The sequence below is a fragment of the Macrotis lagotis genome, chromosome 1, assembly GCF_037893015.1.
Source record: "Macrotis lagotis isolate mMagLag1 chromosome 1, bilby.v1.9.chrom.fasta, whole genome shotgun sequence".
NCBI classification, from domain to species: Eukaryota; Metazoa; Chordata; class Mammalia; order Peramelemorphia; family Peramelidae; genus Macrotis; species Macrotis lagotis.
Window position 1 is genome coordinate 490,172,537 of NC_133658.1, and position 288,358 is coordinate 490,460,894.

General features: G+C 34.0%; 2 protein-coding genes and 1 pseudogene across 7 annotated transcripts; 2 read left to right on the forward strand and 1 right to left on the reverse strand.

Moving 5' to 3' along the window:
* Positions 1 to 67,669: 67,669 nt before the first annotated feature.
* On the forward strand, positions 67,670 to 199,764 carry LOC141506754 (multidrug resistance-associated protein 1-like). 3 transcript variants are annotated; one of them, XM_074213815.1, is made up of 28 exons: positions 67,670 to 67,934; positions 74,359 to 74,420; positions 78,107 to 78,245; positions 79,373 to 79,515; positions 82,029 to 82,206; positions 87,974 to 88,228; positions 90,160 to 90,225; positions 91,115 to 91,252; positions 96,266 to 96,412; positions 96,868 to 96,952; positions 97,053 to 97,119; positions 97,906 to 98,032; positions 100,103 to 100,279; positions 103,086 to 103,253; positions 106,194 to 106,356; positions 108,689 to 108,764; positions 153,927 to 153,987; positions 154,275 to 154,494; positions 159,074 to 159,228; positions 161,953 to 162,108; positions 163,522 to 163,721; positions 173,900 to 174,026; positions 176,077 to 176,178; positions 184,175 to 184,318; positions 185,708 to 185,866; positions 195,300 to 195,466; positions 195,937 to 196,131; positions 196,645 to 199,764. In XM_074213815.1, the coding sequence occupies exons 1-28, from the start codon at positions 67,863 to 67,865 to the stop codon at positions 196,751 to 196,753; spliced, it is 3,858 nt and encodes a 1,285-aa protein (XP_074069916.1). In that variant the 5' UTR covers positions 67,670 to 67,862; the 3' UTR covers positions 196,754 to 199,764. The 3 variants fall into 3 exon arrangements, with proteins under 3 accessions (XP_074069916.1, XP_074069915.1, XP_074069917.1); XM_074213814.1 differs by lacking the exon at positions 74,359 to 74,420; XM_074213816.1 differs by lacking the exons at positions 184,175 to 184,318; positions 185,708 to 185,866; positions 195,300 to 195,466; positions 195,937 to 196,131; positions 196,645 to 199,764 and adding an exon at positions 177,136 to 177,601.
* Positions 177,706 to 183,092, forward strand: LOC141506753 (elongation factor 1-alpha 1-like; annotated as a pseudogene).
* A 3,721-nt stretch (positions 199,765 to 203,485) lies between the features above and the next one.
* On the reverse strand, positions 203,486 to 226,573 carry HSPA13 (heat shock protein family A (Hsp70) member 13). Of its 4 annotated transcripts, none has more exons than XM_074213818.1 (6): positions 226,469 to 226,555; positions 224,349 to 224,433; positions 223,678 to 224,018; positions 215,499 to 215,712; positions 209,521 to 209,688; positions 203,486 to 207,875 (listed from the first exon to the last, which is right to left on the reverse strand). In XM_074213818.1, exons 2-6 carry the CDS (start codon positions 224,353 to 224,355, stop codon positions 207,196 to 207,198), a joined length of 1,410 nt encoding a protein of 469 aa, XP_074069919.1. In that variant the 5' UTR covers positions 224,356 to 224,433; positions 226,469 to 226,555; the 3' UTR covers positions 203,486 to 207,195. The 4 variants fall into 4 exon arrangements, with proteins under 4 accessions (XP_074069919.1, XP_074069921.1, XP_074069920.1 ...); XM_074213820.1 differs by lacking the exon at positions 226,469 to 226,555 and adding an exon at positions 226,206 to 226,398; XM_074213819.1 differs by lacking the exon at positions 226,469 to 226,555 and adding an exon at positions 226,093 to 226,398.
* Positions 226,574 to 288,358: the final 61,785 nt, after the last annotated feature.

The window sequence follows — 288,358 nt, forward strand, 5'->3', positions numbered from 1 at the left end:
TTTGATTGATAGGGCACTAAACAAGTACTTGAATTTTGATAGAATTGTCATTTTTATTATATTGGTTCGGCCTATCCATGAGCAGTTTATATTTACCCAGTTATTTAAATCTGATTTTATTTGTGTGAGAAGTGTCTTGTAATTGTTTTCAAAAAGTTTCTGAGTCTGCCTTGGCAGGTAGACTCCCAGATATTTCATATTATCTGAAGTTACTTTGAATGTGAGTTCTCTTTCTAACTCTTTCTGCTGCATCTGGTTAGTCATCTATAGACATACTGAGGATTTATGAGGGTTTGTTTTATATCCTGCGACTTTGCTAAAGTTGCTAATTATTTCCAGTAGGTTTTGAATAATTTCTTGGGATTCTCTAGGTATGCCATCATGTCATCTGCAAAGAGTGAGAGTTTTGTCTCTTCCTTCCCAATTCTAATTCCTTCAATTCCTTTTTCTTCTCTTATTGGTGAAACTAACATTTCTGACACAATACTGAATAGTAGTGGTGATAATGGGCATCCTTGTTTTACCCCTGATCTTATTGGGAATGGCTCTTGCCTATCCCCATTGCTTATAATGCTTGATGATTTCAGATAGATACTGCTTATTATTCTAAGGAACAATACATTTATTATTTATAGTGGTTTTATAGTGGTTTATTTATTATTTATAGTGGTTTTAGTAGGAATGGGTGCTATATTTTGTCAAAAGCTTTTTCAGCATCTATTAAGATAATAATATGATTTCTGAAAGGTTTGCTATTGATATAATTAATTATACTAGCAGTTTTCCTAATATTGAAACAATACTGCATTCCTGGGATAAATCCTACTTGGCCATAATGTATTTTCCTAGTGATCACTTGGTATAATCATTTTGCTAAGATTTTATTTAAAATTTTTGCATCAATATTCATCAGGAAGACAGGTCTATCATTTTTTCCTCTGTTTTAACTGTTCCTGGTTTAGGTATCAGCACTATATTGGTATCATTGAAAGAGTTAGGCAGAGTTCTGTCTTCACCTATTTTTCCAAAGAATTTGTAGAGAATTGGAACCAATTGGTCCTTAAATATTTGATAGAATTCACTTATGAATTCACCTGGCCCTGGAGATTTTTTCTTAGGGAGTTCAATAATAGTTGAATTTCTTTTTCTGAGATAGGGTTATTTAGGTATTTAATTTCCTCTTCATTTAACCTGGGCAACTTATATTTTCATTAATATCCATCCATTTAACTTAGATTATCAAATTTAGTGGCATAGAGTTGGCAAAATAATTCTGAATTATTGCTTTAATTTCCTCCTCATTGGTGGTGAGTTCACCTTTTTCAATTATGATACTAGTAATTTAGTTTTCTTCTTTCTTTTTTAAATCAAATTAACCAAAGATTTAGCAATTTTAATGTTTTTTCACAAAGCAAACTCTTGGTTTTATTAATAGTTCAATATTTTTCTTGCTTTCAATTTTATTAATTTCTCCTTTAATTTTTAGAATTACTTAATTGTTATTTAATTGGGGGGTTTTGATTTGTTCTTTATCTAATTTTTTTAGTTTCATGCTTAGGTCATTGATTTCCTCTTTCTCTATTTTATTCACATAACATTTAGAGATATAATATATACCCTAATAACTACTCTGGCTGTACCCTGTAAATTTTGGTATGTTGTCTCATTATTGTCACTATCAAGGATGACATCATAAATTCTGTCTATAACTTGTCGTTTGATCCACTCATTTTTTAAAAAATGAGGTTATTTAGTTTCTATTTAGTTTTAGGTCTGTATCTCCATGGCCCTTTATTGCACATGATTTTTATTGTATTATGTTCTAAGAAGAGAGTATTCACTATTTCTGCCTTTCTGCATTTGAGTATAAGGTTTTTATGCCCTAGCACATGGTCACTTTTTGTGTAAGTGCCATATACTACAGCAAAAAATATATTCCTTTCTATCCCTATTCAATTTCCTCCATAGGTCTATCATATCTAGGTTTTCTAATATTCTATTTACCTCCTTAATTTCCTTCTTTTTATTTTATGGTTTGATTTGTCTAAATCTGAGAAAGAGAGGTTGAGATCTCCCATCAGTAGAGTTTTGCTGTCTATGTCTTCCTATAGCTCATTCAGCTTCTCCTTTAAGAATTTGGATGCTATACCACTTGGTGGATACTTGAAATTCCTTCATTGTCTATGGTACCTTTTAAGAGGATATAGTTTCCTTCCTTATCTCTTTTAAGGAAATCTCTTTTAGCAGCTGCTTACTCTGAGGTAAAGATTGCTATCCCTGCCTTTTCCTGCTTTGGCTGAGGCAAAATTCTGCTCCAGCCTTTTACCTTTACTTAATATGTATCTCTCTTCTTCAAATGAGTTTCTTTGTGAGTAGCATATTGTAAGATTCTGCTTTTGAATCCACTCTACTATTATTCACTTATGTTTTATGGGAGAGTACATTCCATTCACATTCAAAGTTATAATTACTAACTCTTTATTGTCCTCCATGTTATCTTTCCTGTTTGTATTTTCCCTTTTTTTAACTTTATCCACATTCCCCAATATTTTACTTCTGAATACCACCTCCTTCCACATGTTTGTCCCCTTATATCCACTCCCCTCCCCTATCTTTTCCCTTTCCTTTTGCCCCTTCTTCCTTCCCTTTTGTTAATTCCCTTTTTCCTCCTCCCTCCCCCTTTTCCCTGTTAACATTTGAAAGGTTAATAAGTTAATTAACTTAACTGAGTGTCTGTGTGTGTGTGTGTGTGTGTGTGTGTGTGTGTGTGTGTGTGTGTGTGTGTGTGTGTGTGTTAATCCTTCTTTGAGCCAAATATGATGATTGAAAGATTCAGGTGGTTTTTACTTCCTCCCTTCTTCCCCTCTATTGAAATAGGTACTTTGTACCTCTTCATATAATACAGTTTACTCCATTCAATCTCTTTCATTATTCCATCTCTTTACTGATCCCCCCCCCCCCCTTAAGGAGATATTGTTTTTAAATCATTCTGAGTCACAGGCAAGTCATGAATGTCCATTACTTCTGGCTAAGTACATTCTAATAGAGTTACAAACATAAAGTTATGAGAATCTTTTTCCCAGGTGAGGAACATAGCCAGTTTCATTTTATTGGATGGAAATTTTTTTTCTTTTCCCTCTTTTACCCTTTCATGTGTCTCTTGAATCTCCTGTTTGAAGTCCAAAATTTCTATTTAGCTCTGGTCTTTTCCTCAGGAAAAGTTGGAAGTCTCCTCTTTCATTAAATATTCATCTTTTCCCCTGGAAGAGAAGGCTCAGTTTTGCAGGATAGTGAATTCTTGGCTGCATTCCAAGCTCCCTTGCTCTTTGGAATACTATAGTCCAGGCCCTTCAATCCCTTAATGTTGAGGCAGCCAGGTTCTGTGTAAGGATTACAGTGGTTCCTTGGTATTTAATTTGTTTCTTTCTGGCTGCTTGCAGGATTTTCTCTTTTATCTGATAGTTTTGAAATTTGGCTACAATATTCCTTGGTGTTTTCATTTTGGGATCCCTTTCAGGAAGGTATTGATGTATTCTTTCAATAACTATTTTGCCCTCTGGTTCCATGGTATCAGGGCAATTTTCCTTCAAAAGATCTTGAAATATTGATCCAAGCTTTTTTTTAATCCTTCATGTGTTCAGAAAGCCCAATGATTCTTAAATTGTATCTTCTGGCTATTCTTTAGGTCAGTAGTTTTGTTGATGAGATATTTTACATTTTCTTCTAATTTTTCAATTTTTTGGTTTTGTTGAACAGATTCTTACTATCAAATGAAGTCATTAGTTTCCACAAATTCCATTCTTTTTTTTTAGAAAAGAATTTTCTTCATTTACCTTTTGCAACTCCTTTTTCCAATTGGTCAATTATATTTTTGAAGAAGTTTTCCATTTGTGGTTTTGATAGAATTATTTTCTTGTTGTGAGATGTTAATTTTCCATTGCAAGGTGTTGATTTTATCATGAATTTCTTTTCCCAGTTTTCCCAATTGGTTTTTAAACTCCTTCCTGATTTCTTCTAAGGAGTCTTTCTGGGCTGGAGAACAATTCATATTCTCATAAGTTCTAGCTCTCTTTTGAGTTAGGGTCTTTGTTTTTGAGATAGTTTTCAATGGGCCCCCCTTCTGTTAACCTTTCTTCAATTTTTTTAGGATCTTGTGTGTGTGTGTGGGGGGGGGTCTGGTTCACAAACCTTTGGTTTTGAAAACTCTAGAGGCTTTACTGACTGGGTGTGGTAACTCCAAGTGGGTCAGCCAGTAGGAGGATGATAGAAGTTTTCTCTGGAGTATCTGTAACCTTGATTTGTTGCCCACTTCCTAGGCCTGGGGGTGGGGGGTGGGGAGAGCAATAGGGTCTTAGTTATCCTTGAATAATGTATACTGGGCCCTCAGCCCAAGTAGTTAATGTTATTATTCACTTAGTGCTGAGGGAGCCTTGCTGCCCACACCTGAGCCTGGGGGGTGGGAGGGTGGGGTGAGAAGGTTATTACTGTGTTAATTCTGGGAAAAGTCCCTTTCTTTCACAGGGATGGGGGGGCCTCTACTGGAAACATGGGGACCTCACTGAAAATACAGGGCCCACAATCCTCTCTTCCAGGCCTGTGGAGTTGACTGGATTGATGTCTAGCCACAATGGAGCTCTCCTGCACCCTGTTCTGGAACTCTCCCCCCAACCTTGCTGAAGTTCTCCTGTCTGATTACAAAGCCCAAAACTTTGATGGCTGTTCTGAGGTTAGTTTGAATCTCACCCCACTGCCCCTGTGCTGGCTTTCTGTTCTTTGTTCCAGGCTCACCCCCCCTCCTTGTTGGGAGATGTTCTCCTCCTTTGTTCTCTGGATTTTGGGGATTTGAATTCTGTTGAGAGACTCCTTTCATATTAGTTCTGAGCAAAAAGCCAGGGTTAGCACAGTGCCTGGCTTCTCTCTCTGCCATCCAAAGCAGGAGTTTTAATTTCCACTACTACAGAATGGAATAACTTAATTAAGAAATCTGATGGCTCTTAGAGAATGACAGTTTATTATAGGCAATTAAATAAAGTCAGCCCATCTTTATTTGCTGCTATCCCAGACATTATTACCCTAATAGAAAAGATACAGACCTATGTGGGTCAGAGATATGTAGTTATAGAATTGTGTAATGAATTCTTTGCCATCCCCATTAATCTCTCACAGTGGGATCAGTTTGCATTCACTTGACAGGGGCAAAAATACACTTTTACTAGGCTGCCACAGGGATATTTGCATAGTCCTACTATCTGTCACCAAATAGTGGAGTGGATGAATTGAAGTTTATAAATATTCAATTAACACATTATATTGATGATATCATGATATGAGGAATAGAACAAAAGGATGTAGAACAAGCACTACAGAAATTGCTACAACATATGAGAATGAAAGGTTAGGAAATAGATCCTACAAGGGCCTTCATAATCTGTAAAATTTCTTGGTATCCTATGGAACAAAGACCACAGAGAGATTTTACCTAAAGCAAAAGATTTTGAATTTTGTCATACCTTCCAGCAAAAGGGAAGACCAATAAATTCATTGGATTGTTTGGGACCTGGAGGGCTCATATTCCACATTTAAGTCAAATTTTAAGACCTCCTATACAAGGCCTTTGGGGAAAAATATTCATTCTCCTTTGGGGGGGGAGAAGGGAATAAAACTTTTGAAGAAGCTAAGGCTGCTATCTAAACAGCTTTGAATTTATGACCAATGCAGGAGGTCTCTGTGGAAGTACGAGTATCTGCTTAGGATGGATATGCTAATTGGACCCTATGGCAGAAACAACAGGAAAAAATGTGCCATTAGGATTCTAGTCTAGCAGGAGAGAATCATACTCCTTTTGAACAGCAATTGTTGGCTGCATATTATGCATTAGTAGAAAGTGAACAGCTCACTTTAAATCATGAAGTTGTTAAGGCCTCAAATACCCATTATGAACTGGATAATGGGGACTTCAGCCTCTCATAAGATGGAAATGGTACATATAGAACAGAGTTAAACCAGGGAAATCTTTTGTCTCTACCCTGCATGAGAAAGCATCTAAATTAACCTTAATGCAGTCTCCACTGACCACTCCCCCTCAGAAGGACATTTCATCAGTCAAATGGAATCAAGGATTTGATGCCTTGAGTCCTAAACAAAAAGAAACACATTTGGTTCACAGATGGCTCTGATAAATATTTAGGACAAATAAGGCATTTGGAAGGCTGTAGCATAGAATTCAGTGACTAAGGTTACTTGAGAAAGTATAGGCAAGGGAGGCAGCAGTCAGTGGCCAGAACTGATGGTTACCTATAAGCATTGAGCCAGGAGAGGGGTGGGGAGACAATGTCACATATTTACAGATTCCTGGGTCTTAGCTAATGGTCTCACCATTTGGATGCTAGTTTGGCAAGCCTTAGCATGATGGATTCACATCATAGCAGGACATTTAGGCCCTGAAGCTGGATAGAGGAGTTTCATTGCTCATCTCCTAAATAAGAAAAGCTACTGATAAATGTGAATTTTGTCAGTTATTTAAAGAAAAGCAGGTCCTTAAAACCATTGTGGGAGAACTGGGGAGAGGGAAAATACCAACTCAAATTTGGCAAATTGATTATATTGGATCTCTCCCTATTAGTAAAGGGTGTCAAAACATATGTCCTTGTGTAGATACCTACCCAGGAGATTTGATAGCTTGCCCATACAAATGGGCTAACCAATATAATACTTCTAGAACCTTAGATATCAGTATTTTATAATGAACCTTCTTTGAAAATACAAAGTGAAAATGGATCACATTTCAAAGGTAAAGAAATAGATTTATAATGTAAATAGCATAATATAGAATGGATATATCATATCCCTTATTATCCACAAGTTGCAGTATTGTTAAAGGAAAAAATGAAAAAGTTAAGTAACGATTCTTATAGCAATTGGAAAGATCTAAAGTATGGGTTAAAAGTAAACCTATAGATAAATCTAAGGCCACAGAAATTGTGGCTGAGGAAAAAAATAACATAGTATTGATTTGTTATACAGGAGATGATAATTTGTATGTTGTCCTACTAACTTGTGTCTTTTTACGAGAATAAAGTGTTTTTTAGTGATATGGCTATAACAATGATTTAAGCATGGACCTGAGGTAGTCACTTAACAGAGAAAAGTCATATCATTCTAGCCTGGAAGAATTCAACTAGACCACAGACACAAAATAACTGTCCTGCGAATATTTTATGTCCAATAGTGAATATCACCTTCCCAGCAAGAGTACAATATTGACCCAGCAGCCACACTCAGACAGAAAGAATTGGAGTGGAGAATCTAGTATCTATAAGAGACATTTTCTCTGGGGAACTGGGCCAAATCTTACCCTTTTTGTACAAGCTAATGCTAATATCACCTGTTGTCTGTACAATTACTCTATAATCACCCCAAGTCCAATGATTAAGACAATTGTTTTACCCTTAAGGGAGAGATGTGTGAATAACTATGATGCTAGTGGAACCAATTTCACATTGATTTGTGCCAAAGATATTCTATCCTTTGCACCAATTGTGCAGCAATAATCAATAGGATATATTGAGGGGAATACATTAGAATTATGCCACCACCAAGCTCATCAGAACAGTTACCTATTTTGAGGATACCTAAGAGTTGTGTTAATGTGATCCAGAATCATCAGAAATATATATTACATTGCAATATTAATTTTCCACTTCTTAAGCAATGTCACACCAACAAAAAGGAAAAGAGCTTTGTATGACACCTTTCTTGGTGGAGCAGGAACTGGTTTGAGTATAGTTAATTCAGTAAATCTTGAGACCTTGGTTAGCAGACTGCGTAATACTATCTAAAATGTTGTTCAGGCCTTAACTATAAATGCTCAATGGCCAAATGATCCTCCCTCACCAATGAAACTTCATCTACCAAAACCAAGTCATTAAATTATTTTATATATCAATTTTGGTCAGCTTACATATTAATACTAACATATCCACCTTGTTTAATTGGACCCAATGTTAATTGTGGGATATCCTTGTATAAAAGGAAAACCTGCAAAGAATATGGTTACAAGCTGGTGTGCAATTGTGGCAAACTACTTTCTCAGCATACATATCAAAGGATCATTGGGTCTCAGGACATGCAGAAAACCTTTTATGTACTAGGAATTTATGTACTGGCACATTAATTCATTAAAAAGTAAAATATGACAGTAATGTATCATTTCCATGTTATATCATTTGTTTTGTTTTGTTTTCTTATTTTGTTCTGCCCCATATTATAGGACAATATATAGAATCTAATTTTACTCATGTTCTAGATTGCAAGACTTGTAATAATGTACTTGTGTGTGGAATGGTTATAAGGAAGTTGGAACCATGCTTATTGAATTCCTCTAATCTGTATAACTTAACTTTGTATATTGTATCTAATTTCTCTATGTTATATGAAGTATCTGTTCAGCATATTTGCATAGTATCAAGTAACCAAATTGATTTGAAATCTATGGGGCAAGTAGCTCCTTTTGCTGGTTGTTTGAGTAATGTGAGGGTAATGATTTTTAATTTTCCCCTCCTGATATTGTGGATGATGCCAGTTTAACCTGGGTGCCATATTTATACCTCTATGTAATATGTATTTGTCCTTGAACCCTTAATCACTATTCTCAAATCATCTGATAAGATACAATAACTATTGAAAAATAACCAGAGAGGGGCAGCTAGGTGGTGTAGTGGATAAAGCACTGGCCTTGGAGTCAGGAGTACCTGGGTTCAAATCCAGTTTCAGACACTTAATAATTACCTAGCTGTGTGGCCTTGGGCAAGCCACTTAACCCCATTTGCCTTGCAAAAAAACTAAAAAAATAAATAAATAACCAGAGAGCTCAATGAACTTCGAATACAAACATATATAATTGCTGGCAAATTATTAGATGCATCTCATTTAGTGACATTTGATACTAAGATTTCCTACTTAGATCTCCTGCTCAGAAATACTTTTCAGCATTAGCTAATCCTTTGTTAATTTTTGCTATTGTTTTAATTATGTTATGTGTATGTAACTGTTATATGTTTTTTAAAATGAAAAAGATATAAAATGAATTTATCCCTAAAGTGTTTATGGCCTATACTATGAACATGTCAGATCTTAAGGCCAAATGAATGATTAATCAAGGAAGCTCTTCCATGTCCCTAAAAAATAATAAAACAAGTCAGGAGCATAGTGATCTTGTACATGAATCTTCTGAGTCCAGAATCATGTAGATACTTAGCACCATGCCTTCTTTGTTTAAACACATAATTTTATGTTTATGTAATTATGTAATTTAATTACATAAAGCTTGCTTGAATCTCTTTGGAATCTCAATCATAGAGAGGACACTCTGCCTGGGACCCTTCTGATTCGGACTGTGAAAGGAACTGTTTGAAATTTGGGAATCCCAAGCTTGAGGTTTGCTTTCACTGAGTTGGAGATTAACCCAGTCACCTTGTTTGATTGCTAAAAACTTTCTATGTTTTTGATTATCTTTGATAATGTTTCCTATCTCTTTCATTATCTTAATTGCATTTGTTACAATTTTAATCCTTTTAGGAAACAGTAGTTGTTGTTGTAAGCTTCCTTTGATTTTATCCTTGTTGTAATAATAATAAACCACTTTGTGTTTTTTCCCTTCAAAAAGGTGTCTTACTGCAGGTGTGAATCTGAACTAAAACCATTAATCACAAAATGATGAAAAATAATTTATATTCTATTCACAGTAGCTTGTCAGCCTATGAACTGTCCAGGATGTTGAAATAGCTTTGACGCCTAGCCTCTAGGAAAAGCATATTCAAAAGGGAAGAAATCAGAAAGTGTGCAATATGAGAATGTGAATCGGGAAAAATAGAAGATACCAAAAATCCAACTAGGAAAAAGAACTCAGATAAAGACTTCGAACATAAGTTGATAAAAGCATAGAGAAGATGCTAACAGAAATGAATATGTACTGCATATCAGATAAGATATTTAAGATATCTATGAAAATACATTGCAAGACAAAGGAGATTTAATCAAAAGTTGATGAACAAGACAGATCTTTGCTCAGGAGATCATGGAATCAAAGCAAGATGTTTCCACAACATGTATTGGATTTATCTTTTTTTAAAGAAATCAAAATTGTGAAGGAAGAATTCACAGACTGTAGAGAAGAAATAATTGAAAGAATAAAAAATAAATCGAATTAAAAGTGGAAAATCTTTCTAAAGAAACAAAAGAGAAGACAAATCATTGGCAAATATAAAACTGGATAGGTAGAAGGGAAGGTTAAAAGTGCAATGGATAGAGCTCTAAACTTGGTATCACAAAGGATTAAATTGTAGATTAATTGGGATCTTAGACACTAACTGCATAATCCTGGAAAAAAGTCAATTAACTCTTGTTTGCCTCAGTTTTTAATCTATAAAAAGGAGGTAATAATAGCAGGTTTGTTGTGAGGATCAAATGAGAACATCACCATAAAATACTTAGCACAGTGCCTGATAATTGCTATATAAACGTTAGCTATATTATTATCATTATTGTTATTATCAACTGAAAGAAAAGAAGCAAAAATCAATAATCCTAAAAGAAAACATGGTACCTACACAATTAAAACATATCAATCACTGAGACAGAGTAAATAGATGAAGGAACTAGTCAAAAGGCATGAACACCAAATTAAAGAAATAATATAATGACACTCTTCAGACTTCTGAAAACAGGAAATAATGTACCTTTCAAAGTCCTAGATTTCACCATTAAACAAACAAACCAAACAAAACTATGCAACAGACCCCAAGAAACATTGTGGTTATAGTCAACAATTCTAATGAAAAACAACAAATTCTAAAAGTGACCAGGAAATCTGAAAACATAAGATTATTTTGCTTGCACAAGAAATTCTATGAGAGAACGGAATAATTTGTCCCAAAGATCCAAGGAATTCAAGATGCAACACAACCTGATATACCATGAAAACCTGAGCCTAAATTATAGAAAAAAAAGATAGACATTTAATAAGAAGAAGCATTTGAAGCAAGCTTAGAAAGAAAACTAGATGTGAACAAATGATTTTTTTTCAAATACTTAAGATGTAAGAAAGTTAAATGTATTAACAAAGGACTTGAACAACAATAAAAGGATTTATTTTCAAAAGTTCTCAAGAAGATAAAGATTAAAGCAAAAGTCAAATGAAAGAAGAATTGATGGAGAAATATGCTTGAAATATGGAATAATTTTTAAAACACCATATGTACAGGTGAATCTTTGTGTGTGTGTGTGTGTGTGTGTGTGTGAGACTAATTTTTAAAATGGTTGGAATCCATGGGGAAAGGTAGAGGACATAAAATGGAATATATGATGCGTATTAATCATGTCAAAAGTAAAGGAAAAACATCTGTGTAATTTTACAGAGAGAAAAAGCAGACAAGAGGATGGGTGGGAGGGTAAATGAAGGGACTGAAATTGGACTGTATAGTAAGAATGAAGTATGAAATATTTTTCCATGAAGGAAGGGAGATACTTTCTACAAAAATAAAGACTTCACAAAGTATATAATACGGTGGGCTTTTGTGCATAAAGAAACCAGTCACCCTTTCATATGAAAAGGGAAATTAGATCTCCTAGAGTTAATTGCCTTAGAAAAGTGGGAGAGCATAAATATAAAGAAGAGATTTTAGGGGAAATGATGAGAGAGGATGACCTTGGAAAGGGCAAAGATGAATAATGAACTATTTAACTGAGGACAAGGAAAATTTGCAATATCCTTCTAGTATTAGATATTTCTAAGAGTAAAATACACTAGGAAAGTAATGTATGGAGTAATATTAAGAAAGCAATAATTTAAAAACTGTCTAGAAGAGGGAATTCAAAATAGATATCTTCAGAGGGCTTAATTCTCTGAAGATTGTAGATATCAAAGAGCTAAATAAGCATAAGGGCCATGAATCAAAGAATGTCTATAGTAATCATGAAAACTATAAAAGAGGGAAAATACTTTAAAAAAAAATGAAATATTAAAAGAAAAAATAAAAAATTAAAATACAGACAAATCAAGGTTGAAAGGAAGGCTAGAAGGGGATTTACATGACTCCATGGTTAAAAAAAAGTGAAGGAGGATTAGAACAATTAGATAAAAGGAGGAAAGAAAAGGAAATCATTTGTTAACAAAAATTCTGAAACTAGGTAAAGGTTAAAAATGAAAGGAATGGTTATGGGTGAACCAATAGTAATAGAGTTGCTTTAAAGTAAGTTAAATTATTTTTTAAATTTATTTTTATTAAAGATATAATTTGAGTTTTACAATTTCCCCCCCAATCTTGCTCCCCCCCCACAGAAAGCACTCTGTCAGTCTTTACTTTGTTTCCTTGTTGTACCTTGATCCAAATTCAGTGTGATGAGAGAGAAATCATATCCTTAAAGAAGAGAAGAGAAGTCTAAGAGGTAACAAGATCAGACAATAAGATATCTGTTTTTTTCTAAATTAAAGGGAATAGTCCTTGCACTTTGTTCAAACTCCACAGTTCTTTATCTGGATACAGATGGCACTCTCTTTTGCAGACAGCCCAATATTGTTCCTGATTGTTGCACTGATGGAATGAGCAAGTCCTTCAAGGTTGAACATCACTCCCATGTTGCTGTTAGGGTGTACAGTGTTTTTCTGCTTCTGCTCATCTCACTCAGCATCAGTTCATGCAAATCCCTCCAGGCTTCCCTGAAATCCCGTCCCTCCTGGTTTCTAATAGAACAATAGTGTTCCATGACATACTTATACCACAGTTTGCTAAGCCATTCCCCAATTGAAGGACATTTACTGGATTTCCAATACTTTGCCACCACAAACAGGGCTGCTATGAATATTTTTGTACAAGTAATGTTTTTACCCTTTTTCATCATCTCTTCAAGGTATAGACCCAGTAGTGGTATTGCTGGGTCAAAGGGTATGCTCATTTTTGTTGCCCTTTGGGCGTAGTTCCAAATAGCTCTCCAGAAGGGTTGGATGAGTTCACAGCTCCACCAACAGTGTAATAGTGTCCCAGATTTCCCACAACCCTTCCAACAATGATCATTATCCTTCTTGGTCATATTGGCCAATCTGAGAGGTGTGAGGTGGTACCTCAGAGAAGCTTTAATTTGTATTTCTCTAATAATTAATGATTTAGAGCATTTTGGCTGTGGCTTGCTTTGATCTCCTCATCTGTAAATTGCCTTTGCATATCCTTTGACCATTTGTCAATTGGGGAATGGCTTCTTGTTTTAAAAGTATGACTGAGTTTTCTGTATATTTTAGAAATGAGTCCTTTGTCAGAATCATTAGTTATAAAGATTGTTTCCCAATTTACTACATTTCTTTTGGTCTTGGTTACATTGGTTTTATCTGTGCAAAAGCTTTTTAATTTAAAGTAATCGAAATCATCTAATTCGTTTTTGGTGATGTTATCCAACTCTTCCTCAGTCATAAACTGCTCCCCTTTCCATAGATCTGACAGGTAGACTAGTCCTTGATCTTCTAATTTGCTTATAGTATTGTTTTTTATGTCTATGTCCTGTAACCATTTGGATCTTATCTTGGTAAATGGTATGAGGTGTTGGTCTAATCTAAGTTTCTTCTATACTAACTTCCAATTATCCCAGCAATTTTTTATCAAAGAAGGAGTTTTTATCCCAATGGCTGGACTCTTTGGGTTTATCAAACAGCAGATTACTATAATCATCTCCTGCTTTTACACCTAGGCTATTCCACTGGTCCACCACTCTATTTCTTAGCCAATACCAAACAGTTTTGATGACTGATACTTTATAATATAATTTTAGATCAGGTAGGGCTAAGCCACCTTCCTTTGCACTTTTTTTCATTAAGCTCCTGGCAATTCTTGACTTTTTATTTCTCCATATGAATTTACTTACAAATTTTTTCTAACTCATTAACTGGGGATTTTGATTGGTAGGGCACTAAACAGATAGTTTAGTTTTGGTAGAATTGTCATTTTTATTATATTAGCTCTACCTATCCATGAGCAGTTGATATTTGCCCAGTTATTTAAATCTGATTTAATTTGTGTGAGAAGTGTTTTATAATTGTTTTCAAAAAGATTCTGAGTCTGTCTTGGCAAATAGACTCCCAAATATTTTACATTGTCTGAGATTACTTTGAATGGGATTTCTCTTTCTGGCTCTTCCTGCTGTTTCTTGCTAGACATATATAGAAAAGTCGAGGATTTCTGAGGGTTTATTTTATAACTTGCAACTTTGCTAAAATTGCTAATTGTTTCCAGTAGTTTTTTGGATGATTTCTTGGGATTTTCTATGTAGACCATCATGTCATCTGCAAAGAGTGAGAGTTTTGTCTCTTCCTTCCAAATTCTAATTCCTTCAATTTCTTTTTCTTCTCTAATTGCTGATGCTAAAATTTCTAATACAATATTGAACAGTAGTGGTGATAATGGGTACCCTTGTTTCACACCTGATCTTATTGGGAATGCCTCTAGCCTCTCCCCATTGAGTATAATGCTTGTTGATGGTTTCAGATAGGTACTGCTAATTATTTTAAGGAACAGTCCATCCTACACTCTCTAGTGTTTTTAATAGGATTGGATGCTGTATTTTGTCAAAAGCTTTTTCAGCATCTATTGATATGATCATATGATTTCTGATAGGTTTGTTGTTGATATAATTGAGTATACTAACAGTTTTCCTAATATTGAACCAACCCTGCATTCTTGTAATAAATCCTACTTGATCATAACGTATTATCCTAGTGATGACTTGTTGTAATCGTTTTGCTAAGATTTTATTTAGGATTTTTGCATCTATATTCATCAGGGAGATAGGTGTATAATTTTCTTTCTCTGTTTTAACCCTTCCTGGTTTAGGTAACAGTACCATATTGGTTTCATAGAAAGAGTTAAAAGTAGACTAAATTAAGAGAACTAGAGAGGTAAAGTGTTGTATTTATAGAAGAAATCCCTCTTTTAAAAAAAGATAAATGAACTCAAACTTATTTCTAATAACTTTAAAAATGAATGACTTTATCCAATAAAATTAACAGAGACAGATTGAATAGAAGAAAACAATCTGTTTACAAGTAATAAAACTGAAAAATAAAAAACATACACAGAATAAAAATGAAGTGTGGGAAAAAATTAACTATGCAACAGGTGAATCCATAGAAGGTGTTCCAATTATACTAACAGAGAAAGCAAAAAGAAATATTCATAAAAGAGAAAAAAAACAAAGACACTTCATTAGAACTGAAAGGAACCTTAGATAACCAAAAAATATTAAATTTGTATATCCCAATTATCTTAGCATGTAAACTAACAAATTAAAAATTAATTGCAGAGAGCAGATTTCATTTTCCTGAATAATTTTAGTGAAGTCTAAGAGAAAGATATCAAAAAAAGGCAATTAAAGAATCATACAAATTGTTGGAGAAATAGAAGTGAAAAGACATATGAAATGTTCAAAATCAGACTACTAGATAATTTCTCAGAAACATATAGAAAACTTTAAAAAAATTGACCATGTCTTAAGACTCAGAGATATGAAAAACAAATGAAAAGACCCAGAGTTGCTACTCATAACCTTTACAGAACATAACATAATAAAAGCAGCAATCTGCCCAGGAAACAAATTACAGATTTAGATATAAAGGAATATTCAACAACAATACCTAAAAATGAGTGGGCAAGTGAACAAATCATAAAAATGAATAATTATATGAAATAAAATTATAATGAAACAAATCACTAAAACGTCTTGGATGCAAGAGAAAAATCACTTCATAAACATTAAATTAAGATATAGAAAGAATTAATTGAACAAGCATTTAAAAACACTAGAAAGCAGACACATACTTAAAATAGGCAAAAAATGGAGACATTAAAATTAATGAAGATAAAATTTGGAACTTAAATCTATAAAATTCTATAAAATTAAAAAACCTGGCTCTTTGAAAAATTTAAAGAAATTAATAAATACTTAGCAAAAATATTGAAAAGAATAAGGTTTGAGATATTGACGAAACAAATTTTCATAAAAGAAAATAGAATTATCTATAAAGGAAGTTCAAAAAAAGAAAAAATACTGGTCCTGATGTGTTCATAAAATTTCATTAAAAATTTAAAGAACAGAGGGCAACTAGGTGGTGCAGTGTATAGAGCACTGGTCCTGAAGTCAGCAGGACCTGAGTTCAAATTCTGCCTCAAATACTTAATAATTACCTAGCTGTGTGACCTTGAACAAGTCACTTAACCCCATTGCCTTACAAAAGCAAAAATAAAATTTAAAGGACAATTAGACCACCACACAAATTACTTTCAAATACTGAGAAAGAAAGCACTCTAAAAGAATCTTCTTATGGGGCAAATATTATTCTAATACCTAAATCAGGAAATTATGATACACAGATGAAGAACTACAAACTTATATGAATGAATATTAGCTCAAAAATTTATAGTTAAATCTTGTTAGAAGAAAATAGGTTGGAGGGGCAAACAGAATTAACAGTCAGAACTATTAATATGAATGGAATGAGCTGAATCATAAAATGGAAACAATAGAATGGATTAGAAAACCAGATTCCAACAATTTCTTGTTTACAAAAATAAACAAACAAACCCACTTGAAACAGAAACTTACACAGTGTTGCAATAGCACAGAATTTATTATCTTTTGGTTCAAGAAAAAAAGACAAGGATAGAAACCATGATCTCAGACAAAATGAAAGCAAAGTAGACCCAAATCAAAAGATAGGTGAGGAAGCTGCATTTTACTAAAAGTTATCATAGGCAATGAACAAATATTGATATTAAACATATATGTACCAAATGTTGTGGCAACCAGATTCTAAAAGGAAAAGTTAAATGAGGAAATAAAACTGTGACACTACACTGGTGGGGGACCACAATGACTCCTTTCAAAATTGGATAACTTTAATCATTAATTAAATAAATAAGAAAGACATTAAAGAAATGAAAAAAAATTTAAGAAAAGTTGGAAATTCTAGACCCCTGGAGAAAATTAAATAGGAATAGAAAAGCATATATATATATATATCAACTTCACAAAAAACTGACCATGTTTTGAGATCTGAAATTGTCAGAAATCAAGTGCAGAAAGACAGGAATATTTAGTGCATTATAACTGGAAACTAAACAACCTAATCTTAAATAATAAGTGCATCAAAGAACAAATTATATCAATAATAATTTTATTTAAGAGAATAAAAACAATAAACATACCAAAAACTGTTGGATGTGTCCAAATCAGTATTTTCTTCATCTTTTAAAACAATTATAGAATTTTGTTGAATTTGTTATTGATATTGTCAATTAAGAAGTTCTCATAATGTTGCATCCAGTCCTGTATTCCTGACATAAATCCCAGCTATTCATAGTGCATGATATTTGTCATATATTGCTGTTATTTCTTTGGCATAAATATTCACATCAACATTCATTAGGTAAATTGGCTTGTTGATTTCTTTGTTTTTACTATCCCTGCTTTAGTTATCAATAACATATTTGTATTATAGAAGGAATTTGACAGAATTCTTTCATCTTTTTTTCCAAATACCTAATATTGGAATTGTTTATTTTTTTGTTTTTCTTATAAAATCACATGCTATTTTATTTGTTAGCTCAATAGTTGATTTTTATTTTCCATTTTATTAATTTTCCCTTTAATTTTCAAAATTTAAATTTCAGAATTTGGTGCATAACTGGGGATTTTGAAATGTGTTCCTTTTTCAAGCTTTTTTATCTGTTCATTCTTTCTTATTTATGTTTATAGTTAAAAATTTTCTTCCCAAGTTCAGCTTTAGTTGCATCCCACAAATTTTGTCATGTTCTCTCATTGCTGTCATTCATTTTATTGAAGTTACTGATTATTTCTATGTCTTGTTCTATGAGTTACTCATTGTTTAAGATTAGATAATTAGTTTCTAATTGATTTTTAATCCACACTTTCAGAGATCTTTATTGAATGTAATATTTATTACATTATGCATCATTATGTGCAATATTTAAAATAATACATTAAATTTTTTTTGCATTTGTTTATGATGTGTTTTTTTTTTGCCCTGAAACAGTCACTTTTTGTGAAGGTGCCATATATAACTGAGAAAAAAAGCATAGTTTTTTAAGTTTTTAAACTTTTCTCTAGCATCTTATAATTTCCAGCCTTTCTTAAGTTCTTTTCACCTCCTTAACATTGTTCTTGAATATTTTATAGTTGGGTTATTTAGTTAGGATAGGAGTCATTATGGTCTCCCATTAGCATAGTTTTACTGTCTATTTCCTCCTCATTTTATCTTTTCTTAGGAATTTGGATATTATGCCATTTGTTACATATAAGATTAGAAAGGATAGTATTTCATTGTCTATGATACTTTCTGCAAAATGTAGTTTCCCTGATTATCTCTTTTCCTCAGACCCATTTTTGCTTTGGCTTTGTGTGAGAACATTATTGCTACCCTTGCCATTTTTACTTTAGTCAAAGCATAATTGATTCTACACAAGCCTCTTCTTTTAATCTGTCTTTGTATTTCTATTTTATGTATTTATTGTAAATGTAATTTTGGAATCTGATTTCTAATCCATTTTGCTATCTGATTCCATTTTATGAGTGAATTCATCCCATTCACATTCATGACTGCTAATTATCTATTTCTCACCTACCCCCATTCTGTTTCCTCTCTTTTTTTTACTCTGTCCCTTCTCAAAAGTCAGTCTTACCTTTGTCCACTGCCTCTCTTTACATGTCCTTCCCCTTCTCACACCTACCCCATTTCTTAGCGCCTTCTCTTCTTGTTTTTACCTTTTGGAAAAATAAATTTCTATTCCTGTGTATATGTAGGCTTCCCATTTCAGATGACAGTGTGATTCAGTTATTTTCTTCTTCTTCCCTTCCACTATGAAAACCTTTTATTTTGTATATATATTATGTAAGAGAATTACCTTCCCCCATTTTATTTTCCCTCTTTATCCCTTCCCTCTTTATCACCCTTCCATTTCTTGGGAGATCAATCTAACATAATCACACTGATAACCACTCTCTTTATGAATGAATTCCAATTTTCCTAAAAATAATAAATTTCTTAGTTACATGATTCATTTTCCCAGATAGTAGTTTTATCTTATTAGAATTCCATTTAACATTTACCTTTTTATCCTTTACTTTAGTTTTATATTTAAGGTCAAACAGCTTTGTATTTTCATCAAGAATGCTTGTAAGTTCACTATTTTATCAAATGTGCCTGACAAATTATACTCAATTTTGCTAGGTAGGTTATAATCCTAGTTCCTTTGCCTTCTGAAATACTATATTCTCAAAGCTCTGCTTAGTTTTCATGATAGCTACTAAATCTTATGTGATCTTTACTATGGCATTGTATACAAGGCTTTGGGATCCCATTTGGGTTCTTTTTGGCAAAAATATTGTAGTTTGCCTTTCCCTTCTCCAGCTCATTTTACAGATGATTAAACTGAAACAAACAGTGCTATATGACTTGGCCAAGATCACACAACTAGTCAGTGTCCAAGGCCACATTTTGAACTTGGAAGAATGAGTCTCTCTGATTCCAGGTCTGGCACTGCTCAGTTTCTACTTGACCAATTCTAATTTTAATGAAACTATTTTCTTCGATGATTTTTTATAATTTTTTCTAGTTTGCCAATTCTGCTTTATAAGTAAGTTTTTTCTTTAGTGAGATTTTTATCTCTTTTACCATTTGGCTTCTTGATGGCACAGTGGATAGAATGCCAGTCCTGAAGTCAGGAGAACTTGAGTTCAAATCTGACCTCAGACATTTACTAGCTGTGTGATTTTACCATGATTGCCTTGCATCAAGGGCCATCTCCAGTCATCCTGATTCATATCTGGCCATTGGATCCCAAAGACCCTGGTGGAGAAAGTAAGGCTTGTGACATGGCACAAGCACCTTCCTCATTCAAATTCATTTCAGGTGATGTCATGGCATTACCCTTCTAATGTTATGTAATTTAATGTAGAGAATGAAAGTCAAATACACCATCATTAATTCATATTTTTAAACTAGTATTTTCTGTGATCTGTTAAGGATAAAGGATATGTTTTTACCATTGTTTGCAATATCTCTGTGCCTTTAAACAAGGTCAAGTACATTAAAAGTTCAATTGTGATACTGAGAAAGATGAAAATGCTTTACCATTTAGAAGATCAATTGCATTCTATCTCTAGTTCCTACAGCAATTTGTTCAATTCTGTATTTTTCTTTTTACAAATCTGACTTTTGTTTATTATAGATAACTCTAAGAAATACCAATTAATTCCAGTGACACAAGTGTTTTCCCATGGCAGAAATTTTCCAACTACCAGGTTTGAGGTCTTTATCACCTCTCATATGGTCTTTTTTACCAGGCTAAGTTCAACCTACTATTTCTTCTTGACAATCTTACTTCCAATAGCTGCCAACATAATCATCTTAAGGCTTTTCTTTAAGGTTTCACCTTATTACTCCCCTGAATTAAAAAAAAGTCTATAATAGCTCTCTAGCTTTTTTGACTATTCACACTAGGATTCCAATTTCCTTTCTAGCACCCCTTCTCATATAATTTAGTTTCTAGGTAAATTAGACTATATTTTATAAAAACAACTAGATAGTATGGTTTTTATTGCCTTGTATTTGTACAAACTACCCACTCATTCTTGAAATGCTTAGATCATATCCTCTCCTTACCTCACTTCAAAGTGCAGATCACATACCATCTTCTCTGCCTTACTAATGTAAAAGGGATGTCACATAACACTAACTTAATAATTATAGAGCACCATACTTCTCAAGTGAATCAATCCATCAGAAATATAAACTAAGTGTGAATAAAATATAAATACCTCTATTGAATCAATCCATGAATTATAATTTTAGGCTAAATGAGAAAAACTTTTGATTTATTTTGTGTTTTTTGAAAAGCATTGAATAAAGTAGAGTGACATTTCATAGCAAATATGTGCAATTTGGTTGAGGAAACTTGATCACAAAGCATGAGTTCTCTTTATAGAAGTGATCCATTTCAAGGTCAGCATCTAGGAAGAATTCTCTAGTCAAAAGTCTAAAACAGAATACATTGGTATCAACCTTGTGAATATTTTAATATCCTGGTAGGTCTTTAAGCAATGGTAAGAAGCAACAGTATCCAGGAGAACAATTGAAGTCACTGAAATAGCAACAGCAACATTAGTGGGTTGACATTAAGGTAACAGTTTTCCAGTTAGATAAGTCACTGGGAAAAAAAGTTCATACTTGGTGTTTGGCAAGAATGTACTCAGGGAAGATGAAATGCAAAATCATGAATTAGTAAAAATGAAGACATTATTTATGGCCAAAGTTCTAAGAACTTGTACTAACAGTGAAAGTTACTGAGTTTTGTTCTAATCACACTATGATATTTTTATGCTTAGCATTCCATGAGTGAGAATAAACTTGTTTCACATTTGAAATATTTTTCATTGAGTGACTTTTTGAAAATTTCTTCATATCTTCTCAAAATGTTGAGGAAACTCAAGATAATAAAGGCAAAATACTATACATTTATTCAAGAAACTAGGATTAGAATGATGAGTAATTAATGAAAATTGGAGTATCACTTCCATTACTGAGAAGTTAGACTTCCCCCAGAGCTTGACAATGGGCAAAGGTTGAGGATAAGTAAAGAACAGGAATTACTATGCAGGTCACCAACCCAAGTGATACCAGCTAAATAGAGTACTCCTAGCCAATGGTATGATTAAAAATCAAATTCCCTCTAGAACAACTACAACAATCTGAGAGTTATACATCTAAAAGGGAAAGTCTTCTCCCTTATGAAATGACATATAGAGTGAAAGGAATTGTCAATTTTTTCCACTTTTAATAACTCTATTTCTGATCACAAGTCAATAATCATTGGAGGATCAGTTTTATAATTTACAGTATTCTTAGGAAAGAGTTTAAATATTAGATGTTCCCAGACTGCGTGTCCTTACTAGTTCATCTAGAAAGAACCAATTCTCATTACAGATTTTCTCCCCAGAAGGTAGCACTTGGAAAGTTGTCAGTCTCTACTCATTCCCCACCCTCTTCTACCAGTCACATGGAAAAATAGTAAGCCATAAACTCATCCTGATCTCCAAGGACTATGAAGACAAGCAATATATGCTATTGTTTCTATTGATCCGTTTTTTTTCATTGTAGGGAGCATTTTAATTTTGTTTGTTCTATACCCTACATCAACTTCTCACAAAGTCACTTCACACAACTACTTTGTTATTCCATGACCAATCTGAAACTAACTAATTAAAAATATACTGTTTCAGAATAAGCCACCTTCAATCTGTGTCTGTACCAGAATTCTTAAGAAAGCAGTGGGAGACATTGCCTGAAGAATTTAGAGTAGGGTTGGTTTGGCAAGTAAGCTAGGAGGTTACTTTTAGCTCTGAAGCAAAGGTTTGTAGTAATAACTGGAAATTTTCTACTTTCCCAGATGTCTTCAATAAAACACATTGAATAAAAAGGATTAATAGAAATTCCTTGATCTTCCCAAGTTCTAACCCTATTCTCTGATTCAGTCCCAGAAATCTGAAGATGTCAAAACAGTACAGGGGAGTGGGAAGCTGATATTTCCTCATTTGGTTAAAAACTGAGGTGGAGAGATGAGCAGCTGGGAATGCACCTCACTGAACTGTCCTGGAGAAATATTGTTGTTGGGGGAAGGGAGTAGTATAAGAATCTCTATAATAGAGACCAGAGTTGTCAAGTCACATTATGTTCACTCTGTTTACCTTATTATAAATTCACTCCAAGTTTGTAAATTTTTTTCCCATGGATATTAGATTTTTTACAGGGCATTGTTTTGTGTTAGTGTAATTTGCCATCTTATTGCCATTTGTTTATCATTACTTTGAATAAATTGATTGACTATTAAGAAGAAATTCACCAATCAAGTCTAAGGAACTATAGTTTTAGGAGTGAGGACTGAAAAGGAACCATAAAACCCATGAGAGCAGGCACCCATTAAGCAACTTAATCTGCCAAACTATGAGTGAGAAATTGGGAAGAATTTAAGAAGGGAATGTAACACTAGTAACCATCTGGTTTTCACTTCAAGAATATCCCCCCTAAGGGGTGGCTAGGTGGTGCAGTGGAGTCAGGAGTACCTGAGTTCAAATCCAGCCTCAAACACTTAATAATTACCTAGCTGTGTGGCCTTGGGCAAGTCACTTAAACCTGTTGCCTTGCACCCCCCCCAAAAAAAATAACAAAAAAACAAACAAACAAAAAAAAAATATCTCCCCCTCTAACAAGGTAAATTTTCTCTAATTTCAAACTAGTTTGTCTTTGGCCTTCTTCTGTACTTTTCTTTTTAAAAAATATTTTCCCCAAAATATATGTAAAATTATTTTTTAAGCATTTTAAAAAGTTTTGAGTTCCTAATCCTATTTCATTTTCCTTTCTTCCCCCTTCCATGAAATAGTAAGAAATCTGATATAGGTTATACATGTGTAATCATGAAAAAGTTATCCATGTTAGTCACTTTGTGGGAAAAAACCTAAACAATATAAAGACAGTAAAAAAAATATGCTTCAGTCTATATTCAGGTGCCATCTTTAGGAATTGTTTTGAAATATTTTTTGGCTGACAAGAGTTAAGTCATCCATAGCTGTTCATTGAACAATATTGTAATTACTGTGTACAGTGTTCTCCTGGTTCCATCCACTACATTTTGTATCATATCATATCATATCATATAAGACTTTCTGAGTGTTTCTGAAATCTACCTGCTCATCATTTCTTTTTCTTCTTTTCTATTTTTTTTGGAGGTGGAGTTGGTTTTTGCAAGACAATGAAGTTTAAGTGACTTGCCCAAGGTCACACAGCTAGAATATTATTAAATAGTTGAGGTCTGACTTGAACTCAGGTCCTCCTGATTCAAGGGTAAGTATTCCATCCATTACACCACCTAGCTGCCCGTCACATCTTATTTTTATCATTTTTCTTTTCTTATATTAGCCAATTTGATAGGTGTGAGATATCTTAATTTGCATTTCTCTAATCAATAGTGATTTAGAGCATTTTTTCACATGATTATAGGTAACTTTGTCTGAAAACTGCCTATTCATATCTTTTGACCATTTACCAACTGGAGAATGACTCATATTGTTATAGATTTGAAAAAATTCTTTATGTATTTGAGATATGAGACCTTTATCTAATGAACTGTCCATAAAAATTTCCCTAGTTTTCTGCTTTCCTTCTAATGTTGACTATACTTGTTTTACTTGCACAAAATCTTTTTAATTTATGTAATCAAAATTAACATTTTGCACCTCACCCTGCTCTGTATCTCTTGTTCATAAACTGCTTACCTATGTACAAGTCTGATAGATAATGTTCCATATTCAAATTTTCTTGTAATATCATGAATTTTGACTTTATCTTGGTGAATGGTAGCAGATATCTATCTCCACTTTCTACAAGATTGCATTCCAAACTCCTCAGCAATTTTAATGAGGTTTCTCTAGTTATCATTTTCTACAATGTCCTGTTGGTGATACATGAGAACACTGATAATTTTTGTCTCCCCACTTTCCTAAAATTATTATTTAAATTAACTTTTTAGTTGAATCTTAAGAATTTTCAAAGAAGTATATCCTATATCACCTGCAAAAAGAGTTAATTTTACTATCTCCTATTATGACCACTTCAATTTCTTTCCCTTCTCTTATTGCTAATGCTAGGATTCCCAAAACAATATTAAATAATACTGGTGACAGTGGGCTTCTTTGTTTCAAGACTGATCTTACTGGGGAGACTTCTAGCTTATTCCCATTACAAATAATGCATGCTGAGGCAGCTAGGTGGCACAGTAAATAGAGCACTGGCCCTGGAGTCTGGAGGACCTGAGTTCAAATGTGGCCTCAGATACAATATTTACCTAGCTGTGTGACCTTGGGCAAGTCACTCAACCCCATTGCCTTGTATTAAAAAAAACCCTAAAAAAAACCTGGGGGAAAGGAAGAAAGATTAGTGAAAAAAATTATGAAATTCAAAATCTTTCTAAGAGGAAAAAAAGTAAAAATGATCAATTGGAAAAAGAATATAACTCATCTAAAAGTAAAATCAGCCAACTGGAAAAGCAATGCAACTCATCATAAAGTAGGGATTAACCAATTGGAAAAGGAAAACAACTCATTTAAAAGAAAAACTAAGCAATGGAAAGGAAACACAAAATCTAATTGAAGAAAATAAAACCCTAAAAATTGGATAAATGAAAACTAATGACTTCTCCAAGTGTCTAAAGTCTTCAATGTCTCACCAAGAGACACCAACAAAATCAAAAGATTGTAAAAAATACAAGAAAATGTAAAGTATCACTTAGGAAAAATGACTGATTTGGAAAATAGATCTAGGAGAGATAATCTATGAATTACTGATCTACTTGAAAAGCTAGATCAAAAATAGATCCTGGAAAATATCTTTCAGGAAATTATCATGTAAAACTGACCTAATATCCTAGAACATGAACACAAAATAATACTTGAAACAATCCATTGATTACCTCCAGAAATAGATTCTCATAATAAAAAACTTCTAAGAATGTTGTAACCAAATTTGAGAATTCTCAGCTAAAGGAGAAAATATGATAAGCAGCCAAAAGAAGCAGGTTAATTACTAAGGAATCATAGTCAGCATTATGTGGGACTAAAATATGAAATTCAAGAGATAAGGAAGATTGGTTTATAACCAAGAAAACTATCCTGCAAAATTCAGCATATTCTTTCAGGGAAAAAGATAGATTTTCAATGAAATAGAGAAACTTCAAAATTCTCTGGAAAAAAAAAACAGATCTGAACAGAAAATTTGATCTTCAAACACAGCACTCAAGAGATGCATAAAAAGGTAAATGGAAAGGGGAAAAATGCTGATCAATAACATTAAATTGGGCACATCTCTAAATGGGAAGACAGTACTTGCAACTTTTTATAATTGCCTTTCTCTTAAGATAGGTAAAAGAAACATACTTAGAGAAAGGGTGTGGGTATAAATTTACCATGAACGATATAATGCTTTACTTGATTCTTTAGCTCATGAGGACTGAATAGTTGGACAGTGTTGGAGAGAATCTGCACATAGATCATGAAATGATTTTACTTTACATGATTCTTTAGCTCAAGAGGATTGAATTTCTATAGAAAGAGGGTATGATATGAATTGCTTATATTTGATGTTGTTTATGGCTCTTGAGAAGTGCTTTTTTTTTAGTTTTTGCAAGGCAATGGGGTTAAGTGGCTTGCTCGAGGCCACACAACTAGGTAATTAATTAATTATTAAGTATCTGAGGACAGATTTGAACCCAGGTACTCCTGAAACCTGAGGCCAGATTTGAACCCAGGTACTCTTGACTCCAGGGCTGGTGCTCTATCCACTGTGCCACCTAGCCACCCACGAGAAGTGCTTTTCTAATGGGACAGATAAGGGGACTCTACTTGGACAGAGGATGTTGCATGAAGTGATTATGATGTAATTTTACTTATGAATCAATCAATCAACTCTTGAGAATTGTACTTCCATTAGAACAAATAAATTGAATATATATTTTGAGAGAGGTTGTGGTACCACATAGGGTTAAAGCAATCAAGACATGAAAAGAAGGATTATACTAGGAGAAACCAGGCAGTAGAGGATAAATGACGAGGCACAAAAACCGAAGAAAAGGTATAAGCACTATGTAAATCTTACTCTCACCAAATTTGATCTAAAGAGGGAATAACATATATTCCCAATTGAATTTAAAAATATATCCAACATTACATGGGAAGAAAAGTTAAAGGGAAAAAGGAAAAGGAAAACAAACAGGCTGATTAGGGAAAAAAGGATGAATCAAGAGGCAGCAATCAGAAGCAAAATATTGGTGCAGAGGGATAGGGGGAAAGGAAAGAGAAAAGTATAAAAAAGGGAAGATAGCAAAGAAGGAAATACAGAGTTAGTAATCATAACTGTAAATGTGATTGGGATGAACTAAAACTGGAAACCTACAATTATGTTCTTTACAAGAAACACATTAGAGAGAAATATACAAGGGATAAAGGTAAAAGGCTGATTATATTTCTAAATACTATTATGAATAAAATAGAGAAAGAAGAGATCAGCAAATTGTGCATGTGACTAAAAAAGCTAGAAAAAGAGCAAATTAAATACCAAATTAAAAATTGTGAAAATCAAAGAAAAAATCAATAAAATTGAAGGTTAGAATTAAACTAATAAAAAAAAACTGAGTTGGTTTTATGAAACAACCATTAAAATAAGTTTTACTTAATCTGATTTAAAAAAAGAAATGAGAAAACAAAATTACAATAGCAAAAATGAAAAGGGTGAACTCATCACCAATGAGGAGGAAATAGTAAAGATTTGGACTATTTTGCCCAACCATTTGCCAACAAAGTTAAAAATCTAAGTGAAATAGATGATTATTTATAAAAAATATTAGCTACCCAGATTAACAGAAGAAGAAATAAAATACTTAGACAACCCCATTTTAGAAAAAGAAATTGAGGAAACCATCAATAAACTTCCTAAGAAAAATCCCCTAGGACTATATGGATTTATGAGAGAATTCTGCCAGACATTTAAGGAACAATTAATTCCAATTATATAAACTATTTTAAAAAATAGGAGTATTGCCAAGTTTCTTTTATGATACCAATATGGTGCTGATAACTAAACCAGGAAATGCCAAAACAGACAAAGAAGATTATAGACCAATCTCTCTAACGAATATTGATGTAAGAGATTACAAGTTATTACTAGGATTATATACTATGATCAGATAGGATTTATACTATGTATTCAGGAATGGTTCAATATTAAGAAAACAAACAACACAATCAGTTAAATCAAAAAAAATTGACAAGAAATCATATGATTATCTCAGAGACACTGAAAAAGTCTTTGACAAAATACAGCAACATTCCCATTAAAAATTCTAGAGATTGTATGAATAAATGGAACCTTCTTTAAAATAAGTACTATCTATCTAAAACCATCAGCAAGCATAAACTAGGAGCATTCCAGTATGATCAGGGCTGAAACAAGGATGCCCATTTTCACCACTACTATTCAATGTTGTATTAGAAATGTTAATTCTAGTTATGAGAAGGAAAAAAATGGAAGGAATTGGAATATGTAATGAGGAAACAAAACTTTCACTCTTTGCAGACAATATGATGGACTACTTAGAGAACCCTAGAAAATCAACTAAAAATCTACTTGAAATAATTAACAACTTTAGGGGCAGCTAGGTGGCACATTAGAGCACCAGTCCTGGAGTCAGGAGTACCTGAGTTCAAATCTGACCTCAGACATTTAACAATTGCCTAGCTGTGTGGCCTTGGGCAAGTCACTTAACCCCATTTGCCTTGCAAAATAAAAAACCTTAAAAAAAAGAAATAATTAACAACTTTAGCAAAGAAGCAAGATATAGAATAAACCCATAAAAATCCTCAGCATTTCTATATATGCCTAATATAGGCAGAGACCAAGAGATAGAAAGAGAAATTCCTTTTAAATTCTTATTGATTGCATAAAATATTTAGAAATTTACCCCCAAGACAAACCCATAATCTATATGAACACAATTACAAAATGCTTTTCACACAAATAAACAAGTGGAAAAATGCCAATTGCTCATGGTTAGGTGGATCAATGTCAATAAAAATGACAATTCTTTCCAAATTAAATTACTTATATAGAATTATACCAATCAAATTACCAATAATATTTTAGAGACCTAGAAAAAATAGTAACAAAATTCATCTGAAGGAACAAAATGTCAAGAATGTCAAGAGAATTGATTTTAAATAAATCCTTTTTTTAAGGAAGGTGGCATAGTTGTACCAGATCTAAAACTATATTATAAAGTGGCAGTCATCAAGACTGTCTGGTGAAGAAATAAAGTAATGGATCAGTGAATAAGATTAAGTACAAAAGAAATATGACTACAGTAATCTACTCCTTGCTAAATACAAAGCCACTAGATTCTTGAATAAAAAAACTATTTGACAAAAATTGCTGGGAAAACTAGAAAATAGCACGGCAAAAACTAGGCATAAAACCATATCACAAACTCAATGCCAAAATAAGGTAGAAATGGGTACAGGATTAAGGCATAAAGGGTAATACCATAAACCAATTAAGAGAACAAGAAATACTCTATCTTTTGGATCTATGGAGAGGGGAAGAGTTTATGACCAAACAATAGAGAACATAATAAACTGCAAAATGGATGATCTTGACTATATTAAATTAACCAGTTTTGCACAAATAAAAACAATGTAGCCAAGATTAGAAGGAAGGTAGATAGCTGGGAAACAATTTTTACAGCTAGCATTTCTGATAAAGAATTCTAAAATAGAAAACTGAATCAAATTTATAAGATTACAAGTAATCTATTGATAAATCATCAAAGGATATGAAAAGATAGTTTCAGATGAAGAAATAAAAGCTATTATAGTCATACAAAATTGCTTCAAATCATTATTAATTAGAAAAATACAAATTAAAACAAATATGAAGTACCATCTCATATTTATCAAACTGGCTAAGATGATAAAACAGGAAAATGATCAATGTTGGAGAGGATATGAGAAAAGTGGGACACTAACACATTGTTGGTGGAGTTGTGAACTGATATAACCATTCTGGAGAGCAATTTAGAACAATGCCCAGGGAGTACTAAAAGTTTGCCTACCCTTTCATCCAGCAATACTACTACTAGGTCTGCAATCTAAAGAGATAATGAAAAAATGGGAAAACTCAAGATAGTGAGCTAACATGGAGCTAACATACTCCCAGGGCTTTTCTCTACCAAAGATAAATGAACTAATATTAAAGCTACAAATCTCTTTTCTCTACCAAAGATAAATGAATTAACATTAAAGCTACAAATACCTCCAAGTAAAAAGAAGCTCCAAAGAAATTTTCAATGGTAGACACTGTGGAGGATCTTCAATGAAGGCCTGTCTCTTTGGGGGAAAAGGGGAAGTAAAACCAAAGCAGGAGAGCAGGAAAGCCAGCAGGAGGCCTTAAGCCATACTTCAGGCCAGGTGCCAACAGCTCTATAATAGCATAGGTTCTAGCAGCTAGATAGGAAGCCAGAAGGGAGGATCCAAACCAGAAACAAAGTCTGAACTCTGGGAACACCAGGGCAAAAGACAAGACTGGGTTTGGAACAAGTCACTGCATAGGCAGAACTAAACATAAAGGAGGAAATAACATTGCTCCTTGCAAAGGCAAGGCTAAGACTATATAGGCAACATCTTGGCCAATGACAAGCCAGGCCTCAGATCCCAGTCCCAGCATAAAAAGCTTGGGTCTATACTTCCTATACCCCAGGAACAGAGCTAAAACAACAATGAGGAACAAAAAAGCTAAAGGAGTGCTCACTATAGAAAATTATTTTTGCAGATGAAGATTATAACAATGCCATATCAGAAGCAGAAATCAGTGAAAAATTCTATTCACAATAAGAGATTCAAAAGTGTCTATGAAATGCACTCAAATTCAAAAGTTCATAGAAGAGCTTTAAAAAGAATTTAAATACAAAAGAAGAGAGGAAGGAGAAAATAGAAAAAAAAAGAAATGAGAATGATGCAGGAAAATTATGAAAAATTGACCAAAAAGTCCTTTAAAAATAAAAATAACCAAGAAGAAAAGGAAAAACAAAAGTTAACTGAAAAAAATAAAACCCTAAAAATTGAAATTGAACAACTAGAAACCAATGAATCTAGGAGACTACAGGATTCCATCAAACAAAATTAAAAGGCTGAAAAAAATTGAAGAAAATGTAAAGTATCTTTTTTTAGGAAAAATAAATGACCTGGAAAAAAGAGAGATAATTTACAAATAATTGGACTACCAGAAAGCCTAGATCAAGAAAAGAACCTGGAAAACATGAGAAAATTATCAGGGAAAACTGTCCAAATATGCAAGAATAGGAAGACAATATGGCCAATGAAAGAATACCATAAAATTCCTCCAGAAAGAGACCCCAGGATAAAAACTCCAAGGGCTGTTCTAGTGAAATTCCAGTACTCTCAAATAAAGGAGAAAATGCTGCAAATGGAAAAAAAAGGAAACAATTTAAACACAAAGGAATCACAATCAGTCAGACAGGACTTATCAACCTCAACATTGAAGGACTGGAGGACCTGGAATACCATATATTGGAGGGCAAAGGACTTGGGATTACAACCAAAAATTCACCACCCTGAAAAATTCAGCACATACTGTCAGGGGAAAAGATGGATGTTCAGTAAAATGGAGAACTTCCAAAATTTCCTGATAAAATGACCAGAAATGAACAGAGAATTCAATCACCAAATACATGACTCAAGAGATGCATAAAAAGGTAAATGAAGAGTGGAAGGACAAAATAAAACAAATATTAGTCAAGATCATCAAATTGTATAGTACACTAAAAGGGAAGATAGAACACATAACTCTTCAGAACTATACTTATCTTAGAATAATTAAAGGGTCAAATATAATTGAATAGATTGGACTTAAAGGATATGGGTATCCCCAAGGATGCTTGCGGGGAGGGGTATAAATAGTTCATGAAATGATTTAACTTTGGGTGATACTTTGGCTCATGAGGATTTTATATTCTTGGAGGGTGCTTGAAAAAAAGGGGTAAGGTAAAAAATGATTATAATTTGCTTTAACTCAAGAGTCTTAAAATGTGTACTTCTAATGAGATGTAAGAGGGGAGGATACTTGGAGACTTTGAGGCAATGCTGCTTATCAATCAAGAAATTAATCAATCAATCTATGATGTACTTTGATAACACTTTGAACTTATCAAAAAATCAATTAATCATGCTGTGATTGATGATGCCTGATTAATAGTACTTGATAGATAATGCAAGGTGAAGAGGCATAAAGATTTATAATTTTAGAGGGAAAGAAGGGAGAGTGTGAACACTGAGCAAATTTTATTCAATAGATTTGTCCCAAAGAGGAGATAAGATACATTTTCACTTGGGTTTAAAAATTTATCCTATTCTATAGGGAAGGGGGGGTATCAGGGGAAGGGAATGATAAGGGAAGAAGGCACTGATAAAAAATAAGGTTAAGGTAGAAATGAAAACAAACTGAAAGTTAAATTTTAAAAGAAAAATTAAAGGGGAAAAGGGAGTGAAACTTATTAAGGAGGAATCAGAGGAAAGGAAAGAGAAGAAAGGAAGGAGAAAAAATGTAAATGAGAAAAATTGTCATGGAGAGAAATAAAGAATTAATAATCTTACTGTTTTGTTTTGTTTGGGTTTTTTTTTTTTGCCAAGGCAATGGGATTAAGTGACTTGCCCAAGGTCACACAGCCAGGCAATTATCAAGTCTCTGAGTCCAGATTTGAACTCAGGTCTTCCTGACTCCAAGGCCGGTGCTCTATGTATTGTGCCACCTAGCTGCCCCCAGAATTAGTAATCATAACTGTAAATGTGAATGGAATGAACACTTCCATAAAAATGGAAGCAGATAGTAGAATGGATTAAAAATCTACACTAAGTACATTAAGGGACGGCTAAGTGGTGCAGTGGATAGAGCATTGGCCCTGCAGTCAGGAGTACCTGAGTTCAAATCTGACCTCAGTCACTTAATAATTACCTAGCTATGTGGCCTTGGGCAAGCCACTTAACCCCATTTGCTTTGCAAAATCTAAAAAACAAAATAAGCACATTCAAGCAGAGAGATATACACACACAGGGTAAAGGTAAAAGAATGGACCAAAATATATTTATGCTTCATTTGAAGTTAAAAAATCAGATAAAGCAAAAGCAAAAATCAATCTCATTGAAAAGGATAAAGAAGGAAACTACATCTTCTTAAAAGGCATCATGGGTAATGTAGTTATATCATTATTAAAAATGTATGCACCTAGTGGAATAGCATCAAATTTCTAGAGTGAATTATAAGGAGACATAGACAGCAAAACTTTAATAATGGGGAATATCAACCTCCCTCTGTCAGAACTAGATAAATCTCTTTTTTTGTTAAAGATTTTATTTGAGTTTTACAATTTTTCCCCTAATCTTACTTCCCTCCCCCCACCCCCCACAGAAGGCAATTTGTTCATCTTTACATCCTTTCCATGGTATACATTGATCCAAATTGAGTGTGATGAGAAAGAGAAATCATATCCTTAAGGAAGAAACATAAAGTATAAGAGATAGCAAGATCAGACAATAAGATCTCAGTTTTTTTTTCTAAATTTAAGCTAATAGTACTTGTCTTTGTTCAAACTCCACAGTTCTTTCTCTGGATACAGATAGTATTCTCCATTGCTGACAGACCCAAATTGTCCCTGATTGTTGCATTGATGGAATGAGCAAGTCCGTCAAAATTGATCATTGCCCCCATGTTGCTGTGAGGGTGTACAGTGTTTTTCTGGTTCTGCTCACCTCACTCAGTATCAATAGAACTAGCTAAATCTTGCCATAAAATAAGCCTGAAGAAAATTAAGAAGGTGAATGAAATCTTAGAAAACTTAGATATGATAGACCTCTGGAGAAAACAATAGGAATAGCAAAAAATATATATATATATTTTCTCAGAAGGACATGGCACCTATACCAAAAGTGATCATGTACTAGGGTATTAAATATCTTATAACCAAATGCAGAAATAATAAATGCATATCTCTCAGATCATGATGCAATAAAAAATACATGTAATAAAAGAATCATGGGAAGATAAACCTAAAATTATTTGGAAACTAAACAAAATTTTAAATAATGAGTGGTTCAAACAGCAAATCATAGAAATAATCAACAATAATATCTAAGAAAATGACAATAATGAGTCATTCTACCAAAATTTATAGGATGCCCCCAAGGCAGTTTTCAGGGGAAACTTTAAATCTTGAAATGTTTATATGAATAAAATAGAGAAAGAACAGATCAATGAATTCAAACAACAAATTAAAGATCCCCAATTAAATACCAAACTAAAAATTCTGAAAATCAAGGGAGATAGTAATAAAATAGAAAGCAAGTAAACCATTGATCTCATAAATAAAACTAAGAGTTGGTTTCATGAAAAAGCCAATAAAATAGGCAAACCTCTGGTTAATCTGATTTTAAAAAGGAAATAAGATAACCGAATTACCAGTCAAAAATAAAAAGGGTGAACTAACCACCAATGAGGAAGAATTTGAAGATAGCATTTGGAGCTACTTTGCCAAACTATGTGCTAATAAATTTGATAACTTGAATGAAATGGATGTATATTTTCAAAAATAAAAACTGTCCAGATTAACAGAAAAGGAATAGCATACTTAAATAACTCCATTTTAGAAAAAGAAATTGAAGAAACTATTAATAAATTACCTAAGAAAAAATCTCCAAGTCCAGATAGATTTACAAGTGAATTCTACCAAACATTTAAGGAACAATTAATTCCTATTCTACACAAACTGTTTAAAAAGTAGAAGAAGACAGAGTTCTTCTAAATTCTTTTATGACACCAAGATAGTGCTGATACCTAAACCAGGAAGAGCCAAAAGAGAAACAAAGTAAACTATAGACCAATCTACCTAATGAACATTGATGCAAAATCTTAAACAAAATTTTATCAATGAGATTACAGCAAGTTATTACTAAGTTAATATACCATGATCAGATAGGATTTATACTAGGTAGGCAGTGATGGCTCAATATTAGAAAAACACTCAACATAATTGAATATATCAATAGTAAAACCAACAGAAATCTTATGATTATTTCAATAGAGGATGAAAAAGCTTTTGATAAAATTCAACATCTATTCCTTTTAAAAACAGTAGAAAATGGGGGTGGCTAGGTGGTGCAGTGGATAGAGCACTGACCTTGGAGTCAGGAATACCTGGGTTCAAATCCGACCTCAGACACTTAATAATTACCTAGCCATGTGGCCTTGGGCATACCATTTAACCCCATTGCCTTGAAAACTCTAAAAAAAAATCCCAGTAGAAAGTTTAGGAATAAATGGAATTTTCATTAAAATAATAAGTAGTATTTATTTAAAACATCAAGAAATATCATATGTAATGGGGATAAACTTGTAGCATTTCCAATAAGATAAGGACTGAAACAAGGATGCCCATTATCATCATTATTATACAGTGTAGTATTAGGAATGTTAACTTTAGCAATAAGAGAAGAAAAAGAAATTAGAAGGAATCAGAATTGGCAATGAGGAAGTAAAACTTTCAATTTCTGCAGATGATAAAATGATATACTTTTGAGCACCCCCCAAAAATCTTAAAATCTCCTTGAAACAATTAACAAATTCAACAAAATAGCAGGATATAAAATAAACCTGCATAACTCATCAGCATTTTTATATATGAAAAACAAAGCCCAAGAGTAAGAGATAGAAAATTTAAAGTCTTGGGAATCTACCTCCTAAGACAAACCCAGAAACTGTATGGACACAATTATAAAGCACTTCTTACCAAAATAAAGTCAGATTTAAATAACTGGAAAAATGTCAGTCGCTCATGATTAGATCAAGCTGATATAATAAAAATGACAATTCTATCCAAATTAACTTGCTTATTTACTCCTATACCAATCAAACTACCAAATAATTATTTTACTGAGCTAGAAAAAAAATAGTAACAAAATTCATTTGGAACATCAAAATGTCAGAAATAGTAAAGGAATTGATGAAAAAAATGTAAAGAAAGGTGGCCTATACTCTACCAGATCTAAAATTATCCTATAAAGTGACAGTCATCAAAACTGCCTGGTACTGGTTAAAAAATAGGGTCATAGATCAGTGGATTGGGATTGGTTCAAAAGAAACAGTAGTCAATGACTGCAATAATATACTATTTGACAAATGCAAAGACATTAGCCTCTGGGATAAGAATTCACTATTTGACAAAAGTTTGGGGGAAAACTGAAAAATAGTATGACAAAAAATAGGCATAGACCCACATCTCATGTCCCATACCAAAATAAGGTCAAAATAGGAATAGGATTTAGACATAAAGGGTGACACCATAAATAAATTAATGTATCGAGAAATACTCTATCATATCTATGAAATGGGAAAAATTATGACCAAACAAGAGAGTACATTATAAACTGCAAAATGAATTATTTTGACTATATTAAATTAGAAAAGGTTTTGCATGAATAAAATCAATGCATACCTACATAAGAAGGAAAGCAGAAAGCTGGGAAACAATCTTCACATCTAGGAATTCGGATAAAGGTCTCCTTTCTAAAATATAGAGAGAATTACATCAAATTTATAACGTTGCAAGTCATTCTCCAATTGATAAATGATCAAAGGATGTGAATAGACAATTTTGAAATGAAGAAATTAAAGTTATATATATAATCATATGAAAAAGATGTTCCAAATCATTATTGATTAGAAAAATGCAAATTAAAACAACTCTGAGGTATCACCTCACACCTATCAGATCGGCTAAGAAGACAAAAATGGAAAACGACCAATGTTGGTGAGGTTGTGGGAAGATTGGGGGATTAATGCATGCTGGTAGAGTTATGAACTGTTGCAACCATTCTGGAGAGCAATATGGAACTATGGTCAAAGAGCAATAAAACTATTCATACCCTTTGACCCAGTAATTCCAATTCTAGGCCTCTATCCAGAAAAAAGTCAAAAAATGGGGAAAGTCCCACATGTTCCAAGATATTCTTAGCAGCTCTTTTTGTAGTGGTATAGAATTGGAAATTGAAGGCATATCCATCAGTTGGGGAATGGTTAAACAACTTATGGTATATGAATATTATAGAATATTATTGTTCCATAAGAACTCTAGAGAAGCTTGGAATGAATTACAGGATCTGATGCTGAGCAAAGGGAACAGAACCAAGAAAATAATGCACACATTAACAACATTGTGAGATGAACAACCCTGATGAATGCAGCTGCCCTTAGCAGTTCAGAGAGCTAGAACAACCATAATAGATTGGCTATGGACATGCTATCCCCAACTAGAGGGGGAAGAAAACCAAAACCAGCAACAATAACAACAAAAAAACCATTCAGAATCTGATGAACACTACATTCAATTTTGAAAAATTATATCATGCATTACTTTCCCTTAATCCTAATTCCTCATACCAAAAAGGACTAATAATATCAATCTGATTGTTTGCTGTTGAGGGGAGGAGGGTGGAAAGAATTTTGTAACTTAAAAATATACATATGCATATGGATGAATGTTGAAAAACTTTCATAACATGTATTTGGAACAATAAAGTATCAATAAAAATTAGAAAAGGCTCATATGTTCAAAAATATTTAAAGCAGCTCTTTTTGTACTGGCAATGAACTGGAAATTGAGGGGATGCCCATCAATTGGTGAATGAACAAATTGTGGTATATGAATGCTATGTACCATTGTTCCATAAGAAATCATGAGTGACGGGACTAATGCAAAAGCATGGAAAAACTTGCAGGAGCTGATGCTGCGAAAAGGAGAAGAACCAAAAGAACACTGTACACTTTAACATAACATTGTGAGATGATTGACTATGATAAATGCACTTCCTTTTAGCAATTCAGTGTTCAAAGACAATCCTGAGAGATCTGTTAAGTCAATTGTCATTGACATTCAGAGAAAAAACTATGAAGTCTGAATGCAGAGCAAAGTATACTATGTTTTTTAAAAACTTCTTTTATGTTTTCCCTTTCATTCTCATGTTTTCCCTCCTTATTTCTAATTCCTCTTTCACAACAAGACTAATATGAAAATATGTTAAATATGATTGTGTGATTGTACATGTACAACATGGCAGCAGTGTTTGCTTTTTCTGCATGTATTGATATAATCATTGGATGTCTATTATTTTTATTTTTTTGTTTTTTTGTTTTTATTATTTTTAATGATATAATCAATTACATAATAGTTTTCCTTATGTCAAATCATCCTTGCATTCCTGATATGAAACTTATTTAGTCATAATGCATAAGCTTTGCAAGATATTATTGTAATCTTTTTAGCTTATATTCTATTTAGTATTTTTGTTTCCATATTCATTAATGATATGGTCTAGGATTTTTTTGTTTTTTACTATTCAGCTATCAGTATCATATTTGTTTCATAAAATGAGTTTGGTGGGACTTCTTTGCCTATTAATATAAATAATTTATTAATATTGGAATTACTTGGTTTTTAACTTCTTAGAAATCCATTTGGTCCAAGTGCTTTTCTCTTAGGAAGTCCGTTTACAGCCTGTTCAATTTCTACTTCTAAAATAGAACTAATTAAATATTCTATTTTCTCTTTTCCTAACATAAGAAATGCTTATTTGTTTAAATAGTCTTCCATTTCTCTTAAGTTCTTAATATCAGTAAACAAATAGCAAATTAGTTCATTGTAATTGCTTTGATTTCACCTCCATTAGTTATATACTTCATTTTTATGTTAATAATTTAATTTTCTTATCCTTTTAATAATATTAAAAAATTATTTAAATATTTTGAGTTTTTCATAATACTAACTCCTTATGCTCAGTTACATAAATTTCACCTTTAATTTTTAGAATTTCTAATTTAGTTGGGGATTTTTAATTTTTTTCTAGTTTTTTCATTATTTACAAAATTTATTGGTCTGCTCTTTCTCTTTTTCTTTACATAAGTGTTTTTCTCTGATAAATGCTTTTGCTAAATTTCATAGGTTTTGATATGTTGTTTCATTATTTTTCTTTTCTTTAATGAAATTACTGATGATTTCTATTTATTCTTTAACTCATTCCTTAAGGTTTGGTTGTTTGTTCTCCAGTTATTGTTTTCTGTGCTTCCATGGTCCCTTATTGAGTATCATTTTTATTGCACTGTGATCTGTAAAGTATGCATTTAATATTTATGAATTTTAGCTATAAAATTTTTATGCTCAAATATGTAGTCAATTTTTATAAAGGTACCATGTACCACTGGGGGAAAAAAGATGTTTTCTATTCCCATTCAATTGTCTCTAGATATTTATAATATCCAGCTTATCTAAAATTCTATTATTCACTTCCTTTTCTTCTTTCTTCTTTATTTTTTGGTTAGATTTATCTACTTCTGAGAGAGGAAGATTAAAATTTCTTAGTGTTATGGTTCTACCTCCAACTACAATTTATTTAACATTTCTTTTAAAAATTTAAATATTCTAGTGTTTGCTGTGAAGATTTTGTATTCATATTACTTCATTGTCTATGGTTCCTTTTGTTAAACTGTAATTTATCTTTGTTAAAGGATATTTATGAAAATCACACAGAAACATATACTAAAAATCATAGAGCTGAGAAGTAGGAAACTATTCTCCATTTGGACACTAGATGTCTGCAAAGACCATGCTAAAGACACACAGAGCTCCACAGATAGACATGGAGCTTCTAAGAAATTAATATGTGTTAAAACACCACTTGTGAGATTGATTCTGGGATTTTTCAGTATATATTTTGATTACCCTTTCCTCCTAATTTCTCCTGATTTAAACTGAGATCTCTTATTGAAGAAAGAAACTTTTCCCTAGTTTTTCCAGGGATAAATGGAATGGAAATTCTTCAATGTTTTTAAAATAAAGGTTTAAATCTTCTCCTGGTTTATTCAGGGTCTCTTCTTTGAGAATAGAAATTTTCCAAAGTTGACCTCCTGGGGAACCAAAGAGGTTCTACAAGGTTTTAAAAGTACCAGCAGAGGGTTTTCCCTAGTCTTTGTATTTTCAATTATTTCTAAATTATTACACTGAATACAAAGCACACTCCAAGACATAAATAGACAGACAAAAAGCTACAGCTCTCCCTAACATGGTGCCTATCTTAGGCTCAGATGAAATTGAGGTCAGGAGGGAGTGAGGTCTTAGTCCTTGAAACGTTCCAATTGGCAAATTTCAATAGTGAGGGTCTTCTTGGGATGTTTTTAGGGGAAAGGAAGTGCTATTTCAGGGACTATTCTCCCCTCTCCAATCCCACCACTGGCATCAATTGCCTCAATAGAATTGAATAAAGGTAAACTAAAAGGCAGAATTTTGAGTCACATCAGTTTAACAGGGCATGAACTTGAAAAAAATTCCTATCTTGTCATTCACTGTAGTGGATAGAACACTGGCTTTGGATTCAAGAGGAAGAGAGTTTGAATTCAGCCTCAGACTCTTGCATGTGTGACCTTGGGCAAGTCATTTAAGGCTGATTGCCTTACATCTAGGGCCCTCTTCAGTCATCCTGATTCATATCTGGCCATTGAACCCAAATGGCTCCAGAAGGGAAAGTGAGGCTGGTGACTTAGCACAGTACCCCCTCCCTTGAATCCAGTTCATATGCTTGTCATGGCATCACCTCCCTGATGTCATAGTCTTCTTTGAGAATGAAGGACAAACCATATCTTAGACTTGCAGCCCAGGAACCTCACCATCTCTTGTTACTTTGCAACATCTCTCAACTATGTCCCCATTTTACCTCTGATACTGCCATCACACTAGTATGGGTCTTAATGTCTGGATTATTAGAATTGCCTATTATCAAGTGTACCGACTTCATGTCTTTCACTACTTCATTCCAATCTCCATTCAGTGAATAAAGTAGTTTCCATAAAGCCTAGGTCTGATTGAGGTAGGGGAAATATTTTTTCTAGTCATTTATTGTTCATATTATTACAATAATCTTGTTATGAAAATAAACATAACCCCCTTCCCCACAAAAAGATAGACATCTTAGAGAAATGAAATGAAAAAAAAGAAAAGTATACTTGAGTTTGTGTTCAGATAATATCGACTCTGTATCTGGGATGGGTTACAATCTTTATCATAGAAACATCAGAGAAATTGCTTCAATTTTTTTCCCACAATTGCTATAGTAAACTGTATTACCATCCACTCTATTCCTCCCCATTCCCATTTGTTCTATTCTCTCTCTCCTTTCAACCTGTCCCTCCTTAGAAGTGTATTGTATTTGACTACTGTCTCCCACTATCTACCCCCTCTTCTACTGTGGAAAAAAATGAGTTCAATTTTGAATATATTGTATTTAAGGTTCTAATTGTATAGCCATATGATGAAATTTATCAAATTGAAGGGAAGGAAAGAGCTCTGAGGAAAGATAGGGAATAAATCTATAAACCTGAGTCATCCATATTGTCAATTATCATTATATACATTGAAACGAAAGTAAGAATATAAGATATCATCAAAGAAGGAAGATCACAAAGAAGAAAATGAAATTAAAATGAAATTAAATGAAATTAAAATGAAATTAAAGACAGAACTTTAACAAAAATTCACATTCAAGGATCATGAAAAGAAAGATTCAAGAAAAGGAGAAATGGATAATTTGCAGAAGTTGGAATATGTGAACAATGAACATATAAAAAGTGGCTAGAAAATTCTTATACATGAAGTCTTTTTAATCATATTAGAGAAGAGAAGGGTGGATATGGTCCTTTTCTCTTAAGATACCTAGTCAAGTCAATTTAACATTTAAAAAGCATGCTTAGAGAGAAATACCTTAATTGTAACAGACAAAGGCTGCCTTCAAGAGCTACTGAGGCTGACTTTGCTTTGAAGGTCTTTTAGACTCTTCTTTTGTGCACTCAGCCTCCTCACTCACCTCCTCCCACTATGATCATATTTTTCAGAACTTGCCACTCTCCTGATTCCATTCTTTATCCAGAGACCTTCACCATCAGCAAATATATCTGTATCCATTTATTTTACATACATATTTTGTTAAACATATTTACAAATTAGTAATTTTTGGCATGAGGAATTAGGATTGAGGGAAAAATACATAAGAGATAATTTTTGTAAAGTGTTTATCAGATTCGAAAGGGTTGGGTTTTTTTCCTTTGTGTTTGTTTTGTTTTATTTTTCTTCCTCTGGTTGGGGATAATATAATCAACTACAGATTCCTCCCTCTCTGGACTGTCAAGAGGAGCTGATTCCATCAAGGATGTTCATCTCATGCTGTTGATGTTTACATTGTTCTCTTGGTTCTAGTCCCTTCACTCGGCATCAGATCCCCTAAGTCATTCAATGTTTCTCTAGAATCTGACCATTTATGGTTTCTTATAGAACAATAATATTTCATAATATTCATGTACTATAATTTGTTAAGCCATTTCCCAATCGATGGACATTCACTCAATTTCCAATTCTTTACCTCTACAAAAAGAGCTGCTATGAATATTCTCATTTAAAAAAATTCCTTCGGGATATAGATCTAGAATTGGAATTGCTGGATCAAAGGGTATGAACAGTTTTATTGCTCTTTGGGCATAGTTCCATTTTGCTCTCCAAAAAAGTTAAATCCATTCACAACTCCACCAGCAATGCATTAATGTCCCAATCCTCTCACAACCTCTCCAACATTGATCATCTTCCCTTTTTCCCATCTTGGCTAATCTAATAGGTGTGATATGATACCTCATTGTTGTTTTTAATTTGCACTTCTCTAATCAATAGTGATTTGAAGCATTTTTTCATATGATTATATATAGCTTTAATCTTTTCATTTGAAAACTGTTCATATCCTTTGACCATTTGTCAATTGGTCAATGACTTGAAATTTTACAAATCTGATGCAGTTCTCTATATATTTTAGAAATGAGACCTTTATCAGAACTCCTGGTTTTGAAGATTGTTTCCTGGCTTTCTGCTTTCTTTCTAATTTTGGCAGCATTGATTTTATTAGTGCAAACCTTTAATTTAATATATTGAGTATCATTCATTTTACAGTTTATAATGTGCTTTAATTCTTGTTTGGTCATAAATTTATCCCTTTCCCATAGATCAGATGGATAGGGTATTTTTTGATCTGCTAATTTATCTATGGTAACACTCTTTATGTCTAAATCCTGTACTTATTTTGACCTTATTTTGGTATAGGGTGTGAGATGTGGATCTATGTCTAGTTTTTGCCATACTATTTTCCAGTTTCCCCACAATTTTTGTCAAATAGTAAGTTCTTATCCCAGAGGCTGGTGTCTTTTAGATTTATCGAATAGTAGATTGCTATAGTCATTTACTGCAGTTTCTTTTGAATCTATCTTAATCCACTGATCCAATACTTTATTTCTTAACCAGTACCAAGCAGTTTTGATGACTCCTGCTTTAAAGCATAGTTTTAGATCTGGTAGAGATAGATCACCTTCCTTTACATTTTTCAGTTCCCTTGGGATTCTTGCCCTTTTGTTACTCCAGATGAATTTGGTTACTTTTTTTAAACTTGGTAAAGTAGTTATTTGGTAGTTTGATTGGCATGGCATTAATTTAATTTGGGTAGAATTGTCATTTTTATTATATTAGCTCAATCTAACTTTGAGCATTTGACATTTTTCCAGTTATTTAGATCTGACTTTATTTGGGTGAGGAGTGTGTCCATACAGTTTCTAGGTTTGTCTTAGGAGTTAGATTACTAAGATTTTAAATGGAATTTCTCTATCTCTTGCTCTTGGGCTTTGTTGTTCATATATAGCAATGCTGATAATTTATGTGGGTTGATTTTATATCCTCCTTCTTTTCTGGATTTGTTAATTGTTTCAAGGAGTTTTTTAGATGATTTTTTCCAATTCTCTAAGTATACCATCATATCATCTGCAAAGAGTAAAAGTTTTGCTTCTTCATTGTCAGTTCTGATTCCTTCAATTTTTTTTCTTTTATTGCTAAAGCTAATGTTTCTAATACTGCACTGAAGAGTAATGGTGATAATGGGTATCCTTGTTTCACCCTTGAATTTATTGGAAATGCTCTGAGTTTATTCCCATTAAATATATTTGTTGATGGTTTTAGATAGACACTATTTATTATTTTAAGGAAAACTCCGCTTATTCCTACTTCCTAGTGTTTTTAATAGGAATTGATGCATTTTATCAAAGGCTTTTCCATCATATATTGAGATAATCGTATGATTTCTGTTGGTTTTGCTATTAATATGTTTAATTACGCTGAGTGTTTTCCTAATGTTGAAGCATCCCTCCCTGCCTGGTATAAATCCTACCTGATCATGATGTTTTGGCTTAGTAATAACTTGCTGTAGTCTGTTTAAGATTTTTTGCTTCTATATTCATTGGGAGATTGATCTATAATTTTCTTTGTTTTGTTTCTTCCTGATTTAGGTCTCAGCACCATGTTAGTATCACAAAAATTGTTTGAAAGAACTCCTTACTTTTCTATTTTTTAAAATAATTTATGTAGAATAGGAATTAATTATTCCTTTAATGTTTTTGTAGAATTCACTTGTAAATCCATCTGGACCTGGAGTCTTTTTCTTGGGGAGTTTATTGATGGTTTTTTCAATTTCTTTTTCAGAAACAGAGTTATTTAAGTATGCTATTTCTCTTTTGTTAACCTGGGCAGTTTGTATTTTTGTAAATATTTATCCCTTTCACTCAAGTTATCCAATTTATTGGCATAGTTTGGCAAAGTAGCTCCAAATTATCTCTTTAATTTCCTCCTCAATGGTGGTTAGTTTGCCTTTTTTTCTATACTGGTAATTTAGTTGTTTTTTTTAACTCAGATTAACCAGAGGTTTGTCTATTTTATTGGCTTTTTCATAAAGCCACTCTTAGTTTTATTTATGAGATCAATGGTTTTCTTGCTTCTCATTTTATTAATCTCTCCCTTAATTTTCAGAATGTCTAATTTTGTATTTAATTGAGGATGTTTAATTTGTTTTTTTCTAGCTTTTTTTAGTTGAATACCCAATCCATTGATCTCCTCTTTCTGTGTTTTATTCAAATAGTAATTTAGAGATATTAAGTTTCCCCTCAAAACTGCCTAGGCTTTATCCTATAAATTTTGTTATGATATCTCATGATTATCATTTTCTTGGATATAATTATTGAGTATTTCCATTATTTGCTGTTTAATCCACCAATTATTTAAGATAAAGTTATTTAATTTCCAATTAGTTCTTGGTTTGTCTTTCATTGACCCTTTATTACCTGTAATTTTATTGCATATGGTCTAAAAAGTGAGTATTTATTATTTCTGCCTTTCTGCGTTTGATTATAAGGTTTTTGTGTACTAGTGCATGGTCAATGTTGGTGAAAGTGTCATGTAGTGCCAAGAAAAAGGTATAGTCTTTTCTATTCCCATTAAATTTTTTCCAGAGTTCTGTCATATCTAAGTTTCCTAAGATTTCATTTACCTTCTTAACTTCCTTCTTGTTTATTTTGTTGTTAAATTTATCTAGTTCTGAGAGAGGGAGATTGAGGTCTCCCATTATTAAGTTTTGCTCTCTATTTCTCCTTGTAATTCTCTCTAGGAATTTGGATGCCATACTACTAGGTGCATACACATATAATAATGATATAACTTCATTACCAATGGTACCTTTTAAGACAATATAGTTTCCTTCCTTATCCTTTTTAATGCGATTGATTTTTGCTTTAACTTTGTCAGATTAGGATCACTACCCCAGATATTTTCAGCTGAGACATAATATATTTTGCACCAGTCTTTTACCTAACATATTTTAGAATTTTGGATTTTAATCTATTCCACTATCCACTTCTGTTTTATGGGACAGTTAGTTCATCCTATTCACATTTACAGTTAAGATTACTAATTCTGTATTTCCCTCCACGCTATATTTCTTCATTTATTTTGTCTCTTTCCTTTTCTCTTACTCCTCCTCACTAAAATTTTACTACCTTTCCCTTTTGACTTTTCCTTTAAAAATTTAAAATTACAATTAAATTTAAATTAATAAAAATAATAAATAATAATAAATTAATAAAAATTTAGTTTAATTTTAATTTTAAATTTCCTTTAAAAATTTCAGTTTATTTTCACTTATACCTTCCCTTCCCTTTGTATCAGTCCCTTCTTCCCTTATCTTTCCCTTTCCCAGCCCCCCATTAAGCTCCTATTCTTCTCAAGATATTATCACAGATTGTTTACTCCATTGCTTGATAAGCAGCATTAACTCAAATTACATCAAATTATAATTATAATCATTTTTTTACATTACCCCCTTTTCAAGTATCTTTCAAGTACACACAATCCCCCTCATGAACCAAAGTATCATCCAAAACCATATCATTTCTTGAACTGTTTGTGCCCCGCCCCCCCCAGGCCTATTTTCTTTCACACTTTAACTTGCCCCTTCTCCACCCAGGGTACTTAACCCCTTGTTAAATGAAGCAACAGTTAAGTCAAACTCTGATCTAATTAATGGAAAGAATCTTGAAGATCTGTAAATACTGGAGGTCTCACCCAAAAACTTTACAAATGATTCTAAGTAATAGAGACACTGTCTCAGGTCCTTGCAGTTTATGAAGCCCTCATTAAACAAGATGTTTAGCATCTTGTGATTAAAGTAAGTCAAAGTATAATGAGTTGCAAGTTAAACTTAACACTTTTTTTTTCAGGGCTTTTGATCTCAAACATAGTCATCTTAGACCTCTTCAATTGAGAAATGAGCCCAATTATACCCATATCCTTTAGATTCGTTTTCTTCAATTATATTCTACTCTCTAATTATCCTTAGAGAAGTAAAGGTCTAAAGAATTAGAAGTGTTGTGGCAGCTAGGTGGCACAGTGGATAGAGCACTGGCCCTAGAGTCAGGAAGACCTGAGTTCAAATTTGGCCTCAGAGACTTGATAATAGTCAAGCTGTGTGACATTGGGAAAGTCACTTAACCCCACTGCCTTACAAAAACAAACAAAAAAAAATTAGAAGTGTTTATATAGGGTTGTATACAATTTGATAGTCAACCAACATTTGTTTAAGACAGTTTTGTTTTCTCTGTCCCCTTTTCATTTACCCTTTTTATGCAACTTTCAGTAGTATATTTGGCTGTTGAATTCTCTATTCAGTTCTGGTCTTTGTGTCAGGAAATTCTGGAATTCCTCTATTTTGTTGAACATCCATCTTTTCCCCCTGACAGTATATGCTGAATTTTGCAAGGTAGTACATTCTGCGTTGTAATCCCAGGTTTTAGCTCTACAAAATATGCTATTCCCATTCTTCCAATCCTTCAGTGTCAAGGCTGATAGGTCCTGTGTTAGTCTGGTTGTGTTCCCTTTGTATTTGAATTGTTTTCTTTTTGGTGCTTGCAATATTCTCTCCTTTATTGAGGGTTCTGGAATTTGGCTATTACAGCCCTTGGAGTGTTTATCCTGGGGTTTCTTTCTGGTGGGATTCTATTGATTCTTTCAATGGTTATATTATCTTTTTCTAGTAGATTTGGATGATTTTCTCTTATAATTTCCTGCATGATATTTTCCAGGTTCTTTGTTTGTTCCAGGATTTCTGGTAATGTAATGATTCATAGATCATCTCTCCTGGATCTATTTGACAGGGTCATTTGTTTTCCCTAGAAGGTGTTTTACATTTTCTCCAATTTTTTCAGCCTTTTAGTTTTGTTTGATGGAATCTTGTAGTCTTGTAGATTCATTGGTTTCTAATAGTTCAATTCTAATTTTTAGGATTTGATTTTCTTCAATTGGCTCCTGTGTTTCCTTTTCCAATTGCTTATTTTTACTTTTAATGTAGTTCATTTCTTTTGTCAACTTTTCCCAATTTTCCTGTATGACTTTCATTTCTTTTTTCCATTTTTTCTTCTTCCTCTCTTCTTTGGTTTTTAAATTCTTTTTAAGCTTTTTGATGAACTTTTGTATTTGAATCCTATTTATTTTAATACTATTTTAATACTTTTGTGATTTTTCACTGCTGTTTTCTTCAGACATGACGCTACTGTCATCTTTGTCTATAAAGTAGTGTTCTATAGTGAGTGCTCTTTTAGCTTTTTTTGTTCATCTTTGTTGTTTTAATTCTGCTGCTGGGGCATATGGAGTATAGATACAAGCTTTTATTTTTCTGGGCCTGAGATCTGCTCCCTGGCTTGTTGCTGGCCAAGATGTTGCCTATGCAGTCCAGACCTTGCCTTTGCAGAGGTTTTTTTTTTTTAACCCCTCCTTTATGCCCAGGTTCTGACTTAACAGTGGATTGTTCCTGACCCAGTCCTGTCTTTTACCATGGTGCTTTCAGGGTTCAGACTTAGTTTGGGGTTGGGATCCTCCCTGCTGGCTTGCTATCTGGCTGCCAGGACCTCTGTTATTATTAAGCTGTCAGGACCTGGTTTGCGCTGTGGCTAAAAGCCTCCTTCTGACTTTCCCAGCTCTCCCACCTTCTGGAGTTTACTTCCTCTTTCCCCCAAAGAGACAGACCTTCACTGAAGATCCTCCATGATGTCTACATTTGAAAACTTCTTTGAATCTTCTCTTTTTTCTTGGTGGGATCTGTAGTGTGAATGTCAGAGTAGAGGCTTCTTTTATCTTTGGTAGGGAAAAGCTCTGGGAGCATGTTAGCTTTGCACTGCCATCTTGGCTCCCCCTTGGAAGTCCATAGTGTTCTTAACAGATCATCATCTCAATCAATGCAGATGTCATTGTCCACTTACCTCTAGATGAATTCAATCAGACCCTAGCTGAAATTCCAACTGAAGAAGAGGTTTGGAATGCTGTTAGGCTCCTTTCAAGTGGCAAAACACCTGGTGCTGATTCTCTTCCAGATGAGAGCCACAAGGTGGGGGGGTCCATTGCTCATACAAAAACTGACTGAAATTTTCCATGTTATATGGCATGAAGAAGTTACCCCACAAGAATTCAAGGATGCCTCCATTGTCCATCTCTGTAAGGGTAAAGGGAATAGATTGTTCTGTGACAATCACAGGGCTATTTCTCTTTTAGTCATTGCTGGTAAGATTCTTGCTAAAGTCCTTGTTAATAGGCTGATCCTTCACCTGGAAGATGATCACCTTCCTGAAAACCAGTGTAAAAGGGTTAAGGAACAGTCAATATAATATTGCTGCCCAACAACTCCAGGAAAAATGCCAGAAACAGACCAGAGGTCTGTAAACAACATTTGTAGATCTGACCAAGGCTTTTTATACCATCACTCATGAGGGCTTAATGGAAAATTATGTCAAAATTTGGTTACCTGGAGAAATTCATCAGTATTGTATGCCAATTTCATGACAGCATGAATCTAGGTTTTTAGTAGTGGATGATGCTCCCGTGATTTCCCACTCACCAATGGAATGAAATAAGGATGTGTCCATGATCACATACTTTTTAGCATGATGATTTCAGCCATATCAAATGCCTTACTAAGGATGAATATGGCCTCAAAGTCAGTTACTGTACTGATGACAAATTCTTCAACTTGAAAAGTCTTACAAGCCAAGACCAAAGTGGAGGGAGTGTTGGTGCATGATCTTCTATTTGCAAATGATTGTGCAACTCAATGCTTTAAATTGTCTTAGAAAGATTCTGAAGATCACCTGACAGAAGATACCAGACATGGAGGTCCTTTCTTAGCTAAACTACCTAGGATTCCAACATTACTACAGAGGGTGCTGGGCACATTGTTAGAATACCAGACATATGCTTGCCAAAAAAACTACTTTATGGAGAACTCACACAAGGCAAGCACTCACAAGAAGGTCAGAAGAAGAGATAAGAGAAACCCTGACATCCTCATTGAAGAACTTGAGAATTGCACAGCATGGGAGACTCTGGCCTGGGACTGTCCAGTGAGGATGCTGCACTCTATGGGAAGGGCAGAATTGAAGCAGCTCAAAGGAAATGTGACATATGTAAATTTAGAGTACCCACCCCAGGTGTTCACATGGACTATTTGTGCATGACCTGTGGTAGAGCATTCTGAGTTTATATTGGTCTAATCAGTCACAGTAGGACACAGTGTATTTTTTTTCAAACACTGTGATGTTATTTTGGTCTTCTTCAATAATAAAGGCCAAGAACCAACCAATCAACTAGCAAGTGGTTTTCAGAAAAAATGTGGAAAGACTTATATTAACTGATTTAATTTGAAGTGAACAGAACCAGGAGAAATGAGGAGAACCAGTTCTTTGTTGTACACATTAATGGTAATATTGTATTATAATCAACTGTGAAAGATTTAACTATTTTCAGCATTATAATGATCCAAGATAGTTCCAAACAACTCATGATGAAGACTGTTCTCTACCTCTTGAAAAAGATTAGCTGGAATCTGAAGACAGATGAGTGAATTACACTATTTTTCACTTTATTTTTTCGTATCTATTTTCTCCTTGGTCAGTGTTTTCTCTCACAATATGATTAATATGGAAATATGCTTTGTGTCATTGCATGTGTGACCTGTATCAAAGTGTTTAATGTCTCAGGGAATTTGGAGAGAATTTGAAATTCCAAAAGTTTTTTTTTTTAATGTTAAAATTAGGGGTGGCTAGGTGGCACACTGGCCCTGGAGTCAGGAGTACCTGGGTTCAAATCTGGTCTCAGACACTTAATAATTACCTAGCTGTGTGGCCTTGAGCAAGCCACTTAACCCCATTTGCCTTGCAAAAAAAACCTAAAAAAATGTTAAAATTGTTTTTGCATCTAATTAGGAACAATATAATTTTAAATGACAAGTTCAAATCATACCTCTTACATAAACTGGTTTTATTACTCTGGTTAAGTCCATAATCTTTCAGTGCCCCCTTACACAAGATTCTTAAGGCTAAATTGCAGAAAAATTATTCATCTGTATTTGTAGAGACAATTTACTCCCTTTCTCACAAGCATTTTTTATACTAATTAAATCATAGGACAGCTCTTACCTTGTTTTGCCATCCCCTTCTCCTAAAAGTGATTGTTCAGGAATAGATTATATCATTTTAAAGTGTATTGACATTTTCAGTTTTAGCCATTAGCTAATAGATGAGTGAATCATTAATTAATGGTATGATTAATTGAGTTCTATTATTTCTGATTCTCCTGTCTAGTCTCTTCCATTGATTTATTTATGTTTTTATTTTTTAAATTGTAGCAAATTGATTGATTTTTGAGGTCTGTAATTCCTTTTTCTCCTTCATTCCTCACTTATTAAAAATGTTTATTTACTTAAGGCAATGAGATTAAGTAACTTGCCCAAAGTCACACAACTAAACAATTATTGTCTGAAGTCATATTTGAACTCAGGTCCTCCTGACTCTAGGGCTCTATCCACTGTACCACCTAGATGTCCCCCTCACTTCTTTTTTAATTACTTTCTATTATATTCTAGATCTTTTGTTTTTCCAAATGAACTTTATTACTTTTGTCTAGGTTTGTACAATATTTAAATTGCAATTTAATAGGCACAGCATAAAAAGTAAAAAAATAATAATTTTGATAATATTTTGAAAATATTGTTTTAGTTATTCTGACATCATTCAGAAATAGAGTATGCTGTTTCTCCAGATTTTTAAGTTATTTCTTTAAAGAGTATTGTATAACTCAATATATGTAAATATAATATGTGCATAAATATTTTGAATTCTAAGTATTTTATGCAATTTGAGGTTATTTGAATGGGATTTTTCCCTTTGAATATTGTCATTATCATGTAGAAATATATTTGTATTCTGGTGGGTTTGTTTAGTTGACAACTTTATTGAAACTATTGATTGACTCAGTTTTTTCAAGTAAACCATCTTGTTATTAGTAATAGGGGTAGTTTTCTTTCCTTTTTGTCTTAGTGCTTTAATATATTTCTTGTATATTGTAAATATAAGTATTTCTACAATTTAATGAAGTTGTAACTAGAGGTGAGGGCATGCTGGTTTTATTGCTACTTTTTGGGGAAAATGTAGTTATCCTCATTTCATACAATAGAAACTTTAAATGATATTTTTAAATGATTCTTGATATTTATACATAAAATTTAATACAATTTGTCAAAAGTCTTTCCAACTTCTTTTGAGATAATCATGGTGTTAGTGTTTTAACTTTTAAGATGATTAATCATGTTATTATAATTACTGTTAAGCATAATTATTATTAGTTTATTATTGTTAAACTAATCATATTCCTGGCATATATACTTGAATATAGTGATTTAGATGAATATATTGGACAGGATTTTATTAAAACTTTTTGAATCAGCATTTATTAATATATTGGCCTAACGTACTTGTTAGATAGTAGAACTGTAGTTCTCATTAACTCATAAAGTTTGCTACAATTCTTTTTCAGTTTTTAAGAATAATTTTTGCAGTGCTGGCATTAGTTGTTTTTGTCAAAATGTGGTAGAACTCTCTGGTGAAATCTATCTGGGCTGGAAATCAACCACCTGCTCCTTGGTAGTTATATTACAGCTACTCCTATGTCCTTTTCTAAGATTTTATTATTTAATATCTCTATTTTGGATTCTCTTAGTTTGGATATTTTATTTTTTAAGGTAATCGCTTAGGTCTTCTAAATCTTGTTGGCATAAAACCTTATACTGTAGGTTCTGTTCATTGTTTTTACTTCTGGTTTTAATGCAATTTTCTCAGTCATTTAAAAAATTTTGATTATTTGGTTGCTACCCTTTTCTTTTTAAAAAAACTTTAATATATTTTATCATTTCTTTATCAGTCTTAATGGCTTACAGTTTTTTTTTTTTTTAGATTTTTCAAAGCAATGGGGTTAAGTGGCTTGCCCAAGGCCACACAGCTAGGTAATTATTAAGTGTCTGAGGTTAGATTTGAACCCAGGTACTCCTGACTCCAAGGCCGGTGCTCTATCCACTGTGCCACCTAGCCACCCTGTTTACAGTTTTTTTTAATTTCTCCTTTAACTTTTAAGATTTCCTATTTTGTGCCCACTTTTGACATTTTTTAGTACATAAAAGTGACCATCTTCATTAACAGGTCAACCACAGATGTTTGGAGGTATCTTTTTCCATGAGGATTTAGAACAACTATTGAAAAATATAAACATTTTTAGTTAAAATGAGTTTATGGAGTTGCATATATCTTTAATTGTAGAAAAAACAGGTATTTTAGGTTTAATAGGAAACATGCAATTTCTATTTTAATTTTAATTTCTTTTTAAAAAAAAATTTTTATCACCATTTCTAAATATAGCATTCTGTTTCCCTACCCAGATAAATAGTCCTTATAACAAATAATTTAAAAGAAAGAGGGAAATTGTGAGGAATATATGGGTGTTTGGTTCCACAAGAATGTGAAGGGAGAATTGTTAGTTTACATTACAAAGACTAAGGTCTGCCTATATTGTTGCTTATGAGCAGGTACTGAGTAAAGATTAAAGATTTAGCCTTCATTTGATAAAAAAAAAACTGCCCCATCTGTTTTTAATTTAACCTAGTCTTGCCCTTCTCACATGCTTAAGGAAATCTAGATGTTCTTGACCATTAGTATAAATAGCAGGGCAGGGAAAATGTATAGGGACCAATGAATCAATTTAGATTGTGACTCCAGCCTATGATTGGCCTGAGGGGGCAGGAACAAAGCCTTTCAAAGTGCATAAAAGACCTTGCAGTTTGGGATTTCCCTGCACCTCTCTCCCACCTTGAGAGGTATGCCATTTTTGTTAAGATCATTAAAAAACCATTTTAATCACTCTGGACTAAATATTCATGAGCCATTTATAACAGAAAACACTCAGCAAAATCAATCAAAAATATGTGAGTGTATGTGTGTGTGTGTGTGTGTGTGTGTTTTATGTGTTATGTATATATATATATACATATATATATACACATATATAATGTCCATCAAAAGTGGAAGATAAGCATTTTCTCATTTGTAATTTAGTCAATAAAATTAAGTGCCTTTCATATCACAGCCACCTTGCTAAGTCCTGGAGATAAAAAGAAAAACAAAACAATCCTTGCCTAAAGGAAATAAAAAATTTATGGGGACAGCAAAATGCAAAAAATCATGTAAAAGCAGCCAAATACAAAATAAATTGGAAATAGTCAATAAAGGGAAAGCACTAGAATTAAAAGTGATTAGGAAAGGCTTCCAGCAGAAGGCAGTACTTAAAGCAAGCTAGGGAAACCAAGAGGCAAAGATGAGACCGGAGAGCATTCCAATCATGGGAGTCAGACAATGAAAATGCTCAGATCAGAGGTGAAAGATGGAGTTTCTTGTTTGGGGAATAACAAAGAAGCTAATGCGAGGTGAAAGAAGATTAGAAAGGTGTTGAGGCAGAGGGACAGACTATGAGGGGCTTTGAACATAAAACAACAACTCTTTTATTTGATCTTGGACATGATAGGGAACCATGGAGTTTGTTGAGTATTGGTGGGACTTTTATCTGCAAATTAAATTGCACATTATTTTCCTGATGTTTGCTTTGCTTATTTCTACTCTATACTAAATTCTTCAGATTGTTTATTACAACTACAGTGTTATGACATTACATTCATATAATACAAGTTGTTTAACCATTCCCCCATCAGTGGGCATCTACTTTTTTTTTTAATGAATCAATAAATATATGAAATTGTGTGCCAGGCACTATTCTAAGGGACAGGGATACAAAAAAGAAGAAAAATACAATCCCTGTCCTGAAGCAGCTTATAGTCTAACAGGGGAAACAACATGAAAACAAATTTATACAGAGCAAGTTATATACAAGAGAAACAGGAAATGATGAACAGAGGAAAGGATCTAGAATTAAGAGATGAGGAAGGCTTCCTCTGGATGTTGAAATCTCAGTGGGGACTTAAAGGAAGCCAGAAATATTAGTAGTTGGTGCAGGTAAAGGCTTTCCAGAAATGGGAACATAACCAGCCAGGAGAATCATCAGCATAACAATGGTAATTAACTCAATGGGAATGAATGGTGAAACATGAAAATATACAAAGAGAAAAGAAAAGGGTCTAGTACAGAATTCTGACAACACCTATGGTTATACAGCATTATTTAGAAGAGGATCCAGGAAAGGAGACAAAGAAGGAATGATCCGATAAATAAGAGAACAACCAGGAGAGAATATTGATGTAGATCTCTTTCTAGAGACCCTCAAAACATTAATTACTCCTATTTTTAATATTATTGCCAATTTACTAGGAATATCATGAAATCACTAGTTTTTTTTTAAATAAGAACTTCTATTATTAGTGATTTGGAGAAATCTTTCACATAACTGTTAATAGCTTGCAATTCTTTTTTAGAATAATTTATTTTTCTTTTCCATTAAGGGATAGTTCTCCATGCATGTTTGTTTTTGTTTTTTAAACCAATAAAATTAAATGAACTTTCATTACAAAAAAACACTGGTGCTGGTCTTTCCAGCTTAAGATTTCAATTTTCCCTTTTTTGTTTTGAACAGGGTTGGAAAAGAAAGATAATGAGTTTGGGGATTCATCTTTTTTTTTTCAACTTTTCCAGTTAGAATTCACAAGAAGAAAATATTCTTTCCACATCAGAAGCTCTTTCAATTAAAAGCTAGATTATTATTTAATTATTGTTGTGGTTGTTCAGTCATTTTCAAGTCAAGTTCAACTCTTCATGGCCATGTTTGATTTTTTTTTGGTCAAAGGTACTGGAGTGCTTTTCAATTTCCTTCTCCAGATTATTTTACAGATGTAGAAACTGAGGTACACAGGTTTAAGTGACTTTTCCAAGGTTATAGACAAGTGAGTTTCTGAACCTAAATTTGAACTCAGGAAAATGAATCTTCCAGGTTCCAGTCCCAGGACACTATCCACTATGCTATCTAGCTGCCCCTATTATTTAGTAAGTTGTTAATAAATACAAATGCTTATATGACTTCTAATTTGTTATTACTTTTCAATATTAAATTGGAAATCCTGTATCTTCTATAGTTCATCTTCTCAAACTTATTTGAGTTTTTATACTTATAATTAGCCAATTTTCATGCCAAAGTAACCATGTCTTCAGATCTTGGCAATGAATTTGAAAATATTGGTATGAAAATTAACTAGAAACATCGAATGGACACTGCTATGACCTATTTGTAAAGTCAACAAAAAGACAACTCTATTGTCACTGCTACTATTTAAGCAATGCAATTAATATTCCATGATTAAATTATCTAGCCCAGAAAAAACTTTTTACCTCATTTTTCTTCCCTCAAAAGTCATTCTAACAACAACAAAAACAACAAAATTTATTCAAATTTTAAAACTGATTTTTTTCCCTTCTTGTTTTAAATGTTGACAGGGGGAGACAGAGAAAGAGATAGAGACAGATAAATTCATTCTTTAATTTTAAGTCTGATTCAATGACTGTTTTCATCAGGTCTCATGAAAGAAACTTCAATAGTAAAAAGTCAAGCATTTACCTTGTTTTTCATCGCCGATAATAGGATGTATGATTAAGGTATAAATTAACTTTTGAATCTATTTGAACACTATTTAGTATTATTAGCAGATTATATACAAGCACTATCTCAGTAACATAGATGAGAAAAATTTGGAATAGTATTAAGGTCTATTTAGTTAATGACCTTAACCACCTATTAAGAAAAATCCTGTAGGTATTTTTCTAACCAGCAGGCGTCTCTGTTGAGACAAAGTTGAATGAAACTGACATTTTTTACCCCCCTTTTTAAAAATTTTCTCTCCCTTAGAAGTTTGGGTGGATATGATTTAAGAATATGAACTTATGATTTTATTGTGGAAATTCTCATCATTAATGCAGATTGGAAGCTGTTTTGAACTTCAAGATTTGCTCTCAGTCACAGCTATAAAATATGTCAGAAACAAAACTTGAACCCAAGTCTTCTTGACTCTAATGTTGGACCTCCAGTTTCTAAGTCATGTTACCTTTTATAGAGGAATAATGCAAAACATTGGATTTGTGTAGAAGACTGGCTCAGATTTCTTTAAAACTATAAACATTCTGTACCTATAATATTAAATTCTGCAAAGTAGATATCTCAGTTGTTAGATTAAAATGAACAAAATTCACAAAATAGATTTCAAATGATAATGTTTGAATTCATGGGATCATAGAAAATTTGCCTGAAGGGAGGAAAAAATTGTGGAAAATGACATCTGATATACTTATTATGTATATGCTTGTACATATGTGTGTGTATATGTTTGTGTGTGTATATCTGACCATCTTTTATACTATTCTTTGAATTATCTGAAACATTGTTTATTTTATGATTCATAGCATGAAATTTCTGTATGAATAAATCAGTGGTAGAACCCTATTAATAAACATATGGGTATATGTTTCAGTGAGCAGCTTGAGATTATAGAAAACAATTTACCAAGTATCCTTGGATCTGACCCCTCCTCCAATATATTCTGGGTCCAATGCTTTGTTTGTATATTCATATCTAAATACAAACATAATGCAGTAAATTCCAAAAGCAGCTTCAAGAAATATGACATTTGACAGCAAAGAAGTAAGCTAATCTTAAGAACTAGCCCTGGCATTCAAAAGTTGAAGTTTAGAGATGTGCTGGGTAAGCTTGGGTGTCCAGCTGAGTCCAGAGGGGACATTCTAGGTGCTCCATAAAGAAAGGAATGAAGGTCCTCCAGTTCTAGATTTGTAAGTTACCTTGAGCACATGTTCCCTACCATTAAACTCTAAATTTATACCCTCACTTCCCACAGATTCTATGTGTACATCAAGTTTAGGAAGGGAATGTTTTTATATCTACTTTTCTTACTATGTCATCTTACCAAAAACCTTTGCTTTGAGCTGTGACTGACTGCTGCTATTATTAGCAGACAAGTGATGGATCATAAATTGTCATAGTAGAACCCTAGACCCAGAGAACTTAAAAGTAACAAATGCATCTTTGGCGAAGTAGCCCAAAGTGTGTCCTCCAAAAGCATAAGATTTACAATATATCATCTCCCTGTGTTTCTCCAAACCAAACAAATTTCCATTGCCTTACCTTGTATTCATGCATACTGTATTTTCCCATGTAGGACAAACACTTTTTTGAAAATTTGGGGATCTAAAAACTGGGAGCCTCTTATGCAGTGGTCATAGATTTTTTACTTGAATTTCCAGCTTTTTTTACACTTCTCATCTTTGCAAGCATTGTTTTGCATTTGTTACCATTATATTAAGTAATGTCTTGTCATGTTCTACCCAGAAATGGCTCAGAAAAGGTTTTTGTACAATACCAAATTCAAGTTCAAAGTGATCCAATTTGCAAAAGTTAATGGAAATTGTGCTGCTGAACATCAGTTTGGTCCTCCGAGGAAACAATTCAAGACTGACTTTGAAAAGAAGGAAAACTAATGAAAATGCCATGACAGAAAGAGGCTAGGAGAGGCAAGTCAGCCAAATGACCTGATTTAGAGAGGGAATTGAAGAGATGGATTGAAGAGCAAAGGGCCATTGGAATTATTGTGTCCACAAAGATGGTTCAGCATGAGGAAAGAATAATTGCTTATGGAAAAGTGATTGATTTCAAAGGAGGACACAATTGGTGCATCAGGTTCATGAAATGGAATGGACCAAGCATGTATCCATGCACCAGACTTGCCCAGGTAGTGCTTGTGGTCAACCACAGACAAGAGCACAGGTAGGAGAACAGTCAGAACCTCTCCCAAGACAGTGATTTGTCATCAAACAAATGAAGACAAGCTAGCGGATGGTAGTTTTGACAGTGATGAGTTGTATGAATTTTATGATGAATAAAATTTGAGTTCAATAACTTTGTGTAATACATTTTTTTCAAATACATTATTTTTTTTCAAATTTCAGGCCCCCAAATTAAGGTAATCTTCTACATGGGAGGATCTTATACATGGGGAAATATGGTAAATTGGATTTACATGAGGCAGAGTTGCACAGTCTTTGGCCTCATTCTCTCTTCCAAAGTTATCATTGTCCAGTGGCATAACAGAGTCAAGACAACTGATGATGTCTCTAGATGCAGTGGATGACTAGCAACTTCAGTGTCTAACCAGGCTCTAAGAGCTACACAGCAAGTGTTTCAGCTGCCTTCATGGCTATTGGAATGAACTGTTCCCATCAGTCCATCCCACCAGTGGAAGATTTCACAGGCTTGGGGTAAACACCCTTCCAACTCACCAATGGATTTGAGACCCCTCAGTTATCCTCAATCTGATTTAAACCATTTGTCGAAATGATTTACTGGGGGTGTAGTTGCTATGCATGCTACAGTTTCTTGGAACCACAGGTGTGCATCAGGTGGCTCAGGTGGACATCTAAAATGTAAAGCAGCCCCAAAAAGGGTTTGGCAGCCCTCACCCCAGAGGTATTAGTCTTCCTTGAACACACTCTACACTCCAATGCTCTGCTAAGATTGCCTTTATATACTCAAGATTCTATGCCATGGAGAAGAAAGACACAGTGTGTCTGTGTGTATTTATGTATCTACATAGTCAGGATGGTTCAGTGGGTGAATACATAGTCCAAAAAGAACAAAGCTGGAATACCAGATCTGATTTCTACTAGTTATATATCCCAAGCAAATCCCTTAACTTCCCTTGAACCTCAACCTTCTCATTTGTAAACTGGATAAAACTTGCACTACTTATTTACATGATTGAAAAAGGTGCTATTTTAAAATTGAAAATAAATGGAAGTTTTTCCAGGATATAAGTATTCTCACTTGCCATAATGCAAGATAGACAATCTCACGTTTTTGTTTAGATTTTTACAAGGCAAATGGGTTCAGTGGCTTGCCCAAGGCCAAACAACTAGGTAATTACTAAGTGTCTGAGGTCGGATTTGAACTCAGGGATTCTTGACTCCAGGGCTGGTGCTCTATCCACTGTGCCACCTAGCCCCCCCCTACAATCTCACTTTGTTCAGGAGAATTTTATAGATGAAATAATTCATTGTGGTCTTGGTAACAGTTCAAGATATTAGTCAAGCCACCCAAGCCTGTAGGAGAAATTGGACATGTGAAGATGACAATCTTTCACTTCAGAAAGTTTAAGATTCCTTGGCATTAAGTTCTTCTATAGAAAAATGATAATTTACTGCAAAATTAAAAAGAAGGTCCTTTTGTCCCACCCCCCCTTTGATTCTTTTTGTGTTGTGTGAAGATTTTCCTAAATTTTTTTCCTGGTAGGTAACACTGATAGAAGAGATAAGAGATGAAAGGAAATTTACATTGACCTGTCATTTTGAAACTTCATCCTAACCATGCTGAGCAACTGCATGATTAATTGGGAAAAAGTAAGTAACCTCTAATGGCATGATAACTATGATTGTTTTCAAAGGTGTTTCAGAGAAATACAAATTTATTAAATAACATTGTGACTCAGGATGGAGCAGTTGAAGAGCAAAGAAATGCTTTATTCTAAGAACCAAAAAACATTTTTTGATGAATTATGTTTACCTTAGCTCTATTTTTAATATCCTTAATATGGTGTCACAAGGGCTTAATTACCATCCCTATTCAGATGATTATGAGATCTAAATTTTCAACCCTACACTATTTCTTAAATTTCAGTCCTACAATCACCATTTGCTTACTGCACATTTTAAACTTGATTTCCCAAAATACCAAAACTGAAAATAACCAAAATTAAACTGATTATTTTTTCCAACAAATCCAATTATTGGATTCCCATCTGCTATGGAAGTTACAGTATTATTCAGATAACTGAACTGAGAGGAACAAACGGAAAAATAAAGAATTTGAGATGAATGTCATCATAATGAATAATGATTCCAAAATGTCTCTATTTCATATGATACCTTTAATCTAGCACTGAGTTCTAAAGATGAGTATGCTTTTCTCCAAAAATTGATCCTTCAAAAATTTTGCTTTCAGAGGCCTCGGTTTTAAATTTTATTCAACAGTAAAAATCATTTCAATTCATAATGGGGATAATGAGGGAAGTCCCCATCCTCCTAAACCTATCTGCTCTAGCCGGTGCACTTTCCATGGAAGAATGAGTAACTCTTGTTTTATTATCAGACTACTTTTGATGACTCAAGAACATTTATGACCAGAGACTCCTGAGTGGTTATTGTTATTTTTTGGTTTTGGCTTTTTTTTTAGGTTTTTTTCTTTGCAAGGCAATGGGGTTAAGTGGCTTGCCCAAGGCCACACAACTAGGTAATTATTAAGTGTCTGAGGTCAGATTTGAACTCAGGGACTCCTGACTCCAGGGCCAGTGCTCTATCCACTGTGCCACCTAGCCGCCCCAGTTATTGTTATTTTTAATTCTTGTAATGGTGGTAGGAAGTACATGGAATCAAAAAGGATCAGATACTGAGCTAGAAGAGTCACTCACTTCACAGACACCTACTAAAAGAAATTATTTCTTGTTCTCTCTCTTTCTCTTTATATTTGTAGAACATTATGCATGTCTTTGACTCTCCTTCAGAGTCATCATGCAGTAGAAAAGTGATTTCTCTTCTTTCCTCAAGGACAGTCATGGAAGCTAGAAAGGCATGACTGCAAGATATAGACTTTTATAAGTAAACCTTAGATTAGACATTAGGTTTCTATGTGCCTCTTTTCCTTTTATGTTTCTTTTTCCTCCCCCCTGAATATAAGGAAGTGAACAGCATTCTTGAGATGGCTGTCTTAGTGATAACTCCATAAGTTTGAGAGGTTATGAGTTTCTGGGTCCAATTGTCTGTCATGCAGGAAGTAAGCTCTGAAATAATTTCTCAGAGGAGATGATCACTACTAGTAAGATGAATCCTAGTCATGCCCTGACTTGCCAGAAAATATGGACTTGAGTTATTTATACAAAAAAAGAAACAAGATGAAGGTGAAATGTTTATTCAGTAGACCAACACAAATATTTCCTGTTTTAATGTTATAAATATTAGTTTCCAAGGAGAAATAGGAATTAAATGTTATCATTTCATGTTTTAAGTTTTTATTGATGCATGTTGATCAGTCTTGTATTTCAAAGTATTTACATGATACTTTGTATATTGAATTGTATATGGTATTTGCATATTGAAGGGTCCCTGTTTAAATCTTCTTGACTTGAATCATTCCTAAACTTTAAAAAGATTTCATCAAACAGGGACAAAATGAGCCAGAGAATATGAGGTGAGCCTGACTCTCTACCTTCTACAATGCCAGAATTTTTCAAGACATTGAATCAGTCAGCTTCTAGTTGTAAAAGGGTTATGAGTTTTACATGCTTATACATAATTACTCTTAATCTTATACATAATCACTATTATATATAATCTACTATAAGTAGACTTACTATTTACTACTAGGAAGTTCTAGGAGGCGATAATTTAAATTCCATTAAAGTACATCAATTTACAAAATAGGCATGTTCATTGGATTTTAGTTCATATTCATTCTACTTCCATGCCGCACCCTTGCTCCAATAAAATCAATTGGTGAAGATATCAATTGCATCATGAGTCTGTCCTCTTTATGTTAATTTTATTAATGTTTAAAAAATTAATGCAAGGCATCATCATTGATTCCATACATGTTAAATCACAAACAATTGTAGAAAATAACTAACAAATTATCTTTTAGTTTAAAAAGGATGAAGAAAGAAACGCACTCACATGCTATGTCCTTTCTAACTTGCTTTAGTGTTTTTCTTTTACTTATATAATAAGTCACTAGAGATTTTGCATAAAATATTATGTCTTACATTTAGAAATCATATTATGTTAGGAGAAAAAATCAAAGTAACATTTATGATTACAATGACTAGGAAGAAAACATAAAAACTTTTGGATAAAAACATATGAATGGGGGTGGCTAGGTGGCACAGTGGATAGAACACTGGCTCTGGAGTCAGGAGTACCTGAGTTCAAATCCAGCCTCAGACACTTAATAATTACCTAGCTGTGTGGCCTTGGACAAGTCACTTAACCCCACTGCCTTGAAAAATCTAAAAAAAAAACCCCAACATATGACTGTTTCCAGTCTAGGATGAAAATGCTAATGCAATAATATAAACAGAAATGAATGAGGGACCAATTAGTGAGGACATCGTTTGTAAGGCATATGTGGATTTTTTCTTCCTGGAAGTTTCACAGAACATATAATTTTTTTCCTACATGATTTCAGTTAAACAGAGAATTTTTGAGAAACAGTTTCTAGTCATGAATGACTTTGATGATGAAAAGTTGGCAAATGTGCTTAGTAGAAGTTGAACTAGAATGAAGTAAGGATATGAAAGGTTCAAGCAGATGATCTCCTTGTTGTATCTGTCCTTACTGGGCCTCTGGGTCAAGGTGGAACAATGAACCTTTGTCATTTTAGTTTTGTCACTTTTTTATTTATTCTTTCCTGATCTTTGATGATTGATTATAGAGATGGAATAGACCAGACTACAATATTTTGATGTTCAAAGGATTGGAAGAGAGATTTAAGGTCCTCATAGCAATTGGAGTCAGTAGCAGAAAATTTATATAACCAGTAGTAGCAACAGCTGAATCTCATGAGAAACTAAACCCGACGAGAGACAAGATTGACCCAGACCAGTGAGGAAGTGACCAGGCAGCTGAAAGAACTGAACAAAAGAGTAACTCATCTGCTGGTTGCGCCATGCTCACAAGGGAACTTGGCAGAAACTCTATCTAGGAAAGAAGAATAGGACCCAGAGGGCCAGGAAGTACTATTTCTGTTAAATTGAAAGCCAGCAGGGCATATTGTACAAACCTTATTAACACCTACCAAGAAAAGGAATTTCATGCTTTTAAAGACTGGAATGACATTTGCTATTCTCTTATATTTCATTTTTCCCCTGTAAAAATGGTGCTGGGTACTTTTTGAATTAAATTTCCATATTCTCATTAAAGATAGTTCTCTGGGGATACAAGGAAAACTTCAGCATTGTTCTTTAAGTTGCTTTCCTGCAGTGCCATCTACAAATAATCTGAAAACAGTCAACATAGTACAGATCTTATACAATTATACATGTGTAAGAAGAAATTGCAACCACCCTATAGAAGTATAGAATTATACAGTCAATTGGTACAGTTGATAAAGAACTGGGCATGGAATTCAGAAGACTCATCTTCATGAATTTAAATCAAGACTCAAAATATTTACTAGCTAAGTGACCTTGAGCAAGTCACCTAAGCCTGTTTGTCTCAATTTCTTATATGTAAAATGAATGGGAAAAGAAAATGGCAAACCATTCCAATATCTTTGCTAAGAAAACCCCAAAAGAGGTCATAAGTCAGACATAACTGAAAAACAAGCAAACACCAAAAAGCAGAATTACATAGATTCAATAAAGAACATTATTATGGGGGCAGCTAGGTGGTGTAGTGGATAAAGCACCGGCCCTGGAGTTAGGAGTACCTGGGTTCAAATCCAGTCTCAGACACCAAATAATTACCTAGTTGTGTGGCCTTGGGCAAGCCACTTAACCCCATTTGCCTTGCAAAAAAAAAAAAACAAACCCTAAAAAAAAGAACATTATTATTATTATTATTATTATTATTATTATTATATTACTGCTTGATTAATACTTAACATGGGTCTACCTTGGTGCTCAAAGTGATTGAACTGGACTTTCCCCAGTCCAAAAGTAATAAAGAAGAGACAAATGTAGAAGAAAAACAAACTTTTCATATAAGAAGGGAATTTGGACTCCATAGACCTTCCTAACATGTGGTAAATCTTCCTATAAGACTATGGGACATGGAATTCATTGGAAATCACTTCCTCATCCTATAGATAGAAGCCAAACTTCCCTGGGTGAAAATTTGCAATGATTCTTTTACTATATAGGGCATTCAACTGAAATTGTCAGTCTCTATATGTCATATTTCTATGCATGGCACACCAAAGGTTCTTCAAAGGTTGATATACAAGATATAATATAGACAATTTTCTTCTGGATTCATATGCCAAAGGTCACCAGAAATTTTCTAATGAATCCTTGCTTTCAAGGATCAAACTAACAGAATTCCAAACTCATTTAACAATAAATTGGAGTCAGACAATTCAAGAAGGAAAAGGGGTGTGTGGGGGGGGAGACTAACCAAACCAATACATTTCCAAACATATATGCAACTCTCAAATTGGATTAAATTCAAAGAGTAGCTTACTCAGGTTTCTAGGCCAGCAGGAAAACCTTATTCTATTGACTTACAATCAGTTCTCAGACTCACTAGGTTCTTATTGTGGTTGAATTTCAAATTAAATATTTCTTTTCCCCAGGAAAGAAATTCTTAAAGATATTGGTTAAAAGCATCCAACAACACAGAAATGAGTGGAACAGATTTCATAGCATCATATTTCATTTTTAATTTCCTGGAATGATTATCTTTATTGGGGTTCTTACTAGGGTTCATAGGGCTATAAGGAATTCTCAATAACATGAATAGTCTAGACCAATTTAAAGTCAAAAAGAAAAAAAAGGCCATTCACGAACCCAGCACCAGTATGTTTTGGGAAGCTAAATCCATGATTCTTATTTATTAGCTGAGATATTCATAATGGGCACAGACATACAATAGATATTCATAAGTATTCAAATAAATAAAAGTAATCACAAGAAAATTCATCTGACTTGTAGGAAAACATACCATAAAATCATACAGTTACTGCCTAAAAGAGAGAAAAATCTAATTGATATTGAAAAGTCAGCTATTCAACTCTATTTAAGAATCCCTAGTGGAGTATTTCTCTAGTGGTTGCCTGCAAATATGAAGGGTTCAATATTTATCAAATATGAAGCTCCAAAAAAAGAGCATCCCCTCTTGGTTCACTCAACTCTGATTCACACTTTTCCCTCAGGACTTTAGGGACAAGACTGAAGGGATTAGAATTTCTGATACTTTCAAGCTCCCAACCAATGTAGTCCCTTTCAATATAAAGTGAGCAGTTAACATTTCTCCAGTTCTGGCTATCAATTAATTAGCTATCAATTAATTCTTACAAAAAGCTATTTTTTTTTTGGTAAAGGCAAAGCAAGGGTAGAAGTATAAAAATATTCTCCAACCAAAGAGCAGGGCAAAGGATCACTTTCTACCAGATAGGGTGGGCTCATGTCCTAAATGGTCAGTACAAAAATATCATCACCCCTCCAATCCAATTTCCTGGTTCAAGGTGTTCTTTGCTTCCTCCTGACAAGTTTCTTTCTACTGGGCCATATCTGATGGACAAGTCACTCCCTTGCTTGTTCAGAGATAACATATTGGTTCACTCCATGTCTAGATAAACAGTTCACTTCTCAGGGCTGAGTTCTCACTAATTATGATTCCTGTGTATGCTGTCAAACTACTATTGAATCCAGTTGCAAGATTTTTTTTGGAAGGATTGGCTCTTTCAACTTTTCAAAGATCTCAATGTCTATTCTGTATCCAGATTCTCATTCATCCAGTATAAGGAAAAAGGAGGAACCTTGGAAAGACTAGGAAAATGGAAGTAAGGGAAAAATCATCAGTATCTCAGTAATTGTTCATTCTCAGGAAAGAGTTTAAGAGATCTTTCTCTCGAACATTTTGTAGATGCTCTTACTTCTGGCTTAACTTGTACTTATTCATCCTTCCAACTCCTCAATCACCCAACCAGATGATTTTTTCATTATCATATGTATTCATGATGCCTCAAGTACCCAAAGACCAGAAACTGTCTCTGAGAAATTCGACACAGGAGCAGCAGCAGAGATCAATGTGGAAATATACAAGAAGAAAAAAATCTTTGCATGGAATCTCATTGGCCAGTCCTCCACTGTAACAACATTACTCATTGTTTTGTATTGTAACAAATATAACTAATTTTTAAAAATCCTTTCTCCATCCATTAGCCATCAATGGAACATTGGAAGTATTTACTTTGTGTTCAGTTTGGTATTTTTCAAATTTGCTTTTAATCTCCTTCAGATAGGTTTTGTCATTTTTATAGGCTTATCAGGTAAGCAGGAGCTGTCATATCTTCAGAATTAGTGCCCATAAAATTTTAAATTTTTGTAAGAACCACAATAAAGATATATCATTCCAAGAAGTTGGGAAAAATTAAATATGATGCTATGAAGGGAGTTCTACTCGTTTATGTATTGTTGGGTGGTTTTATCCAGTACTTTAAAACTTTTCCTTGGGATAGAAGCATTTTCTATGCATTTTCCCAAAGAACCTTTTACTCTTGTTTGTCCTAAGATAGGAGCTAGATAATATAGTGAATATAGTGCTTGGACATGAAATGAGGAAGACCTGAGTTCCAATCTAACCCCAGCCGCTTATCAGTTATGTGAACTCAGGGTACTTAAGTCAATAACTTTTGTCCACCTTAGTTTCCTCAACTGTAAAATGAAGATAATTAAAGTAATTACTTCCCAAGGTTACTATGAGGATTAAATGAAGCAATGTTTCTAAAGCACTTGGGGTAGCATCTGGCAAATAGTAGTGGGTGCTTAATAAGTACTTGTCCTTTCTTCTTTTTTGTTTTGCTCCTTTAATTAATTTTTAATTTATGTAATAAAACAAGCATTTCTATAACATAACAATAAAAATGATGATTGTACATGAAACTGCAAATTTACTTTATTTCTTTTAAATACACAACAAAATTATTATGTAATTTATAGGTGTGTATGTGTATACACATACTCATATATTTATACATATATATGTAAAATTATTTTGTACATCTATATAATTATAATTAATTTTGATAACTGTTATTGACCTTGCACTTCAACATCAAACCTTAGAAGGGACCTATTGTATCCCTTTTCCTGCTATGCTTTTTGCTTATTTTATTCCCCTCATTTCTTCCAACATCATCTTTTTCCATTCCTCTAAAGTATTTAAAAGTAAGAAGTTTCATTCCATGAGACACAAATCAGTGAATACAGTTCTTTTGAAACATGTTGGGAATTGCCAGCATATATAAAAGAGTTTTGAAGAGAAATCCCTAAAGACAAGGTCAGCTCCTCCTCCAATCCCCAGAATTGCCAGCTAAACTATTTTCTGGGAGTGGCTTTCAGCAAATAGGCAGGGCGAGGAGGCAAGACAGGAAGATAGGGGAAGGCAGCACTGTTGGTGCGAGCCTTCATCTCTCCTTATTGAGACCTTGATTTATGGTCTTCCACAACCACTAACTCCTTTTCCCTTTTCTCTTAGAAGAACACAACACGCACACACACACACACACACACACACACACACACACACACACACACACACAGAGGCTCGGATCATGTTTTCTTGGCTATGGAACTGGAACAGAAAGGGCTCCTATGAACCCGTCCTGGGGAGCCTCAGGCAGAAGGTAAAGACAATTGGTCCCGAAAGGGAAAAGGTGGGGTAAGTCTGTCCAAGGGGAGATGTGACTTTTAGACCCTTAAAGAACTGTATTATTTTCCTTATTTTGACCCAGCTATGGTGATAAATTAGATATTTTAGTTGTGAAAAATTGTTTCTCTTTCCCCCTCCTTCCACTCCCATTTTAAGAACCCAGGTCACATGTGTAGTGTTGAGCAAGGGAATGAGAGATTCCAATCTGTTTTAAGGCAGTAGGCAGCAGATCTTCTATTCTTAGATAATTAAAAACTGACAAATCCTATAAGAGGGAAAGAGACATCAGTCTAAAAGGGGACTAGGGAAAAAGGAGAGGTAGAGAGGGATCAGTGAAATTCTAATAAGACAAACCTTTTTAATTGCAGGTGACAGGGAGAAGGCTTTCCATAGAAACTGATTAGGCTCTTACATGAAATCCAGATAAACTGCATAAAAATGGAGTGAACAGATTTGAGTTAAAAGTTCTAGCTCTATTTCTTACTGTTTTTGTTATCTTAATCAAGTTGCTTCACTATTCTAGAATGATCTATAAAAAATCATCTCTCTAATTTCTTCAAGTCCTGTGTTAAAAACTGTCTAGTAAGGTATAGTTATTCCAAATCATAAACAAAGCTACCACTGCCCTCAGAAATGCGGAAAATGGGTGTCTTTCTCACCTGCCAGGCCAAATCTTCAGTTATTGTCATTTCATAATGTCACATTAATAGATTTTCTACCTGAGATTATGATCTAGAAAAATAAAATAAAATAAACAGGATAAAGACATTCTGGTCCTAGCTCTTATTTTAATTTTATTCACTCCATCTCTGGACCTCAATTTCTATATTTGTCCTATTTAGAGAATTGTGAGGTTAAAACAACATTATAGATATGAAACAAATTAAAAAATTTTTTAAATGATTTATAAGTAGAGGTTATTAATAGAAGTCAATGTAAAATTGAAACGGAAAATTATGATGTGGTGGTTAAAAAAATCTACTAGATTGGGAGAGAGCAGTTCTGAGGTCAAGTTCTTATTCTGTTAATAGGTAGCTATATAATCTGGACAAGTCAGTTTAACTCTCAGAGCCTCAGTTTCCTTAACTCAAAATTAACTTATTTAGACTAGAACCCAAGTCTTTATTCAAATTTTGGATCTAATTGTTGTTCACTCATTTCAGTCATGTCTGATTCTTCATGACCCCATTTGGGGTTTTCTTGGCAAAGATACTAGAGTTATTTGCCATTTCCAGTTCATTTGACAGATGAAGAAACTGAGATAAGTTAAGTGACTTATCTAGGGTCATACAACTAGTAACTATTTGAGGTCAAATTTGAATTCAGCTGTTAATACTAACTCCAGGTCCAGTCAGAACACTATCTATAACATCACCTAACTGCCTAACTGGGTAGTAATAGGGATATTAAAGAAAAAGAAGAAAAGGAAGAAAAGAGCATCAAATAAATTATTTTTTAAATAATCAAAAGGAAGTTGAGAAGGGCAAAAGGATATGCTGCCCAGAATTAGAGCTACGTCATTAAGTTTGAAATGTACTTCTCTAAATGAAGTTGCATTTCATGGAGAGTCATAGTCATTCTTCCTGTTCCTTTTTATACAAAAGTTTTTGTGTGTGTTAATTTTTCTCAATGATAAAAAAAAATAAGAGGATAGAGAGAAAAACAAGAAATAGAAGGTTATAATTTGCTGGATTATATTCTACCCATTATAAGAGGTCATTTTCAGATTCAGAGAGTCTAAAATGGGGAAGGAATAGAAATGGGAGAAAAAGGAAAAGACTAATACATTGAAATACATTTACTACTTTTTTCTTGTTTGATTTCCTAAGTTCAAAAAGGTTGAAAAAATAAAAACATCAAAAGTATTGGATATTAGTTGACTATCAAAACTTTGACTAACATAGTAACATCTTAGATGTAAAATAGCAAGTTCAAAAGGAAGGACTTTTGAAACTTTCTGAGTCAATTTGATAATTTCAGAGTCAGTTTTTATTTGTTTACTGTTAATACTGTTAATACTGTTAAATCATTTTGTCATATGTTTCCGTTCTCAAAGGCTTTACTAGCCAAGGGCAAATCTCCTAAAACATATCAATCTTTAAGAAAGTCTTTAAGAAAACCCAGACATAGAGTATATGCCTTATATCTAAGGAGTGCCCCCTAGTTTATTTCAAAGGCACTCACTGCCACAGAGAAAGACTTTTTTTTTTAATGACATCAACTCTATCAGACAGATTATGCATTATTATGGCAGGATTGGGATCTTTATTTTTGGGTGAAGTGCCTACATATAAAATCATGTGTCTTGAAATGTTGAAGTTGAATGAATGAAAAAAAATTTTTTAAGTGCTAATTATGTGCCAGGGACTTTACTAAGTGTTAGTGATACAGATACAAACAAGGAAGAGAACACCTGCTCTTAAGAAGTTTATAACAGGGAAAGAATGAATTAAAGAAGGGTTAGAAAGTGAGTAGAGAATGGAGAAGATATTGGGAAATGAGCTGAAAGTAGAATGGTGGCTTGGTTCTAGGTTAGATAAGATGAAAGCTCACTTCCCAGAGTCTAGGGTTCTTAGGGCAAAGTAAGTACTGGTAATAGAGGAATGAAGAAGAGGGCTAGAGTGCAGGAAATATGGTTTAGAAACATCCAAAATTTTACGTATTGACATATTTGGGGGATAGAGAGATATTTATTATGGAAAATTAAAAGCTTAAAATGACTATAACTTACTAGCATTTGTTGCTTTTAGAAGCTATTTCCTCTAAAATGTAGTAGTGCTTCCATAGATAGCATCTTGTTTCAAAAGAGGGTGTAAACAAAGCTCCTGGAAACAATTGTCAAGAAGGGTGGGAGGTTCTGGACCTAGAGAATGGATTTCATGGCAAATGCAGGGGTGGGGGTGGGGGTGGGAATAATCATAGAAGGGAGATTAGTAATGAACGCACAATCAAGAGTACATGGAAAATTTATACTGTTGGGAACATTTCTAGGTTCTATCTCCTATAAAAATGGATACATCTAAGAGTGAAAGACAACAAAATAGGGGGAAGGGAAAAATATTTACAAAACAGAAACTCTTTGGAAGGAAGAGCTCAAAATGGATACCTTACAAATTTTAATTCCATGAGGATTATAATGACTAAAATGAGACTTATCAGTTATAAAAATCTAGAGGGTAGGAAAAGAGTTGATGATGAAAATGAATGAGAGATTCTTTTTGGAAAAAGGCCTAGAAAAAATTTTAAACTTTAAAAAAATTAAAAGGAAAAGGAAGGAAAATTTCAGTTGACTACTTAAGTGAGAGAAAAAAGAGAAGAATAATTGGATAAGAGATCAGAAGAAAAAGAAAAAAGAATTAAGTTAAATAAAATGCAAAAACTAGGGAAAGGATTGACAAATGAGATAGGCCAGAGAGTAGAGATAAAAGGACAAGAACTATGGGAATAAGTTAAAGCAGATTTAGCAGTACTAATTTAAGAGACAAAGTGCTTCCTTAACAGAGGAAGAGGAAGAACAGTAATGAGAAAAAATGATTCTAAAAAGCATATTACAGAGTATTAGGCAAAAATGCTAACTCTCATAACTTTATATGTGAATTGATTAATTTATCCATTAAAAAAAGGGCTAGATTAGATTAAGAAAACAAAACTCCACAATCTTTTATTCATAAGAAATACATCTAAAATACAAAGACATGAGCACAAAAAAGCATAAGATTAGAATAAAATTTAATATGCATTGAGTGAATCCAAAAAAAGCAATAGTTGGAATCATGTTATCAAACAAAACAAAAACAAAGATTCACACCTTAATATGAGAAATGAATAAGAAAATTCATATGTACTCCAAATGGCTTCATAAATGAAAAATTAATTGAATTTACAATAAGATACAGTAATAGAAAAATAAGAAATATTTATATCACTCTATTGTATAAATGAAACTGATAATATAAATATAAATAGGAGGCAGAGAGTATAAAATGCCCAACCTAAGATAAGATCATATAGAAATCTTACAGAATTCTATTTCAGAAAAAGAAATGAACTCAGAATAAAAGTACTCTTGGATTAAAAAAAATATACTTGTTTTTCTGATACATTCATAGGATAACTTTGTCAGATGTTTAAAGAAAAATCAACAACAATACTATGCAAATTATTATTTAAAAATTGAGAAATAAAGCACACTATCAATCTTCTATTATGCAACAGATTTAGTCCTAAATAGAGGGAAAGATAAGGCATAGGATAATTAGAGGTCACTATCATTAGTAGGTAATAATTTTAAAATTTTAAATAAAATACTGTCAGATTATGATAATTCACCAAGAAATCATTTATTTTGACCAAATTATATTGAACATGAATACCTGAGTTCAAATCCCTCCTCAGATGCTTAATAATTACCTAGCTGTGTGGCCTTGGGCAAGCCACTTAACCCCATTGCCTAGCAAAAACTAAATACATATATATATATATATATATATATATTATATATTACATATATTATATATATAATATATATGTGCTGTCTTGTAATCAATTTAATAAAAATGACAATACTACAAAAACATTTATATTAAAGAATTATGTTTTCAGCACTATAAAAACAAACTATTCAAGAGAAACTTTATGCAACTCAATAATATAATAACACATTTCATCTATAGAAACAAAGTTTCTGGAACAATAGAAATAATAAAAATAGTAGGGATATAGAGAAAACAGTACTTCCACTACTTAACTATTTTAACAACCTGGAATAACCAAAGCTACTTGGTAGTGATTTTAAAAATACAGAAGTAATTTGATGGGATAGAGTAGACTAAAAATAGTTGTAAATAAAGCTATTCAATTGTCTAGTGTTCTATAAAAAAATAACAAAGTACATTAAAGAACTCTCTGTTGTATAAAAACTGCTGTGAAAATGGGAGTGTAGTCTTGCAGAAATTAAGCCTTGACCTCCATCTTCAGACATATTCTAAAATAAATTCAAAAGGTTGATGCAATCTTAATGCTAAAGAGAAGTGCAAAATTAGAAGACAAGAAGATTCTATGTTTTAGAGTTTTAGCAGTACTCAACAAAATAAAGGATAGAAGCAATTATAAAAGAAAGATTAAATAATTATTATTATAGTTTTAAAAAGAATTGCAAATTCTTAACAACTACATGAAGAAATTCTCCAAATCACTAATAAGAGAAATGGAAATCAAAATCTTAAGGTTTTTATTTCATACCCTTTAAATTGACAAAGGAGACAAAAAATGGGAAGAGTTAATGTTGGAATAGTTGTGGGAAAATGGATATTCTAGTGCATTTTGAGTAGATCTATGAATCAGTAAAACCATTCTGAAAGTGATTTGGAATTATACAAATAACATAGCATGCATTTTGAGTAGATCTATGAATCAGTAAAACCATTCTGAAAGTGATTTGGAATTATACAAATAACATAGCTAAAATGTCTATTTTGACCCAGAGATTTCATTCCTAGATTTAGATTCCAGGGTTATTGATTAAAACAAAAAATCTATATGCACTAAAATATTTTTGGTAGTACTTTGGTAGCCAAGAATTGGAAATAAAGTAGATATTCAATGACTGGGGAATAATTAAACAAACTTGTGGTACATGAATGTGATGAAATATTACTGTAGTGAAGTAGTAAATCTCAATTTAAAAATTGCAAAGATTTACTGATATTCACGTAAGTTGATCCTAGAAAACAATATATATAATTACCATAAAAACATAATTGGAAAGAATAACTATAAAACAATATTAAAGTAATCATTCCAAAATTACAAAGATCAAGAATGAACTCAAAGAAATGAGAAGATACCCTTCCTTTGTAGGACTGGGAGGTCCATGACTTTGACACATTGCATATATTGTCAAACTCAATTTATTGAATGGTTTTGCTGTGGATTTTTTCCTTTTCTATTTAGAAATATCATAAAATAATAAAGAACTATTTCTGCAGAAATAGTGATAATATACAAAATGCAAAATATCAATAAAATTTAATTTAAAAATAAAAATAATTTGCCCTAAAAATGTTGTACTTTTTGAATTTGGCAGGAAAATAATTTCACAAACTTTTAACATGTTTTACCAATCTGTTAGGATTAAATCCTGCTATATCTAATACAGGGTGTCCCAATGCATTAAGACTTTTGGAATATCCTATAAATTGAAATCATGGAATTTTAGAGTGATAAATATCCTATAGGTCATTATAGGTTAGCTAATCTACCACTTTAATCATTCTTAGTAGAGTGATTTTCATTTTGCTTTTAAAACACACAGAACATATTTCAAATGTAAGTTACAGGTTTTGATGTCATCCTGCATCATGTGTCATTATGTGCATCATGTGTCTTTGTCATTTTAGAAATGTAGTCCAGAAAAACATGCTTCATTCATCAGTAAAATGACATATTCCTGGTTTGACAGGTAAGAACTTAATGAATCTTTTGCAATCTAACCTAGAGAGGTATTATTTAAAATAAATAAAGTAGCATGTACATTCTATCTCATACAATTTAAAGAGCAAAAAAAACTATCAAAGGTAACAATCAGTGACTCTGGTCCCCACCATCTGGAGGTCAGGTGTGTTATATTTGATCATTAAAGGGATTTTAAGGGTGTCTAGGCTCTCTGCCACTGGTACCAGCCACTATCACTATCTTTTCCCAATTAGAGGGTACCCCCACACCCCAATTCTATTTAACTACTTAGCAATCAGATTCGATTTTACAAAGGAATATTTGCTTTAAAAGTATAAAAACAAATAGACAAATATATTCCCCAATACATAGGGTATAAATTCTTCCTTCACCTCAAATTCTGGGGAAAGAAAGGATATTACATTGACAGTTTAGCTCAATTCCTATATAACCCAGTCCCAAGTTCCTAGACCAGATACCTCTTGGGCTCGAGTCCCAGTTACCTTTACTTAGGACTTCTCTGCCAACTTGGCTGCTTACAACGTCATTGGTTCTGAGGTTGCCATGGCTCAATGATTCTGAGGTCAATGGAGATTCTGTCTCCTGCACCTGAAACTGAGGGCAAAAAAAAAAAAATCCAGAAGAAACAGAAGCCTAGGACTCTTTCTTGGGCCCATGAGCCTAAAAGGAGAGAAAGAAGGAAAGGTTACCCTTTTCAATTCATGACACATATGCTAAGCTTAATTTTCAGCCTCTCTGGATACATCAGAAGTATGAGTGTCCTGGTCACTCAGTTTTTAAAGGCATAGCCTATTCTGACTGAAAAGACAAACAAAAAAGATGCTGTGTTCTATGAGTGAAGCAAAATTATGGTAGAAACATGAGACTCACAAATTTAGAGATTTTTCCACTCCCAATATTCATATGCTTTATTTCTGCCTGACCTGTGGTAGAAGCTTCTGAGCTGATATTGATTGGTCTGATTAGCCACAGTTGGACATATTTTACTTTGATTCAACATAGTGATGTCATTTTGGTCCTCTTTGAGAATGATTGACAACAACTTCTTTAGCAAGTTGGTAGATAGAGTAATATAGTAGCAGGGTGCTTCTAATGTTAGGTGATTTGAGCATGTTCCAACACAATCTAGCATAAAGATTATTCTTAGTCAAAATGTCAAGCTAAATACTTTTTGATAAAGTAACATTTTAAAATATTTATTATAAAGAAATCCAGAGTTATATATTGATAATCTTCACAGACAGGAGGACATATATTTTTCTCTGCATTACCCTTGAGTTATGGTAGTTGCTCAATTACAGAAGAATCATACTTAGACTTTTGTAGTTTTTACAAATCATGATTTCTTTTATAAGTAGAGCCCAAACATGGAGGAATAATTTATCCATAAGATTCGACAAGACCCTTTAGAAGTTATAAATCTAGGAAGATCTGACTTAGATAATGATAGAAAAGCTCTACAGTTTTTTAAAATGTATTCCTAAATCCTCATAATTAGGAATGTCTTCATATTATCTAATGTAAATGTGAATGTATATTGCTTCTACTTATTGTAAACCAATAGAAATTCCATAAAGTCAGGGGCCATTGTCTTTTCTTTTCTTTATTTCTTCCTAGCACTTTAAAATGCATTTGTGGAACAACTAAAAAAAATTTAAATTAAGAATAAAAGAGCTCAAAGCAAATTGAGTTCTAGGAATACAAATATTACTTTAGCTTAATTCAATTCAATAAACACTGTTCCAAGAGTTAGGAATAAGACAGCAAAAGCAAAACAGTTTTTGCTTTCAAGGAAATTATATTCTACTGGACTAGATCATTAATAATTTTAGAGAAAAGGGAGCAAGCATTTATTAGATACCTACTATGTGCCAGTCACTGGCACTATATAAATATTATATCCTACAATAAACTTGTGAGGTAGATACTATTATTATTCCCCATTTTTTACATCAAGAAAACTGAGGCATATATAGAGTTTAAGTAACCTGCCCAGGGTCACAAAGCTAATATGCATCTGAGATCAGATTTGAACTCGGGCCTTCCAGGCCTCAATCCAAGAATTCTTTTCACTGTTGCACCTGATTCTATGAATTTTAAAACAAATTCCTCTCTATAGATAAGAGATTTCTGTGGAAACAGAAGCAAAATAGTGATGCCTAGCCTTCATTCTGGGAATGTCTTTTAGTATCCCAAGAAGTATCACAAATAAAATAGTCTCAAGCTCACAAACGCCTTCTATTAAACATAATCTGTTTTCCCTCTGAGGTAACAAAATAAAGGAGGAAAAAGTGGAGGATGAGATAAAATATGATATTTCACCCAAAGACATTGAAATAGTCTATAGGAACAATTAGTATGATGAGGATATTGAATCATTAGAAAAGAAGACAGAATATACTCTTGGGTAATGGGGATCAACCAATAGAACTTGTGTCACTTTTTGATACTTAGTTATTTGAAGACTCAGTATGAAAGCAGGTGTCACATACAAATGAACTAAAGCCGTTGAATTTTGCACACTAAATAAATTCTGAGAGAGTAAATGTTATTTAAAATGATTTTGTGAAAGTCAATACAATTTTATTTTGAAAATGAATATGACTTTATGGAATGAGATAGGATTTAATGTGGTATGAAATATTTTTCTGCTGAATATTATTTTAAGGTACCCTATAAGAAAGGACATTCCAAGCATATATAAGGAAAACATTATTAGAGTTCCTTGCTAGAGCATTTAAGACTTAGGGTAGCCATAAATTATAGCAGGATAATTTACTTTAAAAATTAAAAATTATCTCTTGATCCAAACAATTTACATTTCATTCATTAGCTCACTTTTGTTTTCAGTTTCTATTTCCATTCCCTACATCTTGTATATGTATAGAAAATAGCTTTCTAGCTTTAAGTTCATCAGAGGGAAAGAACAGAAATTAGTACTAGAATTCATCGAAGGAAAGATGGATGGTACAATGGAAAAGAGATCTGAATTTAAATTCAAAAGATCTGAGTTCAAATCCTAGCTCTGACATTTACCACCTTAGGCAAGTAACTTTCTCTCTGGGCTTCAGTTTCCTCATCTGTAAATTGAAAAAAATGACTGTATAATCCTTCATGTCACTTCCACATATAAATTTATGATCCTATGTCTTAGACTTTCAGCAAGTATCCATGAGTCTTAAGAAGGCAGCATTGGAGCTAAATTTGGAGTTGAGAAGTCAAAGTTCAAAGTTCCAAAATTATTACTTATTTGACCTTATGCATATTTTAAAAATATAATTCTAAGATTTTATACTCATCAATATTAAATTTCATCTTAGACTGAGTTCCATTTTATAGACTGTCACAGTCTTTTTGGATAATGACTGCTATCCAACATGTTAGTTTTCAACCCAACTTTGGTTGGTTGATATGATAAGCATTTCAGCTATGCTTTTATTCAAATAACTGATTAAAAAAATGTTAAATAGTATGAGGCCAAAAACATACCAAGGACATACCAGTAGAGATCTAGATCCATGATTTTAGTAGGTTTCTAAGATTTTTAAAAATACATGTTGACCTATGGAAAAACATGTTTTATTTTTTATTTATAAATGTATGCTTAAAAATAAAACCCAACTTAATTATTGAATTTGTGGTGTTGTGCTTACTTCATTTCTTTCTTTCTAGTGTAATAATTCTTGGCTACAAGAAACCATTGGAAAGAGAGGATCTTTTTGAATTGAATGATAGTGATTCTTCCTACAATGTGTGTCCAGTCTTTGAAAAACAATGGAGAAAGAATATCTTAACAAATAAAAAGCAAAAGGTAAAGATGAATACTAAAATCCAAGAGATTATTTACTGACTGTTAGTTATATAATTTATTTTATCCTAAGAAATCAAAAGTAGGTTGATAATTTTACTAATAATAAGCTTTCCTCACTCCAATAAAAAACTATGCTCCCTTGGATAGTCACAATCTCTTTAAACCTCAACTTCCTTGTCTGTGACATAGAAACAAAATCTACCCTACCTACTCTGCTAACTTACTGAGATAAAATGAGGGGGGGAAAAAAAGAATCATTTTTTTTTGCAAGAATGAAATACAACTATGAGGTATCTTTATTATGGTGAATGTTTCCAACTACAGTAATTAATGGGTTATTTTATGAAGTGATCTCTTCAATTGAAATCATTGCAATCCATGGCAAGGATTAGGAGGGCCCTTTGTAATGTGCATGTAGAAATTGCATATAGAAAGATATAAACAAATACAAAGTCTCACTGAACCTCCCTTACTTCTCTTCCTCTTAATGACACTTGTCCTTCGTTCTTGAAGATCATGACATCAAGGGAGGTGATAATCTGTCAAGCACAAGAATTGGATTTGAGTGAAGGTCTGTGCTAAGCCACCAGTCTCACTTTCTCCTCCAGAGCCATCCAGGTCCAGTTGTCAGATATGAATAAGGACAACTGGAGATGATCCTGGATGCAAGGCAGTAAGGGTTAAGTGGCTTGTCCAAGATCACACAACTAGTGTGATCCAAGAGCAGTGAGCTATCCACAGATCACCAAACTGACCCCAAGTCTCTTCCTATTCCCACAAAAAGAAATACTGACTTGAAAATATGACCATTATGTCATTACTCAAATGTGTGGGATAGCAGGAGTAAAAACCCAAGTCATTTTATTAGCCCACTAGGCCTCCTTCTCTAGTTTTCTTCAAGGAATATGGTATTTGTTAAAAAAAAATTTCTAATGAAAGTGAAAAGTGTTCTAACCATACTAATGTTAAGGGTCATATTTCAAAATTTTATCATAATTTTCTTGACTTCCTTTGGGGTCTATTCTCCCTAATTTTATGGTCATATTATGCTGCCTTTCCTTTATTTTTAACTGTATGAACTAATTATGATTTGGTGGATTTCCCCCCCCCCCTTTCTATGATCTTAGTTTTCCTTTCACAAAGAAGCAAAGGACAAGAAACCATCTTTACTTCAAGCACTATGGAACACCTTTAATGTTTCATTGATTCAGGTTGCTTTGCTCAAAGTGTTTGCTGACATTTTATCCTTTATTAGTCCACTCATAATGAAGTAAGTTACAAAATTTCTTCTCACAATTTATTGATAATGAAAATAAACAATAAGAATTCTATAATAAAATCTTAGCTGAAAAATCTCTTAAATATTCTTTCTATAAGACATGAATATTTTATCAGCTCTCTGAAAATTGTGTATGAAAGATATGAACTTCAGAAAATGTTTAAAACAAACCTAAATAAATAATTTATATTTTCATTGTATTAATGTTGATGTTGAACTGAAAACATTATATGAAAATGTTCTGTTAGGAGAGTGGTTATATTACAGTGATAACTTCCTGTATAGACCTTTGATCAATTATTAAAAATAAACATTTTTATCTCTTTAACTTTCTCCCATACTCCAGGATATTTGATGCATACAATATAATCTGTCAAGTAAATCATGGAAAGATTTTGCATAGAAACAAAGTTTGCTTTTCCTCCTTTTGATTCTTAAAAAGAGATACCCTTCAAAATTAATTTCAGTTGCATTTCAAATAGACATTTAATTAAAGATTAATTTAAAATTCGATATTAATTGTGCCTCAGATAAGATTCAAGTTAAGAAATACATTTGTCAGTCTCATTGAGACTATTAACTGTCAGCATGAAAAATATTACTGCATTATTTACTCTATTTGTAGTTTACTCCATTGTAGTGCATAATGAGAATAGCTTTTTGGTATGGTGAGTAGAGTACCAGACCTAGGGTCAGAAAATCTCATATTCTTAGTTCAAATGTGGCCTCAGACACTTACTAGCTGTGTGATCATGGGCAAGTCATTTAACTGTGTTTGCCTTTGGTTTCCTCACCTGTAAAATGAGAAAGATGACAAACCACTCCAATATGTTTGCTAAGAAAATCCCAAATGGGGTCACAAAGAATTTGCATTCTCTAAGTTACTGAAACAACTGAATGGAGTATATAAATTAGTATCTGAGCACTTTATAGTCTTCTGAATGTCTTTATCCTAGCTTCTTTATTTCTATGCTTATCCTTAAAAAAAGTGACTATGACCTTACTTTATTGTTACAATATGACTAAATAATTGAGGATTTTTTTTATGAATATAGAAACCTCTTTTCCATCAGGCATATGTTGATATCAAAAAAAAATAACAGGCCTTGGACTTTACAGATATCAAATTGTAAAGCTTTATTTGTTCACAGAAGGATTTAGAAATTAATAAAGATGTTAAATTTCAAGAGAATGCAAACATTTGCATTGTTTAGTATTATGTAATATAATATAGGAAAATAATTCTTTCATTAGCTTATTTCCAGATTTTTAAATTTTTATTATTCTGATTTTATGTACTTAAAAATACTATCAACCAAAAATGAGTATATACCACATTCTTAAAAGAGCTATGATATTTTTGTACTTAATTACTATTTTTGTCATTAAGTACAGTAGTGATCTGAATATAATGTTAACAGATTCGTTTTGTTTCAAAATTCACAGGAAGGGAAAATGTCTGTATTAGTAAACTTCTGTAAAATGGTGATACACACACACACACACACATAATTTAGGAAAAAATCTGGGGAGACTGAGTCTGAGATTTCTCACATGCAGTGATCTAAGCCAAGCAGGTATCTGTACAAAGTCCAGCACCAATTGTAAGGTTAGACTCAGAATAGGAAAGAAGTAGTTATAACTAGAGAGCAGGAAGACAAAGTCTGTGAGCAGTCACTTCACTTTCAAGCCTGGGTTAAATAAGGAGTCACAATTTAAGCATAAAATAAACATAAATATAAATATAAATATACATATACATACACATATACATATACATACAAACATACATACATGCTTGCATGTAGTTTCATCATTAGCATGATCTTTGATGAGGCTAGCTTCTTGAGCAGGATGTCTTGTCAAACAATTGGAAATTATATATTATATTTTTCAGAATCCAGTCAACAGCTAACCAGCTCTGAAAGGTCTTTTCCTGATTAGTTTAAAAAAAAACATTGTTTATATGAAGGGGATCACATGACTAAAGATCATATTTTTAAAAAACAGGATGACAAAGCATATTTTAACATAAAAATAACAAAAATAAGAAGCATTGAACTTTTATTTTGTAAAATAACTTTTGAATTATTTTATCCCCCCAAAAATGAGCCTCTTAAAGTAAATGGCAAATAGAGTCATGGTATCTTAATAAGAAAAGGGTCTATTCTGTCTCTGTGTGTTTATAAAATGTGTTTTTATCCTTTATATTTCCACTGATTCTGTTGAGACATAGTGAAGCCAACTAGTATTGTTAACATTAGATATCAGGCACATGAGTTCTGAATTTCAAATAGTTTTTTAGAGTAAAATAATAAAAAAAATGTTTAAGGAATTTTCCCCATTATCTACTTTGTGTCCAGCCAGGGTTGCTTTGTGTGGGTAAAGTAGAATTCATTCTTTGTGTATTTGTCATGTAAACTGCAACTCCTAAATACCTAGCACTCGTGATTTAATTGCTGACAATGTCTAATGTCTCACTTTTTCTACCTTACTTAATTCAGGGAGATGATCCTTTTTTGTGAAAACCACCATGATTTGGTTTGGAATGGCTATGGATATGCAGTTGCCCTTTTTATTGTGGCCATTGCACAAACTTTGGTTCTCCAGTTATATCAACGTTTCAATATGCTCAACTCAGCAAAAATTAAAACAGCTGTAATTGGACTGCTCTTCAAAAAGGTAATGATGTAGGGAAGTATTCCTTTGAAAAATTCATCAGTGTGTTTTTAAAAAATCATCAGAGCATTGCTTGTGCAACAATAATATTCCACTAAAACCATAAACCATGATTTAGTCAATCATTCTTTAAGCGATGGGCATTCTATCTATGTCTAGTTTGTTACTATCACAAAAAGAATTACTAAACATTTTTTTTAAGTTTAAGCATCCTTTTTCCTCCATCTCTGATCTATTTGAGGCATAAGCCTAACCATAATTATTTCTGGATCAAATGTTATGCTGTTTCATTTGGAGGCATAGTTCCAAATTGCTTTCTAGAATGACTACATTAATTCACAGCTTCATCAACAGTATATTAACAGTATAACAACAACAATGCCAATATTTGTCATTTTCTTTTTCAGTCAACATCACCAGGATAAATTTATAAATATATATATATATATATGTATGTATATATATACATATATATATAGTTAAACATACACACACAATATATAGGTATACATATAATTGTATAAGCAAAGTGTATATACACATATACCAAATGCATGTTTGTCTATGTTTGTATTGTATTGCTGCTGAAATCCAAACTCGATATCTTAAAATCATCCCTTGTTCATCGATCTTACAGGAAAACTATTTCATGTTCTCTTAATTTGCTAAAGATATCGTCCTTGATGTATAAATCATGAACCCATTTTGACTTTATCTTTGTATATGATGTAAGATGTTGGTCTATATTTAGCAGATTTTGCCAAATAATGAGTTTTTGTCCCAAAAGCTTGGATCTTTGACTTTACCATATGCTTGATTACTACAGTCATATACCAAATTGTAATATTTATCTAATCTATTCCACTGCTTCACCACTCTATTTCTTAGTGAATACAATATTGTTTTGATAATTATTACTTTATATTATATTTGAGATCTTGCATGGCTAGACCACCTTCTTTTGCATTTTTTATTGATTCCTTTTATATTCTTTACCTTCTATTCTTCCAGATGAATATTGTTGATAATTTGATAGATAAGGCACTGAATTTTTAATTATATTGGTTCAGCCTTCCCATTAGCAGTGAAACTTTTTCTAGTTGTTTAGATCTGATTTTATTGTATAAAAAGTATTTTATATATGTGTTCATATACTTCCTGAGTTTATCTTGGCAGGTAACCTCTAAAGTATTTTACATTGTCTATAATTATTTTAAATAGAATTTATCACTTACTATTACACTTTGTTGGTAATATATAGAAATGCTGATGATTTATTATGGGTTTTATTATTTTTCTGAAAGTTTGTGAAAGCTTGTAATAATTTCAAGTGGTTTTTAGTTGAATAAATATTAAGTATATCATTATATCATCTGCAAAGGGTGATAGTTTTGATTCCTTATTGCCTATTTTAATTCCTTTAATTTCTTTTTCTTCTCTTATTGCTATAGTTAATATTTCTGCTACAATATTAAATTAATAGAGGTGATAATGAGCATCCTTGCTTTACCCCTGATTGTCTTGGGAATGTTTCTAGCTTATCCCCATTACAGATAATGCTTGCTGATGATTTTAGATTAATAATACTTATCATTTTAAGGTAAGCTCCATTTATTTATATGCTCTCTAGTGTTTTAATTAGGAATGGGTGTTGTATTGTGCCAAAGGCCTTTTCAACATCTATTCAGTTAATCATATGATTTCATTTGGTTTTGTTATTGATATGATCAATTATGTTGATAATTACTTAATTTTGAACCAATCCTACCTGATTGATTTAAATCCTTACTGCTTCATAGTATATGATACTTGGGATATACTGCTGCAATCTCATTGCTTGCATTTTGTTTACATTTTTTTGTAACAAATTAAGGAAATTAGTCTATAATTTTCTTTCTCTCTTTAGGCTCTTCCTAGTTTGGGTTTCAGCAGATTTGGTTTGTTAAAGGAAATTGGTAGGACATCTTTGCCTATTTTCCCAAATAGTTTATATAGTATTGGGACAAATTGTTCTTTAAATATTTGGTAGAATTTGCTTGTGAATACATCTGGTCTTAGTGATTTTGTCTTAGGAAGATCAATGATGGCTTCTTCAATTTCCTCTTCTAAGATTGGGCTATTTAAGTATTTTATTTCTTCTGTTAAGATGAATAATTATCATTTTTAAAGATATTAATCCATTTCACTTAGATTGTCAAATTTATTGGCATAGAATTGGGAAAAATAGCTCCTAATAATTGTCTTAATTTCTTCTTCTTTGATAGTGAATTCACCCCTTTCAGTTTTGATACCAGTAATTTGGTTTTCTTTACTTTTTTAACTAAAATTAGTCAATGGTTTATCTATTTATTTTTTCATAAAGTCAGCTTCTAGTTTTATTTATAAGTTCGATGGTTTTCTAACTTTTGATTTTATTCTCTGCTTTGATTTTTCAGGATTTCCAATTTATGGTTTAATTGGGGGGTTTTAAATTTTCTCTAGTTTTTTAGTTGTATGGCATTCATTGATCTACTTTTTTCTCTCTCTATATATATATCTTTTAATCCCTCTTCTAGAAAGAAAGCAATTAAGAGGTACAAATATTATTTTGCCAAATAGAATAGTTTAACCTTCTTGAATGTCTTATGTTTCTCTGTCATTTTTTTTAACTTTTTATGTTTCCCTTGGGTCTATGGAGATCAAATATTTTATCCAGGTCTAGTCTTCTAATAAGAAATTCTTGAAAATTCACTATTTTATTAAATATCCATTTGGATAGGTGATTCTTGGTTTTATATTGTATCTCAAGCCCTCTGATTCTTTAAGTGGAAGCTGTGTAATTCTGACTATCGCTCCATGATATTTGAATTTTTTTCTTTTTGGCTCCTTATGATATTTTTTCTTTTTTATTAATATTTTATTTGCTTTCTAATTATATACAATAGTAGTTTTTTGTAAGGTTTTTTTGCAAGTTTTTATCCTTGAGGAAAAAACAAAATATTAGAGATAGCAAAATGATGTCATATATAAGACATTTTTAAAAAATTGAAGGCAATTGACCTTGGTCTTTGTTTAAACTCCACAATTCTTTCTCTGGATACAGATGGTATTTTCCATGGCAGGTACTCTAAAAATATCCATGATTATTGCATTGATGGAATGATCAAGTCCATTAAGGTTGATCATCACCCCCATGTTGCCTTTAGAATGTACAGTGTTCTTCTGGTTTGGCTCATCTCATTCAACATCAGTTCATACAAGTCTTTCCAGGCTTCTCTGAATTCTCATCCCTCTTAGTTTCTAATAGAACAATAATGTTCCATAACATACATATACCATAATTTGTTCAGTCATTTCCCCAATTGATAGATATTCACTCAATTTCAAATTCTTTGCTACCACAAACAGGGTTGCTATGAATCTTTTTGTACAAATGATATTTTTACCCTTGATATTTTTACCTATGATCTCTTCAGGGTATAGACCCAGTATTGGTATTGCTGGATCAAAGGGTATGTACATTTTTATTGCCCTTTGGGCATAATTCCAGATTGCTTTCCAGAAAGATTGGATAAGTTCATAGCTCCACCAACAATGCAATACTTTTTTCTTAATCTATGAACTCTGGAATTTGGTTCTGATGTTCCTGGGAGTTTACAGTTTTTGGATTTCTTTCAGGCTCTGATTTGTCTGTTCTTTCCATTTCTATTTTGTCCTCTGGTTCTATTATCAGGGCAGATTTCTTTGATAATTTCTTAAAAGATGTGCCTTTTTATCTTTCCTTTCATTTTCTTTCTTTTCTTTTTTTTAATCATTGTTTTTAGTTCAAAATTTTTTATATTATCTCTCCAGGATCTATTTTCTAGATTAGTTGTTTTTCTATTGAGAAATTTCACATTTTATTCTATTTTTTTACTTCTCAAACTTTTATTTCATCATATTTTGATGTCTCATAGAGTCATTCATTCAATTCTAATTATTAAGGAAGTATTTTCTTCAGTGAGCCTTTATACTTCCTTTTTCATTTATTTGGCAACTAATTTTTAGGGAATTATTTTCTTCAGTAAATTTTTGTTTATCTTTCCCCATGCTATTGACATGTTTTCATGAGTCTCTTGTATTTCTTTCCCCAATTTTTCTTCTATTTCTCTAATTTGCTTTCTAAGATTCTTTGAAATCTTTTCCAGGAATTCTTTTGGGTCTGAAAATTAACATTTTCCTTGACATTTTGACATCACTGGTTCTGCCCTGTCCCAAACTTTTTGGAATGGGGGTCTGGGTCTTTCTGCTGGTTTTCATTGAATTTCTGGGCTTTGATGGAAGATAGACTTCTCTCTGGAAGATAGACTTCATTCTGGCTTGTATTGGGGGTGATGGGGCTTTCCTGATGTCCTTCCCTGGATGTAGGATTTAGCTGCTGGCCTACTCCAGGAGTAGGTCCTTAGTTCTGGGTTACTATGGTAACAGGGTCTTTCTGTGACTGGCCTTAGAGGAAGAATCTTGTGGCTGGTCTGTCCCAAGAAACAGGACTTCTTTGCAGATAGGCCACAAGGATAGTATCTCCTTGTTGGCCAGCCAAGAACAGCACTTCACTACTGATCAGGAAGGGTTTGCTGGGGTGGAGCCTAGCTGCACTTTAGAGGTTGCTCACTTGCCTAGGGGCTACTGGTTTGCAGGACGACAGAGCCTCACTATGGGTTTGTCCCAAGTTTGGAGCCTTGCTGCAGGCCCCCTACCATGGCTGCTGCTGCTACTACTACAGCTCCTGTTGCTCTTGAACCCCATTTCCTTCCCACCCCAGTGAGGCAAATCTTTCCTGCTGTGCTGGTAAGCTGTTTCCCCTGCCCTTAGATCAATTCTGAGGCAAGTTGGTTGGAGGGGAGTTTAGAATGGTTCCTCTTCCTTACTCTACCTTTCTGGCACCAGAAGTACTAAAGAGTTTCAAGGCATTAGAAATTATGAAACCACAAATTCCTACATAATATTACTTTAGACTATTTTCCTTAGTATAACTATTACATAGAGGAAAAGAGCATTTGAAAAAAAGTTTAGAAATATTCTGCAAGTTGAACTTTCATTTTCAAAAATTCACCAAACACAAATTTTATCTAATCTAATTCATAATATTTTTCTGTAGTTCATTTCTGATCTGTAAGAATTCTTTCACTTCTAAAGTTAAGGCCATGTGATCCTGTAAAAGTAATAAGAAAAATCTAGTTACTTCTGAAAAGGGATGAGAGCAACAGATTTCTGCAGTCTCTTTTTGACAGTTAGTTACCCCAAGTAATATCTTGTGCTCTTTGTTACCTTGCAGGTATTAATAGATATGAAACACAAAGTAGGGGAAAGGTTTAGAATTTAAGGGAAGGGATTATTAGATAGGAAAGAGTCTATGAAGACCATTTCATAATCTTGAGAATACATTATTATATTATTCAATAATATAATAAAAGCAATAAAATGATAGTAAGAACAATAATAGACATATATATTTGTAGTAACTTGGAAGAATAGATTTAGTTGAGTTAGATTAAAGTCCTGACCTTAAGATTTACTAATTAATTGACTTGGCAAGTTACTGCTACTTCCCTTACTTTCCTCGTCTGTAAAACAAGGATAATAGTATTAGTCTACCTGTTTTATAAGATTGTGATGAGGAAGTCAGTCTGAATTATTTTTATCTATAGTTTCAGTGGAAGTTTCCATGAAGATAATACTTACATGTTAATACCTTTGTTAGCAGGATCATGCATATAAAATAATACTTAATATTATATTTCTCTTTTTTCAGGTTTTAAATTTATCCAATTCTTCCCGAAAAAAATTTTCAACTGGTGAAATTATTAACTTGGTATCAGCAGATGCCCAACAACTCATGGACCTGACAGTAAATCTCAATATACTCTGGTCTGCACCTCTGCAGATTCTGATGGCGATTTTACTACTTTGGCAAGAGTTGGGTCCATCTGTGTTTGCAGGTGTTGCAGTACTTTTGCTGGTGATTCCTATAAATGCATTAGTTGCTAACAGAATAAAAATGTTAAAGGTAGGACATTTCATGGCATGTCTGCACAAATAACAAATAGCAGAACACTGAGTTATCCAACTAGAGATGTTAAACCTGGGATTTTTTCACCTTAAACCTTCTGCTTTTCTCTTAGTGAAATTTTTAGGAATAGAATTCTCTGGATAATATCAACTTTTCCCTTTCCTTTCTTATAGACATGAATTATTTTAGAGGCTTTAATTAGGATTTAATTAATGGAGTAAATTTCCAGATTTTTATAATCTTAGAAAACACTTTTAAGTGAATTGGAAGAAGATAAGTCTTTTTCCAAGTTATTTAAATATATGTCCCCAAAGAAGAAAAAGGAATACTTGATGGTATTTTCTCTGTATGAATTCCTGGCCCATTTTCCTGTTGACTTTTGCCCAGATTGAATATGCTTCCTCTAAAACAGTTTTAAAATTATATCAATTAAAAATATCAAGCAATAGAAATTATCCAGGAAGAGTATTTTATTGTAAACTATTTTTAAAAGTTTTATTGATGTTTTGTTTTTATATTACAAACATTTGCAGATTATTCTCACTTCATAAAAGGACTCCTGTAACAAAGAAAATTATTAAGAAATACAAAATAATAATACAATGACCTCATTTGAAGGTACATGCAGTATGTCAGGCATGGCACTCCCTGCTTACCTCCCTATTTTTAAAATTATTTTTATGGTGATGCTGTTGTTATATAACTTGTTCTCCTGATTCTGCTCATTTTGTCATTAATCAGTTTGTAAAAGTCCTCAAAATTGCTCATTATATAGATGCCAAATTATAAATTGTTCATTATGTTTAATTCACTTGTATCAATTCAGAGGAGTCTTTCGATGTATTTTTGAAATCATCTATATCCTCATTTCTTAGAGCACAATAGTACACTGTCACATTCTATGTCACAACTTATTCAGTCAAACCTCATTTATTGGAATTCTTTTTTTTTAGGGGTGTGTTTGCTACCAAAAAGAAGGAGCCCCTATAAATATTTTTATACTTTATTTTTAGGACCTTTTCCTCTTTATTTGATCTCTTTTGAGAATGACTTGCAGTAATAAAGTTGAGTCAAAGGGTATATATTGATTAGGAACTTTCTACTTATATTCAAAATTATTTTCCAAAATGGTACATTTGCTACAATAGACTTTTTTTTTCTCACAGCTCTTTACACAGAAATCTGAAGTCCTACAAAATTAAAATGATGTTAGGTTTTTTGATGATTTAAATAAAATAAATGACTTAAATGATACTACCAAGAGCAGTAACCTGATCTTTTGATTCCTGTTCTAATGATTCATACTACCTTATGCATACTACTACTACTACTACTACTACTACTACTACTACTACAACTTCAACTATAACTACTACTACTGTGCTAAATCTATTGTCACAAAGTTTTTGAAGACTATCTGTAACACTGTTCAAAATATAATGAATCATATTAACTTAAATATTTGAAGCTGAATTTACTTTATGCTTTATTATCAAAAACTTCAAGATGAAGTACAGATTCCAGTATTGTTAATTTAAGAACACAAAGTAATGAAAAATGTGATTGCTTTATAGAGAACTAATTTTTCCTCATTATATTAAACTTATTCTAGAAAGAATTTTAAGAGATTGTTACCAAATTAATTCCATTATAATAAAGTATGAAATGGTATTGAATTATTGTATTGTTTAATCTATTTGAAAATGGTCATTGTTAAAGAAACGAGTTAAATTAAACATTTAAGTGATTTTCTCACCTGAAGGTTATAATATAAAATATATGATCAAACTTCTATGAATTTTAAAACTATGTACCTAAAATATAATACTATTTCAGATTTTTTGAGGGTGATATTGGAAAGATAATAAAATATTTTATTTCTATCAACTATTTTAACATACTTTTGGAATTTTATATTCATTGAATAGAAAAGTCAAATGAAGAACAAAGATGAACAGATAAAACTACTCAATGAAATCTTACATGGAATCAAGGTAAAATAAAACAAAATATGCTACTGATATTTCTTTAGAATTTAGTAATAAAAAGGGTATATATATATATATTCTGATGCATGAAGAATCATATTATTTTATTCATGTCTTAAAAGTATCTATCTAAGTATTATGGCTTAAGACTATTTAAAATTTTCAGTTTAAGGTGGCATAAGCAAAAATAGGAATATTATCATTCTCAGTAATGCTTAAAAAAAGAAATAATATCAAGGCTAATGACCAAATATTATCTAGTTTTCCTTTGGCAACATAACACAATAGCATGGAAAATAATTAGATATAAGGAAATATACTTTAGAATTAGGGTGATATAACTTTTTTCCCTAAAAAGACACAGCATAATAGATAAAGAGCTGCTGGTAGATCTAGGAAACCTAGGTCCAAGTACCAACTCTGATACATATTGGCTTTGTGATCCTAGAGAAGTTACTTTTATAACTTAAAAAGCAAAATTATGAAACACTTATGTGAGATACTTAGAGAGTTTGTTGGATTCAAAATATCTAAGTATATGTTAGATAATTATGCTTCATAATTTAAAATATTCATATTCACAAATTAATAAAGAATGTAGAAAAGTGATCATTCACTGAATTTACTTTTCATTGTTAAGAAATCCTAATTTAACTTAAGATGTATTATACTTCAAATGAGTGGGCTAAAATATATTACAAACTTCAAAGTTAACAGTTTATTGCCTTTGCATCAGGAGTAATAAATAAACCATGAAACAAAAGCATCATGAAGGAAAATAAGTATCACATATTAGTGAGAGTTGAAATACTGGCAAAAGATTGAACCTTCAATTTATTCTGGAATATAAAACTATTGGTTTCTGGTATTAATTTTTTGAATTAATCTCCTATAGATTCTCAAACTTTATGCATGGGAGCCTTCCTATCAGAAAAAGATCATTGAAATTCGAGAACATGAATTAGAAATTCAAAAATCATCTGGATATCTTACAGTATTCTCTATACTCACATTGACTTGCATTCCTTTCCTGGTGAGTTTAAATGTTTTCTATTTCATTTTTAAAATCTGATTAAATACTATCCGCTCCCAAGTTAACCAGAATTGGCTATCTACCACAAAATTTTATTTTATCTTGTTTTAACTATAGAGTTGCCATATAACACTTGTGTATGTACTAAGGAAAGAAAAGTAAAAGAGCATATACATTTTTCTATACTGGCTATTTTCATGCTTACATCTCCGTGAGAGAAATTAGTGATTTTTTCCCCTTTTGATCTAGTCTATAGCTAGTCAATCTCTCAATGTGTTTCCTTTAGAAGTCTGATCAAGTCCTTTGTAGTAACATTTGCATAGTTGAATGCTTAAATACAATTAGCTGTTTTAGTGCTACATATATTGAAAGTGAAAAAGTTGCTATAATATGGAGGTTGTTTTCTTAGTACAATAGTAACTAAAAATGTGGTTACAGTCACTGTGAGAAATGTAGGCTGTTGGTCTTCACAGGGTGTGGAAGGGAGCTCTTAGGGAATCCATTACAAAGAGGGAATGGCCCAGCCAATGACAAGACTGGAAGAGTTTTCCTAATCCCATTCCAGGGATACCAAACTCCAAACCGGTTCTAAACCGGTTCTCAACCTGGTCAAGAGTGACCTCCAGATCCTGACCTAATGCTACTGAGTTTGTGCAATTAGGTAATTGAATATTAACCCATACACCCCACTGTGACAATTGAGGTTCTTTAGCATATCATGAATCCTATGATGTGGGGGGGGGGGATCAAATTAGGGGCATGTCATGGAATGGGTGGACCTCTTAGATTGTAACTCAAACTCTGAGAGAGCCTATGAACATCCAAGAGGGAGGGGGAAAGAGTTTCTGAAGACCATAAATTACCTAACTTTGAAGACTAATTCATGTTTCACCCTTAGGTGAAGTACCGTACCTTGTAAGGTGTATCTTGCAAGGTTCGTGAATAAAATGTACAATTTTCTCTCACTCTAGCAGGTTTTTCTTTTCATTCATTTATAACAGTCACCCAAGGGACTCTTGGGAGTACCACAGTATTTTAGAAAAAATTGTATATTGATAACTTTCCAAGTCTTAATTTCTTCTTTTGTTAAGTCCCTACCATTTTTGTCTTTTACTGTGCCCATTTTTTCATGAAAAGTTACCCTTAATACCTTTAAATTTCTTGAAGGGATCATTTGTCTTCCCCATTTTATTGTTTTCTTCTTTTTCTTTGCATTGCTCATTTGCTTATTCTCTAGAATTCTACATAAAGTTCCTTCTTTCTTCAGCTATTAGTAGGGCTTCATCTGAGAGCTATTATTCTCTCTTGATTTTCTTTGGGATTTTTTTTTTTTGCCTCCTGAACAGAATTACTAAACTCTGTCCAGTACTCTATCTACTAACATTAGAATTCCAGCTTGCACAGTGGATAGAGTGTGAGGTTTCTAGTCAGGAAATCTTAAATTCAAATCCCACCTCAGATACTTGTATGATGTTGTGCAGATTACTTAACCTCTATTTGCCTCAGATTCCTTACCTGTGAAATGGGGTGATAAAAATAGAACTTCCCAGGGTTATTTTGAGGGGAAATGAGATAAATATAAATGTTTGCATGGTATTTAGTACATAGTTGGCATTATATAAATGTTAACTAATTATAAATGAGGGAATATTTGGATATAGAATATTTGGAACAAACTTAACATGAGAGTCATCAGAAGCAGCTATAGATGCTACTAAACTGACCAACTCCATAGCTTATAATATGAAACCATAGTAGGAATTCAATTCTTGTTTCCTAATGAGACATGGGATATAACTTTAAGAAATGTGACTGAATTATATAAAACTGAATTGCAAACTGAAAGGGTAAGGGGGAGACTAAAGTCAAAAAGGCACAGTTTTCAGAATTGCTTAGAATATGAAGAATTCAAAGCATGGTGTCTCATGGCATAAATATTTGCAGAGATCAGAAGACCATTACAAAAATGGTCTGATGCCACAGGCAGGTCATGTCCATTCAGCAAAAAGGAAAAAGGCTTGTAAAGTTTATAATTTGGATGAACAGTTAACTACAGAGACTGATAGAGAAGCAAAAGCATCTGAGGAAACAAAGGTGGCTAACCTAGGATATAGGTATACTCGCCTCGAAATTCAAAAAACTCCTATTTCATCTTTAGTAGAAATGACACACTTTGGTCAGTTGATGAACAAAGCAAACAACTTTAATAATTATTTCTAAGTAGCAAAAACTAATCTTAGAAAAAATTTCTAATTTGCAAAAAGATCAAGAAAACTCAGTTCAGTCAAAGTTCAGCATACCTAAAAGCTGGAGAGAGACCACCAGTAGTCACATAGATTCAAGGGCAAGTACCTACAGAAAATCTTCTATATGAAAAAATAGCAGTTACAAAAGAAACACAAGTTATGACTATCAAAAGCAAAGATACCACCTACAAAGAGTAAGCAAACTGGAAGAGCTACTTTTTGCTTCAATTGTAGTCTGAATGAATACACAAATGATAGGAATGTAGGGTTAGTCAAAATTCTAAGAATCAGCATTAGGAAATGGATGTCTTCCCAGATCCCAATAATGCTTAGTTTTACAGCAATACCAGTTATTTGAGGGTCCCTTTCACTTATACTCATTGGCTTCTGCACCAAAGTAACATTAAAGACTGAAAATGTGAAATGCAATATTGTTCTGGAGAATGGATGCCAGAAATCAATGTGTTGGCAAATATTTAACAATTGGCACTCTAGAGGGGGGAAATGCATTTACAGTATACTTTTAAGTTTAGTCTGATTTAACACTTTCTCCATTTCTTTCATTCAACAAAATAAGGAATCAAATCAAGATTTATAGCATTTGCCTATTTTTGAAGTATAAATATCTGTGTCAAAAATTTAGCATTTGGCTCTTATGAGCCAGTAAAAGCTAGCTCCATTGTACTACTTACACCATGTGAAAATTGTGTTCTAGTATTTCTATGAGAAACATTTGAGATAAATTCTATTGCAGCCTATTAAAAAGTTAACTAACAACTAAGCGGTAAGGACCATACCTGGTGGAGCTGCATTTGAATGAACCTGAAGTTTTAAAAAAAAAAGTCATTGGAGTTGACAGGAAAGTGTATATTTTTCTTTGACATTTCAGACACAGAGAATATCTCTGTGTCCATATTCCCAAGGACCAACTCCAACTTTCCAAACTATTAATAACATATCTTAAGCAGAAAGCTGAGACTCAAGACCCTGAATGTTTTCACTATCTACACAATCTATGCAGAATCATCTAGTAAAACAGAAACTAGTGGTGGAAAAGAATGCTATCAGAACACTCAGTTTCCTTACTCAGAAAAAGATCTAGAAAAATATGCTGGTGAATCTCTAGTGTCTAATAATGGAAAAACTCATTGAAGAAGCAGATGGATGAGAGAACAAAGGTGTTCTTGCTATGAAGAGGATTTGAAAAAAAAAAAAGCAAAACCAAAAGAGCAACACATTGGATACATCTTGAGACTACAAATCTTTTTCAAGAGAGATAGAAGATACCCTGCTTATTTGTGATGGAAGATCTCAGAAGATACCTGGAAGATCTATTCAACAACAGAATCACTGCTGAATCAAGTGGTCCATATGATTGCCTAAGGAAGTGACAAAAAGAAGCCTGGAAAGAGCTAAGTTGAATAGACAACCAAAATTTGAATAAGAGGAAAAAAAGTTCCATTATATTATGTTATGGAGATGATAAAAAAAACATGTAGGACTCATACTGCATTAATATTCCCATCAAGGTTATGTTTGGGGGGCTTTTAAGCAAAGAACCTAAGTCGAAACAAAAAAGATAAATTTAATAGAATAAATGAATTTGTATATACCTCAAGACATCTCAGGTACACCCACCACTTTTTGATGACATGAACAAGTGTTACTCTATATCTGACTGATCTCATTGACTTTGAAAAGACACTAAAATAGAAAACCTTCATTAATTTGTTTTTTAAATACACATTGACAATTATACTTAAATATAATTAAATTTCTTTGTCATAACTTTGTGAGCTATTTTATACATTTTAAAACATTATTCTAAGAAGGGATTCATAAGCATTACCAGACAATCAAAGAATTCCATGACACACAAAAAAAGGTTAAGAACTCTTTGACTAAAAGATGGGGAGAGATTGGTTAAAGTAATACCCAAAGAAAATTGATCAACTAACAAAAAATACCTTGGTCAAGTAGGTGGGCCAGCTAGTATCAAAATAAAGAATGAACACTGATTCAAAGAAGGCAGAAGCATTATTTAACTGATCACATCTAAACAATCTCTGTGAATTAAGGAATTTTTCTGGGATTCATTGACTACTATTGGAAAATTTGTGAACTAAATTGATTTCAACTAACTTCTCAATGATTTCACCAAATGACATATGATTAGAAAAATAAAAGTAGAAATTATGGTGGCTTAAACTCATGGAATCATTTGGAATAAATTGAAATGGAAAATAAAAAATAAACTTTTAAAGATCTGGTAACTTATCTTATACATATACCATTGATGACCTATCTAGATAAACAAATATCCATGAGTCTGTGTGTATTCATGGAACAATGCCCTCCAGGTTTTTTCAGTGAAGAGGGAAAATTGCTTTGTAAACATTATTCTTGTAATATGACTCAAATAAATTCTTTTGATAAAAAAAAAACTATGTCTCCTGTTAAGGAAAAACACAATGATGAGGACTCGTGAGCTAATATCTTGGAGATATAACTTACCATTGCAAAAGGTGAATTGCTACAACAATCCTAAGTGCATGAAAGATTGGTCAAAGAAATACTCAAAAGAAATTCATCTGATCTTCTTCCAAGGAGAAAGAGATTGTTACTGATACGGAAATTTACTGAATGCTTTTGAAAGAAGGTGACATTTGGGTTGTGTTTTAAGAGATGAGTAAAAACTCAAAATAGGAGAAATAGAGTAATGAAAACATATTAAAAATTTGAGTAAATAAAGTATCTCTTTTTTTAGGTGTCCCTGGCCACTTTTGGAGTCTATTTTTTTCTGGATGATGGGAATATTTTAACAGCCAATAAAGTCTTTACATCTATGTCTTTGTTTAATATTTTGAGGCTTCCTTTATTTGATTTACCTACAGTGATCTCTGCTGTAGTCCAGGTATTGTTGCATATCTGCAGTTTATGACTTTATTGTTTCTCTTCAAATTTTAAAAATATTGCATTCTTTTCACTTTTATGTTTTTTTCTATGCTAAACTCTTATACTTTTTCACCAGTTTTACACATCAGTTTCTCTAGATTATTGTGCTTTAGTAAAAATCACCAGTTTTAAGGAGCTATGTCTTGCTAGCCTATTTTTAAAAAAAAATTAAGTTAACTTTTAAATATGGAAACTTTGAAAATGTGTCCATCCGTCATCAGGAGAAAATACAAGCAAAAAGTTCATTTTCTTTTGTTTTTATGTACACATTGAACTATATGTCTGTTGAAGTTGAATAGGTATTTATAGCTGTAAAAGTTTCATGATCCCATAAATTGAAATATGGTTTGCTTATTAAGGAAGTCTATTTTACTTCAATACAAAAAAGTGAACCAAATATATTTGTATTAACAGACAAAAATATCTCTGGGTCGTTTACAAGATTTTCTTCATGCTGAGGAGCTCAACCCTGAAAACACTGAAACTTACTATCCTGGGAGTAAGTCATTCTTTGTTCTATATAATTTGCAATACTCTAAGGTTGAACTTAATTATTTCTATAATTTCTCACTGTTTTTCATTTTTGTTGTTATTTCTAGATCATGCTATAGAGTTTACTGATGCATCCTTCACCTGGGAAAAGAATCAGCCACCAACCCTAAATGAGTAAGTCATTGTTCTTGACATGACATTTTGTAAGACTTTATTTTTAAGAGTTCTTAATTGGGTGATTTGTGGTTTCACTGGTGTGGGTAATCCCTTCAGAAATTCAGAAAAATTTCAGTTTGCATTCCTTTCCTTTCTTCTAATATTGGATTGTATTTAATTGTGTTTTTCCTTTTAGATCTTGAGAGACCCCTAAAGGACATGATAGAAGTTTTTTCTGTTTGTGTATGTGTGTGTGTTTTGTGTTATTATTCGTAATTTTTTTGGATTACCAGTATGACATTTATGATATCCATTAGCTGTTGTCTCTTTTGCTACTTCTTTTACTATGATTCATATCCTTAATAGTATCCTCTTATGCATTTGTTATCATTTATAACGTGATATAGTCTACTGATATCTACCATTTGCATGTCATTTCCCTTTGGATTACTTTGTTTTCTGATTCTTTAGACATGATATTCCATAATTTGTATCTATGTAGCAAATCTAGGAGACTATGTTAAAGAGGATATAAGACCTTAAAGATATCTAACTTTATATAAACTATTACACATCACTTGTATTTCTGTTATTCTTTTATTTCAAGCTTCTCTCCTCCATGTGCATTCTAGAATTTGCTCTTTTCTTTGATTAGGAAGCTTGAAATTTGAGAAAAAGGGGGTGAACTGTTCAAATCAAAATAATGATTTTTTGCCTCTGGAAATACTAACTGGGTTGGAAATATAAAGAAGTAACAGAGAATGACTGTAGTTCACATGTTTTTCCTAACCTTTTTTATTCCAGTTTGAACATTAAGATTCCAGAAGGTGCATTAGTGGCAATCATAGGACAAGTTGGGTCAGGAAAATCATCTGTACTTTCTGCCATCCTAGGAGAAATGGAAAAACTTAAAGGAACAATCCAAAGAAAAGTAAAGTCAATTATTTATTCTTTTATTCTTTCTAGGTTTACTCATTAAAGATTTAAATATTTTACATATCCTTAAAAAAACTGATTAACAGTGGGTAGACTTGTAACATCACTGTCAACCACTGCTTTGAAAAAATTACTTGTATAATATCATTAGCAATAATTTATGATGACTTTTATATGATAGCTAATATAACAGTTTTGAAATAGACTGAGGTTTTCAATAGTTCTTTCAGGGTCTGGGATTATTTTATCTTTCATACTGACCTTCAATGAAGTCTCTGTGAGGAATTATATGTCCTCTTGGTTTTGTTTGTTTCTTTTGTTTTTTTGTCACAATTGTTTCTACAAAATGACTCCTAATATTATGGGAATTACACAAATTAGAGTAGCTAGGTGGGACAATGGATAGAGCTCTGATGATTTGTATGTTCTTTTTCTAAGACTAATAAAATTGGAAATTTAATTTCATTAGGCTTTTAATAATCATCTATTCCAAGATTCCTTAAATAATTGTGATCATTTTTTATTAAATGATTTTGTAACTACTGATTTATGGGATATGATTCAATCGTATGAACTCAGGTAGATGAATCTACAAACTATGATGTGTACTCTTTTTTTTTTTAGATTTTTGCAAGGCAAATGGGGTTAAGTGGCTTGCCTAAGGCCACACAGCTAGGTAATTATTAAGTGTCTGAGATCAGATTTGAACCCAGGTACTCCTGACTCCAGGGCTGGTGCTTTCTCCACTGTGCCACCTAGCGGCCCTCATGATGTGTACTCTTGAAGAGATTTTTGTGAATGGAAATTACCCAGAGTCTCTTGATAGCCTGTTTCTGCTTTTAATCACCTTTATAGCTAATATAAACTTTCTTATTTATACTCAAACTTTAATCAGAATAAAAGTATATTTTTCTCTTTTATCTTTAATTTCAATCTATCTGTCTCTTCTTGTTTTTCCAATCCATTTTGCTGATCCTGGTTTTGCTTGGGTTGTTTATATAATCTCTCTTTTTAACAAGAGCATACCTATTCTGGTGTGTCATTCAGCTAGATTTTTACAAATATAGTATTTATAAAGTCTAGAATAGCTTTAGTTCTAATGTTTTAAAGGTCTAAAATAAAGAGACATAACATAATAATTACATATATGTATAAATATACATATGATTATACATACACATGTGTGTGTATGACAGTCAAAAATATCTCAGCTTTTTTTTTTTGCAAGGTAATAGGGTAATGTGACTTGCCCAAGGTCACATAGCTCGGTGATTATTAAGTATTTGTGGTTGGATTTGAACTCAGATCTTCCTGACTCCAGGGCTGGTGCTCCATCCAGTGTGCCACCTAACTGCCCCTATAACTCATCTTTCATATAATTTTTCTAGCATAGTTGTTAAATAATTTATCCCAAAAAAATACAGGGGTGGTTTCAGAACTATAAGACAAAATAATAAGCATCTTCCAATTTATAGAGATAAAGATTTATATTCTAGAAAAGTAGTTTATATAAAAAAGTATAATTTGTGCCAAGTTGGTGAGTGTTGAGTTATGTCTAACTTTTCATGATCTCATTTGGAGTTTTTGTGGTAAGGATATTATAGTGACTTGCCGTTTCCTTTTCCAGTTCATTTTACAGAGAAGAAAACTGAGAACAAGTTAAGTGATTTGCCCAAGGTCTCACAGCTAATAACTGTCTGAGGTTGCTCTAATCTGTGTTATAGGTTCCCATAATCTTAGGAGTCAATTATGGAAGCATTTGTGACCAAAAGCAAAACAAAAGCAGAAGGTCATATAATTGTTCACAGAGACTTCACTGAAGGTGAAAGACAAAATAACCCAAGGCCCTGAAAGAACCATTGAACAAAATTGTCTGTTTCAAAACTGTTACAATATTAGCTATCTTGTGATTTAAAAAATAGTTTTGAAATGTTTTTAATTTTAGGAACTAGGTAAGTAGAGTAAAGTAAATAGGAAAAACTAAAAATTAAATGTATTACTTATACCAATTATCTAATTCCTTCACTTGGTTTATTAAAGACTATCTGTTTTTTTTTTCTTTTAGGGCTCTGTGGCTTATGTCTCCCAGCAAGCTTGGATCCAGAATTCCAAATTGCAAGAAAATATTCTCTTTGGCTCAGTTATGCAGAAGCAGTATTATGAAAGAGTACTGGAAGCTTGTGCTCTTCTACCAGATTTAGAGCAATTCCCAAATGGAGATCAAACTGAAATTGGAGAAAGAGTAATAATATATTTTCTCTATATACAACAGCAAAGTTCTATTCAGCTTTGCTAGCAAAAATTTTTCATCAGATTGTCTCAAAGATATATACAAGTATTGACTTAAAAATGAAAATTATTCACAATATATTAGTATGATAGGAGGCATGATTGTTACACAATTAAGGACCAAATAAAATCTTCCAGGCTTATGATTACCTGAAACACATACATGTAAGTTTTATAATCAACATTCAAGGTTTGGAGGAAGATGATGATGATAAGTAATTAATAGTCATTAAATAAGTACTCTACTCTGATTTAATAGTGCAGCCACCATTTCCTATTCCATAATTAAATGATAGTTTTGTTCATCCCTGAATTTCTAAATGCACACAGCCAGGGCTTGGATAATATCACCATGTCAAGAATACTACTTATATACCTGAAAGAAGGGTAATGTTCAAGTTATAAATGCTATATTCTTGGATATATGTACATATGTAAAAATGTTAACTTTAATAATTGCATGGAATTACTTCTATTCCAAATTGAGAGAAAAGGCACTGTTGAGAGAGTTCTGAATTTAAAAGACCTATGTTCTTAAGACGTGACTCTATTAAGATATTATTGTGTGCAAGTCATCTCTAAGGCTTCATTTCCCCTTACTTTAAAATGGAATAATAATATATCACTTTCATAACAAAGTTATTTGTTGTGAGAGAAACTCTTTGTAAACCTCAAAGGGTTATATAAATATGATTTATTATATATTAGAAATTTACTCATTTCTACTTTCTGGAAGTACATATAAATTGACAAATGGTTATGGTAGTGATAACCTATAATTGGCAGCCAAAAATTTTGCTAAATTTTCTATTTAATCAATTTTTAAGCTAATAACTTTTCCCCAGTTTAGTAGAAAATAAAACTGGCTTTGGAAACCTGAGTTCAAATCTTAGCTTTGTCAATTATCTTGTAACCTTGGGCATCTAAGCCTCATCTGTAAAATGAGGAGCTTAGATATGGTGACAAATTAGGTCTCTTCTAGTCCTAAATCTATAATCTTATTCAGTAACATTTTATCCCTATAGTGAGTAGAAATCAAAAAAAAAAAAAAAAAAAAGGAATGTTGGACTTCTGGGAACCAAGAAGGCAGAGTAAGCATGAAACCACCTGAACTTCCTCAAATTCACCTCCAATAATTATAACTCCCTTCCCTTTTGTCCTGGAAGCAACACCATATCTCCACCTTCCCCCCTTCACCCACACATTTCCTCAATGCAGTACCAAGCAAAAGGCCACCCTGGGCTCTAAGCCAGTATAAGGGAATAGTCAGACCCCATGTGCAGCACCATGCCCCCATGATCCCATGACTCCATGACCCTATGACCCCAGCACAAAACTAAGCTCCCTCCTTCCCCCCATCCCTGCCATCTCAATCCTAGCAAAGAGCCAGGCAAATGGTCAGGCACCCCCTCCCTCGTGTAATATCAAGTAAGCATCCTAGGTCTACAATCTCTGACAGAAGAATTTTGGGAAAGTTTCCCTTGCACCCCAAGAGCAGAATTCAACCTTAAAAGTAATGAAATAGGCTAGAAAAAAATTTAGAAAAAACCATTCCTGAACAGAAAATTAATATGGGGATAGGGAAGATCAGAATACAACCCCCCCCAAAAGGACAATATTAAAATATCTCAAAAAGGAAAAATGAGAGTGATTTCAGATCCAAAAAAGAACTCCTGGAACACCCAAAAAAAAAGGATTTTGAAAATCAAATGAGAGGTGGAAGAAAAAATGGGAAAAGAAAGGAAAATGATGCAAGAGAATTATGAAAAAAGAGTCAACATCTTTTTTTTAAATTGATACAGTAAGCATCCATAGCATCCATGCAAAGTACTTTTCAAATTTAATGTATTTCATCAGTTATTATTCTCACAATTATAAGATACCATAACAGAAAATGTTCAACATGATAAATCTGAGGAATTTAGACAAGGTTCAATATTGCTTAAATACTGGAATTTGAGAAATCCTCTTTGAATGCATGTCAGCCCCTTTTCTGCATATTCTGTAGAATTAGGGAGCTGCCTAAATCACTGAGAGTTGAAATTCTTATTGGGTGTCTCACAACTGAGATGTGTCTGTATCTGAACTGGAATCAAATTCTTCCTAAAGAGTCAACATCTTGATAAAGGAAGCAAAAAAATGGAAAAATGTACAAAAGTAGAATTGGACAAATGGAAAAGGATGTAAAAAGCTACCTGAAAAATAACTACTTAAAAATTAGAACTGAACAAGTGGAAGCTAATGACTCCATGAAACATTGAGAAGCAAACAAAAACAATTGACCTGGAAAATAGATCCAGGAGAAATAATTTAAGAATTATTGGACTATCTGAAAGTCATGATCATAACTTTAAGAAAAATGTGCTGACATCCTGGAACCAAAGGGTAAAATAAACAACGAAAGAATTCCCTGATTACTTACTGAAAGAGATCCCAAAATGAAAATTCCCAGAAATTCAGTTAATCATCCCACAATATTGTTGCAATTGTGTACAATGTTCTCCTGTTCTTGCGCATTTCACTTTGCATCAGTTCAGGTAAACCTTTCAAGGTTCTTAGAGCAAAATAGTAATTCATGCTTAGTTAACGAGCATCCCCTCAAATTCTAGTTCTATGATAACAGAGAAGAAGCTGCTACTAATATTTTTGTACATAAAGCTTCTTTTCCTTTAGCACAATTCTTTTCAGTTTGATATATATGCTTTAGATTTTAGCGAAAAATCTGATGTAGTCTCACTTTTTTCTCATTTCCCTTTCAGGGTGTGAATATAAGCGGAGGTCAGAAACAACGTGTAAGTCTGGCCAGAGCTGTTTACAGTGGTGCTGATATCTATCTCCTTGATGATCCCTTATCTGCTGTTGATGTCCATGTTGGGAAGCACCTTTTTCAAAATGTGATAGGATCCTCAGGACTTCTGAAAAACAAGGTATACATAGTATGAACCTACCTTGTTTCTCTTGTCCTTTAAGAGACCTTTTAAAGTAACTCATAGAAAGGCTTCAAAGACAAAAACAAAAAATCTTTGCTCTAATGGAATTTATTTTGCTAAGGGTAGGGGTGTTACAACATGTGCACAAAATAAAAAGTAACTTGAAAAATTAAAGAAAATTAAAATCAGGCAGTGGTAACTTGGCTAAACTTTGAAAGAAATTAATTTTAAGAAGTTGAGGAAAGTAGATACAGTCTTAGGATAAGAGAGCTCTAAAAATGTGGACAATAGATTGCCAAAATAGAGGAATAGCTGTGCAGTGTGGTTGGAAATTTTAATTTATAAAGGGAGTTATGTGAAGTGTCTGAAAAAATTAGCTAGGAGCCATATTGGGCAGAGCTTTAAATGCCAAATGGAATTTATATTTTATTGTATTATTGTATTAGTTAGCCAGCAGGATTGGAGTCATGCTAGTCAATAAAAAAATCTCCTATGGGAGGGTGACATTTCAGTTGTAGAGAAAACACAGAAAAAAGGAAAGTTATAAAAATACAGAGAAACAGAGACAGAGAGCATTTGAAAGGGCAAGCTCCCAACTCCAAAAAGAGTTGGCAATTAAAAAAATTGTTGTCTTAGGCAAGGAGAAAAGATCCATTTCTTCTTCAGAGACTGGAAATAATAGAAAATAATATAGGTGGATTTTGAAGTATAGAGTAAGTGAATTTAGTGATTAGCACAGGTCTTCTTTTCTTAAACAATATCATGTGTCTGAAACAGAATAAGTTTCAAATCCATTAAGTAAGAACCTACTGTTATGGGCCTGGACCCTATCTATTAGGGTAATTATTGGTAATGGCACTAAAGCCTTGTTTTCTTAGATTGGGTGACTAGCAAAGAAGCTGATGCATATCAGTAGGTCCTAAGGAAGAAGGTTCAAGAATGAGGACTACAAATCTGTTCTCTCAGAAGAAATGGGGATGGGTTTCCTGTTTTATCTAGTATAATAGTAATATCTTTGCTCACTCATATTCTTTGACAAAATTATTTCGCTACAGTATATTTACTTTCTAATGATTTAACATTTCATAAAAAAATAGAGGAGAAAGAGTGATCTTCTAATGCTAACTTTTTTGGGGGGGTTTTTGCAAGGCATTGGGGTTAAGTGGATTGCCCAAAGCCACACAGCTAGGTAATTATTAAGTGTCTGAGCTCACATTTGAACTCGGTACGCCTGACTCCAGGGCCAGTGCTCTATCCCCTGCACCACCTAGCTGCCCCTCTAATGCTAACTTTTAATAAATAATTTGGAAAGCTTCTTTTAGGTCACAATGATTATAATATATTTGTGAAGGGAAATTTAGAGACCAGTTTCTAGGGAAGAAGTTAGATCTTCAGTATCTATTTGTGTAATTTTCTGAAATCAGAGAAGCTGTCACTGTCCTGGGAAAGTCTTCCTCAGTGATGGTGAATTGAGAATCTATGATAGACAAGAACTATAAAGGAATGAGACTTAGATGTGATAATAGGCTTCCTAGGGAGTCCCTCCTCTAGCTGAAGTTCTGGGACTGAAAGGAAAGGCAGATCTGATCATGGCAAATAGAGATAATGAAATGTTTGACTGTGTCCCATTTCCTTCTCTCTGTCCCAGAAGGCAAAAGTTGATTGCAAAGTTTTCTTATTCTTTAAAGTTCATTTGAATTTTTTGTCTGAATTAGTTCCATCGTTAGCTTAGGCAATGTTTCTATTATAATTAATTTCATTTGTTTGCTTTTGAGAATAGTTGCTGAAGAGTAACTGGCATATTACAAGGACCTTCAGAATTGCTGATGTATAAGGAGTTGAGGTCCAAGGAGCTCTATGAGAGACAATTAATAGTAATTCTCTATTTCTATAAACCTTCCATAATTGAGCAAGAATGGATCTGGGTCTTTTTACCAAATTGCTGCAAACAGCAGTGGCTATCTTGTAGTGAAATTGTGCCATTTCATTAGGTTCCACTAGATTGTTCATTATTTTCTTCTTCCTATATAAAGAGATATCTCTCTCTTTAGGGGTGTAGCTAATGGCAGTGATGAAAGAGTAGGATAGGAAGGAAAAAAAAGACTATCCACATTCCAAAAGTAAGGGATACAGAAAAATCAGTAAGATTTCTGTTCCTTTATCCTACAGGAGGGCAAAACATAGAATCTTCACAGAACCCTGGCTACTTATAATATTGCTCTCAGCTAGATGTTTTAAGAAGGCTATAGATGTCTCTAATATTATTTAAGATATGATGCATTTTTCAAGATAAACTATGTGCATAGATATTTGTGAAATACATTTGAAAATGTGTAGGATTCTGAAAGTGAAATAAATGCATAGAATTAATATAAAATATACATTGTTATTTGAATGGTTCCATGATCTCCTTCCAGTGGTACAGATTAAAACTTAATCATATATATCTTATTAGGTTGGAAAATTCTTGCCCATGGCTACAATAAATCACCCCTAGGATATTGATCTAAAATGTTTTCATAAAATAAATTTCAGGAGGGGGAGGGATAATTCTTAAAAAGGGTTTCAGATTTTAAATAACACCAGAAAGGAAAATTATTGTAGCTGATATTTTATTCAAGAAATAAAAGCTTTCAATGTAACAGTAGTTACCATACTCACTGCATCATATTTGTAAACTAATAAGAACATAAAGTATATATATTGTAGTTTTGGTTGTCATAGTATATTCAAATCCAGTAGATTGTAGTAGATTGTTTCAAATCCAGTGATCAAATGACAAATTATTTTTGCTGTAACACCTGATAATTCATCTTGAAATATAAGTTTTATATTAGATACCACAACTGAAATGGACTTGATTAATCAAATATTTAATAAAATTGTATTATTCACTCAATGGTTGTTTACTAAGAAATGAAGCTTTTTGTATTTCAGACTCGTATTTTAGTGACACACAACCTCACACTTCTGCCTCAGACAGACCTTATACTTGTAATGGAAAACGGCAGAGTAATACAAATGGGAAATTACCAAGAACTGATGTCTAAAACAAAAGATTTCATCAACTTGCTTCAGATCTCCAGTGCTCAGGAGAATGGTAAAGACATATTGAAAAGTTATCTAATAGTTCTTTATATTTATATTTTTCAATCAATTAATCAGAAGATTTTTGCATATGTGAAGACTTAACTGTGTTTTTTCTTACTCTTTTATTTGCTTTTTTTTTGCTTCTGGCAAGGAAATGGGGTTAAGTGACTTGTCCAAGGTCACACAACTAGGTAATTATTAAGTGTCTGAGGCTGAATTTGAACTCAGGTCCTCCTGACTCCAGGGCCAGTGTTCTATCCACTGTGCCACCTAGTTATCCCTCTTTTTTGGTTTTTTGTTTTTGCTTTTTTTTTTGCAAGGTAATGGGTTTTCTTACTCTTTTAAACCTAAATTAGAACACTAAACTAAGGGTGGAATGGGAATCAAAGCTCATACAAATTGATTTAAGATGCTTGTGATTTTTAAAAATTCTTTTTAGAAAATGGAAAAATATTAAATGGAACTCAGGGTTGAATTGATTGAAGTTTCTTCTAACTCTAACATTCAATGAATAAAAATATTCCATTCAGTTACATTTTTAATTAACAATAGAAACATGGAACTCTTTTAAAAATATAGTAAATTATTGATTTCAGATTACTTCAACACAATATTAGAGACAGTTAAGAGATAGAAAGGAAAACCATGAAGTGAATGCAAAACAATAATAACAGACAACATTTATATAATGTGTTGTAACCTAGACTTACAACTTGTATATCATTTGTATAGGAATGCTCTAGGCAAAGAAATTTTTATTTCAAATTCAAGTCAACACCTTCTTTCCTTCTTAAAAGCCTTTGAATCTTGTTTGGATCACTGAAAAATTATATGACTGTCTATGATCACATGTCTAGTGTAGATTAGATGCACTATTATCTAGAGGGCCAAATTAAGAAATTTCTCTAAATTAATAAAGAGATAGGAAACCCGAATAGGGAAGTAGAAATGAAGAATAGGTCAACAGAAAAAAATGTTAATCCTAATGGCATCATTCTAGCAAGGGGCTGAAATAGGGGAAAGCAAAAGAGAGGAGAAAGATCCTACCAATAAAACTATCTTTCAATGGCATGGCTAACAGATGTCATCTATTTTCTGTTGTTTTATGACAATAGTTTATTTGAATAGATGAGGAAGAAGTTGATGTAATTTAATTCAGTATCATCTTTTTACCATTAACCTTTCTTGAAATTCATTTTTGCTTTTGGTCCTTATTTTAAGCAACTGAAAAAACTGTTGAATTTTAAGTTCAGAAGACATAAATTCAAATAATAGTTATTCCACTTATTACAGTTCAGGGCACCTTACTTAAACAATCTTGGTTTCATTTTCCTCACAAAAAATAAAATGATAAATAATGATAAATAAAATAATAAATAATAAAATTAGTACCTTTCTGGTACTAATATCCATAATCCTTAGTAGAGGATTGGTAGGCTCTGAAAGATCTCTTTAAGCTCTTGATCCAAAGAGCAAGTTTTAAGTCTTTTAAAATGCAAGGAATGGCTTCAACACATCTAGTCATCAGAATACGGTAAAGTAGTGCTTTCTCTACATGAAGAGCATTAGCTAAGTTTCCAGATTTCCTAGAAGCATTTTATTTCTTTTTTGAATTCCTTGTTCTTGAGATTGAAGCAACCCTTTGATTTAGGTTTAAAAATTCTAATTCCATTTAGCTTTATATGAGGATCCTATGTTCTCAATCCTATTTGGAACTGAGATAAGAGCCTAGCAAAGAAAATCATCTGGGTTCTGAGGGGATGAGATCCTTTTCTTTTTCCATCAGTTCACAAGGTCCTCTAGATCTTCCACATGTAAATTGAATGGGAAAGCAAGAACAAAACAAACTAGGTGAAGATGCTGTGAGACTTTGTTAATCTCAAATTGTTTTCACATGTATACATAACTGTCAATAAGTCTATTAAGATTTGAGTTAACCTACAGATATTTATAAAAGCTACTAGCAGTTTGGCTAATGTTAAAAATCATGGGTACTCCAGAAAGTTTAGTTAGTATTTGACTCATAGCAAAACAGAACATGTCTCTTCCCTATTCCTACTGAAAAATTTCCCTAACCATAACTGAACTTTTCAAAGTCAGTTTATATAGAAAATCAGGAAAAGAATGGGAGTCAAAAATAAAATGATCCTGAGAAACCTGCAGATTTAGAATATTCAAATTTAACTACTTGGAACTCATTTTCATAATCTTCAGACTTTTATGGAATTTAATAGAATTATTTCTTATGTTTGTCCTTGGAATGTTTGCTTTCTGCTTTTTATCCTAATCTGAGAATGTAGTACATTTGAGCTGGTTAAAATATTAACCATCTTTCTCTGTAGCTTTTGCTTCAAAAGAAGTCAGTCAAAGCAACTGCAGAACTATACTAAAAGACACAATAATGGAACAGAAAGAAAGGTAAGCATTGGGATAATTCAACACTCAAAAAAACAAAACAATTAAATTATTTAACATATGAAGCATCCTAGAAAGAAGAAACAGCTATATCTTATCAAAAGTCAAGATTCTTAATTGTTTCTAATTATAGAATCATAAAGTTGAAAACTACTGAAAAATCATTTTCCAAATAGTCCAGAAATCTCCACATCTCTGCCATATTGTTCAACCTCTTCATAAACATTTATAGTAGTAATAAAAAACATGATTGAACAAGATATTTCATCACTCTTTTAGACTATACTCATTCCTGTAAATCTTTTTCTTGTGTTGAACCTAAATCTCTTTCCATCTAATTTCCACTTTTCAGTACTAGTTCAAAATTTGTAACTACACAAACAATAATCTTTTTAACATTACAGTTTTCAAGTATATGAAAAGAGCTGCTTTATTTCCTCTTAAGTCTTCTCTCTTCCAGACAAAACAACACCCATTCCAATAGGGTTTTCATATATATTACAATCATCATTTTCTGGATGCATTCATCAATGACTCTTTAAAAATATGAGCCCAGAAAGTACCAGGAAGATACGATTTCTTAATGCTATCATATCTTAATAGATACTGTATTTGAATATGTGTAACCTGATAAACATTTTTTTTATAATTGTATCACACTGTTGACCAAATTCACAATGAACCATCAGTCAAGTCAGTTTTTCTATCCTTCATTCATGTAGCTTATCTTTTTGAACCTATGTATAAAATTCTGAATTTATCTCTATGAAAATTCTTTTTATTTCAATCCATTGTTCCAACCTAGATATTTTAAAATATTTTGTCAACTAGTATATTAACTATGCCTATTTCGTACAATGACAATTTTGATAAACATGATTTATATGTCTTCATCCAAGTTTCTGATAAATATGCTGAAAATTTTAATGTCAAAGACATACCATCCAATATAACAGAGATACTGGTAGTCGTTTAGTTACTCTGAGTAAGTATATTCAAATAGTTAGAAATTTGCCTCTGCATCTTGAACAAAGAGATTTAGATTCTGCTTTAACTGCCTCTGTATAGGGCAACTTTGACCTAGAATGGTGTTAATCAAAAGCAGAGTCAGGAAGGATTGAATGATTCTAAGTAATGACTAGAGAAGTGATATTTACTGCATTCTGTTCTTATTCCATATGTTATTTCTGATCTAGGTACCATATTTTAAGAAATGTATAAACTATAGAGTGTTCAGATGATATTGGTAAGATATTTATGATTATACTATATAAGCTTTATGACTTACAGAACTGGTGATGTTTACCCTGGAGAAGTGAAGACTGATAGAGTTGGGGAGAGGGGAATTTTAGTTATCACTGATTTGAAGGAATCCTACATGGAAAAGATTAAAATTCACTCTGCTTTACTCCAGCTGTGCAAAATTAGGAATAACTGGGTAGGAGTTATAAAGAGACAAACTTAAGCTTGTTCCAAAGGGGGAAGCTTTCTCACAAATAGAGTCATCTCAAAGTAAAATAGACTTTTTCAATAGGTAGAGGGCTCCATTTCATTGATAGTCTTCAAGGAAGCAGAGATTGAATGACTCCTTGTTGAGCATATCACCAAGGGCAGCTGTGCAGGAATTAGATTCATAACTTGGTCTCAGATTCCTTCAAGATCTCAGACTCTGTGATAGGTAGGTAGTATAATAGATGGAGCATGGCACCTGGTGATGGCCTCAGGAAGACCTGAGTTCAAATATGTCCACAGAGACTTACTAGTTGGGTAATCATATGCAAGTCATTTAATCTCTCTCTGCCTCCATTTTCTCATCTACAAAATGGAAATTGTAATAGTACCTTCCTCCAAGGATTGTTATGATGACAAAATGAATTAATATTTGTAAAACTTAAAGCACTTTTATTATTAAGAAGTCTCTTATGCTTCTCTTTTGGAAAAATAATTAAAATTCTTTAACTTTATGTAACTAATTCTCCATCTATCTTATTTTCTGTCATTTACATTTTTGAATGTACTATTAGTGTGCAAACTTGGAAAGCCCAGTAGAAGAACATAGGCGGCAGTGAGCTGCTTTTCTACCTTGCAGATATTTTCATCACAAGAATTAAAAGAGAATAGGTATTTGCTGGGAAATTTTAAGGCTAAATCATAGATCCTTGCAGTTCTTGAGTACTCTGGGAAAGGGGCAAGTGAGTGAAAAGGAAGGTAAGGTAAAACAAAGTACACATGAAATAAACAAGGTTATTGAATTAAAATAAAATGAGGACAGTTTGAAAAATTTAGAAGCCTGGTTGGGGTGGGATGGGAATTGGAAAAAACCTCATATTGGATTGTGTTAAATTTTTCATTAAAATAGAAGACAAAGGGGCAGCTAGGTGGTACAGAGAACAGGGGGCTTTCCCCTAAAAAGCCCAGGGGCATTAAAAGCCAACAGCATTCCTAGAAAGTCACTAAGAATCATAATGACCAGTGTTGGAGTGTCAGTACTTGGACCAGGGCAACCCAGGCACAGAACTCTTCAGAGATATCATAGAAGATCCTGAAGAAACAATTTTTTTAAACTCAAAAATCCAAGATGATTTTGATCAACATGGAAACCCAGGTCAAGATTAAGAAAGGCCTGCAATCCCACCCAAAAACATAGATGAGGGAAGCCCAGGCACAAAGCTGAATTTGAGAAATAAAGCTAGAAAGATAAACAAACATAAGAAGATATAGAACACTAAAAATTGCAATAAATTCAAAATATCCATAAAAGCAAAAATCATTAAAATTATAAGCAAGGACTCAAAAAGTATCTATGTATAACCAATGAGCTAGAGATTAAGAATAAAATAATAGATCTAGAAAAAACAATTGGAAAGTGTATAAATAAACACAAAGTGCTCAACTTTATTCAAGTAATGGATACTCTGAAAATCTGAATAGATGAAACAGAAATCAGTACCTCCATAGGGTAGCAATAAATACCAAAACAAAATGAAAAGTTTGTTAAAGATTCATAAAAAGTGAGAACTCTGCCTATCAAAGACAACTGAAAGAGAGCTAGTTAAAGAGATACAATTTTTAAATCATTAAATTCTCTGAAAAACATAATATAAAGAATGGTCTGGATACCATATTTCAGAAATTCAGAAGTGAAAAATTGCCCAAATCTATTATAACCAAATGACAAAGTGAAAACAGAAAGAATTCACCAGTTACCTCCAGAAATCCCAAAAGAAAAGTCTTGGGAATGTCATAACCAAATGAAAACTTCCATATTAAAATATTAGTGTAGGTAGCCTGAAATATAGACTTCAAATAACATAGAAATATGTCAGAATCACACAAAACCTTACAGCATCTATGATGAAAGAGAGAAGATAGTAGAGGACAATATTTAAAAAGGCAAACAATAAAAATTTTAGACTATGATTTCTTTGAAATTTAGGGACTGTTTTTTAATATCCCCAATGTTTGGCAGATAGTATGTATTTAATGAATGTATATTGACTGACTTTATCAAGAATAAAATTTCAAAAGTTGAGCATAATCCTAAAGGAAAGAAAGGGAATTTTTAATGGAGTAAAGGACTTTGAAGGAGAGGCATGACAATCTAGTGATAGCATCCTAATGGTTGCTATTCTTCATTCTCAAAGAGAATGTTGGAATTAAAGTACAATGTTTCCAGCTGTGGATGATCAGACCAAGACAAGTTCAGAAGGCTCCAACATGGGTCCAAATGAACATTTAAAGTGGAGATACTTTAAGCTTTGCACATCTCATGTTTCTTTTAAGCTACTGGAATTCTGCCTTGCTCAAAGAGTATAGAGACTTCTTTGATACAAGTGTGCCATGTCACAAAGTCAATTCCATAGTTCTTCAGAGAGACTGTGAAAGTGTTCTTCTGTCATTTCTTCTGACCACCATTTGAGTGTTTGCCTTGTGAGAGTTCTTCAAAAAAAATAGTGTTTTGGACAAAAATATTTTTGGCATTTTAACAATGGGGTCAGGCTAGTCATTGCAATGCATGTATCAACTTCATCATTAATGTGTACATCCCCATAACTGATACTTCCATATTTGGATGATGGTCAATGCAGAACCTGGGTTTTCTTGGTGCTGATTGTTATTAGCAAAATTAACATGAGCAATAGAGAAACGGTCCATACTTTGTTGGATCTCAGCTTCAGGATTGCAATGAATTTATGAACAAATTTATTTAATTTATGAACAAAAAGATCATCAACTCTACCTCCAATTTAGTCCTGACTTGTTGCCTTTTCAAGTTAAATAATCTACTATCAGTGGGGTACCTGATGTTTGTGCCATTTTTGTTCTCACTGAAGGCAATTATATCATCATGAAATTGATGTACAATACTGATAAACTTCTCCAAGCAAGCATATTTTGACATAATTTTCAATTAACCCTCATGACTAACAATATCAAAGGTCTTAGTCAAATCTACAAAGCTGTGTAAAGACCTCTATTCTGCTTCTCACAATTTTCCTTGAGTTATTTGATGGTAAATATCAACTATTTCTTGGTTCTATGTGAAGCCATACCTGACTCAGCTTAATGACCATTTTCCAGATGAAGGATCAATCTATTAAGGATCTCTTTGACAAGAATCTTGCCAACAATGACTGAGAGATTACTCTGTGATTATCATTGGACAATCTATTTACTATTCCTTTATAGAGATGGACAGTGAAGGCATCCTTGAATTCCTGGGGTATAAATTCTTCTTGTCATATGGATTCAGAAAAATTTGTCAGCTTTTGTATGAGAAGTGGACCTCTGTCTATAAATCTCAGCTGCAATAGAATCAGGACTTTGTCACATGAGAGGAGCCTAAAGGCATTCAAAACCTCTTCAGTTGGAAATTTGGCTAGAGAGAGAGATTGACTCCAAACAGTTATGCAGTAAGTGGCTTCTGCATTGATTGATGATGATCTGTTGAAAATGTAGTATTCTTCATGTCCTTATTTCTAATCAATGGGGCTTCATCAGTGGTGAGTAGCTGAGAAGCACTGAATGACTTTGACTCATGAATAGCTTTCAAGGCATCATAAAAATGCTTTGTACTATTACCATCAGCCTAAAACTGAATTTCATTTGCCTTCTTACTGAGCTAAGCATTCTGTATTTTTCTAAGCTTTGCTTGCACTTTATTATTTTTTTAATTTATTTTTGTTAAAGATATTATTTGGGCTTTACATTTTTCCACCAATCTTGCTTCCCTCCCCCCTCCCCCCCCCCACAGAAAGCACTCTGTCAGTCTTTACTTTGTTTCCATGTCGTACCTTGTTCCAAACTGGGTGTGATGAGAGAGAAATCATATCGTTAAAGAAGAGAAGAGAAGAGAAGTCTAAGCTATCTGTTTTTTTCCTAAATTAAAGGGAATAATGCTTACACTTTGTACAAACTCCACAGCTCCTTATCTGGATACAGACGGTACTCTCCTTTGCAGACAGCCCAAAATTGTTCCCGATTGTTGCACTGATGGAATGAGCAAGTCCTTCAAGGGTGAACATCACTCCCATGTTGCTGTTAGGGTGTACAGTGTTTTTCTGGTTCTGTTCATCTCACTCAGCATCAGTTCATGCAAATCCCTCCAGGTTTCCCTGAAATCTCATCCCTCCTGGTTTCTAATAGAACAATAGTGTTCCATGACATACATATACCACAGTCTGCTAAGCCATTCCCCAATTGAAGGACATTTACTGGATTTCCAATTCTTTGCCACCACAAACAGGGCTGCTATAAATATTTTTGTACAAGTAATGTTTTTACCCTTTTTCCTCATCTCTTCAGGGTATAGACCCAATAGTGGTATTGCTGGGTCAAAGGGTATGCACATTTTTGTTGCCCTTTGGGTAATAGTTCCAAATAGCTCTCCAGAAGGGTTGGATGAGTTCACAGCTCCACCAACAGTGTAATAGTGTCCCAGATTTCCCACATCCCTTCCAACAATGATCATTATTCTTCCTGGTCATACTGGCCAATCTGAGAGGTGTGAGGTGGTACCTCAGAGAAGCTTTAATTTGCATTTCTCTAATAATTAATGATTTAGAACATTTTTTCATATAGCTATGGATTGATTTGATCTCCTCATGTGTAAATTTCCTTTGCATATCCTTTGACCATTTGTCAATTGTTTTAAAAATATGACTCAGTTCTCTGTATATTTTAGAAATGAGTCCTTTGTCAGAATCATTAGTTGTAGAGATTGTTTCCCAATTTATTACATTTCTTTTGATCTTGGTTACATTGGTTTTATCTGTGCAAAACCTTTTAATTTAATGTAATCGAAATCATCTAATTGGTTTTTGGTGACATTCTCCAACTCTTCCTTAGTCATAAACTGTTCCCCTTTCCATAGATCTGACAGGTAGACTAGTCCTAGATCATCTAATTTGCTTATAGTATTGTTTTTTATGTCTATGTCCTGTAACCATTTGGATCTTATCTTGGTAAAGGGTGTGAGGCGTTGGTCTAATCTAAGTTTCTTCCATATTAACTTCCAATTTTCCCAGCAATTTTTATCAAAGAGGGAATTTTTATCCCAATGGCCAGAATCTTTGGGTTTATCAAACAGCAGATTACTATAATGATCTCCTGCGTTTACACCTAGCCTATTCCACTGGTCCACCACTCTATTTCTTAGCCAATACCAAACAGTTTTCATGACTGATGCTTTATAATATAATTTGAGATTGAGTAGGGCTAAGCCTCCTTCTTTTGCACTTTTTTTCGTTAAGCTCCTGGCAATTCTTGACTTTTTATTTCTCCATATGAATTTACTTACAATTTTTTCTAACTCGTTAAAGTAATTTTTTTGGAATTTTGATTGGTAGAGCACTAAACAGATAGTTTAGTTTTGGTAGAATTGTCATTTTTATTATATTAGCTCTACCTATCCATGAGCAGTTGATATTTGCCCAGTTACTTAAATCTAATTTAATTTGTGTGAGAAGTGTTTTATAATTGTTTTCAAAAAGATTCTGAGTCTGCCTTGGCAAATAGACTCCCAAATATTTTATATTGTCTGAGGTTACTTTGAATGGGATTTCTCTTTCTAGCTCTTCCTGATGTTTCTTACTAGACATATATAGAAAAGTTGAGGATTTATGAGGGTTCATTTTATAACCTGCAACATGGCTAAAATTGCTAATTGTTTCCAGTAGTTTTTTTAGATAATTTCTTGGCATTTTCTAGGTAGAGCATCATGTCATCTGCAAAGAGTGAGAGTTTTGTCTCTTCCTTCCCACTTCTAATTCCTTTAATTTCTTTTTCTTCACTAATTACTGATGCTAACATTTCTAATACAATATTGAATAGTAGTGGTGATAATGGGCACTCTTGTTTCACCCCTGATCTTATTGGGAATGCCTCTAGCCTCTCCCCATTGAGTATAATGATTGTTGATGGTTTCAGATAGATACTGCTAATTATTTTAAGGAACAGTCCATTTATTCCTACACTCTCTAGTGTTTTTAATAGGAATGGATGCTGTATTTTGTCAAAAGTTTTTTCAGCATCTATTGATATGATCATATGATTTCTGATAGGTCTGTTGTTGATATAATTGAGTATACTAACAGTTTTCCTAATATTGAATTGTCCCTGCATTCCTGGAATAAATCTTACTTGATCATAATGTATTATCCTAGTGATAACTTGTTGTAATCATTTTGCTAAGATTTTATTTAGGATTTTTGCATCTATATTCATCAGGGAAATAGGTCTATAATTTTCTTTCTCGGTTTTAACTCTTCCTGGTTTAGGTAACAGCACCATATTGGTTTCATAGAAAGAGTTAGGCAGAGTTCCATCTTTCCCTATTTTTCCAAAGAGTTTATATAGAATTGGAATCAATTGTTCCTTAAATGTTTGGTAGAATTCACTTGTGAATCCATCAGGCCCTGGAGAATTTTTCTTGGGGAGTTCAATGATTCCTTGTTGAATTTCTTTTTCTGAGATAGGGTTGTTTAGGAATTTAATTTCTTCTTCATTTAACCTGGGCAAGTTATATTTTTGTAAATATTCATCCATTTCACTTAGATTAGTAAATTTATTGGCATAGAGTTGGGCAAAATAATTTTGAATTATTACTTTAATTTCCTCCTCATTGGTAGTGAGTTCACCTTTTTCATTTATGATACTAGCAATTTGGTTTTCTTCTTTCTTTTTTTAATCAAATTGACCAGAGGTTTATCAATTTTATTGGTCTTTTTCATAATACTAACTTTTGGTTTTATTTATTAATTCAATAGTTTTTTTTGCTTTCAATTTTATTGATTTCTCCTTTAATTTTTAGAATTTATAATTTGGTATTTAATTGGGGATTTTTGATTTGTTCTTTCTCTAATTTTTTTATTTGCATATTTAGTTCATTGATTTCCTCTTTCTCCAATTTATTCATATAAGCATTTAGAGCTATAATATAACCCTTAGAATCACTTTGAATGAATCCCATAAGTTTTGGTATGTTGTTTCATTATTATCATTATCTAGGATAAAATGGTTAATTCTTTCTATAATTGGTTTTTTGCTCCACTCATTTTTTTAAAATGAGATTATTCAGTTTCCAATTTGCTCTGGGTCTATATCACCTTGGCCCAGTATTGCATATGACTTTTATTGCATTGTGATCTGAGAAAGATGTATTCACTATTCCTGCCTTTCTGCAGTTGATCATTAGGTTTTTATGTCCTAGTACATGTTCAATTTTTGTATAAGTTCCATGTACTTCAGAGAAAAAGGTATATGCCTTTCTATCCCTGTTCAGTTTCCTCCATAAGGCTACCATATCTAATTTTTCTAACAATCTGTTTACCTCCTTAACTTTCTTGTTTATTTTATTATTTAATTTATCTAGATCTGATAGCAGGAGGTTGAGGTCTCCCACTAGCAGAGTTTTGCTGTCTATGTCTTCCTGTAGTTCTTTCAGCTTCTCCTCTAAGAATTTTGGTGCTGTCCCACTGGGTGCATATATATTCAGTATTGAAATGACTTTTTTTCTCTATGGTACCTTTTAGGAAGATAAAGTTGCCTTCCTTATTTCTTTTAATGCTATCTATTTTTGCTGCTGCTTTGTCTGAAATAAGGATTGCTACTCCTGCTTTTCTTACTTCAGCTGAAGCAATATATGTTTTGCTCCAACCTTTTACCTTTACTCTATATGTATCTCTCTGCTTCAAATGAGTTTTTTGTAAGCAGCATATTGTAGGATTCTGGTTTTTAATCCATGCTGCTATTTGCTTAGGTTTTAAGGGAGAGTTCATCCCATTCACATTCAAAGTTATGATTACTATTTCTTTATTGCCCTCCATGCTATCTTCCCTCTGTTTGTATTTCCCCCTTAGCCCCCTTTATCCATATTCCTGAGTATTTTGTTTCTAAATACCACCCCCTTCAGTGTGTTTGCCCTCTTATATCACACCCTCCGCTTTCTTTCCCCTTTCCATTTTTCCCTTTTCTCTTTGCTTCCTTTTGTTATTTCCCCCTTCCCCCCACTCCTCTTCCCCTTCTCCATCCCCCCCTCCCCTTTTCTCCTTTCAATACTTGAAAGGTTAGATGTTTTATAAGTTAACTGAGTATGTGTAGGTTGACTTTAAGCCAAATCTGATGAGAAGAAGATTCAGGTGTTTCTCATCTGCTCCCTTCTTCCCCTCTATTACCATAGGTTTTTTGTACCTCTTTATGTAATGAGATTTACCCCATTCAATCCCCTCCCTCCTCCAGTCTCTTTCCCATCCCCCTTCTTAAGGAGGTAGTGTTTTCTTTAGATCATTCTAAGTCATAGAAAATTCTGAGTGTCTGTCCCTTCTAGTTCAGTATATTCTATCGAATAGAGTCAAAATTCCTGAGAGTTATTAGAGTCTTTCTCCCAAGTGGGGTTAAAGCCAGTTGCATCTGTTTAGATAGCAGTCTCATGGATAGGTCATGAATGTCCTTCATTTCTGACTAGGTATATTGTCTCTGTTAGTTACCATTCTCAAAATTTATGAGAATCTTTTTCTCCATGCTGGGATATAGCCAGTGTCAACTTACTGGATCGCATTTCCCCCCCCTTTTTTTTTTTACCTTTTCATGAGTCTCGTGCACCTCCTGTTTGATATCCAAATTTTCTGTTTAGCTCTGGTCTTTTCATCAGGAATTTTTGGAATTCTTCCATTTCATTAAATGTCCATCTTTTTCCCTGCAAGAGAAGGCTCAGCTTTATGGGAAAGTAAATTCTTGGCTGCATTCAAAGCTCCCTTGCTCTTCAAAATATCTCGTTCCAGGCTCTTTGATCCCTGATGATGTAGCCAGGTCCTGCATGATCCTTACTGTGGCTCCTTGATAGTTAAGTTGTTTCTTTCTAGCTGCTTGCAGGATTTTCTCTTTTATTTGATAGTTCTGGAATTTGGCCACAACATTCCTTGGTGTTTTCATTTTAGGATCTTTTTCTGGTGGGGATTGATATACTCTTTCAATAACTACTTTGCCCTCCAATTCCATGATATCAGGACAGTTTTCCATCACTAGATCCTGTAATATTAAGTCCAGGCTTTTTTTTCTCTTCAATGTTTTCAGGAAGTCCTATAATTTTCAGGTTTCCCCTCCTCGATCTATTCTCAAGGTCAGTGGTTTTGTTGATGAGGTATTTTACATTTTCTTCTATTTTTTCTATTTTTTGATTTTGTTTAGCTGACTCTTGCTGTCTCATGGAATCATTAGTTTCCGTAGACTCCATTCTTTTTTGGGGGGAGGAGTTTTCTTCATTAACCTTTTGCAACTACTTTTCCAGTTGTTCAATTCTACTTTTGAAAGAGCTTTCCATTTGACCAATTGAAGTTTTGAGAGAATTATTTTCTTTTTGCATTTGCCCAATTGAGGGTCTGAGAGAATTATTCTCATTTTGCACTTGTCCAATTGACGATGTGAGAGATTTATTCTCCTTTTGTATTTGTCCAATTGTACTTTCTAAGGTTTTGTTTTCTTGTTGCAAGGTATTAATTGTCTCTCCCAAATTTTCCAGTTGATTTTTAAGCTCCTTCCTTATTTCTTCAAGGAAGTCTTTCTGTGCTGAAGACCTCAGAGGTTCCAGGTCTTTCTGAGTTAGTATCTTTTCCTTCCAAGAATTTTTCTATGGGTCCACATTTCTGCTGACCTTTCTTCATTTTGCTAAGACCTGAGTTGAGGAGGTGCTGGTTCACAGGGGCTTGGGATCACTAAAAGCTTTACTCACTGAGTGCAGTTTCTCTGGATGGCCAGTAGGAGGTGTTGGTTGCTTTCTCTGGAGTGTCTGTGACCTTCATTGAGGCCTTCTCCTTTTTCTTGAAGGGAGCAGTTGGAGCTATTGAATTCTTTTTTCTTCAATCAATGGTGCCCTTTACCCTGGCCTGAGGTCATTGGTCAGCTGGGCTGGTTCTTCTGCTCCCACACCTGGGCCTGAGGCAGAAGTAGTTTGCATTTGTTTGTTCTGGAGGAGGTCTGAGCTGTAAAGCGACTCTGAGTTCCTCAGACCAGAGGAGCCCAGGGATGGTGTCTACAGCTGTCCTGCACCACAACTCTCCCTGAGCCCTGTCTGCAAGCTCCCCAGGGACAGCACCAATGCCACTGCCTCTACTCCCTAGCTGACTCAAGCCCCTGCTGTCTAGCCCCACCACTGCTCCAGCAGGTCCAGCTCTCAGGCCCTCATACTCCAGGCTCCAATTCAGCTGTTAATCTGGTTGATCGGGGCTGATCCTCCCTCTGAGCCCAGACTCACCTGCCCGAATTCGGCCAATGCTGCTGGGGGAGACAAATCCTGAGGGAGATGTTCTTTCTCCTGACTTTTCTTTCTGTGTTTTGTGTGTCAGATTTCTTTTAAGAGGTTTGTTTCATGTGATAGATGGGAGAGATCAGGAGACTTTAGAACTGTGTTTGTCTTCTCTCTGCCATCTTGTCTGGAAGTCAAAAATCAGATTTAAATAACTGGGAAATTATCAACTGCTCATGGATAGGCCAAGCTAATATAATAAAAATGACAATTCTACCTGAATTAAACTACTTATTGAGTACCGTACCAATCAAAATTCCAAGAAATTACTTTAATGTTTTAGAAAAAATTGTAAGGAAATTCTTATGAGAAATAAAAATTTAAAATTTCCATGAATTTAATGAAAAGAGTGCAGAAGAAGGTGGCTTAGCCCTACCAGATCTAAAATTATATTATAAAACATCATTCATCAAAACTGTCTGGTATTGGCTAAGAAATAGAATGGTAGATTAGTGGAAGAGATGGAATAGCAGGAAATGATTATAGTAACCTGCTGTTTGATAAACCCAAAGAGTACAGCTATTGGGATAAAACCTCTTTCTTTGAGAAAAACTGTTGGGAAAATTGAAAGTTAGTATGGCAGAAACTTGGAGTAGAACAACACCTCACACCCTATACCAAGATAAGATCAAAATGGATTTAGACTTAAAAAAATATATATTATAAGCAATTTAGGAGATCAAGGAATAGTTTACCTGTCTGATCTATGGAAAAGGAAGCTATTTATGATCAAGGAATAGATGGAGAAAATCATTAAAAACAAACTAGATAATTTCAGTTACATTAAATTAAAAGGCTTTTGCACAAACAAAACCACTGTAACCAAGATCAAAATAAATGTAGTAAATTGGGAAACAATTTTTACAACTAGTATTCCTGACAAAGGACTCATTTCTAAAATATGCAAAGAACTGAATCAAATTTATTTTAAAAAAATCATTCCCCAATTGACAAATGGTCTAAGGATATGCAAAGGCAATTTATAGATGAGGAAATCAAAGAAATCCATAGTCATATGAAAAAATGCTCTAAATTACATATTAGAGAAATACAAATTAAAGCTTCTCTGAGGTACCACCTCACACCTCTCAGACTGGACAATATAACCAGAAAAGTCAATGATAAATGTTGAAAGGGATGTGGGAAATCTAGGACACTATTACACTGTTGGTGGAACTGTGAACTCATCCACCTTTCTGGAGAGCAGTTTGGAATTACACCCAAAGGGCAACAAAAATATTCATACCCTTTGATCCAGCAACACCACTATTGGGTCTATACCCTGAAGAGATTATGAAAAAGGGTAAAAACATCACTTGTACAAAAATATTCACAGCCCTGTTTGTGGTGGCAAAGAATTGGAAATTGAGTGAATGTTCATAATTTGGGGAATGGCTCAATAAACTGTGACCATTCATGGTTTCTAATAGAATAATAGTACTCCATAACATTAATATACCATAACTTGTTCAGCCCAATTGTTCCCCATTTGATGGTCATCCCCTCACTTTCCAATTCTTTGCCACTACAAAAAAAGAGCTGCTATAATTATTTTCTAAAATGTGGGACTTTTCCCATTTTTTTATGATTTCCTTTGGATATGGTCCTATTATAGATATTGCTGGGTTAAATCTATGATTAATTTTATTACTTTTTGGCATAGTTTGATATTACTCTCCAGAATGTTTGGATTAGTTCACAACTTCAAAACAATCCATTAATGTCCCAATTTTCCCCACAAACGCTCTTTTAGTCATATTAGCCAGTCTGATATGTATGACACAGAACCTCAATTTTCATTTTTCTAATCACTAATGATTTGTAGTATTTTTTCACATGATTATATATGGTTTTAATTTCTTCTTTTGAAAACTGCCTGGTCATATGCTTTCACCATTTTTCAATTGAGGAATTAGTTGCTTGTTGTTTTCCAATTATATACAATAGTGGTTTCTACCTATCATCTTTAGGTAAGGTTTTAAATTTTACAGTTCCCCCCCCTCTTCCTTCCCCCTCCCCCTACAGAAGACAATCTGATAACATTTACATTGTGTCCATGCTGTGCATTGATCAAAATTGAATGTGTTGAGAGAAAAAATATCCTTGAGGAAGGAATAAAATAGAGATAAATTTGATTGAATTCTCACTTTATAAATGAGGGACAGCTAGGTGGCACAGTGGATAGAGAACCAGTCCTGGAGTCAGGAGCACCTGAGTTCAAATATGGCCTCCAAAACTTAATACTTGCTTAGCTATGTGACTATTGGCAAGTCACTTAATACCATTGCCTTGCAAAAATCAAAAAAAGAAAAAAAAAATGAGACCTTTATCAGAACTCCAAGCTGTGAAAATTTTTTTCCCAGCTTTTTGTTCTTCTTTTAATCTTGGCTGCATTAGTTTTATTAGTGCAAAAACGTTTTTAATTTGATAGTCAAAATCACAAATTTTGCATATAATGTACTCTATTTCTTGTTGGTCATAGATCCTAGAGATAGAGTATTTTTAGATTTGTTCACTGGTCTATGGTATTGCCTTTTTAAATCTAAATCCTGTATCCATTTTGAACGTATTTTGGTTTAAGGTGCAAGATGCAGGTTCATGCTTAGGTTTTACCATACTGTTTTCCAGTTTTCCCAGTAGTTTTTGTCTAATAGGAACTTCTAAATCAAGAAGCTAATAGTCATTTACTGGTGTATCTGATACAGCTAGATCACCTTTCTTTGCTTTTATTTTCATCAGTTTTCTTGATATTCTTGACCTTTTGTTGTTCCAGATTTATTTTGTTACTATTTTTTTCTAACTCTGTAAAATCAGTCTTTGCTAGTTTGATTGGTATGGAACTGAATAAGTAATTTAATTAGGTTAGAATTGTCAATTTTATTTTTTAACTCAATCTAACCAGGAGCAATTGACATTTTTCCAACTGTTTAAATCTGACTTTATTTGTGTGAAAATTATTTTGTAATTGTGTTCATAAAATTTCTGGGTTTCTCTAGGGAGGTAGATTCCCAAAAATTTTAGGTTGTCCACAATTACTTTAAATGAAATTTCCCTTCTATCTCTTGCCCTTGGACTTTGTTGTTCATATATATAAATGCTGATGATTTAGGTAGGCTAATTTTATATCCTGCTACTTTGCAGAAGTTAATTGCTTCAAAGAATGTTTTAGTTGATTTTCTAAAGTTCTCTAAGCACACCATCACATCTTCTGCAAAGAGTGGATGTTTTGCTTCCTCAATGCCTATTTTAATTCATTCAATTTCTTTTTCTTCTCTTATTGCTAAAGCTATCATTTCTAAAACTATATTGAATATTAGTTGTAATAATAAGCATGCTTATTTCCCTTCTGATATTATTGGGAAGGATACTAGTTTATCCTCATTACATATAATGCTGTTGATGATTTTAGATATCTAGAAAGTGTTTATTATTTTAAGAAAAACTCTAGTGTTTTAACAGGAATGGAAGTTGGATATTATCAAAATATTTTTCAGTATCTATTGAAATAAACATATGCTTTCTCTTGTTCTTTTTATCAATATATTATATTATTTTGATTGTTTTCCTAATATTAAACCATCCCTGCTTACCTGTTATAAATCCTACCTGATTAAGAATGGTGTATTATTGGTGTAATCTCGTTGCTAAAACTTTATTTAAGAATTTTTGTATCAATATCCATTACAGAAATTGGTCTATAATTTTCTTTTTTAAAATTATATAAATATATTATTTGTTTTCCAATTATATACACTAGTAGTTTCTACCTATCATCATTAGGTAAGGTTTTAAATTTTACAGTTCCCCCCCTCTTCCTTCCCCCTTCCCCCTACAGAAGACAATCTGACAATCTTTACATTGTTTCCATGCTGTGCATTGATCAAAATTGAATGTGTTGAGAGAAAAAATATCCTTGAGGAAGAAACAAAATAGTAGAGATAGCAAAATGATGTGGAATCTAAGATAATTTTTTTAAAAAATTGAAGTTAATGATCTGTGGTCTTTGTTTAAACTCCACAGTTCTTTCTCTGAATACAGATGGTATTCTCCATCACAGATAACCTAAACTTGTCCCTGATTATTTCACTGATGGAATGAGCAAGTCCATTAAGTTTGCTCATCACCTCCAGGTGTTATGGTGTATAATGTCCTTCTGGTTATGCTCACCTTGCTCAGCAAGTCTTTCAAGGCTTCTCTGAAATCCCAGGTCTCCTGGTTTCTAATAGAACAACAGTATTTCATAACATACATGGACAACAATTTGTTCAGCCATTTCCCAAATGATGGACATCCCCTCGATTTCCAAATCTTTGCCACCACAAACAGAGCGGTTATGAATATATTTGTACAAGTAATGTTTTTACCCTTTTTCATGATGTCTTCAGGGTATAGACCCAATATTGGCATTGTTGGATCAAAGGGTGTGCACATTTTTATTGACCTTTGGACATAATTGCAAATTGCTCTCCAGAAAGGTTGGATCAGTTCACAGCTCCACCAACAATCCATGAATGTACCAGATTTCCCACATCCCTTCAAACACTGATCATTGTCCTTTCTGCTCATATTGGCCAATTGGAGAAGTGTGAGATGGTACCTCAGAGATGCTTTAATTTGCATTTCTCTAAAACATAATGATTTAGAGAAATTTTTCATATGATTATGGATCGCTTTGATTTCCTCATCTGCAAATTGACTTTGAATATCCTTTACCCATTTGTCAATTAGGAAATGGCTTATTTTTATAAATTTTACTCAGCTCTCTATATATTTTAGAAATGAGTCCTTTGTCAGAAACATTTGTTGTAAAAATTGTTTCTCAATTTACTACATTTCTTTTGATCTTGGTTACAGTGGATTTGTTTGTGCAAAAGTTTTTTAATTTAATGTAATCAAAATTATTCAGTTTGTTTTTAATGATTTCTCCATCTCTTCCTTGGTCATAAACTGTTCCATTTTCAATAGATCTGACAGGTAAACTATTCCTTGTTCTCCTAGTTTGCTTATAATATTATCCTTTACATCTAAATCCTGCACCCATTTTGATCTTATCTTGGTATAGTGAATGAAATGTTGGTCTAATCCACGTTTCTGCCATACTAGCTTCCATTTTTTCCAACAGTTTTTATCAAAGAGTGAGTTCTTATCTCAGAAGCTGGGCTCTTTGGATTTATCAAATAGCAGATGACTATAAAATCATTTCCTGCTGTCTCTTTTACACCTAGTCTATTTCACTGATCCACCAGTCTATTTCTTAGCCAATACCAGATAGTTTTGATGACTGATGTTTTATAATATAATTTTAGATCTGGTAGGGCTAAGCCACCTTCTTTTGCATTTTTCCCCATTAAATCCCTGAAAATTCTTGACTTTTTATTTCTCTATATGAATTTACTTACAATTTTTTAACTTATTAAAGTAATTTTTTGGAATTTTGATTGGTAGAGCACTAAATAAATAGTTTAATTAAGGTAGAATTGTCATTTTTATTATATTATATATGTATATTATATATATATATTATATTTATTATATTAGCTTGGCCTATATATGAGCAGTTGGTATTTGCCCAGTTATTTCTTTATGTATTTTAAATTTAAATTTAAATTTCTTTATGTATTTTAAATTTATTTTATTTTTGAACTTCACAATTTTTCCCCCATCTCGCTCCCCTTCCCCCACCCCCACAGAAGGCAGTCTATTGGTCTTTACATTGTTTCCTTGCTATACATTCATCTAAGTTGAATGTGTTGAGAGAGAAATCATATCCTTAAGGAAAAAATATGAAATACAAGATAGAAAAATTACATAATAAGATAATTTTTAAAAATTAAAGGCAATAGTCATTGGTCTTTGTTCAAACTACACAATTCTTTCTTTGAATACAGATGGTATTCTCCATCACAGATATCCCAAAATTGTCCCTGATTGTTGCACTGATAGAATGAGCAAGTCCATCAAGTTTAATCATCACACCCATGTTGCTTTTAGGGTGTACATTGTTTTTCTGGTTTTGCTCATCTTACTCAGCATCAGTTCATGCATATCCTTCCAGGCTTCCCTGAATTCCCATCTCTCCTGGTTTCTAATAGAACATTAGTGTTACATCTCTCCTGGCTTCTAATAGAACATTAGTGTTACATCACACACACACACACACATATATACGTGTATACCTACACGTATATATGTGTGTGCCACAGTTTGCCAGGCCATTCCCCAATTGAAGGATATTTACTTGATTTCCAATTCTTTACCAACACAAACAGGGCTGCTATGAATATTTTTGTACAAGTGATGGTTTTACCCTTTTTCATCATCTCTTCAGGATATAGACCCACTATTGGTATTGCTGGATCAGAGGATATGCACATTTTATTGCCCTTTGGGCTTAATTACAAATTGCCCTCCAGAAAGGTTGGATGAGTCAAAGCTCCATCAACAATGTATTAGTGTCCCAAATTTCCCACATCCCTTCCAGTATTGATCATTGTCCTATCTGGTCATGTTGGCCAGTCTGCAAGGTGTGAGGTCGTACCTCAGAGATGCTTTAGTTTGCATTGCTCTAATAAGTGATGATTTAGAACAATTTTTCATATGACTCTAGATTGCTTTTATATGATCATCTGTAAATGGCCTCTGTATGTCCTTTGACTATTTGTCAATTGGGGAATGGCTAGGTTTTTTTTTTATAAATTTGACTCAGTTCTCTGTATATTTTAGAAATGAGTCTTTTGTCAGAAACACTAGTTGTAAGAAAATGTTTCTGAATTTATTACATTTCTTTTGACCTTGGTTACAGTGGTTTTGTTTGTGCAAAAACTTTTTAATTTAATGTAATCAAAATTAAATAGTTTTTTAATGATGTTCTCTATCTCTTCCTTGATCATAAATAGTTTTCCTTTCCATAGATCAGACAGTTAAACTATTCCTTGATCTCCTAGATTGCTTATAATATTGTCTTTTTTAGGTCTAAATCCTGTATCTATTTTGATCTTATCTTGGTATAGGGTGTGAGGTGTTGGTCTAATCCAAGTATTTGCCATACTAACTTCCAATTTTTCCCAACAGTTTTTATCGAAGAGAGAGTTTTTATCCCAAAAGCTGGACTCTTTGGGTTTATCAAACATCATTTCCTGCTACCTCTTTTGCACATAATCTATTCCACTGATCCACCATTCCACTTCTTAGCCAATATTTTGATGACTGAAGCTTTATAATATAAGTTTCGATCTGGTAGGGCTAAGCCACCTTCTTTTGCACTTTTTCCCCATTAAATCCCTGAAAATTCTTGACTTTTTATTTCTCTATATGAATTTACTTACAATTTTTTTAACTCATTAAAGTAATTTTTTGGAATTTTGATTGGTAGAGCACTAAATAAATAGTTTAATTCAGGTAGAATTGTCATTTTTATTATATTACCTTGGCCTATTTATGAGCAGTTGGTATTTGCCCAGTTATTTAAATCTGATTTCCTTTGTGTGAGAAGTATTTTGTAATTGTTTTCATAAAGTTTCTTAGTCTGCCTTGACAGGTAGACTTCCAAGGATTTTATATTGTCTGAAGTTACTTTGAATGGAATTTCTCTTTCTTCTAGCTCTTGCTGCTGTGTCTTGCTAGTAATATATAGAAATGCTGAGAATTTATGTGCATTTTTGCTAAAGTTTAATAATTGATAAAGTTGCTAATTATTTCTGGTAGGTTTTTAGATATTTTTTAGGGTTCTCTAGGTACACCACCATGTCATCTGCAAAGACTGAGAGTTTTTTCCTTCCTTCCCAGTTCTAATTCCTTCTATTTCTTCTTCTGCACTTTTTGCTGAAGCTAACATTTCTGATATAATATTGAATAGTAGTGGTGATAATGTGCATATTTTTTTCACCCCTGATCTTATTGGGAATGTCTCTAACTTATCCTCATTGCATATAATGCTTGTTGATGGTTTCATATAGATACTGCTCATCATTCTAAGGAATAATCCATTTATTCCTACATTCTGTAGTGTTTTTAACAGGAATTGGTGCTATATTTTGTCAAAGGCTTTTTCAGTATTTTTGAGAAAATCATATGATTTCTATTAGGTGTGTTATTGATATAGTCAATTATACTGATGGTTTTCCAAATATTGAACCAACTCTGCATTCCTGGGACAAATCTTGCTTGGTCATAGTGTATTATCCTAATGATGACTTGCTGTAATCCCTTTGCTAAGATTTTATTTAAGATTTTTGCATCCATATTCATTAAGGAATTTGATCTATAATTATCTTTCTGTTTTGACTCTTCCTGGTTTAGGTATCAGCACCATATTGGTGTCATAAAAGGAATTTGACAGAACTTCTCCTAGTGCTTAAAATAGTTTATATAAAATTAGAATCAATCACTCCTTAAATGTTTAGTAGTATTCACTTGTAAATGGGTCTTACCCTGGAAATTTTTTCTTGGGAATTTATTGTTTTCTTCAATTTCTTTTTCTGACATGGGTTTATTTAAGTATTTTCTTTCCTCTTCTGTTAATTAGAGTAGCTTATATTTTTTTGCAAATATTCATCATTTCCCGCAGGCTGTCAAATTTGTTGGTATTCAATTGGGCAAAATAGCTTCAAATTTTCTTTTTAATTTTCTCCTCATTGGTGATAGTTTACCCTTTTCATTTTTGACACTGGTAATTTGGTATCTTTATTTCCTTTTGAAGCAAAGGTTTGTCTATTTCATCAGTTTTTCTCATAAAATCAATTTGTTGGATCAATGATTTTCTTGCTTTTCACTTTATTAATCTCTCCTTTGATTTTCAGAATTTCTAATTTGGTATTTAATTGAGTCTTTAATTTGTTCTTTTTTTAACTGGCTATTTACATTCCAATTTAATTTGGGCTCATATTTCTTTGACCCTTTATTACATGTAATTTTATTACATCATGATCTAAAAAGCATGCATTTATTATTTCTTCCTTTTTGCATATTATTGTAAGGGTTTTATGCACTATTAGATGGTCAATTTTAGTATAGGTGCCATGTACTGCAGAGAAAAAGGTGTATTCTTTTCCATCCCCCTTCAGTTTTCTCCAGAGTCAAGTTTTCTAAGATTTTATTCACCTTTTTAACTTCCTTATTGTTTACTTTATGTTTAGATTTATCTACTTCTCAGAGAGGGAGGTTGTGATCACCCATTATTATGGTTTTGTTATGCCTTCTTGCAATTCATTCAGTTTTGCCTATAAGAATTTGAATGCTTTTTATGACTTGGGGCATATACGCTTAAAAATAATATATAACTTCATTGTCTATAGTGCCTTTTAAGAAGATGTAGTTTTGGGGAGACTAGGTAGCACAGTGGATAGAGCACCAGCCCTGGAGTCAGAAGTACCTGAGTTCAAATCTGGCCTCAGACACTTAATAATTATCCAGCTGTGTGGCCTTGGGCAAGCCACTTAACCCCATTGCCTTGTAAAAACTAAAAAAAAAGATGCAGTTTCCTTTCTTATCCTTTTTTAATAAGATCTGTTTTTGCTTTTGCTTTGTCTGAGATAAGGTTTGCCACCACTGAATTTTGTTTTACTTCTGTGGAAACAATATATATTTTGCTCTAGCCTTTTACCTTTACCCTGTGTGTATCTCTCTGCTTCATTTGTATTTCTTGTAAACAGCATATTGTAGGATTCAGGTTTTTAATCCATTCTGTTATCTGCTTTCATTTCATGGAAGAGCTTATATTTACAACTAAGATTAATATTTCTGTATTTCCTTCTATGCTATCTTTCTCTGTTTATATGTTTCTCTTTCCTTTTCACTTATTTCTCAAGTAAATCATGCCAAATTATTATTGATTTTATTGCCCTCTCCTTTCTTTTTTTGTTTATTATTTTATATTATTACAATAAACTTGTGAGAGTAATCATAAGTCCTTCTCCCCCTTCAAAAGATGAGAAGCCTCAAGAATAGTGAGAGAGAAAAAAGTATACTTCACTCTGTGTTCAGGTTCTAATGGCTCTGTCTCTGGGATGAGTTGCCTTCCCCATCATAAGCACCACAGAATTTGCTTCAATATTTTTCCCACAATTGCTATCACTAGCTGTATTTGCCTCCACTCTATTCCTCCCCACTCTCATCAATTCCATTCTCTCTCTCTCTTTTCATCCTGTCCCTGTTCAGAAGTATGTTGTATCTAAGTACCCTCTCCTTTGATCTTCCCTCTCTACTATCACCTACTGCCCCCTTCACTCCCCCCCCCCCCCAATCCCTTTCCTCTCACTTTTCTCTAGGATAAGTTAGATTTCTATAACCTATTAATTGTGCATGTAATTTCCTCTTTGAGTCATTTCTGATGAAAATAAAGGCCCACTCCCCCCCATCTTCCCCCATTTTACTCCATTGTAAAAGCTTTTCCTTGACTCTTATGTGAAATATCTTAGCCCCCCTGTTCATCTATTTTCTCTTCCTCCAAGTACTTTCCTTTATCACCCATTGACTCTATCTTTTTACTATATTATACCCCTATATTCAGCTCCTTCCAGTGTCCTATCTATATATGATTCTTCCAATTGTTCTTATAAATGAGAAAGTTCATATGAGTTACCACTATCTTCTTCAGCATCATTAAGTTACTCATAATTAGTCCTTCTCATCCACCTCCTCTATAGTTCCCCCAAGTCCTGTACTTGGAGATCAAACGTTCTGTTCAGCTCTGATTGTTTCAACAGAAAAGTTTGAAAGTCCCATGTTTCATTGAAAATCCATCTTTTTCCCCTGAAGGAGGATGTTCAGTTTTTCTGGATATTGATTCTTGGTTGTAAACCAAGATCTTTTGCCTTCCAGAATATCATATTCCAAGCCCTACAAGCCCTTAATGTAGATTCTGCCAGATTCTGTGTAATCCTGACTCTAGAGTCATGGTAGTTGAATTGCTTGTTTCTGGCAGCTTTCAGTATTTTCTCCTTGACTTGGGAGTTTGGGAGTTTGACTACAATATTCCTAGATGTGTTTCTTTTGGGATCTCTTTCAGGAAGTGACTGGTGGATTCCCTCAGTTTCTATTTTACTTTCTACTTTTAGGATCTCAGGACAATTTTGCTGTATTATTTCTTAAAAAGTGAAGTCTAGGCTCTTTTCCTGGTCGTGACTTTCAGGTAGTCCAATAATTTTTAAATTATCTTTTCTGGATCCATTTTCAAGATCAGTTGTTTTTCCAAAGAGATATTTCACATTTTCTTCTAATTTGGATGGGGGAAGGGGCGGCTAGGTGGCACAGTGGATAGAGCACTGGCCTTGGAGTCAGGAGTACCTGAGTTCAAATCTGGCCTCAGACACTTAATAATTACCTAGCCGCGTGGCCTTGGGCAAGCCACTTAACCCCCTTGCCTTGCAAAAAATAAAAATAAAAAATAAAACAAAATAAAACAAAAACTAATTTAGATGGGGGGGGCTGGTATAGTTTTGTTTCTTCCTTAGTTCTCACAAATTCATCAGCTTTCTGTAGTTCCTTTCTGCATTTGAAGGAGTTATTTTCTTTGGAGCAATTTTTTTATCTCCTTTTCCAGCTAGCCAATTCTGCTTTTTAAGGCACTCTTTCCTCATTTGCCTCTTGTGCTACTTTTACCATTTAGCCTAAATTGATTTTTAATATTCTATTTTCTTCAGTATGTCTTGTATTTCTTTCACTAAGTTGCTGACTTGATTTTCATGATTTATCTGCATCACTCTCATTTCTCCTCCCAATTTTCCTCTACTTCCCTTAATTGCTTTTCAAAATATTTTTTGATCTCATCCATAGCCTAAGCCCATTTTCTATTTCTATTGGAGATTTTGGATACAGAAGCTTAGATTCTGTCATCATCTGAGTATGTATTTTGATCCTCCATGGGACCAAAATAATTTTCTATGGCCAGATTTTTCTTTTTCTGTTGCTTGCTCATTTCCTCAACCTATGACTGATATACCAAACTTCCAAGGCTTTGAGGAGTTTTGGGGACAACCCACAGGGACCTTAATTCCTCCAAAGTCTTATGAGAGGCTCTGACCGCTCTCTTGCCTTTATTCAGGCCCTCCCCTCTGCCCTGGAGCTGTGAGGATGGTCCCTGCTTGGCTATGGTGGTATTGTTGGGGCCCAGACTGCAACCTGGATCTGAGTGGACAAACAGCTGAGACCTGCCCCAAGGAGAGCAGAGAGATCTCTGTAGTTTCCCCTGACCCCCTTACCATCTGTGGGCTGAGAGCTCTGGATGTGCTAGGTGGCTCTGCCAACACCCACTGCAGGTTCTCACCACAGGGCTCACTCTGGTGTGGCAGAGTTCTCTCACCATCCCTTCTGGCTGTCCCTGATGATCCCTAGGCCAAGAGATCTGTAAACTGCCCCCTCTGTCATGGATTCAGGTGCTGGACCTGGCTGTGCTGCCTTGCAGCTGAGGCTGCATTGTAACTTTTTCCAAGCCCCATCCCGGTGGAACAGACCTTTCCTGTCAAATTTATAAGTTGTCTTGGACTTGGAAATTGTATCACTCAGTCTTTCTGGTTTCTTCTCCCCCAAATTTTGTCTAGAGTCATAATTTTATGGCTTTTGGAATTTTAGGGGGAACAAGTTCCCAGGAATTCCTGTCTTCATGCCCCTATCTTGGCTCCACCTCCCACCTTTGAGTTTGCCCTTTTTTTTCAATACACTCCATGGACACTCAATCCTCATGAGTCAAAGCATCATGCAAAGCCAAATCATTTCATGGACCATTATACCTCTCTCCCTTGCTCCCAGTCTCCAAGTATATTCTCTCCAATTATAGCCAAAGCATCAAGCAAAGCAAAATCAATTCATGATGTTTTCATATCCAGTCTCTCTAAGTATATTTCCTCCCTCCATCTCTATAGTTCTCCAGTCAAAGCCCCACAACACTACTCATTGAAAGTATTGGGTGTACTCTCTGCCTCTGTCCCTTTAGTTGGAATGCTAAAGGGTTCCAACCATGGTATTATAACCTTATTAACTAAAGTATGGATTAATGTAAGATCACTTCCTTATCTAATTATGACAAACTCTTCTAAGAATGCTCCTATGTTCTGTCCCTACTATACTACAACATTCCTTAAAAAAATATCTACTAAACAAAGGTCACATGATGATTTAATTATGTGTAGAACCTCTAAGTACCAGGACACCCCAAAGGTCTCTCTTAAGAACTTTGTAATTGATTGTATGGTGGCACAGGACCAACCAGCATAGCATAACCTCATCAGAGGGGATGTTGCATTCTATGAGCAAGGCTGAAACGAAGCAGCTCAAAGAAAATTTGAGAAAATAAACATCCCAAATGTCCACCTGAATGATTTGTGCTCTACATGTGATAAAGCATTCCAAGCTCATATTAGCTTGATGAGTCAAAGTAGGACACACTGTAATTTGACTCAAACATAGTGATGTCTTGGTCTTCTTGGATAATGAAGTACAAAAACCAACCGTACACACATATTCTAAGTAAAATCCCTTCAAATATATTCAACCCTTTAACTATAGTAAAAGAAATTCAGTTCTCAAGAGAAACAAGTATTATCTTCCCTTCTAAGCATGTATACAATTTAATGTTCTTGACTAGTGGTTTTTTTGCCCCTTTTCACTTACCTTTATGTGCATCTCTTCAGTCTTGTATTTGAAATTCAAATTTGCTATTCATTTCTGGTCTTTTTTTCAGAAAATTTTGGAAGTTCTCTATTTCATTGGAAAATTCATCTTTTCTCCTGACAGAATATGCAGAATAGTTCATTCTTTGTCATAATCCAAGGTCCTTTGCCCTCTGAAATATTATATTCTTGTTCCTACAATCTTTCAATGTTGAAGCTGATAAATGCTGTGTAATTATGGTGATGCTTTCTTTGTATTTAAATTATTTCTTTTTTTGACTGCTTGAATATTTTTTTTTCCTTTAGTTGATAATTCTAGAATTTGGCAATGATGGTTCTTGGAGTTTTTATTCTTGGTGTTACTTTTTGGAAGTGTTCTATACATATTCTTGCAAGGATTATATTGTCTTATTGATCTAGTATATTATATTCCATGATAATTTCCTGAATTAAATTTTCCAGGCTCTTTTTTTGATCTAGGCTTTTGGGTTCATCCATAATTCAAAGATTTTCTCTCCTGGATCTGTTGTCCAGGTTGTTTGTTTTTCCTGAAAGGTGCTGTACATTTTCTTCAATTTTTTCAGTCTTTTAATTTTGTTTGGTGGTATCTTGGTGTCTCATAGAGTCCTTGGTTTCTATTTATCCAATCTAATATTTAGAGGTTTTGGGGGGTTCTTTTTAGTTTTTGCATGGCAATAGGGTTAAGTGATTGCTGAAGGTCACACAGCTAGGTAATTATTAAGTGTCTGAGGTCATATTTGAACTCAGGTCTTCCTGACTCCAGGGTCTATCCACTGCACCACCTAGCTGCTCCAAAGTTTTTAAAATTCAGTTAGCGTTTCTGTTTACTTTTCCACTTAGTTAACTTTACTTTTAAATGAACTGTTTTCCTTTTCCATTTGGAAAGTTTTTTTGATGAGTTACATTCTTTTTCCAGATGGTCATTCTTACTTTTAAAGGAGTTGATTTCTTCAGTCAATTTTTCATAATTCTCCTGTATGGATCTCATTTCTTTTTTCCATTTTTCTTCTTCCTCTATTGTTTGGTTTTTAAAATCTCTTTAAAACTTTTTTATGAGGTTTTGGATTTGAGTCCAGTTCAAAAATTCCTTTGAGATTTTTCCATATAGGTAATTTGTCACTGCTTTCTTCTGAGATAACATTTTTAATCATCTCTATCTGAATAGTAACCTTCTATGGTTAATGCTTTTGTTTTGTTTTGTTTTGTTTGCTTTTTATCTCATTTTTATTGACAAGCTTGGCTTCTGGGGTATAGGGAGTATAGTTCTGAGTTTTTTTTGTGCTGGGGCCAGAATCTGGTCCCTGATTTATCTCATTCTAAAGTTTTGCCGATGCACAAGTTAGCTTCTTCCTTTATTCCAGGCTTTACCTATGTTGCCAGTCTTGTCTGTTACCCCAATTCAGACTTTTCTGGGGTTGGAACCTCCCCTTTTGGCCTGCTTGCTAGCTATGCCAGCACTAGGATTGCTATCTAGCCACAGGGATTTGGGCTGCAGACTACTTGATGGGACGTGGGCTGTGCTGTGACTAGAAGTCTCCAGTGGTTTTCCCACTCTCCGACCTAAATGGACGCTATTTCCACTTTTCCCCTAAAGAGATAGACCTCCACTGAAGATTCTCCATGATGTCTAGAGTTGAGAACTTGTTTTTCTTTCTTTTCTTGGTAGGGTCTGTAGCTTTAATATCTGCATAGAGACTTCATTTGATGTTGTGTCGTGAAAAACTCCAGGAGCATGCCATCTTGGCTCTACCCTGGAAGTCTCTCTAGGATTCCAATTCTATTTATTAAGGAGTGTTTTCTTCAATTGATTTTTTTGTTCTTCCTTTACCAAACTGCTGACTCTTATTTCATGATTCTCTTGCTCACTCTCATTTCTTTTCCCAGTTTTTCTTTTACCTCTATCATTCAATTATTCAATCTTAATTGAGCTCTTCCAAGAGTACTTTATGGACATGAAACCAATTTATATTTCTTTGTGAGGTTTCACATGAAGTGTTGTGAAACTGTTATCCTTTTCTGAATTCGTGTTTCGATTTTTCCTGTCATCTTATAGCTATGATTAGTATTTTTTGCTCATTTTCCAGCCTATTACATGATTTTTAAAGTTGAGCTCTACTCCTGGGGTTCAGAGGTCACTGTACCTTGAACACTGTCCCACTGTCAAATTTTTCTGCTAGGGGCTAGGGGCCTGGTCATTGGCTTTCTGTACGGATTACCTCTGGGTCTGATACCTTGTTCACTATACTGGGTTTAGTCCTGGTTTAGTCCTTTTGTGCTGTTGGCCTGCTGAATCAGGACTGCAGCTAGTTGCTAATCTTTTCTTTGGTTTAGATCCTACTAATGACTTCCCCAGAACTGTTGGGCTGCGCTATGCTCCCCCTTTTACCCAAAGTATACTTTTCTATACTTCTAGGTTGTCTTGGACTGGAAAACTGTTTTTCCCCATCTCTTTGGGGATTCTGTTCCTCCAGAATTCATTTAGAAACTTCATTTAAAGTTTTTTTTATGGAAACTGAGGAGAGATCAGGCAACTTCCTGGCTTCTGTTGCCATCTTAGCTCCACCACTCTTGCTTCAACTTATTTAGTTCAAACACTCTGAATCTCTCCCTCTGGTTTTGAGATCACTTTTCCTCCCCTTTTACATAAATTGCTTTAGCTGTGATTCAGTACCTTACACATGATTTTGATTCAAGGAAGAACTGGCATAGTTCACACTCAAATCTAATTTTTTGACACATCAGTAAAATGTTACCTAGTTAAAAATCAAGCTAATTGGATTGGCTGCAACTTTATTCTTACCCTTTTATCTCTTAGTATTATTGATATATAGCTAGAAGGAACATTAGAGGCTCTATATTTTTACCCTCTAATGTTGTTGATGCAGATCACATAGATGAAGGTTTCCTGAGGTTACTCAGGTAGGAAACAACAGAAACAAAACATGAACGTGGAACTTCTGATGTCAGAATAATTTTGTTGTGTGCATTTACCATTATTCCCTTACCTCATTATTTTCTGAGCTATACTTTATGTATACATTTAATCATTCTTAATAGGTAACAAGATTTTTGAGGATTAGGTCCTTTCTTCTATCTCTTTAAACAATTATTGAACACAAAAGTACCAAAGTATGTACCTCATAAATATATGTTCCCTGTCATTATTATCTCAATATACTATGCAATTTTGACTGTCAGAAAACAGAAGGGACTAGAGTGATCTGAACACTTTGAAGAATTATAGGTTCTATTATTTAAATTTGCTTTTGTCTCTTGAGAATTTTGAAAGCTAGAATTTTATTTTTTTCAAAGTGATACACAGCTAAATTCACTCTGTTATAGTCAATTAAGTATAATACGCATTTTGAAGTTGTACTTTGGAAAGATTTCTCGTTTAGTTTTTTATATAAATTGCTAACATTTTTACAACAGACTTGCAAAAATATATTTGTCTTTTGTATCATCAAATTCACCCAAATTTTCAGTAATTAAAAAAATTTAATAATCAAGATGAGGGGATTCTTCCAACATATGCCATTACCAAAGGCAAAAAAAATTTTAAATAATGCATCAGAGTTGATTCCAGAGTAGCAAAGCCAATAAAGTTTGAGGTGATGCATTTTTTGGCCCTAAGATTTCTTTCTTTTTTTTTTGCAAGGCAATAGGGTTAAGTGGCTTGCCCAAGGCCACACAGCTAGGTAATTATTAAATGTCTGAGGCCGGATTTGAACTCAGACACTCCTGACTCCCGAGCCAGTGCTCTATCCACTGCACCACCTAGCTGCCCCCGATTCTAAGATTTCTTAGTGGCTGGGTGAAATGCTTTGTGATACTGAAGTGAAGACCTGTCAGGAGCTCATGCAATAGCAACACTATTCGAGGACCTTGAAAGCAGCAGCAGCAATTTGGGCATTTATCAGCCTGAAAATAATAAGGGGATCAGACAACTGGTCAGAAAGAGATTGCACTAAACATAGGACACTATTGCATTAACAATACATTACTCTGGGTTTGAGTTTCAGGGCGGAATAGTGAACACTAGCACTTGCAGGTATGCAGGGAGGAGGAGTCCTTCCTGGATAAAGTCTAAAATGTAGATCAAGAGAACAGTGATTAAAACTCTCCTCTCTTTGGAAGCACCAAAAACTTACTAACTCCTAAAACTGTCTCTTAAAAGAGAAATCAAAAAATTCTGAAGCTTAAGATAATTCCCCTGAATCCCAGAATGGAGCCAAATTTTAAAATAAAGTTAAAAGTCAAGAAATAGACTGGAAAATGAGCAAATTTTAAAAACAGGAACTTGTCCATTAAAGCTACCATGGTGACAAAGAAGATGAATACACAAACCCAGAAAAGAATAATGTTGTGAAAACAGCTACAAGCAAAGCCTCAAAGAAAAATACAAATTAGTTACAAATTCAATAAAAATTCCTAGAACAGCTAAAGAAAGAGAGATGAGTGGTGGAAGAAAAATTGGGGGAAGAAATACGAGTGATAGAAGGAAATTATGAAAGAGGAATTAACAAACTGGTAAATGAGGTACAAGAAATACTAAAGAAAATGACACTTGAAAACACAATTCACTAAATGCAAAAATCCCCTAAGAAAAGAAATTGTTAAAAAGCAGAGTTGGCCAAATATAAAAAGAGATAGAAAGTTTCACTGATAAAAATAACTCCTTAAGAAGCAGAATTAGACAAAAGTAAAAGAAAAAAGGTAGAAAAGTTTACTGAGCAGAATAAATCTTAAAAAAATAGAATTGGTCAAGTGGAAACTAATGAATCCATGAGACATCAAAAACTACAAAACAAAGTAAAAAATTAAAAAAAAACAAAGAAAATATGAAATATCTCATCATAAATACAATTTACCTGGAAAACATATCAAGGAGATATTAATTAAATAATTTTGACTACTTTAGAAACCACAAAAAAAAGAGCCCAGATATCATAAAAGATACATCAAAATGGAAACTTCCAAAAATACACTAAGCTAATTCCAACTCTCAAAGAAAACTATAACACCAAGGGAGGTAATGTCATGACAAGTACATGAATTGGATTTGAGTGGGGGGGGGTAATATTCCAGGTCACCAGTCTCACTTTCTCCTCCAGAGTCATCTGGGTACAGTGGCCAGATATGAATTGGAATTATTGTTGCAAGGTATTAATTGTCTCCCCCAAATTTTCCAGTTGATTTTTAAACTCCTTCCTTATTTCTCCAAGGACGTCTGTCTGTGCTGGAGACCAGATTGTATTCACCTCAGAGGTTCCAGGTATCTCTGAGTTGGGGTCTTTCCCTTCCAGGAATTTTTCTATGGATCCACCTTGCCGCTGACCCTTCTTCATTATGCTAAGAACTTGAGTTTGGGTGGGGCTGGTTCACCTGGGCTTGGGATCACTAAAGGCTTTACTGAGTGCAGTTTCTCTGGCTGGCCAGTAGGAGGTGGTGGTTACCCTCTCTGGAGTATCTGTGACCTTGGTTGGGAGGCCTTCTCCCTTTGCAGGAAGGGAGAAGTTGGAACTATTGAATTCTTTTGCCTTCAATAAATGGTGGGCTTTACCCTGGCCTGAGGTCATTCCTCAGCTGGGCTGGTTCTTCTGCTCACACACCTGGGACTGAGGCAGAAATAGTTTGCAATTGTTTGTTTTGGAGGAGGCTTCCTTGCAATGGAGGCGTGGGCTCAGAGTTTCTCATACTGAAGGAGCCCAGGGATGGTGTCCGCAACTTTCCTGCACCAGACCTCTCCCTGTATCCCCTTCCCCAATCTCCAGGGGATCAGCACCAACACCAGCCCCTCTGCTTCCCCATGGACCCAAGCCCCTTTCGTCCAGCCCCACCGCTGATCTAGCATGTCCCACTCTCCAGCCTTGAGACTCCCAGTTCCAATTCAGCTGTTACTCTGGCTGATCCGGGTCTGATACTCACCTCCCCTAATTCTACCAAAGTTGTAGTGGGAGACAAATCCTGAGGTTGATGCTCTTTCTCCTGGCTTTTCTCTCTCTGGGTTCCGTGAGTCGGACTTCCTCTAAGAGGTTTGTTTCATGTGATAGATGTGGAAGAGATCAGGAGACCTTAGAACTGTGCCTGTCTTCACTCCACCATCTTGGCTGGAAGTTCTGAACTTTATTATTTTTTTTAATTTATTTTTTATTCTCATTTTGTACAAATGTTTTTTTTACATTAATAAAATATTCTTGTTTACAAGTAAACAAAATACCCCTCCTCCCCCATGAATATAGATAGATTTGCTTGGATGAAAAAAGTAAAGTGGAGAGAAAAAAATTAAAATAAAAAAAATAATAGTAATAATTGTAGGTATGGCCAGGTGGCACAATGGACAAAGTACCAGCCCTGGAGCCACGAGCACCCGAGTCCATATCCAGCCTTGTAAACCCAACAATCACCCAGCCGTGTGACATGCAAGCCACCCGATCCCCACTGCCCTGCAAAAAAAAAAAAAAAGAAAGAAAAAAAAGACCCAAAATAAAATAAAATAGTAATAATAGTAGTGGTGGCTGGGTGGCAGACAGAGCATTGGCCCTTGAGCCAGGAGCACCTGGGTCCAAATCTGGCCCCAGACACCCAAAGATCACCCCTCTATGTGACCCCAGGCAGGCCATCCAGCCCCACTTGCCCTGTACCCTCCCCCAAATAATAATAACAAAAAATGTGCTTGAGTCTTTGTTCCAACACCAACTCTGTCATGGATGGATCTCATTCTTTATGATAAGTCCATCACAAAAGTTATTTCCGTATTTTTCCACCATTGCCATTGCTGATAGCAACTCCCTCCTTTCTTATTTCTCCACTACCATGTACTCTATTTTCTCTCTCCTTTCACTCTGACTCTGCTGTAGGGTTGCTGAGTGGAGCAGCAGACAGATCCCTGGTCCTGGGGCCAAGAAGCCCTGAGCCCCATACCACCCCTTAGGCCCAGAATCCACCTGGCCCTGTGGTCCTGGGCAGGGCTTCCAATCCCAGCCCCTCGCAAGAAGTAAGAAAGAAAATGTGTTATATCTGGCCACTCTCCCCCCATGGTCCATCCTCTCCTCCTTTATTCAAATCCCCACTCCTTCCCCCTGCTCCCCGCTCCTTCTTACTCCAGATGTCTATACCCCATTGAGTATACATGCTGTTTCCTCTCCTAGCCATCTCTGATGAGAGCAAAGGTTCCCTCATTCCCCCTTGCCTCCCTCCTTCCATATCACTGCAATAGCTCATTGTAATAAAAAAAAATCTTATGTGAAATATCTTGGACTATTCCCCCCTCTCCTTTTTCTTTCTCCCATTCCATTTCCCTTTTTTGCTATTGACTCCATTTTTACACCATATTTTATCTTCGAATTCAGCTTTCTCCTGTGCTTCAACTATAAAAGCTCTCTCTACCTGCTCTATTAACTGAGAAGGTTCATATGAGTATTATCAGTGTCATTTTTCTATGCAGGAATACATGCAGTTCATCCTCATTAAGTCCCTCATATTTCCCCCCTCTCCTCCAATCTCCATGCTTCACCTGAGTCCTGTATCTGAAGATGAAACCTTCTGTTCAGCTCTGGCCATTCCAAATTAACATTTGAAATTCCCCTGTTTCATTGAAAGTCCATCTTTTTCCCTGGAAGAGAACTACCCTTGCTGGGTAGTTCATTCTTGGCTGCATTGTAAGCTCTTTTGCCTTCGGGTATATTGTATTCCAAGCCCTACAAGCTTCCAGTGTAGCTACTGCTAAGTCCTGTGTGATCCTGACTGCAGCTCTATGATATTTGAACTGTGTCGTTCTGGCTGCTTGTAATATTTTTTCTTTGACTTGGGAGTTCTGGAACTTGGCTATAGTATTCCTAGGGGTTGGTTTTTTGGGATCTCTTTCTCTGGGGGATCAGCGGATTCTCTCCATTTCTATTTTGCCCTCTGCTTCTAGAATATCAGGGCAATTTTCCTGTAGTAATTCTTTGAAAATGATGTCAAGGCTCTTTTCCTGATCATGACTTTCAGATATTCCAATAATTTTTAAATTATCTTTCCTAAGTCTGTTTTCCATATCAGTGGTTTTTTTCAATGAGATATTTCACATTTTCTTCTAATTTTTCATTTTTTTTTGTTTTGAAGTATTGATTCCTGATTTCTGTTAAATTCATCAAACTCCCTGAATTCTATTCTTTATCTGAAGGATTTGTTCTCCTCAGAGAGTTTTCTTATCTCTTTTTCTATCTGGCCAATTTTGCTTTTTAAAGCATTCTTCTCCTCAATAACTTTTTGAATTGTTTTATCCATTTGACCTAAGCTGGTTTTTAGCATGCTATTTTCTTCAGCATTTTTTTGGATTTCCTTGACTAAACTTCTGACTTCATTTTCATGTTTTTCCTGCATCTCTCTCCTTTCTTTTCCCAGTTTTTCTTCCAACTCCCTCATTTGATTTTCAAAGTCTTTTTTGAGCTCTGTCATAGCCTGAGCCCAATTTTTGTTTTTCTTGGAGTCTTTAGATGCAGGAGCTTGTGCTTCCTCATCTTCAGACTGAGTATTTTGATCCTTCTTGGGCTCATTTGCAAAATATTTCTCAATAGTCTTCCTTTTGTTTCTTTGCTTGCTCATTTTCCCAGCCTAGGCCTGGTTTTGGGGTGCTTCCTGAGCTTTTGGGACCCTCCCACAAGGGTCTCAGTGTGTGAGGCTCTGTCCTCCCTCCTGGTCCGTGAATGACCATAAACACCTCCCTCTGCCACGGAGCTGAGGTGGGGGGGGGGGCTGCTATTCTATGGGGTGGGGGCCTAGACTGCGATCAGGATTTGAATGTGGTCAGAGCCCCAGAGTCCTGTTCCAGGGGCATAGGACCAAGTTCACAGTTTCTTTTCACTCCCCTCCCTCAGCTCAATGGGCTCATGCCCTGGGGGCTCCTGCCTACTGGCTCTGCCTGCTTCTGTTTCCTGGATCAGGGCTGCGGAAAGACCATGCTGCTGGCTGTGTGCCCTGAGGGCTGGGCTCCAGGTCCTCACTCTGGCAGAGGTCCCCTGCTATTCCCCCACTTTGTGCCTGGTGCTTCGGTGCTCCTCGGGGTGCAGCTCAGGAGACTCCCCCCCTGCTGTGAGCTGGAGCACCCAGCACCCTGGGGCTGCCTTCGGGGGGCTGAAGTTCTTTGGCTCTGGTGGGCCACCTCTCTGGCAGGCCGCCTCTCTGATCCCAGGGAGCAGTGCCTTTCTGCTCTTTTCCAGGATACCTTGAGTAGGAAAACTGCCGCACTGTGTCCCTCTGTGGGTTCTGTCTCTTGAAAGTTTAGTTAGAGTCCTTAGCTGATGAATTTTATCAGAGAGCTCCTAAGACTTGATCCCTTCTTGTCCTGCACTTTATTTTTGATGTAGTTAAACACTGCCTTTTTAGAGACAGATGAATTATCCTACTGTAAACTATGGGGTGTTCTTATATCCAAGTAGCAACTTCTGAATTTCCTCATCATTTTCATCAAAGCAATCTTGATTTTTGTGTGCGTTCTGGCCCAGATGAGTAAATATAGTGCTGTATACCAGTTCTCTGAAGGCTTCCCCATCCTTTTCAACTGCACTGTGGCTAATCATATGTTGGCTCAGCTTTCCTTTCAATTTAATAACAAACTGTTCCTGCTTGGAGAAATTCTCTAATCTGGTGACATTGTCTTCTGGTATTGTCTTATCCTGGGACCACTATTTTTTTATATGAATATTTAGTGCCACACCTCACCTTTGTCATTCTCACATCCTGTTTGTCTCTTCTCCTTACAATGAGATAGTCTATGAAATATCAATATTTCCCGCAAGGGTGCAAACATGAAATTTTATTGTATTTATGTAAACAGAAGACAATGTTGTTGTTGAGAAGGTCATGAGACATACAAATCTTCAGTAGTAAGCAACCATTACTGTTCCTATTTCCAACTCCACTCATTCCAAGGACTCACTGGCAGTCTATACCTCTTTTTGTATTAAAGACATTCAGAATTATAAACTTGTTGTCTTTCATTACATTGATGATAAGGACCTCCAGGTTTTCTTAAAATTTTTCTTCAACCTCATCAAAGTTCATCATGGTGGAAGCATGATGATTGATAGTGACACTGTGTCACTTTCCTGCAAGTGGCATTCACATTATCATGTCTGTCATTCACTCCTTTTGGTTGACATAAAAATTTGTTCATAGGCTTAGTGTTCTTTACAAAATCTACATCAACTTCATGGTGCTTCCCTTCACTACAGTTACTCTAGAAAATCACATACCCAGTCCCAACTTTGGTAATCTGATTTTCATTTGCCAGCTTTGTTTCACTAAGGAAAGCTATTTGGATGTGATATCTTCTGAATTCTCTTGCAACAAAAGCTGTTGGTCTTTCAGATCTCATGAATTCTGTGTTGTTCATAAATGTGCTCTAATTCTTTGTACTAATAGTGAGTGAAATGATCTTCAAAAATGTTTTTATATATTTTTTTGGTGTTTCGAATGCAGAGTGGGACAGTCGGGTCAAGCAGACAGTTCGTAGGATATCTTTTCTTTTCCCTTCCTCACACCAAGAAATAAGCTGCAAGGTCCTTTGAAAAAAGCTATTGAGGGGCAGCTAGGTGGCGCAGTGGATAGAGCACCGGCCCTGGAGTCAGGAGTACCTGAGTTCAAATCCTCAGACACTTAATAATTGCCCAACTGTGTGGCCTTGGGCAAGCCACTTAACTCCATTTGCCTTGCAAAAAAAAACCTTAAAAAAATAGCTATTTAGATACCCAGAGGAGTTGCCAATGACCACTGTTGCTTTAGTGTAATAAGAAGATAATCATGTTTCCTTTTATCCCCCTCCACCATCCCATCCTAAAAATGGCTACCATTAAACAAAAATATGTATATAAAATATGTAAAATAATTCTATAAATACTTCTGTTTATCAATTTTTTTTCCTTTGGATACAGGTAGCATCTTTTTTCATACATTCTTTGCAGGGGGGAGTATTTATACTTTGGGGGAGTATTTATAATAGTGAAAATGATTTAGTCATTTCTTCTTAAAATAATTTTCTTAAATTCTTAAAACAATATTTCTACTACTATATACAACATTCTCTTGGTTCTGTTCATTTTGCTCATCCTTATTTCATTTAAGTTTATCCATGTTTTTCTGTGATTACTGAGCTCATCATTTGTTTTTTTAATTTACGTACACATTACTAAAATAGTCTTGTTGTAACAGTAAACATAATCCCCTCCTCAAAAATAAAAATCCTCACAAGGAATAAAGTGTAAGAATGAGAAAAAAAAAAGATGTGTTTCAGTCTGTGTTCAGATACCATCAGCTCTGTCTCCGGGGTGGATCACATTCTATATCATAAGTCTATCAGAGAAGTTACTTCCATATTTTTCCACAGTTGCTTTTGCTGATTGCAATCCATCCATTCCTCCCCACTACCATTTATTATATTTTCTCTCTTCTTTCACTCTGTCCCTCTTCAAATGGGCGCTATGGGGCATCTGAGTGCTGCAGCAAACAGAGCACTGGCCCTGGGGCCAGGGGGCCCCAAGCCCACATCCTTCCCCAGAGACCCAGCAACCACCCAGCCCTGTGGTCCCAGAAAAAGTCACCCAATGTCACCCACTTGTTAAATTTGACTATCCTCTCCCCTGATCTCCCCTCCCCCTGTCCCCTTTCTCTCCTTTTGCTTCTAGATTTCTATAACCTATTAATTATGTGTGTTGTTTCCTCTCCGAGCCATTTTTGATGAGAATGTAGGCACCCTCATTCCTCCTCACCTTCCCCCCTTTCATACCATTGCAAAAAGCTATTTCTTGACTCTTTTACATGAAATGTCAGTCTATTCTACCACTCCTTTCCCTTTCTCCCAATACATTTCCTTTTCGCCCACTGACTCCATTTTTACAATATATTAGTATATTCAAATCCAGCTCTGTCCTGTGTCTGGGCTATAAAAGCTCCTTCTAACTGCTTTAATGAACAAGAAGGTTCATATGAGCATTATCTTATCATCTTTCCATGTAGGAATACATGCAATTCGTCATCATTAAGTCCCTCATAATTTACCTTTCTCATCCACCTTCTTTATTCTTTACCTGAGTTCTGTACTTAAAGATCAAAATTTCTGTTCAGCTTTGGTCATTTCAACAGGAACATTTGAAATTTCCCAGTTTCAGTGAAAGTCCATCTTTTCCCCCAAAAGAGGATGAACAGTTTTGCTGGGTACTTGATTCTCGGTTGCATTCCAAGCTCTTTTTCCTTCTGGAATATTTTGTTCCAAGCCCTCTGAGCCCTTAATGTAGCTGCTGCTAAGTCCCGTGTGATCCTGACTGTAGTACCATATTTGAATTGTTTCTTTCTGACTGCTTGTAATATTTTCTCTTTGACTTGGGAGTTCTGGAATATTCCTAGAGGTTATTTTTATCTCTTTCAGGAGGAGATCAGTGGATTCTCTCAATTTCTAAATTTTTAAAAAATTAAGTTAAGGGGGGAGGCTAGGTGACGCAGTGGATAGAGCACCGGCCCTGGAGTCAGGAGTACCTGAGTTCAAATCTGGCCTCAGATACTTAATAATTACCTAGCTATATGGCCTTGGGCAAGCCACTTAACCCCATTTGCCTTGAAAAAACCTAAAGAAAAAGTTAAGGCTTTTTTCCTGATCATCACTTTCAGGTAGCCCAATAACTTTTAAATTCTCACTTCTGGATCTGTTTTCCAGGTCACTTGCTTTTGCAATTAGATATTCTATGTTTTCTTCTAGATTTTCATTCTTTTGGCATTGAATTATTGTCTTGATTCCTTACAAAGTCATCAGCTTCCTTTATCTCCATTCTACATTTGAAGGAGTTGTTTTTCCTCAGAGAGGTTTCTTATCTGCTTTTGCATCTGGCCAATTCTGCTTTTTAAGGCATAATTCTCCACATTAACTTTTTGGACTGCTTTTTTCCATTTGACCCAAACTATTTTTTAACATGTTATTTTCTTCAGCATTTTTTAGATCTCCTTGACTAAATTTCTGTCTTGGTTTTCATGTTTTTCCTGCATCCCTCTCATTTTTCTTCCCAATTTTTCCTCTACCTCTCTTACTTGATTTTCAAGATATTTTTTGAGCTCTTATCATAGCCTGAGCCCAACTCCTATTTTTCTTGGAGGCTTTAGGTGCAGAAACTTGGACTTTCTCACCTTCTGTATTTTGCTCATCCATAAGACCAAAATAACTGTCTATGGTCAGGATCTTTTTTTTTCTGTTTTACTCATTTCCTGGTTGTACCCTGGTTTTAGGGGTGCTTCCTGAGCTTTTGAGTATTATTGGGACACCCCTACAAGGACCTCAGTTCCTTCAAGGTCTTAAGAGAGGCTCTGATAGTACTCTTGGCCTGTGCTTTGGTCTATGGATGACCATAAACCCTCCCCTCTGTCCTGAAACTCTGAGGAGGGTCCCTGCTGTATGGCAATGGTGTGTGGGGGGGTCCCAGACTGTAACTAGTATTTGAATATTGACAAAGCACAAGTGTTCTGTCCCAGGAACAGAGGAGAGACCTTTACAGTCTCCCCTCATCCCCTTACCTTCCTTGGGCTGAGCTCTCTGGAAGCAGCTGCCAGGTGGCTCCCTGCTGGGCGGTTCTGTGTGTATGCTTCCTTTCCTGGATCAGGGGTGTGCTGATGGCCACAGCTGCATTGAGGAGAGCTATGCTGGCCTGGGCTTCACATCACTCTGCAGAGGTTTCACCATTGATCTTCCAAGCTGTGCTTGGTGTTCCCTGTGTTGGCAGGTCAGGAAATTATTTCTGCTGCCAGGAGCCCATGCTCCCAGGAACCCAGGCTCCCCACTGGCTGTTCCCAGAAGGCTGGAACTCCTTTTCAAACCAAAGTTTGTTCAGTCATTCCTCAATTGATAGGCATTCCTGAAATTTCCAGTTCTTTGCTCCACAAAGTGAACTGCTATAAATATTTTAGAAATATAGATTCTTTTCCTTTTCCCTTAATCAACTTTGGAAATAGATGTAGTGGTATTGCTGGGTCAAAAGATATACACAGTTTAATAATTCTCAATAAAATTCCAATTTTTTCCAGAATAGTTGAATCAGGTCATGAGTATATCACCAGTGAGTTAGTATCCCAATTTTGCCATATCATCTCCACTATTTTTTACTTTCCCCTTCAGTCATTTTAGCCAGTCTGATAGGTATAAAAATGATAGCTCATGATTGTTTTAATTTGTATTTTCTCAAATCAATATTTATGTCATTCTTTTATATGTCTATAAATTGTTTTGATTTTTTCCAAAAACTGTTCATATTCCTTTACCACTTATCACTTGGAGAATGACTCATATTCTTACAGATTTGACACAGTTCTTTATATTTTTGGGTTATCTAAGAAACTGATTATACATTTTTCTAATTTTCTGCTTTCCTTTTGATCTTGACTACATTTATTTGTACAAACCCTTTTTAATTTAATGTAATTAAAATTTTCCATTTTATACCTCACACAGCTCTTACCTTGCTTTTTCATAAATTACTCATCTTTTATATTATTAAATTTTACATTAAAATATTCATCTTTTTTATCTTCAAGTTTTCTTGGAATATCTCTTTATATCTATGTAATATATTTATTTTGACCTTATTTTGATAAAAGTTGTATTATATTGTAAACTTTTAGCCAATATTTAATTTAGGATTTTTGTATACATATTCACTAATAAATTAGTCTATGATTTTCTTTCTCTAGTTTTACCCTCCCTGGTTTATGTATCAATATCATATTTGTTTCATAAAAGGAGTTTGGTAGAATCCCTTCTTAACTATTATTCTAAATAATTTATTTAATTTTGAAATTAGCTGATCCTTAAATGACTGATAGAATTTACTTGCAATTCATCTAGTTCTGCTGGCTTTCTTTTAGGAAGTTCATTTATGGCTTATTCAATTTCTTTTTATAAAATAGGACTATTTAGATATCATATTTTCTTTTCTGCAAATTTAGGTAGTTTATATTTTTGTAAATATTTTTCCAATTCATTTTTTTCTTTATTGACATATAACTTTGATTTTGTCTTTATTAGTGATTTATTCACCCTTTTCATTTTTAATACTTGTGAACAAAAGGGAAAAACTATGGAAAACTATGGAAAAAACAAAAAAAGTGAAAATAGTATGCTTTGATCTGCATTCAGAAACCATAGTTCTTTCTCTGAATGTAGATAGCATTTTCCATCATGAGTCTTTTGGAATTGTCTTGGTTAATTGTATTTTTGAAAAGAGCTAAATCCATCCTAGTTGATCATTGCACTATGTATATGTTAATGTGTACGTTTTCCTGCTTCTACTCATCTCACTAAGCATCAGGACATATAGTCTTTCCAAGTTTTCTGAAATATAATGGTTAATCATTTCTTATAGCACAGTAGTTTTTCATTACATTCATATAACCCAACTTTTTCAGTCATTCTCCATTTGATGGGTATTCCCTGTATTTCCATTTCTTTGCTACTACAAAAAGAATTTCTGTAATTATTTTTATACATGTGGGTCCTTTTCCTTTTTTATTATCTCTTTGGCATATAGACAGTAATGGGGTTCAAATAAATTAATAGCTGGTTCTGTGCCCTAATGACCCTTTTAAGTATACAAAAAAAAGATTTACCAAAAGGTATGTTAATATTTCATTGATTTAATATTCAAATAATGACAATAAAAGAGGTACACAAAACTAGATTATGTTACATTACTCACAGTGAGCAAACATATCCTTATGAAGTAAAAGTAGCTGCATGAACTCAGCAGTCAACATTGGAACCTATGCAGAACCACAACTCATTCTACCTATTATAACTCTTTTTTCTTCTAATTCCATGGCTTCCAAAATGGACAATAAGGAAATCTTTGAAATCTTTATTTCTACTGATTTATTATGTCCAACTTTCTATAGGTTTCGTTGTTCAGGGAACACCAGCACACTCATAATATCTCTGGGAATTTTGGGTGGAACACAAAACATAAACAAGACACCCCTGGTCATTTGGCACTTTTTCTCTTTACAGTTAAATGTTTGTTTACCAAAGTAACAAAAATGAGGAATTAAAATGTAATATTTCATTAAAGATATAATGAATTTTTAGTTTTTGCAAGGCAATGGGGTTAAGTGGCTTGCCCAAGACCACACCATTATTAAGTGTCTGAGGCCAGATTTGAACTCAGGTACTCCTTACTCCAAGCTGGTGCTCCATCCACTGTGCCACCTAGCCACCCCGATATAATGAATTTTAAGAAATGAATAAATATTACAAAAATAGTTCTGTTAATTTTTTTCACCTATGGACAGAATGAACATTATGGGGCTTAGAAAACACTACTGTGCTGATGAACATTAAAAAAGAGTAAGGAATGTATATTTGTGATTTCCGCATTGGGCAACTTCCCAGGGGCTCACCTTAGAGAGTGCAAGTGTCATCTTAACAACAGATTTGCAGAACTCCACATAAATTAAGCAATCAGTTCTGCCAAACCAGCATGAACTTGCTGAATCTCACCACTAGACCAAGTAGTGGTATTGTATATTTCTGATAAAAAGATCACTGGGTCTTTTTTCTTCAAAAGACAAATTTGGGCTTATTTTCAGGAAATGTCTAGAGATAGGCATCATACCTGCAGGTGTCATTATTTGATCTATTCTTCTCTATGCAAGAAAGTTCTTCATGTCTTTAGCACAATGAATGCTGGATGATACCCAGACAATCAGATTTCTTTGGTTGCTCGCAAAACAAGTAACAGTAATAAATCAATCCATTTCCTTCTAGTTGCTTGTGTATACCAAACTTTTTCAGTTTCAATAACATAAATGCCTAAGACACATTCAATCTTTTTTTCCCTGCCTTAGTGATGATTGGAAGTGAAACTTTTTTCCATTCACAGGTTATCAAAAGTACACACATTATTCGTATATTGTGGCTATACTCTGATTGGTCATTTGGCAATAAGTTTCCGAATTCATCTATTTTCATAGGCATTTACTTCTCATCCAAAGGTGCCTGCTTGGCACTTCATTATAATTTTATGTATTAATATATTTTATATCTATCATAATTTTATATATTACAAATAATATTTATTTAATATTATTTATTTTAAGCATCAATGTCAATATATTTGTTAATATTTCATTATATATCAATATTTTATAATTCAATACATTCATCGAGTGCTGCAATGGGCATACTAAATGTGCATCTGACTGATGATCTTAACTGGGGATTATTTTGGGGGTAAGGCTTATATTACTAACTTCCTGGAAAAAAAATCATGCTAGGGTTTATTTTCTGGGGAAATTCAGTAGTTTCAAATTGCTCTCCAAAACAGATCAGTTCACAACTCTACCAGTTATGCATTTGTGACCCAATTTACCAATATATTCTCCAGAATTCATAATTTTCTTTTTTGACATATTAGTCTATCTGGTAGGTATGAAGTAATATCTCAGGACTGTTGAATCTCCTTTTCTCTAAAAAATAGTGATTTAGAACATTTTTTCCACATGACTATAGTTAGCTTTAATTTCTTTATCTGAAAACTGCTTGTTCATGTACAGTCATAATCTCTTCAAAAGAGATATGTGTTGTTTACTTAAAATGTGTTCAATGTAATAAAATAGACACTGAAATATAAATATTTGCTGATCAATTACTTATAACTTAGCTTATGATTTATTAAAGGTCCTACATATATGACAGTAAAACAGTAGTATCATCATATAACTATTACATTAAAATCTCTAGCAAAGCAATTCATTGTTTACAATAAAATATTTAACTATTGTACTGATAATTGGAGTTTGCTTTTCAAATTTATATAGTAGCATCATTCTACAGACTCATATTATTCCTCAAGATATAGATAATCATAAATTTGTCTTATAAAGTTGTCTCTTTTGAAGTGCTTTCATTAGTCATCAAACAATAAGACAACAAGTAAAGTGAGATCTTATATGTTCAATAGATTTCAGTCAACTGAGTGACCATAAAATGACTATGAAAGTTTGTTTTAAAAAACTCTGGGGGCAGCTAGATGGCCCAATGGATAGAGCACCAGCCCTGGAGTCAGGAGGACCTGAGTTCAAATTCAGCCTCAAATACTTAATAATTACCTAGCTGTATGACTTGGGCATGTCACATTAACCCCATTGCCTTAAATAAAATAAAATTTAAAAAACTTCTGAAAAATCTGCCTGTTTTCTTCACTTAATTTCATCAGGATTGCCATTCATATGCAAACATTTGAAGGATCCTTGATTTTTATCAAAATAAGAAACTCTCTGTCTGAGAAATTTCTCTAATATTTCCTTTTGCCCTGATCCTTATGCTAGGATCACTGGACCTTGTCACTCACCCTGAGGTTGACTGTAATATCTTCTCTTATTAAAATTTGAGCTCCTCAAGAACAGAGAATATTATTGTGCTAGTCACAAAATAAGTGCAATATTTTTTCATTCGTTCATTTATTTTTTCAATGGATATTAATCACAACCTCCCTTTAACTTATTAGGTAAGTACAGAGTGTTGCCTGAGGCACATTCAAGTTGTAACTCTGTCACAAACTATCAAAAGTAACATTTGTACTCAGACCTTCTCATCTCATAGCCCAGTGTCCTATTTACTAAACAATGTTTATTTGGGGCAGCCAAGTGGTACAGTGGATAAAACACTACCCTTGGATTCAGGAGGACAGGAGTTTGAATCTGGACTCAGACACTTGCCACTTACTAGCTGTATGATCTTGAGCAAGTCCTGATTTCCCTGCATCCAGGACCATCTCCAGTAGTCCTGATTCATATCTGGCCACTGGAACCAGATGGCTCTGGAGGTGAAAAGTGAGGCCGATGACTTAGCACAGCACTCCCTCACTCAAATCTAATTCACATGCTTGTCATGACATCACCACGGTCTTCTTCAAAAATGAAGGACAAACATTATTAAATTATTTCTATAAAGATTTTGTAGAAATGAGAAAACAGATACATAATTCAAATTGCATTTTCCTAATTACTTTTTTCCCCTGCCTAAAAATATAACATAATCCTGACTTTCAAACAGCTTCTAGCCTATTCTTTCTTATTGCCTTTTTCAGTGCAATAAAACCAACTCTGTTAGCTCCTCACTCTGAAAATTTGGCAACCATTTCTCATTTATCTTTGATTTTTTTCTTCTATTTCCTTTTATATCAAGAATGTCAGTATATAGAATTATGTTATTTTACTAGTTTGTCAACTGGTTAGTCATTGGACTTTAGATAGCATATTGAGAATATCAACAGTTCATTGCTTTTACATAGTCTAAAAACTATTTTAATATGTATATGTGTGTTCCACGCATTCCATGGCCAGTAAAATATATCACCTTTTAGGTAATAATTATTTTAATACATAGCTCAATTAATTCTCAGACAACAGTTAAAATATGTCACAAAGGTCAAACATAAAGCTATTACACATTCATTCTACTGGCATAATCTTCAAGAACTCAGAATTATCTCTTTTCCACAATGAAGTATTAAAGAAGAGATTTAATGTAAAATTTTGCACAGATTTTAAAATGAGTTTATGTTTCTGGTTATTGTTTTTGTCTTTAATCTTCATTCCTACTGCTACTAGCTTAAGCTGGTATTCAAACACTGAGGAGCAACTTTTTGGTAATCTGTAATATAAAATATCATGTGGGATATTATATTAAAGATAAAGAAACTAAAAATAAACCCACATTTTTTTCAGCCTCACTTTGGATCAAGAAAAACCATTTTCTATGAAGAAAGAAAAAATCCCAACTGGTGGCGTAAGCACTGCTATATTTTTATTAAATTACATTTATTAGATTATGCATTTTATTAAAAGCTTCATAGTTTTCACAAATTTCTAATCTGTTACAATTATGATTTCATTATTCAAATGAAATTAACTATATTGAATTTATAGATATTTCAATAATAATTTGGAAAAATTACGTTCTATTAACTAGTTCTAAATTTTTAATTGGTACTAATGCATATTTTAACAGTTGGTAGTCCATGAACTTGAAATCTCCTTTTAATAACTACACTTTTGTGGCCACTTTGCATTTAGGTAAAATTTTCCAGCATTGTGAAATACCTACAAGCCTTTGGATTGTTCTGGATGTGGCTATGTTTTGCTACTTACCTAGGTCAGAATTTAGTAAGCATAGGACAAAATCTATGGCTAAGCACCTGGACTAAAGAAGCCAAACAAGTTAAAGATACCAAGGAATGGAAACAATTAAGAAACAATAAACTTAATGTCTATGGAATATTAGGATTAATACAAGGTAGGAATATATGGGAATGGTTTTCTTTTTACTTATTTCTTCTTGCTTGAAGTATATGATTTTCTGCTAAACTATCTTAATGAAAGGTGATCTAATAGTTTTTATGGATTTTGTGGCATTTATATGCATCAATTCTATATAACAAAGAGAGAATATGTGGCTTAAAAGATGAAAAGAATGCATGTTGATCTTTGTTTTTCTTTTCTCATTTTGCCTTCTTTTGGGGGCCATATTACTTGTCAGATCCTTCATCTAACATTATCCCAGACTACCTCAAAGAGCCAAGTTGATCATATTTTATAATATGACTTATAGTTTGGGCATCTAATGAAATTTTCAATCTGGAAAAGCTATAAGTCATGATCCTAGATGTTGGGGAAATCTACCATAATTAAGTAGCTAGGTCTTGAGTGAATTACTATACTAAGGGTGGAGCAATCAGAGGATAGTAAGTGAGATCAGATTGTGTCTAATCATAAAAGTTCAAATGATTGTTTTTAAGTTTGAGAGCAAGACAGAAGAAACCTGGAATTTTTGAGATGCTGAAATGAAGGGATGGACCTGAGTAAGAATGTTTGATGCTGAGCTGAGAGATAATAATCAGAAAAATCAGTTCAGTCCTAATTCAGGGTAGGCAAAGTTAATTCCAGAACCAGAAAAAGTGATGAATATTCTGTAAGTAAATTATTGATATAATATTAAAAAACACTATTTTATTTGGATTCAGAGGACTGGACTTGGTAGTCAAGAAAACCTGCTATTTTTCAGCTGTGCCATCCTGGACAAGTTATTGAATCTTTCTTCTCCCATTTCCTCATGAATTCAGTGACTTTGAAGGGCCCTTGTGGCTCCAAATTCATGATCCTATGAACTATGCTTAAATTACATACTAATTTTATGGGCCTGTCTCTTCAACTGTAAAATTAAGAAGTTGAATTGCATTACATCTAAACATCATCTAGTTCCAAATTCTGTGATCCTAAGATAATGATGTTAGTCAGGAAAGGCAGGTACTCACCTGAGCTCTCCCCAAATCCCCTCCAAACATCTTTAAATAATAATACCCTAAAGCAAGTTATGGAATGACAGAATCCACAAAAGAAGGGAGTGAAATATTTTTCCAGCCAAGATAGTATAGAAAGTTGGCAATAAAAGTCCAACACATCAGAGGGAGAGTGGAGCACGGTCCAGCATGGACTGTCTTACACTACCACAGAGTGGACCCTAGCAAATGCTAGCAAACCAGAAGCCAGCCTTGGGAGCCACTGTATCTATTAGGAGCTACAGAAGCTACTTCCACAGTTCTGACTCAAATAAAGTGGGGGGGAGAAGTGAGCTAACTGGTCAGAAGGAGATTACAGGGGTCTCTTTAAGCACTGAGGCTGGATTCTGTTGCTTTGCCCATCAGATCTGGGTCACAATCTCAGAGCAAGAAAAGTTTGTGGCCTCAATGTTGTGTAGCCTCTCATCACAGTCCAAGGCAGAAAAGAATTCTTGTGGTTGCTTATAGACAAAAGAACACAGGACAGAGAGAGTAGTAAACACATCTCTCCTTTCATCATAACACTTTTGAAAAACTGAAAACTTTAGGTTCCTAGAAATATATCTGAAACAGTTGCATAAATCCCCAGAAAATCCACCTTGGAAGTAGAACCCCATTTTAAAAAGGAGTTAAAATGAAGTTATAGACTGGGAAAAGGAGTAAGCAGGGGGGAAAAAAACCTCTGACCAAAGAAAGTTACTATGGTGGCACCAAAGATCAAAACACACATTTAGAAGAAGATAATGTAGTCAAAACTCTTATATAAAATCTCCAAAAAATACAAATTGGGCTCAGGCCATGGAAAAGCTCAAAAAGGATTTTGAAAATAAAATAAGAGTGATTGAGGGAAAAGGAGAAATGAGAGTGATGCAAAAAAAAAATCATGAGAAAAGGATCAACAGCTTGGTAAAGAACACACACATACACACACACACACAGACACACAATGCTGAAAAATAATCACCTTAAAAAGAGACAAGGTTAAACAGTAAAAGAAGTACAAAAAAGTCAATGAGAAGAATGCCTTAAAAGAAAAATTGATCACATGGGAAAAAAGATATACAAAAGCTCATTGAAGAGAACTCCTTAAAAAGTGAAGTTGGCCAAATAGAAAAAGAGATACAAAAGTTTACTGAAGAAAAATAATTCTTTAAAATGTACAATTGATAAAATGTAAAAGGAGATAGAAAAGTTCATTGAAGAAACTAATTCCTTAAAAACTAGAATTAAACAAATGAAAGCTAATAACTTTTTGAGAAATCAAGAAACAATGAAGTAAAACCAAAAGAATGAAAAATGAGCTGGAAAACAGATTCAGGATAGATTATTTAAAAATTATTGGTCTACCTGAAAGTGATAATAATAAAAGATCATGTATTGTCTAAAGTAGAAGTTAAAATATTACTCTGATCATCTCCTGAGATTCCAAAATAAAAACAACTAGAAAGATTACAGACAAATACCAAAGCACCTTGGTCAAGTAGAAAATATTTCAAGCAACCAAAAAGAAACAATTCAAACACCTTGGAATCATAGTCAGGATAATAAAAGATTTAGCAGCTTCTAAATTAAAAGATTAGTGAATTTGAAATATGATAATAAGCAAAGGAGCTAGAATTACAACCTACAATAACCTCCACAGCAAAACTGAGTATAATCTTTCGTGGCGGGGGGCGGAATTGAAATTCAATGAAACAGAATTTTCAAGTAATCTTGATGAAAACAGCAGAGCTGAATAGAAAATTTGACTTTCAAATATAAAACTCAAGAGAATCATGAAAAGGTAAACAGGAAAGAGAAATCATAAGGGACTTATTAAGGTTAAACTATTTACATTCCTATATGATAAGATGATACTTGTGATTCATAAGAACTCTCATTTTAGTGCATTTTTAAGAAGTGTGTGTATGTGTGCGTGTTTGTGTGTATGTGGAGAGAGAGAGAGATAGACAGACGAGTGTCAGTTGAATACAATTAAGAGGTGAGAAAGAGGAATGATGGAGTAAATTCTCTCGCAAAAAACAGGAAAGAAAAAGCTTTTGCAGCAAAAAGGAAGATGGAGGAAGTAGTGGGGTTAGCCTGTAAACTTTGCTCTCATCAGAACTCATTCAAAGAGAGAATAAGGAACACACTTAATTGGGTATAGAAATCTATTTCACTTTACAGTAAAGTAAAAGGGGAAAGGAATAAAAGGAGAATGGAGATAATAGAGGGGAGGACAAATTGGGAGGGAATAGTCAAGAGTAAAACTCTTGAGGAGGGACAAGATGATAGGATGGTGAATAGAATAAATGGGGAAGGGGTGAAAGATGGAGGAAATACAGTTAACAATCTTGAGAATGAAAAATTTTTGAAATAAGTTTCTATGATAAGTGCTTCATTTTTCAAATATATGGAGAAATCAGTCAAATTTATAAAAATAAGATCCATTCATCAATTGATGAATGATCAAAAGATAAGAATAGTTAGTTTATAGATGAAATAATTAGTTATCTATAGGCATAATTGATTGGAGAAATGCAAATTAAAACAGTGATAAAGTACTACCTAACAAAGACAAATGTTGGGGGGAGGATTAAGAAATTAATGTACTTTTGGTGAAGTTGTAAACTAATTCAACAATTCTGTAAAGCAATTTGGAACTATGCCCAAAGGGCTATAAAACTATGTATATACTCTTTGACTTAGCAATACCACTATAGAAACGTATCCATAAAGAGATAATAAAAAGACAAGGACCTATTTATACATAAAAATAATTTTAGTATCTCTTTCTTGGTGGCAAAGAATTGAAATTGAGGGGGGTACCTATCAATTGGGGAATGACTGAACAAACTGTGGTATGTAACTGTGATGGAATACTATTGTGTTATAAGAAATGATGAATAGGAAGCTCTCAGAAAAAACATAGAAAGACTTACATGAGCTGATGTAAATTGAAACATACTGTGTACAAAGTAATAGCAATATTGTAACTTAATTAAGCGTGAATAGTAATACAATTACCCAAGACAACTCTAAAAGACTGATAATGAAAAACTATCCATCTCCAGGAAAAGAACTGGTGTTTGAACACAGATAGAAGCATACTTTTATACTTTCTTTATTTTACTTGGGTTTTTTCTTTTTGGTTTGTGTTTTCTTTTACAATATGGCTAATATGGAAATATTTTTGCATAACTACACATGCATAACATATATCAAATTGTTTGCCCTCTCAATAAGGGGGATTAGTGAACGAGGAATGGAGAGACTTTGGAACTCAAAATTTACAAAAAGTAATTGAGAAAAATAAAATAATAAATAAATAATTGTAAATTATAAAAAATGAGGACTGTACTTATTTCCAATAAATCATCTACCAATCACTTTATATTTTGTTTTATCCAAATACATCATCTTAATCAAATGCCCAGCCTGAAAAAGAAATGTCTACCATAAACATTTCTTTGAACATAAAATTGCCCCTTGCTTAATATAAATATGTGATATTTCCTCAACAGATGAAGAGATTTCGTCTAACTAATTATTTTACAGGTTTTTTGGTCTGTTTTGGAACTTATACAATAACCAATGGAGCCTTTGCTGCTTCTAAAACATTACATCATCAGATGCTGGACAATGTGATGCATCTTCCATTCCAGTTCTTTGAAACCCATCCCATTGGCCAGATCATTAACCGATTTACTAAGGTAAGTGAGTGAAGTTGCAAAGTTCTTTTTACAGGGAAAGGCTAATGTATTTGAAGTTTATCCATTTGGAAATTTCTGTTAACCAACAGTAGAAATCAATGATATTCCAAGTTCTGGATCTTGTAGTAGTTAAAAGAAAATAGCTTCATCATTGGATAGATTAATAATACCAATGATTAGGGGCAGCTAGGTGGCACAGTGGATAGAGTACCAGCCCTGGAGTCAGGAGTACCTGAGTTCAAATCTGGCCTCAGACACTCAATAATTACCTAGCTGTGTGGCCTTGGGCGAGCCACTTAACCCCATTTGCCCTGCAAAAAAAAAATCTAAAAAAATAATAATACCAATAATTAAATCAACGTTTAAATATAGTCTTAAAAGTCTGATTCTTAGCATCTTCTATCCCTTTTCTGCAACACTGACAAGTAAAAGGGGGTAACAAGGCTCTGAGGAATATTTTCAATGTGTTTTGTGAACTATCATAGTCAATGAATTTCTTTACCTAATGTTCATCACACTGATGGTGAATCACTACATAGTTAAGGACTTAACTAAACTCATCTTGTGTTTAGTAGATTTGGTCTATTACTGCAACCACACTTGAAGTCAGGTGAGTCTTGCAGAAGTTGCCAAACCTTATGCTCTTTTAATATAGTCTCAAAGTTGGACTCAAATTCAAATAAAGATAAAATAATATAGGAAGACTTTTGTTTAAACTCAGTTGAGAACATTTTAGTGACACAAGAAAAATTATGCAAGGTATATTGTTTGCCTTCTCAATAGGTGTGGAAGGGGAAGGTCCAGAGGAAGGTAATTTGGAACTCAAATTTTTTTAAATGAATGTTAAAATAAGCTATATTATAGAAAAAAGTATTCATGGTAGTATAGAAGACACTTTTACAAAAGATAAAAGAATTCAAAATGTTAAGATCTCCAAGAAAATTTATTGTTGATTACTAGTGGAATGTTAGTCCTTTGGAGAAGAGAATTGCATTTTTGTCCATATCCCTGGTTTAGCAAAATACCTTTTCTGTTTAATTAAGTATAAAGATTTGGGGCAGCTAGGTAGCACAGTGGACAGAGCACCAACCCTGGAGTTGGGAGGACCTGAGTTCAAATTTGACCTCAGACACTTAATAATTGCCTAGCTGTGTGACCTTGGGCAAGTTATTCAATCCTCATTGCCTTAAACAACTAAAAAAAAGCTATAGATTTATTTTGATTATATCACCTTAATTACCAATATAATTCTTCTCTATTCAAAAATATAAAGGAAGAAAGAATTCATAAAAACTAATCAATTTATCAACCAGGTTGAAAATTATATGTTGTATCATATGTCCTTAATTTCCTCTATCTCTGCAAAGAAATAAGAAAGATGCATCTTATATCTTTTCTCAGGCAGCAAGGTTATTCATTGTACTCATTTACATCGCCTTCACTTTTAATTAATTCAATAGATTAATAAAGAATTTATGAAACATTTAATATATATAAAACACTGTAGCAATACAAATTAAAAAGGGAAACAGTTTCTATTCTCAAGGAACTCAAAACTTAATAGGGAAGATAATATTCACAGAAAGCAGATTCAACTTCAGAGGAAAAAATTTCATGGTCCTTAATTACAGAATCAAAGCAGATGGTGAGGCTTCTTTAAGGTAATTTCTATTGATAAAAACCTATTAATTTATGTTGTTCTACATCTGTTAATGTCAAAAATTTTGGTGACATGAACTTACTTTTCTGAGTTTTCAAATGGATTGACTTTAGCACTTTTAAGACCACTCGCCAGGTTCTATCTCTGTTAGGATTGCTTCCCAGAATGATAGCCTGAAGGAGCTTTGCTTAGAAGGATTTCCATTCCAAAGACATTGAGTTTAGATTCCTGAACTATCTCCATTAGATTCTAAGAGGAGATGGTAGAATCTGTATGTGCCCGGCATATGCTGGGTCTTCTCCCAATGTGTCTTGTTGCTTCAGTTAGACCATCTCACCTGCTCTTTGAGCAGTACTTGATTAACAATTGATGTATGTCTTTAGGTAAGTCTGTTGGCCTCAAATTTACATATTCATAAGATTAGAATCATAAAAACATGTTACTCTTAATGTTGTTGTGAAGATAAAATAAGATATTTGTAAAGAACTTTACAAACCATAAAACTCTATATAAATGCTTGTTTTTAATACTTGAAGCACAAGATAGCAAAGGAGAGGGTAAGAACTTTGTCCATAGTGTTCAGGACATAGAATTAAATTATATTATTAACCATATCAATCTTATTTATAATCACCAGTTGATTCAAGTCTATGAAAATGACACCTGCTAGACATCATATTACATGTAGTAGTGAGCAAGAGGTTAGCATATTTGGTTCACGTTTGGTAATTAGGTAAAAAACTTGTTCCTGGAAATTCTAAGCATTGGACCATCATTGTGGGAGTTTTTTCAAACTATGAATGGAGGTATTCAGATTATTATTGTTAAAAAATAGCCTGTTTTAAAAATACAAGCTGTCTAACTATGGTCACTTGCCCTATTCTTTTGGGGTGTCGGAGTAAGGTGGAGCAAAAGGTAATTTTAAAAATGCAAAGAACAAGGAAAACATCAAGTTATCAAAAAATGGTATATAAAAATGTTTTCATTACATTAATGTTCATCCTTTATCTCAAAGGCTGAGCTTAAGAACTGGGAGAGATAACAATTCTATTCTAACTTTTTAGGACATATTTATCATTGATATGCGTTTCCATTATTACTTGCGGAGCTGGATAAACTGTACACTGGATGTTCTTGGAACAATCTTAGTCATAGTGGGTGCTTTGCCATTCTTCATTCTTGTGGTGACCCCCCTTGTATTTATATATTTCACCATACAAGTAAGTAGATGAATGTTTAGTCATCTGTAACTTAGCATGAGATAAAAATTCCCCTTGTCTCTGATTCTTTTAAAATTTGACAAAGAGCAGAAAGGAACCAAATCGTCAAAGAATCTAGATTCTTATTAATATAAAAGTATAGCTTAACTTTTGAATCTTAAAATGTAGTAACAGGATAATATAAAGCTAAAATGTAAGGCACAAATTTTATATTTTCAATAGAGTTTTAAAACAAAATGATATGTGAGATGAAGTTATGCTAGTGTTATCTTGAGCTATGCTTTTTCCAATCCTCCAGATTGGAAGATATTTTGCTTGCCTCACATAACCAACTATTCTCTGTGCATCTCCAATATTTATGCTTATTCATTAAGCTAAGAAATATAACTGATGATGCTGAGGGTATCTTTCACTTATTTGGAATTTTGCCTAGGGATAATTCTGTAGACATTTACTTTGCTGGAATAAACCTGTGCCTTCATCTTCTGTTCTCTAATAAAGTCACTAGGTAACCTGTGTTTAATTATATTTAGATATACATACAATTGAAGTTGTTAAAATTAACAGCCTCAGGGCAGTGGGTAAGAATTGCAGAGTCTCTACATTAACAGCAGTTTCAAGGGCTAATCTAATTCAATCCATATCTAAGCAAGAGCACATTCTGCAATATCTCCAACAAGTAGTAATCCAACCTCCCTTTGAAGACTTTAAGAGAGGGAAAAAGCTACTAATTTGTTAGAAAAATCCTTCCTGACATGAAGACTAAATTCAACTCCTAACAATTCTATCTGTTGCTATAGCTCTGAACTTTGTATAAAGCAGATGGAACAAGAATACCTAAATATTCTTTCACTATGAAGCCCTTAAAATACTTGGGGTGAGGGGAAGCAGAGTAAAGCAACCAGTGACAAGAGACATTTAAAGTGCAGGATAATAAGAGGAGAACTGTCATAGATGGTGGGTAACGACTCATAAATCATTAAAAAAAGTTAACTAGAATAATGAGGGAGATTTAGAAACCATGATTTGTTAGAGAAGACAATAGGATATAGCAGAGCACTTAAAGAATTGGGTTCTGATCCTGGTTTCTCCACTAATTATCCTTGAGTGATTTTTGGTAAATTGTTTAGTAATCCTGGATCTCATTTTATTAATTAGTAAAACTAAGATGTTTAAACTAGATGAACTCTAAAGTCTTTGTAAGTACTAAAAAATGGTATGACTCTTTGCATGCAGACTTCTGGACAGCAGGCACAATAACTGTATTGTTGAGGGAATAGAAATAACATCGCCCTTAATAAAGAACCTTTGAGCAAAGATTTTGCAAATGAGTTCTTTAAGGTGTTTTTTTTAATACCAAAAATTAGTTTTGTCTTTGCCAATTTGTAATTTGTGCTTTGTGGGTTCTATTAGAGATACTACATCGCAAGTTCTAGACAAATCCGGAGGTTAGCAGGAGCATCTCGGTCTCCTATTCTATCACACTTCAGTGAAACTTTGTCAGGAGTATCAACAATACGAGCATTTGGACACCAGCAAAGGTTCATTAGCCAAAACAGAGATATTGTCAATGAGAATTTAGTTTGCTTCTACAACAATATCATATCAAACAGGTAAGGATGGACAATCGCATCTATCTAAATCTACTGCAACTCTTCCTGTTTGTCTTCTTTTCCATCAACTTCTAGAAAAATAAAATAAAGGGTTACATACTACTTATTAAAAAATTTAAAAATATTAAATTTTAGAGTCCTTAATTATTTATAGATTCCATGATTACACAATTAAGAAAATATATTTACTTTGTAATACTTGCTAGATTTGTAAGATATAAAATATAAAATAATTAATATGTAATTACTATATAAATATATTAAAATACTATTATATCAAATATAAAGCATGTTAACTTTCTATTTTACAGAAATAAAACTATATATAGCAAGTTTTTGTCAAAGGATAAAACAAAATTAATGATATTAATCATATTAATGATGTTTTATAGTTTATTTTTAAACTTTAGTCAGATTTTAGAATATAATGTAAGAAGTAAAATTAATCTCATTTGAGGTTAAATTCATATTATAAGCAACAATGAGTTATTTTTAGAGTACTTGAATACACTCTTTTCTTTTATTTATTTTCTGTTCTTATTCACTAAAAAATGTATAAATTGGAGAGGTTATTTTTTCCAAGATTATGTTTAAGTAAATGTAAAAAGTATTTTAACAGATTTTTGACATTTTTCGTTAAATAAGTAATATGAAAAGTTCTAGAAAAGCTTGGGTTTCCCATATGAATACTAGTGGATCACTGAAGAGAACCATTAAAGATCAATGATTAAGAAAACTGAAATGAATCAAAAGTAATTTCCTCAATCCAAAGCTATGCAAATAATAGGTCAGAAACCCATTGAGGTGGGGAGAGGGGATACAATAAGGAAACCTTTGCATTTCAGATAAACTAGGTAGATGCCAGAGAAGAGATAACATGAATAAATTATATTCATGGCAATAGCCAGCAGAGATGGCAGGAGAAGCCAGAATGCACATGATCCAGACTTCAGTTCATAAGCCACCATTCTGAAAAGTGTAGTAAGTCATTGTAAGCAATGGTAACTTGGGACTTGAAGTCAGATTCCAGCCTTTAATAACAAAATCAGGAACAGAATTAGCCTTGATATATATCTTGATATGATATATGATATATGCTTTAGGAAGCAAGATCCAGTGGCATACTCCCCAAGAGAACTGATAATGACAGCAGAAAAGGAGATAAATTCATGCCATAGCAGGGTAGAGGATAAGAGGACCACTGTGATCTCCAGCTCCAACTTTCCTTCAAGTCCTTTCATAGTATTGGCAGGAGATGGAAGTAACTTCTGATTAGTGAGCCCAAGGTCAACATCCAGAGTTTTACAGAAAGAGATGAAAACAGAAGCCAAAGATTGTTCCAAGAGGGGAAGGGCTGATCTCATCCTTATCACATCAGCAATGACTGAAGCAACCAGACTAGAGAGAGAGAGAGAACTAGAATAGAAAAATTCCACCAAATCTATTCAAGAGGGCTGGAGAAAAGTTATCTCAGCGCAAAGTTCTCATTTGAAGTCCAAAGGGGAGAAAGAATTCATGAGAACAGCAGTTGAACATGAATTGGTAGGTCCTGAGAGATAGACAAGTGGCATTCTAGAAGGGACAGGAGATGGCTTCTATTGCCCTCTATTGATCAAAAGGGTTCAGATTCCCGAAAATGATGTAGTAGAGTCCTGTGCCCTAGGAGTTCAGTGCAATCCAAAGAAGGTGGCAGGAGCCTCAGGGAGAGTTCTCTTTTCTTTCTAAAAGCAGGTCACCCTGTAATGGGTTCACCCTGAGATAGGGGCCCAGGCCCCAGAAATTGAAGTGTTTTAGTCAGCATCTGGTGAGTTTGAGCTCTGGGAAGTGTACTAACATTGCAGAGCAGCTTAGACCTATGACTGGCAAGCTGTTCTAATGTTAAGCTGTTGCCAATTATATCATAGTATTGTGTAGTTTAAGAGTGGAAAGGTCTGAGAAGAAAAACCTACTGATATCCTAGATTGTCATAATCTGTCGCCAGAAATCAAATGCTGGTGTTTGCCCATGCTTGATGCTCTAAGTTGCTGATTTGATACAGGATGAAGAGAAACCAATTCAAAGGCCAAAAGACTACTACAGCATCCAGACCATTAAAAATAGTCCTGTTTCCTACCAGTTAGGGCAGGGGGGTAGAACAGTTCTGGAAAAGGCAAGTGAAAAGGATGCCTTTGTACAATATTCCCCCACTGTAATACATGTAATACATGAATACGATGACTTGGTTGTCTTCAATTACAAAGAATGAATATGATTTAAGTGTAAAATGAAGTAAATGCTGAAAATGTGAGTAAATGGAAGAAAATACCAAATGCAATGAATGCATTTTCTGGGATAAGAGATAAACCCAGAAGTAGAGAATGGTTCCATAACAACTACAAGCAAAAACTCAAGTGGGGGGGGGGAATAACTTGACTTTAAGGGCTAAAAAACAAAATTTGTAGAAGAAAAAAGCAAGAGATAAAACATATAATTAGAAATGAGTGTTTGGGAGGAAAAAAACTGAAAAGAGACCGAGTAAGTAGGAAGTAAACAAAAGGTAGAAAGTCTTGCTCAAGAAGTGTACCCTTTATGAAACAGAACAGGAAAAATAAACTGAGATTTTGAGAGACAAGAAAAATTAGAAAAAAGTCAAAAGACATAAAAATGGAATATAAAATATCTACTATTTTTTAAATGGGGTAGCTAGATGATTCAGTGGATAGAATGCTGGACCCAGAACAGGATAACCTGAGTTCAGATCCAATCTCAAACACTTCTTAGTTGTGTTATCCTGGGCAAGTCACTTAACTTTTGATTACTTAATGCACTAGAGAAGGAACCAGTGTGGTCACAGAGTTGAACATGACTGAGAAACAAATATTAAAAAGGAAAACTAATCTGGAAATTGGTTAGGGATAGATAATTTAAGAATTCACTATAAAAACAAAATACACTAAACTACTACAAAACAAATCTATATTTCAAGAAATCACAAATATTTTATATCTATTGAGATCAAAGGGCAAAGTGGAAAAAAAATTAATTAATCATCTCCAGAAATAAACCTTAAACTGAAATCATGTGGGATTATCACATCAAATTCTAAGTAAAAAGGGGGGGGGGGGGAATAGTCCAAGAAACCATAAAGTAACAGTTTGAATAACAAGGAACTCCTATCAGAAACTAAAATCTCACTTTCCACAAAGCCTTTTCCAGTTCCCCTTAAAGCAATTCCTTTCACTTTGTGATTATCTCCATTTTATCCTATACATATCCTGTTTGTAGAAAGTTATTTTTATTGCTATATTACTTATATTAGTTGGGAACTACTTGAAAGCAGAAGCAATTTTCATCTTTGTGTCTCCAACATTTAGCAAAAAAATCTGGCCCATAACAGGCACTTAATAAATACCTGTTGACTTGACTTTAATATAATATTTCAAAAATAAACAAGACATATTGAAAAAATAGCATATCCTGAAAATCTTAGTATTCACCTTCAGTGGGGAAAAATAAAGGACTTTAAACATTCCAGATTAAAAAAGATCAATATTAAGTAGAAACTTTGAAATACAAATGTAGGAATCAAGGAAAACATAGGAAGGTAAATAGATGTGCATAGTGGGAAGGAACTATAGGATTTTGATGTGTCTGTATAATATTATGGGAGAAACTAAGAACATCTCTTCAGAATTCTAATGTCTTCAAAAGTCATGATGGAGTTAAAAAGACTAAAAGGCTGTGATTTTTTTTCTATTTTGTTGGGTTAAAAAAGGAAAGAAAAGGAACATCAAAAGGAAGAAGATTCTGAACAAATAAAAGTTGGATGAATACATACATAAATATATAGTATATAAAAGATATAGAGAAGAAAAAAGTGAGATACAAGAGAGAGTAGATTTGGAGATAGAATAACCAGAAATATAATAAATTTCAGCTTTGAAGGACTGATTATAACAGAATATTAAAAAGAGAGAAAGTGTTAAATATCAGAAATTAGAATCTGAATTGTTGAAAAGGGGAAGGACAAAAGACCACTACAAATATTAATTACTATCCTATTTCCTCTCTTTCTCTTCTACCTTCTTCCTTGTAAAGAGAGGCCTGAGAGTAAAAGAAAAAAGCCTAAAAGCTTATTATGGAAGAAAATAGAAAATTAACAGTTATAACAGTGAGAATGAATGAGATGGACTCATCATTAACATAACCATCATATCTTTATAGTAGTATTTTAAGGTTTACAAAGTATAAAGCATAGCATTTGATGTTGAAAACAACCATCTGATTTTATTATACACAATTTGCTGTTGAGGAAATTGAGGTACTAAGGGATTAAGTGACTTGTCCAGGTTTACACAAAGTGATAATGATTTTGATATCTCTACTCAATGTATTCAGCAACTTTTCAGTTCATTGTGATCAATAGTGATTGTATTAATGAATTAAGTAAAATAGAAATGAGTAAGATAATTATGTTATTTAATGCTACTAGGGTAAGAATTATGATTGATTAATCCACCTTGTATTGTTAATTGTATTAATTGCACTTTGATTTGTCAAAGATAGAAAGACTCATATTGTCAACTAAGAATGTAATTGCCACAACTAACTACCTCCTCCCCCACTTCAAGCAAAGTACTTATAATAATATTAGGCTCATTTCCTTCTCCACCCTTATGAATCATTAACACCTACTCCTTTGTAACCTTTTACTTTAAAAATCACAATTTTCTTGGTCTCTAGGAAACACTAGTGAAATACTTTTATTGGAGGAATCATGGAAAACCCCAGATAAAATGACGGTTAAAAAGCCCCAGATAAAGTAGTTCACAATTGATGACCTTTCACTGATGACCCCTAGCTATAGTTCTTGTTAATACTTCGTTCTTGAGGAAGGCCAGTGACATCAGAAAGGTGATATCCTGACTTGCAAGTAAATTTATAAGTGAGGCAGGGCTGAGTAGAGTCAGCATCCTCATGCTCTTTTCCAGGATTTTCAGAGTCCAGTGGCAAGACAGAGGTCAGGACTTGAGAGAAGCCTTACGCACAAAGACATTGCCCTTAACCAAACATGGGAGTTCCTTCATTTCTGAAGGTTAAGCAATCATTAGAGTTTCCAAACTTCAGAAGTTTCCAAAGTTTCCAAACTTCCCTCCCCATCTCCCCATTCCTCCCAAGGACAATATATATATATATATATATATATATATATATATATATATATATATATATATATATGTATATATGTACATATATATATATATATATATAGAGAGAGAGAGAGAGACATATATATGCATACATATATATGTATATATATTACACACACACACACACACACACACACACACACACACGGCTACCGATCACCTTAATAACTTCAGTAGTATTTTATTGCTGATTGGAATTTTGCAGCTCAAAAGAATTAGCGTCTGAGGTTGCATTGGTACTCATTTTCTTAACTCTGAATTTTATATATTATATCACCTAGTAGCCTACGACACCTAGCAGTCATAAAATGAAGAAAGAAAACAGAATGGATTAGAAAGTAGAATCCAACAATATGTTGATTATAAGAACACACTAAAAACATAAACATTCACAGAGACAAATGACCATAACAGAACTGGTTATGCTTGAGATTTACAGTTGCCAAACTAGTCTGCATCTGTTTTTGTATGGCCTGCAAGAATGCTTTTTACATTTTAAAATAAAGTTTCCTTGTATGCAAAAATGTAAAAAAAAAATTCTTAACTCAAAAGCTATAATTAAACCTCTGTAGTAGTTTTCTGGCCTCTGCTTTAAGTGAATAAACAAAAAGTAGGGGGAATAGTCATGATCTAAGACAAAGTAACATTAAGATGTACATACTTAAAAGATATAAGCAGGAAAAACTATATGTTGATTTTAGACTGAAATAATAACAATATTCAATGAATATATACACTGAATCTCATAGTAACGTATTAAAAATTAATTTCATTGCAAGAGAAAATAAATAGCAAAACAGCAAAATTAGGAGTCCTAATATATCCCTTTTAGACTTCTCAGAGATATCTAATAAAAACTAGAAATAATAGGAAGTTGAAATTTTTTACAATTACAGGACTTGAATAGAATTTTGGAAAATTTATATCAGATAGATCACTAACAATTATTGAAGCTAAAAGAAGTATACAATTTTTTCAGCTTTGAATACCACATTGATTACACCTTTATAAAAATTGACCCTATATAAAGGTTTATTTTTATTTATTTAAGGCAATGGGGTTAAGAGTTACTTGCCCAAGGTCACACAGCTAAGCAATTATTAAGTGAGTTCAAATTTGAACTCAGGTTTCCTGACTCCAGGACTGGTGCTCTATCCACTCTGCCATCTAGTTGCCCTATATAAAGGTTTTAAAACCTTATAAGCAATGTAGAAAAGGAGAAATAGCAAAAAATATTCTTTATAGACCACAACACAATAAAAATTATAGCCACTGAAGGTTTTTTGAAAATAAAAAGATTAAAATCTAAATGGAAATTAAATGATCTGGTTGTACAGAATTGATGGATCAAAAAAAAACCACAGAAAAAAAGTAACTTCATTAAAGAAACCTACAATGAGTCACTATATCAAAACTTTTGTTTTGGCACGTAGCCAAATTGTTATATATGGAAAATGTTGTATCTCTAAATACTGTCATCCACAAAAAAAGGCCAAATCAATAAACTGTGCACATGGTAACAACAACCTAGAAAAGTAGCAAAAGAAATCAAAAAGTAAAAAAATAAATAAATTTAAATCAAAGAGCTAAAAAATGAAAATAAAAAAAAATCTATTTAATAGCTACATAAACCTAGTGGTTACTTTAAAAAGCAACTAACACATAGACTATTTTACAAATTGATTTTTTAAAAAGAGAGGAAGATCAAACTATCAGTATCAATAATGAAAGTAGCTAATTCACAGCAAGTAAAATATAAAGAATATTACTACAAATTATTTTGCTCAATCATATGCTAATAAAAGAATACAAATGAAATAATATTTACAAAGATATAAAATGTCTAAATTAACCAAACAAAAATCAGAGAATAACCCAATCTTAGGGGGAGGCATGAACAAGCTATAATAGACTTTCTTAAAGTGGAAAGGGAGATGCAAGGAGATGGATTTCCAGAGGGATTCTATTGAATTTTATAAAACATCTAAAGAATAATCAAATCCAATATTGTATAATTATTTGCTAAGATAGAATATAATTGATCCTACTCTACTCTTTATTTGAGACAAAATTGGTCCTGATACCTAAGTCATAGTTATACTCTCATATACATAAAGAGCATGGATACTAAAATATTCACTAAAAGATAACAAAATTTAAATAGATTATATACTACAACTAGAATGGATTTATGGTAAGAATTCAAAGTTTGTTCAGTATCAAGAAAACAATAAACCTAATGTCTTATGCTTAGTAATAAAAACAATTTAAAGTTCATAATTCTATCAGAAAAAGAAAAAAATTTAATAAAATACAAAGCTTTTTATTAAAAAGATTAGGAGGCAAGCAAAAGAAACTGAGGAAATAAAAATGGCAAATAGCACACAAAATAAGTTCACAAATTATCAGTATTTCTTTAATTCTCAACAAAAATCTTTTAGTAAGAGAAAAAATAATCACAGGAGGCAGAAAATAAATGGAAATATCAAACTAAAGGTAGGCAAATAATAAAAGTGGCAATACAATTTATAAAAATGTATATAATCATTTACATACTATTATGATAGGGGAAATAATTGAGGAAACAAAGGTTGAAGCTTCTGAACATATGGATCTATTAAGCAATGCATGCAATTGCCTAACAAATTGGGACCAGGCCTCCTCCGCTTCGCACTGGACTCATAATTAAATAGAAACAGAACTAAGCTAGACTGAGAATTGAGTCACAAGATGGAATCAGTATGATTTACTCAATTCCCATAATTCCCAAATCTAACAAAGAACAAGAACCTCAAAGAAAACAATGAAGAAGGAAAAGTAAGAGAGCCCAGAAATAACAGATCAAAAAAACAAATCCAAAGTAGTAAATAATTAAAACATTTTGTACTGATTAAAATATAGAGAAGTTGCTCGGTGGAATAGATTAGATCAGAGATCTATAAATAGATTTTGTGGGATATGTATGGGATATAGATGGAAAAAATCATTATTTTCAATAAACTCTAATTGTAATTTGGCATTTATTACAATTATGAATGTAGGTAACAAACATTATGAAAATGGATATATAGGTTTTTTCAGATTGCCAAATGAGTACATTATTAAAAAAATTGTAAAAATAAAGTATCCCTGGATTAGTTATACAAGACCTAGAAGTAATCAAAGAGAGTACTCTTGTGTAGTTTTGTTTTGCTTTGTTTTGTCTTTTAAGGCAATGAACTGAGATAAAAGCTCACTGTTTGACAAAATTATTAATAGTTTATCCCAAATTAAGTTAAGACAAATATCTCATACCACTTATCTCAATAAGTTCCAAGTGGAACCAAGAGCTAGATATAAAAAAAAAATCATGAACAAATTAAAGCATTAAAGGATAAACTTTTCTACCCATATATAAAGATTTCTTGATCAAAGAATAAAAAGTATCTCAGGAGAGAGAAAAATGTTTTGATTCCAGAAAATTTAAAAGTTTTTACACAAAATCATCACAGAATAAAATGGGAAACTGTTATCTGAGGAAAAAATAAAAGAAATTTCTCAAATAAATGTCTGGTATCAAAAATTAATAAGGAACTGGCAGAAAGCTATAAGAACAAAAACATGACCCAATACATAATCAAAGAATGTGAATGCTCAGTTTTCAAAAAAAAGTAATTAACAAGTACATAGGAAAATATGGTAAATCGATAATAGTAAGAGACATATAAATTGCAACAAATTTGAATTGACGCTTTATACCTATCAACCTGGAATAGATAACCAAAAAATGAACACAATAATTTTTAAGGGGACTTTTAGAGAACATGAATGCAAATTTACTGTTGATAGAGTTATGGAATCATCAAACTCTTCTGGAAAGCATTTGGAATTACACTACCCACCACCTGCCATTACAAAACTGTGAGTACTCTTTGATCTAATGATACTATTGTTAGTCTTATACCACAAAGAAACCCCCTCTCCCAAAAAAAGGGAAAGGATCAGTCCTTCTGATTAATGTTTACAAGTAACTCTCTAGGACATATTTTTAAATTTATTCTGTATTATTAAATTTTCTTCAACTTACTTTGAAGTCTAGAAAATAAAAATTAATAAATTAAGCCCTATCCCTTAGCATTTGCTGATTTACAAGGCAAAAATGCTCACACTGAAAGCTTAGTTTATTTGTTTATTTATTTGTTTGTTGGTTTGTTGGTTGGTAGGTTGGTTGGTTTTTGCAAGGCATTGGGGATAAGTGATTTGTCCAAGGTCACACTGCTAGGTAATAATTGTCTGAGGTCAAATTTGAATTTAGGTCCTGCTGACTCCAAGGCCAGTGAGCTGAATGAGACCATAAACTAGTTCCAACAAGAGAGGTCAAAAACTTGCTCTAACTAGTCAAGGGTTAACCTAGTATTCCTGTCATCTGCAAGTGTGCCTGCTTAATGAAATCTATACATATTACTATACACTCCCTCTGTGTTCATCAGTATAATGACCAGGACAGGGAAAACATATTAGAGAGTGATATGGGGTGGGCATATTGATTAGATTGTAACCCTGATGGTTCAGACCAATGGCTAGCTCAGAGGGGAAGAGAAAAATCTTTCAACCTGCATATAAAACATAATATTGCATTATAATTGCATTGTCACAATTTGAGACCTTTCTTGCTAGCGACAACAGTTCTTTTCTGCGGAAAAATTAATTGATGAAAAGCTATTTTAATCACTCCAGATTAAGTTTTTATAATTATGAACAATTTATAACAGAATTCTAGTTTTCTTTCTCACTTAAAATTGAAGCATCCATGTTTATTAACTTCATAATAAAAAAATTAAACAAAAATAGGTTTTGACTTTCTTTTTTAATTAGGTCAAAAGCAAAATTTTGCAAAATAAATCATTCCTGCTACTTCAAATATCAGATATCATACCAACTATAGCAACTGACATTTTTTAAATGCTTTTTATACTTCATTGCTACTGATGACTATCATTTTCATTGCAGATGGCTCTCTGTCAGACTAGAATTCCTTGGCAGCTTACTGGTTTTCTTTGCTGCATTACTTGCTGTGATGGCAGGAGATGCAATGGACTCAGCAACAGTTGGTTTAATCATATCTTATGCATTAAATGTAAGTAATGATCATGCTTTTTTGGCATTAATGGAGTTTTCAAGAGAGCAAAGATGGATGATTGACTAAAATATGGTTTCCTTTGAGTTCTCATTTATCCAATTAATATGTCATTCAAAATCAAATATTAGGTACAATTAAATATTATCTGAAATCTAAAAAAATACTAGGAAATTCTATGTAAATTTGATATCAAGTTCCGGGATTATTTTCAGATAAATTTGTCAAAGAATAGTTCTAATTTCCTGATTTCTTTGCATAAATGTAGGGGGGGGAAATAAATAAAAAAAACCCAAACACTAGTTCTACCATGTAATTGCAACTAGGTACTAGGGACTTCATTTGGTTATTAATGCTTACATTCAACTTTTATAGAGAGAAAAAGACTCAATTCAATCCTAAAATTTCAAGGAAAGGGAATCTTGGTAATAATGTCATATATATGCTACCCTTCCTTTCTATTTATTGCTGCCCTAATTATCTCTCCTCAGTATTAATGAAGTAACTTCTTAACTATTTTCTTTGTTTGTAATCTCCCAGTACTGACACCAATTTCTGGTCAAATCTCTGCTAGACTGATTTTCCAAAGACACATTTCTAGTTATATTACCCTATACTCAATTTTTAAAAATTGCTTAAGATTTTTACATGTAAAATCCGAGTTCCATAGCCTGGCTTTCAAAATCCATCAAAATTTGGCCATGGATTACCTTTCCACAGATGACCTTCCACTAGTTTTTTTTATACAAATAGGGTTGTACTCCCTTCAAAGTTGGAAGTTGTAAAGGATGAAAACTAGAGAAATTGAAATATAAAGAAGAAAATAAATTTTAAAAATATGCCTTTGAAGAGTATGACTATTGCTCAGCTGCATAGGGAAAGGTCAATTGAAGCAATGAGTTTGTTTCTAAACCACAAACATTAGTAATGCTTGCACCACTAGCCTCTCATTACCATAAGTCTTTTTGTTTAGATTTTTCAAGGCAGTGGGGTTAAGTGGCTTGCCCAAGGCCACATGGCTAGGTAATTATTAAGTATCTGAGGTCGGATTTGAACCCAGGTACTCCTGACTCCAAGGCTGGTGCTCTATCCACTGTGGCACCTAGCCACCCCCCACCATAAGTCTTCTATAGAGGTTAGTGAAATATAACTGACTGACCTGGGGCTAATCATCATGAACAAACATGACAAAATATATTACCGAGGGAAGTGACCTACAGGGTTATTCCTGTAATACTGAGTTATAACAGCCATTCTTCTGAAGATCCAAACTGCCAGTTCTTTTTTAGCTTAGAAGATTAAGTCTGGAGGGGGTGTTTTACATAAACAAAATTAATTATTCTATTCACTCATTCTGAAGCATACATTGGATCTTCAAGCCTCCCAACTTTTTGCTCATGTTACCCATTCTCCTTAGAATTTCCCTTATCTTCTTCATCTTCTACCTATCTTTCAAGACTACATCCAAGGGTCACCTCTTTTATGAAGTCTTTTCTGATTATTCCAATTTGAAGTGCTCCTTCTTTCCTTATTATTATTGAAGTACTTGCTCTTAATACATACGCTACATATTGCTCTGCATTGTGTTATCTGTGTAACTGCTTATAAGTTCCTTGAAAATAAGAACCACAGTTTACTCATCTTTGTAACCTCCATAGCACCTGGCTAAAAGTAGCTTGAACAGAGAAGTTACTTTTAGCATGCATTGGTAACAATATGTTACCTATTTTCCAAAGGATGCATTACACATTAAATAAAGTGAAATATTTTATATTTTATATGCCATGAAGTGTGATATAACTATATATATATATATATATGTATATATATATATATATACATATATATGTATGGAGAGAGAGAATGTGTGTATATATATATATATATATATATATAGAGAGAGAGAGAGAGAGAGAGAGAATGCATATATATGTGTGTGTGTGTGTGTGTGTATATATATATATATATATATATATATATATATATATAAAACATTTAAAGAAAATACATTTGAAACAAATCAGAAAATACATTTTACAAAATTTTTCAGATTACCCAGTCTTTGAATTTTTGGGTCCGAAAAGCTTGTGAAATTGAAACCAATGCAATTTCCATTGAAAGAGTTTTTGAATACACAAACATCAAGAAAGAGGTGAGCTTTTCAAACACTTTATTAATTAATATTAAAAAAAAACAGATATGCTTCACTGGCATTGGAGGTAATTTTTGTAAAAAATAATCAAAATGCAGGATGTCATTTTATGACTCAGTGGGAGACAAAATACATATTTCTAGTTGCTTCTTCAAAGAAGTCAACTTCTTGCCAGGAAGGAAAATAGGAGCTAAGAGTCAGAAGCTTGGCCACTTTACTCTCCTCAAGAGAAAGCAGTGAGGTGCAGTGGGGAAGCACAAATAGTATCAGAATCAGGATTTGCACTGTATGAGCCTTACAGAGGTAGCACAAGCATGACTCTTTCAGTGAGGCAGGTGTATTGACTGCCTTACCCAGTGGTTTTTAGGGCTACTAAAATCAAGATTAACACTGTTAAATATCTTATGCATGCTTATGCATCATATGGGCTACAGAAAATGAGTATATATATATATATATATATATATATATATATATATATATATATATATAATAAAAGGGTCTACAAACATTACACTGGTTACATACAGAGAAATAGCCACAGGCATGCACTTTTTGTACGTGTTCAACCCAATCTTTTGTGATGGATTGTGCAAGCTGAGGTGAGGTTGCTTGCTTGTCTTTCCCTGTATTTGAGGCTAAAATATGCAAATTCAACTGTTTTTAGTCTATAAAAAGTCAGGAATCATGCAGAAATTACACATATAACAGATCAGTGAACAAGTATTAGTATTTTATTTTATCATTATTATTTTTTTTCCTTTTTGTTACATCAGAGAAGGTTTTGTCTCCTCTTCTTCCCCTGACTACACATCCCTGAGAGAGAGAAGTAGTGACTTATAATTATGTCTATCTGATCCCTTAAATATTGTAACTCTAGGGGTTGTGGTTTTCAGGCTCAAGATTGCTTCTGATTGTTTCATTAATAGAAGTAAGTAGCACTGCTTTATTTTCAAGGTTTCACTTTCTCTTCATCAACTACCGGTTCACAATGAACCAACTTAAGAAGCCATTTATTCAAGTCCATAGCAAGACAGAAATCAGAGAAAGCATACATAGGAGAATATACAATCAAACAATACAGAATGAAGGCTCTCTCCCTTTGCTAAGTTCAAGAGAGTCATATATCTTACTCCAGGGGAAGTTCCCTCAGATGTGTAGTACAGTAAGCCCCACTTTTAAAAAAAAAGCCACATTTAAAGTGATATTGTATTACTATGGATCCCTATAAATGGTCCTGGAATAAAATATGTCAAACCTGAAATTTTAAAAAAATTCAGTTGCAATAAAGGAAGAATATGGTGATGAAGCCTCCTTATTATTTTCACAATGTGTAGATAATTTGATAATAATTATGTGCCTTAAATAGAGAGAAGACAGGAAACTCACATCATCTTATTTTCTAAGTTATTCTTTAAGATTTTGTAAGTAGGAAATATGAATTAGTTGTCTAAAATATATTTTTAATTGTCAATTTTACTCATTTCATTAATAATTTGATTTCATTTTTATTGCACTGAAGAAATAGTTAACTATATATTATTCATATTATATTTGGCTTATTATATTAAATATTACCCTTTCTATCAACCACAATTAAACATAAACAAAGGCACAAATCCAAAAATGTCTAAAATTCTATTTGGTATAGAAAATTTATTTCTATAGTTCAGCTCCCATTCTGCCCACTGCAAGAAATATGCCAATTAAATAACAGTAAAAAAAAAGACCAAAAAGGCATGATAATTCCTAAAGAAAGAACAAAAACATAATCTATCATTTTCAGTTGCACTGAGCTTTGCTTACTGTTACCTGCCCCGCACTTGTTACCATGTGGTTGCTCTGTTACTTTTTGAGACCTGTTGACTAGAAAATCTGTCCTCTAGGAACCAAGAGGTAGTGATTCATCAAACTTCATTGATCTACTGGGCAGAGAAAGTTGGCCTTGGTTAGGACTTAATACTAGATATTAACAGATTTCCAGAAAGATAAAATTTTTTAGCATAAGTCCAACCCCCAGTTTGCTGAAATATTTAAGGATGAAAAGAGAACAAACACTAGGAGGAAAAGAGGAAATCTGTGGGTAAGATGGATGAACAGCACATCACGGACAAATCCAGCCTCTTCTCCACTTCAGAGCACCTCAAAATAGCAGGAACAACACAAAAAAATTAGGGAGAGAGATCGGAAAATATATAAAAGATCAATTTCACAGAAAAACCAGCAGAGAGACTGATAAAATATAGTCAAGCAAAGGAACTACCACAATTAGTAAAAGTGAAAAGAAAAACCAAGTTGAAAACCCCTAAATAAAAGGGAAGTACTATGACCAAAGACTAGAAAATAACCTTCCTGAAATTATATCTGGACAACCTCCACAGTGGTTCAAATGAGTAAAAAATTGATGAATTAAAAGACATATCAAAGAAAACAAAGGTGGAAATCAGGGCTGTCAACTCAAAAAGATAGTTGAGATGAGAATTTAAATCAAAGAAAAAAGATTCTCTCTACAAAGTTCAATCTGAAAGAGAGAATTAAAACCTTGAAGCTCAAAATTGTATTGAAAGTGATTCTCTTTGAGGACAGAGACTATTTCATTTTTGTCTTTGCATCTCTGGTGTCTGACACAGTTGTTCTTTTGCAATGGCTCTACCTCTAGTACATGGGTGCTGTGAATGTCTATGCTAAACCTCCACAAAAATGGGCAAGGAAAAGACACATTAATATTGTCATCAGTGAAAATATAAGATCAGGTAAGTCCATCACCACTGGTCACCTCACATACAAATTGGTGGAATTGATAAGAAAAACCACTGAGAAATTCCAGAAGGAGACTACTGAAATGGGAAAAGGATCCTTCAAATAAGCCTGGGTCTTGGCTGAATGTGAGTGTAATATCATTATTGAAATTTCCCTGTGAAAATTTAAGACCAGCAAGCATTACATAACCATTACCGATTTTCCAGGACACAGAGAATTTATCAAGAACATGATTACAGTCAAATTTCAGGCTGAGCTAACTGTGCTGTCCTGATATTTTGCTACTGGTGTTGGTGAATTTGAAACTGGTAGTTCAAAGAATGGACAAAGAATGTCTTTTGGATTTATACCCTAAGTGTGAAATCACTGATGGTGTAAAGAAAATGGATTCCACCTAGTCACTCTACAGCCAGAAGAGCTAGGAGACTTTTCAAGAAAGTCAGGATTTGTACCAAGAAAATTGTCTACATCCTTGACCCAGTAGCTTTTGTGCCAATTTTAAGTTGGAATGATGACAACATGTTGGAGCCAAACTCTAATATGCCTTGGTTTAAGATGGGAAGTCATTTGTAGGTATGGCAATGCTGATGGAATTAGACGGATTTCATCCTGCCATCATCCTTGCCAACTGAGAAGTCACTTTATCTCCCCCTCCAAGATATCTACAAGACTGGCAGTATTGGTACTGTACCTGTTGACCAAGTGAAAACTGGTATTCTAAAACTAATTATGTAGTTGTTTTTGTCTTTCATTCTCAAAGAAGACCATAACATCAGGGAGGTGTTGCCATGACATGCATGTGAATTGAATTTCAGTGAGGAAGTGCTATGCAAAGTCACCAACCTCATTTCTCCTCTGGGGTCATCTGGGTCCAATGGCCAGATATGGATCAGGATGACTAGAGACTGTCCAAAATGTGAGACAATCAGGGCTAAGTGACTTGCCCAGAGTCATATAGCTGTGTCAAGTATCTTAGATCACATTTGAACTCAGGTCCTCCTGACTCCAGGGCTGATGCTCTAAATCCACTGAACCACCTAGCTACCAAATATGGTGGTAACTTTGTTGCCATTGGGATTTTGGGTTAACTGAGAAATGAGGGTTACTGTAAGACAAAGGAATTTGTGTGCTCTTGGGGAATTTGGAACTGCTCAGGATTTTATTATAAAATATTACAAAGTAAACAGCTTAAATTTTTTTTCCTCCTCCCAAAGGGTCAACAAGCACTTTAGTACAGGGTGAATTAAAGTCTAGGTGGAGTTGCTTGGGAGACAGAAACTGAGAGGAAGTAAGACCCTCAGGAAGCGTTGACTAGGCCAGAGAGAGCAGACTGGCCCCAGGTGGAAGTCCAGGCCAGGTTTTTATATGGCTTTGCCCCTTATGCACTGAGGGCAAAAGGGGAAATCTCATCTCCCCCTTTTCTGTGACCAGAAGCAGGTAGAAGGTTGGAGACTGGGGGTTGGAAATGAGGAGACAGGATACAAATTTTACTCTAAACAATGAAACAATAGAAGCCAATTTACATCTCAAGACCAAAGAAAGTTCCACACCTTTAACAAGATTCCCAGATTAAACAGCATTAAAAATTACAGAATTTGTTTCTGATTATAATTTTTCTACATTCACAATTTTCTTCACCAATCTTAGACCTAGTCAGTGTTACAGTGGAACTAAATCTGTTGAAATGCACTATGAATTTTTGAGAGAGATTCTGCCTGGGAATAACATTGATTTCAACGTAAGGAAGGCATCTGTCAAAGATGTCTGTCATGGTAATGTGGCTATTGATAGCAAGCAATGACTCACCTATGGAAATAGCTGGCTTCACCGCACAGGTAATTATCCTGAATCATCTAGACCAAACCAGTGATGGCTATGTACCACTTCTTCATTGTCACACTGCTGTTTCAAAATTCCTGAAATCTGGTGATGCTGCCATCGTTGACATGGTTCCAGGCAAGCCCAGGTGTGTGAAGAGCTCTGATTTTCCTCTTTTGGGTTATTTTGCTATTGTGAAATGAAGAAAACTGTTGAAGTTGGGGTTGTCAAGGCAGTTGAAAGAAGGCTCCTGGAGCCAGCAAGGTCACAAAATCTTCTCATGAGGTCCAGAAACAACACCTACCACCCAAGTCTTAATCAGAGGTGGAAGAATAATATAAATAACAATATAAACAATATAAATAACAGTTTGTCTCAAATGGCCATTTGAGTTTAAAAGTAAGAGACTGGTTTAAAATGATTACAATTCATCGCAGAAGGTCAAGGAAGAAAGGAATGTGTTTTTTTATGAATCATTTATTTTTTTTTGGCAGTTTTAAGTTAGTATTTAAAAATCAGTCATTTTTAAATGGTATCAACTTGCTTAGGAGTTCACCAGGAGTTTCTTTCCCTTCAAATTCACATGCTTCCTGGAAATCATTATGAGTCTCTATGGTTACATTTATTTTGAAGGCACCACATTCCAGATTCTCTAACCAAAATGTCCTGATAAAATAACCTCTGATATTGATGAAGAGGACATATTAAGAAAAATGTTATAGTACTCACTTGGCACAACCTGTGGTTGTTTGATTTCTATTCCATTGTTATCTAGAATAAATAGTTCCATTGTGACCCACAAAGCCCCTACTATAATATAAAAGCCTAAATTTCTTTCCCAAATCCAACTCCAGCACTGTCTCTGAAAATTGGGTATTCAAATAGCTGGTGGGAATCAACCTCAGCCCCTTCTGAGATGTAATTCACTGAGATGATGATAATTGTCTCAAGCATCTTTCCACAAACTCCTTCCCTACCCTTTGTTTAGCACATATACTTTGCTCCCCTATATAAACTCTGCCTTTACTAATGGATGTTGCTGTTCTCAATCCCATTGCTAACAGTTTAGGGGTCAGAGCTGGTGCTTTAGTGTATTTGTCACACATTCTAACCCATATTAGACCACACCAAAACATTTTTAAACAACTATTTTTGAGTGGTTTTTTGCCAGGCAATGGAGTTAAGTGACTTGCCTGAGATCTCTCAGTTAAAGTGAATATTAAGTGTCTGAGGTCCTCCTGACTCCAGGGCTGGTGCTCTAATCACTGCACTGCCTAGTTGCCACCTAAACAGCTATCTTTAAACAGTGTTATTAAACTTCTTTAATAACAGTTATCTCAAAAGAATTAAAGGTAAATTTATATTTAACTTGTACATCTTTCTTTGCATAGTAATTCATTGGAAATATCAAATGTATTTGAGTTAACTGAATAAAGCATTTTTCCTGTCAGTCTTTTCTTGAATAAATAGCTCTTCTATTTCTCTTATGGAGTTCTTTCAAAACTTTAAAAATTGATTATTTTTCCCAACTAAATCTTCCTGTGTCAGTAGAGTCCCAAGTAATATTAGGTCCTCACATGGTCAATCAACAAGAATTTATTAAGCATCTATTAAGTATCAAACCCTATGCTAATCAGATATAAAACAAATTTTGCAAAAATAATAACTAATTCTTTAATCTAGCAATCCCTCCCCTGGGAAGATACTCCAAAGATATCAATGAAAATAAAATTCCACATATGACAAAATATTCTTGGCAACATTCTTTAATAGCAATAAAGTGAACAATCATTGACTGGAGGTAAGGACAAGAAATTTTGCTACAGGAATTTAAAATGATATTATGTTGTAAGAAATTAACGATTTGAGATATTCAAAGAAACATAACATATGAAGCAGTTCACCCTGAAGAAAATAGAAACAAAAGAACAGTATAAACAAGTACTATAATAATATGAATAAAAATAAATGAAATTTAGCTGAACTCATTAAATGCAATGAGCAGTCTTGGTCCAGAGAAACAAAAAAATGAAACATGCACCTCCTCTCATTATAGAATTAGAGAATTATGGATATAGAAAATTGTTGCTAGAGAAACTGGTGCACCCAATAAAGATCTAGAGCTGTTGAAAGTGAAGGAATTCACAACTACCCTGGAGTTGAAATAGCTCATTTTTTATTTCATAAACCTGCAAAATTTACATATTAAAACCTTTTTTTTTTGGAGAGACAGTAAGTGACTTGAGGACAGACTGAATAATAAAGGACTAGGTGAGGTGCCTTGAAAAAAAAAAGAGAAGAGAGAAATAGTCAAAAGGGAATAGAGGTCATAGTTTCCCAGAAGCCTAGACCAGGGATATATGGTTCTAGCTTAGAAAGAGAAAGAAAAAGTGTCCAGCTTTTTTTTGGGGGGGAGGGTGAGAGAAGAAAAAAAAGAAATTCACTTCCAGGTCCCTGCCCTTAAATGCAATTCCACAGTGAGTTTGACAAGGGTAACACTTGGGAAGTAGTTTAGCACCTGGCTCCAGGTCCTCTCCAATATGCATGCCACAGGGGCAGTCCTTCAAAGAGAGGTGAAGACAGCACATATTGTATATGGGTGACACAAGGAAGCAGTAGTCACTCTTGTCCTAAAGGGTGTGACCTTCAGGTCCAACACATCATTTCCAGAGGCTCAAGATGACTATGGTACCTCCAGTGAAAGTATGGCCAAGGTGAAAATGAAAGTCAAGAGGATGTGTTTTAACAGTGTAAAGCCCACAAGGAACAATACAAAAAAATTACAAAATTTGTTTGCAATTACAATATTTCCCATGCCCATAATTCCCTGCATCAATATTACATATACTGTCAGGTATGACCACTTTTGATTTTGCTTAATTATTTGCAAAATTGTCATCCCTACTGAGGTCAATGAAAGAAAATTGTTGAACAATTTTAAATTCTTCATTAATAAAATACCAATAAAATATCAGGTAACTATTTATTTTGTAAAATCTCCAAATGAGTAAATAAATGATGTTTAATATTTTTATTACTATATTAGTTCAAGAAAATACTCTGAGTATACAATTGAATTACAACAATCTGAAAATATTCCCAAGTATGCCATTGATTTAAAAAATTGGTGTGACAGAATAAGTTTCAGTCAGGAAAATTTATTCCATTCCATTATTGTAGAAAATATCTCCTTGATATTTCATAAAGGAAGGGAAAGCTTGAAAGTTGTTAAACATCAGTTTGTCCAGACTCATGTGGACAGTAATGTATATGCCTGGATTAAATATTAAATTTGCAGCAAAACATAATAATGAGAAGTATCTGGTTTCAGAATTTACTAAAATAAAAAAAAAGTCATTTGGGAAGAGCAGATTAAAATTGTCACTGGTACACATTTAATTATCTTTCTTTGTTTTAGGAATCATGGATAAAGTCTAAAAGGCCTCCATCCCAGTGGCCTGATAAAGGGATAGTAGAATTTGTTAATTATGATGCCCGTTATCACCCAGATCTTGGTCTGGCTTTGCAGGATGTTACTTTTCAAACTCACAGTGAAGAAAAGGTACCATGTTCACAATTCTTTCTTCAATCACTGTTTGAAATAACAAATATAAAATGGCTTTAAATATAAAATCATCCTCTGATTCTTATATCTCAGAAATACATTTGAAAAATAATGCCTTAATTGTTCAGCTTTCATAAAATTACCAACCAAAACTAGTTTTCCTTTCTTGTAGAAGTCAGATCAATTCATTGAAATGCATTCTCTATTTGTCCTTAATCCTTTAAGGAGATTCATTTGTATTCAGGGTAGGCCTGGCACCTCTTAATCAGATTCAAGTGTTAGGAAGAAATGAGGCACTTGTAAGACACTGAACAATTAACAAAAGTTTACTAAGGATATGAAATGATATTTGACATAGTATCTGTCATTTCTAAATAGTTTGTTCAGTAGGCCAGGTTATAATGAGTGGTCTTTAATCATCCATCATGTTGACCTGACATGAGTAGGATTTATGTTCATAAAAATCAGGAAGTCTTGTCAGCATAGTCAGAATTCATTGAGAAACTGAGTCAAGGGAGGCTCAGCTTGAGCTTTGCCCTACTATCTGGAATCAAGTTCTGCCTTTATTATCTTTTCTTAACCCATAATGGGAGGAAAGAGGAGGAGGAGGAAGAATGGCATCACTAAAATCCCATTTTTGAACATTGCATTCATAATATACTAAATATGGGACCCCAATGGATTAAAGATCCTAATTGTCCCAATTTGAATGCAACTGAGGACTCAAAACACATTCAATGATAGTATTCTTATATCAATTCAGTGATAAGCAGGAATGATGTTAAGCAAGGTGACATTAATAACCTAAATTGAACAAAAGTCTTGATATCAATTTTCATAAGACTCTCCTTTTTTGTTGGAGGAGACTGAATGAGAGAGACAAGGGGTAGAGTAGTGTCAACTTGAAATAAAAAAGGCTACCAAAGTAACAAAAATTAGGATCTTTAATCCATGCAAGAGAATTGCAGTAAGAGGGGCAAAGGTGAGCAGGGTTAAATACATTTCAACAAGGAAGGAATCTCTTGGAAGGTACAGCTTTAGGAATCTGTTACATAAGTTATTTTCATAACAACCAAAAACTCATAGAGAAAACTGGGAGATGTTGAAGAGGGAAAAGACTGGAAACAGGGAGAATTATTATGGAATATTGAAAATAAAATATAGAATTAGTCCATAATCATAGCCTCTCAGATAAGTAAGTTATTATCTGTTTACAGGATGGTCTTTGGAGAGGAATACTAACTATACCATACCATATTATGAATGCAATGTACAAAAATTGGATTTTGGTGATCAGAAGCTATTGTGATTTATTTTTAATGGAAAGAATTGTCTTTATTAAAATAAGAATTATGAGTTGTTCATAACAATCTATTTCATTTACAGATTGGAATTGTAGGAAGAACTGGGTCTGGTAAATCAACACTGACAAATTGCTTATTTAGAATTATTGAGAAATCAGGTGGCAAAATTGTTATTGATGGAATTGATATATCAACTATTGGACTTCATGATCTTCGTAGCAAACTTAACATTATTCCACAGGTAAAATGTATAGTAAAATAAAATATTTGCTATAGGGTATACTTCTAAGCATAAGAATTCAGTGCTGTAAAAGTCTTTATGTTAATAATCTCCCTGAATCATTATAAGTAATACAATTTTGTGTAGTAAGTGTGTAAAGATAATTTTATGAACCTAATAATATGAAAAAGAGATAGCATGTGGTTGTACATAGAAAGCTGGCCTTGGAGTTATGGAAACAAAACTTCAAATTATGTCTGATACATACTGTTGTATATAACTGTGGGCAAATCTTAATTCAAAATGTTCTATGTGACTAAAATTCGAAGTGATTGCATAAAGCAAGAGGGGGTTTTCTATGTGGAGAATTCTCTACATGGATGAAATCACATGGGGATGATAAGGAACATATTGGAGACACATTTTAATAGTATTCTCAATTCAATGATAAGCAGGAATGATGTTAAGCAGGGTGACATTAATAACCTAAATTGAAACAAAAGTCTTGATATTTAGAAGAATGAATTTGCAAACCAGCTCAAATATGGGCCTAGGAGGTGAATTACTATTTATTACCTTGTTCAATATAACAATGGTGCTTTACAAGAGAATTTCCACTCCTTTTTTCTTCTAGCATGTAGGTACCAAGAGAGTACCTCATACCACCTGACTTGATCAATGATAACATTAATGCAATAATCCCTCTGGACTCAACCAAGTGATCTTTCAATTTTACAGAAGGGCTTTCCATCACTTCTTCATTTCCCCTCTATCATTCAAACACAGATACGCATGTACATACCCTAGACCTTCATTCTTATACTCAGATTTGATTAAATAAGAGCAGAAATTAATGTCATTTAAGTTTAAGGAAGAAAAAGTCAAAGAATCTGTAAATACTGAAAATCTACACTTATACAAACTCCTTGTTATCTAAAAAATCAATATTTATTAAGCTCTTACTGTGTGCAAAGGATTTTGTTAATTTCTAGGGATTCAAGAAGATTCAAAAGATAGTTTGTGACCTCAAAAAACTTATAGTCTAATGGGGAAGAAACATTCAATTATTTACAAAGTAAGCTAGATAGGAAATAAGAGGAGTTGGGGAAGGCTTCTTACAGACAGGGGTGAAGAACATTTTTTTCCTGCCAGGAGTAGGATTTATAACATCATTCATGGGCTATATTTGGTCCATCATTTAATTAATTGACCCCTAAAAAACTACCAGATTTATTGAATTTTGGGCTCTGACTTCAGTTACCTTAATAACACCAGACCAATATGGCACCCCTGCTAAATAAAGAAGGATTTTTAGTTGAGAATTAAAGGAAGCCAAGGGGCACAAGAGTAATACAGTGAACAGAGAGTCAGGCCTGAAGTCAGGAACGCTCATCTTCATTAAGTTCAAAATTGACCTCAGACACATACTAGCTGTGTGACCCTGGTCAAGCCACTTACCCCATTTGTCTCAGTTTCCTCATCTGTAAAAGGAGTTGGAGAAGGAAATGACAAATCACTCCTGTATCTTTGCCAAGGAAACCCCAAATGGTGTCATGAAGCGTTGTACACTGAAGAAAATCAACAAAAAGAATCTAAGGGAGGTCAGTAGTTGGGGCAGAGGAGGGACAACTATTACAGGTTTAGAAGATAGTCAGATAAAATGCTGGGAGCCAAGAGATGGAGTATCTTATTCTTGGAACAACAAGGAGGCCCTTGCCACTGGACTGAAGATACACACTAGAATGTAAGAAGACTGGAGAGGTAGGAGAGAGTTAGATTAAGAAGGACTTTGAATGCCAAACAAAACATTTTATATTTGCTACTTGAGGCAATAGGGAGTTGAGTGGAGGGAGAAGGGGCAGAGTGTGTCATGTTCAGATCTGTGTTTTAGGAAAATAACCTTTAGTAGCTGAATGGAGGATGGATTGGAGTAGATAAAGACTTGAGGTAGACTGACTCACTAGCAGACTATTACAATAATGCTGGTTTATGGGGGCAGCTAGGCAGCACAGTGAATGGAGCACCAGCCCTGGAGTCAGGAGGATGTGAGTTTAAATCCAGTTTCAGACATTTAATAATTACCTATCTGTGTGACCTTGGGCAAGTCACTTAACCCCATTGCCTTGAAAAAAAAAATTATTTGCCAAAAAATACCCAATAATGCCCGTGTGAAGTATTAAGAGCCTGTGTTAGAATGGTGGGGTATATTTGAGGCATATTGCAAAGGTTAAATTGACAGGTGTTGGCAACAACTTGGATGTGGAGATAGACGGTGAGGTCCAGGATGACTTGTAAGTCCAAGATACTGCAATCATGATGTGGCTCTCTATAGTAATTGGGAATGTAGGAGATGGGTAGTAGAATTTAGGGGGAAAGATAGGTTTTTTTAAACATACTGAGTTTCACATGTCTACCAAACATCCACTTCAAGATGTTTGAAAGGCAGTTGGAAATATGAGACTGGAAGTCAGCAGAGAGAATGGGTGGAAAAGTGGATCTGAGAATCATCAGCATAGAAATGGTAATTAAATCCAGAGGAAACTAAGGAAATCACCATACAACAAAAATAATGCTGATTCCCTGAAAACTTTTTCTAAGGATATTGACATGATGTGAATGAATTTTAATAAAAGTCATATTTGGGTTTGATTGTAAAAATCCAACTAATTTAGTTAAATTTTACAAATCCCACTTAAATATAAACTATCCTTAAACATCATTTTTTAAAAGAAAAAATTGATGATATAATTATCTTCAATGACAAAAATTAATATTCATATATATATTTTTTGCAAGCTAATTCACATATACTATATCTTGTTTAATTCTCATAGAAATCCTGAGACTTAGATATTATTACTGAAACACAAATAGTCAGAAGTTAAGTAGCACACAGAGGTTAAGGTCATCTTGTTGGAAAGTATATGAGGAAGAATTCTAACAAGCTTTTTTCCTCCTTAATTCCCCAATATTTAACCAAGAATGAAAACCTTTCAAAAACCTTCCTACAATGATATATGAGTTATATGAGAAGGGATAATTCATAGGGAGAAAAGTGGAGCCTGTTTGGGAATACTCCTAAGGAGAATTATCAAATATTACCATAGTAGAATTATTTTTTAAAAAACTGGAAAATTATATAACTCTCTAGATGGTGACACAGTAGAAAACTTTAACCCTGTATCGCTCCACTAAAGGCTATTCAAGAGTAGAATAGAATCTGGAAACAATGAAGAAGGAAGATATGGAAATTTTCTGACCAATTACTTTGGTTAAAAGAAGTCCAATTATATTCAAAACACAATTAAGAACAAACAAAACAGAAAGAATGCTAATATTCATTTAATGAAGCACTGAATGGTTAAGGAGTTGAATAAAACTCAGGTTCCCTGAGAAATGGGTAGGGAAAGATCCATAACTACAGTCTCAAATGCTTCACAGAAAAGTGTGAATTAGTAAAAAATAAATGTTAACAACTTTCATCATGATTCCAATTTTCTTAACAGAAGTTGTCACATATTTATATCCAAAAATTGAGAATATCAATAACTTGCCTAAATATAGTCCTGGCATATATTTGCAAAGGATTCCATTTTTTTTTTTGCTCAAATACAAACCAAAAATGCTTGTTCAGTTGTTTTTCTGACTCTTCCTGACCCCATGGACAATAACACACCAAGCTCTTCTATCCTCCAGTATCTCTTGAAGTCTGTGTTCTTTGTTTCCATGTCACTATCTATCTACATCATTCTCTGCCTTTCCCTTCTCCTTCTGTTTTCAATCTTTCCCAACATCAGAATTTTTTCCAATAAGTTCTATCTTTTCATTATGTGGTCAAAGTGTTTAAACTTTCAGCTTGACCTTTAAGGGAATAGGCTAAAATTAATTTCTTTAAGTATTGACTGATTTGATCTCTTTGCTGCCCAAGTACCACAGTTTGAAAGCATCAATTCTATGGACCTCACCCTTCCTTAAAGTTCATCTCTCACAGTTATACATTGCTTCTGGGGGGAAAGTCATAGCTTTGACTATATAGACTTTTGATAGTATGCTATCCAAATTTGTCACAGCTTTCCTTTTAAGAAGCAAACATATTTTAATTTCATGTAGTGATCTTTGAACCCAAGAACTTAAAATATGACATTATTTCCATGTCTTCTCTATTTTCAGGAAGTAATAGGATCTGTTGCCAAAATCTTAAGTTTTCAGGGTTTTTTATGTTAAACTTCAAACCAATTTTTACATTCTCCTGTTCCACAAACTCTTACACATTAAAGAAAATACTATATTTCCTGAGGATTACATGTAAAGAATCCAATTGTTAACATTAAGAAATACTCCTAATTAACCAGTTTTGCAATTTGTTTTTATGTATATATATAAATATTTGTATATATTTTATATATGCATGTTTATATATTTATGTGCACACATATGTTTATGTGTACATGCATGTGTCTATGTATATTGTTGGGTGGCATCTCTAAGGAAAACACAGAATTAAGTATAAATTCAAGAGTCTTCTAATTTTGAAGTACAGTTGAAAAGATTTGATTAAAAGTTATATATACATATATTTGCATAATATGCATATTACATTTTGACCAAGTATAGATATTTATGTTTGGTATTTAAAATTCTTGATCTACACAGTACATAGGAGATCCATTGACTTTAGAACTCAGAAGTAGAAATAATAAAACTAGGAATGCATTTTAAATTTTGCTCTAAATAGGCATGTGTAAGAATATTGTTACGTGTCTGAGGCCAGATTCGAACTCAAGTACTCCTGACTCCAGGGCCGGTGCTCTATCCACTGTGCCACCTAACTACCCTGATAGCTCTTAATTTTAATAATTCACTCTTGAATTCTTCAAGGTCTTGTTAGTTTTGAAAATTAAGGTAAATTAAGGCACAAAGTTCTAAGCATATTCAGATTTATTGATAAGGCTAGAAATTATCAATAGAAGGGGTTCCTTGACTTCTCAGTAGGTCAAAAGATTTTCTGGGAATTACAAGAGAACAAAGAACAGGAAGTAACACAATTGGAAAACAATGATTGATTACAAAATCTAAAGTATCATAAAAGCAATATGATTGGCAGGACATTTAGGGCTGGAAATAATCCCTCCTTCCATTCTCCTGTCAGGAAAGGTGAATTTGATTGATAGAGTAGATCTGCTCATCAACTGAACAGAAATAACAGATTTCTTGGTGCCCACTTGCTTGTTAATAAGATTTGTTATTAAGATAACAGATCTTGGGACAGCTAGGTGGTTCAGTGACTAGAGCACGGGCCCTGGAGTCAGGAAGACCTGAGTTCAACTCTGGCCTCAGACACTTAATAATTACCTAGCTGTGTGGCCTTGGGCAAGTCACTTAACCCATAGCCTTGCAAAACAAAACAAAACAAAAAAAGATAACAGATCTCCCTTAATCTTTCACGGGTGGGCAAGGCTCTATAAAATAACAGGGTTTTTTGTTTTTGTTTTGTTTTTTTCAATTAAAGTCACTTATAGGGTAACAACTTTTAAACTTGACTCAGAAAGGAAAACAACTTCTGGACTCATGAACTTTTAACCTTAGAGACAAAGAAATGTAGCTAAGGCAGCTACAGAACAAACTCAATTACAAAATGGAATCAAATGCAAAATCAATATTTGATTTTCTCAGTCCTTACTTTACCTAGTTCTCTAAAGAATCAAAGGTAGTGGGGGCGGAGCCAAGATGGGGACAAGAAGGGATCTAGTCTTAGGAGCTCTCTGATACAATTCATCAGCTAAGGACTCTAACTAAACTTTCGAGAGACAGAACCCACAAAGGGTCCCAGTGAGGCAGTTCTCAAGGTAACCTGGAAAAGAGCAGAAAGGCTCTGCTCCCCGGGATCAGAGGGGTGGCCCGCCAGAGGGGTGGCCCGCCAGAGTGAAAGAACTTCAGTCTCCTGGAGGCAGCCCCAGGGCACTGGGAGTCTCAGCTCACAGCAGTGGGGGAGTCTTCTGAGCTGCACCCCGAGGAGCACCGGCACAAAGTGGGGGAACAGCAGGGGACCTCTGCCAGAGCAAGCACATGGAGCCCAGCCCTCAGGGCACATAGCAAGCAGCATGGTCTTTCCCCAGCCCTGATCCCAGAAACAGAAGCAGGCAGAGCCAGTAAGCAGGAGGCCCCAGGGCATGAGCCCATTGAGCTGAGGGAGGGGAGTGCAGAGAGACTGAAGAGCTCTGTCCTCTGCCTCTGGAATAGGACTCTGGGGCTCTGACCACATTCAGATCCTGATCGCAGTGTAGGCCCCCCCATAGAACAGCAGGGCGCCCCCCAACTCGGCCCTGTGGCAGAGGGGGGCGCTTATGGTCATTCACAGACCAGGAGGGAGGACAGAGCCTCACACACTGAGAGCCTTGTGGGAGTGTCCCAAAAGCTCAAGAAACACCCCAAACCAGGCCCAGGCTGGGAAAATGAGCAAGCAGAGAAACAAAAAGAAGACTATTGAGAAATATTTTGCAAATGAGCCCAAGAAGGATCAAAATACTCAGTCTGAAGATGAGGAAGCACAAGCTCCTGCATCTAAAGGCTCCAAGAAAAACAGAAATTGGGCTCAGGCTATGACAGAGCTCAAAAAAGACTTTGAAAATCAAATGAGAGAGTTGGAAGAAAAACTGGGAAAAGAAAGGAGAGAGATGCAGGAAAAACATGAAAATGAAGTCAGCAGCTTAGTCAAGGAAATTCAAAAAAAATGCTGAAGAAAATAGCATACTAAAAACCAGCTTAGGTCAAATGGATAAAACAGTTCAAAAAGTTATTGAGGAGAAGAATGCTTTAAAAAGTAAAATTGGCCAGATGGAAAAAGATAAGAAAACTCTCTGAGGAGAACAAATCCTTCAGACAAAGAATAGAATTCAGGGAGATTGATGAATTTAACAGAAATCAGGAATCAATACTTCAAAACAAAAAAAAATGAAAAATTAGGAGAAAATGTGAAATATCTCATTGAAAAAACAACTGATATGGAAAACAGACTTAGGAAAGATAATTTAAAAATTATAGGAATACCTGAAAGTCATGATCAGGAAAAGAGCCTTGACATCATTTTCAAAGAATTAATACAGGAAAATTGCCCTGATATTCTAGAAGCAGAGGGCAAAATAGAAATGGAGAGAATCCACCGATCCTCCAGAGAAAGAGATCCCAAAAAACCAACCCCTAGGAATATTATAGCCAAGTTTACAACCAGCCAGAAGGACACAGTTCAAATATCGTGGAGCTGCAGTCAGGGTCACACAGGACTTAGCAGCAGCTACATTGGAAGCTGGTAGGGCTTGGAATACAATATACCGGAAGGCAAGAGAGCTTAGAATGCAGCCAAGAATGAACTACCCAGCAAGGCTGAATGTCCTCTTCCAGGGAAAAAGATGGACTTTCAATGAACCAGGGGAATTTCAAATGTTCCTTTTGGAATGGCCAAAGCTGAACAGAAGGTTTGATTTTCAGATACAGGACTCAGGTGAAGCATGGAGATTGGAGGAGAGGGGGGGAAATATGAGGGACTTAATGAGGATGAACTGCATGTATTCCTGCATAGAAAAATGACACTGATAATACTCATATGAACCTTCTCAGTTAATAGAGCAGGTAGAGAGAGCTTTTATAGTTGAAGCACAGGAGAAAGCTGAATTCGAAGATAAAATATGGTGTAAAAATCGAGTCAATAGAAAAACAGGGAAATGGAATGGGAGAAAGAAAAAGGAGAGGGGGAATAGCCCAAGGTATTTCACATAAGATTTTTTTTTTATTACAATGAGCTATTGCAATGATATGGAAGGGGGGAGGCAAGGGGGAATGAGGGAAACTTTGCTCTCATCAGAGATGACTAGGAGAGGAAACAGAAAATATACTCAACGGGGTATAGACATCTGGAGTAAGAAGAAGGGGGGAGCAGGGGGAAGGGGTGGGGATGTGAATAAAGGAGGAGAGGATGGACCATGGGGGGAGAGTGGCCAGATATAACACATTTTCTTTCTTACTTCTTGCAAGGGGCTGGGAATGGAAGGCCTGCCCAGGACCACAGGGCCAGGTGGATTCTAGGCCTAAGGGGTGGTATGGGGGCTCAGGGCTTCTTGGCCCCAGGACCAGGGATCTGTCTGCTGTGCCACTCAGCGACCCTACAGCAAAGTCATAGTGAAAGGAGAGAGAAAATAGAGTACATGGTAGTGGAGAAATAAGAAAGTAGGGAGTTGCTATCAGTAATGGCAAAGGTGGAAAAATATGGAAATAACTTTTGTGATGGACTTATCATAAAGAATGAGATCCACCCATGACAGAGGTGTTGGTGTTGGAACAAAGACTCAAGCACATTTTTTGTTATTATTATTTGGAGGAGGGTGCAGAGCAAGTGGGGCTGGATGGCCTGCCTGGGGCCACATAGCGGGGTGATCTTTGGGTGTCTGGGGCCGGATTTGGACCCAGGTGCTCCTGGCTCAAGGGCCAATGCTCTGTCTACCACCCAGCCACCCCTACTATTATTACTATTTTATTTTATTTTGGGTCTTTTTTTTCTTTCTTTTTTTTTTTTTTTTTGGTTTTTGCAGGGCAGTGGGGATCGGGTGGCTTGCATGTCACACGGCTGGGTGATTGTTGGGTTTACGAGGCTGGATATGGACTCGGGTGCTCATGGCTCCAGGGCTGGTGCTTTGCCCATTGTGCCACCTGGCCATACCTACAATTATTATTATTTTTTTATTTTAATTTTTTTATCTCCCCTTTACTTTTTTCGCCCAAACAAGTCTATGTATATTCATGGGGGAGGAGGAGGGGTATTTTGTTTACTTGTAAACAAGAATATTTTATTAATGTAAAAAAACATTTGTACAAAATGAGAATAAAAAATAAATTTAAAAGAAAAAAAGAATGAAAGGTAGTTGATCATTAACAAGTATGAGATATGATTACAAAGTCAAACAAATTACTCATAACACTAAAGGAAGTTGCTTGGATAATACTAATTTTGTGAATAATTGAGTCATATCTTTATTTTATCACTACCAGCTAAAATAATTTTAAGTATATTACTTGTCATTGTGTCAATAGGTATACATTTCTTTGCTTCTGAATTTCCTTACAAACTAATTTAAGTAACTTGTAACTCTTGAAGGGGAAAAATATTTTGCAAAGAACAGATTTTCTAAAGAGATCAAATTGCAAATTTCCATAACAAATCCTTTAACTGTATTTGTATTGAAAATTGTTTTATATTATATGTCAGTTTGTTCAAGATACAAATAGAATTTTCATATGCAGTTTAATAATTTACCCTAATTCTTCCACTGTTATATTTTTCCATATAGAACAAGCTTGAAAATTATTTATTTTAGATTTCATTATTCCTTTTCGAAGCTAACTTTACTATTCAAATGTTCTTACTGATAACTATTATATTAATATGGGCTGCATTATTCCATAGGACCCTGTCTTGTTTTCTGGCACACTCCAAATGAACTTGGATCCACTTGAAAAGTATTCAGATAATGAACTCTGGGAGGCTTTAGAGCTATGTCACTTAAAAGACTTTGTACAATCTCTTCCCAAGAGGCTGCTGCATGAGATTTCAGAAGGTGGTGAGAACCTCAGGTAGGAACAAAAATAGGCTGAGTTTTCATTGTTATTCCCTAACTGCCACAAGACTACATGTGCTGTCAATAGCAGTCCTTTCCTGGGTCACCCCTAAGAAAGAAATACAAGACACAAAGAACCAAGCCCTCTGTGAATAATGTGGGTAGATAAAAATTTGCTATAACTTATTTTCTTCATTTCTCTCAATTTATCACTTCTTAAAAAGCTGTAAGCACCTAAGAATCCATAGCACTAGTGACATCAAAGACAATATGTCAGATTGCATTAAGTATTAGGATAAAAGGAAATTTCTTTATATGAGAATAGTAGGCATATCTTTTATATTATTCTCAAAGCAAAAAGAATATGAAAAGGAATGAAGTTTTATTTTAAAAGTGGTCATTATTAACTTTTGAAGTTAAAGGGGATGGCCAAGAGATAGAATATCTACCAAAGCATCAAAATGACAACTAAATTTATTGTCACAGTGTTGGACAAAGGCAGCTTCTATGCCTTGCCCGTGCATTGCTTCGGAAAACAAAAATTCTTGTCCTAGATGAATCAACAGCCTCTGTGGATTATGAGACAGATAATCTGGTGCAGTCCACAATTCAGAAGGAATTTTCTGACTGTACCATACTGACTATAGCCCACAGGTTGCATTCTATCATCGATTCAGAAAGGTATGTTTCATTTTCTTTAAAGTCAATGTTAACTTTGTACAATTTATATCAGATTGCTGGCTACCATAGGGATGGGGGAGGGAAGGTAGAAACATATGGATTTGAAAAGCTTGATGTTGAATGTTGAAAACTATCTTTGCATGTAATTGGGAAAAATAAAATTTTTAAAAATGAGACAAAAAGGGGAGGCTAGGTGGCACAGTGGATAAAGCACTGACCTTGGAGTCAGGAGTACCTGGGTTCAAATCCAGTCTCAGACACTTAATAATTACCTAGCTATGTGGCCTTGGGCAAGCCACTTAACCCCATTTGCCTTGCAAAACCCCCCCAAAAAAATGAGACAAAAAAAATCAATGTAACTTACTAAAGTTAATTAGATGTGACTAGATTTTTGGACTGAGATAATTAAATAATATATTTATCTGAAATAAATATTGTTACATTCATAAGACTGAAAAACAGAGATGAAATACTGATCATTTGCTTACTCATAATTGTTTCTTCTTACTGCAGAATACTTGTGCTAGATTCTGGAAGAATCATAGAATTTGAAGCACCTCAGAATTTGATCCGTCAGAAAGGGCTTTTTTCTGAAATGCTAAAAGAGGCTGGAATTATATGACACGAAAATAACAAAAAAATTGAATTTGGGACAGCTAGGTGGTGCAGTGGATAGAGCATTGGCCCTGGAGTCAGGAGGACTTGAGTTCAAATCCGACCTCAGACACATAATAATCACTTAGTTGTGTGACCTTGGGCAAGCCACTTAACCCCATTGCCTTAAATAAAAACAAGAATACTTTTTTAAAAAATTTGAATTTATTGATTGGTTCTTATGAAAAATTTGTTTTAAATAAACTGTATCGTTGGCTAACTGTTGAGTAGTAAATTGGAGAGAAATGTAATAAAGTTCCACCTAATATCCCATTATATATTACAAAGACACACCATATGTATCTCCAATACTGATAGTTCTTTCAGTGTGTGAGCATATTATGATGAAAAAATGTTTTTTTAAAGTTTTATTTGTTGTTTTCAGTTCATTCATTCAGTTTATAACATAAACTGCAACTATAATTGATCCCATGTGAAATTCATAGTTTGGCCCAAATTAGGCACAAAATATTTAGCACTAGGATGAAAAAAAATTTTCAGCACCAAGAATTAGAACCTTGGGGGTATATGTACATATGTATATGAAATATGTTAATTCGAACACATACACACTGGTGTATTACAAGGTATATTACAAAGCTTTGGGGGGAAAAAGTATGCATCCATACTTTTCAATTTAATCTCCATTATTAACATTTTCTAAAGTTCAGACTGGAATTGTCATTTCTGTGCTGCTCAAACCAGATTTAAAATGTCAGATTATAATGTTTACATTATAATATTAATGCAAAATGGATAAACTACAAGAGCTAATGTCTGCAGATTTTCTGTTTGATGACATTTGTAGAACCAAATAACAAGAATGCCATAACTCTGTCTCTGACTGCCTGACCCTATTCAGCTGGTTATCCATTACATTCTGCTTATTAATTAATAACAAGAATTAGGAGTAAACAAACAAAAAATACATCATTGCTAATGATAGAGTTTCTGAAGCACACCTTTATGATACCGTAGAATCATCTTTAACATCTAGTGTCATAAATGAATAAATCACTTGAAGGAACAAAGTTTGCAAGGCCTGCATTATGTAGAACAAATTGAGTCCAAAGCCCCTTTACAGGTACAAGGATCCCAAATACAGGTTTTTGTCCAAATTATTATACCTTAAAAGAAAATAGTAAATAGGATAAAAAATAGAATGTGGGATTAGATCATCTGATTTCTTATTTGAGGAAAAATTAGGGATTTTTCAAGTTGGGAGAGGAAGTGAGTGGAATTTCTCAAAATCAGGTGATTTACAGAAAAACAACAAAATGGAATCAGTGTTCATAATATGCAATCAGTATGGTGCTCACAATTCCCCCTTCACCCTGCAGAAGGGATGTCCTTTCCCACCATGAATCACTGTCAACAAGTCAAATTTACAAGGTTTTTTAAAATGCATCATGAATCAAGAAAAGGGAAGGACCCTTCTGAATAGTTTAGAATATCAGCTAATATAGTGTTAATAATGATGAAGCATAAAACCAAGAACCCATTTACCAATAGTAACTAATTTGCCATTCCTTGCATCCAAGTGAACCAGAAGGAAGGATTCCACCAGGGCCCACTTGGTTTAAGTAACTGTATTTCTGCTATAATAGCCTGGATTTCCTGAAGGCTCATAACAATCCCCACCCCATCCCCACTCCTGATTGATGAATGTCGGAACAGCAAGGCTGATTGATCCTCCTTGTAAAGTTATAATAAAGTCTAAGACAACACAGTTTTGTAAGACCATTTGTACCTATATCTCAATTTGGAGAGAAGAGATTAAACTCACCTTGACTTGGATGAGTTTCTCATTTTCAAGTGAGAGGTTCCATCAGCTTGCTCTAGAGCTGTAACCATTATAAATGGAAATAGGGTCCAGAGGATCTTTATCTCTAACCCATATTCTTTTTTAAAAAAAATTTTTTCCAACTTCTTGTAATGGTAGTTCTAAACAATTATTTTTTACATTTTTCTCCCTCACTTCCCTCCCCCCTCCCCCGACAGAAAACAATGTAACATAGACTCTACATCCATAACCATGCTAAACACAGATTCATATTAATCATGTGAAAGAAAAAACACATTCAAATGGAAGAAAAAGTTAAAAATCATTCAAAAGGCAACTTTTAAAAAAAAATGAAGACAGTAAACTTTAGTTTGCATTTAAACTCCACAGTTTCTTCTCTGAATAGGGATGGTATTCCCCATATCTATCATGATTGATCATGACTCCATATTTCTGTTAATGAGTATAATATTCTTCTGGTTTCACTCACTTCATGCAACATCAATTTATACAAATCTTTCCAGGCTTTTCTGATATCCTGTCCCTCATGATTTCTTGTAAAAGTGTTCCATGACATATAGATATAGAAATATATGGATTATAAATATATCTATATCCATAAATATCTATATACCATTATGTGTTCAGCCATTCCCCAATTGATAGGCATCCCCTCAATTTCCAATTCATTTCCACTATGAAAAGAATGGGGCTATGAATATTTTTGTACATGTTTAGTCCACATTCTTTCTTAGGATTTTGGATCACAACCACGTTTGGTTTTTTGATTGTTGTCTTGGTGGGGGCGGGTGGTTAAACCATCATGTCCCAAAATTTCTGGTAGTTTTCTTTCCCACTAGTCATATATGGTATGATTAAAGACTGATACTGGTAGGGTCAGATAGGTAATTTCATACATTCTAAACTTATTCAGAAGAGAGCCTTTATTATACAAAAAAAAATTGTGCTGTGGCAACTAGTCCCCAAGGAGCTTCTGGAGGATATTTAATTCTCCAAAAGATTCAATTATTCTTATAGTATAAATTGTTCTAAAGGGATTGCTTCAGTAACTTGTAGTATTTATGTCCCTTGAAGAAAATAGAAGATAAGCTGAAACTAACATCATTGACCCAACTTTATAGCAAGTCATTTTTAAATTTAATGGACTGTATCCTTTGGGGTTTCATTTCTGTATTATCAAGAAGAAAGTTCCTAATGATACTGTAGACTTAGGAGATTTGAAGATTGTATATTGACTTTTGCTTTTTATCAAGACTTTTTTTGTGCAAAAGGGATTAGATACAAGAAATCTCAATCTATTTCTTTGGTCAACTTTAATATAACAATTCTAACTGGACCAAGTATGATGAAACACCACTGCTGCCCAGATTCAGTCATCTCAAGGCTTGCTTCTGTTTTCAGTTACTATTGCTAACTATATTTCCCTACATCCTGTTTCTTCCCCATTTATTCTCTTTCCTTTCACCCTGTCTCTCCTCAAAAGTATTTTGCTTCTGTGCCCCCCATCTACCCTCCCTCTTATCACCTTTCCTTTCTCTTATCCCTTTCCCCTCCGACTTTTCCCGTAGGGTAAGATAGAGTTTTATACCCAATTGAGTGTGTATGCTATTTCCTCTGAGTCAATTCTGATAAGTTTTACTCATTACCTCTTATCTCCCCCTCTCTTCTCCTCCACTGTAAAAGCTTTTTCTTGTGTCTTGAATGTGAAATAATTTACGCCATTCTACCTCTCCCTTTCCTTTTATTTCAGTATATTCTCTCATCCCTTAATTTCATTTCTTTAGATATTATCCCTTAATATTAAACCCACTCTATGTTGTTTTTCTTAAACTGCCCTAAGGATGAGACAGTTCTTCCAAGTTTTCAGCATCTTCTTTTCTTGTAGGATTGTAATACAGTTTAATTTAACATCATGATTTCTCTTTCCTATTTTTTTATGCTTCTCTTTAGTCTTGTATTTTAAAGTCAAATTTTCTGTTCAGTTCTGGTCTTTTTCATCAGGAAAGTTTGAAAGTACCATATTTCACTGAATGTCCATTTTTCCCCCTCAAAGAATAGGCTCAGTTTTGGTGGGAAGTTGACCCTCAGTGGCAATTCAAGCTCTTTTGCCTTCTAGAATATCATATTCCAAGTCTTTAATGCAAAAGATGCTAAATCCTGTGCTATCCTGACTGTGGCTCCATTAATAGTTAAATTGTTTTTAGCTGCTTGCAATATTTTCTCCTTGATCTAGAAGCTCTGGAATTTAGCTATAATACTCTTGGGAATTTTAATTTGGGGATCTCTTTCAGCGAGTGATCAGTGGATTCTTTCAATTTCTTTTTATCCTCTGGTTCTAGAATATCAAGGCAATTTTCCTTGTTAGTCTCTTTAAAAATGATGTCATGGCCTTTTTTTTATCATGGCTTTCAGGAATTCCAAAAACTTTAACAAATTTCTCCTAGATCTGTTTTCCACATCAGTTGTTTTTCCAATGCATTATTTCACATTGTCTTCAATTTTTTTCCATTCTTTTGGTTTTGCTTTATTGTTTCTTCATTACTCATAAAATCATTAGCTCTTATTTGCTCAATTCTAATTTCTAAGGAATTATTTTAAGTGACATTTTTAGCTCTTTTTGCATTTGTTCAATTTTACTTTTTAAGACATTCTTTTCCTTAACAGTTTTTTGGATCTCTTTTATCATTTGGTCTAGTCTGTTTTTTGAAATGTTTCTTCAGTATTTTTTTGTCTTCCTTACCAAGCTGTTGACTTGATTTTCATGCTTTCTCGCATCATTCTCATTACTCTTTCCAATTTTTCCTAGGACCTGTAAGTTTTCAGTTCTTCCAAAGTGGGGTAATCTAATGAAAAATGTGTTTCTTTTCTCCTGGCTTGTGCTTTGGTTTGTGAGTGACCACATTCTTTTCTGCCCAAGAACTGTGAAGAGGGTCCCCACTCTCCTTTGACTACAATCTCTATTGATTGCCCCTCAGGACTTTGACCCAGATCTGATATGGGCAATGCAACAGTCCTGTCTCAATGTTAGCAAATTCCTTCCCATCAGTTATTTGACCTCCTTACTGTCTGTGGGCTGAGAGCCACAGAAGCGGCTGCAGCCACTATTGATTCAGTGGCTCCCAAGGTTTGTCAGCGACTGGTTTGTTGTAGTCTACTTTGTGCTGGTGCAGCCTGCACTGACTTTGCTTCCGCTCTCATCCTGGTACGACAGATCCATCCTGTTGACCTTCTAAATTGTCTTCAGTATCTGTGGTCTGCTGCTACTGATTCAGTCACCCTAAGATCTACTCCTGTTTGGCCGGTGCCAGGTCTACTCTGGAACAGCTTGTACTGGACTGTGCTCCTCTCCCTATCTGGAGCAGGTGACCTTTCCTGCCAACCTTCTCAGTTGTCTTGGGTTGGAATAATGTTTCACTCTGTTGTTTTGTGGGTTCTGCCTCTCTAGAATTTATTGTGTCATTATTTAAATGTATTTACAGGAGTTTGTGGGGAGAGCTCAGGTGAGGTCCTGCCTTTTACTCCACTGTCTTGGCTCTGCCAGTCTATCTGGTCTAGAAATTCTTGGTGTGGACCTTATCTCCAAGGTGAAAATCATAGTGAAAGGTCCATAGGCCCTCTCTGTACTGTAATACCCATGTCATGAAGTTTCTTCACTCTATTTTGTAATTCCTATATACAAGAAGCAACAGAAGGAACTCTTCTGTGTAATAAGTCTCTACTTGAATAACTTTTAATAGAATCTCCATTTAAGGAGAGTGCACAGATCCCATGTTTCGTTCTTCTTCAGGCTGCATTCCAAATTTTCTCTACCATGCCCCACCTCATCCTGGAAGCTCACTCCAATCTTAGAATTCATACTGGAAAGACCCTCCATCTCTCTGGCTTCTCTCTCTGACTAAATTCTCTTCCAGAATCTGCTTTCCCTCTTCAGAACGGAAACTCCTTGAAGAGAAGTTTTCTTGAAGAAGAGTCTTTCTGCTTGTATTTATATATTTGGTACTTAATAAATGCTTATTGACTGACTGATAGCATTAGAGTAAATTTAGTAAATCCTAGACAATCAGCAAAAATAGCTGACACAATAATTTCCACAAAATTGCTAGCCAGAAAATAAGCCACACAAAAAAATGGCATTTCTCTATATATTCTATAATAATATTCAAAAGAATATAATAAAATGGAAATAACATTCTAAAATATATATATGCTACCCAAGGATCAATCTAAGGTTCACAAAAATTCATTTTGATATGCTCCTTAAAGAGATTAAAGAAAAACAAACAAAACCAAAAATCCCTTAAATAGTTGGAAGAATATTTTGAGTGCTCATAGCTGGGCATTGCCAACATTAAAAAAGAACAAAAAAACCCCAGTTACTTTACAATTTTAGTGATTTAACAATCAAACTATCAAAGGGATACTTTGTAGAAACTCCAGAAAATGACAAAATTCATCTGAAGAAATAAAGATACTGAATATGTCAAGAGAAATTATGAAAGCCAGGAGCACTTCAAGACCTTGAAATGTATTATAAAACATCAGGCATAAAAACCATGTCCTCAGCGGAATTGACTAGACAAGGGACAATCAGAAACGATGGAAATCAATAACCCCATGTTTGATAAACTCAAAGACAGATTACTTAGAAAAGAATTCACTCTGATTAAAAATTGCAGGAAAAACTGGAAAAATTTGACAGAAATTCAACTTAGATGAATACCTAAACCAGATTCTCTAATAAATTGTAAATGACTGTAACCTTAATACTAAAAATCATGACATAAAACAATTAGGAAGTAATATAATTTCCCCAATAGAAAATATTTTCTTAACTAAATGATAGAGGCAAATAAAAAGATAAAAAGGATACCAATTATATGAGTCTGAAAATTTAATTTAATTCCTCAGGATAAGAAAGGAAGTCAGGCAAACAGGAAATAAAAATTCTTGCTTCATATTTCTATCATTTTTTATTCAGGATAAAATATACACACATAGAAGAATATATAAAACACACACACACACACACACACACACATACACACACACACCAAAGCTATTCTATAATATATACATGGTCAAAGGACATAAACCAAAAGTTCTCAAAAGAATTGCAAACTCTTAACAAGCATATAAAAATTCTTCAGATCAATAATAATGAATGCAAATCAAAACAATCCTGGAGTTTCACCTAAAATATAGCAAATTACCAAAGATGACCAAAGAAGGAAATAGTCATTTTTGGAGAGGCTGAGATAAGATAGCTCAGTTATAAATCAATACAACCATCTATAAAGTAACTTGGAATGATACAAGGTAACTAATATATTAGGGCAGCTAGGTGGCACAGTGGAAAGAGCACTGACCCTGGAGTCAGGAGGATTTTAAGTTCAAATCCGGCCTCAGACACTTAATAATTACTGAGCTGTGTGATCTTGGACAAGTCACTTAACCCCACTACCTTGCAACTCCCCCCCAAAAGTAACTAATGTACGCATTTGACCCAAAGATTCCATTACAAGGCTTAAACCAGGGATGTTCTGAAGTCAGTTTGAACTGGCACATGAGAACTGATTGTTAAATTTTCAGGGTGACCATTTACATTTCAGAAATCAGCAAATACTAACAAATTAGGGCTTTTTGTTTTGTCAGGAATTAAAAAAGTGATGGAGAAAATATTAATAATGAAGATTGAACTTAAAATATTTATAACAGCATTTTTTTTGTGAGAGTAAAGAGTTAGAAGTAAAGTTGGATGCCTATTGACTGGGGAATGTCTAAACAAGCAATGCTAAATGACTGTCACAGATATCAATGTGTTAAAAGAAATGATAAATGATATAAATAAATAAATATATACATACATACATACATACAGAAAAGTATGGAAACTTTTACATGATCTGAAGCAAAGGAAAGAAAGCAGAAATAAGGAGACAAAGAATATGGTTACAACATGAAGTAAAGGAACAATCTGAAAACAGTCAAAATTATTTTTTGTAAAATTACAAAAAAAAAAAACTTGGATCCAAAGAATTAGAAGAAACCTCTCTCCAACTCCTCTACAGAAGTAGAAGGTCTGTGGGTATGATACACTGAATATATTTTTGCTTTTTTTCAAAATATTGATCTGTTTTACAGGCTTTCTCTATTCTTCCTATCTTTATTTAATTGTTTATTTTTAAAATGGCTCTCTGGAAGGTAGCAGGGAATGAAAAATTGGTAGAGATTTCAGTGAAATTAAAAAACAAAACATGACATATAAGTAGAAATTTTAATTTCCAGGTGATTTTCCAAGGTGACTTAGAAAGGACCTCATCATAAAGATGAGTATCATAACAGTGAACACAAGGCATCATTATGTTGAATGATGCTCAATTATAAGAAACTCAGAGCTACAAACTTATTCAGATTGTGATGTTCCTTCAAGTCATAAGTTTTCATAATTTGCAAGCTAGTAAATCAGCTAAGAGAAAATCAGGCACACAGAAACAAATTGTTTATAGAAAATAATTTGCAATTTTTATTGAAAGTGCTCATTTTAAAAAGGGTACATTAATAAAATTTATTAAAAATTACAATTTAACTGAATTGTTTCAAATATTAATATAGTACCTTATTAAGAAATTAAAGTTTTTACTCTCTTGCTCCACTTTTTTAGTACTGATTATTCTGGGGTATAATATATAAATATGAATTGCCTACTTTGGTTATTGGCAAAATGTTTATATTTTGAAGTCATTTGCTTTTCATCCAGACTGTGATAATTTCATTTTGTAATTCTGAGAATGGTAAGAGAGGTTTGAGTATAATAAGCACTAAGGCTTATTAAAATTCTACATGCTGGGAAATGATACTTCCTGGCTTTACCAACTATATGTGTTCCATCACCTTCATTCTCAAAAGTTACTATTTCCATCTTTTATGTATTCCATTAAAATCTGTACTAGGTTGCCAAATAGTGGTACAGCTGAATGGTTCAAAATGGAGAATAAAGTGCACAATTTAAAAAAGAAACTGAAAGATTTACTGAGATCATTCAATCATCTTTACACATAAAAAAATCCCACTTATCTGTTATATACAATTTGTTAAACTCAAAATCTGTTGCTAATTCAGTGGTCTGAGCCAAAATACAGTACCAAGACTTCCCTCTGATAAAAAATAAATAATTCATTCCCTTTATGTAACTATGTAAGGGCTTTGCTAAAAAAATAATGTATACTAGAAATCATTAGCTATATATACATCCAAAATGTATATAAGGGAAAAAAATTTATATATAAATTATCCTAAACATTTATACATATGAATTATCCCATACAAGATATGCATCCTATTTTTCCTCATTTAAACTATATTCAATAATTGAGATAGCTATAAAATAGCCAGTATTCAGTGCTTCCAATCTTAGTTCTATTTCCCCAATTTGCATGGGGGGAACCTGGAGAGCACAAGTTTCCTTCTTGGTCGAAGTGGTTGAGAGGTAGAAAATGGGAGGATGAATATTAAATTTGAGGAATGTGAAGACTATTTCTACTGTTTATACTTCCATGGAAGATCAATTAAACACTTTTAGAGAGTTTAAAAAATTCTTTTTCTTAAGGTTCATTTTCTTAAAGGACCAAATATAAAGAAGGATGCAATCACTGCCTAATGGACCCACATTGCTATTTTCTTTTTTATAAAGAAATTTTAAAATTATGGAAAAAATTAGTTTTCTATGTTCAAAATTTTAAAGTATTTTATTAAAACTATGTCAAATATTTTATTTAAATTTGACTTATTTATTTTTGGATTAAAAATCTAAACAGTGTGAGATTTGCATGTTAGTAAACTTTTAAGCACCTTGAAAAAGAGTTCCAAAACCTAAAAGTTAACAGTTTTAAAAGTCCAAAGCACAATTGCTCCCTTAATTTAATTCATCTTTGGCATTTTTCCATTAGTTCTTTAAAACAACATCAACAGATATTTATAAGACACTCTCATTTCTGAAGGTCAATTTTTCATCAATTTAAAAAGAAACATTTGGGTAAGGTGGTAGTGAAGCATTGTAGATGTTCTCTGTATTAATACTGCTATGCTTTTATCTTCTATTCACTGAAAATGCCTGGGGCAAAGACCAGGTCTTATAGCAACACTTCCAGAACAGATATTTCAAAGTACCAGTAGTAACAGTCTATTATCAAGTAAACAATCTGACAACTTCTACTAATAAAATTTAGTAGGAAACTGAGAATCTTACAAATGATACTATTCTATTTTTATAAAACAATTATAAATAACATATGATATTTTCTGTTCTGCATCTTATATTCAAGCTGACCCCAATATGAGAATTCATTTAAAATACATCACTTTTGAGCAGGGTTTTCCCTTTGGAAAATGATCCATTCAAAAGCAAGTAAGAATGAGAATAGGAGGAGGAAGGAGATGGGGGATATAGCTTACCTTAATAATTTAAGTACTAGGTAAAATTTGCCAACATCTAGATGTTTCTGTTGACAGGTAAATTTGAGAATTATCTTAAAGATTTTAGATTTACTTTTGCTCTTGTTAAAGAGGTAAAATAAAAAGAAAATGGTCACTAGGTGAGAAGAATGAATTCAATTGAAGTTGGTCTTTCTTAAATGTCTATTGGGAATTTCTATAGCACTGACTTGAAGAGGCCAAGATCCACCATCAATACCTGCTTGTATAGCCACTCCCATCACAACAGCTAGGTCAGGGTCTACAGATGTATTGGGACTCTTTCCAAAAAACTCTTGAATTAGTTGGCGTATTCGGGGAATACGAGTAGAACCTCCAACCAAAACTACTTCATCAATCTCAGTCTTATGCAGATTCCCTTCTTTCAGCACCTGCTGAATTGGTACAAAAATTTTCTGAAAGAGATCTTCATTCAATGTGTCAAAAAGTTTCCTTGAGATTTCTGTTTCAAAAAGCACCTGACTTAGTTTTCCATCTCTTTCAGAAGAATCATCTCTGAACATAATGTTCTTATGATGGACACTTTCAGGGAAGAGTTTGTCTTCTGAAGGTTTAATCTCATGTTCCTTACTTTGTGCAGTATCCTTTAAGTCCTTTGCTTCCCCTATGGTAAGTGACACTGAAATCCAGGCAGACTGATGAAGTGTCAGATTTAACTTGACCATTTCCACAGCCTGTCTTAATCGATGGATTTCCTCTTTTCTGGAAGGCAGGGACCCATATGTTTGATAGATCTGCTTGTATAAGTACTGAAGCAATCTCTGATTGAAGTCTTGCCCTCCAAGTTTATTGTTTCCTAAGTTAAAAGAAGATAAGAATTCAAATTACCTTTGGCACCAATATAGTTTTTGTTTGTTTTGTTTCAATTAACAGGCTTTTTCCAAGATGTACTTGGAAAGAAAATAAATTTTTAAAATATATCAGAGACTGTGTAGAGAACAGTAAAGTAAAAGATGACTGGAAAGGTAGACAGGGTCAAGCTATGAAGGGCTTTAAGTGTCAAAAAGATGACTTTGATTTGGGTAATAACAGAAGACCATTGAGCAGGGATGGAGGGTGATGTGACTTTACCTATGCTTTGGAGCTCACTTGGCTGCTGAGTAATGGACTGGAATGAGGTGGTACTTGAGACAAAGAATTGGGATACATGGTTATTGAAACAGTGAGAGGTAATAATGGCTTGAACTAGTATTTTGGTTATATGAGTAAGGAGGAAGAGATTGCCACAGCAGTCAAGAAAGAAAAGGATTATTTAATCTGTTAATTAAGAGATCAGTGACAATTTGGGAAAAAGGCAGTTTCAACTGAATGATGTGGTTAAAAGCCAGCTAGGAGAAAGGAAAGGAGGGGCAATAATTATAGTTTTTTTCAAGGAATTTTGTTGAAGACAGAAGAGATATAGGTCAATAACTGATAGGCATTTTATTAAAGATAGGGGAGAAATGGGAGTACTTGTGGAAGCAGGGAGGAAGTCAGTATGTGTGTGTATATATATATATATATATATACATACATACACACACACACACACACACACACACACACACACACACACGTAGGTATTGAAGATTATAGAGTATGTGGAAATAGTTGGGTGGATAGCCAGCTGGAGAAGTCTAGAGAGGATGCTATTAAGGGTGCACATAAAAGGAATGGCCTTGGCAAAGAAAAGGGGTTATCTTCATTTGAGACTCAAAAGAAGGGGAAAATGGTGGGGAAAGATATATAAGTGACATAAAATGAGGAGGGGGGAAAAGAGGAAGATTTTGTTGAATCATTTTGATTCTTTTCAGAGAAGTATTAGAAGAGGTCCTTTGCTGAGAGGGTGGAGGAAGCTTGTGCAAGGTAAAGAATAGCTGTTATGGAAAGGGACAGTGAACAGATTTAGGCAGGAATCAAATGTTTGCTATACTTCAATAAAGACTCAATTGTGATTAAATTACATAATGTATTAAACCCAGTCAGCACAATTTTCATGATTTCCTCCAGCTCCATTCAGCAACATTTGCATGGGAATGAAGGCAGTAGATGACAGGAGTTAATCTAGGGGTGGGGCTTGGGATACAAGAGGGCAAGAGATTCAAGAGTGGAAGACCATCTAAAATGTTCAAAGTTTATAAAAATTAATAAATCAATTCTATTAATTTTTTTAAGAAGTTCACCCACTTTCATATATTTCTTAATGTACAAAAATAATTTAAGCATATTAATGAGTTAATATAGACTATATACTCTATATATTTATACCACAGATTTTGGATTGTGTCAGAGTAGACAAAGTTGCAAAAAGCAACTCAGAACTTTTACTGATATATTTTAATTATAAGCTGATATATGATGATATAAATTAAGTATACTGCTAAAATAAATAAAGAATGTAAAACAAACAGTCTGTTCTCTAAACAGGCATTACAATTTGAACTTCCATAAAATCTCCTTACCTGCCATGGCTCGGGTTAAAAACATTCCTCCTTGTTTGTTGAGTAAGGAAACATCGAGTGTTCCTCCACCCAAATCTACCACCAAGACATTAAAAACATCCACCTTGTGAAGTCCATAAGCCATAGCTGCAGCTGTGGGTTCATTAATTACTCTTAAGATTTTTAGTCCTAGAAGATGAAAAAGAAAAGCAGTAATGAGGGAGACATCATTTCTAGATGGAAGGAAGACTTCATAGAGGAGTTAGCAGTGGTATTTTAAAGGATTGTCATGAGTTAAACAAGAAAAGGGAGCTACTGAAGACTAGGGAACAAGATGGGCAATAAATCAATTAGCAGTCATTTAAAAAAAATTAATGGGGTTAAGTGACTTGCCCAAGGTCATATGGTTAGGCAATTACGAAGTGTCTGAGGCTGGATTTGAACTCAGGGCCTCCTGACTCCTGGGTTGGTGCTCTATCCACTACACCATTTAGTTGACCCCTTAACAGTTATTTCTTAAGCCTACTACTTACCAGATACTGAAAATAGAATGAAGCAATACCTACTTTTAAGAGGCTTACATTTGAATGAGCAAAGAAATAGCACAGTATACAAACTGTTTGGGAAGCGTGGAGATGGAATGTAAATAATTTATTTGGTTGGAAGATACAATGAAGTAGAAAAACATGAAAGAAGACTGGAGAATTAAAGGCTTCAGATGTAGAGGGCCCTGAAATCCAGTAATGAAATTAGTTTGCAACATGGGAAAGGCAGTCAAGGGAGCAAGCATTGTACGGGCTACAACTTCACTCATTTTTCTTGGCCCACTGGTCAAAGTAGAGGAGTTAGAATACTCAGGTTTCCCCCACTTCTGCCATCATTCAGTAATCTCCCTTCTTTTGAGGTTCATGCTATCCATATCTACTACTCAATCAAAATCCTGGTAGCTGGTATCTACAGGCCTCTGGGTTTACTAATCTTCTTTCTTCAATGAGCTGGATACTTCACTTACCCTAAGTTCCTCAGACTAACTCACCTCTGGTGAACACCTTTATAGTCCATGGCTCAGGTACCCACAAAGGTGTTCATACCCTTGATCTGGCTGTACCTCAAAATCTCTTCATATGACTGTAATTTATTGGCTTTTTCCCTCTCCCTCTGTCTTCCATTACATAAACCTACTCTTCATTCACATAGAAACCTCCAATCCCTTAACCACACAATTCTCTCTCAAGCCATCTATTCTGCACTAGCCACTCTCCTCTTCTCCCCATATTTGTTTACATGATAAGGTCTTCCCCCATTGGATCATAAGATTCTTGAGGGCAGGGTCTGTGTTCTCTCTCTTTTGTATCCCCAGTTCTTAGCAGAGTACATGACACATTAATAAATATTAATTAATTATAACAATCTTGTGATTAATGTGATCCCATTTTACATTTAAGGAAACTGAGGCAAGCAGAAATTAGATGACTTATCCAGAGTCATGCAGCTATTATCTGAGGAAGAATCTGAACTCAAGCCTTCCTGACTCTAGGCTTAGCACTCTAATCCCTGTACTACCTACTTGGGAGTTGGAGAGGAACTGAAAGTTTTTGACTGATGTGAACATGTGACAGGAGAACAATGTGACAGAGATATGTAGGCCAGATTAGGAAGGGGCAAGACTATATGTAAAACACCTTTAACATCCAGGAAAGGTTAATTAAGGCCAAATTAGTTTTGTGGCAGAAGGAAGAATAATAGACAGAACTTGAAAGAGAGAATCCTGGAATTAGAAAGAGCCTCAAAATGCATATAACATGTACCTGAAAAGGAATCCTTTCCAAAATGGCTAGCCTCTAATTCTAAGAAAAGAAAATCTACTATCTCCCAAGGTAGCCCATTTCACAACTAGATTTCTGGAGTATAAACTGACACTATGGGTTTGGAAATATCAATGATGCAGATTAAGATCAGGAAGGAGATTCTAGGATAAAATGAATTAGGCAGTTTTCAACATTCTTGAGGCTTGCAAGATGTCTAATTCAGGCAGCAAAATTTCCTAGTGTGACCCAAATCAGATTAAAATGTAATGGGGCGGGGCGCTAGGTGGGGTAGTGGATAAAGCACTGGCCCTGGAGTCAGGAGTACCTGGGTTCAAATCTGGTCTCAGACATTTAATCATTACCTAGCTGTGTGGCCTTGGGCAAGCCACTTAACCCCATTTGCCTTGCAAAAACCTAAAAAAAAAAAGTAATTGGAAATGTTTGAAAAAATAATATAAATATTAGTCAACATAGATAATATTCATTTTTTCCCAAATCAATATGCAACATGCTGGAATTCAATTCTATTTGTATTTGATACCACTGAACTAAGAGATGTAGGCAGAAAGAGAAGGGTGGAAAGAAAGACAGACATAAGGAAAGAGAGAGAGAAAACATGCAAAAAAAAAACGACAAGGTAAAAAAAAGGGAAAAAGTACTTAAGAATTATAGAAAGTAAACAGACCTAAACTTTTAAAAATAACATTGTGTTAATGAAAATGTTAAGGAAATGCCATTAAGACAAATAGAGTTAAAATTTTAAAGTGACTAATATGTTATAAATACTATATTTGAAAGTCAACCTGTAGAGTGATATCAAAGTAATTACTTAGAAAATCAAATACCTTGTCATTTAAGAATTCCTTGGCTATGAGTGAGTATTAGAATGTCCCATTGTTCCTCCTATCTCTAATTTAGAACCACCTCATGCTAAGGGCAGTTAGATGGAGCAGTGGATAGAGTGATGGGCCTAGCATCAGGAAGGTCTTAGTTTAAATCCAGTATCAGGCACTTATTAGTTGTGTGACCCTAAACTAGTCACTTAACCCTCTGTGTCTCAGTTTCCTTATCTGTAAAATGAGCTGGAGCAGGAAATGGTAAACCATTCTAGTATTTCTGCCAAGAAAACACAAAATGGGTCAGAGTTAGTTAGATATGACTAAAACACCTGAACAACAATTTAAGGGCTTGATATTAAAACTTAAATGATATCATGTGAGTAGTCTGTCCAAAGATTCAGATGTCAACCAATATATACTAATCTCCTTTAACCCTATTTAACTTTTATCTATGTCTCCCACTGAGTAGGAGTGGGTGAGGTTAATTCAATGGGATATGGATCTTACTAATAGCTAAGTTAATAGTAATAGATGGGCTACAAGATATCCTTGGTATCTTCTGCCCCCTCTTTTTTAAATGCGCTGCCAAGACCAAAGAATTCATAACAACTCATTTAAATGGGACATCCTGGTTCACAAAAACACTCTTCTCCCAATAACCCTATGAGGAGTATCCTACTGCAAAAGTGTTTGAGAACAGAGAAAATGAAGCCAAGAAGAAATGTTTCATAATGCTGACCTAAGTGAAGAAGAAAAGGTAAAAAATAGCTGGTAACTACTAGTATATTTCCTATCACCTTTATCACCTGTACTCTGCTACTGTCTGCACTGGCTCTTTGGCCAATAAGCTTCTAATTGCCAAAAACCTGCAGGTGAACAGATCTCTTATCTTCAGGAAAGGGTGGAAGACTGCCACATTCAGGTACATCAGTGAAATGCAGCCAAGTTTGCCACAGCAGCTGGCCACAAGACTGAAAACTTAAGTACCACTTGTCTGACTAACTATATTAAGACATGGTTCTGGTTCTGTTGCTTTCTGAGTTATTAATCTATAGGTGTTTCTTATTGCTTCGAGGAGATCTTTAGAATCTGCCATTTAAAGCTCTTTACAAAATGGCCCCCATATTGTCCCTTTGTCCTTCAGACTTTCTCCACTATAAAATGGTTAGTTACACAGTTGTTTCCCATAAAGATTATAGCCTTCCTCAGATCCCCTCCATTGATGAGCTCTCTTCCTCTTATTTTATTACTATATATATATATATATATATATATATATATATATATATATATATATGTATATATGCAGGACCATTATTGGTTTGTTTTTGTGTACCCAGCATATCCTTAATAAATTGTTATGTTGAACTTACACTGGATACCAAATATGGAATGCTTCTCATAAGATTATTGATCTTTCTTGTTCTTCTGAGTAAAATCTTAGCCCATACCCTCTGATAGTTTAATTGAGGATGAAATAATGCAGCTTCCAGAAACTGATACCCAGTTATAACATCTTTCCCCTGACTAATCTCCATGTAAGCTTTGCCCTTAACCCCTCTTCCCTCAATATGCTTCTTTTTCCCAATGCTTCTGAGTGTCTCAAGTTAAGCCTTAAGTTTTCTTTTTTTGACTTTAAATTTGTTTGGTTTTATTTTTCTTTGTGCTGCATCATTTGTCTACTTTTTCTGGGGAAACTGGGAATTTCAGTTGTAAGGGATTGGCACACTTAGGAAAATGATATATCAAATCTGCAAGAGGAATAAATATAGATCAAAGAGATAGGGATTAAAAAAAGACAGGCTAGTATGTAAGGTCTGATAAAATATGATGAAATTTAAAAAACAAATATATAGTCATATGGCATGGTTTTAAAAAATTCATAATTATATGATGGGGGATTGGGGGCTATATAGGATTTTTGCCTGTATGAATATGGGGTTTCTAGTAGACTGCAAGCCCAATGTGAAGTAATAATGCCATATTCAATTCAATAAACACTTAAGGCACTATGGATAACTTAAAAGGTTAAGGACAGAAAGATCAAAGCAAAAACTGCCTCCGCTCTTAATAAGATTATATTTTACTGAAATAGTTTAATTTATGAACAAATGAATGAATGAATGAATGTGTAATAATATGTGGAACAAGAGAACATTAACAACTATAAGGAACAAATAAGACTTCTAACCCATATCTTGAAGGAAGTTAAAAACTCTAAAAGATAAGGAGGAAGCAGTTAGACTCTAGGATAGATATTGGGTTGTCCAAATAGACAATCTGATCTTGAAGTGAATAAAGAGAAATATTTTTCTGAACAAAGGAGGTACCAGTAATCCTGTGGTCTGGCAACAACTCGAGTACTGTGTTTATTCCTAAGCACAATATTTTAGGATGAGTACTGTCTATAAGGAAAATAACTGGGAGAAAAAAAATCATAACATTCAAGGATAATTTGAAGGAAGTGAAATTATTTAACATGGAAATGAGAAAACTTAGTGGGTATAGGGTAGAGATATGACATGATAACTACTTTCAAGTATCTGAAGGACTGTCATATATGGAAAATAAATGAGAAAACCTGATTGGCACTTTGCAAACTTTAAAGAGTTAAATAGATACTATTGACTTTTTTTTTAAAGATTAGGCTGGTTCTATCTGGCTCCAGAGAACAGAACTAAAAACCATGAAAAGAAGTTAAAAAGAAAATTTAAGTTGGATGTACAGAAAAATTTCCAAACTATTTTATCAATCCAATCTAAGGGAAGAGTGAATACATCTTCACTAGAGGCCTTCCAACAACCACTTTTAAGTGACATGGTACAAAGGACTATCCATTAGATTATAGATTGGATTGCATGGTCTCTAGCGCCTTCCAAAGCAAAATCTTTGCTTACAGTATCAAAGGATGCTAGTTATCAAGGTGCTGACATCCCAAGGTGATAACTATCAATAAACTTACAAAGTTGTAAGTACATTAGACATCTCAAGAATATAAAAGAATCAAGTCTACTGATTTGAAAACAAAAGTAATTTTTTTTTCCCCAAACACTGTTGCTGAGAGTTGTCTGTGGAAATAAAATTTGCTTTGAAGAATTAACTATCTTAATCTTGGGTCAAGCATATCCCTGAAATGCTGAACAGCAGCAATAAAGAAATATAGGCCACCCCTCCTCAAAACCAAAATAATTCCTGAATTTTCAATGAACTAATTTAAATACATGTAAGACTTGATGGACCCAGGTATAAATAATCTCTGTTATGGCATCTGAGTAAGAAGTATGGCCACTATGGCATAACCATACTTGACAAGTAAACAAATTCATAAAAACAAATACAACTAAAGTACTACCTGCGAGATTAGCAGCCTGAATAGTACAATTTCTCTGCCTTAGATCAAATTCTGCTGGCACAGAAATAACAGCATTAGACACTGGCATCCCAAAGTAATCCTCTGCCATTTTCTTCAGCTTCAACAGCAATTGGGTGCCGATATATTCTGGAGAAACAGTGATAGTCCCATTGCTTGTCACAGAAAATTCAGCTGTTCCATTGTTGTTTAAGACCTGTAAATACATATCATAAGCCAGTAAAAAGAAACTGAGGTCTAATTAAGCAAAAAAGGAACTGTGAAAAACTGTTTAGCTTTAGGTTACATGCTCATTTCATAGGTTCTTGATTAGAAGATCAGAGATTTTGAGCCAGAAAGGGTCTCATAAGCCATCAAATCCAATTCCCTCTCATTTTACAGATGAGGAAAGAGGCACAGTGAGTATCTGAAGAAGTAATGGAACTCATGTCTTTATGGTTCAAAGTCTAGCAATGAATTTACTATGCTACCTAGCAATCTAATTAGCTATTATCCAATAATCAACTTAATTTTTTCAGATCTGGTTAAAATGAATCTCTAAATTTCAGGGAAAATCAGACATAAGCAAAATAAATACAAAGTATAAACAGTTGACTGTGACCAGGAATCTGGTCATGATTTCATTAGCTTCCTGACACATATAAATCAAAATGAACACAAACTAAAAGAACATCCCTATTCAATAGGATAGTTTACTAATAGTTATCATCACCTTGGGATGTCAGCACCTTGATAGCTAGCATCCTTTCATGTAAGCAAAGATTTTTGTTTTGGAAGAGACCATCCAATCCAATCTATAATCTAATGGATAGTCCTTTGTATCACGTCACTTACAAGTGGTTGTTAGAAGGCCTCTAGTGAATATTTATAGATTTCTTGTCTCACTTTGTTCCCATGTAAGTAACAGACATCACTCAATTGTTGCCATAGTGGCTTTTCTTAAAAGATTTTTAAATTAGTCCTTTCTTCCTGGTATTATAGTATACACAGACTCTGAAATCTGAATATCTGTGACAATTTCACCAGAGAACAAATATTCTGGGGATAGCAGGTTCTGTTTTTCCAATCAAAATTGTCATTAAGCAATCACCAATTAATTACACTTCATAGAAAAGTCCATCATAATGACTGTCCTATTTAAGAATGTTTCTTTTATATAAAAGAATTCAATTCTATGAGATTACCAAAAAGAATAGTCTTTTATAGCATGAAAATCTATATTTTATTCAATTATTTAACTTCATCTGGTAGGGAACTTCCACTGGTAGAATTATTTTTATTAACAAAGCCTAGAAACTCATCTATAATTTAGAAGATTAGGAAATTACCTAAGGCACTGAGAGAAAGATTAAATGACTTGGCCAACAGAATTAAATCTGAAGCCATAGAGTTCTTCTGACTCCAAGGTTGGTCCTAAATCCACATTATATTGTACTAATTAGGTATGATATCATCATTCTTTATTAATAAGGTTCAAACAAGAGGAACCATATTGTAGAAACAGGTCATTGTACATGCTTATACCAAACTATTTTACATGGTAATACCAGTGGCACATCCCAAGCAATATAAAGCAATCCAAGGAGTTTGTAATTCTGTTCAATCTTCAAAATGTAATATAATTTTAAAAATAAAGTTACGTAATACAAAGATTTTTGCCCACTATTATAAACCACCATTGTTGAGAATGTTCAAGTGTTAGTATTAAATAATATTTTTAAAAACCCAAGTCAACTACCTGTTATTTGCTGTAGTACACTCATAACAAAGATAATTAATTACAAGTAATCCCCATATTTTATTTAACCAATAATTTTAAAGCTCATCTTTTAAAATCGTTAATAAGATGAAAATGTACTGACTTGAATTTAATATTCTTTTAATTCCTCATGCTAAGTTTATAGTTAAGGGAACATCTAATAATGAAACATCTTAATGTATAAAAGGAGATAATAGTAAGATAGGTCCAAAAAATTAGATACTTTTAACATAGTTTCATTTTTTGATAATTCTATCTTTTTCTGTAAAGGAAGGAGAAAAGAATTTGGGGAATGTTATTTGTATTTTTATAATAAGGTAGCAAAGAAAAAGGCTCACAAAGTAGAGTCATTAGGTCAAATACCATGGCTTCAAACCTAGCATCAGAATTCTTCTAGATATGATGAATTAAAGGAATATTCCCCCCCAAAACCTAGTAATTATAACAATGTAAATGAAAAAGATCAACAACAAGCATGCTGAAACCAAAGACTATATAGTGAGCAAGCTTATTCCCAAAGAAGAGAGGAGAAAATACCCAGCTTTTCATTCCTTGCAGAGGTAAATAACTAACCATGTAGAACATTGTCTGTTCTGTCAGATTTGGTTGATATGCTGGTTTCTTTGGCTTTACTGTACTTTTTTTCTTGTTTCTTATTTTATTCTTTGTTTAAAAGTATGGATAATTGGGTTAGGGGGAAAAAAAAGAGAGACATTCAGAAATAAAGGTCATATAAAAAATAAAAGACATCAAAAATAAAAAATAAAATATACTTTGTACATGACCAAAAAGGAAAAAAGAAATTAAACTCATTCACTGGAATGTACAATTCCTTTTATCCCTGCCTCAATCACTTTACATAATATAAACACTTAAGCATTTAATATATAGTACAGGTCAGATACTCTGCTCAAGGCACTGGCAATACAAGACAAAAATGGGCAAAATCACTATCTAAAAACCATATGTCTAAAAAAAATTAAGGGGAAAAAAAACTTACAAATGTAATATGGAATCTGGTATATAGCAAATTCCATCCTCCCTTTCCCCAATCCCATCTGCTTCAAACACTAATTTCCTCCAAATGCCAAATTAATTCACCTACATTCTTTCACTCTCCAAACACCAAATAAATTTATATTCTTTGACTTTCCATGGTAGATAATATAACCAAAGCCTTGTATATCCTTCATTTTCAATCACTTGGAGCAAGTCTTCTGACAATCAGAATTACCACTCTACTTTAATCCTGCTCCTAATTCTCTTAAATGACAACTTCACAGCCAGATTCATGTCTTATAAAAATAATAACTCACATTCATTTAACACTTCACGGTTTTGAGTTTTTTGGGGGTAACACTTCCAAATTTTACAAAGCACTTTCATGATAATTCTGTGAGAATAATTATTTATATTATTTTACAGAAATCTGAAGCTCCAAGTGATATGCTGACTTCTGTAGTGGAAAAATAATTCTTTACCTATACCAAAAATGTGTCCAATCTACTTTCCCCTTTATCTTAATGGTTTATGTTCTACATTCTATTCACAATCCATGTCAATGTAAAATGCTGTTTTCCATGTTGAAAACAAGGAAGGATCTATCTGATCTGTTTATGAGTAAGAAAAAGGAATCTACAGTTTTCTTAGATAACCAATATCACAGATATCTTTCAAAAGATGGTGTCCTTATCCTAGACCTGATGTTCCAATCTCAGAAATGTCCTAATTTTAGGTGGGCAACAATATCAAGATTTCATCCTAAATCTCTCTTCTTAGTTTCCCAGACTGTGTCTTCTGTATGAGACTTCTGAAGCGTCTTCACTTTTTTTTTTTTTAAAGGGTTTTGCAAGGCAAATGGGGTTAAGTGGCTTACCCAAGGCCACACAGCCAGGCAATCACTAAGTGTCTGAGACCGGACCTGAACGCAGGTACTCCTGACTCCAGGGCCGGTGCTTTCTCCACTGTGCCACCTAGCCGCCCTGCCTCTTCACTTCTAATCTCACTAAAACATACCTGCCCTCCATTCATGACTGGATTTATTAACTATATAAATATAACCAGAGCTTCCATTACCTAAAATTCTACCTAACTTCCCAACTGTAAAACTATGAGAAATAAACACCAAACAGGCCTGATAAACACCTTGCCTTGCTGTTCCACCATCCTTGGTAGCAGCTGATATTTATATAGAGCTTCTTATTTAATTCTCCCACAACAATCTTGTGATGTAGGCAAAACAGATATTTTTTTCCCATTTTACAAGTAATTTAACTGGCTTTCCAAAAGAATTAATTGTCCAAGGTCACTCAGGAAGTAACCAGCTTCAAACCCAGGTCTTCCCATCAAAATCTGTTGTTCCCCCCCTCAAAAAATAGCTACCCCAGCTGGTATCCATTATCACAAAATTGCTGAAATCAGGGTACAAACCCATGTTTTCTGACTGTAGTTTTTATCTGTAAGATCTAATGGCCTTTTCTCCATATTCTTCCTTCTTGACTTCTTTGCAGCATTGTACCACACATTCTTTCTAGAATTAATATTTTTCTAGTTGTTTAGATCTGAATTCATTTGTATGAAAAGTGTTTTATAAGTGTGCTTATAAAAGTTCCCGAGTCTGTCTTGACTGGGAGACTCCCAAATATTTTAAGTTATCTACAGTAATAACTGCAATGGAATAATTATGGCATAATTAAATGGAATTTCTCTTTCTATCTCATGCTGCTGGACTTTGTTGGTAATATATAGAAATGAGGATTATTTAGGTGGGTATATTTTGTATCCTACAACTTTGCTAAAGTTGTTAATTTCAACTTAGTAGGTTAGTAGGTTCTTTAGGATTCTTTAAGTATACCAACATATTGTCTGCAAAGAGTTTTGTTTGCTCATTGTTCTAATTCCTTCAATTCGTTTTTCTTCTCTTATTGCTAGAACTAATATTTCTAATAGGATATCAAATAACAGGGTAATAAAGAGCATCCTTGCTTCACCCCTTGCCTTGTTTTATTGGGAAGGTTTCGATCTTCCCCATCACAACCTAATGGTTTTAGATAAATATTACTTGTCATTTTAAGATAAGTTCATTTTATTTCTGGGTTCTAGAGTATTTTTAATAAGAATAGTGTTATATTTTGTCTAAGGCTTTTTCTGCATCTGTTGAGATAATCACATGATTTCTGTTGGTTTTGTTATTAATATGGTCAGTTATATTGATAGTTTTCCTAAAGTTGAAGAAGTTTTTCCTTTTATAAATCCCACATAGTTGTAGTGTATAATCCTTGTACTATATAGCTTTAATCTCCTTGTTAGTGTCTTATTTAAAATTTCTGTATCAATATTCATGGGAAATTGTTCTAAAATTTTTTCTTGTTATTACAGGCCTAGGTATCAGCATCGTATTTGTGTCATAAAAATAATGTGATTTATATACCATTGGGATTAATTGTTCTTTAAATGTTTGGAAGAATTCACTTATGAATCCATCTGGCTCTGGGCATTTTTTGATAGGTTGTTAAATTTCTTTTTTTAAGATTGGGCTATTTAAGTACTCCATTGCATCTTTTATCTGGCCAATTTACATTTTTATAAACATTTAAACATTTCAGGGGGCAGCTGGGTGGTACAGTGGATAGAGCACTAGCCCTTAAGTTGGAAGGTCCCGAGTTCAAATCCGACATCAGACACTTAATGATTACTTAGCTGTGTGACCTTGGGCAAGTCACCTAACCTCATTGCCTTGTAAAAAAAACAAAACAAATATTTAAACATTTCCTTTATCAGATTTATTTGATAAATTGTCAAATGCATTGGCATGTAATTGGGGAAAGTAACTCCTAATAATTGTTTTAATTTCCTCTTCATTGTGAATTCATCCTTTTCATTGCTGATAAAGGTCAGGCAATTTTCTTTTTCATTTTATTTTTTATAAATCATGGTTTATCTAATTTAATGGGTTTTTCCATAAAGTCAATTTCTATCAATGATTTTCTTACTTTCTATTTGATTAATCCTCCGATTTTGTGGATATTGAATTTGATGTTTAATTGGGGATTTTTAATTTGTTCTTTTTCTAGCTTATTTTTAATTGTATGCCCAGTTCATTGATCTGCTTTCTTTGATTTTATTGATCTAAGTCTTTTAAGATAGAAAGTTTGTCCTAATTTCTACTTTTGGTTTGCTGTCTCATTATTGTTATTCTCTTCAATGAAATTATTGTTTGATTCATTCTTTTTTGTTTGTTTTGTTTTGTTTTTGCAAGGCAATGGGGGTTAAGTGGCTTGGCCAAGGCCACACAGCTAGGTAATTAAGTGTCTGAGACCGGATTTGAACCCAGGTACTCCTGACTCCAGGCCGATGCTTTATCCACTGCACCACCTAGCCACCCCCAGTTTGATTCATTCTTTAGGAATATTAGTTTCCAATTACTTTTTTCTTTTAGCATTAAGAAATATTTACTGACTTCTAATCTATGTTTTCACTGTCTTTTATTGAATGTAATTTTTTTGGCAATATGATCAGAAAAGGTTTTATTTACTATTTCTGCTTTTCTGCATTTGGTTGTGAGCTTTTTACTGCCTTAATATAGTCACTTTTTTGTTGGTGCCATGTACTGCTGAGAAAAGGGCATATTCCCTTCTATTTTCAGTCATTTTTCCCGAGATTTATTATATTTAATATTTTTAGAATACTATTCACCCTAATTTGTTTATTTTTTGGTTAGATTCTAGTCTTGAGGGGAAAGTTGAAGTACCTCACTAATAAGGTTTTACTGTCTTCTTCCTCCTATAACTCATTTAACTTTTATTTTAAAAATGAACATTTGGTTCATATATATATATGTATATATATGTATATATATACATATATATATACATATATATATGTATATATATACATATATATATATATATATATATTTAGTATTGGTGTTACTTCACTGTTTATGCCTTTTAGCTAAATATAATTTCCTTTTTTGTTGTTGTTTTTGCTTTGTCTTTGATATGATTACTGCCCTTTTATTGCTTCAGCTGAAACCCTTACCTTTTCTCTATGTGCATGCCTTTGAGCTTCAAATGTATGTTTTGTAAATAAATAGTATATTGAAGGATACTGATTTTTAATCCATTCTGTTATCTGCTTCTGTTTTATGGGTGAATTTATCTCATTCACATTTATAGTTATGTTAACTATTTCCCTCCATTCTATTTTTTTCCTTATTTCCCCCCCCTCTCACTTTCATCAAGACCCTCCTAAGTGTTTCTGATTACTGACCAATGCCTCTTCCAATTTGTTGTCCCTTATAGCAACACACCCCTCACCCAATCCCATCTCTTTTTTTTCTTTCCTATACAAAATAGATTCCCTCCTCATTCTGCCATCTTGGCTTCCTATTATTTCTAAGATCAAATATGAAGTCCTGTCTGGCACTTTAAGCAATTCTGTACATGACCCTTTTCTGTATGTTTATTCAGTACTCCTTTGTAAACTTAAGTTCAGTCATACTTCCTATTTGCCATGGACTTCCATCTCTGATCTCCATGGCTCTTCCCCATACCTGGAATGCTTGCTCTCCTCACCTCCACCATTTGTAATCTCTGGTCTATATCAAAACTCAATTCAAGCACTCACTTCCACATGAAGCCTTTATTGATCCTTCTTCCAGCAGTTTCTTCCATCCCCAAAACATCTTGCATTCTATCTTGTATTCTTCTCTTTCTCTATTCTCCTACAACAACAGCCCTCCATCATTTTTCATCTGAACTATTATAATGGCTTCCTAATGAATCTTCCTGTCTTAAATTTCATCTCATTCCAATCCATGCACCATGCAGATGATAAAGTGATTTCCCTAAAATTTAAGTTTGTTCTCCTGTTTGCGATCCCTCTATTCAATAAACTCTACTGACTCTCCACTACTTAAAGATCAAATATAAATCCTCTCTTTTGTCATCCCTTCTCAACCTAGTCTCAATGTGTACTCTTCCCATGCATTATACAATGCTCCCCTTTATAGACCTTATGGTTCAGTCAAATTGGCCTTCTTGCTGTTTCTCAGACATAACACCCCTTGGACTATTTCCCTACCATTGAACTAGCATTTCCTAGACTGTATGCCCATCTTATCCTCACTTGTATACAACTTATATATGGACATGTTGACCATGATCTAGCACAGTGTCAGCTACAGATGCTTAATAAATATTTGTCCTTAGATCTATTATAGAAGAGGAACCAATGTAAGCATGTACATTTGCATGCTTGCATGTGTGTGCACATACGTAACACACACACACACACACACAGATACAGAGACATACTCACAATTTATAACCACATAAGTGCTTTATCACAGAGTCAATGGTGATAAAGGAGTTATCAAACTCACTGGATAATCTCTCTTACCTTAAATGGATATCTACTACTTTCTTTTTCCAGCTCTTCCTGGGTGAAAATCTTGCCTATGAATCGTTTGGCATCATAAATTGTGTTCTGTGGATTTGAATCTGCCAGCTCCAATCCATCATATCCTACGTGAATATCAGTTTCAGTAAAAGATACCATGCTAGGTATACTATTATGACCACTTTCATCTGGAATGACCTTCACTTTTCCTGTGCCAGGAAGAAATGCTCCAACTGAACAATAGGTGGTACCAAGATCAATGCCTATCACTTTAGGAGTAGGCAGAGGCAAATACTGTTGTGCCCAATAACCGGCCAAAAGAAGAGTTAGGACAGCTGAACCTGAAATATAATCCAATTAGAATGTGTAATTTAGACAAATTGTAATACATCATTTCAATATACTAAAATTCACCAATATCTTAAATTCCTAAAATGAAGACTACTATTAAGAACAAACCTCTTTAAACTTCACTGGATCTGGATCAATATTAAATATCACAAACTCTGAACATCTGTTTTCTTGAACATCTACTTATTTTATATATTCAATAAACATTTATTAAACATCTACTTTTCACACTAATGGGACAGTCAAAGTCAAAGTGGATAGAGCACTAAGCTTGGAATCAGGAAGACTTTAAATTCATATCCAACCTTATAGATACTTACTAGCCATATGATCCTGGGCAAATCATTTAAACTCTATTTGCCTCAGTTTCTCATCTGTAAGTGAAGTGGCAAACCCCTCCAGCATCTGTTAAGAAAACACCAATATGGGGCAGCTAGGTGGTGTAGTGCATAAAGCACGGGCCCTGGAGTCAGGAGTACCTGGGTTCAAATCCGGTCTCAGACACTTAATAATTACCTAGCTGTGTGGCCTTGGGCAAGCCACTTAACCCCATTTGCCTTGCAAAAAAAAAACACCAATGGAGGGGTGGCTAGATGGCACAGTGGATAGAGCACTGACTCTGGAGTCAGGAGTACCTGAGTTCAAATCCAGCTTCAGACACTTGATAATTACCTAGCCGTGTGGCTTTGGGCAAACCATTTAATCCCAATTGCCTTGCAAAAAAAAAACCCTTAAAAAAAAGAAAACACCAATGGAGATCACAGAAATTGGAATATGACTGAACAACAATAAAGTCTGCACTAAATTTGATTTGAGTGAAAAAGAGGTCACAATCCTTATCCCTAAATTCATAAAATTTATAGTCAAGGGTATTAAAATGACTCATACATTTAAGTTTGACAGTTCCAAGTCAACATATTAAGAACTCTACAAGAGTGTAGTACAGTCCATTTAAATATTAAAGGAAGAAGTTACTATGTGTGTGTTACAACAACTAAAAGACTAAGAAATTGAAAAATTAGAAATGAAAAGGTATCCTTCCAAAATATGTAGGCAACAGTGTAAAATTCCCTGAACAGATTACATTTGGAATGATTTGTTCCATTCTGGGCCCAAAGTAAGAAAACATCCAGAAGCAAGTAACCAAGATAATACCATGGAAGGCCAAGATAATGCCATGGAGGGATGGGTTGAAATAACTGGGGATGTTTAGCCTGAACAAGGAAGACTTAGTAGGGATGGGATAGCTGCCAAGTTTTTAAAAGGATGCCATGAGAAACAAAAATTCTAGAAGGCCTAACAGTGGCAAGGTCTTCATACACCATAGTTCTATTTCTTTTATAGTTTTTGCAAGGCAATGGGGTTAAGTGGCTTGCCCAAGGCCGCACGGCTAGGTAATTATTAAGTGTCTGAGGCTGGATTTGAACTCAGGTACTCCTGACTCTTGGGCTGGTGCTCTATCCACTGCACCACCTAGCTGTCCCCTTACTATAGTTCTAGATGACCATCCTTGTAGTGATCCTTTTCAGTTATTGGACAACCAATGCGGTTTTTCCAATTCTAAAATGCTTCAACTCTGGTTCTCCTAGCATTTTGTTTTGCAAACAGGAGTAACCTTTAAGAGCTCAATTCATGCTCTCTCCAAAGGATCAGGTAATCACCAAAAGGAAATCATGCCATCTGCCAGATCTCTTTAACCCTCCTCCCTCCTCTGGGTCAAATTTCAGACACATTTCCTCACCTTTGAAGTTAGCAATTTTAACTCCCACCTAAGAGTAAGATAAATATCATTCATTGGATTCTTTCTTTACTAAGTCTACAGGGCCTTAAATATAGAAGCCGCTTTACAAATCTTGTCAGAACTACTTGAAATTTAATCTTTTTTTTTTTTTTACAAGGCAATGGGATAAGTGGCTTGCCACACAGCTGGGTCCTTATGAAGTGTCGGAGGCCGGATTTGAACTCAGGTCCTCCTGACTCCAGGCCGGTGCTCTACAAGAGACCCGAAACACGTAAACAGGATGCGCCCTCCTTGCACCTCCGGCTCCCTCCTCCAAAGCTGACCGTCCGGCTCCCGGGCCGTAAGAGGCTACTTGTCCGGCCCCGGCCCGGGTTCGGGCCGGCTGGCCTGCCAGCTCCCCGTTCCTCCAGCGGGGGCCCTTCGCCCCGGGGCTCACGGCACTGCTTGGGGCCTCTCACGGCGCCCGTCTGGACGCGGCGCCCCGCGGCCCGCCTCGCAGAGGATGCTCGGATGCTTCGTCCATGCCGGCCTGTGTCCGAGGCTGCCTCCAGGGCCGCTGCCGGACCCCCGCCTCCTCCCCTCCGCCAGCCACGGCGGGTGGCGGGGCTGCTCCGCGGCAGCCACCACCCTCTCGACACCCCCCGGCCGCCGTCAGCCTCATCACCCCCGAAAATGGGGGCCCGGGTCGGGGTCACTCACCCAGAATGGTCATCTCCCCGGCCATGGCTGCGGCCCCCCGGACAGCCAGATGCTGACTGTAGCTTAGCACGGATCGTGACGTCACCAAAGGCTGGCCCACCCACCGGCAACGCGCTGCTCTCTGGGAAATGTAGGCAGTTCTCGCCCCGCCCCCGCCCCCGCCCGCAGCCAGCTACGTGCAGGCAGGCGGCATCGGCTGAGGAGGAACTACAACTCCCGTGAGAATGCGGAGAGGAAGCGCCAGTGACTTCACTTCCGTCACCGCCAATGAGGCCATAAACAGTATACGCCGGTGCGGAAACACCTTCAGCCGCTAGGCGTTCTGGGAGTTGTAGTTCCTCTCGTCCTCTTCCTCATCTACGCCGGGGTGGATGAGCCAAGGGAGGTCTTAGAAGCCAATGGCCTTTTTTTTTTTTTAGGTTTTGCAAGGCCATGGGGTTAAATAGCTTGTCCAAGGCCACACAGCTAGGTCATTATTAAGTGTCTGAGGTGGGGTTTGAACTCAGGTCCTCCTGATCCAGGGCGCCACTTAGCGGCCCCCAGTCAATGGTCTTCTAAACGCGGGGGACTGACTCCTACACCCCCCTCAAAGTCCTTCCCTGCCACCTCTCCGGGGACGCGGAAGCGGGGAGAGAGGGCGGGAGGGTTCTGCAGGAAAGGCAAGACAAAAGGAGAAGCTTTTGAAGGGTCCATTCTTAGGGTTATTTGGAAGGATGACCCGGGAGGCAGGGGATCTGGTTCTCCAGGCCTAGCCAACTGTTTTATAGTTATTAAAAAAGAAAATTTGGGTCTGACGGAAGGAAGGGACGTGTGTGTTTGTGTGTGTGTGTGTGTGTGTGTGTGTGTGTGTGTGTGTGTGTGTGTCTGTGTGTGTGTGTGTGTGTGTGTGTGTGTGTGTGTGTGTGTGTGTGTGTGTGTGTGTGTGTGTGTGTGTGTGTGTGTGTGTGTGTGTGTGTCTGTGTGTGTGTGTGTGTGTGTGTGTGTGTGTCTTGGCCTCCTTTGCACCCAGTCTGTGGATCCTTTCTCAGAATCTTTTTTATTTTTTTTAATTATAGATTGTATTTATTTTGAGTTTCACAATTTCCCCCCCTAATCTTACTTCCCTCCCCCCACCCCCCACAGAAGGCAATTTGTCAGTCTTTACATTGTTTCCATGTTGATCCAAATTGAGTGTGATGAGAGAGAAATCATATCCTTAAGAGACAGCAAGATCAGTTTTTTCTAAATTTAAGGTAATAGTCCTTGGTCTTTGTTCAAACTCCACAGTTCTTTATCTGTATACAGATGGCACTCTCCTTTGCAGACAGCCCCAAATTGTCCCTGACTGTTGCACTGATGGAATGAGTGAGTCCATCAAGGTTGATCATCGCCCCCAGTTGCTATTAGGGTATACAATGTTTTTCTGGTTCTGCTCATCTCACTCAGCATCAGTTCATGCAAATCCCTCCAGGCTTCCCTGCAATCCCATCCCTCCTGGTTTCTAATAGAACAATAGTGTTCCATGACATACATATACCACTTTTTGCTAAACCATTCCCCAGTTGAAGGACATTTACTTGATTTCCAATTCTTTGCCACCACAAGCAGGGCTGCTATATATATATTTTTGTACAAGTGATGTTTTTATCCATTTTCATCATCTCTTCAGGGTATAGACCCAGTAGTGGTATTGCTGGGTCAAAGGGTAGACACATTTTTGCTGCCCTTTGGGCGTAGTCAAAATCTTTTTTAACTGCATTGGATGACATTATTCAGGAATACAGGTTATCTTCTAGAACCTCCTGACAGCATGGTTCATCTTCCTTTGTAGCTCTGGTGTCTGGATGCTCCATCCTGAAATCCTCAAATGCTGTCATCTAGAATGTTACCTTTGGAGCTGGACTGAGAGATCAATTAGTCCAACTCTCTAGTTTTTACACATGAAGAAAGAGTGAAGTTCAGAGTACTAAATAGCTGGTTATGATACAATCTAGTACGAACAACCTACATTGTAGAAGTTACAAACATTAACTTCACAATTAGACCTTGGTGGCATTTTTTTTCATCCTTGATAGAATCTTGCAACTGACAAACAGGGTTTCCCAAAATTCTTAGTTATTTTAATCTTACTAAACCTCAAACTTTAAGCTTGCCAAAAAAAAGAAAAAGCTTAAAAGGGCACTAAGAAATTTTACTGTCTCATACTTTATTTTTCTTCCTTAAGGATATGATTTCTCTGTCTTCACATTCAACTGAGATCAATGTATATAACATGGAAGCAATTTAAACACGAACAATGCCTTCTGTGGGGGTGGAGGGAGGAAAGCAAGAATGGGGGAAAATCGTAAAAGTCAAAATAAATAAAATCTTTAAAAAATAAAGGGCACTAAGACTTTTGGGAAACATGCACATGACAGTTGATTTTATAACAATGAAAAAACAACTCTTAGGTTCCAATTAACTGAGTCACAAAATAATATAAAGTATATGTATATAATGTTGTATTTAATAAATTCTTTAGGTTTATACCATGCAAGGCTTTCAAACAATTTTGGTTGGGTTTCTTCAGTCACCACTCTAATTTGTTTTTATTTTATTTCAGTCTTCCTCCATTTGTTATTCTGCCTTGTTATTTCCTCTTTCATATTTATTTTTGTTTTCTCTTCCTGTTTTCTGTTCCTCCATCTCCCTCCTCCCCTTGCCCCTTCCTTTCTCATTTAGCTATACTTAGCCTTAGGCTTTCTAGACTGAAGGCTATTTATCTTGAAGTACATCTCCTAAGGATCCACTTATAACCAGAGGAGCTGGGTTTATTTTCCTTGATTTAATCTGATCCATTATAAGTTTGGACTTTTTTTCCCAGGCCATTGAAAATACAGGTGTCATTTTTATTTATATTCCTCCAACCTTTTGAATCATCTGTGATTGAAATGGTCTAGGGCTGCCACATGGAAGTTTTATACCTCTACTATTTGGTAATAATGTATTCACCTAATCTTCAGTGCAAATAGAGATTCATTCAAAAAGCCACATTCATTGTTTCGTTATCATTAACTATGTGCAATACCATTAAAAGAAAAAAGAAGCATCCAATCTTTTCTCTTGATTTTTATGAATTTTATAACAATCTACTGTAGTAGCTTTCAAAAGTTATTTGCATAATGTACAATGATCATTTATTCAATTCTTCAGTTTCTGATCTAAAATGAGACCTCTTTGTGTAAGTATCTTCATGACTACTTTAGCTACTGGAGAGGAAAACTGCATTACTGTCAAGGGGATCAGAAGTTGAGATAGAATATTAAATTCAGGAAATAGCTAGTAATGCAGTTTGACTGGAATGGGCAATTCACCTTATACTCATGCCCTTTGTCTATGTATATTCCTTTTAACTGTACTATTAATGGTACAATTCTTAAGAATTGCAAGTCTCTTCTTCTGATGGAGGAATGCAAATAGTTTAGCCCTATTAAAATCCTTTTTTTTCTTTTTCCTTGTTACCTTTCTGTGATTTTTCTTGAGTCTTAATATTGGAGATCATTTTTTTTTTTGTTCAGCTATATAGTCTTCTCATGAAAGTTTGAAATCCTTCTACTTCATTGGAAGACCACTTTTTCTCCTTTGTGGTATTATGCTCAATTTTGCCAGGTAGGTGATTCTTGGATCCTTTTCCTTTTTAGAATATGTTCCATGTCACCACTAAAAGAGCTGCTACAAATGGTTTTTTTTTTTTATGCACAAAGTTCCTTTTCCTTTTTAAACAAATCTCTTTGGGATACAGACCTAGTAATGGTATTGCTTGGTCAAAAGGTATGCATGGTTGCTTAGCACTTTGGGCATAGTTACAAATTGCTTTTCAGACTGGTTAAATCAATTTACAACTTCACCAACAGTGCATCAGTATTTTAATTTTCCCATAAAAATTCCAAAACTTGTCATTTTCTTTCCTGTCATGTTAGCCAATGTGATAGATCTGTGGTAGTTGTGAAGTTGTTTTAATTTGCACCTCTCTAATCAATAGTGATTCAGAGCACCTCCTCATTTGACCACAGTTCTGATGACTTTGTCTGAAAACTAGCTGTTCATATCCTTTGACCAGATATCAATTTAGGAAAGACTCATTTCTATAAATTTGATTCAATTTTCTTTTTAATTTTTGAAAAATTTTTCTCAATTTTCTTTGAGAAATAAAATCTTTAATTAGAGAAACTCACTATAAAATGTTTTTACAGTAATGAATTTCAACTTTGTCCTTCTATCCTATTGTATCTCTCCTTTTACCTTGTCCATTTCAAGTGTTTTGCTTCTTATTTTTACCTACCTCAATCTACCCTCTCTTCTGTTAGTCCCTCCTCCCTTCTCTTCTCTTCTTCCCCTCCCTCTTTCATGTATAGTAAGATAGATTTCTATACCTGATTGAGTGTGTATATTTGTGTCCTTCATATTAAAGACTTTCTGGGGGATTTTGGGGCTGGGGTACTGGTGATACTAGGAAGGTCTCTCATATTTCATCAATTATATTTGGGCTCTTGTAAGTAAGGAAGTTGTGGTGCAGATCCAGGAGAGTTTATGTTAACTTAGTCTCCAGGTGGATTTATTTGGGATATAACTGTGGACCCTTTGTGAAAGAAGAATATAATACCAGACTTAGAACTTTTGCAAAAATTTCCTGAGTCTACAGGGAACATCCTCTTGCCAACAGTTTTTAAGCTATTTCAATCTTCCCAATCTTAGAAATTTCTTCTACCTGATAATGTTGGAATGTGTTTTTAAGTAAAAAGATTGTTTCTTTGAACTCTAAAGCTATATAGTAAGTTCATCAGATTGCACCAAATGTTTGAGTTCTCAGATTGCATCAAATGTAGTAGAATGACTGGAACAGCATTAGCCCAACAACAATAGCAATTCTATAATTCTATAATTTTGATTAACATATTAGTACATGGTCTTTATTGCCTTTCCTTCCTTTGATTTATTATCAACTGGATTAGGAGTAAGGTGGGAGAATCAATTGTTAATGGGTATTCTAAACAATTCTTCCCTCTCCCCCACACTTAAGAAACCATAAAAATCATGACCATAATCCTTCTGAAAGAAGCTTTGCAATAATATCTTTAGCGCCTAAATCTAGGACTTTCTCATAGAATTGACTATGCTTTGGAGGATTTTTCATTTTTTCATTTTTCTGATTCCTTGTACATTACTATGCCTGGTGTTTTTAACCATCTCTCCTTGCACACACAATTTAAAAATCTCAAGGGATGAACACATTTATTTTCTGATTGAAGGAAACAAATGGGGCTCACACAAAACTAAGAGAAAATAATTATGTCTTCTATGAATAGTCTTTTCCAAAGACATGTAAAACTCCTATCATTTTTTCTGTCATGGTAGGTTCTTTTTTCCTTATGTGGCATCTTTTTTCTTCTGAGGTATCATGCATTCTTTTCCACAGTTCCTCTGGCATAGTACAACTCATTATTCCACTTCTCTTCTCTCTCATTCCTAGCAGATGGTGGGATCATTGCTCCCCATCAGTTTGCTATCATTGAAACTCTTCTATCTTGTGCAGCATCACTTTGCCTGTGGTTCTCTAACAGATGGTAACAGTTCTCTTCTGACACTCTCAGTTTGCAGTCTCTCTGTCAAAAGCCAATCTCTTTGGGGGGCAGGGGGTGGTGTTCTAGAGCTCACATGCCTTGGCAGAGATAAGTAGCTCTCTTGTATACATCTCTTAGCACAGCACTACATGATGCTAACAACAGAGAAAACAGCAGAGGCTAAATTTTTATTTTCCTTGATCAGAAGATAACTGAACAAAAGTGGCTAACAGGGAGTTGATACACAAGATAAGTAAGGTGACAGAAAGCACTAACTTGCCCTTGATGAAGCAGGTCACTATAACCAAGTAAATTACATCCTTGAGTATGGAAAGAACTACAAGTATGATTGCTGAATCATTGTCAGTGATGCTTGAAAGATCTTAGAGAAAAATAGCAGTACTGTAGGAATAGAGGAGAAATGTCTCAATTTTTCCAAAAAAAGGGAAAAGACTGTAACCTGCTCCCTATAGTCCCATAGTTGACTTCATTTCCTAGGAAAAAAATCATGGAATGTATATAAAGGGTTGTTTAGTTAAAAGCTGGAAAAGTGTTAGGGATCCTTGATGACCACGGTTATGAAATGACAAAGGTAATGGTTTAAAGACCCTCTTGGTCTCTTGTTTTGCAAACATGCTGGTTCGGTTTCTCAGGAGACCAGCATGACCCAAATCCCTTTGCTTTTCTATAAGATCAGCATGACCCAGCTCCTTTGTATCTCCTAACATTGATCAAGAATCGCATTATAGCAAGAGCAATGAAGTATGCATAAGAATGTATAACTATTTAAGCAATGTGTAATGATCTAACCAATGTGTAATCCTTAATATGATGGGTGCTTAAGTTGGTAGCATGAATTGTCCATGAGTACAGAAATAGACTAGGATATAAGCTGCTGTGTGACCCTAATAAAACTAGGAGTACTTTACCATCTCTGCCCCCCACCCCATCTCATTCACTGCAAGCTGAGAACAGTCCTCTGTTGGCTAGAGGACTCAAGTAGCCAGTGGACCATAACAGAGAAGGAAGCTAATGATAAAAATGCCAAGATGGAGAAGCAATTCAAGAATATAATCATACTGGTACATTAAAGGGTGACTTTTGTCCTAGAAAAGGATTGTAATGTTAATTTTGACATATAGTCCATTGCAGGGGTACTGTTCCTAGAAAATGGCATGAAAGTAAAAACTGTGAATGTTGATAACATTAAATTTATGGAAAATAGAGGGTTAAGTTCCATGACCACCAAAAACTGTAATCTTTTGCAGCTGACAGTGACTACAAACATTCTAGCCTGATTTATCTTTATTTTCTCACTGAACTGCATCACTAACTTTGCATGGTTGAGCTTAGAGCCCAAAGGATTTGCATTTCACTTTGAGGCCATAATTGCAACACTAAACTTGAGTTTAATGGCAGTCAAAGAAAATGTGCAATGAATGCATGGGGAACTCTACAATGGTAGGATGAACAAGACCAGTGAAGCATCTAGGATGATAACTCCTGCTCCACAAACTTGCGATCATTGCACCTCTCAATTTTTCTTTACCAGGCATAGCCATGAAATGCAGAAGTTAAAATGAAGTTACTAATAAAGTCACATGAATGCTTAAAGCTGTCAAAGTTAAATGGACAAATGCTGAAGATTAACTTAATTTTTTTCATAATTGAAACACTTTGAAAAGATGAACTAGTTCTATATTCTAGAAATCTTTTTCACATGCCTTTCAAATTGACAATTCAAGAATGTCTGCTAGTAATGAGATCAATAAGATCTAACTTGAAAATTGACCATTTAGTTCTAATTGATTGTTTTGCTAAAACATCCCCTAAGGAAATGAGAAAATAGTGATAACATAGTCTTTATTTTAATTTTATACATATATTTGTATATACATGCCCATATGTATTTAAGATGTTGACAACCACAAAATGCGTTTTTTCTTGAAACTTCAAAATTTCTATCCTTCAAATTAAAATGAAACCCTACTGAACATTAGGATTTTCAGTTATGTAAAATATAAATGAATTATGCATGTAATATTATAATCATGTTGGAAGCCCATGAAATTACATTTACCAAGATCAGTAATCTAATCATCTAAGTATTTCTAGAGTACTAGCTCTGCTTAGTACTATAGTGTACACTTCAGAGGATGCAGAGATATGAAACTTGATTGCTGATGCCAAGGAACTTGAGGAATGACTGTTCTTGAATGACTTGCCTTTCTGTTTTGATCATCAGCATTATTTTGTACTTCAAAAGCAAGAACTAATTCACTGTTTTTACTAAGTAGACTTATTCACTGAGTTTTAAAATAATACTATAATAGCAGATTAAGCACCAAAAAGTTTAATTTAAAAATCTATTAAAATGATTGTAGCAAAGTAGACATGGTAGCACAGCTGTCTTTCCAAACCCAAAAGAAATGCACTTCACTAAATTGCTGGCATAAATCATGTGCCATATTCATGTTGTGAATGCTTATGGTAATTGATTAGAGGATCTGGATAAAATGAATGATAGAATTCTATATTTAGAAGGGTTTAAGTAAGAATAAATTAAATGGCCAGTAGGTGTCTCTATTACATAGGATACTTATAATTCTAAGTTTTTTCTGCTAATGGCCTTATTTCACATCTGACTAAAATTTCTTATGTTCCATTTCATATATTATTTTTCCCCCGCCCTCCACTTTAAAGAATTCTTAACCTGCACTAAATTTCTATATTTGCCTATTCTTAATACTCTTCTTTAATACATTTAATATTCTTCCAACCCCATGTAATAAATGTAGGTTCTATCTAATCATTCTTCTCTAATAGGTTGTGTTTTAATAGTATCTTCTGACACTGAAATTCATTTAAAGTTTTTCATTTCATTAAATATTCCTCAATTAAATTTTTTAAAATTAACATTCACTTTGAAAATTTTGAGTTCTAAAGTTTCTTCCTCCCACCTGTCCCTATTCCACCCCTGGAGAAGACATTAAAGAAAATTTCAATTATACATATGAAGTCATGCAAAATATATTTCCATAGCAGCTATATCACAAACACACACCCATAGAGACACACACATAGAAACACATAAAAACCCCAAGAAAAATAAAGTGAAAAAAGTATGCTTCAATCTGCACTCAGAATTCATCAGTCCTCTCTCTGGAGATGATAGTATTTTTCATCATGGGTCCTTAAGAATTATTTTGAATCACTGTCTTAATCAGAATAACTAAGTCACAGTTGATCATTATTTCAATATTGCTCTTGTTCTGAGACATTGAAGTTCTAAATGAAACATAAAACTTCATTTTCAAAAGCTTCATGAAAATTGAATATCATTTAGAATACTTGACAAGTTCATATTAAGAATGGGAAACCAATCTTTTCACCAAACATTTTGGAGAGAGGGGAAACATTTTTGAGGGGGTGGGGAAGAACAGTTCATTTTGCTTCATCATTCCTCCCCTCTATCTCTTAAAACTCCTGGTTCCCTTCAAAGCTCAGATCAAAGGTCATCTTCTACATGAAACCTTTTCTGATTCCTCCTGTACAGGGAGTCTATCTCTTCTTAGTACCACCTCATCACCAGCCTCAGTGAGGAATCAACTGTTCTTTTGACGGATCTTAATGCCTTTTACCTCAGGCAGAGTGCTGAATAACCCTAAGGGATGGCAAGGGGCCAGGTCACCTTCCATTTGCCCCAGAGCAATGACTTCACCTGTGTCAGTTCAACAATTTCAACCTTGGACCAGCCTAATCCCCAACTAGGAAATGTGAACCTTTAGTGCAAAGAGGAGCAACCTTTGACCTCAAACTGTCCATCTCCTGTTGCAGTTGTCCTATGAAAGAAAAGAAAGTTAGTGAGTTCTGGGCCTTCTTTCTCTTTCTGTGTCAGACTTCCATCTCCTGCCATGTTATTTTTCTGCTAATCTCTTCTCTTTGGAAGGAAGAAGAATAGTAAAACAGGTTCTTCCATCTGACCTAATGCTTGCCATATCATACTAAACATGCCTCTAGACTGCTCTCCAACCCCCTTAGGATGGACAGATGCCCTCCCTTTCAATGATGAACATCATAACATTTAGTCATATTCTTCACATCTCACTGATTCTGAACCCCTGTACATAAACATTCAAACCCATTCCATACCCCTACCACTTGATTCTATTTTTCTCATTCCTTTCACATCTCCCATCCCAGAGATTGAACAAAACATCACCCAGCCTTTCAACTAATCTCCCTGTAATGCCTGTTCCATAGGCATCAAACTTCCTTTCATTCCAAATCTTTTCCTCTCATTTTTTCCATCTACTACCTATTACTGGAATCTGAGTCCCCATCTAATTACACAGCCTGGTCACTCTTCCCAGTACTTGTTAGAACTTCATTCATTCTTCTTGACTTCTGGTTGAAGCCATGAAGTTGGAATACATTTTGCTCCAGGTAGTAGAGCTATCCCCAAGGAGAGGCCAGAGGATGATAGGGTGCCCTGAAGGAGGGAGGGGGATTTTGTTCCCTTTCCAGAAATTTCCCCAAAATCTTAAAGCAAAGATTGCCTCCAGACTTGGGAGGTAAGGGAGCCAGGTGGCTGCTAGCTGGAAGCCAAGGAAGCCAGAAATGAAGGAAGTCATTTGGATCCAGTGATTAAAATGTCATGTTTTTTTTTTTAAATTAAGATATCTTAACAAAATGGCACAGCTCCCTCAAGGTGGGAGAGAGGGGCCCAGGAGATCTTACTTAAATGCATTTCCATAATGGTTTGGAAAAGATTGGTGTTTGGGGAGTAGTTTAACACCTGGCTCCAGGTATTCTCCCCCAGAGGGGCAGTCCTCTAAGGAGAAGTTAAGACAGTACTCATTTTGCATCTTTGGCATTCTGCAAATGAGTCTTTCCTGTCCCAAAGGGCATAACCTTCAAGTCCAACATAGTTTCCTGTGTCCTCCTTCATATTACTTCACTCAAAATGGACAGAAAAATAGCAAGCATATTTATTTTTATTAAAATCTTTAAAAATTTTCTTTAAAAAAGATCTCATTAAATTTGATTTGGGATTGATTTTATTTTGAGATTAAATTTGACTCTTTGTGAATCACATAGATCAATGGTTCACGTTGGCATATTAAGTGCTGTTTTGATCTATGAAAATGGTAAGGTAGACAGAGAGAATAATTGTAAATTAGAATTATTGAGATAATGATGTATGATATCCTTGTTATAAATTCCATCAGATAAGATATATATTATAGCTCCCCAAGTTCTAGTACAGTACTTTGTACATAATAGGTCCTTAAAATATGGTTGCCAAATGACTATCTTTGTCCTTTATAAATAAATAAATAGCTTGCATCTTTTTTTATAAGTTTTGGTTTCTAGAAAACTATTGCATATACTTTGCCTAGAATGTTAAAATAATATCAGGCAGAGTAATTTTCTTCAAACTAATTGCAGAGGAATTTCAAATCATTTAAAGACTATAAATATAGAATCCCAAATGACTCTTTGATTCTGTTACCATTGTACTGTCCCTTCCCACAAAACCACTCTATCTTTCTTGACTAATCATTTGTTCTATAAAATACTTGCTATTCTTCCCCATCATTACTTCATCAATTCAATTCTTTGGTCTCTTTCATGTCAAATGAGGAAACAAAAAAGGAAAGCTATATTTTTCTTTTGTTTCTGTGCCTCTCAGTGTGTTGTTATATTGGTATATTGAAGAGTCTGCTTGTAGATCTTGGTTTGAAAAAGCTTGATTAGTACTTAATGTGAATAAATTATTGCATGTAGAAATTTAAAAAGATATAGGGAATTTCCTTAATTTTTTTCATATTTTAGTTCTCCCCTCTTTGAGAGTCAAGAAATACTAATAGTTAGTTACTGAACTCAGAGCCTGAATTAAAACATGAACATTTCAGAAAAGGAAGAATCAGAAGCAATCAAACTCAATAACCTAGTGTTCAAGAAAATTAATTACTTGTAAAACTCTCCATTTGACAAGAATTTATAGGGAAAATTGGAAACTAGTTCTGCAGAAATTAGGTTGAGAGCAATATCTTATATCACAATATGCTTAAAATGGGTATTCAACTTGGATATGAAAGGTTACATCATAAATAGTTTATCCCATGCCTTTTTAAAATACTTCACAGGATGAAAATATTTGAATTTTTAAAAAGGCATTTGTTTGTATTAAAAACTAAGGATTCAAAGATAAAAACCAGAATATTCCCTGTTATTTAAGGAGCTTGCATTTTAATAGAGGAAGACAACATCTTGGTGGTGGGGGGATTGGTCTCAAAAGTTACAGTTTTGGTAATTGTAGTCATAATGAGGTCAATTGATGCTCCCATACTAGAAGCAATGGTAATCTTGATTTAATAATTGTTTGCATAGCAAGAGGTACAAAGTAGGTTTCCTGTGGGAATGCTGGGATAAAGCATGACTGCATGTGGGACTCTCAAAAATAAATATAGTGTGGCTCCAGGTCAGAAATTGCAAAGATATGTGATTTAGCTCCTCCAGACAATGACCTCTGAATGCCCAATTCAAAGAGTGCGATGGTGGCAGGGCAGATAACAAGATGATTGGGCCCAGAAAAAATGGTACTTAATCTATTTTGAAATCTCTTTACCCATCGCACATTCAAGTACAATTATAATTGTGTATTAACTTATTAAATAATTTAACTAAATGAATAAGAAAAATGATACCGATTTTCATTCCTCTTTATTTTTCTTGTATCCCTTCTGAACGCAAAATTATGATTTCATTAAAAGAGAAGAAAAGTAACAGGCAAATTAGATAGTTTTCTATTAGATTTTACTTCCTTAATCTTGTTTCAATAACTTGTTAGTCCATCTATGCCTTAGGTTTTTAATTTGTAAACTTCTAGGTCATAGTCTCATAGATTCAGAACTGGAAGAAACCTCAGTGGTTCTAGTTAAACTTCATTTTTCAGAGGATTTTGAGGCTCAGAGAAATTAGGTTTAGGTGACTTGCCCAAGATCACACAGCATATAAATTTCAGAGTAAGGATCTGAACACAAATCCTTTGATTAGGAGATTGTACTTTCCTCCTTATTGCAGTTATATCCTAATCTCAGCAATCTCTAAATACATTTCCTTTTATGTTTTGGATTCTTTTTTCTTCTACTCATTCCCTTAATGGTTCTGTTTCTGAATAGTAATAGTAAAAAAATATGGTGATGAAATATTCTTTTAATGAAATGGTTATTCTCTTAAAAATCTGACTTATTATGAACTGGTCTAACTGTCTGGATAACAATTTAAAACTACACCTAAAGGGCTATGTTGTGAGAGAAATTCTGAAAGTTCCAAATATGATTAGTAGCAAGACTAGCAATTGCCAGTAAATGGGGTTAATGAAATTTCAAAAACCAAAAACCCCAAGTGGGAGTTGACTGGGTCTTTTATAGTGATTTATAAGATGAGGCTAAATCTCAACTAACTTGGGTGTAACTTCTTCCAATTTGCTTATAAAGTAAAAAAGTTTGTTAGTATTACCCTTGGACATCTCCTTTTGGAACCCCCTTAACCATAAAGAAAACATGTGATTCGGGGAATTTGGAAATTGCTGCAATAATGTAAATTGAATAAGCTCCACCTTTAAGTTAATCAAGTTTTTCTGGAATGTGGGTAGAGGGTGAAGTTACAGAGGTATAAGTCACAAGACAAGGGTTGAGGTACAAAGGACGAGAATAGAATTGTGACCCAAGTGTCCTGAGGTTAGATAAGTAAACTTGCAGAGGTAAGGAATTTAGATTCACATAGTGAAGGATAATAAAATGAAATTTTATAAAAAATCAATTTTCAATTTTACAGCTATAAAACTGAATGTGCCCTTTGATGCAGCAATACTTCTACTAGGTCTGTATCCCAAAGAGATGAAAGGAAAAATATGTACAAAAATATCTATTGTAGCTTTTGGAATGTTTATCAGTTGGGATGTCTCAACAAGTTATGGCATATGATTATGATCGAATATTATTGTACTATAAGATATGATGAGTAGGATGATTTTACCTGAAATAAAGTGAAAACCAGGAGAACATTTAACTCAGTAATGACACTATTATAACTGATCAGTTGTGTAATACAGCTAATTTGATCATAATGATCTAAGACAATTCCAAAAAACCTATGATAAAAAAATGCTCTAGGTGATGAACTCTGAGGGTACATTGAAGCATACTTTTTTCACTTTCTTTGTGCTTCTTGCTTTTTATGTAGTTTAATTTTTTTGCAACATGACTAATATGGAAATATGTTTTGCATGATTTCACATGCATAATTGATATAATTTGTCTTGCCTTTTCAATGAGTGGAGAAAGGGCAAGAAGAAGGGAGAGAATTTGGAACTCAATTTTTTAATGAATATATTAAAAAATCAAATTAAAAAATTAAATCTGATTCATCTTTCCAAATTTTCCCTTTATCTAAATTTTCAAATAACATTAAATACTACAAATTGAAGGAATTTTATCAGCTATCAGAGCAGGGGCCAGTACCTTTCTTATAATCTAACACATGAGTATAGGCCCCATTTAATGCTATGTTTGCCTTTGTTTATGTTTTACTAATCTGTACTTTTCTTCACTTCTAGCAAAGATCTGAATTTGGTGCCAGAGACTATGCATTAAAGTATGAACTTTTTCTTCTTTAACTCTTCATTGATGCTTTTGAAATTGTAATCATAGAAGCTAAAATTTATATTGAAACCCTGGGAAGGTCACCCTCCAGTGCCCCACAAGCATGTTTATGGTCATTTCAAAGTATGACAGCTCCAAAGTATGACAGTAATGTATCAAAACATTACAGGAAAAACCTCACATGAGGGACTAATTCATTTGGTTTTATAGATACAAACACATCTGATATGTAACAGGGTATATACATATATATATTTGGTGCCTATTTTTCACTCTCCTGTGGGAAACTTATGGTGAACATACTCTCCTGGTTTCTGATATAAGGAAAATTGTAACAGCCTTTACCCCTTTGGATAAAATTCTAACATATGCTTCTACTTTTCAAAAAAGGAGATCTATACTCAAATTTTATTCCATGATGCCTATTGTTTTCTTTGGGTTCTGAAGCATCAATCTCACTGTGTTCCTATTCACTACCTTATTTATTGTAACTCATTCAAGGAAGGTTCAACACAGAGAGTATTGCTAAACTATTTATTAACCAGTTGTGCATGACACTTTTTTAAGTTTAATTCGAATTATTAGTATTTCTATATCTTATTTTTTTAATATCAGGCAATCAACCAAACTCTGATTTGTAACATTTCTTGATTTTTGAACTGTAAAATTCAGTGACCAAGCAAAACACTCAGTGATGAAGCACATTATCCAAGAAAAGATGGGTGACTAAAGAAAATGATTTGTGCATGCGGATAACTTATAGCTCCTGCCTACTGAACGTCCTTTCCTTCCATTTGTAAAGTATTTAAGAAGTTTGTTAAGCATATTGAATATACATTCATTTCTGCTTGACTCCTAATGTAGACACTGCAGTCAGCTTTACTGGATATGTGGCTAAGCGATGGGAGGTTCCACAACTTCTGGGCCCTGCTTTGGTAGTCCTCTAGCCAAAATGGAGTGGGAGCAGAGCTGGCCAAAGTTGAAAGAAAGACCTCTCCTCTGTCTCCTTCCTTCCCACTTTCTCCAGAAAGATTACTCTAGGATTTGCCATAGAATCCAATTTCTGAAAATCAGCCCCTTCTTATTACTAAAAATAGGAAGGAGATGCATAAATCAATCAACCTTTTCCCTTACAACATTCTTGCCCTAATGCTGTCAGAAGAAAGGAAGGATAATTAAAGATCTTCAGCACTTTGAATGGAATGCAGTGTCTGCATTATTATTAAAAACAGAATTTAGGGTGGCTAGGTAGCATAGTGGATAAAGCACAGGCCTTGGAGTCAGGAATACCTGGGTTCAAATCCGGTCTCAGACGCTTAATAATTGCCTAGCCGTGTGGCCTTGGGCAAGCCACTTAACCCCATTTGCCTTGCAAAAAAACAAAAAAACAAAAACAAAACAAAAAAACAGAATTTAAACCTTAAAAAAAAATTGAGGATCTTGTTTCTAGTATAGAGAACAGTAAGATCTTGCTTTCACCTGCAAAGAAAATGCATGTCTTGTAATGGCAAAGTAAGTGTTAACCTGTATTCAATTGAAAACTGTGCCTTGTCTCAAAATAAAGGACTTCCTGATCCTGTGACCAACTAGATGATAGATTAGACACTATCTTTAAAGTGTTTTTTAAAAAAAGTTTAAACCTCCAAAAAAAAGAAAAAGAAATTATATACTAAAAGATCACAAACCAAGTCAGAGGACAAGGAAGAGAGAAGTTTCATGAAATAGAGCTTTATGAGTTAATACCAGAGCTATAATCCTTGAAGCACTCAGAACTCCTACCCCACTACCCTTTACAAACTCAGTAGGGATGCAAATAACTTTTGCCTGCATCTGGCCTTGGTCTTCCTTTGCTGCAGAAACTCTGACAGCACATCCTGCTTCCTGTCTACACCATCCTACCAACCACAAAAAGCAGGTACTAACTATGTCTAAACATCTAAAGAGGAAGTAGAGGGTTAAAAATATTCTGGCTTGCATCTAGTGTCTAGTCAGAGGTTTAGAACTCCCAAGTGTGATGGGTGAAAGATGGAGTGAGAAAACAAAGGTCCAAGTTTCTGAGAGGATCAATTTGTCGTGCTATCAATGCCAATTGCATAAAAAGTCTGGACTAGACTTCTTCAACTTTGGCTTTGGAGATAACTTTTTTATTTCCTTCTTGTATACTTTCTCTTTTTTTCTCTCAGTTGTTAGTTTTGAAATATCCCCATCTTCCTCCCTCTCCTTTGTTGCAATTGTATTATGTATTTTTCTACAGAGATTGTTTTCTTTGTTTTCTTCATTATTTTATTCTTTCATTATATTCTGAAATTTTATTCAATTCATGACTCAACCCTTTGTTTTTTGTTTTGGCAAGACAATGGGTTTAAGTGACTTGCCTAAAGTCACACAGCTAGATAATTATTGTCTGAGGTCATATTAGAACTCAGATCCTCCTTACTCCTAGGTCGGTGTTCCATTTGCTTCACCACCTAGCTGTCCCTAAACCTCTTATTTCACAGAATCACAGAATTCTATGATTCTCCAACTTGATTCATGGAGGAAGTGATACTGGACAAAGACAAAGAAATTACCGTGTCCTAAATTATCTGGTACAATTCTACCCCTGCCCTTTCTATTATTTATCCCCTTCAAAGTAGCCATTTTAATTTTTCAATATATATCCTGCAAAACCTTTTGGGTTCCTGTGGCTCCAGTGAGCTCTCACAACCCATCTCTAGGGCCAAAAATGTTTTACATAAAAAGGTATAAGACTTTCCCAAAGAAACTGGTGTCCCAAGTCACAAATTTAAACCCATCATTAGGTCCTTATCTGTCATCTCAGGAGTTACATCTCTTCTTCCACAGCAGTGCACTTTTTCCCACTAAGGGATTATGATCCCCTCTTTTATAACCCTAGATTAAATATATACTTTCTCCTACCTTTTCAATTCTCTTGCAGTTCCTTTTTCTGGAGGGTGAAGGGAAGAAATGAGTCATAGTGCTTCAGTTCTTCTCATCTTCATTTCTCCAATTCCTTATATTTTTTATCTGATTTTTGTGCCTTTTTTTTCCATCCTTTGATAATCCTCTGTGTGTGTATGTGTACATTTGATCTCCCACTATTTAAACAATAAACAACTCTGTAGCTCAGTCTTTATATCTCTTTTTTTATAAATAGGTTCTGAATATATGATAATTTATTTCCCTACTTATTCTTTTGTAATTGTTCTAATTTACTTCAGGTTTCTGTTGTTTCATGAACACACAACACTGGGCCAATGCAAAACTGTCTCTTTCTGGAACAGAGACAACCAAGATCCAAGTCATCATTAAGATCTTTAGTCTTCCTTATAACTCATGTGGTCAGCTCTCATTTAGAAATGCCATGGCAAACTGTTAACAATCTCCAGTAATTACTCTCCTCATCTTGATACCTTTTCACCTCTTTGGCACACTGATAAACACAACCACTTCCTTTCCCTATGTTACTAATTTCCTTTTCTTCCCCTACTCTACTTCCTCCTTATCTTTGAATCTTTCTCCTTAAATTAATACTTCTTAATCTCCAGCTACAGTCCTCCTACTCCATTTCCTTAAATCCTTCTAATTTTCCTCCTCCTCATCAGTCAGCTAACATTTTCTTGAAAATATAATGGTACTGATTTTGAAAAAATGTAAATTATTCAACAAAATTATAAAATTAGCAAAAAGTGGTTATTACCTAAGAATTACCTTGAAAATAACAGCATCTTACATGGGGAGCATATACAATTCTTATTCCTAGTTTTACATGCAATATTTTTCTTACTGATTGTTCTATTTTGTGAGTAATACAGAAGGCATTTTAAATTCTGGTCAGAGACTTAGGTGTTGAAATAGCAACAGAAATCTAGGGTCTTAGGTGAAGTTAAAAAACTATAGAAACCTAGTGCAAATCTCTATAATTATTATCATTCCCATATTCCTATTGCTACTTTTTCTAACTTCTAATTAGTTTTGGTAGTAGATTGAAGTGGTTTCAGAGATCAAGTCTCTACAACCAAAGGAAAGTAGAAAATTAAAGTAACTTTCTGGCTGATTCATGAGTAGGTTTTATTTATGCCTAGATAAGGTGAATTTAGAACTAGTTAGGGTCTGGATTCAAGAAATAGACTCAATAACCAGGTTTCCCTGTCAACTTGGAGTAGTCCCTAGTGTAGTATCCAGGTATATTTCCGTGACTCACTTCTATTTTATGTTTAACAATAACTTGAGAATAAATAGAATGATTATCAAATATACAAATGGAAACTATCTAGAAGCAATAGTTAACAAGTTGGAAAGAATCTAGATCCAAAAAATATCTTGACAATCTACAAAGTTGGGTTAATAAATTTCATAGCTATTAAATGAAAAAAAGGAAAAGTCCAGGCTGCAGTTGAATATTCCCCTTTCAAAGGCTATCACAAATAAATGTGGGGTTTTTTTTCACAAAAGTGCAATCCTGTAACAGTGGGAACTAACTCATCTCTAATTGCTGAGATTCATTTTTTTTTATAAAATGGCAAGAATCACATCCCTTTCCTACATAAAATCAAAAGACCCACAAAATGTATGCCCACTATAAATTTAGTTGATACGTCTTTTAGTGTACTATAATAGTGTTACTTTTCTAGTACCATTAGAATAAGTACTATTCATTCATAGTGTATCACAGAGCTTAAAAGAAAGAATTCACCTTGCTATTCTCTAAATGGAAATTTTAGTTAAATCTTTTAAATGGAAGATTTTTCCATATAATTTCTGATTTGAAATCTTCTAGGTTATTTGTCTTAGAATTCTTGATGAAAATTATTTGTTTTGTGATCATGATGTTAAAAATTTATAGTAAATTTAATTTTAAACTAAAAAATCCATAAACTTAGGAAGAGAAGTAAAACCAGATTTTAGCATTTATGTCATTTCAAGGCCTTAAAGAAGGCTAAGATGGAAAATCTAGTAAGGAACCTAAGGTAGAATGCATGTGGGCATAAAGAGAATCATATTGGATTAATTTTTTTATTTCATTTCTCCTTATCTTCTAAACCTGGGGCATCAGTCTCTATTCATAATATTTGATGATATGGACATATTTTCAGTTTATAATAGCATACCTTTATCAGAAATCTTTATTTTAGAATGATAATTAAGATACATTTTATTAAGCACTTATACTTTCTACTTGCTATAGGAGACAGCCTTGATTTTAGAAAAAAAAGTCAACTTGGTGTTCTAGCTTAGATATTAATGAATTGAATAAATTTGATAATTTACTTAATCTCATAGACTCATAAAATGTCAGCGATACAACTGACTTTAGAAATCACCTGGTCTAAATTCTTGTCTGGGCATTTTCACTGCTTGTCCTTCATACCTGAAGCCTTTTGGCTTTATCCAAATGAGGAAGTCAAGAGGACAAGTGACTTACCAAAGAACTTACCTAAGTTTTCTCATCTGCACAGTGGGTATAATGATACTTGCACTATCAACTATATGGTTTTATTTTTTAAATCATTTTTTATTATAAACTTTAAAGTACCATGTAAATAAATGTGTGATCATTTTTATTACTTAGTTCCACCCCCTTTCACCCAATTCTTATTTACTAAATTTCCTGCACTAAATTGATTTAGGATAGTCAAAACACTCTGAATAATTGTGGCAATATTGTGTTATCTTGTGGAAAGAAGACTTGTTCTAGAGGTAGAGAATCTTGGCTTAGATTCTGGCTCTGCTATGAAATACCCATTTGAATTAGAGCAAGCAGTTAACCACTCTGGGCCTTGGTATACGCAGTTGTAAAGTCATCTACATCTCTAATTATGGATTAAAGGATTTTGTGAATATATACCAACAGTATTCTTTTGTCCAAGGGATGTTCTTTATTACTCATATAAACTAGGCAGTAATCATTGGTTTATTGACCAAACGAGTTCTCCTTAAACCTCATGGGTGGGATTTTCCTGAGTAGAACCAAGATGGTGGCATGAAATTAGGAAGCTCCCAGAACCCTTACCAAAATAACTTTTACTGAAGCCTCTAAACAGAACCTAAAGTGACAGAACCCACAAAAAACAGACAAATATCCAACTCAAGATATTATGGAGTGGTGGCCAGGTGACACAGTGGATAGAGCACCAACTCTGGAGTCAGGAACGTGAGTTCAAATCTGACCTCAGGCACTTAATAATTACCTAGATGTGTGGCTTTGAGCAAGCCACTTAACCCCATTTGCCTTGAAAAACCCTTAAAAAAGATACTATGGAAGAATTTCAGAAAGGTCCATCTCAAGTGGGTAAAAGGGGAATAGGTGAGAAAACTGGGAAGTCAGTGGGAGGTTCTTGGCCATAGAGCATCTCAGGTCCCAGTTCAGCAAGCCAGAAAAACAGGAGGCCAGCAGTGAGGTCCTATGCCCAGCTCAGAAGGCAAAGTACAAACCCAGGAACATTAATGAAATAGTTGTTCCTGTGTTGGACAACTCTAAAGGGAACAAATCTCTAGCTCCTAAAAATGCCATAGGCAAGATTCTAGCACAAAAAGCATGGGTCTCTTCCCCCTGTGCCCCAGGAGCAGAACCCAACTATCAAAATGAGCACAAAACCACAAAGAATGTTAACCATATATAGCAACTATTCTGATACAGACAATAAAAACAAATGCCTACATATGAAGCCTTAAAAGGGTTTATGAATTGGTTTCAAATCTAAAAAGACCTCTTGGAAGAGCTCAGAAGGGATTTTAACAGCTAAAGGTAAGAGAAAGAAGAAAAATCAAAAAAAGAAATGAGAGTCATATAGAATTATGAAAAATTGAGTGAATAAAAGAATACATTTAAAAGTAAAATTGACCAAATAGAAAAATAAATCAACTCCTTTAAGAATAAAATTGACCAAATAGAAAAGGAAAAAATGACCAATGGAAAATGAATATAACTAACTCATCAAAAATTAAAATCAATCAATTGGAAAAGGCATATAACTCATGAGAAAGTAAAATTGACCACCTGAAAAGATAAAAAAAAACTCATCTGAAAGTCAAATTAGTCAGTAGGAAAACACAAAAACTAGCTGAAGAAAATAAAATTCTAAAAGTTAGAATTGGACAAATGGAAACTAATGACTTTATGAGACACCAAGATTCCAGCAAACAAAAAACAAAAACAAAAGGCTGAAGAAATAGAAGGATATGTAAAGTATCTCTTAGGAAAAATGACTGACCTGGAAAATAGATCCAGAAGAGACAATTTATGAATTATTGGTCTACCTGAAAGCCACACTAAGAAAAAGAGACCAGACAATATCTTTCTGGAAATTATCACAGGAAACTGCCCTAATATCTAGAACAAATATTGGAGTCAAATTTCAGAATTCTCAGCTAAAAGGAGAAAATACTACAAGCAACCAAAAGAAACTATGTAAATGCCAGGGAGCTGGAGCAGCTAGGTGGCCAGTAGATAGAGCACTAGTCTTGGAGTCAGGAGGGTCTGAGTTCAAATCTGGTCTGAGACACTTAATAATTACCTAGTTGTGTGACCTTGTGCAAGTTACTTAATCCCATTGCCTTGCAAAAACCAAAAAATAAAATAAAAAAATTCCAGTGAGCCATAGTCAGGATTATGCAGGACTTATTAGCTTCATCAGTAAATGAATGGAGGATCTGGAATATGATATTCCAGAAGGCAAAAAAGCTTGTATTCCACTTAAGAATCAAATACCTTGTAAAATTCCACATATTCTTTTAGAGGAAAGAGATTTTCAACAAAGAGGACTTTGAAACCTACCTGATAAAATGACCAGAACTGAACAGAAAATTTGATCTTCAAATACAAGACTCAAAACATTTGTAAAAAGATAAACAGAAAGGAGGAAAAATATTAATCAATAATATTAAACTGTGTATATCCCTACATGGGAAGATTATACTTATAAATTTTGAGAATTGTATTTGTCTTAGGATAGTTAAAAGAAGCATTATTAGAGGGTATGGGGACAGATTGATCATGAAAGTGATTATACTTTAGTTCATGAAGGTTGTATTTCTATTAGGACAGTTGGAGGGAGGGTTTGCATATAAATGGATCATGAAGTGGTTTTGTTTTATATGATACTCTAACTTATGAGAGCTATATTTCCATAGGGAAATATGGAAGGAATGACTTGGAAGAGAGTGTGGGTATAAACTGATTATTATTTAGTGATCCTTAAGACTCTTGAGAATTGTATTTCCAATGGGACAGTTGCAGGGAGTGTACTTGGATGGAGTATAGGGAAAGAAGGGAAAGTGTGAGTACTGAATAAATATAATTCTCACTAGACTTGCCCCAAAGAGGGAATAACATGTATTACCAATGGATTTAGAAATTCATCCTACACTTCAGGGAAGTAAGAGGGGAAGGGGAAAGAGAAGGGAAGGACAGATTAATAAAAGGGAAGGAAATAGTAAGAATAAAGGTAAAGTATAAAAAAAGTAAGTGGGGAAAGGAAGAAGGAAAGTGAAGAGGACTCATAGAAGGGAGGACTGATGAAGAGGCAGCAGTCAGAAGTAAAATATTGGTGAGAAAAGATAAGGGTAAAGGATATAGAAAAGTACAAATGAGGAAGTTAAGATGGAGTAAAATGCAGAGCTAATAATCATAACTGTAAATGTGAATGGGATGAACTCTTCCATTAAAATGGAAGATAGCAGAATGGATTAAAAACAGAATCCTATAATATGTTATTTACAAGAAACATATCTGTAACAGAAAGATACACACAGGATAAAGGTAAAAGACTGGAGCAGAATATATTATATGCTTCAACTGAAGTAAAAAAAAAGAAAAGTAGTGGTAGCAATCTTGATCTCAGATAAAATAAATGCAAAAATAGATCTAATTTTAAAGCAATAAAGAAAGAAATTACATTTTCTTAAAAGATGCCATAATCATGAAATAAGGTTAATATTAAATTTATATGCACTAAGTGGTATCTCATTCAAATTCTTAGAGGAAAAGTTAAATGAATTATAGGGAGATGTAGCCAGTAGAACTATATTAGTGGGGGAGCTCAATCTCCCTCTCTCAGAATTAGATAAATCTAACCATAAAAATAAGCTAGAAGGAAGTTAAGGATGTAAATAGAATTGTAAAAACTTAGAATTGGTAGTTCTCTGAGAAATTAAAAGGGGTAGAAAGGAATATACCTTTTTCTCTGTGGTACATGGTACCTAAAAATTAGACATGTATTAAGGCATAAAAACTTTACAATCAAAAACAGAGAGGCAGAAATACTAAATGTCTTCTTTTGAGATCATGATGCAATAAAAATTACATGTAATAAAAGCCATGGAAAGGTAAGCTAAAAATAATTGGAAACTAAACCTAATTTTAAAGGATGAGTGGATAAAACAATCTATTATAGAAATAATCAATTATTTTATCCAAGACAATGACAATGATGACACATCATACCAAAACTTGTGAGATGCAGTTAAAGTATTTTTTTAGGGAAATTTTCATATTTCTAAATGCTTACATGAATAAAATAGAGAAAGAGGAGATCAATGAATTGGACACAAAATTAAAAAGACTAGAAAAAGAACATATCAAAAATCCCCAATTAAAATCCAAATTAAAAATTCTGAAAATCAAAGGAGAAATTAATAAAATTGAAAGTAAGAAAACTATTGAACCAATAAAATGAAGAGTTGGTTTTTATGAAAAAGAAACAATAAAAACTAACACTTTGGTTAATCTGATTTTAAAAAGAGAAAGAAGAAAAACAAACTCCCAGTGTCAAAAATGAAAAGGGTGGACTAATAATCAATGAGGAGGAAATTAAAGTTATAATTTAGAGGTATTTTGCCCAACTATATGCCAATAAATTTGACTAAGTGAAATAAATGAATATTTTCAAAAATAACAATTACCCAGATCAATACAATCTGTTGTACATAAAATATTTAAATAAGAGTACATAAAATAATCCTATTTCTAAAAAAAAAAATTAAACAAGCCATCTATGAACAACCTTAAAAAACCTCCAGGGTCAGATAGATTACTAAAAAAAAAAAAAAAAAGGAAAATAATCTATGATGGAGAGGATGTGGGAAAACTGGAAAACTAATAAATTGTTGGTGGAGTTGTGAAACGATCCAGCCATTCTTGAAAAAATGGGCCTATGACCAAAGGGCAACAAAATTGCTCATACCCTTTGATCCAGCAATACCAATACTAGGTCTAATATTCCACTTTTAAGATTTCCCAAAGAGATCATAAAAAAGGCAAAAAGACCCACATATGCAAAAATATTTATAGTAGCTCTTTTGGTAGTGACAAAGAATTGGAAATTGAAGGAATGTCCATCAGTTAGGGAATGTCAATTTCTCATGGTTAGGTCGAGCTAATGTAATAAAAATGGCAGCACTACCCAAATTAAATTACTTATTCAGTGCCATACCAGTCAAATTACCAAATAACTCTTTTACCAAACCAGAAAAAAATAGCAACAAACTTCATCTGGGGCAACAAAAGGTCAAGAATAGCTAGGTAACTGATGAAAAAGAATGTGAAGGTGACACAGCTCTACCACATCTAAAACTATACTATAAAGTGGCAGTTATCAAAACTGCCTGGTACTGGTTAAAAATTAGACTCATGGGGGTGGCACAGCTAGGTGGTGCAGTGGATAGAGCACAGGCCCTGGAGTAAGGAGTACCTGAGTTAAAATCTAGCCTCAGACACTTAATAATTACCTAGCTGTGTGGCCTTGGGCAAGCCACTTAATCCCATCGTCTTGCAAAAAAAAAAGAAGTAAATGGCTACAGCAGTCTACTGTTTGAGGAAACCAAAGACATTCCTTCTGGGATAAGAATTCACTATTTGATAAAAATTGTTAGGAAAATTGAAAAATAGTATGGTAAAAACTAGACATAGACCCAGATCTCACACTCTATATCAAAATAAAGTCAAAATGGGTACAGGATTTAGACATAAAGGGCAACACCATAGATAAATTAATTGACCAGGAAACACTCTATCATCAGATCTATGGAGAGGGAACAAATTTATGATGAAATAAGAAGTAGAATATGTTATAAACTGCAAAATGAATGATTTTGAGTATAATAAAAAGGTTTTACACTAATAAAATCAATACTGCCAAATTAAAGGAAAACAGAAAGGTGAGAAATAATCTTCACAACTGGGAGTTCTGATAAAGGTATTTTTTCTAAAATATATAAAAATTGCATCAAATGTATAAGGTTACAAGTCATTACCTAATTGATAAATGGTCAAAGAATATGAATAGACAGTTTTCAAATGAAGAAATTGAATCTATATATAATCATTTTAAAAAAATGCTCCAGATCATTATTGGTTAAAGAAATGTAAATAAAACCAACTCTGAAGTATCACCTCATACCTATCAGATTGGCTAAGAGTGGACAAAGGGAAAACGATCAATATTGGCAAGGTAGTTCGAGGATTGGGACATTGATGCATTGCTGGTGGAGTTGTGAACAGATTCAACCATTCTGAAGAGCAATATGGGACTATGCCCAAAGAGCAATAAAACTCTTCATTCCCTTTGACCTCAGAATTTCAATTCTAGGCCTATATCCAGAAGAAATCATAGAAAACTGGAAAAGTTCTACATGTTCCAAAATATTCATAGCAGTTTGTTTTGTAGTGGCAACGAATTGGAAATTGAGAGGATGCCCATCAATTGGGGAATGTCTATGCAAGTTATGGTACATGAATACTATGGAATACTATTGTCCAATAAGAAATTATGAATGGTTGGATTCTAGGGAAGCATGGAATGACTTACAGGATCTGATGCTGAGCAAGGGAGTAGAACCAAGAGAACAATGTGCTTATTAACAACAACATTGTGAGATGATCAACCTTGATGGAAGCAGCTCCTCTCAGCAGTTCAGAGAGCTAGAACAATGTTATCCCCATCCAGAGGAAGAAAAACAAAACAAAATTAAAAAAAAACCCTTAGAATTTGATGAACACTTTATAAAAATTATCTCTTTTGCATGTCTTTCCCTTTATCCTCATTTCTTCTACTGAAAATGACTAATCTGTAAATATGTTTTTTTCCTTCAATTCAATTACTTTATTTTGAAAATAAGTATACTCTGGATTTTACCTTGTTTTAGACATTATCACCTTTTTTTGACTTTTTTTTTATTAAATATATTATTTGAGTTTTACAATTTTCTCCCAATCTTGCTTCCTACCCCCCACCCCCACCCCACTGATAGCACTCCTTCAGTCTTTACTTTGTTTCCATTTTGTACCTTGATCCAAATTGGTTGTGATGAGAGAGAAATCATGTCCTTAAAGAGAACAGAATTCTCAGAGGTAACCAGATCAGACAATAAGATATCTGTTTTTTTTTTATTTTTTCCAAATTAAAGGGAATAGTCCTTGTACTTTGTTCAAACTCCACAGCTCCTTATCTGGATACAGATGGTACTCTCCTTTGCAGACAGCCCAAAATTGTTCCCAATTGTTGCACTGATGGAATGAGCAAGTCCTTCAAGGTTGAACATCACTCCCATGTTGCTGTTAGGGTGTACAGTGTTTTTCGGGTTCTGCTCATCTCACTCAGCATCAGTTCATGCAGATCCCTCTAGGTTTCCCTGAAATCCTGCCCCTCCTGGTTTCTAAAAGAACAATAGTGTTCTATGACATACATATACCACAGTTTGCTAAGCCATTCACCAATTGAAGGACATTTACTGGATTTCCAATTCTTTGCCACCACAAACAGGGCTGCTATAAATATTTTTGTACAAGTAATGTTTTTACCCTTTTTCCTAATCTCTTCAGGGTATAGACCCAGTAGTGGTATTGCTGGGTCAAAGGGTATGCACATTTTTGTTGCCCTTTGTGCATAGTTCCAAATAGCTCTCCAGAAGGGTTGGATGAGGTCACAGCTCCACCAACAGTGTAATAGTGTCCCAGATTTTCCACATCCCTTCCAACAATGATCATTATCCTTTCTGGTCATACTGGCCAATCTGAGAGGTGTGAGGTGGTACCTCAGAGAAGCTTTAATTTGCATTTCTCTAATAATTAATGATTTAGAGCATTTTTTCATATGGCTATGGATTGCTTTGATCTCATCTGTAAATTGCCTTTGCATATCCTTTGACCATTTGTCAATTGGGGAATGGCTTTTTGTTTTAAAAATATGACTCAGTTGTCTGTATATTTTAGAAATGAGTCCTTTGTCAGAATCATTAATTGTAAAGATTGTTTCCCAATTTACTACTTTTCTTTTGATCTTGATTACATTGGTTTTATCTGTGCAAAATGTTTTTAATTTAATGTAATCGAAATCATCTAATTGGTTTTTAGTGACGTTCTCTAACTCTTCCTTAGTCATAAACTGTTCCCCTTTCCATAGATCTGACAGGTAGACTAGTCCTTGATCTTCTAATTTGCTTATAGTATTGTTTTTTATGTCTATGTCCTGTAACCATTTGGATCTTATCTTGGTAAAGGGTGTGAGGTGTTGGTCTAATCTAAGTTTCTTCCATACCAACTTCCAATTATCCCAGCAGTTTTTATCAAAGAGGGAGTTTTTATTCCAGTGGCCTGACTATTTGGGTTTATCAAACAGCAGATTACTATGATCCTCTCCTGCTTTTACACCTAGTCTATTCCACTGGTCCACCACTCTGTTTCTTAGCCAATACCAAAGAGTTTTGATGACTGATACCTTCGTTTGCATTTTTTTTTTCATTAAGCTCCTGGAAATTCTTGACTTTTTATTTCTCCATATGAATTTACTTACAATTTTTTCTAACTCCTTAAAGTAATTTTTTGGAATTTTGATTGGTAGGGCACTAGTTTAGTTTTGGTAGAATTGTCATTTTTATTATATTAGCTCTCCCTATCCATGAGCAGTTGATATTTGCCCAGTTATTTAAATCTGATTTAATTTATGTAAGAAGTGTTTTATAATTGTTTCAAAAAGATTCTGAGTCTGTCTTGGCAAATAGACTTCCAAATATTTTACACTCTCTGAGGTTACTTTGAATGGGATTTCTCTTTCTAGCTCTTCCTGCTGTTTCTTGCTAGACATATATAGAAAAGTTGAAGATTTATGGGGGTTTATTTTATAACCTGCAACTTTGCTAAAATTGCTAATTGTTTCCAGTAGTTTTTTAGATGATTTCTTGGGATTCTCTAGGTAGACCATCATGTCATCTGCGAAGAGTGACAGTTTTGTCTCTTCTTTCCCAATTCTAATTCCTTCAATTTCTTTTTCTTCTCTAATTGCTGATGCTAACATTTCTAATACAATACTGAATAGTAGTGGTGATAATGGGCACCCTTGTTTAACCCCTGATCTTATTGGGAATGCCTCTAGCCTCTCCCCATTTAATATAATGATTGTTGATGGTTTCAGATAGATACTGCTCATTATTTTAAGGAACAGTCCATTGGTTCCTATACTCTCTAGTGTTTTTAATAGGAATGGATGCTGTATTTTGTCAAAAGCTTTTTCAGCATCTATTGATATGATCATATGATTACTGATAGGTTTGTTATTGATATAATTGAGTATACTAACAGTTTTCCTAATATTGAACCAACCCTGCATTCCTGGAATAAATCCTACTTGATCATAATGTATTATCCTAGTGATGACTTGTTGTAGTCGTTTTGCTAAGATTTTATTTAGGATTTTTGCATCTATATTCATCAGGGAAATAGGTCTATAATTTTCTTTCTCTGTTTTAACTCTTCCTGGTTTAGGTAACAGTACCATATTGGTTTCATAGAAAGAGTTAGGCAGAGTTCCATCTTACCCTATTTTTCCAGAGTTTATATAAGATTGGAACCAATTGTTCCTTAAATGTTTGGTAGAATTCACTTGTGAATCCATCAGGCCCTGGAGATTTTTTTTTAGGGAGTTCAATAATGGCTTGTTGAATTTCTTTTTCTGAGATAGGGTTGTTTAGGTATTCAATCTCTTCTTCATTTAACCTGGGCAACTTATATTTTTGTAAATATTCATCCATTTCATTTAGATTATCAAATTTATTGGCATAGAGTTGGGCAAAATAATTTTGAATTATTACTTTAATTTCCTCCTCATTGGTGGTGAGCTCACTTTTTTCATTTATGATACCAGCAATTTGGTTTTCTTCTTTCTTTTTTTTAAACAAATTGACCAGAAGTTTATCAATTTTATTGGTTTTTTCATACTACGAACTTTTGGTTTTATTTATTAATTCAATAGTTCTTTTGCTTTCGATTTTATTAATTTCTCCTTTAATTTTTAAAATTTCTAATTTCGTATTTGGGGATTTTTGATTTGTTTTTTCTCTAATTTTTTTAGTTGCATGTTTAGATCATTGATTTCCTCTTTCTCCAATTTATTCATATAAGCATTTAGAGCTATAATATATCCCCTGAAAGTCAATTTGAATGAATCCCATAGCTTTTGGTATGTTGTTTCATTATTATCATTATGTAGGATAAAATGGTTAATTCTTTCTATAATTTGTTTTTTGGCCCACTCATTTTTTAAAATGAGGTTATTCAGTTTCCAATTTGCTCTGGGTCTGTATCTCCTTGGCCCAGTATTGCATATGACTTTTATTGCATTGTGATCTGAGAAAGATGTATTCACTATTTCTGCCTTTCTGCAGTTGATCATTATGTTTTTATGTTCTAGTACATGGTCAATTTTTGTATAAGTTCCATGTACTGCAGAGATAAACGTATATTCCTTTCTATCCCCATTTAGTTTCCTCCATAAGTCTACCATATCTAATTTTTCTAACAATCTGTTTACCTCCTTAATTTCTTTCTTGTTTGTTTTATGATTTGATTTATCTAGATCTGATAGTGGGAGGTTGAGATCTCCTACTAGTAGAGTTTTGCTGTTTATGTCTTCCTGTAATTCTTTCAGTTTCTCCTCTAAGAATTTGGGTGCTGTCCCACTGGGTGCATATACATTCAATATTGAAATGACTTTATTGTCTATGGTACCTTTAAGGAGGATAAAGTGTCGTTCCTTATCTCTTTTAACACTATCTATTTTTGCTGCTGCTTTGTCTGAGATAAGGATTGCTACCCCTGCTTTTTTTAACTTCAGCTGAAGCCAAATATATTTTGCTCCAACCTTTACCTTTACTCAATATGTATCTCTCTGCTTCAAATGAGTTTCTTGTAAGCAGCATATTGTAGGATTCTGGTTTTTAATCCACTCTGCTATTTGCTTACGTTTTAAGGGAGAGTTCATCCCATTCACATTCAAGGTTATGATTACTAATTCTTTATTGTCTTCTGTGCTATCTTCCCTCTGTTTGTATTTTTCCTCCTTTCCCCCCCTTTTATCCATATTCCCCAGTATTTTGTTTTTGAATACCACCCCCTTCGGTATGTTTGTCTTCCTATATCACACCCTCCCCTTTCTTTCCCCTTTCCCTTTTTCCCTTTTCCCTTCCCTTCCTTTTGTTATTTCCCCTTATTTCCCCCACTCCCCTTCCCTTTCTCTGTCCCCCCTCCACTTTTCCCCTTTTAATACTTGAAAGCTTAGATGTTTTATAAGTTAACTGACTATGTGTAGGTTGACTTTAAGCCAAGTCTGATGAGAAGAAGATTCAGGTGTTTCTTCTCTGCTCCCTTCTTCCCCACTATTACCATAGGCTTTTTGGGACCTCTTAGTGTAATGAGATTTGTCCCTTTCAATCTCCTCCCTCCTCCCGCCTCTTTCCTGTCCCCCTTTTTAGGGAGGTAGTGTATTTTTTTAGATCATTCTATCTAGGTCATAGGAAATTCTGAGTGTCTGTCCCTTCTAGTTCAGTATATTCTGTTGGATAGAGTCAAAATTCCTGAGAGTTATTAGAGTCTTTCTTCCAAGTGGGGTTAAAGCCAGTTACATCCCATTAGATAGCAATCTCATGGATATGTCATGGATGTCCATCATTTAGAGTTACATTTCTCAGGATTTATGAGAGTCTCCCCCCCCCCCCACCCATGCTGGAATATATCCAGTTTCAACTTACTGAATTGAATTTTTTTCCTTTTCCCGCCCCCCCCCCCTTTCTTTACCTTTTCATGTGTCTCTTGAACCTCCTGTTTGATATTCAAATTTTCTTTTTAGCTCTGGTCTTTTCATCAGACATTTTTGGAACTCTTCCATTTCGTTAAATGTCCATCTTTTTCCCTGGAAGAGAAGGCTCAGCTTAGCAGGAAAGTAGATTCTTCGCTGCATTCCAAGCTCCTGTGCTCTTCGATATATCTCGTTCCAGGCCCTTCAACCCTTCGAAGTTGATGCAGCCAGGTCCTGTGTGATCCTTACTGTCGATATTTAAATTGCTTCTTTCTGGCTGCTTGCAGGATTTTCTCTTTTATCTGATAGTTCTGCAGTTTGGCCACAACATTCCTTGGTGTTTTCATTTTAGGATCTTTTTCTGGTGGGGATCGATGTACTCTTTCAATAACTAATTTGCCCTCCGATTCCATGATATCAGGGCAGTTTTCCATCACTAGATCCTGTAATATTAAGTACAGGCTTTTTTCCTCTTCAATGTTTTCAGGAAGTCCTATAATTTTCAGGTTGCCCCTCCTCAATCTATTGAGGTCAGTAGTTTTGTTGATGAGGTATTTTACATTTGCTTCTATTTTTTCTATTTATTGATTTTGTTTAACTGACTCTTGCTGTCTCATGGAGTCATTAGTTTCTGTAGACTCCGTTCTTTTTGAGGGGGAGGAGTTTTCTTCATTAACCTTTTCCAACTTCTTTTCCAATTGTTCAATTCTACTTTTGAAAGAGCTTTCTATTTGATCAATTGAGGTTTTGAGAGAATTAATTTCTTTTTGCATTTGCTCATTTGAGGATCTGAGAGATTTATTCTCCTTTTGTGTTTGTCCAATTGTACTTTCTAAGGTTTTTTTTTCTTGTTGCAAGGCATTAATTGTCTTTCCCAAATTTTTAAGCTCCTTCCTTATTTCTTCAAGGAAGTCTTTCTGTGCTGGAGACCAGATTGTATTCTCCTCAGATGTTCCAGGTTTCTCTGGGTTGGGGTCTTTCCCTTCCAGGAATTTTTCTATGGATTCACCTTTCTGCTGACCCTTCATTATGCTAAGACCTTGAGTTGGGGGGTGGCTGGTTCACCTGGGCTTGGGATCGCTAAAGGCTTTACTGATTGCAGTTTCTCTGGCTGGCCAGTAGGAGGTGCTGGTTGCCCTCTCTGGAGTGTCTGTGACCTTGGTTGGGGGGCCTTCTCCCTTAGCCCAAAGGGAGAGGTTGAACTATTGAATTCTTTTGCATTCAATCAATGGTGGGCTTTACCCTGGCCTGAGGTCATTCCTCAGCTGGGCTGGTTCTTCTGCTCACACACCTGGGCCTGAGGCAGAATTAGTTTGCATTTGTTTGGGAGGAGGCCTCTGTGGAATGGAGGCAGAGATGTTGACTCAGAGTTTCTCAGACCTGAGGAGCCCAGGGATGGTGTCCACAGCTCACCTGCACCAGACCTCTCCCTGCAGCCCCTTCCCCAAGCTCCAGGGGGACAGTACCAACACCAGCGCCTCTGCTTCCCCGCGGACACAAGCCCCTTTCGTACAGCCCTACCACTGATCCAGCTGGTCCGGCTCTCGGGCCCTCAGACTCCTGGTTCCAATTCAACTGCTGATCCTGGGCTCATCTTCCCTTGGAGCCCAGACTCACCTGCTGGTACTCAGCCAAAGCTGCTGCGGGAGACAAATCCTGAGGTAGATTTTCCTCTCCTGGCTTTTCTTTCTGGGTTTCCTGTGTCGGAATTCATTTAAGAGGTTTGTTTCATGTGATAGATGGGGAAGAGATCAGGAGATTTTAGAACTGTGCCTGACTTCTCTCCACCATCTTGGCCGGAAGTCTGTAAATATGTTTATCATAAATATGTATGTACAATGTGAACCTGACTGTTTGCCACTGAGGGGAGAGATGTGTGAAGGGAGGGTAGAAAAAAATTTTGTAACTTAAAATATACATCTGCATATGGATGAATGTTGAAAAAACTTTCATAACATGTATTTGGAAAAATAAAATATCAATTTAAAAAAAGCATGGAATGGTTTCCCAAAGAAGATGGAATTTTTTGGAGCTTAAAAGAAACCAGAAAGCCAAGAGACTTCAAGCATGAGGGACAAGCAGTGAGCATGCCCATAGCCATGAGATATTATTTGAAGAACAGCAAATAGGACAATGTCACTGGATTAGAGAGTCCTTAGGGATGGAGGTGCCCAAGCCAGCCATGCCTTTATTTCCCTTCAGCTACACTCATTTGGACTTCTCCAGCATGCCCCCAAAGACCTTATCATTGAGAGATTCATTAAGCTACATAACTTGGCCTTTGTGTTCATACTTCATCAGTACCCTTTTGGAGCTGGAACTCTTCCCAAAGCCCCCATTTGGGGAGTACCACCTTGTTTCTGATAACACACTTTGAGTTTGTGTTATCTTGACTCATTGAATTATAAGCTCCTTGAAGGCGAGAACTGTGTTTTTTTAAGATTTTATTTATTTTGAGTTTTATAATTTTTTCCCCTAATCTTAATTCCCTTCCCCTCACCCTCCACAGAAGGCAATTTGTCCATCCTTACATTGTTTCCATGGTATACATTGAACCAAATTGAATGTAATGAGAGAGAAATCATATCCTTAAGGAAGAAACATAAAGTATAAGAGATAGCAAGATCAGACAATAAGATATCAGTTTTTTTCTAAATTAAATGTAATACCCCTTGTTCTTTGTTCAAACTCCACAGTTCTTTCTCTGGATACAAATGGTATTCTCCTTTACAGAAAGCCCAAATTGTCCCTGATTATTGCACTGATGGAATGAGCAAGTCCATCAAGGTTGATCATTGCCCTCATATAACAATTACTCCCCAACTTCATGCAATCTTACGATTAAATTTCCCTACTCTAAGAAAGATTATAGATCCTTTTCATTTTCAAAAAATATTTTTTTCTTCAATTATACATAGAGATAATTTTCAGTGTTCATTTTTGTAGTTTTCTCTTTTTCCCCTTTCCTGCTCCGACCCCAGAACAACAAATAAACTGATGTAAGTTAAACATGTACAATCATGTTACACATATTTCCATATTGGTAGCATTGTGAAAGAAGAATTAGACCAAAAAAGGAAAAACCATGAGAAGGGAAAAGCAAAAAACAAAATTAAAGAGGTGAAGATAGTATGCTTTGATCTTTATTCAGATTCCATAGTTCCTTCTTTGGATATGAATCTTTTTCATCCCAGGTCTTTTAGAATTGTTTTTGATTAATATATTGCTGAGAAAAGATGTCTCTCATAGTTTATCTTTTGCACAGTGTTGTTAAGGTATACAATATGAAGATCCTTTTCTTTCTTTTTTTTTTTTTTAGCTTTTTGCAAGGCAATGGCATTAATTGACTTGCCCAAGGTCACAGAGCTAGGTAATTATTAAGAGTCAGAGGGCAGATTTGAATTCAGATCCTTCTGACTCCAGGGCCAGTGCTCTATCCATTGTGCAACCTACCTGCCCTGAAGATCCTTTTCTAAAGCAATATAGATCAGAAAAGTGCATGCCAAAAGAGCAATATGCAGTAGTATACAGATGGAAAGTAGGGTGTATGGATAGTATACAGGTGGAAAGTAGGGTCTATTCTAGAAAGATGCAAGTATCTGAAATCATATAATTTTTAATTCACTATTATCATTTTGATTATTAACCTAATTCTCTCTCCTCATACATAATGTTGTAAGGATAAGAATTTGGGGGATATATAAAAGGATATTTAAGTGTTGCTCATATTATTTTGGTAAAATAAAGAACTGATGCCTCCTTTTGATGTAAATGACCCTTCAAAGTCCCTTGTTGTCCTTGCTGTTATTGATTATACAGCTTTGCTCATTTTGTCTCTCCTGTTTGAGAAACCCGTTCACTTTACTCATGCTATTCAAACCCTACTTAACCTTCTAGGTCTAATTCAATTCCCATTCTCTCAACTAAATTTTCTTGCACAAAGTCATCTCATAACACTTATTTTCTGTTTAGCAAGTAAATTTATAAATTTAGCACTTGGCTATGTATGTTAATATAGTAGTGAGTTGAGGGGAAGACTAGTGATTTCCTCTGATTGGAATCTCCATTTATCTATCTCTATTTCCTATCAACTTTCTCTTCAGTTAATGGATTAGAGGCTCTGTCTCCAAGAGAGTGAGAGTGATTTTCCTTTCAAACCCTCCAAGATAAGACAAAGGTAAGAAAAAGTACTTGAGATCACTTTCTAAAGAATAAATCTCCAGGCTTTACTTTTTCACCAAGAGTTGGTCCAGATCCACATTGTCTCCTTAAAAACATAAATACATTTTCTCTTTGTTCAGCTCCATATCCTCATGCCAGGAAATTCTAAACAATTGAAAAGAATCTCTGTTTGTCTGTCTGTCTGTCACTATGAGCACTTTCCTTTATTCAGTGTTTAAATGTATATTTATCTGACTTGGTCTTTCTGCTTCTTCACTTTTTACAAAGTTTAATAGTGTACTGTGCTACTCTACTGCTTCCTTTGATCTGTCATGCTCAAGTTCAATCTAAAAGTAAGACCCTGGATATGCAAATATTTGTGACTAGGTCATCTATTTCCTTTAATGTGCTGCAGGCTTTAAGACATGCCTCTGTGAAAGTTAGCCCAAGAGCATAAGAGAAGCAAGATGAGTTGTGAGAACAAGGATAGGAGCATATAAAAAGGTTGTACTACTGGCCATGAAAGTATAGTTTAGGAATTTTTTTTGGGGGGGGGAGTTCTCAGCTATCTCCTTAGGACTAAAGATTTTTTTTATTATTATTATTGTTTTTTAAAGCAGGGCTTTTTCATTCTATTTATATAACCCAAATTCCAAAACCTCTTGGTATGAGACTCTTTCCTCACTGGTAGGGATCAATATTTTATGCTTACATAAGGGGAAGGGAATAAATGAGGAGGTAAGGAAAGAGAGTTCTGGTCATTTAGATTGCTTAGAATCTCTTCAGGGTCTTCAGTTTTTTTTGTTGTAGCTTCTGGTGTCTCTGGTTTCCAAATTTAGGGAGAAGATGAACAATCCCAACCCTACTCCAGGTTGTTGAAAGGAAAATAAGAATCTAGGAAGAAACTCATGTTAGAAGAACTGATAGTTTCTATTATAGCCCCATCTCCAACTTGGTACATTAGAGAATTTGGGGAACTTCTCCTTAAGTGAGATCTAGCACTTTCAGTTGAACTGAGTTACCTTGCTCTGTAGAGGTACTGTTCCTTCTGTTTTCAGTATTTCCTGTTTTATATTGTCACAATTATACTTTCTCTGATTTTTGCTTTGTTGTTGACTTGATAAATGAGTTTCTTTGCTAAATAGTGTATGTATTCATTATGGAACTTGTGGGAAGCCAAGCGTTGAATATTTGAAGTCCTGCTTTTCTCCATTAATAAATAGTGTTCAGAAGTTAACTTGAACCTGAAAAACTATTTCTCCTTAGACAAAATTTTTAAAGGTAGATATAATTCTATATCTATCTAAGAACAGATATAATTCTAGTCTAGTATCACATCTCTTTGAGGAGAGCTGAGTGGCTTAGCTTCTGACCCCAATCTCTTCCTTGTCCTAGCAAGAATTAAAAATCTCTCTTAGAAAAGGACAGGAGAAGAAACTTCTTGGTCAGACAACTAACATTTACTATTACTGAAGTGGTATAAAAGAAGAGTTAGTATAAAACTTCCCTTCCAAAGTCTGTGACTTTCCTCCAAAAGACAGTGAGTCTGGGAGAAAATAATCTTTAGAAAGGGATCTCAAGTACTTTTTCTTAGCTTTGTCTTATCTTGGAAGGTTTGAAAGGAAAATTACCCTCACCCTCTTGGAGACAAGAGTTTCTAATTCATTAACAGAAGAGGAAGTTGACAGGAAATAGAAATAGATAAATAAAAGAGATGCCAATCAGAGGAAATCACTAGTCTTCCCCTCAACTGACTACTATTAACATACATAGCCAAGTGCTAAATTTATAAAATTATTTGCTAAACAGAAAATCTTTAGCCCTAAGTGGCAAAAGGGAAAATTGCATAGCTTTTGATTGTTGGCAATTTTTTCCCCTTCTTATTTGTTGGTATTTTTGCTTATAGAAAATGCAAAAATCCTTCTACCCTCCAAAGTTCACAAGGTTCACCTCTGATCAAGGCATAGGGAAAAGACCTCCGAAGTTCACAAGGTCCTCCTATGATTAAGGCATAGGGAGAAGACAGGAACAGATTAAGGCATTCCTTCCATTATAAGTTATTTCTCTGAATGTCTTGTCTGGGAGACTTCTATCACTGTACTGCCAGAAACTCAATGCTCTTTTTTCAACTTTAAAACACCAGTAAGGAATTAGAGCTTAAACCTTCCAACCAATGAGAAGCAAATTTCTAGTTACAATAGAAATGACCTTGTTTGATTGTTGGACAGATTCAATGGAGGTGTCAGGTCCTTATTCATACCTAGTTCACAATTCTGATTTATTGAATCTATTGATATAAGGCCTCACCTGATAGAAGTTTAAAGGCTTCCACTACTATACATTAAAAAAAATCTTTTCCAAGTGATTCCTACACTGTAAAAGAAAATTATTTCTTTTAGCAAAGAAAAGTTGACTTTTTATTGGAAAATAGACAATATCAGGTGTAATATAATTTTTGTTATCATAATGGTAATAAAAGAATTTGTTTGAATCATGTTTGTTTGGAAAAAAGACAGGACTGTAAGTTTAGAGATCAACATTCCAATTCTGGTACTGGTTCTGGCTGTGTACTATTGGGCAAATCATCTAACCTCTCCAGGGCTCAGTTTCATTTTTCTTTTAAATGAGGGATTTGTACTAAGTAATTTTTAAGGTACCTTCATTTTCTAAAAAGCAGCAACAATGGAATAAAAGTCACAGTACTGAAAATCAGAATGAATTTGCAACATTAATTTTGAGTTAAGTCTTTTGGTTTTGTTTTTTAATAATCTCTAAATGCTTTAGCAGTCTTGTTTCTTTAATTGTGGCAGTTTTTTCTTTTGAGAAAGTGAGGAGGAGAAGGAAGTAAAAAAGTCATTTAATTTCAGACATTTTTACAAAGTATTGAATAGACTACATACTCAACCTTATCCCAGAGCTTCAAATTTTTGGAGGACAATTGGGTTAAAGGCGATGATGAAAACCAGTTTTTTTCATTTAATTTGTTCTTTTTCTAACTATTTTAGTTGCATGCCCAATTCATTGATCTCCTCTTTCTCTATTTTATTCATATAAGCATTTTGAGATATAAAATTTCTGTTCAAAACTGCCTTAGCTGCATCCCATATATATTGGTATGATGTCTTCTTGAATATAATTATTGATTATTTATATGATTTGTTATTTGATCCACTCATTATTTAAAATTAAGTTATTTACTTTCTAATTAATTTTTGGTTTGTCTTTCCATGACATGTAATTTTAATTGCATTGTGATCTGAAAAGTATGCATTTATTATTTCTGTTTTTCTGCTTTTGATTGCAAGGTTTTTATGCTCTAGTACATGGTCAATTTTGGAATGGGTGCCATGTACTGCAGAGAAAAATATTCTTTTGTATTCTCATTCAATTTTCTCCAGAGGTCTATTATATCTTAAGTTTTCTAAGATTTTATTCACTTCTTAACTTCTTTCTTGTTTATTTTGTGGTTAGATTTATCTAGTTCTAAGAGAAGGAGGTTGAAGTCCCCCACTATTATAGTTTTTGCTGTCTGTGTCTCTTTGTAATTCATTTAGCTTATCCTCTAAGAATTTAAATGCTATACCACTAGGTGAATATATGTTTAATAATGATTTAACTTCATTGCCTATGGTAACTTTTAAGAAGATGTATTATACTTGCTTATTCCTTTTAATGAGATTTATTTTTGCTTTTGCTATGTCTGAGATCAGGATTGCTACTCCTGATATTTTTACTTCCACTGAAACATAATATATTGTGCTCCTGCCTTTTACCTTTACCCTGGCTGGATCTCTCTGTTTCAACTATGTTTCTTATAAACAACATATTGTAGGACTATGGTTTTTAATCCATTCTGCTATCTACTTCCATTTTGTGGAAAAGTTCATCCCATTCACACTTAGTTAAGATTATAAATTCTGTATTTCCCTCCATGCTATCTGTCCCCATTTGTATATTTCTCTTTCCTTTTATCTTATTCCTCCTCACCAATGTTTTGCTCCCTTTCCCTTCTAACTTTTCTTTTAAATTTTAACTTATACCTTTGCCTTTTTTATCAGTCCTTTCTTCCTTTTTTCCCTCCCCCCTACTTCTCTATTGGGTAGGATGGATTTTTAAACTCAGTTGAGAATATATGTTATTCTCTCTCTGAGACAAATCTATTGAATAGGATTTACTCAGTGTACATCCTCCCTTTTTCCCCCCTCTACTAGAATAGGTATTTGTGCCTCTTCACCTGATGTTTTTTTTAATCCACTAATGTCTAACCTTCTCCTAGTATAGTCCTTCTTTTTACATTTTTATTGTTTTAATCTTGTCTTGTTCTTATATCCCCTTTGTCAAAATATACCGCTTTTAACTGATATGATAGAAGTACTATTAAAAGGTTGAGTGCTTGCTTGCTTGATAAACAGTATTGTCCCATAGTCACTGTCTCCTCTTTTGTTTCTTTAGAAATACATTTCTCAAAAGTCACAAATCATATTAAATTATATTCACTTTATACCTTACCTCCTTTTCAAGTACCCTGCATAGACACCAAATCCTTAGGAGCCAAAGCATCATGCAAAGCTAAATCATTTCATGAAACATTTATAACACCTCCCAAGCGTATTTCCTTCAATTGTATCCTGTTTCAAGCAAAGCAATATCTCTTCATGATATTTTCATGTCTAATCCCTCTAAGTATACTTTCTCCCATTGTCTCTATAGTACTCCAACATAGTATTTCCCCAACCAAAGTATTTTTATATTCTCTCCCACTGTCCCTTTAGCATCCCAACCATGGCATTAAAACTCTAGTTAACCAAAGTATGGATTAAGACAATAATTTCTTTAGGGCCAATCCTTCTAAGTATGCTCCCATTTTCTACCTTTATTGTACTACAAACCTCTAGGTATCTAGTAAATACACTTCTAATTTAATTATTTATTAAATACTCTAAGTACTAAGACACCCTGATGTTCTCTCTCTTAGGACATGCACAGTAACTCTCTATGGTAAGTGATTTTTTGGAGTTTCTGTTTTTGCTCATTTTGATTGTTGAATTCTGCTCCTGGAGTATAGTATAGTCCCAAGTCTTTTGTAATGGGACTGGGGTCTGATTCCTGGTTTATGTTTGGCCAAGATGTTGCCTATACTGCTCAGATGTTGCCTATGCAGAGGTTTGTTTCCTCCTCCATGTCCAAGCTCTGCATTTGCAGTGTTTTGTTTTCAACCCAGTCTTGCATTTTGTCCAGTGTTCCCCATGGTTCAGCCTTTTTCTGGGCTTGGTACCCTCCCTACTGGCTTGCTATCTAGCAGGCAGGACCTGTGGCTCTATCTAGTTGCTGGGAGCTGGACTTCACTAAGTCTAAAATCCTTGTGATGGCTTTCCCACTTTCCTACCTAGTTGGATTTTACTTCCCCTTTTCCCCTAAAGAGACAAACTTTCACTGAAGATCCTCCATGATATCTACAATTGAAAACTTGTTTCTATTTTCTTTTGTTGGATCTGTAGTTACAATGTATGTGTAGAGGCTTCAATCAATATTGTACAGGGAAAAACTATGGAAGCAAGATAACTTTATGCAGCCATCCAAAAATCAGTTTTAAAAAGAATATTGAAAGCAGACATCTGAGGGGGTCTACTTGAATTTGATCCCAAATGACCTCAACATTGGAATAGGTCCAAAACAATTTCTCCATTACTATACCTGGAACCCCAGCCTGATATTCTAATCAGATGTCATCTCTCCTCCCAACCCTCTCTATGGTTTTCCAGCTTGCTATGAAAAACAATTTATGTAACAGCTTCTGGAGGCTGTGCCTCCCATGAGATTCCCTCCCTCATGAAATGAAATGTGTCCCTCTTGAATACACTAGTACTTAGTATACCACTAGTGATGGTGGCCCCAAATTGCAATTTAGTTTTTCCTACTATGGTAGTCTTTAGTTCAGATTGACAAGAGCAATAGTTCCAATCAAACTGATGCACATAGCTCTATTTCTAGCAACAACCGCTTGGTCACAGAATTTGTACAATTTTTTTCTTTTTTCTTTGCACAGCACTTTTCTTGGAAATGTAAAGTGTGTTAATTATTTTGACTGTTTGCTAGCAAAGAAGAAAAACCCGCATTTGAAAACTCAGGAATGGAGTAGTTTCTAAACTCTCATTAGATTTCTTTATGCCATAGTGCTATTTATATATCTCTTTGCCTAAATGTGTTAAGAGTAAATATTGATTCATCATTTTTCTCTATTTGTTTATGTTCTCTTTTTTTTAGTTGATTCACGATTTGAGTTTGCTCTTTGAATCAAAGAAAGTGGGATGCCATAAATCAATGTTGATTCTATTTGCAAAAGGCTGCTGAGGAAGAAAGATCAAGGAGAATATGTCATTCTCTTGATGAGATGTTTTACACAGGAGCTTTTTAAAAAAAGTTGATACCTTTTACTTTTACATCATCCTCAATTTCTCAACTCCCTCCTTTACTCTTAAATCATCCTCTGTTATAAAGAAGAAAAAAGAAGGGGGGAATAATGATAGCCATCATTTTTATAGTGTTTATTATGTGCCATACACTATACAAAGGAATTTGCAATCATTATCTTATTTGATCTTCACAAAACCTCTTAGAGATAAATATTATTATCTCCATTTTACAGATGAGGAAACTGAGGTAAGTCTAGACATGGTGCTCAGTCCGAGTAACTGTCTCAGAAGCAATTCCACAGACTAGCCTACACTTTAAATGAGTCTAACATTGAAAACTATTCCACACTCACAGACCTTTATACTTCTCCACTGAAAAGGGGGAGTGAATTTTTTCATCTCTTTCCCAGAGGCAATCTTGATCATTATAATTAGACAACATACACTTTCTTCACATTTCTTTTGTACCATTGTAGGAAGATAGGAAGAATGAGAAAGCTGAGTGAGTACCTCTTGTCCTTTTCTAGGGTATGCTGCTGTTTCCATACTCTTTCCTTCTATCTCTCACCTCATACTTCATTGGATCTTATATTCTTTAAAGAGGGAACATGAAAGTCATTGTATTTAAGGAGTTATAAATACATCACTTGAATCTCCTCTTCACAAACCTAGGTAAAAGGGACAATAGCTTCTTATTTGAGAATTGTTACTTAAATATAAAAAATAAGTTACTTAAAAATAAAAAAATATAATACTCTTATTTGAATAGAAGTTTGATTTCTTCTATACTTCAGTAATGAAGTGTCTGAGGTTCAAAGGAGTAAATTAAACTGTTTCTATTTTTTGTGGGCAGGCACACATTAGAGGTGGTGATGTTGTAGTGCAGAGAAGAGATTCACCAATATCATCAACATCATCATCATCATTAATCATCCTGACATTTATATGATGCTTTAAGGCTTGCAAATAACTTTACAAATATTATCTCATCTTATCCTCACAACAACTCTGGGAGATAGATGCTATTATTATCCCCGTTTTGAAAATATGAAAATTGAGATACAGAGAACCTAAGTGACTTTTCTAGGATTCACACAATAAATAAGTGGCAAGATTTGAACTGAGGACTTCTTAATTCCTAGTCTAATGTTTTATAGCTGCATTTCCTAGTTGAATCAATTCTTCAAATTTGGAAGAGATTTTAGTTATTATGGAATGAAAGAGGTAGTAACAAATATTAAGGAAAGGTTATTTAAATAATATTGAACCCTGACAACTTAATTCTGAACTTCCTTATTCTGTTTCTCATATTGTTTTGCAGGTGGGTACAAATAGTTTCAAATAGTTTAATAAAAAGGAACATCTCCCCTCCCCCTACAACTTCAGCAAGATTAATTTTCCTAAAATTCCACTTTTACTATATTTCTAAGAAACCCACATGAGTCCCAGAGTTTACCTCTTTAAGTTTAAATGTTTAACCTTGGTATTCAAAGTACTCAAGAATTTCTCCTTATCTATTCAACATGATTGTTCATGGCTTTTCAAGATGTATGTTTCACATCAATCTGACTGATTTATTCACATTAATTTTGACTGTTGAGAGTGCTCATGCTATTCTAAACTTCTTGGAGTGTCTTCCCTTCTGTTTTCCAGCAATCCATATCTATGCTGCATGAAATTTTCTGTCTGCTCCAGCTCTGTCTCTAAATCTCTATATCACTCATGATTTGTACTACATCCTTGTATTTAATTTTACGTTCTCTCTTGTTTCTATTAGCTGTTGTGCATATTTAAGCTCTGGATTATCAGACTGTAGAGTCCTTGGAGTAAGGACCTTGCCTTCTGCTTCTTTTGAAAACTCTTGCTAAAGTATGCTGATCCTGCAGTAGTTAGTTAGTTAACAAGCATTTATTAAACATTATGTGCCAGAGGAGGCAACTAGATAGATGATTCAATGGATAGAGTGCTGTGCCTGGAGTCAGAAAGTCTGGAGTGCAAATTAGCCTTCAGACCCCCCCCTTACTAGTGGGTGGCCTTTAGGTAAGTCACTTAACCTCTGTTTGCCTTAATCCACTGGAGAAGGAAATGGCAAACAGCTTCAGTAGTTTTGTCAAGAAAACTCCATTGCTCATACACAATTCAATAACAATAACATGTTAGGCATAGTGCTAAGAGCTGAGGAGGGAAAGAACAGCTGTCTTTGTCCTAAAGGATCTCACATTTTAATGAGGGAGGCAACAGATAAATTACTAATAGAGATACATAGATAAGACAGGGATGGTACTGAAAAGATAATAGGAAAGAAGGCATTTGAGGGAGTTAGGAAACTGGTAGACTCCTATAGAAAGTGCAACCCCCATAATTTTGACAATATAAGATTATGAAAAAAGGAAGATTAGCTAAGGATAATGAAGAACAAGAGTAAATGATGCATGAGAAGTTCAAGATTATAAGGCAAAAATTTACATCACTACCAAAAGTAGAGAAGAGATCAAATGACAAAAAATTAGAAAAGTGAAGATCAAACAAATTTGACAAATATAAAAGAAAAAAGGAAAAGAACCTGTGCACATGAGCTCTATGATGCTTGCATTACCAATTAAATATGGTCGCACTTCCCCTTTTAAAATAGGAACCAGACAAGGAGTAGCACAGCAACTAGCCAATAAGGAAAATTATGATGCCCAAAACTGTTTGATAGACCAATGATCTTTTGAGAAGTAAACTTTAGCTGGACACCTGTCATGCTGAAACTAGTCTTGATCAGCTCAGAAGAAAAAAAAAAGCAAACCCCTTAATTCCTGATTTACCTAAAGAGAAGCAACTATTTTGCTTTCTGATTTATTGTATTTATAGCTATCTTCTTCCTAGACACCACTTCCCACCTGACTTCCCAATTAATAGTGTTAACCTTGACTTAATTATAAATATCTCCAAAAGTCCCAGGTATCTCAAATATAAATACTTCATTTCCCCCTATTCTCCTCTGAGCAAATGAGAACATTGTCTCACTGCTCCAGGTTGCAAAATTCTTAAGCAATAAATTAATTATAATCTTTATAAACTGTGCTCAGAATTTGGCTCATTCCAGGTCCCCCTTTTGGACATGTTTTTTTTTTATTTTAAAGGGTTACAGGGGTTTATATTTTGGCAAATCTTATAGAATTGATAGATGTAAAAGCTTGACAATAGAAACAAGGGAAAGTCTTAAAAACTGACATTTGTACAGAGTTTTAAAAATTAAGAAAGCACTTTATACATATTGTCTTATTTGAGCTTCAAGATAAATTCTGTTCTACAGATATTATTTTCATTTTATAACTAAGGAAAGTGAAAAATAGGGAGACTGAATGTCTTGTCAATAATAATAAAGATACTATGATATTCAGAGGTCAAAGAACATTTCTCCCTGGTGTAGAGCACAAGTATGATGCTCTTATTCTGCTACTGGGGCACTGGCTTTGTGATCTCTTCTCCTGGTTTAGAATAGTAGCAGTTTTGGTCTTCTTCCTTTCAGGGGCATAGATCTACAATCCTAACCAGCTTGATCCTAATTTTATTTGTCTGTGGGTCAAAATTGTGATCAATTTGGCTTTTCCTTAGATTTCTGATCCCAACTATCTCTGGTGCTCCTCAGAGATCTTCTTCAGATTTTCCTTGGAGAAGTGTTTGGAAGAACTGAGTTATGTTACTTCCTTTTACTCAACCATCTTGGTTTAACTCCAAGTATTGTCTTTTCAAAGAATATACTATTCATCTAGGTAAAAGTCAAATATTTTAAGAGAAACTAATATTTAAGGATATACTATTGTTTATCCTTTTACTCTCCTTGGCAATTTCTCCTAGTTTCAAGAATTATAATAATGATTATCAGCATAAATTAAGGGTTTGGGGATTTTTTGGTGGGGGCAGTATTTTATGTCTTTTGTATGATGGATTATAGAATTCTAAATAGAAATAATAAAGATGAAACTTCTAATCTTTCAGTTGTCATGCCATCCCATCAAGCCAAGCTCTAGAATTTCTGGGAGCTAGAAATTGAAATATGAATGTCAGAGATAGGACTTTTCTATATTAAAAAAAGAGAAACATAGAAAATCAACCTTTTTTGGTCTATGGTATCACATTTTGGTGCCACAAACACCAGTGGGACATCTGGGAGTTGCCACATCCCACAAGTTGATTTGAGACTCTGATTAATCACCTGAAAAATAATCATATAATCATTTTTGAGGCTGCCACCATTTCCCCATAACCATTTAGAGAGTTGGTATATCTCCTCTCTTCTCCTCTTTACTCCCAGCTGATAGAGGATCCCAGACTTTTTCAGTGCCTGGATAACTGACCCAATTCAGGACAAAAACCTGAAAAATGTCTCATTTCTTCTTTAGTTCTCCAGACACCTCAACTGACTACAAAGATTTTTTTTCAATAAATTTCATTAGCATATGTATTCCATTCCTCTCTTGGAGTGGTGTTAATTTTATCACAAAATCAGACATTTCCAAGGCAATTGTCCCAAAATGCAGATATTATGGACTGAAGAATAAGATCAATTTCTCTATATAATTATTCCTTGGCACCCCCAAGTGATACTGTAACAGGTACTGAGAAGAGTCAAAAAACATTTTAATTACAAATTAAATGTCATTGATAACCTATAAACTGAACTTTATGGTGAGTTTCTTGAACAAATTAATGATTTAACAATTTGGCTATGTTTTGCCAACATCACCTTCTCTCCACCTCATCTAAGAAGAAAGTCAGCAGGAAACTAACAAATCATTCTGTTACATTTGACTTCCACGATTCTATCCGCCTCTCTTGGTGAGTATGGAATTTAGCACCAAACAATCTAAATTGTATCCATTATATATTGCTAAATGGTCACAAAATATGTTATCCCTGCGAACTACAAAAACTGGTCATAGTCATATAGGATTAGAGAGTATTATTTATATATTAGATATATATATATATATATATATATATGTAAATATATATTGAGAGTATAAACTATATATTGTGAAGCTACATTCCATCCAAGATAGCTCCAATTGAACTGAATCAGAGCACTGATATTTGCTAGGTGCAAATACCTAGGTTTACAACAAGGTCTAAAAAGAATATATATAATAATAATAACTTTGCATATCACTTTCTTTTCAAAATGTTTCAATATACTTTAGTTTATTTAACCCTCATAGCTGTAAGAGGATGACAAAACAAAGATTGTATGTTTTGAGAAAGCTGAGGCTTAGAGAGATTAAATGACTTTTCAAAAATCCTATAGTTAATAAGTGATTGAACTAGATAATCACTAGATTTGGAATCGAGTGCTTTTCCCACTTCTTTACACTTCCCAGGTAAAGACTTGAAATGTTGTATGTGGAATCAGAGGGTCTAGGTATGAATCTTTCTGCTATAATTTACTCAATGTGACTATAGATTAGTCATTTAATACTTAATTTAACCCTTCTGCATCTTTGTTTCCTATTCTGTTAAATGGGGGGGGGGGGTTGTAGTTGAAAACCTCATGCCTCTTTTACCTCTAAAGTAATGATCCTATGATAACCATCCCACCTCCAATGCTGTTGAATTAATTTCTCTCTCATACATTATGTCAAAATTTAATTTCTCTATAAAGTCATTGTGTCAGAGATTTGCATTCTGCAGAAAAATTTACCTGTGTAATATGTTACTGGGGGCAAATGTTTTAATACCCTACTCCATCTAGTAACATATTTGCATCTTTACATGGTTTTGGCAACAATCCCCTGATCCAAAGAATCAAGAATTTCAGACACCAAGTCCTGTTGGTGAAAGTTAGAAGAGATAATCAAGCATCCCTCTTGTCAGGAGAAGTTGGTAACTTTCCATTTTGTTTATGAATAGATCCAAATTTTATTGAGGAAGAACCAATAAATTCTTCTCAATAAACTATTTTAAGAGGTTCTTAAGGGATCTTCCCTTCATTATCTCCAGTCTAATCTGACATTTACCCAATTGCCAAATTGATAAACCTAAAGTGTGACTGACCTTGTCATTCCTCTTCTTAAGAATTTTCCTTTGGGGCAGTTAGGTGGTGCACAGTGGATAGAGCACCAGCCCTGCAGTCAGGAGAACCTGAGTCCAAATCTGGCCTCAGACACTAATTACCTAGTTGTGTGGCCTTGGACAAGCCACTTAACCCCACTGCCTTGCTAAAACCTAAAAAACAAAAGAATTTTCCTTGGCTTCTAAATTGCTTCTAAACTTTTAAAGAATTAAGATAGGAGGACGAGGTGAATAGATAAAGATGAGATTTTTAGTGAGGGAAATAAAAAGAAATAAGAGGGTAATGGGAGATGACACAGTAACAGGGATAGGGTGAAAAGAGACTGAGAAGGGAAATAGTGAATAAAAATAAGATGGAGGGAATTTTATAAATAGTAATTATAGCTTTGAATGTGAATTAGGAAAAATAATAACCAAATTCATTTGAAAAAATCAAAGGTTAAGAATATCAAAAGACATAGTAAAAAAAATGTAAAGGAAGGAGATGCAGCAATACCAGATCTTAAATGTATTTTAAGGCAATAATTATCAAAACTATCTGGCACTGGCTAAGAAATAGAAAGGTAACACGATGGAACAGAGTTAGTCATAAAATTTATAGCAGTAAATAAACATAGTAATATTGTAGTTGACAAGTCTATAAGAAATGGGTCATTTCCCAATTGATAAATGATCAAAGGATTTAAATAGCCAGTTTTTCAATGAAGAAGTCAAAATGATTTAGTCATGAAAAAAATGCCCTCTAAATCATTATTGATTAGAGAAACAGCCTTCAGATATCATTTTACATCTACTAGATTGACTAAAGTGATAGAAGGCAAAAGTGACAAATATTGATGTGATTTGGAAAAATTGATATATTGATTCATTGTTGGTGGAATTTTGAATTTATTCAACCATTTTGGAGAGAAATCTAGAATTATGCCTAAAGAGTTTTTAAACTCCATAGCCTTTGATTCAGAAATAGCACTATTTAGTCTATTTTTGAATATAATTAAGGAAAAAGGAAAATAACATACATGTTCCAAAATGGTTGCAGTTCTTTGTGATGGCAAAGAAGAAAACATTTGCAGGGCAATGACTGAACAAGCTGTGGTATAAGATTGTACTGGAATACTACAGTGCTATAAGAAATGATGAACTTGATAATTTTAGAAAGACCTGGAAAGACTTGCAAGAAATAATGAGTAAAATGAGCAGAACCAAGAAAACTTTATATATACCTTGAGTGAGTAAGTTATTTTGAGAAGTTAAATGTCTTACAAGAAGACATAGATGGTAAAACTCTAATAATGGGGGACCTCACTTTCCATCTCTCAGAACTTGATAAATCTAACCACAAAATGAACAAGAAAGAAGTTGAGAAAAGTGAATAAAATATTAGAAAATTTAGATATCATAGATCTCTGGAGAAAACTAAATGGGCATAGAAAAGAATATACCTTTTTCTCTACAGTACTATGGCATAAAAACCCTACAATCAAATATAGAAAGGCAGAAATAATAAATGTACATTTCTCAGCTCATGATGAAATAAAAATTACATGTAATAAAGGGTTACAGAAAGAGAAATCAAAATTTAATTGGAAATTAAGTAACTTAATTTTAAAGAACAAGTGGATCATACAACAAACCTTGGAAATAAACAATCATTTCATCCAAGAAAATAATGAAACATCATGCCAAAATTTATGGGATGTAGCCAAAGGAGTCTTTAAGGGAAATTTTATATCTTTAAATACTTACATGAATAAAAAGAGGAGATCAATGAACTGGGTATGCAACTAAAAAAGCTGGAAAAAGAACAAATTAAAGATTCCCAATTAAATACCAAATTAGAAATTCTGAAAGTCAAAATAGAAATTAATAAAATTGAAAGCAAGAAAACCATTGATCTAATAAATAAAACTGAGTTGGTTTTATAAAAACACCCATTAAAATAGATAAACCTTTGATTAATCTGATTTTTAAATAGAAAGAATACCAAATTACCAATATCAAAAATAAAAAGGCTGAACTCAACATCAATGAGAAAATTAAAGAGATAATTCAGAACTATATTTATGCCAATAAATTGGATAACCTGAATGAAATGACTGAATATTTACAAAAATACAACTGCCCAGATTAACAGAAGAGGAAATAATATACTTAAATAACCCCAATTCAGAAAAAAGAAATTGAAGAAACCATCAATAAGCTTCCTAAGAAAAAGTCCCCAGGTCCAGAAGGATTTGCAAGGGAATTCTACCAATATTGAGGAACTTAATTCCAAATCTACATAAACTATTTTTTTTGAATAGGAGTTCTCCCAAATTCTTTTTATGACACCAATATGATGCTGATACCTAAACCTGGAAGAACCAAAACAAAGAAAATTATAGACCAATCTCCCTAAAGAACATTGATGCAAAATTTTAAATATAATTTTATCAATGAGATTATAGCAAGTTATTACTAGGATAATATACCATGATCAGGGAGGATTTATACTAGATTGGTAGGGATGTTCAATATTAGGAAAATATTCAATATATTGAATATATCAGTAACAACATCAGCAGAAATCATATAACTATTTCAACAGATGCTGGAAAAGCCTTTAACAAAATATGACATAATTCCTACTAAAAACCTGAGAAATGGGGCAGCTAGGTAGAGCAGTGAGTAGAGCACTAGCCTTGGAGTCAGCAGTACCTGAGCTCAAATCTGACCTCAGACATTTAATAATTACCTAGCTATGTGGCCTTGGGCAAGTCACTTAACTCCATTGCTTTGCAAAAACCAATAAATAAATAAATAAATAAATAATATTAGAGAGTATAGGAATAAATGGAGTTTTTTCAAAAAATAATAAGCAGTATCTATCTAAAACATCAACAAATATTATATGTAATGTGGATAAACTCAGAGCATTTCCATTAAGATCAGGGATGAAACAAGGATGAGCATTATCACAATTATTTTTCTATATAGTATTAGAAATAGAAATATTAGCTTTAATAAGAGAAGAAAAAGAAATTGAAGGAAGTAGAATTGACAATAGGAAACAAAACTTTCACTCTTTGAAGGTGCTATGGTGGTATACTTAGAGAACTTGAGAAAATCATCTAAAAAACTACTTGAAACAATTAACAAATTCAGCAAAGTAGCAGGATATAAAATAAATCTACGTAAATCATCAGCATTTCTATACTTGAACAACAAAGCCCAAGAGCAAATGATAGAAAGAGAAATTTCATCTAATGTAACTGCAGACAATATTAAAGACTTGAGAATTTACCTTTCAAGACAAACCCAGAAACTGTATGAACACAATTACAAAGCACTTTTCAAACAAATAAAGCCAGATCTAAACAACAGGAAAAATATCAGTTGCTAATGGTTGGGTCAAAGTAATATAATAAATATGACAATTCTGCCCAAATTAAGTTACTTATTCAGTGCCATACCACTCAAACTACCAAATAACTATCTTGCTGAGCTAGAAAATATAGTAACAAAATTAATCTGGAACAACAAAAGGTCAAGAATATCAAAGGAACTGACCAAAAAAAAAAATGTAAAAGGTGGCGGCTTTGCTCTACCAGATCTAAAATTGTGCTATAAAGCAGCAGTCATAAAAACTGCCTGGTACTGGTTAAGTAATTGAGAAATGGAGCAGTGAATTTGAGTAGATTCAAAAGAAGCAGTAGTAATTGACTACAGTAATTTACTGTATGGCAAGCCCAAACATATTAGTTTCTGGATTTAGAAGTCTCTTGTTGGGAAAACTGGAAAATAGTATGGCAAATAGTAGGCTGAGATTCACATCTCACACCCTATACCAAAATAAGGTCAAAATGGATACAGGATTTAGACATAAATACTATAGACCAATTAATAAAGCATGAAAAATTCTATCTGTAGGTTCTATGGAAAGGGGAGAAATTTATGACAAACAAGTATTAAAGTACATTATAAACTGCAAAAGGATGATTTTGACTATATTAAATTAAAAAGGTTTTCACACTAATAAAACCAATGCTGCCAAGATTAGAAGGAAAACAGAAGGCTGGGAAATAATTTTCATAGCTAGGAATTCTGATAAAGATCTCATTTCTAAAATATATAGAAAATTGAATCAAATTTATAAGATTATAAGTCATTCCCCAATTGAAAAATGGTCAAAGGATATGAACAGATAGTATTCAAAGAGATTAAAGTTATATATAATTATATAGAAAATGATCCAAATCATTACTGATTAGAGAAATGCAAATTAAAACAACTATGAGGCACCACCTCATACCTATCAGGTTGTCAATGATGACAAAAAGGGAAACCAATTAATGTTAGAGAGATTGTGAAAAGATTGGGACATTAATGCATTGTTGATGGAGTTCTGAACTGATCCAACCATGCTGGAGAACAATATGGAATTATGCCTGAAGAGCAATAAAACTGGTCCTACCTTTCGACTCAATAATATACTAGGTCTACCTCCAGAAGAAATAAATAAAAAAGGGAAACGTCCCACATGTTCCAAAATATTATATCAGGTCTTTTTAAAGTGGCAAAGAATTGGAAATTGAGTGTATACTTATCAATTGGGAAATGACTGAACAAGTTATGGTATAAGAATGCTATGCTATACTATTGTCCTATAAGAAATCATAAATGGTTGGACATTGGAATGAATTACAGGATCTGAGGCTGAGTGAAAGGAGCAGAACCAAGAGAACATTGTACACATTAGCAACAACATTGTGAGTTGATCAACAATGATGGATTCAGTTCCTCTCAGCAGTTCAGAGAACTAGGACAACCTTGGGAGATCTGTTAAGGACAATGCTATCCACATTCAGAGGAAGAAAAACAAAACAAAACAAAACAAAGAAAAATCTAAAGAATCTGAATGAACGTTATGGACACCTTTTAAAAATTTCTCTTGTGATTTTCTTTCCTATGTCATGGCTTTCTTTCTTTTCCCTTAGACTTAATTCCTTATACTGAAAATTACTACTCAGTAAACATGTTAAACACAAATGTATATATACAATGTTCCCCATTTGTTCACCATTGAGGGGAGAAAGGCGGGAAGGGAGAATGGAAGGAAATTATGTAACATAAATATGAATATGCATGTGGATGAAAGTTGAAAAACTTTTATAACATATAATTGGAAAAATAAAATAAAATATCAATTGTGAAAAAATACGAAATACAAAATTATTATTGCTTATTATAAATATCCAAATTGACTATAAGAACATACGAATAAAGAAGCTATCTACATACAGAGAAAGAAATAATAGACATATATGTGTGTGTGTGTGTGTGTGTGTGAGTGAGAGAGAGAGAGAGAGAGAGAGACTGTGTGTGTGTCTGTGTGTGTGTGTGTGTATATTCCTACTTGTGTTTAATGGTAGTCATCTCCAGGGTGGACAGTGGCAGGAAAGATGAAAAAAAGATATTTACTTGATAATTTTGTTGTATATTTGAAATATACAATCATCTTTTTTCTTGTACTATTATGGAAATGCTTGTTTTAATTAAACATAAAATGAAAAAAAGAATTAAAAAAACTTTCACCATCTGTCTTCAGCCTACTTTTCCAGGCTTATAGCACATTTGTTACCTTCATATACTTTGCATTGCAGACAAATCAGGCCATTTTCTGTTCTCCATAAAGGATTTGTCATTTTCTACCTCCATGTTACACAAATTACCTAGACCCCCATCTCTAGAATACCTTCCCTCCTCATTTCTACTTTCTAGAATCCCTGGCTTCCTTCAAGGTTCAGCCTAAATCACACCTCCCACGTGAACAATATCTCGATCCTCCCAGTTGTTTAAGATATATAGCTAGATTACAAGTTCAGTTACTGAGTTCCTAGATCCATTACTTATTAGCAATATGATTTTAGAAAAATTCTATATCTACTATTTTCAGGAGATACTTTTTCTACATATTAAAATTATGCATTTGTGTTTATTCCATCCCCTCCCAAACCATAGAATTCCCTCCTCTCCCCAAAATCTCAATTCATAGAAAAACTATGTGTGCTGATAGAACCTCAGTCTGTAGTTCATCCTATCATTTAAAGCTTAATATTTGTACTCCTACTTACTTACCAAAAGAAATTTTTAATAATTTTGTATCTTAAATATTAAGAAAATTATGTTATGAGGTAAATGTACTCATGAATACCAAACAATTCAGGCCATCCAATCTTAACTCACATAGTTCTCAAGAAGTCACATTTCAGATGGTTATATTAGTCTTTGAATGAAATTCTATTTGGTTTATTTTTCTTCTATTTTTGATTGATTCTTTTTAAAAAATGTCAAAGCATTAGACAAAAGAGGAAAAAGGTCCTGCTCATTTCTCAGATTCTCTCTTTTTCCCCCTCCTTTACCCCATCATTATTTGATTTTAACATCTTTTTTCCTTTTCCAAAAAAGTAATCTGTTCAATACATAATTTTTAAAACTTTATTTAGACTCATTTTGTGGCATCAGAAATTAAAGGTTGAGAAGCATTTATTTTTTGTCATTTGTCTTATTGAGAAATTTTGTGTTTTCATGAAGGCAATCTTCTCAAATATATTCTTTGTTAGCAATTTTAGTTATAATGGCATTCTTAAGTGTCCCTGGTTGGTGTGTCCTCTTTGGAACACCACTTGTTTAGGGATAGAGCACTTTGAGGCATTCAGCAGTTTGATTCTGGACCATTTTCACGGAGTCAAGAATAGTACTAGCATCATGAAAAATTCCTCTTCCTATGACTAACATCTCCAATTAGTAGAATTATTCTATCAAAGTCATTATAGGACGATTTAAAGTAGAAACTATTATGGTGCCAATTATGAACTTACTGTGCCAGCTAATAGACAAGCAAATCTTTCTGGTCAGCTTACAACAAGGTATTTCTTGCAAACACAGCAGATCTACTTTGATTTAGAGCCTTCCTTTATCATACCTTTGTAATTATCACTTGCAATTGATGAGAAAGAAGGTATGGGCCCTACATGGGAATCCAGGTACAAGATAAAAAAGAAAAGTGCTTTCTGTAGAATGAATCTTTCAATTTGATTTTTCATCTTGCCTAATTAATTAATCAATCATGATTTGAATAAAGCTGGCACAGTCTTAAACCTATGTTCATGATTCATTTTCCCTTTATAATCAAAATGTGGTTTCACAAGGCCCTGATTATGTTCAAAATCTTATATAATTTTCTTTTCCTAAGTTGACTTACAGAAGCAAATAACAGACATGATCTGTGAAGTATTGTTCTTTTTAATGTCATGGTCCTTTTCGAGAATGAACAACAACATCTCATCAAACACTATTTAGAAGTAAGTGTTCATGCTTACCTACTGTTTTTAACACTTATTTTCATGTTGAAAAGAATTCTTTTTTTTTTACAACTTCAAATAAGCCTTATTGTTCTGCTTCAAATGTTGAATGCCTGGCTCTCTAAAAAAAATTGGGTATGATATATAATCTGAAGTACTGTTAACATTTCTCCAATCATTATAGGTTTAGAAATTCAATAACAAAGACATCATTTTTAATAAATTGACAATTGACTCGAGAGCCAGTATGCACCAATTCCAGAATACCACTATTTATTATTACTCTTAGGCAAAAAGTATTTATTAAGCATATACTATGTTTTAGGCACTGTGTTGTGTTGGGAACATATATAAAAGCAAAAGATAGTTTCTGCTCTCAAGAAACTTAACTGCTAATGGAGTGTTGAAAGGAAAATTCTTCATTTGGATTTTCACCCTGATCAGCTAGGCATGATGAATGAATAGAATTAAAAAGATTTTATTCTAAGTATGTCAAGGCAGTTGTAATACACTGACACTGACCGCAGAAAATCAGTAGTGGATTCAGGTTGGGAAATGCTTTTATAGGTAACTTTAAAACAATTCAGAGCAAAAGAAATTGAGTTCTTGCATCTCCATTCCTCAGCAAGGTAGTAAGAATGTGGAGATTTGCAAGTAGGGCTACAAGTAGTTTTTTTCCTTCCCCACTCCAACCTCCCCCAACACAAATTGATAAGTAGTGTTGGAAACAATGGGTAACTGAGTCAACATAATTTTTAAGAGATATATATATATCAAAGAGAGATAAAAAGAGGAGGTACTGTGTTTGGGGGATGAGTGTTGGAGGATGACTTGGAAGAGACTGAAGAAAACGAATATAGTTTGGTCTGGGCTCCTCCACAAAACAGAGGCATTAGGAGGAATTCACCATTCTGAGAATGGAGCTATTTGAGTTATATCCCAAAATGAAAAAGACCTCAGGGCACGGAGGTCCTATTTACAAAAGCAGTTCCAGGGTGAAATAGAGCTGGAACGATGTAAGAATTAGGAAGATAGGGAGTTTTTCTCTGTATTGATGAACTCTTGTTTCATATAGTATCTTTTTATTAAGTAGAATAATTTCTCACTTGCATATGAAGAATTAAAAGGAAGTAAAAGATATACTCTCTCCCCTTGAGTATTTTATTGTTTTAAAAATGGTATGACCTAGGGGAGAGTATGTTGATCCCAGAGTCCAAAAGACCTGGTTTTGAAACTTGCCTCTGGGTGTCCTTTAGCAAGTCACTTCAAACTTTGAGATTCAGTTTCTTCAACTATAAAATGGGAATGATATCAGCTATTTCAGAGCATTGTTTGTGAGCATCAAATAAAAGCATGTATGTTAAATATTTTACAAACTTTAAAGCTGTTATGATAATGAAGATATTATTATGATATCCTCATACCAAATTCTATGCTGTGAATATAGTTGATGTCTTAAATTCTTAAATTAGAAAGCTATTGTTTTTAAGACTCACATAATCTAACAGCTAGAATTCTTATAGAATCTTGGATGAAGAAGGGATCTCTTGGTCATAGCAAAAGTTTTGGATTCTATAGCACATATTCTGTATTACTGAGAGTCATTCATCATGTATTATATTTTTAATTGTTACTATTCCATAATTCATATCCCTTGAAGGAAAGGATTTTGTACATTCAGTATCTATTAAGCATTCAATCAGTCAATCAATGTTAATTAATCATTTTATTTAAAATGTTTATTAAGCATGTGCCAGGGATAAAAATGCAAAGGCAAAGTTGCTAAAGGACTGACATTCTATTAGGGGATGTGGCATGTTTATAGATAAGTAAACATAGGTTTTATCACAACAAAGTAATTTGGGGATGAGTCTAATAACTAGAGTAATTAGGAAAGGATTTTGAAAGGGTGTGGAATGGAATTATATGGAAATGCAACCAAGAATTTCAAATAGTGGAGATAAGGAGAAGTATCCCAAGCTTGAAGACTATCACACCTTTATAGGGAACAGTTCTAAGAATGTTGAGGGGCGAAATCCTCATCTAGTAAACAAATTAGATGAGTAGACTGGAACTAGATTGTCAAGGAATTTAAAGGCCAGACTGAAGAATTCATATTTTGTCCTAGAGGGTATGGGGGCCACAGATATAATTAGACCTGTGCTTTGGGAATATCAATTTGGCAGCTGTGTATGGAGGATGGGTTGGAGGGATGAGACTGATATTAATTGGCATTAAGAGGTTATCACAATTGTCTAGGTAAGAGGTGATGAAGACCTGAACTTTGGTAACTATGGTCTGAGTATAAAAAGTGAATATGAGAGATTTTCAAGAAATTGAATCAACAAAACTTGACAACTAATTAGAAACGCGGAGTGGGGGGTGGCTAGGTGGTGCAGTGGATAAAGCACCAGCCTTGGAGTCAGGAGTACCTGAGTTCATATCCAGCCTCATACACTTAATAATTACCTAGCTGTGTGGCCTTGGGCAAGCCACTTAACCCCATTGCCTTGTAAAAACTAAAAAAAAAAAATGGGGAGTGAAGGAGAATAAGGAAGACCTAATACTAACTTCTAGGTGACTGGAAGAATGATATTACCACTAATAGTAATAGGAAACTTAGTAACTGAGTGTGTTTAGAGGAAAAGATAAAAAGTTCTATTTTGAACATGTTGATTTGGGATATTAATGGTACACTCTGGTGGAGAAATTAACAGGCAGTTCAATATATATATATATATATATATATATATATATATATATATATAATGCCTTATATATAGTTAGCTAACTTTCAATGAATGTTTATTGATGATGTTACATAAATATTATTTATTTTTAAAAGTTCTTAGAAAAAATATATACCAAAAATTTATTTTTATCACTAACATTTATTACCTACTTCTCAAGAAGTATTGAAAGGCATGTGCATAAACTCATCATTTGCTTTTTTACAGTAAACTGAAGTCTGTACTACTGTTATGATCAGCTATTTGGGGGTGTTTTCTGGAAAAGGCATTTTCATTAAATCATGCAGTCTACATAATCTTGTTACATAATTTAGGAGGTACAGGGTGTGATAATTGCTAAGTGGTACAGAAAGCAATTGTTAATATCAGCAACAGATGTTTCACTAACATGAATCATGGTGTTCAAAATGACTTAGTCATATATTTGAATTGCCTCTTAAGAAGTTGTTTGAGGTAATAAAGTCACAAATTTTAAGTCAAATTATAAATGATATTAGGAGGGAAATTCTCTGAGCACCTCAGTTTACCATAGTCTCTCCTTTCTCCAAGCATAGATAATTCTTATTGTTTGTATTAATAATTTGCTAGTCAGCATACATCAGTTAGATATTTAATCATCTAACATTTATTTACTTCTATAAATTAGGCACTGCGATAAGCACTGGAAATACAAAGAAAGGCAAAAAACATTTCAAGTTCATTGTTGAATAGGGAAAGACAACTTATGAATAACTATGTATAAACAAGATATATACAGGATATACCAAGGGTAATTCAGAGGGAAGGTACTATAAGATTAAGAAGGCCTGGGAAAAGAAAAAAAAAGGGATTTAATCAAGACTTGAAGTAAGCCAATAAAGATAAGAGATGGAAATGAGGAGGGAGAACTTTCCAAATATGGAGTTTAACCAATTATAAAATGTTTAAGAGTGGAGAGATAGAATGCCAAGTGACATTCATCCATCAATGGATTGAAAAATGGCTAGAGGGGAGTAAAGTATAAGAAGATTGTAAAGGTAGAAAGGGGACAGGACAAGAATGACTTTGAACACCAAATAAAGAATTTTATATTTGATCCTGGAGGTGATAAGGAAACATTGGAGTTTATTGAATCAAGAGATGATTCAATCAGACCTATATTTTAGGAATATCAGTATGATAAGCTGAGACAAATATGGACTGGGTTGAATTGAGGATTGAGGCAGAGAAACCAACCAAACAGCTAATCCAGAAATGATAAGGTCCTGCATCAGGGAGGTGGCCATATTAGAAAAGAGAAGAAGGCATATATAAAAGATGCTACAAAAATGCAAATGCTGTGACTTGATCACTGAGAATGAGGAGTCAAGAATGACATCTAGGTTTCAAATATGGATGATAGGAAGATGATCGATTTTTTTTTGACAATGGGTGAGACATGAGGATGTTCATAAGCAGGAGGAAAGCTACCAGTAGTCAAAGCAATTTAATATTAGCAAAATAGTAGAGAATGGGGCGGGGGGAGTAATTGGGATAAGATGAGATAGAATAGGATCATTTTTCCATATGGAGAGTTTTGCCCTGGCAAGAAGAAAGCACATCTCAATATATGAATCTAGAGTGAAGAGGGAGACAGAGAAGATGACATCTGAGAGATGTGATATGAAAAAGAAAAGGAAAGTGTCTATATCTAAAAAAAGGGATCTATGTCAAAGAACTAGGCTTTCACATTACCAACCATAGCTTTTGTTTTTAGACTCAAATTAGGGTCGTTAGGAGTGCTGGATCTAGAATCAAGAAGACAAGTTCAAATCCAGTCTCAGACATTTACTAGTGGATGAACTTGGGCAAGGAATTCAATCTCTGTTTACCTCAATTTCCCCTTCTGTAAAATGGGGGAGAATAATAGCAGTGACCTCCCAGAGATATTGTGAGGACAAATTTAGAAAACATTTGTAAAACAGCATAGTTCCTGGCATATAATAAGCACAATGAATAACATGTTGACTGTTATAGTTAATAAACTCTGCAACATGTGTCTCTGTAATGATGTTTCTTGTTACTTTCAAATACAAACTTAAACCAATTCTGCTATTTTATCTATACAATTTCATTTTCTCCTTGTTTCATATGGCAAAAATTGCAACATGGATATGATTTAACTCTTTAATGTATATATCAACTTATTTGTTGTCGGTAAAAGATTCTACATTTAAATTACAAAAAATCAAAATAATGTTTATATATGACCTAAAAACTATGACTCTCTTAACATCCTATGTCCTTAATTTTTTTTTAATCACCCTGCTACTGTTACTGTGTTTGCTAGAATTGATTGTAAATCCCTATAGTTGTGGAGTTTTTATTTTTCCTTTGTGAATTCATGTGTGATGTTCAATTTTTCTTTCTAATATTGGATTATTTAAATAGTATATTTCATATTTTGTTAATTATTTAATTTAACTAAATAGTTATTTAATAATTTATGAAAATTTAATAATTATCTTTTTCCTCTAAGTTCTGTTCTGCTAGCCTCTAATTAGGTTGCAGAGTTTCTGACAATTTGCTTAATTTCCTTTTCAATTGCTATAGACCTTTCTTTTAAAAATTTAAACAATTTGTTCTCTTTCCCTCCCTCAAATCAAATTATGTAATTACTTATTTTAACATCTTTTAAAAGTGCTATTTTTTCTTTTAATTTTATTAATCCCTTTATTTTTATAATTTCTACTTTATTATTTAGTTGAGACTTTTTGTTTAAATTTTTAAAATATTTCATTCTTGCCCACTTTAATGATTTGTTCTTTGTCTCTTTTGTTCAAAATCTACCTTTCAGAACCACTTTAGCTCTATCCTATCAGTTTTGCTATATTGTCTCATTATTGGGGCACCCAAGGGATGCCAATAGGTGCATAAAATAAATAAAGTGAATAAAGTTCTGAACCTGAAGTTCAAAAAAATGTTGTTCAAATTGTATTTCAGACACTAGCTGTGTGACTGAGGGCAAGTCATCAAACTTGTTTGACTCAGTTTCCTCATCTGCAAAATGAGCTGGAGAAGTAAATTACAAATTACTCCAATATTTTTGCCAAGAAAATTTCAAATGGCATCATGAAAAGTAGGACATGACTGAAAAGCAACAACTCATTATTTTTCTTGGTGTTTTCTAATTTCCGTAACTTCTTAATTGTCATACTTATAAAAATATTATATTATTTAGGCACCAATTGCCTTTTAATTCTCTTTTTAAGTATCCTTTATTAATAATTATCGATAAATGATATGTTTAGTATTTTGACTTTTCTACATTTTTATGAAGTCTTTATACCTCAGCACATGATGAAGTTTTGTGAAAGTGCTGTGTATAGATGTAGTATGTACAGAAACTTTCTAGGCTCATTCAACAATTTTCAGACATCTATTATATCTAAGTTTTTTAAAGTTCTATTCAGGTGCTTGTCTTCTTTCTTGTTTGTCTTTTGATTCAATTTGACTAAGTCTAAAAGTAATACAATACAATCAATCACTGTCTTTTTGTTTTGCTCTCCATTTCTCTCTCTAATTCCATTAACTTTTATATACTTTGTTATTGAGTGCATAGAAACTAAGTATTGATAAGGGTATCTTTAATGATAAAGCAATTTCTCAGCAGAATTATTTTATCTATATATCTTATCTGCCTTTTAATCCATATTTACCATAATCTTATTTGAATTCATGATCAGTACCATGCCTACTTTTGAATTCATCATGAATTTTGCTCTAACTTCTCCTTTTTTAATCTCTTCATTTTTCAAATATATTTTTTTTATCGGATTCTGCTTTTTAATCTATTCATATAGTTTCTATTTTGTAAGTTTGGATCACTTA

What these genes read in the sequence shown, in the direction of transcription:
- LOC141506754 (XM_074213815.1), top strand. Translation starts at nt 67,863, where the DNA reads ATGTTTTCTTGGCTATGGAACTGGAACAGAAAGGGCTCCTATGAACCC. An exon ending in TAACAAATAAAAAGCAAAAG is followed by an intron (nt 78,246 to 79,372) that starts GTAAAGATGAAT and finishes CTATGATCTTAG; the next exon opens with TTTTCCTTTCACAAAGAAGC. An exon ending in AAATCTTACATGGAATCAAG is followed by an intron (nt 90,226 to 91,114) that starts GTAAAATAAAAC and finishes AATCTCCTATAG; the next exon opens with ATTCTCAAACTTTATGCATG.
- HSPA13 (XM_074213817.1), bottom strand. Translation starts at nt 226,493, where the DNA reads ATGGCCGGGGAGATGACCATTCTGG. An exon ending in GTAGTAGATATCCATTTAAG is followed by an intron (nt 215,713 to 223,677) that starts GTAAGAGAGATT and finishes ATGTATTTACAG; the next exon opens with GTCTTAAACAACAATGGAAC. An exon ending in TCAGGCTGCTAATCTCGCAG is followed by an intron (nt 209,689 to 215,498) that starts GTAGTACTTTAG and finishes TTCATCTTCTAG; the next exon opens with GACTAAAAATCTTAAGAGTA.